We start from the raw sequence: 228,722 nt of genomic DNA on the forward strand, positions 1-228,722 counted from the left end.
ATCATATCCACATGATGGCCCCAAAGTCTTTTCTGTGAATTCCATGTACTCCAGTTTCCATGAATCAGTTGTATCACTTGATGGCAGTGGCGAGTCATGTGTGTTACACTCCACAGTAAATCCCCAACAATTGCTAGGTGTGGCTGCAGCTAGCTGAATGATGAGTAATTGTCCTCGCATAACACACACACACACACATACACACACTGTGAGCAGTGCTGTCGAAAAACACAAACCACTTGGATTAGTTAAGACTTCCTTTCCCCTGTGCTGTGTGACATTCTATGACACTTGACACTTGAGCATCTAGTTAGTGGGTGCTGAGACAGGGGAATTGCAAAATTATGACTAGTGAATGTTTTGAATTATTTCCTTACTCTCTGAAAATATATCAAAATATTGTGGCATTTGTAAAAGTACAGAAGTATTGTTGTTAAAAGTACTAATAAGGAAGAAAGACCCATTTCAGGGTGTTGTTTTATAATGTAATCCTTGTATTATTGTTATTATTGATCTATTAGCATGTAATAAGCATTTTGATTTTGGTCTTTTGTTTTGCCAATTAACACAAATTTTACTGCTATAATTGTAGATTTTGTATGTGCAATTTAAATCTGAAGAGTGATTAGCAACTGTATCTATCAAATAAATGTAGTGAAGTAATACTACCATATTTACTGCTGAAATGTAGAAGTATAAAGTAGCATAAAATGAAAATACTGAAGTGTAAGTACCTCAAAATTGTATTTAAGTACAGCGATTGAATAAATATACTTGGCCACTTTCTACCACTGCATAACACACACAATTTATTCTGCTAACATGATATGTCCTGACTCCTGACACGTATTACATACGTCTTACGAATCAGGACTTGTCAGGACAAGTGTACTGTCAAGTTTACAGGGGAGAGGAAATGTTCAAGCTTTCGGTTGTCATTCATTGCATTTACTGATCTGTATTTGCTCACGGTGACGTGGACAACACACCCCATTATTTCCACAACTCTGGACGTGTCTCTGTGACTCAGAGCTGGAACCTGCCTCAGCTTGAACACACAAGATGAGTGGAAAGTAGGTGAAGAGCTGGATTAGTTGTCACAGTGACGCAAGCCGGTTGATCCAGGTTTTCAGTTTGCCACAATGTGTGAGTTGGAGCCTTTGTAGTTTGCTCTTTTATGTTTTGGCATCATGGAGGAGTAAAAAGAAATGATGATGTAGTTTTGTAAACATGCAGCAAGCAAGTCAAACTGCATTCAGAAGGTCAAGCAGACGTGACGAGTACCACATATCCAACACTGAGAAATAAGTGTGGTGTAGAGCACAGTCAGAGAAGCCTTATTTAGCCTAAAGGATGAATTCATGTCATACAAAATCCATCAGCTAGTGTCACAGCTATCTAAAGTCTCTTTTGTTCATGTTACACAACACAAGGTTTTTTCCTTCCTGGACAGGGAGTGTAATGTTCGACTGAGATAAATTAAATAAAAAATCTAAGGCCATCCAAAAGTCAGCTCACACACTGGGATAAAAATAAGCCAGAAGGGCCATTCCACCTTCATTTGGAACTAAGAGACAGTTGATCAGATTACATGTGACTTTGTAAAACTCCAAAAGTAAATTGGATCCACATGGTGGCACCTGTAAACATAGAAAGCAGCGTTCCAGGGAAGCTCGTGTTTTTTTTCCTACAAAGTGCAAATAAGTGCAACGCCCTGCTGACCAAATGCAGAAGTTCCTCTGACCCTAAAATTCAGAGGAAGTTTCTAAGGGCAATATGGGCTAACGAGGCATTTTATTCACCTTTTGTATTTTACTGCAATTTGTAACTAAGATTACAGGTAAAAATGTATTAATGAGTACTATAAAACTGATGCAAGTTATGAAGATGGAGGCCTTTAGAGAGAAAGAAAACATATTTTTAGAGGGTCAGTAGGGTTAGTAAGTCTTGCTTTGCTTGTAAGAAGGTGGTAGGATTGTGACTGAATTTTAAAAATGTGACCAGCCTCTGTAATTCAAAGGGACAGAAGGTGGGAATGAGTAAGGCCATCCATACCATTGTATTTTCTTCTGCTCACTGATAAAAATCACCAAGGGTCAAAGATTATTTCATGATTTTCTCTGAAGCTGCAACATTTTTTTTGTTGTGTCACTTTGTTTTTAGTCCCTATGATCATTACCCAAAGCCGTGGATTACCCACCTTCATCTTCACCACTACAGACTTGCACAAGGGGATACTGAATGACGCATGCAGAACATCTGTGACACCAGGCCCACCATTTATGTAGGAAGTGACAAATGCCAATGCCTGGATAGGGAAAAGAACAGAAACATTAGACAGGCTCTGAGTGAGAGATTAGTGCACCAAACAGTAGAGAGGTGTCATGAAGAAGGCGTCAAAGAATTGGACTTATTATAAAAAACTGTTCCATAAAACCATGTGTTTTGACTAATGCAAGTTCATGACTTTAAAATACAGACACACACTTAAGATGTCAAGCAGAGATATTTTTTTTATTATTACCACCATTATATAACCATGAAAAAGTCACATTGAGATTAAAAATCTATTTTACAAGAGCATCCTGGCATTTAATCGGTTTATTTAAAAAAGAAAACAGAGAAACAAAGAGACCAGTTGATATATTTTATATTTTGATATATTTTCAGCAGTGAAATTTACATCGGTTGTCAGTGGACGTTAGCTAGGGGAGATGGAGGACATAGAGTTACATACTTTTTATATACAATCTGTGGTTACATACCAGGGCTGCTCTGAAAATGAACACCTTTCTGAAGACGTATGCAGCACTACTTTATGTTTATAGTGACAGGTCGGTGATGAGTGAGGTCATTCAAGATTTCCCGCATGCCTCTTGTCAACTTTCATTCCTCCTTCAGAAGAAAAATCTTTGTTTTTTTAGTTTGATGGTTCCTTCAAGCATCCTAACGAACAATGAGAAGAGGATTTGAGCTCTTGTATAGATGATTGTGACAATGACGTGGTCAGAGTTAGATGGATACCTAATTACTCACATAGTCATTTATATGGACGAGTAGTTTTTCTCCTTTTAGTGTTGTCCTGTTTGATTTATTTTTCCTTTCATAAGGTTTTTGTGCTATGATTTACACTATTTAACACCTCTGAAACATTTATTTAGATACAATTCTTGAAACACAATGTATTATTAAACATACAGTAGACTTCATAGCACCCCAGGGAAACGTTATAAAATGAATTGTTCTAAATTTAAGACTGTAGACGGAACATGATTAGCATTGTATTGTATATTTTGATGTATCTATATATCTTTATTTTGGTCAGATGTTCTCCAGGAAATTAATAAAATACTTGGAATAACTCTTGATCTTTGACCCAGTTGCCTGTATCCTGGGGATCGTTTCCTCTCAGTTCAAAGGTTCAGATGCTTAGAATTCTTCTGTTCTCTCACAGACAATGTATACCTTTACAGTGGATTATTTATTTTGAAGGACAGGCTACTAAATTTAGTATGGGACCCTTTCTTTCCCTACTTGGGAGACGAAGCAATCCGAACTCCAAAGGAGGACTTTGGGGACTAGAAAACAATTTGACGTCACAGGACGAACAGCTCAGGTGTAAATGATAAAAATAACAATAGCTGAAATCCATTTAGCTGCTACAGTATCAGGGTCCTGGTAGTGTGCATGCTGGCACCGTCACACTGTCAATGCTTAGAGGGACACTTGAATGGAACAAAACCACTGTTAATATTAAGTATAAAGTCTCTGCTGTGAAAAGGGCCTATTGTCATGGACTGAAAACATGTTACAATCACTTTAGCTTCTGTGATTCTCTGATTAATTTAAAATATGTTAAGAAAAGAGGAATTATCCGTGACTAAAGGAAAATGTTCAGTATTTTGTAAACCCACATTCATGAATATTATTTATAAAGTGTAATACCGAGTGGTTTTCCTGGCCACTAAAAATGGCGGTGAAAAAAAAACAAACAAACATGAAAACATTTTCTTAATAAAACAGTAATTTATTTCCAACTGAAAACTAACATTGTCTGAACAGCACATTACAGGGGCATTGTTAAGATATTTTCTCCAAGGCTCAGTGATCTCTTTCATACAGTACACTTGGCATGTACACGGCATCTCCTTCAAACGAAAGAAAAAAAAACAAAAAAAATAAATGAGAAGAACGCTAGTGACAGAAGAAATAAGCCCATACGTGGGGGGGGAAAAAGAATGAGAAATCAAAGAATCCATCCTGGAGAAGTAGAAAGATGTCTGACTGTACAATTACCAAGCATTTTGGTTTACTTCTAAGCCACAGAGAAAGAAACTGGCTCGCCTGACAAAAGCAGACGACGGCACAGGAGGCACAAAAGACGTGACACAGACAGGACATCCCGTAATAAGCTCACACACAATCGACTGGGTTCCAGCTTTTAAGTGTGAGATGTTTGACAGTTTCCATTTAGTTTGTGGATACTGTATTCTGGTTTTTTTTCCTCTTTGTAAGCCAAGTGTTGGTACACTACAATCGAAATATAAATGCTGCATTCATTAAATACATTAAAATCTGCAATGTAACAACCTTTTCCTCTGCATATGTAATTCAACACAGCATCTACATGAAAACAAAAAGTTGGCTCCTTTTCTGACTACCGTTTTGTGCACAAGGCCCTTCACCCCAATCGGACACAAACACCTTCCATGTTTTGTCCCCCCCCCCATTCTTACCCTCAACCACTTGCTCCAGCCTCTCTGCCAACTGTTCCCTTTTTCCTTTCATTAATCCTTTCACAATCATTCACAGACTGATAACTTGACAGAAAAATAAGTGCTGGATAAAAACATGAGGTAAGAAAGTGGTTTGATTATAGATCATGCAGAACATGCAAAACAGCAACAAAAAATTAGCAAAAGGAGAGTAGGAAAAAAAAACAAAAAAAAAGTGTGCATTTAAAAATGGGAGAAAAAAAAACAAACACTTACACAGCTTTGCGTCTTTGGTTATAAAGTAGGTCAAACTATTTTCACAGCTTTTCATCCACCCAACGGACCCCTCAAAAGTTAATTTCTGTTTTTTCATGTTGACAAAAAAAAGTCTACAAAAAGTAAGTTAATCATTTTCTTTATCGAAACATTTCATCACATCTTAACAGGCGTTCTCCTGTACAAACCCTCCTCGCTCTTAATACTTTACACTTTACAAAATATACATTCAACCTGGATTTCACCTAATGTAAGCTCGGCTTTAGTGTTAGCACTATTTCATGAGAAGAATTTAATATATGGAACGTATTGCCTACTTACTGAGATCTACTTGTTGCGTGAAACTACCAAATTTAATACCTGACAAATTCTAAAATACCAAAAGACCAAAGAGAAAGGTTTCTTTTTTGTTTTTATAAGTATCTCCATGACATTGTTCATTTACATTATGAAAATAGCAGCCCTGAAATAAATAAATGCAAATACTAAAACTGAACTAAAGAAAAAGTATTATGATTAATGTCAAAGTACGGTGGCTCTGAGAAAACAACACAAGCTTTGTGTTTCGACTCGCTCAACTCGAGCCGAGGCGCCCGCCGGTGTCCTCCTCCACTCACGGAGGACAAATCCTCTCCTCCACTTCTCCCTCGGCTCTCTGGCCTCTTCCAGGCCTGGAGTGATGTGGGGTGGAGATTATGGGAGGGACAGTCCTCACTGGATGTTACAGGACTCTTTTCACCACACTGGCCCAGCACAGGGATACACCGCCTTCTTCCACCACTTGTTGCCCCAACAAATCGAGCTCTATGTGCCCTTTGGCCCCCAGTCTCCTGCACGAGAATAGCATGCAGTTTTATGGTGCGCACCGGTTCCCCTGCCCCTCCTCCTTTTTCAGCTTTCTTGCAGCCAACCAGAGGGACAGAATATGGTGGTAAATGTCTTAATAATATGAAGGCCCGGTGACTGCAACATGCACTCACTGAAGCACGGCTCTTGGTGGCAAACAAAGATGTCGCTGTTGTTGATTTTTCCTCAAATGGAGCATACTGAACGCAGAGCCTTTTACTTTAAAAGGAGCTAAGGGGACGGTAGCAGTTGTTGTCTTTACTAACAGGATCTTCCACTCCTGTCAGTGGGAGGGGTGTTTTTGGGGGGTAGGGGGTTCACGCCGAGGTGATATTGGGCTGATGAGGGACACTCTGACCCCCCTCATGGTGAGCCAAGAGGGTGTTGTTGTTTATGACGAGTGGGTGTTGCTGCTGCAGCGGCGGCGTTGTGCTGCTGCCCTGACTGAGCTGACCGGACAGCTGGCCGAGCTGCTCCGAGTTGGCCAGCGACTTCAGCACGGCATTCTCGCGCTCCAACACCGAGTTCCTCTCGTATAGCTCCTTGATGTGCTCCTTCAACACCTCTACCTCCTCGCGAACAGCATACATCAGGTGGCTCTTCACCAAATCCTGAAAGAGAACACACAAAAAAGGAAAATAGTTTTAAAATAGTTTTTCCAACACAGCAGATTCCATCCTCAAACAAAGTAAAGGGACAAATATCATCTCAGAGCTTTAAGCGGTGTGTTCTCGCTTTGGCAACACCTTTAGCATGTAAGTGTCTTTGCTGTGGGGGTTATGCAAGTGTATTTTCCAAGAGGTCAACTGTCTGTCAAATTGCATGAGCAATACTGAGTGTTTTGTTTGCTTTTCTGGTGTGTTTTTTTCCTAGTAAAACTTGTAGCTCAGAAACAGGAAAGGCAGAAGCTTTCAAGACTCGAACATTATGGGGAATCATGGGATATTACATTAAATATTCCCAAGTGAGTTCCATGTTTAGCGTCTCTGCGATAGTTGTGTCACTTTAGCCTAGGCAGTGGGAAAACTTGTATGACAAGTCACTGTACGTGCTTGCAGAGAAAGTTACCTAACCACATTTAAGACATTGTGGAAAACTCACCATTGCCTGCTCAATCTTGTTATCGATGGCGACGACGCTGGCACCGGATGCACTGGAGAGAGAGAAAGAGTAAGATTAGATTGACATCAGCTCTTTCACATTCAGCAACTGACAAATATCATCCATAGAGTGCCAAACATGACCTCAGAGGATTTCACTGGTACTTGAGAGGGAAAAACAACAATCCAACAGTCAAACCTGCTTCCAGAGAATGGGATGAACAGATGTGAGATGTAATCATTTTTCAAAACACACTATTTTTAGTACACTTGATCGGAAGTGTCAGATTAGCACTGTTCAATGCTGTTGAAAAGGCAAAGAGGGATGATTTTAAACAAACAGGTCAGACTATATTAATTACCATACCAGAGATTTACATGAAAATGCAAGTCGCACTGTGGAGCCCGTCAACGGCTCCTGACCATAACAAAGGGTCCTTTAAATGGTTCCAGTGATCACAAGCAAGTAGGAAACAGTCACATTTCAATACTACTTCACAAACTGGACCTTACACCTACCCACCACCCCTCCATGTTCAGTCTAATGTCAATTTACTGAGTCATCTTTGGCTTTCATTATAGACACTATGCACTGATAAATTGGATGAACACAAAAAAAATCTTGTGTTTAGCCAACCAACCTACCGAACAATCCCACCTTATATTTCCACTGACTTTTGTGCTATGTCACGTGAATATATTTGTGTATTATGCTACAAAAATAAACTTGACCACGAGGAAGTTTCACAGATCAGAGCATGATCACATACACACACTGTAACACATAATGAAAAATTAGAGCCTATAGTATAATAAATAACTAATATTTAAAAACAAAGAAGCACTGTTTGTCCAACACATTTCATTAAAATGTTCACTGATTATATCTGCAGCAGGAGCCCCGACAAATCTCACGCAGACTGTCCATGACTCCACAGCGATGAAATCAGATTACAGAAAGGGCGGGTTGGCTCCTCTCCTGCAGGAATTGTGTTGTCGGTGCGGGTGATGGCGCCATCGGTGATGGGTTTACATTGTTAGTAAAATGTCATTGTTCTCTACTCTCTGTATGTTCTGGCGAAATGTAAAGCTCTCACACCGGTTATTGATGCACACTTTGTTAACAGGTTTATCAATCCCTCCGAACCCTCCCCAAAGAAACTCCTCCCAATGTTAATATAAAAGATGATCAACTTACTTAATTACGCACGATCCGGTCAAAAAGAATACGTTTCAGAGTTTACCTTTACCTCACGAAAAAAGAAACACAAACAAAGGGTCTTCATCCGTCTGTACAGATAATGGGGTCTTGCACAATCGCAGTCCTGCTTGGATGTGGATGTCAAAAAAGACGAAAAAGGATCGACGCGTTTCCATACCGCTAGACGGTGCTCTGACATACATCTGGGGTAGAAGAGGGAACATGATGTGCAGCCCGGATCTAAGGACGTTTTAAAATGAGTTTAAACAAATTTGTGATACACTTATAATAAAAAAAACAAAACAAAGAAAAACACATGTTATGGAGAAGTGATATACTCCACCAACATAACTACTCAACTATGGGCCGACCCATCTTAAATACACAAACGTTGCAGCTATTGCGGGACAACAGTAAAATAAATATAACATCATTCATGTGAAATATATTCACGTGATAAATAAAAGAGGTGTCGTTTGCGCAATTGTAATGTAGCTTGTGCACCCAACTTGGGAAAACTGCAGAAACACGTAAAAGCGTGAACTAACCCCAGCAAACACAGTTAAACGTACTATAGATTCATTTTAAAACAGTCTAGGCCTACACAAATGTAAGCATTATTCATCACCACACTGTGACCAACATCAATCATATGGAGCTTCTTTACTCCATCCAGCATGGACTGTCCCTGCGTGTTGGGGAGCACGTACAGCGCGGAGGGGGTGGGGCAACCCGCAACAGCACGTAGACTACAACAAACACCAAACACTAACCATCAACCACAGAGAATAAGGTGGCCTGGGTGCCAAACAGCTGATGCGCGGAACAGAACCAGAGGGAAATGTCTATTGAACAGATTGGATGGCTACCATGTCCGAGGTGGCGTAAAACACTCAGCTGCCCATGTGTGAGTTAAATGCCGCCATATAAAGAAGTGCAACACTTGTGAGTGAGTGAGTTTAGAGTGGGAGCGTTTAGATGCAATAACACAGACAGTTAACCATACCAGTACATATGGAAGTTAACTAATCCGACGGTAGAAACACATGGCAGACACCGTATATAAAAGTGCATTACCTGGCGCATCTTGACCTGTAGGACACCACACGTCCTGAATATGGTCCTGAATATGTCGGCGAAGTGACCGGCGAGGAGGGCAGACTGTAGCTCATTTTGCAGCGCATGTTTTCGTTCCTCAAAAGCTTCTCCAAAGTTGTTCCCGTGTCCAACTCCACTGAGTGTTAAAACACGGATGCCTTTTGTTTGAGTCGGAGTCAAGCGTGTCTTAAAACCGCGCTGGGTCACATGTTGAGAAAACAAAGGGGCGGAGTTCAGCCGCTCCCTCCCCTCTCAGCCTAATCGACTCATAGAAAAGTTCAGTGAGTGACATTATTCACCGCCAGCCAAAAACTGGACCTGTCCGGTTGTCCCTGTCCCCTTGTGCTGCAGTAGAAAATTTTACAACTCTTGAGTTGGCAGTGTGTTTTGGCAACCAAATGAATTATTGCATAAAAGTTTTCATGTGCTCATGTTTTTCAGTCACCTCAGTCAACTTAAAGCAGTTAGCCTGTAAAATCTAGGTAGAAGACATCAAAAAGAAGCGTGAAAAGCTAATTTAGCTGGTTCATTTCTTTCATGAACTGTATACTAGTGATAGAAACTCAAATGAGAATGCTGTATGTCTTTATTGGTCGCATTAAGCTAATATCAGTGAAATGAAACACCAAAGCAAGACACATTGAATCCACTTGGTGAATTCATGTGCTTTGTAAGTACTGGAGTTCAACATGCAGCGTCCCACATGTCTACAGTCCTCCTCCTCTCCCTCCCTTTCCCAGGGCAATGCAAAGAACAAAACATGTGAGGCAAAGTAGGACTTTAAAAATGTCAGCTCATTTTTCTTCTCATTTGAATAGTTGTCAAATTACAGAGGATCTAAAAAAAAAAAAAAAAAAGGCTGGACTGCAGTTTGGACATGATGTACAATATGACACATCCACACGGATGTGCTGACAGCGGGGCAAATGAGCTGCATTCCTGAACAAGCGACTCACTCGGTTGCTTGATCTAAAGGCCGATAAACAACACGGGGAAAAGAAATTCCTCCCTTTGAAGCGAGCACTTCCACATCTTGGACAGTGAGAGAGAAGAATGTCCACGAGCTTTACCTGGAATGTGTTTTTATCAGTAATAAAAAATAAAATAAAATAAAAAAAAAACAGGCAGGTTGGATCAAATTTGATTGTCAAGTGACCAGGAGATTTGGCCTAAAGGAGTTATAAGAAATGTTAGAGACAGAAGAGAGGAGGGAAAAAAACCCTAAACTAATCTGTTGTCATTCGGTGTCCAAGGAAAACAAAGCAAACTGTACATTTTATTCAAGGAGGAAGACATGTGGTGGGTTTATGTAAGGACCACTTGCTGCGTTAACCTCAACATGGGCCTTCCTTCCCTGCAGTCTGAAGCAGTGCACCCTCCCTCCCCCAAACAAAGTCTCCAGGACCACAAGGCAGCACATTCCAACTCTGGACACCTCCGGCCCAGAGACCAGCGCTTCTAAACCGAGACATCTGTGTCAGAGCCACCATCCCGCTGTGACAACACACGGTCAAGTGTTTCACTGAGGACTAGCTATCATAGCAGTCCTGTAACCACAAAGCTTTTTGTTTGATACCAGCTGATGTGAGCTCCCCCCCCCCCCCATCATCAGCATTTCCGCTACACACTTGCAAAGCTGCTCAGGAGAACAATGTAAAAATGACAGTGACTTTATGGGTGGCTCTACGTCACAGGAGAGCAAAGGGCAGTCTCCTCCATTTCTCCGGGTTTATCACATGATGTTTTATAGCGTCAGAAATTGAATGTGTTGTCCATTAGGAGGGCACAGATGCATCGGCACACGTCCCCATTGCAAAGCATACAAACACTCACTGTGGGGGGAGGCAGCTGAATAAATTAGACCTTAGCCTTTTGGTGATAACCCCCCCCACCTCCACCACCCCTTCCTCCGCCCCCTTTGGCAAGTGTATTTCAAAACAATAGCTGGAGGGTGGAGGCTGTAACAACAGAGGGGTGTGCTCACTGACGACTCACTGTTTTTCCTCTTCCAGATGCAGAGATCTGTTTTAGCCCAGCTTATGTCGTTGGTTTTGAAAGATGCAGTTCGGCTGTTACACCAGATGGTGTCAGCAGAGGTTCTGACTAGTTGGGACACAAAAACTTCTGTAAAAATGCACAGAACAGCTTCAGGCGAGAGGGGTTCAGGCGAGAGGAGTTTAGTCATGTCTTACCTAAATGATCACATTCACCTTCTTGGCAGAAATCTACCAGGCGCTTCCATTTCATCAGTACATTTTACAAGCTGGCTCAAAAATGAGCGTGTTGTTTCATAATATTACCTCTCATTATTTCTGTTAACGAGACAAAAAAAAAAATCATTCAACGGCCACAAGGATTCTGTCATCACGGCTCCGAAATTTTATAGTTGTGATCTAGCAAGTGAAACTTTTGGTCACTATCTCCCCCCTGTAGTGTCAGCCAAAAGCTATAAACGAGTGGCTTCTCAATTTGACTTACTGAGGAGGTCAAAATAACTGCATGGCCAAGCAACCAACCAAGCCAGCCCCTCAACAGCCAAACTAATGATCACCCTCTCTGAAGACAAAGAGTCCAGTATTTTTGAAAGAGGGCGTTCTCTATGGAGAACTGTGAGCCCCTCATGTTTACTTCTCTAGTTAGATAAATTAAATTATGACAGCACACACATCCTGTTGTCCAGAGAAACATTATATATATATATATATATATATATATATATACATACATATACATATATATATATATACACATATATATATATATATATATATATATATATACATACATACATACATATACATATATATATATATATATATATATATATATATATATATATACATACACATATACACATATATACACACACACACACACATACATACACACAAATATAAAAAACGTCGTAAAGTAATCTAGTTTTCCATTATAATTTCCCAGAACCCATGTGCTTGTTTACTCGGACTAACAGTCCAATACAAAAAAAGATATTTAGTCTACCATCATATGTGATAAAGACAAGCATTGGATTCGGACATGGAAGAAAACATAAGCAGCATTTTTTTGGAATTTGCACTTGAAAAACGACGATTAATCAATCGTTACAAATGTGGCAGATAATTTTTTTGTTGATCAATTAATCAACGACTCGGCTAAATATTTCTTAAACTTCAAACTGAAAGATGGAAAAATCTCAACTTTTAAGCCAACATAGACAATTCCTTAAAGAAAACAAACTACTACTACTATTACAGCACAATTCCATAAAAACTGGGAAAACTGAGGAAGATTGTTTGAAACGGTCAAAAGCCACAAATTAGACTGAATCTTTCACACCGTTTGAGACTAATTTTGTAATACCGCACATATTTTTCCCCCCTTTTTGTTGTTTCTATTTTCTGTGCCATAGTAGAAAAATTATAATTTGCATAACAGAATGAGTGAAACTAGAAACCTAGATGCCATCAACATGCTTGCCACGATCCAAACAAATAACCAGAAACCTTGAGTGTTAAAAGGGAGAAACAAGTTACACAACACGAGGAATACTTGGCATTTGAAATGACTTAAATTTGCAAATTGCACTAAAACAGTCGCAAAACAAAGAATCTTGACCAACCACTTCTGTCCTTATGGTAGTGTAAAGCTCCAAACAATGGCAAAAATTGCATATTGTTACAGTATGTTAATATCTGCCTCTGAGCATGCTAGAGTTTTCGGATGCTGTATATTGATGCACGTGTCATCTACATGAAGTGTGATCCTGCTGACACAGTGGAAAGACTAAACAAAATTATTGTCTGGAGAGGGAAGTTATATTTTTTTCCATCACCAAAACAGAATGTGTGTGCTGCCACTAAGCTTCCTCGTAAACAGACCGAAGGGACTGTCCCACTCCTGGCCTGTTACATAAACCCCAGACACAACATCTTGCTCTGCGTATGTCCCCCTTAAGACATGGACACCTCTAGCAGACGTGGATGAACCGGACGGTCAGGGAGCATGAGAAGGAATCTAGGCCTTTCTGCCTTATTACAGGAAACAATAAGATCTGAATTCTGGAGACGGCGGATCATTGCATTATTTTAAACGGGTTATGGAAAATGTTAATGGCCACTGAGCCACCCCTACTGCTCCTGAAGAAACGATAAAGAGCCAGAGTGTAATGTGACTATCAAACTCCATATGCAAACACAGTGGGGGGATCCAGGACAGGAGTACACCCCAGCCTTTACATAATCACTGCCAAAAACAGTGTTCAACTAAAACCAGATCTTCGGAATGAACCATGTGCTTCAATATCATGTTTCACTACTTTTTCTTTGGGTAATTTTGGCCCGTGCCACTTGTTTGGCTCAATTTGGACTAAACCCCCACTCGACTGTGTTAACAGTAATGGTGTCACTCCCGAGGCTTTAATGGGAAAATCCTGGCACCTCACTGTTAACGAGCCTCTGTATTCAGCACAGCATTTATCACGGGATCAAGGACTTAGCCTCATTTGGGTTTCCTCTCTGAAGTGCAGGGTTTGGGTTAGACTAATGTCGTTAGGCACTATGCTGCAAAAAACACAGGCCCCGATACTTATGTCTGGCTTTCGCAGAGCTTGGGTCATGACTTGACATTACACACCTAGAAGATATCTTGAAGATTAGAAAATTGCTTTGTGGACAGAAGGTCAACTGTTTGAAATTGAGTTAGAGGTGAAATGTGTAACTCGCTCCCCCCCTTCTTCACCAACTATTCGGGTGCCTATTAGTGCGGCATGTGACCCTCTGCTGTGCCCAGAAGGGATGTTTGATGGCGAACAGTAGACGCCAATGGATATATTAGGCATCTCCCAGGTGTGAATGCCTTTAACTGACTGAGTGTGAAGCAAGATGATGCTGAAAAAGAGGCGCTCAGCAAACTTTTCCTGGAAAAATAAAAAGATCAAGTGTCAGCAAAGTTTCCAAAGATAAAATTGACAGGATAAAAATGTTGCCTTCATACAGTGCCATCTTTGAGACTTGAGGTATGATCTCCATCCATTAAATCCTCCCTGCACCTAAAAGGGCTTGTTCAGTTTGAGATCAGGTCAGGAAGGAGTAATCCATTCAAAATGATGTCCTTACAGTTGTGTGTGTGCTCCCAACAATTCCCACCATGAGTAAGCATTTATAGAAATTTCATTAATAGATGTTGAATAAAGCGATGGTATTTTCTAAAGGTACCATTGTTTTAATAAAAGATAGCACATTGCTGAAAGAAGGTTCAGCTAAGCCAATAAAGGAGTTTGCTGGCACTGCTCTCCCACGTCCTCCCAATAATGAAATGTTTGTTTCTGTGTCATAAACAGCAGCTGCATACCTGGTCTGGCTCAAGTAACTCTGACTGGCTGAGCGTGGGGCCACTGATCAGGTGTGCTCAGTCGGAATATAAATCTGTCTGTAATCATAAAGTTGATCAATGTGGACTGAGGGCAGTAAAAGAGCTGCTGCTGGTTTACTTGGGACCAATCACAACCTCACAATGACTCCATTCAGCAGAAACAACAAATCTCTATCCTGGAACGTTTACAAATGCAGAGTGTAACTTCACTAAACTGATTCAGCTGGGCTAAAACAAATTCATCTCTGGGTTGTTGCAGCAGAGCTGGTCAGGATCAAATGACATTCAGACATAATTTCAAAACATGTACTTGTACACTGGTTGCGACACTGAAGTTACACATTTATGTTATTGGTATGAATATTGGCCCCACTTTTACAGCCAAACTCTACACTTGAAATGTACTCTCTGCTTTGAATCAATACCCAGATGTTCACAAAAGCACTTTTTTCCTCAGTCTTCACGTTACCTCACTGTTGATATGAGCCCCTCATGTCATGATAGAAGTTCTTGCACAAATCTTATTTAGACATTATAGATGTTTTTCTACACTAAAAATCTTTTCTACACACTCACAAACATGACTTTGTAAACTTGCTATCACAGGTTTACAAAGGCTGTCCAACCCCTTGTTTTGAAATTCATTCTGAACATTATTTCACAAGCACAAAATCGTTTTGGCCTTCTCTGAGCTGTAGCAGACATGGCATTGTGAAGATAAACAGGTAAGCATGTCCACCACAATGTAGTAGAACCTTGCGCAAAGCACTATAGCTGGTTATGAAAAAGTGATGGCATGCTGCCCAGCTGAGGTTTTACATATTTCAAAGCAATCGTTTTCAGGAATGCTACTTTATGCCCTCAAACTGTTTGTATGCAAACCCCTCTTCCTCTACTTCCAACAAGTCCGACCTTGCAGGAGAGAAGGCTCATGACAAAGGGAGTTGAAATGAGGTGGCTCCCTCAGGTTTACCTGTGGTTAGTTGAAAGGTTTTGAATAAAGCTGCACTGTTAGTTGCAGAGCCCACAGGCAAACATGAGCTGGATGATGAACAAACAGAAGTGCTGAATCTTTTGCCAGCCACGACGCTCCATTACTTACTCATCTGTACTGCTGTTTTACTGTAACATTGGAATCACATCTGAACTGTTTAGAAGAAGAATATGGTTGTATGGATGTTGGTACATCTCATGCTCATTGAAGTACAATACACACAAACTCAGGATTCATGATACATTTAGTTTTATTCCTCTAATCGTCTTTTGTTTTCTTACCAACAGCTGTAACATCAGGGGAGTATAGATAAACTACACTTTCAGATGCACTAGGACTGCCTCTGCCTCACTGGCAGCTGGCTCCCACTCACTTAATACTGCCACACTACTGCACATACACTTACCTGCACTATTAATGCTCTCACATACCAGTACATAAACACTGTCCATACTGTATACCTCTGCCTTACAGTGTGTACATATCTATAAAGACAATCTAATCTTTTTGATCACAACTGAGAAATAACAAAACAACAACTGTACTGTTTGCTGACACTGTAACACATTTTCCTTACTTTAGCATCAGTTCCCTTAGAGCAGGGATTTTGAAAAATATTTATTTCAAGTGCAGCCAAATGTGAAATTTGATCATAAGATTCATTTAGATGAGACACCAGTGTTGTTCAAGCAACAACCACAGGCTGAAAAAGTATTTGTTTATTACTGATACACTTGGAATAATCCAGCTGAGTAAATCCTCTAGCTTGAATAAACATTACACACTGCCCCCACAGTGCTCAATTTTGGTTTATTAAGGAAAAGTCAAAATTGATATAACTCAAAATTGTCCTGCGAATGTCCTGGGACTCTCCCAAAGGTCCCTACGTCCTTAGACCCAAACTAGGAATTATCTCCTTTCAGATCAGAATTTATCAATTTCATGACTTAACAAGTGAACCACATGTTCGACAAAAAAGGACATGATCAAAAAAGGTGGTGCCACCTTAACTCCAATGTTTGTTTAGGGTGTTGTTTGTTGGCAGCTAATTAAATACCCATGGCAGAGAGTCAAACCTCAAACAGCCTCCATGAGACAGGACATGGGAACAGAAAGTGGCCATGACTAATGCAAACCACTCACAAACCACAGAAATATTTATTTCCAAGCAACAACAACTGGTATTTATTTTTCTATAGAACTTAACATTACTAGACAGTTACTCGCATGTTTTAAAATAATTAACAATCCATTGATAATGCAGAAATGTTTAATTAGGCGTTTTATTCACTCCACAACAGCAGATTATGGTCTGTCTCATAAACAAACTCCAATAATCAAATATGTAGTCATGTAGCAATTGAACGTCCAAATATAAGTGCGGATAGAAAAAGAATGTGATGTTCACAAAGACTAACAGATGATTTTAAAAAGGAAATGAATAAAGAAATCAACAATTTCACTTATTCAAACTCAAAAGGCCAGTGGATATTATAACAGCACAAAAAGTATTTGTATGTGTAACAAAAGTATGGGGTAAAAAAAAAGCTATGTGAATTCACTTACAAAAATTAGTGCAACAGTGAAAAAACACAAAAAGACACTTTGGACATCCTGGTTAATGTCAGTCAGAGTTATTTTTCCTCGGGCTGCAAACAACAATTATTCTATTTTATTGATTCATCCGCTAATTTGTTTTCTCAATTATTTCTTAAGTCTATAAAAGAATAGTGAAAATGCCCACCATCTTTAAATTGCTTGTTTTGTCCAAACAACAGTCCAAAAACAATGTAATTCAAAGTACAGTCAGTGATATAAAACAAAGAAAAGCAGCAAGTCCTCACATTAGAGAAGCTGGAAACAGTGAACTGTTTGCATTTTAGCTTTAAAAAATTACACTCACAATTGTTGTTGATAAATTTTGTATTAAATCGACTAATATGTTCTTCTTCTATTGTGAGAGCGGTTTCTCAAAGTGGTACAGAGTGCATGATGACTAAGGGAAACACACTTTAAATTGCCATGTTAGGTTGACTTGACTTAGCTGTCATGACAGGTTAGTTCCTAGTGCAGCTCAAGGCCTGTTGTTAATTTCTTTGGCTTTATAGTTGTGTAAAAAACAGACTGTTGATAATCTTATGTAATAAAACACAAGCTCCGTCATGTTACCTCAGTGTGATCTGCTATTTGCAGTGCTAAAACCTCCTGGCACTGTGCTGCACACGTCGCAGGGGCAAGAGAAACCTGAGCGCTTGATCCTCGTGACTGGCAGAACGCAGCCACCCAAAGTGTCACAAAATGACGCTTCCCACAGTGCCATGCTTTCTCCATGCATTACACACTTGCAGAGGCTGCAATGTCCAGCTTGACAGGTAATTTAATTCCGTAGTTGATCTCAAAATAAAGGGGGAAAGATCTGCAAATAATCTATCCTAGCAATTTATCTTAGTAACATCACAAATGTGTATGACACAGCATTGCTTTCTATTTAAATACGTTTTACTTACTAAATCTCTCCACTTAAACAAAGTCTAAAGATATTATTTTAAATTTTGTAGTTCCTGACTTATCAACCACAAAGGTAAGGAAAATCTTTATCAGAAGAACTAATTTACCAAAATTTTCCTTTTTTTATACAATCAAACAAAACATGCAAAGTAAGTGTAAAAATTGTTGGTCCAAAGACTTAATGCAGCTGTGGTCAGGTGGGAACATTAATGACATCAGCGTTTAACTTGAATGATGCTGTCATTTGTTTAAGAAATCCAAAAAAATAAGACTTCTCCTGAAATTGATGTCACCTTGTGACAACACCTATTTCAGATAAATTACACTTTCAAGGCTCCATAAATAGATAGACTTCTAGTCAAAATGGACATTTCTTGCAAGGTGCGCGGCGTTTAAGGGGTGCAAGGTCTGCTTTAGTCAGCCAGGCCAGGCCACACACACACCACACAAATAAACACACCCGAGCCCATACCTATCGTTGACAGGCTTTGACCCTCGTAATCTGCTAGGCCGGAATGCCTGGTAGAAAGCAGTGGACGGGTTCCTGCATTTTAATGGGGGAGGAAACAGACAGAAGTAACATGAGTAAAAGGAAGGGAAACATGTACGCTGGGAGAGAGAGACATGAGGGAAAGAGAATGTGAATGAGACAAGAGGAAGATCCTGAACCACACTGAGAGGTCGAGAGGAAATGATGATACAATCCAGACTGCCCAGCTCTTTATAGAAATGACATGATAAAGCAAGACTTGGCTCATTATAGGCCAAAACCCCCACAGCATAGCGCCACTGACTAGTTGTATCACTTTCATATAGATCCTGTATCAATTTCTTACATCTCCACGTTCATTGCCATGTAAAAAATCTAATAATATCAAAATAAACGCTGCTGTAAGATGTTGTAAAAACTACAACTCGTCCATATCTAAGAGGATTCTTTCTGGCAGACTCATCAGTAACATTAAAATAAAAATGTTTTTGACAAAATTAGGCAGGTGTCTTGTGGCTATTTATTTCTAACCCAAAATGCTGAATAAGACTTAAAATTGGACCAAGTGTTCTTAATATCAATTTCTCGCCTTGTACCCTCATAGTCTAATGTTGAATAATGTCATGCAGAAAAGGCGAACCTGGTGTAATTTTGCTTTGCTTGTTTAAATAGAAACTAAATAAATTTGCTTTTTAACACGTTAACACATTTTTTATCATGGGATTTTATGTGATGATGTTCATCTCCAGTAAACAGTGTCAATAGGTCGCCATTAATCAGGGATGACCTGGACAGGAAGTTAACTCTGCCATTTCCCGTCAGCTATTAAAGGGGCTATATGTAGTTTTTCTACTAAAATGAATACTTTTTTTATTGCCTGTGTGTGAAGGGATTGTAATCTGACATTAAAATAATCCACTTGCCGGGTTTGGCTATTAACTCTGAAGGCAAGTATTCCTATTCCTATTTGAAGGCTCCGGGACGGATTTTCCGCAAAATCCAGTGACCTGCATGCGCACTCCCGAGGCTCTATCTTTGTCTACTGACTTTGCACTCAGCAGCGACAACACTGCAACTTACGACATGGAGTCTGCTAACACTAAGAAACGACCTGCTCCCAGCACAACACAGACTCCAACACAAACTCCACATAAGGATAAAAAACAAAAAAAAGTTTTATCTGCTGAAGCTCGTCAGGCCTAATGTGAATCGGATCGACTTCGGACGAAAACACGAATCAACATCGGCAGGGCTTTTGAATCATGGAGAAACCTCCGCTTTGTTTTGGATATAAAAACAGACCCAGAGTTGGCTTTCATCCTATTGGACAGGTAAGCTAACATTACTACAAAGCATGTAAAATATATTTGGATTTTGTGCTTCAGTTGGCTCAAGTTAGATAGCGTTAGCTCGCTTTCACGTTATATCGCTTTCACATTACTTCACCAACTAATGCAACCCATGTTACTTTCCTCTGTACCACTGTTATGTCAATGTGTCAAAGCCTGCAAGAAATGATTTAATGGTAAAAAGCAAATGTGGAGCGATTTGTTTAATATCCCATAGCGATGCAGCCACAAGCAGCCAGCTAACGCTACAGTAGATCGGACCTGCCGCTGTTTGCTTCATAACGTTCAATTTAGATTTATTGCCTTTTACTGATACTCAGGTACAGAGCTTCTCCACCTCTCAGTCGCTGTAACTAACATGACCCACATAATATACAACCCAGAGGAAGAGCCATCCACTAACACTACAGTAAAGTTACTTACTGCAGTCTAACTGCTATAAAGTATGACACAATCTCGTTATAATATTCAGTCCAGCTCACTAACAGTTTCATTATCATCCAAAACATGTAGCTGTGCTGAAATTGCTGAGCCTCCGGTGAAAGATACACAGATAGTAAAGACAGTTACTGAAAGCAGCAGACGAGCTAACGATGTAGCACGTTGGCTAAATGCAGTGTAACTTTATCATGTAACGAGCATGGATTAGTTCAACATCAAGCTGATAAAAATATTACTGTAAAGTTGTAGTGGGAGTTCACCTCAGTTTTCAGCATGTTGTGTGAAGCTGGCTCCCTACCTGTCTATAGCCGCTCTCACTTTGCCTTTTTTCGGGAGTACTGTGCCAATATGCCGGTGTCTCGATCCGCTGAATGAAAGGTACAGCACCGGTGTCGATCCACCTCTGAGATGGTAACATTGAAGTAACAGAGCCTGAACATGTCTGAGTGAAAAGCCACAGCCTGCATGCTGGTGTTCCTGTGTTTATTGCAGGATTTCTGTATGAAAGCGGTTGTGTTTCGGATTCTGCTCGCTCATGAGTTCAAGCGAGCACGTGTACAAGTACGCGCCTGGTTGCAATCTTAAAACCGCACCGCTAGTGGCCGCTGAAAACTACGTAATGCCCCTTTAACGTTCATGAATTTAGTACTACTGATTTGCAGAGTAGAAAGTGAACTTCAAACAGGGGCAGTTTTCCTGATCCAGCGACGGGCGGTAGATAAAATTACAAACCAAATAAAATATTTATCAGCGTTCAGGTAATTGCTAGCACAGGATGTTAATGACACCAAGTTCATAATATAACCTGGATGTCTGAAATCCAATAAGCTTAACTAAAAAAATACAAACCGATTTATTGTCAAGTGACAATGTTCATATAGTATTGGCCTCATGGCATTTTCTTTTCTTTTGGTTACTGCCTGTATATAAGGGCTACACTTTGGCTGACATTTTAACTTCCTTCAATAGTGCCTCTTCCACTACTACAACTTCAAATGATTAAACCAAAATAATTCAGAGGAAAAGCACACATACATATTCTTTAGAATTCTCTTCTTTAGTCATTACTCATAACGTGTATTTTCTGTCATGGTATAATTTCTTTTATTGTGAAGCACTGATCTAGAAAGACACTATGTGCTGTAAATGAACCTTACTTACTTGAATTTGGTCAACAGTTAAAGTCAAAGTGCCATTAAGTACCATGACTGCATTTTTAGCATGTATGAAACGTGCATTATGAAGCCATAAAAGATTCCTTTTTAATTGTGAGGTTTGTTCTACAAACGCACGGGGGTACAAGGCGAGGTAACATGTAACAGTTTACGAACTAGACAAGTGCATGCTCATGCTGGGTTCAATTTTAAGTCAGTCACCCTTCTGTTTGCAAATCTAAAAACTTTCTATGGGAGGCTTGTCGCACAATAAGAGCAGGGGTGGTCTACAGAATTGTAAAGAGGACAGTTCCACTATATACGAGACCCTGGAGGACTAAAAAAGCAGGCGGGAGAAAGGAATTTATTTACTAAACTAGAAAAGCATCGTTAACCATCCACTACTGTACTATTGACCTGACAAGAGTGATTTACAACAGAGTGTCAATTTCTGAGCCCTTGACAGATTTATATCTGCCACACCCCCACAAACAGCAGCTCGAGACCTTTGAGTTTCCTCATGCGCTATTGAGGTATTTAGACGCTGCAAGTTTAAAGAGTTCACAAACAACATACTTCAACACAGCAGCTGTGAGCTCGACTCAGAACGAGCCAAACTACCTAGTTTTATTGGGATATGGGGAGATTTTATATGCATGAGGAGTTTATCAGGTAGAGAGGAAACATGCAGAAATATCTGAAGACAGCGCTGAGTGAATTAAACATGACGGAAGTAGAGAATGTTATAGAGAAAAGCCAGGGAAAATTTGGGAGGTGTGACCAGCGCTCAAACCTAAGGATGTCCCGTTGACAAAAAAAAATAGCACCTAGGACACAAAGACCTGGGACAATAGAGAAACTCACCACAAATGAAATGAGTATCTTTATGCGTCATGGAAGGCATTCAAATTCAGATAATGTGAGGCCGATGCTACGTCTCACACACGCTTACACACACACACACACTAACTACAGTTACTAACATGGCGAGTTCTTGGCTAGATTTAGCGACATTTCAGGGTGGGGCAGGGACGTCACACTCTGAATTAGGGTGTTCCTCTCTTTCCATCTGTTTGCAACCTCATCCCATTAATGCATGTTACTAACGCGACTTCTTCCCTTTCCCGTAGTCTTCTGCTTTCTTGTCCCTCTCCTCTCCTCTCCACTCCTACCGCAATCTGCAGAGGTTTCTGGCTCTGGAGCTGTGGAGCCTGGATCTGTGGTTACAAGCTGCCTGCTAGCACCATGTTCCTGCTCGACACCCTTTGCTACAATTGTTATTATTATCATCATCATTAACAATAATACAATTATCTGAACCATTATTCATTTTCAGTCAGTACCTTTACTTACCTTTTATTTCTGTGTGGATATTGTGTTGGCTGCTCGAGGTTTCTGCCTCTTAAAAGGAAGTTTTTTCCTTGCCTGTCACCAAGTGCTTGCTTGTGGAGAAAATTAAATTGAACTGAATTGCGGATTGACTTGTGTGAATAAGTATTTAAAATGTGAATATTTTCTGGTTTCTTTATTTCTCTATGACACTAAACTGTATATCTTTGGGTTGTAGGATAATATAAGTTGCAGTCATGCGTGTAAAGCCTAAGTGAAGGTGAGCAGCGTCGCAGCTGTAAAATTAACGAGTCAGATCTCTTGCAGCACAACATTAAATATTACGAACCATCATACAGCTGATGAACACCGCAGTTTTTAAATCAGATCCTTGATTACGATCACACTAGGGTCGTCTTTTTACAGTACAACTCACATTCTGGCATGTTGCAACCTTAACAAATCTGGCCTAGTTGAGCTGTTGGAACTAGCTTGAAGGAAATATTTAAGCGACACAAGTCAAATTACCAGTAGCTCCTAAGCGCCTGAAAAGGTCAAAGTTAGAATGTTGTTAAGTAGGTATGTAAATAATAAACATAGCTTGTTATCTGTTGACTTACAGCCCCAAGTGACATATGCCAGAAAACAAGATGGAGGCATTTTGACTGATATGCACATGACTGTACTTTACCTTAAGGTGAGTTTCAGTTAGAAAATTGACAAAGCCCTGCAGTGCTTTCAGCTCAGGCCACTGCTTGCCCACTGTTCGCTCGAGTCCTGAAAGAGCATCAAATTCCATGAGATGTTAGGCAAGTGTCTGAGGTCATTTCTGTTCCCAACCATCAAAATATAATAGGTTGTCTGGGTCCATTTACTGGACTAGAAATGCAGAAGTCCCTGAACTGTTAAAAATTACTTTTGAGCTGAAGTGGTGTCAGGTATGTCGATTAAGACACAGAAACAATGCAGGGTTATAAATATGTAAGAAACTTCATACTTTTGTCTTCCTGTCTGTTTATCATTTTAAAGGCAAATAAAATTACGTCACACTCAAGCAGGAACAGGGCAATATCTGGCATTCTGAGATTATCGGCATCGGCCAATAGCTGCATTCACAAAGCCAACATACAAAAAATGTCTGCGGACAAATCTGTAGGCAGTGTCAGTGTCAAATTTTTTCGATGGTACTTAAAAAGTTACTTTCAAGCCCTAAATGTCCTCAGTCATAGAGCACTATGATATCCATGATGCTGTAAACGTGGAATTCGATAATGAAAATGGTATCAGCTGTTAAATGTGGAATATCACAGGATCTGCGAAAATGTGGTTGCAATTTATAAAAACCTGGGTTTTCCCTAGCAGTATAAGTGTCTTTTTCACAGCACTTAAGCCAAACAAACAAAAACTATACTGCTGTGTTTCTTTTATGTCATAAACAAGCAGCCTGCTTTTCTCTTCTGCTCTGTGTGTTTCCCCAAATGCGGACACACAAACACATACACACACCGTAGCGAAGTCAGCATGCTAGCTAGAGCTCATCACTTCAACAAACGCTTAAAAGTGCAACCACATCGGCAGATGCAAGACACAAGCTCGTAGAAGACTTTGTGGCTGTGTGGGCGGAGTTAGATTTTCCATTATAAAAACAAAAGCTACATTGAGCAGCATATGGAAGCTGTACTACAGAATATGTGTGGGAAGAAATTATCAGTAATCAAGTAATAACCTATTTAATAGGGGACAATTCACAGTACAAGTATTGCAACAATACATTCATTGTGAATTGACCCTTCGCAAAGCCATGCCCCCCTTAGTAACTGTTAAGTTGCTAAGTCCAACAAACTGTCGGACCTGTTGGATTTATCACGGGGTTGCCACTGTCTATTACTGCACTCCCTGGAGAAATAAGGTCTAATTTTTAGAAAAATGAAAAACGCAATCTCAGAATGGAGACAGAAAGGTTTGCATTGTACATTTGAAGGATGTATTCAGACTGTCAAACTGACGTGAAATAAATAAAGACCACCGATCACAGTAAAAATGAACCACCGAATCACCTGACGATTGAGACAAAGGACAACGATATAAAGGATTATCACTGTTCCTGTGAAGCTGGGTAGGTCTCTATTCACTATTACAATCATTAAAAAAGCAAAAACAGTAGGGCTTTATATATATAGTGGGAGACCTATACAGCGCTGTGATTGGCCAGCTGCATATTGGCGGCACAGCTTAGCAAGGGTCAATTGCTCCCACAAATAATTACACATTGGAACATTTCTATATGCACATTTGGTTTGATAAATCAAATTCATTGATATTTTCTTATTGACTTGTTCAAATTGTATTCATCCACCAAATGACAAAATGTGCTTAAATTCTACAAAACAGAATTCCGAAAAATTTAAACATATATAATAATAAAATAATTGTATGGAATTTGGCAAAATGACAGCAGATCTAATCTAAAACCATTACTGGCTGTCGTTATATATATAACTCTATATATATCTCTATCTCTATATCTCTATATCTATATATATCTCTATCTCTATATCTCTATATCTCTATCTATCTCTATATCTCTATATATCTCTATCTCTATATCTCTATATATATCTCTATCTCTATATCTCTATATCTCTATATCTCTATCTATCTCTATATCTCTATATCTCTATCTATCTCTATATCTCTCTATCTCTATCTATCTCTATATCTCTATCTCTCTATCTCTCTATCTCTATCTCTATCTCTCTATCTCTCTATCTCTCTATCTCTATCTCTCTATCTCTATCTCTATCTATCTATCTCTATCTCTATCTCTCTATCTCTCTATATATCTCTATCTCTCTATCTCTCTATCTCTCTATATATCTCTATCTCTATCTCTCTATATATCTCTATCTCTCTATCTCTCTATATATCTCTATCTCTATCTCTCTATCTCTCTATCTCTATCTCTATCTATCTATCTCGATAGAGATATATATAGAGATAGATATAGAGAGAGAGATAGAGATAGAGAGATAGAGAGATAGAGAGATAGAGAGATAGAGAGATAGAGAGATAGAGAGATAGATAGATAGATAGATAGATAGATAGATAGATAGATAGATAGATAGATAACTATATATAGTTATATATAACTATATAAATAACTATATCTAACTATCTATCTCTATCTCTCTATCTCTATATCTATATCTATATCTATATCTATATCTATATATATATATATATATCTATCTATCTATATATAGTTATACTGTAGAGAATAATGCATGTTAATGACGTCAATTCTGACAAACTATACCTCGCTCTCACTTAAGCGCCAGTCACATTCTGAAATCTACAGCATAACCCAATATATTTTTAATGTCATGAAATTTAAATTCTAAAACATCACGTTTCTGGCTAAGATAACCATGTATATTACATTGTACTCTGCATGAAATAATGGAATTATACATGACTTTACATGACACTATCAAACAATGTGCTACATTATGCAACAATTTAACCACCCTGCACAAACATGTCAAAAAAATGGTTCTTAAGCAAAGTCACAACATGTAGTCAGATCTGAGAGACCGTGATGTGAGTGACAAGGGATTTAGCGGGCAAAACTCCTGTCAATGGAGAAGCTATATTAGAGTCACAACCCGTCATCAACATGTAAAGAGCCTATCAACTTAAAAATGCTGAACATGCAGTACCCAAAGAGAGAATATTACATAATCCAATGAGTGATGACAAAAAAAAACATGACTACAATGACACAACCATAACTCCCTGCTGCAGAACAGGAACTTGTACAAAGAAGTTTGCCCATCAAAATGCCAATGCTCTGACAGGTTAACAATCATGACACAACACACACAAGATGAAGAATAGAGACTCAAGTTGGATTTTGCCTGTAAAGCCCATTCAGTCCTTAAGCTCCCTCAGAAAAGGCTGCTGCATGGGCCTGAATGAACACATGCTCCCTCGGGTTACTTGAGGAAAGCTGCTGCTTTTAATGGAAGGCACAAAAATTGAATTTGCTCCCTTTTAAATAACCTAAAAACAAGGAATTTTACATCCACAGAATCAAAAAAACAAAGTGAGGCAGCACGACACAAAAACACCTAACGACGTCGCAAACACTGGGTTTTGAACTGCGGGTTGTTTTCCTGAAGTTGTTTTTCCTGCAACGGTCTCTCTTTGATGTTGCTGAACGCTGAGCAGAACCCTACACACATGTGACTACACATCTCCGTCTTCATGTGATGCATACAAAACTCTCCCTGTTCAAACCACACAAGTTTAATTTGCAAAGGTTTTTTTGGCTAAAGCCTGATACAGGGGGAGGCTGAATAAACTGGACAGAGGGATGAGATGTGACCCAGCAGTTGGAGGAGTTCTTCTCATAATGTAGTGATTAGGAGATGCCGTGGGAGAGAGGGGAAAAGGCTCAGCGGCAAACAGGGACGTGACCCTCCGCATGGGGCCAGGCCCGCAGCCATGCCTGAGCCAGGCAAAGTCCCAGCTGTGCAGCTAACCACCACTGACAACACCCCGCCCATTCCTATGGGACAGCACGTAGGACAGAGAAGAGGGGTTCCTTGGGGTATTTATCACTCAATTTAAAAAAAAACCTCAGTAAATAAGATCACAGCTCAAGCTTTAGCAATGAACAGCTCAGTGAAAGTTGAGTGAAAATATGTGACACTGACATGAGCATTCCCGTAAGCTGAGGGTGTTAATTTCTGCTCGGGTTACACATAATTGTTACCATGAGTACCGTAGAGTGTGTATAATTCAGGATCCGGGTGGCTCGTTCAGCTGGGTGGCAGCTGATAGCATCAACCTGGAGCTACAAAGCCACGCTCTCTGCTCAATTTCACTTAGCAGAGCTCAGGTTCACTGACTCCGCCGGTTAAATAAAGTGTAGAATCGGTTCCTGAAGCGTGATGCCGGCCAAGTGAACTCTGCCATACTGGCCACAAGGCCTGTTTCTGTCCCGGCTCGTCAGCTGCTGTGTAACAACACTGGCATGTCACTCTCCACTGACTTTGCCTGGGGTTGAGCAGGCATGCCAGACAACTGAGGAGCACAGATCTGACCAGAAAGGACGTGTAGAGTGGGAAACCAAGCACGACAAACTTAACTGTTGATTCCTGCTAAAGTAAAGAAGAAAACTCTAAAATACATGTTTGTAAAGTTCAAATTTTTCCACGGGAAAGTATCCTACGAAATAACCATACTACAATGTGATGCTTTTATTTATTCAAGTCGGAAGATGTGTTACCCGTCATCACTATAATGACTACATTACAATGGAATGCCATTTAGTATAAACTTTCACCACAGGTGTATGACTGAGCCGAACATTTTTCTGATGGGTGGTCTAAGCGAGAGAATGAGCCAGCTTCTTGGCAGCATTGGGCAGGGTAGGGACATTTTCTATTCAACAATGCAATATTACCACACATTGCTTCAGTTTATAATACATGAAAGGAGCCATACTTCTTATCATTGACGTGTTATTGCAACTGTTCAATACCAACTCTGGCTTTGATCCAAGGCCTTCACAGCTGCTGTATTGCTGGTTGCCTAGGTATTAATATCTCTATGCAGACAAACCACTAGCAGATTCCTGTGACAAATCACAACCAACTCCTTTTACATACCGTACACTGGGTGTGTCATGTGGGCACTGCCTTCTGCCCTAAGGTAAACCTGCCTTGATCTATAGCTTTCTTTAGTACATCAAGTATGTAGTGCCAAGGTTTCTTTTACAGAACAAGAATTTAGATGACGACTGTAGTACATTATCATGTTTATTATTGTATAGGATGTTTCTCCCTTCTCGATTTAATCTTTAATAATGTCTGAAAAGAGATATATTATGTTACTGCAGACATATGCTTATGGTATCGACTCAGGATGCCTAACACCTGAAAAAAAAGCAGTCGCCTTAGCTTTTATGGTGGTTCTTGTGCCAGACAAATCCTCCAATTTAGACACTTGATCCCTCCTGTGCTTTTCTGCTTTCTCTAGTCCCTTTGGTTTAGTTAAAACATTACCATTGCTGTTTATATTTCATTTCTCTGCACTTCTCTGAACGTACAGTATAATGTCGAATATAAAGATTTTTGCCATGTTAACCCTTGAGCGCATTTAAATGCTTCTTAATCATGGATAATCTAGTTCAATCTTTTACTTAATTAGCAATCCCAAAATAAGAAAAATGCAGTGGAGAAAATAAGACCCTGTATGCGATTACAAATGCAAAATGTATTAAAAGCGTTTGAAGCAGAAAAGTATTATTCATTAGGGCGGATGGTCCCATTGAGAGTGGTAAATGTCTCATTTATGTATAAGGAGTGTTTTTTATTTTTTTAAGCAGTGCAGGATTAATATGTACAGATTAATATGTCTATGAGCAGGTCCCCTGCATAGGTTGCATTTGTGTTTTATCAGCAGCAGGGTAAAACTAATTTCTGCTGACTATAGAGGGCCATCCTATCAAATATCACATTTTCTACTAGACATCTTATCGTTGGCCTCTCACACCCATGAAATGAACATTCCGGTGACCGTCGTCGCCCGTCAGACATGCTTGTTGCAATCCTAGCTCAGTATTAAAATGCCGATGCACTGACACCGACAGCACAGGAACTCGTAGCTGAATATTTTCCATTGTTTGGTATGGCGTTTTATTGGCTGACCTCATTCTGAGCCAAGGGTGGCAAAGTGGCAACGTGGTGAAATGTCACTGAGTACATTTAATCAAGTACCGAGTACTCTGAGGTACATGTACTTTGAGTATTTCAATTTTCTTCTACTTTATAATATTAGTATTTTTACACTGTAGTATTGCTACTTTTACTTAAGTAAAAGATCAGAGTACAAAACGTAGAAAACAAAAACATGGTTGATAAGGACACGTGCAAGGTGAGAAATCATAATTAACAAGTGTTTTTACAGCAGATAACTCCACAGGGTTTTATGTAAAGTGCTTCAGATAACACGTGCTCTTACTTTTCACCTGTGTTCCTGTTTCACACTTGTGAGAGAGATAAAGAGTGTGGGTGAAAGAGCCAATTAAAAAGCTTCAAAAGGACACAAGGCCTCTGATTACCGCACAGTGAAGAAATAAGTGACAGAGTCTGATTCACAACAGCATGACGCAATAAGTTCAACAAATACTCATGAAAATAATTATCATTTGGTAAGTGTAGTAGCACGCACACACAAACACAATCACATAATTACAGGAAGTTTTTTGTTAGAAGCTAGGAAATAAATATAATCATCTGGATGGCCTCACTGGGTGAAAAAGTGGACGAGTTTGGGGCTTTATGACAAAACCATCCTTATGCAGTGATAAGCCAAGGTACCATCTGTTCAACACTGCAGTTACGAATGAGTGAATAAACCGTTATCAGTCTACCCAGCCACAATGACTCACGTCCGTTTCCTTGCAAGAGCCTGCTCATTGAAAGACACTGGAGGAGGCGGGGGGCAGAGAATGGCTCACTGCTGATGAGAAGAGACACTCGAGACGAAGTTGACTCGAGAAAAAGAAGAGGAAGAAGACAACGGAGGAAGCGTTTGACAGAATACGAAAGCGGACATCAAAGCAAAGCAGGAAACTTCGGTTCTTACAAAACCTGCGCCTTTCACAACTGAATACAGAAAAAAAAAAAAGCACCCTGCCGAATTTGCATTGCCTGCGTGGATGGATTCAACTTGAAGAACAGACATGACTCTAGTTGGCCTTTCGAGACCTGACAAGATTGACTAATGTCGCAGAAATATAGATAGATAAAAAATTTATTATCAAGTCATCCTTGAATTAATTTTTCAAGCAAAAAAGTCAAAAGATCCCTAGGTCGGGCTTCTCACTTGTGAGGATTTGCTGCATTTCTTTCTGATCTGAGGTAAATAAGTTTCGGACTTCTGGTAATCTGGTCATCTGAAGATATCCCACTTGGGGTTTAGGAAGATTAAACAATTAAACAATTTGGGGGGATTTTCTAGAACATACAAATCAACCGATCAATTAACAAAGCTGCTCCATCATGACAATAACCTGGTGCCTCAGTGATCAAAGGTTCATGCCATGCAAAAACAACATCTTGAATTCAAAACTTCTCTTTCAGATGAATTTGATCACTTATATTTGGCCCTGTGCTGCATGGTTCTCAAAGATAAGCATAAGTTTAGTACAGAAATGCCAAAGATATGTTTGAGGTCATTTAGAAACAGCGTCTCCATTACACACATAGTTTGTCCACCAGAGAGCAAATAAGTTCATTTTTTAGCAGTAAATTGTCTTGTACAGTATTTGTCTTGGTCACAGTTCTAATCAAATTTAGCGCATCCTTTTTAAAAAATGTTTGTGTATGATGTGTGTTTATGTCAATTCTATGCGAAGACAGTGCAGGACAAATCTGTCTCAGATATGCACTTCATCCCGGAAGTGATTTGTCTCACTGTGTGTGGACTGTGTGCCCACAGATAACCCCTCAGGAAGATGTTTGGGAAGGACTGGGGGAAAAAAACAAACTCAACACTGGCAGTGATTGGCAAATGAAAAAGACACTCAAAGAAAAAAAACTCCCTGACCCCAGAGACGCAGAGAAGAAGCCAATCAAAAGCAGCCCCTAAAATCTCAAATTCACTCTTTCTTCAACTTGGAGCCGTTCTTCAACTCTCTCAGCCAACCCCACACTGTCATACCACCACAACACACACACACACACACACACACACACACCGGACTAAAGAACAGTTGAACAGTCACCAGTGAGCCAGATCAGTCGACGACACCCATTAAAAGCAAGCGAGAGCACAGCAAGGATGGATGACTCAAATGCAGCTGCCTGCCATGCTTTCCACACATCCTCATTACTCACTATTCAGACATCTCGGGCTCCAGGAGACCCTAGGCACTGAAACCCTGTTGTTCAGTGCTTGCTTCCCACTCTGGGAGAAAGGCTGCGACACACAGCTCCACATTTTCAACAGCAACTGGTTAGCTTATTTAGGAGCTGAAGACATTTATATCGCTCAGACTTCCAGTTAGATCGTCTCATTCATGCCTAAAGAAGCTCAGATTTGTGGTCGGCTTCATTATACCTTATCATTAGCATTATCATTACCACACATCAGAGAGACGACAAGAAAGAGAAATTCGGATATGTGGCTAGTTCTGTCCAGTGGTTGTCCAGAAATTGTATCTGACACTTGCAAAGTGCCATAAATAGACTTTGAACTTTTCTCTTTTTCACTTCCTCAATTTTGTATCAGTATATCTGACTTTACTGTAAACCAACAGGGCAAGAGACAACAAAATTAGAAGAGCTAACATTTGAGGAAACTCCGAAGCGCCACAGAAAACACACTTAAATATCTTACTGCCAGAAAGTTCAGTTTTAACAGATCACTCTCTGTGGTGTTCTTCATGTTGCTGTTTTGAGGTCAGCAGCAACAGAGTGAGCTTGTTAGATTAAGGGCTATTGGCTACAGATGCAGCTTGCATCACTGTTCATTCATAGTAAGGTTTAGGGCTACGACTAACAATTATTTTTATTGATTAATCTATTTTAATTGTTTATTTTATCTATAGATTGCTTGTCTTCAGATTGCTTGTTTTTTTTTTCTAGCCAATAGTACATAAGCCAGAAATATAATGTATATTATCACATTTGACAGGGAAAAGTAACTAAATCTTACATCTGAGAAGCTGGAACAAGGGCATGTTTGGCATTTTTACTCGAAAATTACTCAAACAATTAACTGATTATAGAATAGTTGATGATAATTTTCTGTCAATCAACTAATCAATCGATGGACTAATAGTTGAGGATCTACAGCAGCAGATTCCACAAAGATACAACTTTCACTATGGCTTAGATCAAACTAATGTTCAGACTTAAGACAGACGTATCAATGCGTCCACTGCTCAAAGTTGTCTAGACTATTTTAAGTAGGACTAAGGGGGTTTTCACACCTACCTCGTTTGGTCAAGACTTTCACACTTTTCAGTTTGATCCGAACCAAAAATACAGGTGCGAAATCTCCCCCAGACCACAGCCCGGAACAAACAGACGAAATTTGGTCAGACGAAAAAGGTAGTCTCGGTCCGGATCAAACTGAACCATGGTTCGGTTCAGTTCTGGTGTGAAAGCATTTTTTGAATAGTTCGGACTTTCAAACTATTTATAGGAAGTTTGCCATTTGCCGTATAAACCGGAAACAAACAAATGCACGGAGAAATGCATTTAAATAAGGACACAATTATAAATCTCCCGTGACAGCTCTCTCATCTTTTCAAACAGAGGGCCATTATAGAAGTACACTGCCACACATCTCTTTGGTCGCTCCTCAAATGGCGGTGCTTGCTGTCTTCTCCTTCTGTCCTGTCGACGTTATAATGTTTAACGTATAGTTGGTGCTGCAGGTAGTAATGCCATAATAATAATAATATAATAAATAATAACAATAATATAGTGGTGGAAAATATGCATGTTAATTTCAAGCATAGGGAGACGCAGCCCACATAGGTGATGACGACAGGACGCAAGTCTGTCATGTAAAGTCTTTTAGTGCGGTCGCAGAACTGCAGTGTGAAACCAAACCAAAACTAACCGAATGTATCAAAACATGAACTTTGTTTCGGACCTTGGTGCGGACTTCCAGGTGTGAAAGCTCCCTAATTTGCCTAAAGAACCGATCACTTCAACAGCAGCAGAATGAGTTTTCTGTGCTCCAGAAACTTTTTCCCTTCTTATTTCTCACTGTACAACACTGTTAGAAAACCACAAGTTATGAGCTATATTTTGGCACTTCTTTTTCATTTGGTGCTGCTGGTCAGCAGGTGTCACGGACTGTTACGGCTCTTAGTTCTGGGGCTAGCCCTTCTAACTTTTTAGGTTTACAATAAGTCGGTCTTTACTTTTGTGAAACTATGTGCCTCGCATTTAGACTAACCTAAGAGCTAAATAAACACTGGCTTGACACCACAGAACAGCACTTTTGAATATTAGATCCCACTCCAATAAGCATTTTTATTTTAATTAATGATTTTATCTCTCAACATGGCCTTAGTTTTTTTTATTTTTAACCGAATGTTGGCTTTCCTTAATTGCCTCTGCCATATTATTAGAATCATCTCCTCCAAATTATAGTTTTCTGGTCCCAAGTAGACAAGATAAAAGAGGAGGAGGACTTAGGTTTCTGTACTTAGCTTTAGTTATGAAAGCTCAGCAGCCTGTACTAACTGTGACTATTGACCCCCTAAGCACAACATCAACTTTTGATTTGATACCATTTTAAAGAGGTGGTATTATGGTTTTTGGCTTTTCCCCTCTCCTTTATTGAGTTATATATCTTTTTTGTGCATGTACTAGGTTTGCAAAGTGAAAAAGCCCAAAGTCCACCCCAAAGGGAGTTCCCATCTCCCACAGAAAACACTGCTCTGAACTGCCTGAAAACAGCTCGTTTGTAGTCCAGCCTTTACTTCCCTTTCTTGTGACGTCATAATGAAAATACTTGTCATAATGCTCGCTGAGCGACTAGTCCGACACGCCCTCAAAAACACCGGTGGAAAAACACTGAGCTGCAGCACACACCTCTCCTCTCCCTTCCAAACACTGGCTACCCTCCAAGCAGTCAATGGACATGAAGTTGTTACTGTGATGTAGAGACAGAGCTCAGTTAAAACTTTATGGATGAAAGATACTTTTGTTACAGATTAATAACTCACCACTCTGAAACTCTTGCTCCAGTCCAAATTGCCAACCTGGTCGGCAACATGTAGCCTACAGCTGAATCGAAGCCGTTTACCATCTTTTCGCTGACCCGCCCTTCTCTGCTTCTGATTGGCTAGTAGTCCAAGACAAGATGTATCACTCCACAGCTAAAACGAAGCCTTCAACACACAGGGTGAAAAGAGGAGCTGCAGCAATGTGCAGTATGAAAGAAAATATGGTGTTTTTTGAAAATTAAACCACATAGGATTTTGAACCTGAAAATGAGCATAATACCACCTTTTTAACTTCCATGTCAATAACACTGCTGATTCAAAGGCACCTGAATTTTTAGATGTTCTGGCCTGTCTTGGTCTTATGCATCATGTAAAGAGGTGCGCCCACAACCATGGGCATACATTAGACTTGGTCATTACAATGAGATTGTCGATGTAAAGCTATATTGACGATGCTTGGACCAGGTTTTTAGACAATAATGCATACTTTTCCTCCATCCAACACTTGCTTAGTTGATCTAGTCATTCTAGTGCATGTTGTTAATTATAAAATCCTTTGACTCTGTTGCTACTTTGAGAAAAAGAAGTAGCCAAGAAAGGACCTTGGAAAACTGCTGCTATTTGTCAGCTAAAAAGAAACTGTCACAGGGCTGAGACAGTGGAGGAAAAGTACATTACACCCACTTTGACATCTTTCAACTTTCACATGAGAATTTACAATAAAGCTGTCAAAAAAGTTATTTCTGGAAACCTATTTTTAACCTATTAGTTTTATTTTTACTGCTATTAGTACTTTATATTATCTATTATTAATGTTTAGTTTCATCTGATCTTGCTTTGTTAAGCAGTTTGGGCTGCATATTTACATGAAAGCTGCATCACAAATAAAGTTATTATTATAATTGTTAATGTCCCTAGCCGGAGTTACGACACAATATAAAATGGAAATACAATGGAACTTTACATAATCCCTCAGCTCAACATAGCCCCCCCTTCCCCATGTAGAAAGTACAGACTAACAAGGACTTGTCAACAGGTTATGCCTTTGGACAGAGGGCGTCCTTTGAAATGAGCCGGTGCATAATTAACATGCTGTAACCATTTGAAAAATCCCGTCCGGTATTGAGACGATTTTGGAAAAGAGAACAAACACCAACAGTTTGCACACAGTGTCCTCATCCTGGAACAGCCTACAACATACTCTGCGGTTGATTCAGTGGCCTTGCTTCCAGCACAAACTGAGTTAGTTATGGTAGGCCGCCAGGAGCGTGGTTGTTTACTTGCTTTGGCAGGTCCACTCTAATTGGAAGTGATCCCCTGACCACATCTTGCTGAGATAACAGGGTGGGTCCTGCTACGCTAACTTATTCAACCACTTTGCCTCGCACAGCTTCAGATCTTTGAAAATACATGAAAAAGAGAAAAATATAACAAACCTGATATGTTTTAATATCAAACATAATTCACTTGTTACATTGCGAAACATACACATTATTTTTGCTCTGCCTCTGTGCAGGAAATGAGCATCATTTTTGGGAATAGGACCAAATTAGTTGAAAACCATTAATGAGCTCTATGAGGGTAGTTACAGGAGACATCATTAAAAGTCAACTCCGGACAGTTACTATGCTTGCAAAACAAATGCTGGTGATTGCTCAACACCAAAATTTTCACCCCAAATTTAAAAGGCAAAGAGAAGAGGGGTTTAAACTGCAGCTTCTCCTTTGAATAATTAAACTAGAAAAGACAACGATGTGAACGGGAAGCGAAAAATTGCATCAGCAGTTTAGAAGCTGAGAGGGAGAGTGTGTTACCAGGTCAGTTAGGGATAGACGAAAAACAAAAGCCAGAGACAGAGCACCCACAATAAAAGGGAGACTGACAGGAGACAGGGCCTGGGGACAAGCCCCCAAAACATAGCTGGTGCAGACCCGTCTGCTCAGGCTGCAGCCCGGGACGACCCACAATCAGAGCCATTCAGGGTTCCTGGAATGTGTCCCCTGGAAGTTCAGGCAGGTCAGCTATCTGTGGAAAATAAGCTGCACCCTTGTTTCCAGACACTGCGGCAACCAAACTACAACCCCCAACACAGACACACACACGCCCCATCCCAAACCTGACTCTCCATCCCACCCTGTCCTCACTTACTCTCCCCCTTTGTGTTAAACTGTCAAACTGCCAAGAGGTAAAACTGCCAAGAGGGAGGTGCTATGGTACAAGCACTGAACACAAGCACACATTTAGACTAACAATCAATGGACGTAGGCTCATTTTGTATTTATGTAACAAACTGACTTTTTGCGGTTTATTTCTATTTCTAGTATTTCTCTTATTTCACCATTTTAATTCTATTTCATTCTCCACCTTATTTCAGTGTTTACTCACTTGAATATGCTCCCTTCCCTTCAGTTCTCTTTTCCCCCCACACACCTACACCTCAGGCCTCTTACTACAAACACACCGGCTTGACCAGCCTGTTTTTGTCTCTCTCTCCCTGTATGTGTCTGCTCTTTTTACTTTCTCCATCAGTAGTACGTTTTATAAAGTCGCAAAAAAGACACATACACACACGTCTTTTGGATATTTACACCTGCAATTCCATTTTTAAATTAGCAGGTGCGCCGCTTGTGGAGGAGGCTTGTTAATGGCGTATCAAAACCAACGTGCTACCGAAAATACACCTTCACTGGTGTGTTCACTGTTGCTTTACCTGGTCCGTGCTTGTTAAATATTCACTGTGCTCGTGTCTTGTAAAGTAATAGATAGCATCTCTTTCTTTATTTCTCTGCAAAATGTGGGTTGCCAAATATATCTGTCGCCAAGTATACCTGAGCGAGCGTTATTAAACCTGGGCGGGCCGCCAAAGTAAAGTCTATATGTGGGAAACACTGAAGTGTCTCTTCACTTGTTCAAAAACAAATGTAAAAATAAATCAATATGATAAAATGATGATAGCAATAGCGTGACAGTCTGCTTAAGAGAGCCAGAGAAGGTAAATGGAGAAAGTGCAACAGACCAATTAATCCTTGAAGGGGTTTGACAAAATACTAATGTATTTGCCTCAGGTTTATGGCTACACAACAACAACAAAAGCAAATGTCACAATATTATCAGTTATTATTATTATTAATTAACTCAGATCACAGTGTCAAACATATTTCAATGCACCCCTTCCAGTGCTACTTCCTGTGCTATTACTTTGAACAAAATACAGAGAAGGATTCTTCTTTATAGACTATAGCCATTCACTACTACTTGACTGGCAAGAAAAACAATATTGCTTTGACACAACACAGCTGAGAGCCATTAAAGGGGCAGGGCTAACCGTCTAGATACCTGCTAAGCTCCTACTAAGCTTCAAGTCAATCCAGCGTTAATGTTAGCAGGTGGCTGCTTTAAAGACTGCCGACAGCAGCAATGGCTGCCATTTTTTCCTACGAACACCAACAACATGACTCTCCACCTGTAAAAGCGTTGTTTTCCCAACTGCAGGAGCAACTGCACTCACCCCAGTTGGCGGTGGACAACTCAAAATTTCCACCTAGTTGAACTTACTTTGCAGCTGACCTTTCATAACGCTTCCAATCAAATTACAACTTTGTGACATTCAGTGTGTATGTGTGTGTGTGAAGAAAAAAATTATCTTGTGTGCATTTCAGTTTCCACAATTGCATGGTGACATCATATGTCGGCTATCAGACATATCGTGGAGGTTTGTAAATTTGGCAGCTGAAGACTGTGGCTGAACTGTGTAGTTTTCACATGTGAATCTTTATATATGCACGATAGTCACAAGATAGTCACTTCCTACTCCTTTACTACCATTTTTAGCCCTGCCAGTGCCAGGCTGTTGGGGAGAGTGAGGGAGGTTAAAGGGTATGCAGAGCTCTAGCACACACTTCAGATAGCAGAGGAAGAGTCAAATAAAAGCAAGACATACAAATTAATTCAGTTAAAAGGTGCACCAATTCACCAACATCACCCCATGTTACATGGGGCTTTTACTTATCTGCCAGAGGTCATGACTGAAGTGTTCAATGGTGCTTGGTATGATCTGTGTCAATACCAAAAGAACAATATGACTCAACATATAAAAAAGGATACATTACATATCCCTCCGATACTCATATGTTTCATTAATCTTTCCAGAACTATGCGAAATAAAAGCGAATAGATTATGTACTTGGGATGTACACAATTAATCAATTACACATTATTCACCAATCAGATTAATCAATTTGCTTTCAGATAAGTTATTGTGCTCCTCCTCTGGATAAAATGAAGTGAATTACAATAAATTGTGAATCAGAATTAACTTCAGACTGTGTTTCTCTCCACTGTACAATTAGGTTGCTACTGTTCTTCTGCTTGAGAAAATGTAATCAATAAAAGGATTAATAATTAACATTCTTAATTGAGACAGTATACTGGGTATGGGGGGGCTGTCCGCTCTGGAAGAAGTAACTGAGTTAAAGGCCAAGTGCTCCTATTGAAGGAAAGCAATTTGTCCCAGGGGCAGCTTCATCACTTTATTTGGCAGTGAGGCAGCATGCTGAGCCGAGATGCTAACCATTCTAAGCTGAGGGGAAATCATTCTAATCTCACGCCTCCACCCCCACAATGCTTTGTTCCACTTCTGTGATGCACTCTAATTCAAAACAGAACCAAACAATGAAACTTGGAGCAGATTCCTCAACGAGGCCGAGCTCATCCACAGAACAATGCACCTCTGAAAAGCGGCAGAAAGTTTGAAAATGTGTGTCCCGTTATGTTGGGGTGTGTTCCTTGAAATATGTGCTTATGGTCTTCACAAGAACATTATGAGTTAACAAGGCATTTTAATTACAACTGATACTATTTAAAATTACCCCTGTGACTGCCAACCTCACCTCAAAACTGCCCAGGATTTGAGGTTAACCAAAAATCAACGTGTACATACATGTGAAAGTATGCAGTAGGCAGAATCCATATACAACGATTTGTGAAAAGCAACAAAACAATTCCACTTTTCTCATTATTTAGGCAATGTGTACATGACATGTGGGCTTATCGGTCTCAATACTGAAGTTTTCATAATGTATTTTACAGATTAAACTTTGGTTAGACTGATCAAAGTTTTGTTAAAACTAAAGAAAAAGGTCTACAACCCATGATATACATGTGATTTATCTGGTACACTTTTCACAATGTTATTGTCTAATAGGGTTGGTTTATATTTATCAAGCATGCTGATGCATTTTACAGAAGTTAAGTGCAAAGTAATCAACATGCAAACCCCTCAGGAAAGATTTGACAGCTGTATCAGTCAACCAAGTTTGGTGATGACTCAACTTGCACTGTGTTAGACCTTTGACATTTTTGAAATTCCATGAAGTCTGGCACGGATGAAATGCCTTGGTACAGAAGACTTAATACACATCTACCAAAAGTAGCTCAATGTACAAGCCGTGAAATGGTTATTACATCATAGCCCAGACCAATTAGGACAAAAAGTGTCCCAAATTTCATCAACAGGATGGGAAAATACAGTTTTTGACATATGCGGTGTCCCCTACTAGCTTAGGTAAGATGCAGCAATTGTTTAATCTGTCCGATATAACTGCTTATTTGTTGATAGCAGCCATACAGTTCATCTTATTTTGTTGAAAAATGGTTACAAAGTGTGACTGAAGCACCACTGTCTATGTAGAAATGCTGTTGCAAATTGGACAGCGAACCAATAATTAATTTATAATTAATACATTTTTTGTCCCTTAGGGGTAAACAAAATAACTTAAAATTATGGAAATTAGCTCCAAAACATTTATGCAGAGTAACCATTGGACTGAGGAAATTATATTTACTTTAATTATAGCAACCCTATGCAGCTAAGTGAGAGCCTATTTCGCAAAAGTACAAGGAGGAGCTTAAAGCCGTAACAAGTCATCAACAAGTCTAACAAGGACTCGAGTCTGAGAGCCAGATCAGACATCATCCTGCTGATTCAGTCTGGCCGTGTCATCACTGCTACAGACACAGTGGCTTACGTGCTCGCTATCAGTGCCACAGGGGTGTTGTGTGTGTGATGTAGGTGTGTGTCTGTGCACCAGGCTAACTGTCCTCTCCACCACCCCTGACACATCCTGTCCTGTCCTGCTGCCGGCATCTCCATAGCTACACAGAGAGCCACTAATGTCACTCCTCTTTCTCGCGCACACACACACACGAATGGCTAGGAAACAGGCACTGACTGTTCCTCTCATGAAATCAGGGACAACACACTATGTTTCTGCCCTGTGCACATAATCAACCCATATGTGATGCAGTCTCTCGGTAAACAATGATTAGCTTTAGAAATATCTGGACCATGAGCAATAAAAATCAGGCCTCAACCTCCCAAAGCAAACACACACACACACACACACATCTCCTAATCCTCCTCCTCCTCTGGCTGCACCATTCATAATACAGAACAGAGCCCACTGATAAACACTGAGGCCTACATAAATACAGGACAGACTATGCACGTGTGTGTGTGTGTATGAGTGAACTAGAGCTCTCATCTAGGTCATTCTTGGCTCAAACATCACCTCTCCTAGTCTCCTGCTTGCTTAGAAAGCCAAAGAGTGGCATCACTTCAGATCAAGCTGTGTAGAAGGCCATCCGACAGACCCTAAAAATAGCTACAGTGTGTACCATTAGAGGAGTACTTTCGGAAAAATTTAAAGTTGGGAGGCTGGGATCACTGCGCAGGGCGAGTATGCTAATGCTCTCTCCTAGGCAGAAGGGAGAATTTAAAAAACTACTCCTGCGTGTGTTGTAACTTATCCAAGTGCTTGTTAAGGCCCCCTGAACCCAAACAGCCTGCATGGTTGAATGGAGGCTTGCAGGAGGGGGCTGTGGGTGTCAAAAAAAGGCAAATTACTATTCAGTGTTTTGTGGGTTGCCCATTAGTGACAAAGACAAAATATTCCTCCTGTCTCTGCCAGTTTTCATTGGCTCACTAGCCCTCTAATCCCTCCTCCAATCTAAAATGTCACACTTACAAACAGAACTAAGAAAAATGTGTGTTTTGTTTCATTGTTCTTTCAGTAAAACCAAAGACTTCTAGACATATCGTGCCTAATTTGGGCACTGGTGAAGGGAGCGGCAGTCTCCACAAGAATGCAACAAGAATGTTTAATATGAGGGTAAAGATACACACTTGATTGGCTCCAGGTATATAATATAATATTGCATTACTACAGCTGAACAAAAAAGCAGTAAAGAATTTAATCTATGAAAGTTGACTCATTTCACTGTCTTACCTGTCCTCATCCACATTCATGGTAATATGGATGTCAAATAGGCTGTTGACAGTAGGAGTGGGCAGGTTGAGGCCCCCGCCGATGAAAGGCTTTATACCATCTTTCCCTGGCACCACAACGGCACTCGATTGAGGTAGGGCGTCAGTATTCTGCCTACTATCTTCAGCGTGGTTACTGAAGCCAGAGGGAAGGCCTGTTGGGGCTCCTCCGTGGGTTGCCTGTGGCTGGACAAATCCTCCTGTGCCAGGAGCCTGACTTGGCACACCGGGAGGGGTGTTGTTGATAGTGGGCACTGCGGCAGGTGTGTTCTGGACACCGCTGTGGGAGGTGGCGGTGGTGACCGAAGGTGCAGGGGTAATACCTAGCCCTCCTAAAGGCTGAGTCTGGTTGATATGCTGCTGTTGGCCACTTCCTGGAAGGATGGGGGCCATGGTTGGGGCACTGCCCACCTGCAGCAGGAGGCCATGGGCTGAGGTTGCCTCACCGCCCAGCCCCTGGGCTCCTGGACCAGCAAGGGTGATAAGAGGTGAGGGCATCTGGCTGGTTGGAGGCCCCACAGAGAGGGTCGTCATGGGAAGGTTCTGAGGGCTTGAGCCAAAGTGCTGCTGACGATAGTCTGGCTGGCCAGGTGGGAGGCCAGTAGAATAGGTAAACTGCTGGGCCTGTGTGGCAGGAGGCATAATGATAGACTGCTGCTGCATGGCACCTTGGTGCACACCATTGAGGCTGTTCGACAGAAAGGTTTGGGGTGCAACAGGCTGCATATTGACCTGAGCCTGTTGTGGCTGCTGTGATGATGTAGTTGTATACCCTGTGGGCTGAAAGGCACTTGCTCCGCTCCCTATCTGAGGAGCTAAGCCGTAGCCTTGCTGGGTAGGCTCTGAAGCGTGGGGGTGGGTGGGGTGCCCGACGGCGTAGCCACTGTCCGCAGTGTTCTCCGAAGCCTGTGCTGATAAAGCACTGCTAGTGACCACAGAGTTATTGGTGGCTCCGAGCCCACTGTCCCTGTCTATACTGTGATCAAGGGTTAGACTCGGTTTTATGCTATCCACAGTCCGATTAACATTTGAATCTGAATCTCTCTCATAAAACTCAGTACATGTCCACCTGCCCCGTCTGAAGGGCTCTCCGGTCCCATGGTCAAGTTTAATGACCCTGAAACGGGAACTACAGCTGGTGCTCACAGGAGCTGTGTGAGCCACACTGGTAGAGACAGTAGCAGCAGGAGCCGCATTGATGACTGTCAAGGGATGGGTGGCTGAGCTTGGAACAAAGGGTTGAGCTGTAGCCTGCACAGGTACACTTCCCACTAAATTATGTGGGGTGACACGATCAGTGCCTATACTTTTATAAGAGAGACCCCCATTGACAGGCTGCTGGCCCTCCTGAGGCTCTGCTACGTTGTTCAAGGTTTCCTCGGATGAACTCTTCTCACACACACCCTGGTCTCCCCGAGAAACGTCAAATATTTCCGATGACACATCCTCTGTCCGAGACTCGTCCGGGTCGTCTAGGCTCTCGGTGTCGTCGGTGATGCTGCCGGCCGCCACCTGAGCCTGCGTTACACTCGTGATCTGGAAACAACTTTTCTTCTTCGCTGGCATTTTCGACATGTTGATTAACTGCGTCAAGTCAGCAAGCTCCCCAGATGAAACGAAGTGCTGGACTAATGTCTTGCGAAGTAATTCACAGCTGAGGGATGTGACACAGACACGTACTGTCACAGGACATTTCCATACCGTTCCTCTTCCTCTCTCTCTTGTTCGAGAAAAGTGTGTCACAACCGGGGCGAAACTCCCTAAATGTGCCGCTCTCCCACCCCCGGCCTACCTTTTGTCCCGGCACCGGAGTTGCAAACAGGCCCTTTGTCAAAGTTCTTGTTCAGCAGCTTTCACCGGTACTTTAGTCTGAGGCGGGCCCGCACTCTTCTCTCTCAGTTATGTATGTATTTCTCGCTAAGTAGCTGAGTTAGCTGATGTTAGCCAGTTTTCCCTACCTCGGTACCAGCATGTGCGACATCATGATGTAAACAAATCCACAGGTTTATCAGAAAGAATCTATAATCCAGCGGTAGACAGAGAACACGTCTCCAAGTCGGCGAAGTGTTGCCTCTTGCTCTGTGGATAGCTCACTTTTGGCAGCTGCTACTAGCAGCTAGCTGACAGATATCCACTTTAGCGCAGCGGCGGTGAGCTAACTCCTGCCTGCCGCTCGTATAACCCAACCACTCGACAAGATGGCAAGAGCGAAGTGCATCCTGAGTATGGAGGTCAAACTAGTTTTCTGTTATCTGGGAAAATATATTTACAAGTGAACGGCGCCACAGACATTTATCTTGTGTACCGTTTGTGAAGTTGTTAAGGCTTTCAACAATTTTAAAACAGCGAAATTAATTTATGTGGCTTTAAAAAACTATTTCTGTTTCTGTCGTCACTTCCGGTTAACGTCCCAACCGGTGGAAGCTGCAAAAAGACTCGCCAGCTGTCGGCGGATGTTAGATTTGTGGCGATGTAAGATTAATAATTTGGCGATTATACATTCAGAAAAACTCACGAATTACAAATACTGTTTAACAAGTATTCATTTGCATTTACCGTTGCCTACCTGGCATATGAAACAATCAACTTTTAAACACTCTAAACTTGCCTGACAGAAGCAACTGTCCGTTTTTGGAAGCATCTTATTAACTGATCTCTGTTGCGAAATTAAAGTTTCTGTCAAGTCTAAAACATTCATTCTTTTAAAATGCAGTCAAAAGCCGCCAGTGACTTAAACCAGCTGACTCATGACAGGAGTTGTTTTTGAATGAATCCGTGACATATCATCCGTAATTAATAAATGTATGTAATCAGTTTGCTCACACGTGGAGGTAATCAATAAGACGCACATTATGTAGATAGACATATGTCTACTTTATTAACCCCAATATGAAGTTGCTTTATCTCAATCATGCACTCAGTGAAGCAGAGAAGAATTAAAATAGCATCAAAACTAAAATCTTTAAACAAAAACAATGAGCCATATCATATGAAAGAGAGAGTGAAATCTTTTCTTACACTTTTAATACATATTATTGGCCAAATCAGAACAGGCTTAACTCACTTTGCTTATGTGACCGTCAGCCTCACCCTTCAGCTGCTTGTCACCAGCACACGTACACCTTCAGTGTAAAGATTGGCTGAAAGACATTGCACACTGACATCACCGCGGGTGAAATAAATTCAGGATTTCCCCTGCCAACTAGTAGCCTAATATCAAAACAGAAAACACTATTTCAGCACAGGATTGCCATCTGCCAAATCAGATAATAATTTAGACAGAAGTTCCAGTAGCCTACAACATAATATTTGGCTGGTGGCCAGTGTTCATATTCAGTCACGACCAGGAAGCAGGAAATGCTGCATATGGCCTATGACTATGGTGACCCCTAAGGGTAAAGCACAAAACAAAACACACCAATCAATTAGACTCTTGTCTGTGCTTTGGGATTTGCAGCAATTAATAATGTGGACTGCATTTCCTTCCAGTTTAAACTGTCATTCAGTGTTTTGTTATCAGAGGATTTGTCATTTAGATGTGTTCTCAAGAAACACATTTCCTCCTAAGATACAGATATGATCTCATGTTTCCTCCTATGTAAATCCCCATTGATCTAGTTTGATTTGCTCCAAAGACTGACGCTGTATGATTACCTCACCTTCCTTCAGTTGAATTAGTCCATTAGGCCCTGAGTCCTGCTTTGAAAGTATAATAAAAGATTTATCATCACATTGTAATTGTGTTGTTCCATCAGATATTTAAGGAATGGTTATCGCTTAGTATTACCGAGGCCCTCTAACTGCAGTACGCACACACTAAAGCAGGACAGGTTACTCCTGCGAGGACAGAAATGACAGATGAAGGAGGTTAAGCCCTGCAACACACCGCATATTAGGAGATTGTAATTCCGCCCTGGTCATTTCATAATTCACACCTTAAATCATATGACCATGATGACTTGTGTGACTTCTTTATGATTATATGATGATCTGATGACCTTTTGGACTTGTTTTACCTGATTTCATCCACATTGTATTAATGACTTTATTCCATGATGGTGATTCATTAGCGATTATCTTATGACTAGAGGTCATTGCTTCAGTAAAGGCTATTAAAGGCTTGTGATGGACTGCAGTTTGTCCCAAGATCAACACATGACACAAAGAAAAAGAAATAGGTCGTGGTTTACACAGTATGTCTAAGTGATGTCAGTTCTGATCATGTAAAGAAAATGTCCTTTTTCACTTACCATGAGTCGAAAACCAGATTAATTTCTGGTGCAGATCTGGAGTCAACCATGGATCCAGAATTTAAAAGGTTTCACTGTGGGACATCCTTGTGGCCTTGGGGTTGAAGACCATGTAATCACAAAAGTCTCTGGTTAAAGTCCAGCTGAGGACTTTTGTTACTTCTCACTCCACTCATTTTCTGGCGGCTCTCATCTGTCACTTGCTGTACAAAGGCAAAAAAAATTGTCTGGGCAGGAATATGATGCAGAGTCCAGAGAATATAGAAACATAGATGTTAGACATACTGTATATTGAAAAGAGATGTCCATCCAATTCGGCTTTAGCAAAAGATGGGACAGGTGAGAAACAAAACATGTAAAATTTAAATTGGAATGCACACAACTGGTTTCTGTTACATTCAAAACCAGTGGTGGAAGAAATGCTCAGGTTTTCACTTGTGTAGCTAAAGTATCAGTTAAGTGCAGTACTTGAAGAACTTTGGCCTGAAAAACTCAACATATCTGTTTCATTATTGGCCTTCGCAGCCACAGTTAACAGAGTACAGTGTAGAAAGGTTTTGAATGCATAACATAGTCAGATTCACTTTGTAGCCCAAAATCACAAATTTGCCTTAGAACATTCAACACCCTCCATACTTAGACCCTCAATGGCAGAATTCAGAACTGCAGTTGGAGATGATGGCAGTATAAATATAAACCACCGGACTGTGCAAAGGAGAAGGTGATAGGTTCAGTGCATTGTTCGGGGACACTTTCTCAGGATCTGAGACTCCAAAGATCAAACCTACCGGTCATATTCCCATTCTTCCTGTCTTTTATTTACATTATTTATTGCAATTTGTGTTGCTCTGAAAAACAACACAACTGTGTGAGAAAGGGCAACACAACTATCCATAGTATTTTCATAAAAAGGTTATTACATGGGTGAAGAGCGAGGTTGAAAATAGCTTTTCCGTATTATTCCCCTGACAGGACTGACTAATCATTGAATTACACAGTTACATAATGTCCGGGTGCCGACTCACAAGGTCTGTCTGACAAAAACAATTTCATGCAGTCCTCAGATAAGACAGATGAGATGGAAAACAACTCAATACAAATATGGGTTGACACGGTAATAAAATCCCAATGTGATTTTTATTCTTGCTGCATGTCGTAAGGAGTGGAAATGCAGATAAAATGACACATAATTCTTCTGTGCTTGTACATGTTTTTGTTTCAAACTTAGTTTGAAAACATCTGTATACATATGTAAACATCTTGGTTTGTAATGCCAGTAAAGCCCCATTGAATTGAATTGAATGAAAAAAGATTTATTAATTTACGTAAGCATTCTAAAGTAGAGGTAAGATTACTTGTGCGGAGAACTACTGAAAAGTAAGTCTGTGGCTTTATAACTAAAGATGTACTCACAGTGTGAAAAAGCTACTGAATCAGTTTACATGTAATTTGATGTTGAGCGCACCAGTGGCCTTTAAATAGTTTCAAGATTAGATGTGTTTTTATTAGCCAAACATTACTTCTTACTCGTCTCTAAACGGGCCTGGAAACAACTCCCTCTAAAAACAATGTTGCGACATCAGCTCCAACCATAGGCTCCAACAAGCCATCTATACTTAGATGCCCTCTTTAGTAGCGGGCTGTGCGTGGGCTTTCCCAGCCCCAGCCAAAGTGTTTGTGTAGCTGGTTGTGTTTATTTACTCAGGTCTGAGGGTGAAGACTACCAGGCTGTGCTGCAGAGTATCACAGTCCAACACGTTGGGTCCACTTTCAGTGTACCACCACAGTAACAAGACTGGTTTTGTACCACTGTATTTTGGGGCCCGGGGTCCTGGCCAGCAGTCCGTTTCGGCAGCCCAACCTGGGAGACCTCTGGCCTTTTGCAAAGCACTGTGAGGTCTGAGAGTGCACGATCAACAAACAGACTCACCAAACATCACTCATCACTTGCTAAAAGAAGGGTTTCCCCAGAGAAAAGGTTACAAGGGTTGGTTCAGGGCAACTTGACCAACCTGGGACTGAATTAATAAAAAATATGCACGTGAACCTCGTGCATGGTTTCAACTTTATTGGCCTCCTTTTCCAGAGAAACACACATTTGCTTGTTAGTTTTGACCTGGACCATATATTTTGTGTCCGATTGCTAATAAAAGTGAGTGTAAAATAAGGTTTAATTACCGTCACTTTGTGTGTGTGTGTGTGTGTGTGTGTGTGTGCGTGTGTGTGTGAGTCAAGGTGCAGCTCTGTCACTTCATCCACTTAAGCTATCTGTTAGTTCCAAATATACATGATTCACAAAACAAGCTCTGAGTTAAAGTCTGGTGTATTTTTGGAGATCATTGGGTGTTTCTTTTTCTGTTAAGGTATGCATGTTCATCCTGATATTTTTCACTACCTCATGAAGTCCTTCAGAGGTATCCTTCTGGGGGATTCATAGTTCAGTTATTACATAATATCCTGAGATTATATAATACTGCATGTGCGTTAATTCAAAAAATGTACAGTAATATACAGAATGTCTGCCCGTGTGGTTAAACAGGGAGGGAAAATCCTCCGGAGACTATTGCAACACAGACACGGAAATATTGCGATGCTTGGCAACTTCTTTTGAAACTCTCAGTCCATATGATGTTACAATTATATAACACGTGTGTACATTAACTGACAGAAATTTCAGAGGAATGTAGGACCACCAAAATTATTTCCCACAGGAGTTGGAGGAGAACAGAGAATACTCAGACGTTAACAGGCCAGTAAGATGGATGAGAAGTTATGATTGTGCCATCAGGAGTGAATAATTTCTGATACACCTGTTTGTGTAACATTTACTCCTCACAATTGCATTCCAGACAGGTTCAGACACTTAACACTATTACATTACATGTCAGCATTACCAGGAAATGACAAGAATTCCCCGATTGAGCTTTTTACTGGAGGTGATGCTTCACTGGACAATTGATTTCATCATTTTAATTGGGTCATTTTAGGTTTTAAGCTGACTCAAACAAGAGAGGAGAGGAGCTGCTGAATGTAGAAAAGTGCAAGAATTCGCAGTAACATTGCCAATGTGTGCATAATTACTGCATTTAATGTCACATAGAACACAAACAAAGGTTTGGACCACTACTCTGAAGTTTAACGCTCTTTCTCAGAAGGTTTTAAGTTGATACGGAGAAATGTACAGTACATTTAAAGCTGTAAATAGTCAAAAATACAGGCCCATCCTCTTAGCCAATCAGATCAGTGCAAATATGAAAACGTCACAACAAGAATAATCCAAAAATCTGACTGAGAGTGATAAAGCTGCACTGTGGGTGGAAAAAATATGATAAGAAAATGTGAAAACTGATTTTATCATAATATGCTTGAACCCTCTTGTTGCCGCTCATCTTAATTTCCATAGAAATACCAACAAAACGTCTGCCAATAATGATACAGATTAACAGGAAACAAACAATATTGTCTTTGTATCCAACGAAGGTTGAGGTCAAGGGCAACTGGACTTTGTAGAAGAAAAGACTGAGAAGCTTCACCGACATTGTCTTTGTAAGATGTTTGGCTCATTTGGTGTTATGATGGTGGTGGTGGACGCTCTCCCGTTGTTTAGTACATTGGTCCAAATTCGTTATGGGTTTTCATATGGTTGAGTGACCGTGAAGGCCATAACTTATGATTCACATCATTGTCATGCTCATCACACCACTGAGGGACACCTTGTGCTCCTTATCATAGCATCTGCATTGTTGTTAAAAGGTCCACTGTCCAGTCTCAGGACAAAGGGGGCTTTTTCAAAACCTGTATTGGCTGGCATAGTTATAGTTTTAGGTTGTTCTTTTTATATTTTGCTTTATTTCTCTCTGTTTGACCATTCCCTTGTAATTCTGGTTTTGAATGATGCCATAAAAATAAAGTTTCAGATTTAATTACTTAGAGTAAAAGTTGAAGACCTGAACATGGATCATTTCCATTTACCTTTCATGCATTTCACAGACAATCCTATCCTGGGCAATTTATAATGAGAGCAGCTGCATTAGAATATGTTTAAATTTCATAATCACCAAAATCACATGCTACAAAAAAAACAAAGAATACAAGGTTCAGGGCCTTGGAATTTTAAAACCCTTAAACACAAGGAATGATGCCAGAAAACGTGGAAAAATAAACACAGAGGAGGTGAAACTGCATTCCTGGTGAGGATAGCTTTTTAAGCTGTAATCCTGAATGAGAAATAGTTCTGATTCATTGCGTAAAACTGCAGCAACAGCAGAAGAAAACAATAGAAGTCTCCCCTATTCAAGCACTTGGCCAAAAGGATTATCTCTCTTCAGACAGTTTGGGTCACATAAAGTGAATGTTTGTAAGAGACAGTGACTCATGAATCTGTATACGTGTTACTAAGCAGGTAAGCAATATGTCTGCTTACACACCCTCATATAACTGAATGTGTATATTTTCTCAGGAATGTGAAAAGTTCAGAGCCAGAGCAAAACAATAACAAAGAAAATCCAAAATCCACTTGAACTGTTTCCTCTTCGGATTTCTGGCATTTTATTGAAGCCGCTACATGACGTAATGCAGAGGTCATGGTGCCTGAACAGTGAGTAGGTATAAAGAGGCATTTGTAAGAAAAGAGAAATGTTTTCAGGGGAAAAATTGTAGCGTTTGTCTCAATGTTTATCTCGATCATTCAGCAGAATTTTCCCAGAGAATGATTTGCATCAAGAAGATAAATTGTTGAATCCTAAACAAAACTCTGAATTAGAAGACACGTTTTACCTGAGAGAGAGAGAGAGAGAGAGAGAGAGAGAGTGCCTGTTTGCACCCAATATTTCTTTATTATTTTTTTCCATTAATTTTGTCGCCAGTTGACAGGTAGGTTTAAGAAGCTCAGGTCAACTTGCTGTAAAAAATCAAAAGGGACTCCATCTTCTATATTCCCGGGAAGCACATATTCCAAAGAACTCAGTAACTGCATTCATAAGAAGGCACTGTACTGTAGGGCTGCAGCTAGAGGTAGCACCTGATCACTGATTAGGATGACAGGAGACATGCAGGTTAAAAGAAATCAAAGCAAGTAACACAAATCCATTAAACATGAATAAGCTGGAATGTATCCATTAATATATCATTCAAAGCGCATTAATTACCGCTCTCATCTCACTGTAACCCATTACAATCATACATGCAGGAGCACATTAAATGTTGTTAGATATGTATATGATGAGTTTTTGTCAAGTGAAGTCATGAAATTCAAGACTGGAGGCTGTGTCATGTGTCTTTAGTCCTCTGTCTGTAACTGCTAATTCTTTTATTGTTAATGAATCTATCTGTTACATTTTCAGTGATTAAATCATTATAAAAATACAAGAAATAATGTCCATCATGACTAAGAGCCTTAAGTTATTACTTACTTCTTATATGTGTTTAGGCCTACTTAGTCTGACTGAGCGCCAAAAAAGTAGGCTAGGTAAATTTTCAGTTGTGCATTACTTTGGTTTATGACCAAATACCTGCAAAACTAAGGTCATTCCCATCAGCCTCAGCTGTACTTTGTGTTAAGTGCTAGTTAGCTAATTTTAACAAAGATGGCGGACAATGGTAAAAATTACACTTGTTAAACATAACAGAATGTTAGCATTGTCATTGTGAGCGCGTTAGCATGCTGGCATTAGCGTTTAGATCAAAGCACTGCTCTACCCAAATACAGCCTCACAGACCTGCTAGCATAGCTGCAGACTCTTCGGCTTGCTACGTGATAACTTAAGTTAACTTAACTAAAGTGTTCCTTATGAAAGTGGTTATCACACACCATTGAGGGTGTGTCAACTATTTGACTACTATGTTATTAATCAGAACATTTTTATCCAACAGTTTCTACAGAGTTACAAAATAAGTACAGTTAATACTTACTCAAGATTAAAAATAAAACATGGATCTCCCAGAGACCAATAAGTAGTTTGAAGTGAAGAATTCAATTCAATTCAATTCAATTTTATTTATATAGCGCCAAATCACAACAACAGTTATCTCACAGCGCTTTTCATAAAAGAGCAGGTCTAGACCGTACTCTGTGATGATATTTACAGAAGCCCAACAGTTCCCACCAAGAGCAAGCACTAGGCGACAGAGGCAAGGAAAAACTTCCTTCAATTCAAGGAATTCAAGGAAAAGGCCAGCTGTAGTTCTCAGAATCAAATGAGTGGGTTTTGATGAGTGAGACTACAAACATAGTGTTGTTTTCAACAGGTGATTCAGTATATAAATAAAAAATTGATTAAAAAATGTCAAATAAACTTTCTGGTCTATTGACTTTGGTTCTTAAAACACACACACACACACACACAGACGTAAGGAAGTGTTACTGCTTCCATTCATCCTATATTGTGTAACAGCAAACTCAGTTCTTTCTGAGTTCAATTCTTTTAATTTACAGCTTCAGGTGAATTTGCCAGCAGCCATAGTAGCAGTGTTTGTGAAAATAACTGGGAAAGAAAAGCAGTATACAGTCATGTCATTCCACTTGCTCATACAGGTGCCTACAGTTGATATGTAGGTCATCACCACCCACAGTGACTCACAATTTTGCCTGGAGCAAAATGTACAGTTGGTACGGAAAGTATTCAGACCCCTTTAAATTTTTCACTCTTTGTTTCATTGCAGCCATTTTCCAAAAATCAAAAAAGTTCATTTTATTTCTCAGTAATGTACACTCAGCACCCCATCTTGACAGAAAAAAACAGAAATGTAGAAATTTTTGCAAATTTATTAAAAAAGAAAAACTGAAATATCACATGGTCATAAGTATTCAGACCCTTTGCCGTGACACTCATATTTAACTCAGGTGCTGTCTATTTCTTCTGATCATCCTTGAGATGGTTCTACACCTTCATTTGAGTCCAGCTGTGTTTGATTATACTGATTGGACTTGATTAGGAAAGCCACACACCTGTCTATATAAGACCTTACAGCTCACAGTGCATGTCAGAGCAAATGAGAATCATGAGGTCAAAGGAACTGCCTGAAGAGCTCAGAGACAGAATTGTGGCAAGGCACAGATCTGGCCAAGGTTACAAAAAATTTCTGCTGCACTTAAGGTTCCTAAGAGCACAGTGGCCTCCATAATCCTCAAATGGAAGACGTTTGGGACGACCAGAACCCTTCCTAGAGCTGGCCGTCCGGCCAAACTGAGCTATCGGGGGAGAAGAGCCTTGGTGAGAGAGGTAAAGAAGAACCCAAAGGTCACTGTGGCTGAGCTCCAGAGATGCAGTCGGGAGATGGGAGAAAGTTGTAGTAAGTCAACCATCACTGCAGCAATCCACCAGTCGGGGCTTTATGGCAGAGTGGCCCGACGGAAGCCTCTCCTCAGTGCAAGACACATGAAAGCCTGCATGGAGTTTGCTAAAAAACACCTGAAGGACTCCAAGATGGTGATAAATAAGATCCTCTGGTCTGATGAGACCAAGATAGAACTTTTTGGCCTTAATTCTAAGCGGTATGTGTGGAGAAAACCAGGCACTGCTCATCACCTGTCCAATACAGTCTCAACAGTGAAGCATGGTGGTGGCAGCATCATGCTGTGGGGGTGTTTTTCAGCTGCAGGGACAGGACGACTGGTTGCAATTGAGGGAAAGATGAATGCGGCCAAGTACAGGGATATCCTGGACGAAAACCTTTTCCAGAGTGCTCTGGACCTCAGACTGGGCCGAAGGTTTACCTTCCAACAAGACAATGACCCTAAGCACACAGCTAAAATAACGAAGGAGTGGCTTCACAACAACTCCGTGGCTGTTCTTGAATGGCCCAGCCAGAGCCCTGACTTAAACCCAATTGAGCATCTCTGGAGAGACCTGAAAATGGCTGTCCACCAACGTTTACCATCCAACCTGACAGAACTGGAGAGGATCTGCAAGGAGGAATGGCAGAGGATACCCAAATCCAGATGTGAAAAACTTGTTGCATCTTTCCCAAAACGACTCATGGCTGTATTAGATCAAAAGGGTGCTTCTACTAAATACTGAGCAAAGGTCTGAATACTTATGACCATGTGATATTTCAGTTTTTCTTTTTTAATAAATTTGCAAAAATTTCTACATTTCTGTTTTTTTCTGTCAAGATGGGGTGCTGAGTGTACATTACTGAGAAATAAAATGAACTTTTTTGATTTTTGGAAAATGGCTGCAATGAAACAAAGAGTGAAAAATTTAAAGGGGTCTGAATACTTTCCGTACCCACTGTATATACTCTCTTCGCAAACTATAGATTTCAAAGTAAGATATGTATTGAGAATTTTTAACTACTGCTCTGCTAGAGTAGATAAGCTTCAAGGAAAAAGTAAATTAATAAAGCATTATGTATGTTGTACTCCAGTGAAATGTATAGCTGTGACCTTTGAGTTACTGCGTGTGATGATTTAATATTGAACACCCTAATAGTTATCGATTATGTGAGGCAAGTTTATAGGTAAAACACGGATGAAATCAATGTCATAAATACATCCTTACATCTTCACTTTATCATCTAGCTGTCATTTCCTGCTCCCCCTCCTCCCAGTGTAATACATTTAACTCCTTCCTATGACCTTTGATCTGCCAGGTTATAATATTCCCTACTGTTTATAAAAGTAGGTGTGCTTCCATCCTTTTAATTTCTTTATTGTATTCCAAATCCTGAGCGACTTATTTTCTTAATTGCCAGGCTTGAAGGGGATTATGGTGTCTTATTGGAGTCTGAGATGCCAGCAGGGCCATTAGGAGGTTTACAGCAGGTGAGAGGTGAGAGAGGAATTGAACTCAAGTCACCCACACCAAAGGCATCCCCATCCCCAACCCCAACCCCCACCCCCTGGTAGGGGACACCCTCATATGTGTTGTTTTGGGAGGCATTGGCAAACAACCTATTTTATTGTTTAGGTATGAGGACATGTTGGTGTAATGACTTCTGTGGCTCTGTAGGAACTTTCCTGATTTTGTCCTCAGGGTCATCTTGACTTGAGACTGGAGGTGCGGGAATTGAGAGAAGTGGGCATTTAAGAAGCAAGGAGGCTCTGATGAAAAGTGTCTACTTGTGGCATTGTGGGAAATGTAGGATACTCTTATTTTCAATGGAGTCATATATAGCAAAGGGAGTCATTTAGCAAAGGGAGAGAGCATTCACCCCACCCGGATTTGAACCCTGGGTCTACAAACCTGACCAAACCAAAAAGTTTGGTACCTTGTGGTTCTGGGTTTGAATCCAGGTGTGGTGACTGCTCTCCCTTACGTAGGCTACATGGCCAGAGACAAACGCTAAGTTAGCACAACGCCACTCCAACAGATTTTTTCGGAGTTCACTAACACCAAAAAATGACCTACTCCCATACAAGCTCCATGTAAGGATAAAAAAACAACAATAAAGTTTTATGTGGTGAACCCCTTCAGTGGGAGAAAACATGTCGATACTGGAAAGGCTTGACTCACGGGGCGACCTCTGTATTATTTTGAAACCCACAAAACTGACACGGAGTTGGCTTTCATCCTATTGGACAGATGAAGTAACTGCATGTGAAATATATTGTGATTTTGTTGGCTAGTTAGAAAACATTAGTTTACATCATGTAACAACATGATGTATACTATGTATGTAGTATGTATTATATTATGTATATGTATTATGTATGGCTTGCCACATTACTACTACATGTTATTGTGGGAATAGCTGGAAACAACAAACAAATCTGTGACGTCTTGCTGTATGCTGATAGGAAGCAAGTAGATGTGATATTTTGCCAAATGAATGCACCTTTAAAATATTTTAGTAATATTTCTGTCCATGCAGGAATGCATCCTGAAAAAGAGGCAACTCCTAACTTGTTTGGGTAACTTGATGAAATTGTACAATATTGACAGTTTTATGAAGAAAATCATCTTTTAATCTCCCTTATTGGACTTTGGATGCCAATATTGAAATCCGAGCAGTAATCTTGTAGAAAATAATAGCGTTCCCACACTCTGACTGCTTCCAGCATTATTCCACTGCTTTGTTGCCTAATAACACTGAGTGTCAAATGGTGATGCTTATCAGTATCAGTTTTAATGCAGCTAAATGTCTTAAAAGGTCTGGGAAATGTTCATCGTTAGTGTAACTGAGTTTTCCTTGTTTATGGGAACTTGTACATAATAATTCCACTGAATGTGGTGGGATACTGTTTATAAAAGCAGAAGGCATTTCCGGTTTTATTAAAATTCACTTGTCAGATGTCAGTGTCCTTCTAGATGCACAAGTAGCTTATAGGTAAATGAGAGAGGAGTGGCAGTAGGACTGGGGGAGGATGTGTGTCATTGTTAACATGTAAAACAGTTTCTTGGGAATATTGATGCATTTTTAAACAAACGTCCTTCCCATATTTTCCCAGCCCGTCTGCCAAGTTATTGGCTGCTGAGGAATCCTTCTAAGATCTGACAGAAATGGCTATGAGGGTTTTTTTTCTTACTTGCCTAAGGATTTTTTGTTTTGACCTGCCAAGTGTTTTCTAACCAGTGGCTCTTGTGCACCATCTGTGTCACACTGTGGTTATGACTCTATTCAGTTCATCGCTGCACAGCATCACGGCCACAAGGTGTCATCACTGAGCAGTGAAGCATATTGCCAACACAAAATATTCTTTAATTACCTCAATGACTCAGTATGTATGTATGTATGTATGTATCTGTCTAATTAAAAATTCAAATTAAGGTTTACAAATAGAGAATAGTATTTAAGAAAAAAATTAATATATTATTGCATAAAAATTCAGAGTGCTGTGCATTGTAGAGGTACTTCACCATTTATTATTCATTTCACATGCAAATGACAAATGTTCTTTTAAGAAGACTTTCAAGGTGGCTGTGAGGCCTGTGTGTGTGTGTGTATATGGTGGATAGGAATTGGGTGTGTGTACATGTTTAACTGCATGTTTTCATATATGACCTGTATACACGTGTCCATATCAGTAGGTAAGGTGGTCAAAGGATGGACAAACTGTTGACACAACTTTGGAATGGAATTCATCATTGATGTATGGAAAAAATAACCCCAGTGTCACATGCCGCCGGGCTGCCACAAGTGGTCGCCTTCAGAGTCGTGAACACCTGACTGGAGGCATTTGGTCATATGTTTACTGCTGGTGTAATCAAATGAGCAGTAAGATAAACAAAGCCTTTCAGTTTTTTCAAATGAAGCAGTTCTCTTTTCCATTTTCCAGAAAAACAATGTAAGAGCTGTCTGTGACAAAAGGTTGTTTCGCTTCTTATCAGCATCAATAACTTTAAATTATATAGATTTAATACAGCAAATGCGACAGACCGACCTCTTTGACTGTCTCCCAGTACCCTATAACTGGATCTGACCTGGGGAAACCGAGATGAATGTGCTGAAAACAATACAAAGACTCAACAGCTCTGTCTCATTTTTTCTACAAACAAAAATGTATAAGGTCGGAATAATATAATAATCTAAAAAATGTCAACATGTTGGCTTGAAGGGGTCATTTTATTTGTTTGAAAGAGTGGAATCTTAGATTTTGGTGTGCCATGAAACACAGCATGTAATGTCCCCCCCTAACAAGCCCTGTAAGTGTTTGCATTTAAAATAATTCCTCCAAATTCACAGATGATCTATATGCATCCTCAGTTGGTTGAGTTGGCTCAAGTCAAGATGTTGTTAGTCCTAAATACAGTGGGGCCAAAAAGTATTTAGTCAGCCACAGATTGTGCAAGTTCTCCTACTTAGAAAGAGGAGGTCTGTAATTTTCATCATAGGTACACTTCAACTATGAGAGACAAAATGAGAAAATAAATCCAGGAAATCACATTGTAGGATTTTTAGGGGATTTGTAAATTATGGTGGAAAATAAGTCTTGTCAATAACAAAAGTTCAACTCAATACTTTGTAACATAACCTTTGTTGGCAATGACAGAGGTCAAATGTTTCCTGTAAGTCTTCACCAGGTTTACACACACTAGCTGGTCTTTTGGCCCATTCCTCCATGCAGATCTCTAGAGAAGTGATGTTTTGGGGCTGTCGCTGGGCAACACAGACTTTCAACTCCCTCCACAAATTTTCTATGGGGTTGAGGTCTGGAGACTGGCTAGGCCACTCCAGGACCTTGAAATGCTTTTTAACGGAGGCACTCCTTCGTTGCCCGAGCGGTGCGTTTGGGATCATTGTCATAATGGAAGACCCAGCCACGTTCCATCTTCAAGGCTCTCACTGATGGAAGGAGGTTTTGGCTTAAAGTCTCACGATACATGGCCCCGTTCATTCTTTAACACAGATCAGTTTTCCTGTCCCCTTTGCAGAAAAACAGCCCCAAAGCATGATGTTTCCTCCCCCATGCTTCACAGTAGGTATGGTGTTCTTGGGATGCATTCTTCTTCCTCCAAACACCGCGAGTTGAGTTTTTAACCAAAAGAGTTCTATTTTGGTTTCATTTGACCACATGATATTCTCCCAATCCTCTTCTGGATCATCCATATGCTCTCTGGCAAACTTCAGACGGGCCTGGACATGTACTGACTTAAGCAGGGGGACACACCTGGCACCGCAGGATTTGAGTCCCTCTCGGCATAGATGGTAGCCTTTGTTACTTTGGTCCCAGCTCTCTGCAGGTCATTCATCAGGTCCCTCCGTGTAGTTCTGGGATTTTTGCTCACCGTTCTTATAATCATTTTGACCCCACGGGATGAGATCTTGCGTGGAATCACAGATTGAAGGAGATTATCAGTGGTCTTGTATGTCTTCCATTTTCTTGTAATTGCAGTTGATTTATTCACACCAACCTGCTTGCCTATTATAGATTCACTCTTCCCAGCCTGGTGCAGGTCTACAATTTTCTTCCTGGTGTCCTTCGACAGCTCTTTGGTCTTGGCCATGGTTGAGTTTCGAGTCCGACTGTTTGAGGCTGTGGACACGTGTCTTTTATACAGATAACGAATTCAAACAGGTGCCATTAATACAGGTAACGAGTGGAGGACAGAAGAGCTTCTTAAAGAAGAAGTTACAGGTCTGTGAGAGCCAGAAATCTTGCTTGTTTGTGGGTGACCAAATACTTATTTTCCACCATAATTTACAAATAAAGTACAATGTGATTTCCTGGATTTTTTTTCTCATTTTGTCTCTCATAGTTGAAGTGTACCTATGATGAAAATTACAGACCTCTCTCATCTTTCTAAGTAGGAGAACTTGCACAATCAGTGGCTGACTAAATACTTTTTGGCCCCACTGTAATTGTATTAATGCCTGGGCCCAAACTGCACCATTTCAGCAGAAAAAACTCTCGGAAGTTTTCCTGCCATGCATAACTGACAGCATACATGCCCTAAAATGGAGACCCTCTAACATAACAATGCACCTTGAGATTTTCTGAGAAATTTTAATACAAAGAAATAAATGCAGAGGTTGGTGTTTTTCGAACCCTATTACAAAGAACCAACACAACTCATGGGTTTTGTGCCACAGAGGCTCCTCCAGGTGTCAGTATGGACTTCTCCCCTGAGAAACTCTTTTTACCTTCTTTGTCAACAAAGTCTCTAACATCAGAAGGCCCATTGACCGTCCTGCTCAGGACACAATGATTTCTTTTAAAACTACTGTCTTCTTTGAGACCTTTGACCCAATATCAATTGACTACGACAACGTATTAGAATAGGACAATTGTAGATAAAATAAATCAATCAATTACGGAGCCTGGGGAGGGTGGTAGTGAGAAAAAAAACGTTTTTTTCAGTTATTATAAAGCAAGACAAGAGTCTGTGCAGACATGACAAAAGAGCAGGAGCTTTCACAACAAAACCACTTGAAAGCACACATCTCACATCTTAGTCATTTCTAAATGTTTCCAGTTATTCCCCGATTTTTAATGCTTTTGGTCTTGAAGTATCTCATAATTCTGGTTGGTGAAAGTAGCTTAGATATGGCTGAAAAACACATCAGTTTTTTCTTGTAAATTGTGACTTTAATCTCAGAGAAGTTGTTTCATGTGAATTGTAAACACGTTTTTTTCTCGTAAAGTTTCCACTTTTTTCTCAGAAATTCCATAATTGCTTTTCTTTATCTACATTGGCCCTAATACACCGCCGTATGTCCCTCCTTATTTTAAGAATGCAATTGTTCAACCCCATCTGAAAAACCCTCCTTAGACCCCAGCTCCCTGGATAATTTCAGACCCACGTGCAAACTTTCTTTCTGAGGTTCTAGAAAGGTTGTTAGTTACTTTACTTTTTAAAACAGAAAGAGACTCTTTGAGAGATTTCAGTCTGGATTTAGTTAGAGTTTTATTTCTGTTAGATCTCAGTGTTGCATTTGATACGGTTGACCGTACTATTTTATTAGAACATCTCAAACACTGGTTTGGCATTTTTGCTTCAGTTTTACAGTGCTTTTATTCCTATTTAAAAGTAGATCTTTTAGTGTAGACTTTGGCAAATCTTTCATGAAGTTGACCGGCGGGGTACCTCTGGGGTCTGTCTTGATAACTTTGAAGATATCTTTCCTGGAAAGGGATGCTGCTTTTCACTGTTTTGAATAAATGTTAGAGGAAGAGGCTGACAGATGACATGACATAACCACATGCATGCCACTGTATATTACAAGATTATACAGTATGTTTGCATTAAGAGTCAAAATAATAAAAAAAATAAATAAATATATATATATTTTTTTGAAAGAGTCAAAGTAATACTGCCCGTGTGAGTCTGTACATCTCAAGGAAATGCCTCAGTTCATATATGTGGAAAAAACTTTATTCATTGTCATTAGGAGGACACCAAGGGGACTTTCAAGCCAGACCATCCCTCCTTAAGTAAGACTGAAAATGTCATAATGTAAAAAAGAAACACAACCACGTTTGGTGTGAGAGACCCAGATTCGATTCTCACTGCGACACATCCACCAATGTGTCCCGGAGCAAGACACTTAACCCCTAGTTGCTCCAGACGTGTGCGACCTCTGACGTATATAGCTTTTGTAAGTCGCTTTGGTTAAAAGCGTCAGCTACATGAATAAATGTAAATGTAATGTAAATGAACATACCCTCTACAAAGTTAAAATCACTATGAGAAACATCATAAATTAGAAATCATTAGGAGAGACTTTCGGTAAAGCAGTGAAACGGATCATGAGAATGTCCATCCAGAGTAAGACTCACTTCACTATGAATCATGACTATTCATCTGTGAAGAACAGTGGGGCTTTATAGCCAGTCTGTACATTTTTACCATGCTACCAGTGTAAGTACTGGATGTACAGTAGCTTGTTGCCCTGCAGAAACAACAACTCAGTCCTTCTTGACAAGCTAAAAATGAGATTTCACTCCAAATGTTTATTCCTGTTAAATCTATAAATAAAATGTCTGATGATGGGTCTTCTTCAAGTGTTTCTTGAGAGTTAAAGGATACAAATACAGATAAATTCAGAGGAACTCCTTTGGTGTTTTTTGTTTTACTATAACTGACCTTCTTTGAGAAAAACAAAAATGTGGGTGGTGGTGGATGATCCGCATTCCTCAAAGCATTTTTATGGAGAGAGCAGGAGAAAAAGGAGGCTTACAAACCAAAAGGAGGAACAGGAAACAGCATGGCAGGCAGGGTTTCATACCAGGGCAGCTAAATAAATGAGACAAAGGCAGAGACAACTGGTCTCTATTTCTTCAGCCTGTTTTATTTGAAGTTTTTCTTCTTCTGTCCATTGCGGGTGAAGCCTTCTGGCCGCGTCGTCGCTATTCAAATTCATTCTAATCCACTGCCCTTGTCATGCCGCGGTTGTACATAACCTCACCTTGTGTGTGTGTGTGTGCGTGAGTGTATGGTGACTATACATCGTGTGCATTTGCATAGCCCACATTTCCTGTGTCTGTTCATGACAAAATGTGTGTGTGTGCTCTTCAGAGTTAATTTGCATGTGTGTGTGTGGCAGTCATGATCAATGGTGGTGTTGATCCGTTCCACAGATGGGATGTTGTAGCCCTCTAAAAAGACTTCCTTGTATGTCCCGCTGTGTCGAACACATGAAGACTGACTCAGATGGACTACCTTTGATCTCCCATGTTGACCTTTCTCTGGGGGTAAAGGTTACTGGAGCCAGGCAAGCTGATTGTCACATGTTTCTATCCCAATTTGTTATGAACAAGAGATATGTTATCAAATGATAATGATACATTTCCAGCTCTGTGTTGAGTAAATGTCCTTCATAAACATTCTTGAAGGGACACTCATCACATGAAACTGCCTCTGACAACTCATCTGTCAAAGCTTATACTTTCCACTGTATCTCTCAAATGGTGAGGATGTGTGCATCCTCTGTCCGCCCCCCATCCTTGAATACTATTGATTTCCTTTGTGTGTGGCAGGCCTAGGACCTGGTGAGCAGAGATACATCCTATAGACATTTTCTAGGATCAGAGCAGAGCTCCATCTTTCCTACCTGCTGCTGCTCAATTTTTAATGGACTACACCCGAGCTGCTCCAGGAAAGAATGACTACGGAAAGCTCAGTTACTATTAAACCATTGTCTTATTGAGATTTGTTTTAGGAAACACATTGGCAAATTAAATTCAATCACATTTTAGGAAAAGCATGAGGAATTCGTCTATATTAACTTTGACACCAATATACAGCAGCATCACCTTGTTTAGTTTTAGTTCTAAAATGAGTTAAACGTTTATGTAAACTAAAAATATATATGCACAGTGGGGTGAGTTGAGCAGGAAATCCTAAGTTTAGGCAATCATGTGTCATAGAGTTAAATAAATGTTTTCCCAATACGTCATACATCAAAGCGCATCGACCTTTGAGTGTTCATCTGTATCAGGTCAAATTAGGTCTACCGCTTCTGCTGCTACACAAGAGTGTATCCTTGTTCACAAAGAGGGAACAAGGATCATGAATAAATAATTTTGTCCAATTGAGGTGAAGAAATGGGCTGAATTGTGTTAAGACTGTACGAGACAATGCAGAGGCTCCTGCGGAGTTGTAATAAGGGCAGCTGGGGTAATTTTAAGCCCTGTCAGGCAGCTGTGGCTCTGACCTTCTTACTGTTGGTTGCTTGTAATATTGATCAACCAAGAATAAAAGCTTATTCGACTCTTTGGACTTATTTTCATGTAAACGTATTGATTAACATAGGGCATAGATCACAGAGGAGGGTTTGATGGCCTTACAGAATATAATGTAAAAAAAATGTCTAAATGACTCTGCAGCTACATACAGTATTATTAACACATTGTCCCTTAAATAAACATTGTAGAAATCATGGGCTTCTACACACATATTTTTAACAGTAAAACATTTGATAATATTTAAATGATAAGTCTAGTGATTTTCTGTGTGTTCTACTGTCAAAAAAGATCAAAACCAACAATGAAGTGATCCTCCTAATGGTGCTTACCCATTAGTGGTACTAGCTCAGCTCGCCTCAACTTGCCTCTTCTTGCTTTTGGTGTCCTGTCCTCCATTTTCCATTGCAGATATAGTACCCCTTCAATGTAGCTTCATAGCATGAAACTGCTGTGATGTAATCTTCATTGACTCACTTTTTATCAGCAACCAAATAGGAACGTCAGCACCTCCTTATTTGACCTCTTTGTGGTTTTGTGGGTTGCCATAATAATAATAAAGTAACAGAGTGCAGAGAGTATCTTTACAGTTACAATCTCGCAATCTCTGGCTAAACTATTTAAAAATGACGGGTTTGTTCAGGACAGACCGTGTGGTGCGCGCAAAAATGATGCAATGACTAGTTACAATTTTCTCTGACCAGTCAGTAGTCTGTAGTGTTTTCACGTCACCTTTTGGTATCGCCTCAGATCACTCGGAATCTTGACAGATGTGATACCAAAACACCAACCAGATGCCAGGTACCAGGTACCAGATTTGCCCAGTGGAAAACCAAAAAAGGCGAATTGAGTCGAGGCGAGCTGGTACCATCCGGTGGAAAAGGGACTTAAGATCTACTATTAAGAAGTACTGCCTCTGTAGCTAAACCCTGATATACCTGCACCATAGACATCAGTTAAAACAATTAAAAACACATTACTGAGCCACAATCTTGCAATGGGTGACATGTTCCTTTATAATGATGAACATAGTACTGTAGTTTGTTTGGAGTCAAGCACACATACACTGTCTTGCTCCCATTAACATTCAATAGAGCACCAAAAGTGTATTAATCCGCCAGTGAAAATAGTCCCCAACACATGCACTATTTCCCCCCTAGAGTAACGTTTGCTAAAAGTTACAATGCCCTGTTTTAGGATATGATTTAGCCTTTTTTTAAGTGAAAGTATGTATTGAAATATATGTTTCTGAAATGTACTTTTTAAGTACAAACAAATGGGCTTCAGTCTGAGAGTCCCAAATGAAGTAGGGAAGTCGGAAAGTATTGAGAGGTGTACTAACATTTTGTTTGTTTTCAGTCTTTTAATTGGATCTGTTGTAAATACAAAAATATTGCTATCCTTTAAAACTGTCAATATATAAATAAATAAATGGTAAATAAAATACTTCCATTTTTGTAAATTATAATTTACAATTTACCTTAGTGTTTCTAAACATGTAGGAGTCATGCTCGCCACTTTAAGCAGCTAGTGGCAGGGAATTACAAGTATGCATTCCCTTGTTTTATGGGGTCATAGGCCATAAAGGCACACAATAAAAGACTGTCAGCAGTATTAGTGTAAAAGTACTGGACATTGCTGCTTTCTTTCAAAAACATTTACTTTACTTGTGTGCGGCAAGAAAGTCTGCCAAAAGGACATTGTGTCTCAGATCAGTTGCAGGCACATGGTATATGCATCTGCCTGCTGAGCCGACAGGATGCCACAGCACCAGGTGTCACAGTCAGAGCGTGCACTATACAGACTCTAATTCTCTTTAACGCTGAAAACTATTTGGTTTCCTTTTATCAATTCACCGTACCTTGAAGTTATATTCTCAAACTTCCATCATGCATGGAAAAATATGGACACCATGTACCTGCAAACAAGAGGAAAAAAATCTGAGAAAGCCTGCAGGAAAACCTGGGAATTGCTACTTGCTGTGTTTATCTCTGGGTTCTTGTGATAATATTAGACGATGCTAATGGGCTTGCCCGAAATCAAGCCTTTTCCTTAGCGAACAAGTTGGCTCTTTTCTGTATCTCCATGACTCATGTGCAGCCTGGGTGGTTTGGCTGTGAGTGGTGCTATTTTGAAAGCGCAGAAGTGCAAAACAGAGGTGGCCATGGAAACTGACAGCATCCAATGGGAGAAAAGGATACGGGTGTGGCTGACTGATTGACAAGAGTTTCTGACCCGCTCACTTCCTTATGCCTGGTCAATTAATAACATGGAGGGAAAAGACAAATTATTCACTGGAGGTTTCTAGATAAGGATAAAAGTGTCACCTGATGTAAGGCTTCAAAAAGGCTCAGACAAAGGAAGCTGTGTATGTGGCACATGTAAAAAACAAACAAAATAAATCTCCTCTGCAGCATCTATGCAATATACACTGAACTTTTACACCAGTCTGAGTGTAAATGACTCTCCCCTTCTTAGTGCATTAGGTTGTTGGTTGTACCCAAAGTCGGCAGATTGATTTAAGTTTACTTTTCCAAATGTTTGAAACACTTTACCTGTGCATGTCTGTTTTTCACGTGTCATTTCATTGAGAGTCACGTTTATGTGAGCTGTGAAAGTTACTGATTAATGCTCTCCATTCACTCCTTAACTGCAGCTGATTTGCTATAGAACAAGGTGCCTAACTTGTATTTGCTCTTGTACACCTGCTCAATAGAAGTAGCTTCCAGGTGTGAACTTGTGCCACTATTTAAGCGTGAACCAGGAGTGCACGGTGCTAAAAAGAGCCAAAGCACTCAGAGTGGAGAGAAAACCTTTCTGGATAAACGACACAGACATACATTTTCCAAAGAAGAGGAGTAATGCAGCTTTTGAGATAAAGTAAACATAAGTTAAACGTATCAGGTTTTCTTCGGATTTTACAGGTCTGTCTTTGTGTTCTGTTAATTTTACAGTTTAATACAAATTGCTGAGAGGAGAAGTACTTGCAGGGTAAAAGGCTTGTCATTAAAGATGCTTACAGTACATGGAAGCCTGGCATTTTGATGATGTCCTGTATAAGACCCACAGGTTTTATCCCACAACTTGTTCATCAACAGATATGTGTCCTACCAAGGAGGCCACCGAGCAAGCTACACTTCCACATACAAGTTCAAACTACTTATTGATTGTTCTGATAATAATGTATTAGATCTAGGACAGTCAGGTTCTACAACAGCACTGTTGTCTGTTTGCAACCTTAAGTTAATAGGTACCCAATGTGCTGTTATTATTCGTTTTCGAAAACACTGTCACTGTATACAGACAATACTATTTCATTGTTTGTTTGTAGTGCTGATAGTGTCCCTATGGGAACGCTTGTTTTGTTTATTTGTATTAATCTTTAATAAATAAGGGCTTTATTGTTTTAACACTTGTATCACACTGATGTCTCAGTGCAGATACTCTATGTGATGTACTGAGGTTTCTGTTTAGTTTCATGTGAGATCACCAAAGAAAATGTTTATGAACTATGTTGAAATGGCAATAAAGAATTGCGTTTTGAATATGTTTAACAACTAACTGTGCATAAAACGCTAAATACAACATAGAAACATATTTATCATAAATTATTCACCAATTTAGTGACACTTGGTATAGTCTCCACAAGGATTTTACAAATGATGTGTCCCAGCCAAAAATGGTGCGTAACTCACAGGAAGACACTGAATAAACCACACAACATCTCTGCTGCTTAATCACTGGAAGGCATTCTGGAGCGTAAGCTATGCTCAAAATGTAAACGTCCACACATATATGGACATACAGCTTCTCACTCCGACACAATGCTAAGTAGCCTCAGAGTTTCACAAATTAGGACTGTTTTAAGGAACATAGCACACTGGTTTAATTTCAGTTCTGTTTAAATGTGAGCTTAGTTACAGCAGGATATGTCCCATCATCCAAAGATATTTACGGCACTGTGAAATACAAAATTGCTCATTAGCATAGTGAGTGTGTGTGATTGCAATTCAATGTTGTACCCTGTGATGACCTAGTGCCCTTTTCAGGGTATTTCCCTGCCTTTCAGTGCACAATGAATGATCCTAATGTGTGCTGGGGGGAAAAATCCAACAACTACAATATGGACTTGGGTGAGATTGGTGATTGCCCCTTTGCCTAGCTGATGAAACTGTACACCACTTTAATAACATGAATTTTAAATAAAGAACTGGATAATTGTGTCATATAGGATATTGTAAATGACCAGTGATTTAGTGTTTAACAAAAGAGGTGAAAGCTAATGTGACTTTAGTGATCCTCATAAGGTAAATATAAATGTTAAGGGTGTATTCAAAATCATTTGACATACCTTAAAACTAAACATATTGCACTAGTTTGCTTTGTACATGAAATCTCAGATTTACCTCAGCCTGAAACAATGACTTAATTCTGTTTGGCAAAGTTAAAGTAAATGTGCATTTTGACTTGTTTAACCGCAATAAAAGAAAAGGAGAAAAAGAAAAACAAGAATGGAAAGTTGAAACAAATCTTTGTATGTAGTGGAGAAAAACAGGCTGTCTTGCTTGCTGCCACGATGTATTCATCCGCTGCGCAGTATATCATGCAATGAGGCAGAAGGGCGAATAACGAACCAGGCGGAGTGATTTAGTCAGGACTACACCCAAGCGCCTGTCCGATTGCAGCGGCTTCTCTTCTTTGCCTAGACCAGAAGAAAGCCGGGACGTGACGGAGCCGGGGGGGTTCTGCTTGCTGGAGGCCCGTTAAACCACTGATAAATACAGCTTCCTCGCAGTTTGTTCGTCGCTCAAGAGACGTTTGTGACCTACCTTGACCCTACGTATTTTTTCACCTAGAACTAATTTCACAAACATGTCCTGGCAAAGCTACGTGGACAACCTGATGGCTGATGGCAGCTGCCAGGACGCGGCCATTGTTGGGTACACGGACGCCAAATACGTCTGGGCATCTTTTGTCGGCGGTACCTTTGCCAACATAACGGTTAGTATGCTCTATGTGTCAATATCTACGGTTACACGGGAGGAAAATGTACATTTTGCATGCCGGTGCGTTTGTCTGCATAGCCAGGCCTTGTTGAATGAGGATAAGGCGAGCAGTGTGTGGTACACATGGTATCCGGTGGTCACACACAAGATGCATTGGCACGTAATGCTGTTGTATATGCGCCTAACATAGGTATTTATTGTTTTTCCTCTTTCCAGTATTTTAAACACACGTGAAGGGCCTCCGCGTTCACATTGTTTTTATTAGAAATAGCCACCAGAGAACTCAAGCCAGTGACTAACGGTACCGCGAACTCCAGCTAAAATGGCTAGCTTTCTAATGCTAGCAGGGTAGCTAGCGTGAACTAGCCGTGTTTGCTTGCGGTACCGGTCAGTTAAGATAAGCAAGTCGGACAAAGAATAACCAATTTCATAATTCAACATACACTAGCACACTTTTTTTTAAAAATGTATATATTCTGAATTTCGTTGTATGGGGTAAAGTTATTTTCTTTGGCGGACAACGCCGTCAACCAGCAGTGAAATGTTACCGTTGATTAGAAAACTACAGGCCGTTGGAAAATCATTATTAGCTAACGCTGATAGCGTAAAGTTAGCGGTGCTCACACGTTCTTGACGTTCTGGCGCGCCGTTGGTCTTTCTCGTTTTTTTTCCCTATTCGGCTTCTGTGAATCTCACTGCCGCTACCGCCCCTTATTTTCCAAGATGGCGGACACCCTCCCAGTTTCTTATTCATTTTTGTTCAGGGAAGCTAATCGAGACGTGTGGTCGATTAACATTTGGAGCAGCGGTCCAAATTGATGAGCTGTCGATGGCTCTTGCGTTTTTTGTGAAAGTTCACCGCACTTTAACGGACTGCAGCTTTTATGTTAATGTAACTTGGCAAAAGAATCGTCTCCGTCGCTTCCTTGAGCCTCCATTTTGTGTGTTAAATACATTATTAGTAAATCTAAATATCTGTTTAGGTTAAAGCATAATGAGTCAAAATGTGACTGTAAAAAAAACATTTCGACGAGCACGTTACCTATGCAGTGATAAGCCACGCTACAGACGAGTTAACTATGAACAAGTGTGCCGCTGTTCCTTGGGAGTGTCCCCTCGGGCCACTGGGGCAGGATAACATTATCACTTGAAGACGCAAATTATATAATGGTAAATGGACACTGTCGGTGTGAAAAGGCTCAAAGCCAGAGCTAATAGCCTGCTTACCAGAGTTAGCAGCCTGTCCCCTCCCACCCAGACCCGGTGATTAAATCTGATGAGCAGCCTGCTGTAGGAGTGCAGAAAGCTAACCCAGAATATATGAAACCAGCGGTGTGAAGTTCATGCGGGAACAGAGCATTGGATTCCCAATGGGGGGTAAGGCGGTTTAATTAATTAGCTCACCGGGCCCAACCATGTAGCTAGCCGCCATGCTAACGTTGTCTTGAGGCAGTAGAAATCCTTTTGAGTGTCTTTTTTTTTTTTTTTCCTCCCCCTGGAAGAGTTTCATGTATGCCATGACTGTGCACTTCTGGAGTTGAGGGGCGACGCCTTTTGTTCTGCAGATCGGTTCAAAGAATAAACCCGGTGTAAACATGTGTTAATAAATAGTGACAGTAAGGTGAACACTTTTTTTTTTTTTTTTTTTTTTTAAACATACAAGCAAAGTTAGCAGTAGTTGGACCATGTAGCATTTTTCTCAGCATAATGTTTTTTTGTTTGTTTGCTGAAGTGGGGCTCTGAGATTTCAGGACGTCAGCTGTGTCTTTAAACAGACTGTGGACATCTGTCTGACAACTTAGCATGGAGTTTGGTTTTTTTTTTAACATTAGCAAAGTCTTGGTACGACTATCTTGACTTTTTTGCTAGTTTGACTAATTTTAAATTTCTTTTTCTTAAGTCATTTTAAAGAAAAGTGATAGCTAGCCTAAGACAACATAACATGCATTTGAGAAGTTTGGACTATTGGTAAATAAAGGGCAATATATCAAACAAAAAACAAAATCCTCATCTATTAACCAGCATTATAAGATGTATAATAAGAATAATAACCTGAGCCCTTAATTGTGAACAGTGCAGCCCAGTGTCTTGATTGAAATTCTTTACAGCAGGATACCCTGGACACCATCTTGGCCAGCTACAGAAGCAGTCCTGTGTTGGGTTTTACACTCAAATATCCCATCCAACTAAAATGTAGTTATCTTCTTTCCTGGATAACATTTGATGTGAGGTTTATGGAAATGAAACCCCCCTTCCCCCATATATTAAACTTCTCACATTTAGCTGCTGCACTAATGTAGAGTGACATAAACAGGTGCAGTGGAACATGCTGTAAGTCCTAGATTACCAAATTTACATGCAGCTTCTATGAGGAGTGAAAGGTTGAAAGAAGGAAAATCCTCAGATACCTAAGGAGGTGATTTCCAATCATAGCATTATGAGTGTCTTCAGATAAAGGGGAACATTATATTTCCTAAAATATATTTGTAGACTTGCACCCCAAAGCCACCCACAATTTCATGACACATTCCATCCATTCAGTGCCAGTTTTCTGAATAAGGTGGTACATAACTTCATGATGTTGAAAAGCCACACTGGACTGCTGCAATTCTGTGTAGGAGTGTGGTGGTGTTGTGAGACTAACTAAGAAAACTGGCTTGGTTTACCTGTTGGTGTGGGAAATGGTCAGGTGTGCTATAATTTAGTTTAACTAAAAGACTTAGAACTGCTTTTGATTATCTGTGTCTAAAACCTAGAAAAGCATGAATATCAGTTCTCAGCAGCAAAAGATACTTTGACCAAACAAATCCTAAATGGAATAACTTTCAAAAAGTACTTGACGCTCAGTAAGAAAACTCAGCATTGTAAGTATTTCTTGCGGAGGAAAAATTGTGAGCTAAGAGGGGTGGCAGAGGAATTAACCTGTTTGTTTTGTGTGGTACTTAATCAGTCTTAAAAGGCTTCAGAGTAGTGTTCCACACTATAGAGCAGTAAATGAGAATTATATTTGCCGAAACGAAAAACACCCTCTTCCTAAATGAACGGACATTTTACATTAAGATTGGCAGTGATGTGCAACTTCCTGACTTCTTGATTTTGTGTTCCCTTTCCAGCCTGAAGAAATCGACGTGTTAATAGGAAAGGACCGAGAGGGATTCTTCACCAGTGGGATGACCTTAGGCAATAAAAAGTGCTCCGTAATCAGAGACAGCCTCCATATTGACGGCGACTGGACAATGGACATCCGGACAAAGAGTCAAGGAGGAGAGCCAACATACAACGTTTCTGTAGGCAGAGCCGGCAAAGGTGAGCCCCCTTGTTCAGTGTTGTTGTATGTACATTTTAGTAGTGCTACAGTGACACAATAGCTGGCTTTGATAATAGTGCCTTTAGTTTAGCTACAGATCTATATCGTGTGTGTTGTTTGTGCATGTTGGATAGACCTTGAATGCACCTTTCCTCAATATATGACATACACGGGTGTTAAAAGTCTGTGAATAACAGGATGTTACTCAGCTAAGCGTAATCTGTAGGAATACTTAAGTTTGAATTTTTTAGAGCTGAAGAGAAAGTTCAAGTCAAGAGGTTCACTGGGTCAGGGTAAAGGGATATCCCTTAAATCACCTCTTCCATGCCAATAGTTGGGTCAATTATAATTGTATTGCATTTAATTTAACTTTGATTTATGTTTTGTTGGCATTAGTCCAACTAAACATCTGGGAGAAACAAATTACAATGCTTAAAAAAAAAAAAAACTACGTTTGTTGCAGTTTCCCCTCTTTGGTATCAATCTTATATACGTTGTTTCCTTGCTCCTGACATATGTATTGCCCCTCTGATTCAGTTCTGTTAGTTCAGATTTCTCAATTTAGCATGTTATTTCTCCTGTTTGTTCTGTGATTAATATTTTAATTTAACTTCCATCTATGATAATACTTACAAATACATTACATACTTTCTGTGTGGAAATTGTATTGCGTAATTAAAGTAGGGGGATAATGCTCAGCCCTAAGCTTCAACCGCAATGAGTTATTCAGTCAAATAGATGTGTCAGTTGGCTTAAACCTCCACAAGCTGGATGCTTGTCGACCAGAACAACAATAAAGATGGCATGTGGTTTGTGCTCTGCACAAGCACTGAAACACACGATGTCACAACTCACTCCACAGATCTCTATTTGAAGGCCAATTTTTATTTTGACTTGTATCAAATGTGTTAGATATTAATGTAATATTATGCTGTTTATATGACAAATGTTTGCAATGAATAGCTTTAAAAACACTTTGCTATAAAAACAGTTAAATGTGACATGTTGGAGGTGCCAGCTTTTTACATTTGCCGTGATTTCTCTTTAACCATACAAAATTGGTACCAATTTAGAAAATTAAGTCCCTGTTGGGGACTTGCCTGAGTTGTGCCAGCTTTCATGTTGCCTGTATGGGCCCCGATGCCCTGTCCACCCCATTTTTCCCAGACACCACTAAAACTTCCAGGTGAGACTGTAACTGGTTACTACTTTCCACTCACTGGGCTCACTCTTTGGGCCAAGATTTTCTTTAAAAAAAAAAAAAAAAAAAACTCCCAGCATGCATCTTCCTCCTTCCTGGTTAACACACCCCCTACCCTCAAAAGTATCTGTTTGCTGCTCACATGCTTCTGGTGTGTTCCTGGTAAAATGTATATTCAGGCACTTCAGGGCTCTTACATGTATTGAGGAGAGGTACCACAAGCATGCTCCTGTATCTGCATGTGTGCTGCATTAGTCAAGGTTGTTAGTATTCAGTAGAGGCTTCACTTTCCTATTCTCTGCTGCTGGCATGGTGTTTATAAAACAAAGAATATATATTCGAAACAATAAAGACTAGTGTCTTCAAGTGGAGTGCAGTAAATTCAGATGGTATTAGAGCTACTTGTGTGCATAGCCCAGTCACTTACATTAGTACCACAGGCAAAGAATACGTGGTTGCTTGTCTAACTTAAATTGGGGAAAAGCTCATTTGGATTGGAGTAAACTTAAATTTACCTGCCATGCAAGATGCAAATGTTGGTCAGACCAAATACATAGGTATGGATATACTGTCATTTATATTCTGGTCATTGCTATTTGTCCTTTTAGAGCTTTTCAGTATTTTTTTTGTTTTTACAAATCCTCTGTAATGTGGGCTCTCAACATTTGTAACAGCTAGAGGTCGACCGATATGGTTTTTTTTTCATGCCGATACCGATCTTTTGAAATCCGGGTCGGTCGATGGCCGATTAATGCTGCCGATTTATTTTGGCCGATATTTGCTTGGTTTTTAACCTCTATTTGCACCGAACTGAAGCACAGAAATCCGCGTTGATATTCGGTGCGGTAGATAACGGTCGTTAAGGTTCCAGTGCCGTATTGGCACCGGGTCTGTCTGTAGCTACCCGTTAGCAAAGCCAGTCTGTCACTAGCCTATAGTGCGTTGGTCTCTTTTTTTATTTATTTCTCTGCATTGAGTGACAACCCTCTCAAATATAAGACACACAAACAGAACAAATAAAAGTCTCAGATTCACTCTGTAATTGCAAAATTATTGCTTACTTATTGTGACATGATAGCAGCTCTTCTGTGATAATGCAACTTCAACTACGATCCAAATTAGCCGAATGTCATGTGTCTTATTCAGGTTTTTTCTCGAAGTTGGCAGTAACATATCAAAAGTTTTTAATTAAATATAAAGGAGTAATAAGAATTGAATCCTTACCGTTAGCTCCTTAGGCACTGGATGAGGTCTGCTGCTCACTCGGCTGGAAAATGACTCTAGCGGCAGCACGCGTCAAACACGTGTTCCACGACAACACTAGGCTGCCCACAGATGCGCCTGCCTAATAATCGGCTTGATATACTTGGATATTGGCCGATTATGCCAAAAATCGGTCGACCTCTAGTAACAGCTCTAGTATACATTTTTATATTTACTGAATGGAAGAATTTATTCATACTATAGTGCACTCAGTGCATGATTGCTTTCAGTCACTAAGCTAAAAGCAGTGAGATGGATTCAGACATGTTGAACAAGAACTGGCATGCAATATTACTATCTAAACCTGATGTAAAGTTTGTAGCACAACCCAGTTAGATTTTCAAATTGTGACTTGGTTTGGCTCCAGTCCAATAGTAATCCTTACTGGGAGGCCAAAGCGCACTCATGTGGAAAATTGGCTCACTCTTACCAGTAGTTCAGCATCAAACCTTTCTGCTTCCACTGAGTGGAAGTGGAGTCAACAAACTAAAGCTCTGAGCCTCTGCCTGGTTACTCGGTCATCACAAGGATATAGACTGACGGACAGCTTTGCATGCATCCTTTTACATTTATTCTTCTGCTGCACTCTGTCCTAATTGTGATGTCTTGTTTCGCCACCAGCAGCACTGATAAGAAAATGAACGTTTAGGCTCGACAGCCAGACCAAACCGCTGCTTTTTGTGCCATTGTCCTCCTCTGTAGCTGTCTTGTCTGCCTGCTGCCCTTGGTTCTCTGCTCTTCTCTTTTCACTTGTGATCTTCGTACCTTCTCTAAATGTCCCTTCTCTGTCTCTTTTCTTTCAGTCTTGGTCTTGGTAATGGGCAAAGAAGGGGTCCATGGAGGCGGATTGAATAAGAAGGCATACTCAATGGCAAAATACTTGAGGGATTCAGGGTTTTAGTTTTGATGTAGCTTATGTGGTGTAGTTGAGGGAGAGGAAAAATCATGAACGCACACAAAACATCCAAAAAAATAAAATAAACCAGACAAAAAAAACAAATTGCTGTCAAGCCCATGTTTCCTGTCCGAACAGTCCGATTAAACAAAATCCCAGGAGTATTTCTAACAAGCGCAGTGTTCAGGCTCTGTACTCAACAATGTAGCCACACATTTAGCAAGGTGGCAAAGTCTATTTTTTTTTTTTTTTTTTCTCTTCCAGCCCTGCTATCACCATGTCTGTTCATTTATATTGTTTTTTCCTTCTGTGCACTCCAGCATTGGTTTTTGTCATGGGGAAGGAAGGTGTCCATGGAGGACAGCTCAACAAGAAAGCATTTCAGATGGCTGAGTACCTGAGGAAGTCCGGATACTAAAGCAGCCTGTACCCAGCCACCTAGCAGCTCACCCTTACCGCCCTGTTGCATGTCACACTACAAGTCCTAGTTGGTAGTTACTTTGTTTTTCTTTTTCTGCCTTCTCTCCCCCATTCGTTATCCCATATTTTGTTGTCATTTGCCCCTAACCCATCCTCTTCACTCAACACACTTGCGCTGTGTACTCTTACCCCCCCTTAACGCACTATAAGTTGATCCATAGCAAAGATGAGCATGTTGCTAACAGGATGTCATGACAAATCTGTACCAAGACCAGCAAAACATTCTGGCCAAACACTCAATGAAGGCTATAGCGTCAATTTTAAGTAGTTTTTTTTTTTTTTTCTTTCTTTTCTCTCTGTCGTGGTGCCCATTATTTAATCTCACCCAAAACCCGATCACACACACTCCCCTCCCTGAGCAGCCGATGCCTTTGGAGCCGTAACCAAGCTCGTCATGTCTTCCTCTTTCATTTCCCCCATCATGTCCTGGAGGGCAAACTGTGTGCGTATCTCGGTCCACTGTCTTTTCCCTCTCAACCTTCCCCTTCCCCCCAAATTTTTCAGGTCCTCCCCATCCTGTTTGCTCAAAGCAGGAGACACTACAAAGCTCAGTCATCTTCATCAAACACTACACACCACCCAACCAGTCCTAACTCTCAAATTCACTGCTCTGTCCTGAATACCTTTTTATTAAAAAGGGGGGTGGGTGGGGATGCTCGGACCAGCTCAGCTCAGTTGATGACCACGAGCCAGATGTGGCAGCAAGTGTCATCCAGATGCTGGTAGCCTCTCGTCCCGTCATCACAACCTCCCCGACTACAAAAAACCCATGGACATTCCACAGTAACAATGGCTCAGGCACTTACTACTGTTTTTTGTTTGCCAGCTCCTGTAAGGTGTTTATTTTATTTTTTTTTGTTGGAAAGGCTGCCATTTTTGGACAGTAGATATCCCAGCATATTACCATCTGGAGTGTGTCCAGTTTGAATATTTTTTTTCTTTTTATAGGACCAAGTGTAGTCAAAGCTCGGGTGTACAATTGCTCTAAATCATGTGAAGGATGACTGCTAACCTTTTCTGATGAAGGAAACACTAACCAGACAGTAATATTTACCATGGTTTAAAAAAAAAAATAATAAAAAAATATGAAGCTACAGGGGAGGTTAAGGGTGGGAGTATCTGAAGTAAATTCTCATTTCATTGTTTTTCTTTGTTAAGGGAAAAAAAACAACTGCATTTGTACAAACCCATGCTGTGTTGACAACTACAAAACTGTGGAATAAATTGCCTTTACTCTGTAGTCAGCTGAGCTCTGGGGTATCACACGGTCTGCCCATGCTCAGCACTGCTAACTGTAACGTCCAAGGGGGGGGGCACTTTCAAAAGTAGAAATGACACTCGATGGGAGATGTGATTGGTTGGAACAAAGACGCTTATGGTTGTCTTGTCAAAACTGCAGAACCTGTGTATCCTGTGCCATAATAGATCTGTTGCTGTTGTAAGATGGATTTTACCCACTGTCCACTAAGTCATTTCATTGGCACTTTTTAAGCTTCAGCTCCACTGTTTAGGCCTTGTGGGATATGTGTACTCATAAAGAAAAACAAAAAAAAAATGTTTCAAGTCCTGTTTGCTGATTTATGTTCATTTCCTTTTCCTCACCACTTTTTTCTTACATCTGGGATACAGTCTCTTTAATGCATCTGATTTCGTATGCATAAAACCAAGAAATGCCATAAATTGATTTATCACCTTGTTTACAGACAGATCAAATAAATTTATTCCAACCAGATATGTTTGCTGATCTCTTTTTCACACAACACTACCTACTCTGTAAAAGGAGTAGCTCAACATTGTGGGAAGTATGCAGCACTAGTAGCCCTCATCTTACATAGAGGTAAAATTGCTGAGTGTAGAAGTCCCATAATTTCCACTTGCTAATGAGCCATGCTAGATGTAAGCAGGCCGGTTCATATCTGATAATCAGGTCATTACGCTTCTTGTTAAAACCCCAAATGAACATTGCCGCTTCATCTTACAGCTAAAATCTGAACCTTTGATGCAAGTAAGATTCTTGGCTGTATTACATGTTTTCAGTGGTTACTTACTGAGTAAATTACTGACTCATGAACTTTGACAAGTGTCATTTTATTGAGGTGAATTCAGATTGAGTACATACATGAGCAGGAAAACACCAAGACTATGACAATCTAAACTGAAAGGCAACAGGTTTCATGAACAAAAAGACAAACAAGCCATGTTATGAAAACAAACTTCAGCATATTTACTCTAAACTGTAATAAAATGAGAAGGTCAGTCAAATGTATATTACAATGCTTATCAACCAATAACTGCACATTAAATGAAATAATAGGTCTGGAGCAGCCAAAAGAATTTTAGCACAGGCAGCATGGACAGTTTTCACTTAACTGTCTCCACACTTCCAACCAGCGTAACCCACAGTGTACATGTGTAGTGTCACATGGGAGAGCACTTTTTGCTTTGCAAACTGGTTTGGCTTCAGTTTCTCTTTTAGTGTGAATCACTGTAACAGACAAACCGTGGCACAAGACAGGAGCACCTAAGCTCCTTCATACATCAGGCTACAAAATACATTGGCAAAACCATATTTGCTGTGTTGTTTCTATACTTGCTGAATGTTAATTTTACAAAAAGGATGCTGCATAGCGGTTCAAGGTGTCAGTGTAGCATGAACATGTATGTACAACAATGAAACTTTCCCCATCATCTGAAACATGTAGGACCAGATATAATCAAAACGTAAAGATGTAACTTATTGTGATCTATTCTTTTTATATACACAGTACTTTTACTGAACTTTGTGTCAAGTGAGAGCTTGTGTCTGGGCAACTTTTCCCATTCATCTCTATCACCTTTATAACTAAATACATTACAGTATAGCAGTCTACTGTACAATCAGTGTCACCAGTCCTGTCAAATTTGAAAGCAGCCCCTAAAGACGTGCTCACTGACTTCCTGTCACACACCTGGAAATCAGGACATCATTTCATAATCATGTTAAAAATAAAACTTAAGATTGGAACTTGTAGGGATGATAGATTACAATGTCTTGTAAGCAGTGACAGAAGAACTCGGATGATGAATCTGGTTCGTGACCCCAACAAAAGTCTCTGCAGCTGTGCGGGGGGGGGGGGGGGGGGTTAGCGACCAATCACGCCAGACAACAATCAAGTCAAGCTCGAGGGGGGTCGAACTCGTGGCCTTCAGAGCAGGGCTGCTGCATCTGCACCACCACAGTCTCCACGGTGACCTCTTCCTCGCTGTCGCTGCTGTCCAGGTCGTCGTCCTCATACTCAGAAGACTCCTGGTCGTGCTCTGAGCGTGACGCTCCTGACATGGTGCCGAAGGAGTGGGCACTAGTGGAGGCCAGGGAGCGCAGCAGCGGGGTGCTCTCCGACACCTCCTCGTTCTCTTCAGGGCTGCTCTCCCCCTCTGAATCAGAGTCAGAGTCACCCTGTGAGGGGACCACTTTCTGCTTGCACACCGGACACGTCTTCTTAGTTTTGGTCAGCCAGGGGTCCACACACTTACTGTGGTAGGCTGAGGACAAAAAAAAAGTGTTTAAAAACAGTCCCTGAAAGGCAGCATCATTTCTTTGCACTTAAAGGATATGTTTGGTCATATTTCACATTTTTCTTATTGTCAACAAATCCCATGAAAAGACCAATACCAACGATGATTGATCGTACCTTCTTTTAACACAGCAAAGGTTAATGTGTGAGAACAGGGCGATATGTTTGCTTTATACTTAAATTTATACAAAAACAATAACTGAAACTATTGTCTGTTTGCAAAAAGACAATGAGAAACTAAAATTACAAAATATACGTCTTTAGTTTTCATCTTTGTCAATTTATTTCATAGAACCTACATTAGCCTAGTATTTTGGGTGGATAAGAAATGTATCTTCCAACTTCTTGGCTGTGCTTGTTTTAGTCAATGCCCCTTTCCTGACATGGCAGCAAAAGTCTGGAGAAAGCGTCCCAAGAGTCCCAAAGACTAAAACTAATAAAAACTAAGAATTAACTTAGAATAAAAGCTCAACTAAACTAGCAAACCCACTTTCAAAACAAATTAAAACTAAACTGAAATTGTAATCAAAAAGTCAAAATCAAATAAAATATAAAGAAATATGCTAAACTATAACGACCTTGGAGTGAGGAGAAAAGTACCTTAGGGCTTTGTAAAACAAAAAGGTTTAAAACCATGAGATGTGGCGCAAAGCATTTATCAGGTTTGTCTGTGCCAACACTAGCTCTTTGAGTTTGGCTCCGTGTATCACGAGTCTGGAGAAAGGTTACTGGGTCATGTACAGTGCAGAAGTGTTCAGACTCACCGTGAGAACATGGCAGGACTCTGAGTTTGTCACCTTCTTCATATTCGTCCAGGCAGATGGCGCATACATCATAGTTGTCCCCTGGGTCAAAAAGACAGGACATATTCACCTACTGGCTGCTTTTAACCAAACAAATTTGCAAGAAAAGCGGTTTAGTGATTATTTCTAATTGACCAGTGGAAGTGCATGATTGTCAGATACCTTTAAGGCTCTGACATTGCAGACTCATCACAGCTATAAATTCATACTCTTAGCTGGAAGGAAACTGATAGCTGCTGTTCGTAGGGTTCAGAAATTCTGAGCAGTAACAGTTATTCCAACATTGAATATAATACCCATCCCAAATTTCCACTTTATTTCATTTGTGTCACATTGTACTGTGTATGTAGAAATGAGAAGGCAAATGATACAGGTTTTGGAAATGGAGTGTGAGTCCATGTTATGAGTCCACACAAGATTCATCATTCATTCATTCATTTTCCTGTTGACGTCAGGTGGGACCATAAAGTGTCAGGCAATTAGTAACTCCGGCTGCCTCAACAAGTCTAATTTCCTTCGATTGTGTCAGATTTCCAAATATGCAGTCCTCAGCCTGCAAGGAGAATCACTGCTAAACCCGCCAGCACTGCATTTCCTTGTTACAGGAGGTACAAAGTCTCTCTGTGCGCTAAAAGCTCAGGAATTTATCAACGCACTCCCTTTCAAATTCCACAGCGTTCTTCTCCTTTTTCCTTCCCTTCCTCTTCCCAGCCCAGGCTGGAAGGAGGGAGGGAGCGGGGCTGTGGGCCGGTGTGTTTATGTAAGCTCTAAATGAGCATGTTTTCCCCCGACTGGGCTCTCTGTGTCCGTGCCAGGGCTGCATGTGACCGTATAAGGATGGGGAGTCACATCGAACAGGGCCCCCCTCCCCCTCCCCTCTCTCACCATCAACTTAAGGCTTAATTTCAACTCTGCTCCCTCTTCCTCTTCAAACACATCCGTATTTTTCTCTCCTAAACATCTCCCACACGTTCACCCCACCCCCCACCCCCAAAAATCTTTCTTTTACCCAACACTTGTCTTTCTTTTTTTGACATTAGTCTAGAGTAGCCATCTTTTTCCTCTCTTTCTCACTCTCCCAGGCCAGCACTGGACAGTCGGGGTGAGTTAGAGGGAACGTTTGTGCAGGCATGGATCCAGGATACACTCAGGAAATACTGAACTGTGGCACTAACTGAGCTATTCTGAGAGAGAGAAACTGCTCTGGGGAAATAATGAACGCGGTTGGGTGCTGTTTGAAATGTTTCAAAAATACACACCTTAAAGGATCAATCTTAGAATTTTTTTTTTTTTTTACAACTTGGGTCTTACTGTCGTAGTTTGGGCCATCATTCCCGAAGGTAACAAATCACTATACTCACCGAGATAATTGGTGAGATCTGGAAATGCGGCAACGTCACTAAAAAAAATAAATAAAGGGGGCAAGAAACACGAGCACTGGTCAGACGATCAAACAGGTAACTAAAAGGTAATCTGCCCGTACTGTGTTGTAAACACCCATCACAGTTTACTAACCAACGTCCTGGTTCAACTTTGAGTGCACTTGCAGCAAACTTGCACTTTGTTGCGTAAAGCTTTGGGCTCAGGTCAAGTTTAGTTATTTTCAAATGTAATTTATTAGGAAATTTCTAACTTTCTCTGTCAGACCATGTAAATCATCCCTTATGTCATGTGTTGCGAGGAGAAAGAGTGTAGCCAAGGTGTTACATTAGCCTGGCGAGCGAACAAACGCCTGGCCAGAAAATGATGCAATATATAGCCCTGGGACTCTGGCCCCAGCCCTGGGTTGGGTTCAGGTCACAACTTTGGCAGCACCAATCAACTTCAGTGGGGTCGGATCTTAAAGATGGCGGTATGGGCCGGGTTTGTTTGGCAGCAGACATTGTGGGTCCTCTAATAGTTTTAACGTTAAATAAAGTGGTTTAGATAATCTGGCTAATCTGTTGGCTTGTTTACAACCTGGCTGATCATTTGACGCCGTTGTCTAATTAGATTTTGTTGTAGCGATGGTACAATGTTATCGTAACTGATCATGGCCAAAGCTAACAAAAAAGACCAATGTGTAACAAGCGAGCATTATTACATCCTCTTGTCTTATAGTACTATATAGTATTAATACAGTCATGTTTTCTATATAGTTATTTCTAACTACATAGATATGGAAAATTAAAATAACGCTGGTATTTCATGTAGTCTATACAGTGTCATATGTCTCATGCTAGGTCAAACGGTTTAGTTAGTCTATACTCGAACACTCTGCAAGTAGTCAATCCTCTGCACCAACATCACCAAGATAAATGTGTGCACTTTCAGTGAACCCGCACAACAGTGTGTCTTGACACAATAGTGTTATTTAAGACTAACAGAAGTGCACCAGTTGATTGCAAAACCTAAAAGAAGACTCAAATAAATTCAAGACTCCAGTGAGAAGCACGCAGCGCAGCGTTCTGCAGCAGATCATAATTCAGTCTAGCCCGGTCATCCCCACTCCTGCTGATCAAAGAGCCTGCTGTGGACATTACCCACTCCTCATTTCTAGACGCTCCTACCAGGGATCAGCTTTAGTGATGTCATTGCTGTGACCTGCACATATCGGCTCAGCTGAGACCCACTTTCATCAAGAGCAGCGTGTGTTAAAAAAGAAAAAGAAAATATTTTCTTACAAGAACTGTCAGGTGGCTAACTGCAATAATAACAAAATCAGATAACAGAATAATTAACATATTGTTTTAGAGAGAATAAAGCAAATATTTTAAATGTGTATAAATTAGACAAATGTGGAAACAACCTAATAAAACCATTTCTGCCAAAGTGTTTGCAGAGGTGATATAGTAGATGCCTGATGAAGACTGTTACTCCTCTCCCATCGAGTCTAAATATCCTGTGTGCAGTTTTGGGTTTTGAGCCAGCTTCGAAGTTGGGTGGTAAAATATATTTTTCGAGGCCATATAGAAAACATCTAGTTGATGTTTTGGCAATGTGTCCACTTTTTACACGCTGGGAATCCCTTACATTTACGTTTTGGGGCCAGTAGCACATCGTAAACGGACTTGCGAGCCAGTGCAGCTCTTCTCCCCTGTACTTTCCATTAATCAGACAGCCAGCCAGCATGCCTGGCTCTCAGAGGAACCACGCTGTCCTACTGAACTTAAGATGAGCAGAGAACGAGAGTAGCAGAGCGAGAGTGAGCAGGGTGAATGAAGGAGAGGGTGACAGAAAAAGCAAAAAAAAAAAAAGAAGCTGCACAGTTCAACACTGCTTGAGCCGACCAGGGCAACTGGCACCGAGGCCAGTGAACTAAGAGACAGAGAGAGCTCCTCTGTTTTGACATCAACATGCCTCACACACCGACGGCTGAGACACTGCAGCTGCTCTGTTCAGTGTGTGTGTGTGTGTGTGTGTGTGTGTGTGTGTGTGTGTGTGTGTGTGTGTGTGTGCGCACTCAGCTCCTTGCTTATGGTTTGGAAGCAGACAGCCAAGGGGACTGGTGGAGTGACTCATCATACGCAGGGATGGATCAGACTAGAGGTCAGAGGGAGAGCCTCTCCCCCTCGTTTCCTCAGCCAGTTGGAAGTTCAGTGTGTGTGTTTGTGTGTTGTCAGTTTCTGGCTTCAACGTCTGATAGTCGCCGGTTGCTGGCGAAACTCTCCACCCAAAACTCACTGTCAAACATCAGGCGTTCAGCCTAAGTGGGGATGACGCAAGGCTCTGCAATAAAACCAGAGCATAAGTCAAGTTAATGACAGAGCGGCACTGTACGCTGACAGGCGTGGCAGCTGGTATTACATAATCCTGTACATTGACACAGATCTTATGTTGAATGCTGCTGCTCCCACTGGCATTGTGCGCCAATTACACGGGTACCGTGGTTTTCATTAAGGCATTGTGCACCGTCCATAGAGACCCCCTTTGTGTTGGCTACTATTCATTTCAGCCTTTGCACTCCCCATTTCCATACATGTAAGTCTGACATTATCCAACGCTTAACCATCGCCACCTCTACCCCAGATCTATATAAAAATTGTTGCTGGCCAATTGCAATAATAATAAAATATAACCAGCAAATATTAAAAGGTGTAAATGAAAAAAATGCTCAACAACAGCAGCAGCAAGAAATATGTGAAAAAGGATGTGAAAAACCAGCTCATTGAGAGTGAAGTGTTTGCAGAGTTGATAGATGGATGTCTAATTTTGCCAGTCTAAGCTTCTCTGCCAGAGAAGGTAGATGGTGGGCAGATACATGTCTCATCAGCAGAAAGGCATCCTGCCTGCACGATCAGCTGGCTAGCATCTTCCTGAAATGACATCACTCACCCGGAAAAGACATCACACCATGTTCGCATGTATAAACTCTCCTGAGTCACACTAATGCAGTATAGAGGACACATAACAACCACGATAGCCTATAACCTATACTATAACCATCCCGCTGTAACCATAATCAATATCATAATCAAGAACAAAAAAAATACATGATGATGCCTGGATTTGGGTTTAATGTGTGCCGCCATTTTGGTTGTTGCTGCAGGCAGAAAACTGATATATGGACAAAGACGGCAGTGCCTGTGTGGAGCTGAGGTGGGACAATCAAAAACAGTTGACATTAAGCCTTACTATCTTTTGAATGAAACACTAAAGATACACATTAGAAAAAGAAAGTGAAATAATCTTTTCTCACTGATAAAATGTACTGGGTTTCAAGAGACAAGTTGGGAGCCACTTCAGTACTGTCCTTGGAGCCAGCATCTAATGGTTACTGTAGGAACTGCAGCTTCAGATGTTTGCATAATGGCTTTAAAATGCAAACGTGTTGATTTAATCCTGAAAACCTTTGAAGGAGACTATTTGCACTTTTAACTGCATTTCCAAAAATAAATAATTAAATAGAAGACAATTGGTGGGGGGATAAAAAGTCACACTTTGTGCTCTGTGATCTATTCTGCAGAAAGTTACAATTGCAGCTTTAAAAGCAGCACTAACACAACAGCACAGCGTTCCAGTTTACTACGGCTGCATCTGTTCAAAGCCCCCCAGAGTCCAAGCTCAGCATTATCTGTTGCAGCAGAGGCCAACGGCGCCATTAGGCATCCTTCCCACACACACACACACACACGAACGCACGCACGCACACACGCACTCACACACGCACGGAACCCCAAGTTGAGGGAAGCTGGCCAAAAACGTCAGGATGGGAATTGGAACAGAAGCAAGTCTTGAGCGTCAGAGTGAATTGTGTGGCACTGAGCTGTTCCAAAGAAATGCTACAGCTAAAAATTCCTCGTGTGTCACAACATGGGGCTCATGAAAAAGAGACACATTCAGCATGCTGTAAACAAAGACCACTGGTGGTCTGATGAGCTCCTGTAACGGCAGCTTTGTGATTCTAGCTCGTCATTGTTTCTCTATACAGATGTACAGTGAGCCTGTGATATTTTTAGCTTCCGCCAGGCCACGTCAGTCCATGTTTCATACAAAAGAGACAGATGTTGCCAAATTATCTTAAGAATCTCTAAAGAATGCACTCCTATAACACTGTCGGACTCATGATGGACATTTTAGTTTTTTTTAACGAATCAAAAATCGCTGCAGCACAAACATTTTTATTTCAAACATTCTTCTTCCTTGTCAAAACCCGGTGCCTGCATTACCCATGGTGCAAATCAACTGTTAGGTCAGGGCTGAGGAGTGGGCTCCCTCCGTTCTAACTTTCTCATTTTCAAACAAGTCGTCTTCTGACCCAATTAATTCATCAGACAGCAGCTCCCTTGCAAGGCCTTATACAACGTTTTTCACATATGCAGTAGAACTCCCACACACCTGTGAATAGACTTGTGAAATCAGCTCACTTCAACCCTTCAAGTGACTGTAAATGACCTTCTGGTATAAACACACACCATCTCCTGTGCAAGCCTTGTACCTCCTAGCAACTTATTTAGGAAAAACCTTATTGATGACTAGTATATCAGCCATTATCCAGTCATTGTTGTTATTTCTCTGACACTACATTGATGAAATGAAAAGAAGCCATTCCTGTTATTCAAGGTCTTACTCTCACCTGGCATAAACACCTGCTAATAAACCCCCTTAGACAAAAGAGGCACTGTCACTCTAGTCTCAGGCCCTCCCATGCTCTAACCAGCACACTCGATTCCTTGCCAAGCTAGCATTGCTCCAGAGTGCAGGGCTTAAAAGGTGATTAGGTAGAGATTTGGAGTCCCCTTCCTGTGTCGCCAAATGCTCTGACTCAGCTGCATTGAGCGCAGACGCCGCCCCGGATGCCGCTTCCTGGACATCTGAACTCCCTGTAGCGGCCAAGGTCGACTGTGGCAGTGCCTGGTGGAAACCCTGAGTCAGGGTGGCCGCTGGCACCAGGGCGCACTAACCACAGAGCCTGATGTGACAAAAACAGCTATAAGAGCAACACACGCTGCTTGTAGCTGGTGTGTTACACGTGCAGCTGTTGCTGCCAGGCGGGGAGGAGCAGCTCGGCTTATAACCCCCTCAATTAGCAGCTTTGCGATGAGGCTACTTATTATGCACCACCCATAGTCTATAATGCTCCCCAGTGTCCCCCTGCACAGCTGATTGTAGTCAGGGGCTTTCCAGTCTGCAAATACAGCTGCCGGAGGAAATACAGCCGGCGCGAAAAGCCTCTAAATACACAGATGAAGCCAGAGGTAGAACTTTAAAACTATACTTACAAACAAGCAGCACACACTTTACATCTGCTCAACACGTTTGAGATTTAAAAACAAAACAACGTCAGGCATGACTGAGACTGCATTCCAAACCATCAGTCATGTGTCCAGTCTCAACAGAGAGGAGCTCTAATCTGCCACGGAGGGCTTTGCAGAAAAATCAAGTCCATATTAATCCGATTAGCTCCAAGGTGCAAAGCTCCAGGGAGGGATGATGTGTCATAATGAACTGATGACATCTCTCTTCTGGGCCGAATCATGTGAGAAACAGCAGTACAGTAGAGGAGTAAACAGCCTCTCTACAGACTCTAAAGTCAAAGGTTAGAGTCAGGGCAGGCCCTACGTCAACATTTTATTCTCCTTAGAATATATACTCTAAATTACTTTAAGATGTAAATGGCAGAGTCACAGGTCTTTGAGATTGCCTCCATACCTTTCTTGTACTTGTGGATAGGAAGTTTCTTTAGTTGATCTTTACGCAGACGGCTTCTCCGAGCCCTGTGTCGATCCTGGACAAACTTGGTTATCTAGAAACAGCAGGAAAAAAGAAACACGTCAAAATCACTACGCAAAGCACATACGCATGCACACACGTCTTTCTTTTCCAGGTGCTGAGTCCAAAAACCTTTAACTGTGATTTCTGTCACCTGAGCAATTGGAAAAGTGCAATGTTTTTAGCCCAAATTGGATGGCAGTAGTATTACAGTGGCAGGCTTAAGTCTGGTAGCTGACAAAGAGCCAATTTAGACTCAAAATGTTGTACTTCTCCTGATGTAATTAGGTCAAACTTTTAAAAACGAGTGGTATTATAGTGCTGCAAGTCCTCAGGAGGCAAAACTCCTCTAGAATATGAGGTGTCTTCTCCTTTTCTTTTTAATCATCAAGTTTACAGAACTACATTTAAGTAAAACATAATTAACATCTTCCATTAAATAAGCTCAACAGTACAATAATAGAGAACGCTTGTACTTTGAGTTGACGTCTTGAATTTAACCTACCATGAAAACAACAATGAGGATGAGGCAGATTCCCACGATAATAAGGAAGGGGATCAGGTAGTATTCGAGTGGCAGGCTGAAGTCTGGCATGAGGACCACATGTCCCCTGGAAACACAAGCAGAGCCACTGTCAGGTGTTGGCAGGTATTTCAAACACAAAGGCTGTATTACGGCAGCATTTTGTTACGGCTCATCTTTTTGACTGCGACATTGTTAAAGTTAGTGTAAGAAGAAAAAAGGTGAATTAATGGAGCTCCTCTACAGCAGAGATTTCTCCCCCAGTCAAATTTCTAACAGCCAATTTGGTCCACACTGACAAATCTGTGCCAATACCATGTAAATGCTCCGTACTTGTATAGCGCCTTTCTAGTCTTTTCGACCACTCAAAGCGCTTTTACACTACATCTGCATTCACCAGTCACACACATTCATACACTGAGCCTAAGTGCTCAAACGGAAACTAACATTCACACTCATTCATACACTGGCGGAATAGCCGCCAGGGGCAAATCGGGGTTCAGTATCTTGCCCAAGGACACTTCGACACGCAACCAGGGGGAGCCAGGGATCGAACCGCCGACCTTCCGATTAACGGCCAACCCTGAGCCACAGCCGCCCCATGTTTGGTGTTCATTCCTCTGCAAAAGACTTGGGAATAACCCTTGTGTATTTGAATGGTGTCTGACAAGCAACACATACGCACAGCAGTGGATAAATGGTACTTTAATGCTGTGCCTCTCTGGGCTCCTCTGACAGGTTGAGACATTTCATTACCACCTCAGCAGCTGTGACAACACATCATAAGACAAACCCTCTGCCTTGATATATTGCAGTGCACGCTGCAGGCAATATAATTCTACACCAATATTTGATTAAACTTGTATGGAAGAGCTGGAAAGCAAAGAATGGCCAGACAGTGGTGAGTGACAAAAGCAACCATCTCTTCAGGATGTCGCACTGAAAGAAGAGTTAGAAGAGTAAAAAGCTGCTTGTCTTTATACTTACCCCTTGTCATACGTGTAGTCTTCTTTCAGAGAGTTGGCAGTCTCCTCGCTCACAAACACAGAGGGAATATCTATCTGCTTCATAACATCCACTAAAAATAGAAACAAAAACCCACACAGTATTAATGTATCATGTGACGGTTTTTAATTTGCCTGACTCGATTGAACGACTTCTTGTTATCAGAGAAACACTTATTCAAATGTCTAGGTTTCATTCTTAAGTCTACCGACCAGAAACATTTGGCGATGAGTTTTTGTTTCGTCCGTCTGTAAAAATGTTTAGGTGGGTACAACATGTCGACCACGTCAATCAATTTCAATCTTGACGTCTCTCCTGGAAGGCATTTACTTCTTATGTTACCCTTGTTTGTTACAATTGAAAAATGACAAGAGGTTATGTGAAGAATGAAAGCAGAGAGCTTGAGAGAGATTGGCCAATCACTGCGCGAAGGGGAAGTGCTTGTCGGATTGTCTGTTTTGGAAATGCAGCGCCGTTAATTCTGTAAAAAGTGTAGGGGGAAGGAGGACCGAACGCTTTTTGACCAAACGACAATCACTTCTGGTGAAGCGTACAGACACCTCTATTGATCTAAAACAATGGGTGAAACCTCTTAACCGGCATTACTAAGGGTATACATTTTATAAAACATATGCTTGTGAGATCTACTCCTCTTAAAAACATTAACCAGGGCAAGAAGCATTTTTTGAATTTATGACTGTGCTGCACTCCCTCAAGTGAGAATATTAAGTGTGACAAAGAAAACCCCAGACTGTCATTTCCCAAAAGTGGGCTAGAGCAGGGACAATATAGATTCATAGGCAGGGAGTTCTGCGGTGCTGCAAGGCATGATCTCGAAACTTGAAATGGACTTTTAACCATAAAACTGCCCAGCTTTTCCTCAGGCTCGGGGATAAAAAGAAAAACAGAAGACACATCATCTTGTCAAGAGACACACTTAACTGCTGTGTAAGATGCTAAATGCTAATGAGCTGATGTACACAGAGAAAAGCAGGAGATGGTGGTAACTTACAATCATTGGACCCCATGCTGATTAAGTCATCAGAGTTCACATTGTGAACGATGGCAGCCTTGTACCCGGCTTTCTGGGCATTGAGGACCTGTGAAGAGACAAAACATTTACGCCCTCATTATCAAATGGATCCCTCCTTTGGTGCTAACACCTGGTGATTACTAGCAGGCTAACATCAGCTGCTACTCTAAGACTAAAAACAGCCCTAAATGAAGTTGGTATGTGAGATAACAGAGGTTTAGTGTCAGATTGTGGAAATCAGATTTGGCCACATTATCTGACAGCAGCATCAAACCACATTAAACGTGACACAGAAATAGAAACCAGTTGTGGTTAGGAGGGAGAGCTCTCTCTGACTCTGCTAGAGGCTTTTCACTGAGCCAAAGAGTTTGCAAGGCACAATCTGTTCACTAGCAAATGTACACTTCCAGTAAAAAAGGATGTTCTCCACTGCTGATATGAACTAATTTATGATCTTAATTTAGCATCTTAAAATAACAGTCTGAGAGGAAGCGCTGAGACCACAGATAAATGTACACTGTGGCTTCACTGTAGCATTCAACAACATGTTTATGGTCTTTTTCCCAGAAAGTGTTTGCAAGAGAAACAATGTTGCATTTAACGGCTCGCTCCTCCATGAAAAACAATGACTGCTCTTCTAAGCTGACAGAGCTGTAACTGAAGACCAAAAACAGGAAGCGCTCGATGATAGGAAGGGAAACGGGGGGTAAAAAGAAAGTGGAAGAGCGGGCTAAGGTTGGAAAAGATGTTCTATTATAGGAAGGTGACACAAATGCTGAAAGCCTGCACACAGCTTTTGCTCAGGTAAAAAACACCTCACGTTAATTTACTTTATCTCCGTCCTCTGTTCCTGTTTAATTTTAATTGAAAATGTTCTTATTCTATATAACAAAGGTCACAGGTACTAATCCCCCACAAAGGCATGAACAAAACACTTGAGGAAGGCCTGCTCACTCACAACAAGCAGTGACTATCTGCTAAGTATAATTAAAGGCACAACCTGTAATCCAAATGAAAACTAAAATAAAAACAAATGAGAAGCTGCGGTCACCCCCAGATTGATTGTTGTTTCGTCCTCTAATACAAGGACGAAACAACACTAGAAAATCACCAATGTTTGTTATTTAAATTCTAATCAACTGACAAACAAACAAAACACTTAAATGCAGTTCAAAACAGTTCAGTTTCTATAATGTATCTGGTCAAAACAAAATCCTTTTTGCATCTATAAAAATTCACAAGGAAGTTTTTTCCTGCAGCGTGATTCATATTTCCATATTTTAAGCTGGAGCATACTTTCTTCTTTTTTGTTTATAGCCTTATAATGACTGGCTAAGATGGTACTCACTCTTCCATTTTGACAAAAAAAAAAGTGTTGTATGTGTGTGTTGAATGTGTTGCATGTTCATGTCCACACTGACGTTAATCATAGATGTGTGTCTGTTCTCTTCTAAAAAGGCTATTTATTACTCTTTTTATATCTGTCAACACCTATTTATTCAAATTCTCAAAACCCCAGTAGGGTCAAAGCATGTGTCAAGGCTCAACTGTCCTGGACAAACATAGTCCAGTCTTATTGTCTAACCTGTGGCTCACAGCGCCTGCAACTTAAATGCTCAAAATGGGTTTTCTCTCAGCCGGAAGGCCAGGTAACTGTGTTGTAAATGTGATTGTGACATAAATATGATGAGACAGCAAGCCGTACCCGAAATAACAAGCTGGACAAGTTCTTGGTGTCCAAATGTCTCTTATTTAGTGTATGTACGGCTGTTAAAATGACTTCAATCTTGTAATATTAGGTATTCATAGGTGACATAAAAGGCAGAAATCCAAAGACAAGCGTCCAAAAACCCTGAAATCTTGTAAAAACCTGTGTTATTTTGTGAATGTGGATCAACTGATAAAATAAAGAGTCAAGGGCTCCAGGGAATGTTTCCTTTGAAATTGAGGGGGGAAAACACCTGCACAGTTATTTGTCTTGCATATAAATAACAGGAAAGAAGGCAGCGATCCTCCAGAACCAACGACAATACTTCTAGCACTGCTAGAGGAAACCATATTCTTCCTAATTAAAGACAAAAATGAACCCTATTGTATAGGTTTAATGGATTTGGTTTGTTATAGCATCCAGAGAACAAAGTTTTGACACAACACAGCCGAGTAACGAAAAAGCAGCCCCAAAACTTTAACATTGAGCATCCTCACATTTCTGGTGTATTAAACAGCCAGAGCTAAAGCACATTAGCCTGATAATCAGACCGAACTGCACTGCAACCTTACTTCATTATTCATTCTCACACTGTGTTCACATAGCCAATTTTCAGGAGAGTTACCAAACCAATCAGTGGGGCTGAACAACGAACTGAAACTTTATTGAAATTGCAATATGGCCTACTGCAATTTTCTAATCGCAGGAGGCGCTACCAATCAGTAGATATTAACAAGCCAACTGACGACCTTTTTCTAATTCACTGAAAGTCTAAAATGTGGACAGGTTTCAGATGTCTATAGCCAGGCTAACACAACATGTAATGTTGTCTAGACATATCTTGTGCAGCTACAATTTCCTTTAATCAACAGTAAACATCGCATTTGGGAATCAGTTCCAGAGATTCAGAGAGCAAAGGCTTCTTTTTGTCACCATTTCTGTAAAATGCATAAATGCTAAAACAGAAGCAGGGACAGCCTGAAGTATCATGGATATACTAAAAAGACTAACGCTAGATTCATAGTATTCAACAAAGGTAGAGACGTTAGAGTGATTTTCGTCCTTAAAACCACTGCTACCTGAAGCCACTGATGTTTATTATTAGTCTCAGCATGTGCCACCCTCCAGTGGTAAATTAGCACCTGATTAAAAACCAGACGGTGAGAGTGAGACCATGATGTGATGCAGTGCAGGAGAAAAAGTTGAGCTTGGGTCACACTAGTCATCTGCTTTGTCAAATAATAAGAGCCTGAGCAATCAGGGGTTGTATGAGTGCTGTGTGATAGCCCTGCAGCTCGGCCAGGCCTCTTTATACAAGCAAGGAAATCCATTTAGACCTGTGAGGGTTGAACAGTGTGTGTTTATGTGTGTGTGTGCGTGGTGCGGCCTGCATGGATGCTAACACAGAACAGCACTGTCTTTTGTCTGTTCCTTGTCATTGTAATTTTATGCACAGGCATACGTGAAGCAGAGTGTATGGCAGCCGCAGCATTGTGATCCCATGTGTTGGCTTGTGAGGGTGTATTGTGTGGAGGTATCAATGGCTACTGTGTGCGTCTAGAGGCAGATACGTGAAACACACACACAAAATATTGTGTCTGGGTGTGTGTGTGTGTGTGTGTGTGTGTGTGTGTGTGTGTGTGTGTGTGTGTGTGTGTCTGTTTAGAGGAAGGATCTAGGTAGAGGGAGAGTTCTGGCTGTGATTATAAGACATCACTGACATGGCATTTGTCTTTCGTTTTGACTTTTTATATTTTTTATATTATTATATTTATATTTTTTTACTTTCTTCCTCTCTCTCTTCTCTCTTTCTTCTTTTTCCAATTTTGCGCTGTGCCGCTCTGATTCATTTCCACAAAGCAAACATACAATTGAATCAATCAATCATTGTCATCTAAGCTGGTAGAGCTGGAAATTTATCATCTTGTGGTCAGTACAGATATTTGATGGCTGCGTATCAGCCCTATGAGGCCTTCATTGTATGATGTAGCTTCAGGTTAATGTTATCTAACCTAATTCCCAATAGTAGCAACACGAGGGGGAATTAACAGCCCAGAAATAAAACAATGCAGGGGGCTGCAAGTCCACCTCGAGTAACAGATTCATGTGTTTAAAGTCTTATCAGATGCCAAAACACTGCACAATGGTTTGTAATACACCCAGTGGGCAAGTTCAGAAAGAATGGTTTGCGGCCGCTGATAGCATCATGAATTGTACGTCACATTGCTCTCTGCCCTGTCTCAAAGTCCGATTAACAAGAGATTTTGCTCTCATGATATTACAGCGCAAACACCACCAGAAAGTTTTAGTTCAGTGCAAATTGCTGTTAGATGTTCATCTGCAATTTTCTGTTGCGGTCGCGGTAATATTTGCTCTTAACGCATATTGGAGTAGCGTATCACACGGCATGGTTAAGCAATATTTGAGTCAAAAAATGTGATAAATGCAGCTGCAAGAACAAATCTTTCTACTTATATCTTTAAATGTTTGTTTTGAAAGACAATGTATTCCAATTATAGTTATAACTATTCTAATTATCTATTAACTATCCCCTTCGCCATTAATTTCTATCTTTGGGATGTCTATCGTTTTTCTCTGACTCCCTCATGTTTTATCAGTGATTGTTATTTGGGGTTCTTTAACTACTCTGCTCTCTGCTGGACAATTACAGTGCAAAATTGTGTCCGCTTCTCACAGCAGTCAGTTTTATGTTGTTTTCCAGTTTCATTCCCTCGTGGTGATAACCAGTATATATAGTACTGTGGAAAGTCTTATAAAAAGCGCTTCAGCTACCACCAACTCTATAAAGACGCAAAGACTTTCACTCTAAATTTGTGTGGCTATTAGTACTGGTGTTTGTGAATTGGACTTTTTTTCAATTCGTCTCATTTGCATAGAAAGGGGAAAATTTTATGCACATTCCATCCATCCATCCATCGTCAACCACTTATCCTGTGTACAGGGTTGCGGGGGGGCTGGAGCCTATCCCAGCTGACATTGGGCGAAAAGCGTGGTACACCCTGGACAGGTCGCCAGTCCATCGCAGGGCCAATTTTATGCACATTACCTAATTTAAATAAGTACAAACAGCAAAGGAACACTGAGATACTATTTGCTTGGCAGAGCAGTGATGGGTGCATTTCACCCTTTTGCTGGAATTACACAGCTTCTTTTTGCAGGTAGAACGGCCACAAAATCCGCGCAATCCTGTTGTGAATTCGCCCCTTAGACAGGATTTTACAACTCAAGAAAATTATCACAGCAAGGTCACAGCAACTATTTTATCTATCTTCCTGACGATCGCAAGGTAACAGTAGAAATACGCCGTTCAAGTTACAAAGTAATCTACCAGGAATTTGTGCTTGAATGTGTCCGACTGGCCAATGCAGCACCTTGACGGATTCCTTGCTCTTATCTAGAGTTTTATGTAGGATAAATTACACACTACATACAGTTTTTGACATGGGTGTGGTATGTGCATGTAGTTTGCATCATATTACGCCTTAATGTGTTCAAGTAAGGCAAATAGGAAACTACAGTAATAGCTACCACAAGCCAGATTTTGGACAGTTGTGGATAATACGGGTCATTAGTGAACTAGTAAATTTGTCCTCATGCTTTACTTGCTAAATTCTACTTAGATGGTAAAACAATCAGATGTAGGTGCTGACAGCAGACAGTGTTGTTCCCCCGCCTGGTGTTAACTCTCAACAAACTGGCCGGTCTAGTTCAGTGTCTTTTCATGGGGATTTTACAGTAAGAGTAAGAGCCTCAGAGTGTGGTTTGGTGTGTCTGCCTGGGATCTGCAGAGGAATTCAACCTATGCTGCTGGCTCACCCGGGTGTTTGCATGGGCAGAGATAAGGACGTTCAATGCATTCCTGAGAGACTGAAGAAAGGGAGAAAGAAACAGATGGAACAGGCAGGAAGGCAGGGGAAAAAGACCGCGAGAAAGTGAAAATGAGATGTGAAACCTCTAGAAATAAAAAATCAATAGAACGTTAAGTGTGTGGCTATAAACACACACACACACGCTTAAACCAAGAATGCATCAACATGCTTCTACCATCTGCAGGCCATTGTGCTGAGCTGTAGCACCATCTTACATGTCATTTTAACAGCCTTCATTAAACCCCTTAATTGCGTTATCCCTGTGGGAACGCACATAACAATCCTGCATCATCATATCACTCTGCAAAAAGTAGCTTTTCACATATGAGTTTAACTTCTTAACCTTTTTATTTTACCAAAGAGCGTTGACAGAGCAACATTTAGCTTCTTAGTACTTTTTTTATTCATAGTCTAAGTTTTCACATTTAAAGACATAGCTACACTGGAAAAACTAGTGGCTAAATGCCTTTATAAAGGGCAACTTTACATCTTTTGTTGTCATGTGACCTGGGCTCAAGTTTCTCTTTTCCTGCCTTCCAACGTCCACATTATTTTTCCTTTTTTGTACTATTAGGCCTTTTATTGAAAAGAGGAAGCATAATAAGCCTCTGATGCTTGTTTTCTCATCGGGCACCCCGTGGTGTGCTGACCATATTTTGACTTGGCCTGCAGTACAGACACTGTAGGTTTTATTCGTGAGGTTGACCAATTATGGATTTTTAAAAAGAAGGATTGGACTCCACTTAATTGGCTGCCCTGTGAGTGAATTTAACAAGCTCCAGAAGCTTTTTGTCAGCGGGTTAAAAACACAGTTTGACATGTAAGTCCTAAGTAAAAGGCAGAAATGGGATTTGAAATCAAAACACAGATTTGATATCATTTTCCGGTTTAATGATGATAAAGCATGTCAAACTGTGTCAGTAACTTACCTAAAAAATGTCAGAAAACATTACGTTATGGTGTTTTTGTGGTGCTACTATAAAGCAATTGGAAACTGAACATCTTATATTACACAATTTAATGACACTAGTGTTACTTGTGTTATTGGCCTTCAAGATATATCATCATCAACTTCTCAGTTTCCAAATACAGGCCACTACATCTTTGAGGTAAAAGTGTTGACTGTTTGCATCTTGGTGATAAGTTTTCACAGAAGTAAAGATCTGCAGGGCATCCCTCAAAACTTGATTAGCGAAGGCAGTAACTGCTGCCAACATTATATTTCATAAAGACACAGAGGCTCTCTCTATCTAAACCCTGATCTGGAATATGGTTTTTACCAGAGACGTTTTATAGGAGGAGACACGCCACTTTAAGAATCCTCAATACAATTCTATAGGGAGAGCCCATAACGCCAAGATGGCGGTTATTCCGCCCCTCCTGCTAGGAAAGCCAATCGTCTGCTTTTAACCGGCGAGGCAGGAAACATACTTCAAAACGCTTTTTAAACCTAAAATTATTTTGGGGCAAAGTCATCAAACTGTTTCAGCAATTTTTTAATCAGATTTTACTGCAGATTCTATCCATGCAGTTATGGCTCTTCCCCCATTCATTCAGATAGGGGCCTGATCTTTTCCCAACTCAACCAAGTATTTTATTTTAGGCAAAGTCACTGGTGGAGAGGGTGAACATAACATTGAGCCAGTTCAGACAGTGACTGTTTACTCCAGGAGTTGCTGCTATAATTTAGTTTAGCCATATATGTATCTCTTTTTCTATTCAAACTTGTTGAACTGAAGGACTTTAAGAGTTTTCGTGCCCTTCAGCAAAAAGGTTGCAGCTGCTCCAAGGCCAACAGCACTGCACTGTGTATTTGTATTGGGCAGCTTCCTGTGAATGTGTGGGAATGAATGAATGTGAAGGAAGGCGTTGCTGAGAAAAAAACAAAACTTGTTTCCCGTCAACTGTAAAATGGGGGGGAAATATTGTGTTTCAGTGCAGTTCCACTACAGGTCACTGCACTATTGATATTTGTGTGCTTGTTTGTGTATGTGCACAAATACACTGTTACTCCCTTTGGTCACAGTTGACTAGAGGTGTGTACTGTGCCACCTGGAGCTGCCTGACTCACTAGTGCGGAACTCAACCTTGACTCAGCAGGACACGCTTTATATGGCACTTTGCCATGAGTATATTCTGTTAAAAGGTCATTATACAAACATGCTATCCAGATAGGAGTTAAATGACAATATGTTGGCATTATCTACCCAAAGACAAAAATGACCGCCTCCACACAGAGGTTATATCTGCCTTTCCACTCATATACTAGTGTCTGTAAGACTAGTGGTGTGGACAGTGACTGCTGATAGCATCACTAATTATTGCTGCATCACCACTGTGTGTGTGTGTGTGTGTGTGTGTGTGTGTGTGTGTGTGTGTGTGTGCCAGTAATTACTGCATCTTCACTCCAGTGTGTGTATCTGCTGCCAACACTGCACATCCTCCTCATGCAGTTCTGCAGCTAAAACACAGACTGTTACTTCCCTGCCTCTCCTCTTCCACCAGGGACGACATCTCGCTCGTAAATCCCTCTCTTTTCCTTTTCCTTCTTAACCCACTGCCCTATTTCCTCCTCCAGTTTTCTACCACACTCCTGTCCTGTGAAGTTCAGGCAGTATAAATGACCAGCGTGCTGCTTGTTGCAGTCACCAGTCTAAGTTAAGTGAATTAAGAAAGTTTATGAGCCTGGTTTTGGCAAAATGTCACCGAACTTGAAAAGCTCTTCTATTCTACCGGTTGCTGGCAGTAAGAGTAAGAAGAAAACAGTGAAACCAAACACTATGTCCCCTGTCCGCTCAGTTCTGAGAAACCAAAAGTATGAAACTATAGCTGGATCCAAATTATACTCTATAGTCTAATCAAGTCAGGTAGGGTCTCATTTTAATGCAGTGGGTCTCGGGTCTGAGTGTCAATATCTCTATACCAGAGTGCTCAGCTTTGATCTTGGGTTACACAATATTTACTGCCCAGAGAAAATATTTAAGAAAAACAGTAGCCTATACTATACAGCTCATTAATTTCACACTGGTATCGGATCGGTACTCGGCATTTGTTCTCGATACCCAAAGCCTAGGTATTGGTATTGGGAATGAAAAAGTCAGATCACCATCGGTGCATCACTACTTTCCATGCCTTTACACTTACTCTTAGGACATTATTATCAGATTGCAGCTCTATGTGTGTGTTTATTGGTAGCACAACATGCTGAGGCTGGTGTTGGTGTTCTCTCTCTGTTAGGGCCTGGTCGGATGGACCACGTGTCCAACATTTACGTCTACCCTTAACCATCCTCTTTTTCCTTCCTCTCCACTTGCAACTTTCCACCCATACCCATCCTTTTACTCCTCCTCATCTTTTCCTTCTTTCTATTTCCCCTCCTCTCCTCATCTTCCAGACCTGAACAAAACAAGTCAAGTGATTTATTTTGCCCAAAATACACCTTCTGAGTCTTCTGGGGGGGGGTTAAAAGTTAAAAACAAAAGGAGCTTGATTTGTTGATATAGAAAGGCTGTTTGGAGGTCTGTAAAAGAACTCCTCCACTGGTTCAAATCTCCTAACCTGTATCAAATACAGCCAGGCCCTGTTCTGCTCCTTTGCTGGTTAGACAGCAGCTCCCAATCAGGTACTCATTTCCTCCTCTCTCCTCCTCCCTTAACTGTCTCTCTCCTTCTATCTCACATCGTTTCTTTCCTCTTATACACTCATTTCTCCTCGTGCTCTTGTGCCTCCCCAACCCCTTCTCTTTTCCTCTCCTCTCCACAAACGTTCTCCTCCCACCCTTCCTCTTTTATTCCTCCGCCCATCTTTTCCTCCCTTCTCTGCCCACTTCCCACCCAAAATTCCCCTTCTTTCACTTCCTCTTCCCTTCCTACCTCTTCTCTAAATTTAACCTCCTCCTTCTCTCCGTTCTCTGTCCTCGTTACCCTTGTTATATCACCCAAACTGCCAACTTCTCCAGAAATCTGCCCAACCCCTTCTCTTTTTTCCACCCTCCCGCCTTTACTCTTCCACCCCCCCACCCCCCCCCTTTATACCCGCCCTCCTCTCTCCTTAGTGCTTCAGAGGAATGCTGTGCAGGGCAGAGCTGGGTTTTAGTTTCAAGGTCCAGACTGCTGATTAGATAAAGAGTTCAATAAAACTGCAGGGAGAGGCCATGTACACTGATACCACTGCACAGCTGTAATTCATGCACCTCTCTTCCTGTGTGTGAGAGAAAGAAACTATATTGACACTAAAGGTGTCATAAAGATAACTACAACATATTTTAATGATGCTTCTTGTTTATTTTGTTCTTATTGTTTAGTTTATCCTCGTCTTTGATTTAAATATTTATTCAATGCTTTGTTATTGTCTTTTTGTTTCATGTGTATGTTGCTTTGGACAAAAACATCAAATGAATAAATGTAAATGTCTTTATGTAACAGTGAAGCACTCTGAAGCCCTGGTTCTGGAAAGTGCTAGAGACACTGGCAGCCAAATCAGTGTTGAATGTATGAGCCCACAGGTGAGGACACTTTTGTCATAACGAGTGACTGGATAAAGATTTTAAAGACACGTGTGTAAAAAGAGATATTTACGAGAACAAAGACATTTTGATCTGCAATTACAACTACTGCATGTCGTATAGACAGGCTGTGAGTGTATGTATGCACGTGTGCCCTATAGGCCAAAAGCAGCAGGTTGTGCAGTTTGTCGCCACAACAACTTGCAACAGACAAAGCTCAGAAAAAAACAACACAACCACATGAGATATGGCTTTTGCCCTCCTCTCTCTCTCTCTCCCTCTTTCTAACACACACACACACACAAGCTAGTCATACATCCAGTCTGCCATAGTCATACCATGTCATGAGACTGAATGAGCGTGTGCAGGAAGCTAGATCATTGTTTGAATAAAGACTGTGGCCTCTGTGTGTATGTGTGTGTGCACCTTGGGGGCTGTGAGGTCACTGTAGCACAAACAGGGCGCACAATAAAACATAGCAAGCGAGGTTAGATGGGAAATTACCAGCCACTAGAGCAAACGCTGACCAGCTGGCCAAAGCAAAGTCACACCAGACAATTTTAGACTTTTTACACACACACACACACACACACACACACACACACACACACACACACAGACACAGACACGACAGATTATACTGTAGGTCCTTGTGACCACTCCCAACTCATCAAGATCTTTTCAGACATGTTCGATTTGCTGATAACAAACTGAAGAAGAAGGAGCCTGGCACAACCACACCTAAAGATAAGCAGGGGGACTTTGACCTCTCGCCTTTTTTCTTCTTCACTGGATTCCAGCAGCAACACTGATGGCTCTTTGTACGCCGTCATGGATTCACATCATCATGTGTACCAGATCTTGGTCTTCGCAACGTATAGGTGTAAGTTTTAACAGAGAATAAACTGCTATACCAAAAATTGTCATTACATGAATTACTAAAAGTTAAAACATGGGTTAACAAGTCTGCCCGAATGCTAACAAAGCCTCACTGTCTGGACTCACAAGACTGGTCACAGGCCGGCTCATGCTTGATTTTGATTTGTTAGCGATTTGGGTTTTCTCCACCTCCTTATATTTGAAATAATGAGAGAAATAGAGCAGGTCTACATTTGTAGAAGAGATCTAGAGAGCAACTGAAGAGGAAATCACTTTTCACAAGACTACAGGTTCAAATATACACTGGGCCTTGATTACCTCACCTGGACCTGGCTATTATTATTACTTATTACTATCCTTTTGTAAGTATATTCTTTCATGGTTATGTTGTTATTTAATTTTCCTTCCTTTTCTACCTCAATTAGTGTTATTCTTATTATGATAAGGATACATTACATTTGTTTTTTAGAGAACTGTAAACAAGATATGAACTGAGGGCAACATTTTGCAGCTGAATTATAAACTTGTCAGTGCTTTCTGTTAGATAAATTAAGTAATGCCATCACTGTATCTAAATGATGCAGTTTCTTGTTAAATTGGCCTGGCTTTTTTATCGGTCGAGCTTGTGTCTCTATAATAACTGTACAGTGTAACAGCAAACTTTTTGAATGAGAGAATTGTTTAGAGTATGATGCCTGATCTCTGCCCTGCCACAGGAAGTTCACAGTTTCCTGACAGGACAAAAAGCATTTATACCCGACTGTACGTTTAGTCTGAACTGCAGTTTGCCAGGCAGGCTTTGGACTGTCTCAGAGCATGACCTTGTTCTCAGATGGGGAGTTTTGCACCAGACAAGCGCCGTCATCTATACCAGCCACAAGGGTGCTTTCACACAATACTCTGGTCACTGCTAGTGAGGAGCCTGCAGAGAATCATCACCTGAATCTGCAGCTTCCCTCAGCTTTATGAAGCTTCATAGTGACTTTCAGCTCAGTGTTTAGCTGTCCGGCTTGCAACTGTACCGTCTTGGTTCACTCTCTCCCCTCTCCAAGTGTTGTTTTTGGCTGGAGCAGACAGCTGTTATCAGTAAAAAAGCTGTAAATACCCACTGCACACTACCTGCTCAGCACCAAACAGCAGACAAACACAGTTACAGACTAGCTGTTAGCATTTAGCAGCTAAAGAGTCAGATATTTCCCACAGGAGTTGAGAGCAGAGTGAATATTACACCTACATTCATCAGTTGAACAGAAACGCAACTGCTGGCTGTATAAATAAGCCACTGTTTGCTAACAAGTTTGCCATATCAACTAATAAGGTGTTGATATGCAAGTGTTGTGTTTAACAAGTGACTAAAAATATACTTTAACCTTATATTTGCCAACTGTAGGTGCACTGGCTTCTGTTAAGTAAAATGTACATAAGTTCACTTTCAAGTGCCTGATGTCCTTTTAGATTTGTTGTTTTTTCTTCCCCACTAGCACCCCAATACCATTCATGGAGAAGTTGTTTTAACTTAACCCAGTGAACACTCAGTTTACTCAATGGAACTAGTGTAAAGAAAAGACAAGAGGAGAGAATAAAAAACTGAGAACAATGACAGATAGAGGGCAGCAGAGAGGGACTAAATGAATGAAAGATGTGAAGATGATTGAAAGAGAAAGAGAAGAAAGAGGTGAACGACGTGGTTCCACAGTGCTCGACATGTCAGTAAATGTAACATAACGAGGACATTATGTCTCAATGTATAGACCTGCTGTCTGTGTGCGTCTTAGTGAAAGACAGCAGGAGGACAGACAGACAGTCTGTAAAGAACGAAGGGAGGAGGCACGGCAGAGGAAAGGGGTATCGAGTTTCCTGTTCACCCACCCCCCCCTCCAAGAAAGGTTCAAAAAGGTCACCAATCAGCCCCCCCACGCCCCCACCTCCTCAAACAATCCCAGTACACAGGAAGTGCAAAACCTGTCTCTTGAGATTTATTTTATAAAACGAACATCCATGGAGGAATGCTTTCCTCTCTCGCTGTCACACACACACACAATGAGAATGCCTAATAACACCCCTTTACTTGATCCCCTTCACCCCTCCCCATCTCAAACACTCTCTCTCTCACCATTCGACCTGGTCTCTGTCATATTTTATCTCAACACACACTTTCTCTTACACATTCTCTCTCTCTCTCTCTCTCTCACACACACACACACTCCACGGGTGGAGGAGCTAACACTTGACGGAGGGTTAAGTGGGTGAGTGTCCGTTTTATTACCCATTACTGCAAAGGATCCATTAAAACTCTGTGCAGTTGCTCACTGGATGCTAATGGCTAAATGCTATAGAGGAGGATGCGGAGGGGCAGAAAGAGATGGAAGGTAATGGAACGAAACAGCGGGCATGTTGGGGGGTGACACCCCTTCACCACACACACACACACACACACACACACACACACGAGTGCCTCAGTCAAGATGGAATCTATTATTCCTTTGTTTCCCTGCAGCTTCTGGAGGGAACTGAGCCTGACTAGAGGGAGGGAGGGAGAAAGAGAGCGAGAGGGAGGAAGGGAGTGGGCTCAAGGTAGACAGCTGAATGTTAGCAACAAACTGACTGAATGTGTGTGTGTGTGTGTGTGTGTGTGTGTATGTGTGTGTGTCAGAGGAAGAGAAAAAGACAACAGTACAAGAAAAGATGAAAAAGCAACTAGGAGAGTGGAGGAGAGACAAAAACTGCCAAAGGCAAAGAGAGAGGCAGGGGAAGGGGATAGCTGTGCGTGCGTGCGTGCGTGTAAGGGCAAATATACGGGAGATGGAGGGGAGGAAATCCAGGACAGGGAGTAAGGAAAGAGAGAGGGGGAAAAGGAGATAGGAAATGAGATAAAGAAATATATGAGAAAGACAGAAAGACACCCTCTCTAACACACAAACGTCAGACAGCATCTAGTTTCAATCCTACTGACAACACCCAGCGTATTGTAATAATTTTCAAAGCGAGACTATTTAAACTAGTTTTCATCTTTATAGGCAGTAAACACATGGGTTTATTAAGAGAGCTACATCTGGCAGCGAAAAAAGACAAGAGAGAAAATGTTTTTTTGCGGTATGATCTGGAAGGAACGAGCACCATCTAGGAAAATTGTATTTAGCTCTTGTAACACATCGGCTGTGGAGTACATTAAAACAATTGCCCAATATTTTTTACGTTTGTAAGCTGTTAATGGCTGACCTTTCTACAAGAGCAGATGTGGTACCTCACAGTAACTTCACAGTAAAGCCAAAATATATCAAATAAATACAGAGAAGAGTTGAAAGGACAAGTAGCATTATCCTCTTTGCAGCAGGAATCTTTCACTTTTTGCATTAATTAGAAGAAGCTTTGAAAGTTTCTGTGGGTCACTGTGCAATGCTAAAATAATGGCAAATAGCCATAGTGAAGCCTAACCAGCAGCCAAAAACAGTTAATATTCAATATGTGATTATAAGTGCTGAGCAACGATTATATTTTAATCGCAGTTAATTGCATGATTTTCTTGCGATTAACCGCACTGTTATGCACAAAATTGAATAATGAATTCTAAAGTAGTGTATTGTGCACTTTTAATTTAAATGTACTGCTCTATACACAAAAGTGCAATAACATGTGGTTTGTAAACACTTTAAAACAAATAAGGTGCTTTTTACCAGCAGTATTCGCTTTACATAGTAGCAGTAAAATATTTCTTGTAAATCTCAACTTAAACATTAATGTAATCAAATCAAATATAAAACCAAAGCGATTTGCCACTGCCAGGGCATAACCTTTTATCTAGCTTGTTAAAACAAGTTACCATCAGTTTTTTTTCTGAACGGATATCAGCAGAAACAGTTTTCTTTTAGCAGGGAGCAGCATAAACAGTCTGTGTTCAGTAACAAGTTTCCCTGTTAAGAGTGAGGTGAAGTGGTCGAGCACAAGGCGTAGCGACAAGTGGGTGCGTTCCCGTGAAACTGTTGCGGTCATGCTCGCCTCACACACACACCCGCCAGCTGCCGAAGTTGAATTGTGTTTAATGTTTTGTACGCGACGCGCAGCATAAATCATTGGAAGAGAGACTGATCCTCGCTGTTTCCAGAATCTATTACTGTTTACTAAACAGGACATCAACAGGAGGGAATTAGCATGGCAGAGCATCCCTGCAAAACAAGATGAAGGTCCATCAGGTAGCTTATAATTTTAACTTAAGTTAAATAGGCTACAGCTGTGTAGCGCACAGAAGCCGTTGCCTTGGTTACTATCCATAGAGCCTGGCGTTTACTTGCAGAGCCGCTGTCTCCTGTTCACCTGAAAAGCGCAGAGTGACCCCGCCATGCCCAGCCATCGTGATTATATGAATAAAACCTATTCAACTTCTAAAGATGAATATGTTCCGGAGTTTTACTTGATGGCCGCCTAAAACAACTAATCAGAGACAAAGAGGTGCTGGTAAGAAATGCATTATAGCATTAATGTACTTTTTTATGAGACAACCAGGAGAAAAAGTGCTGGAAGGATAGACTCAAAATACCACCAGAACTCAAACTTCAGTAAGTCAAAGCTGCTCCTTTGAGGGTTGCAGGAGGCTAAATGGCCAAAACAGTGTATGGGCAAATCTGGCAAAGTTCAGAAAGACTGGTGTGTGTCTGTGTGTGTGTGTGTGTGTGTGTATTTTGTGTCTGTCCAACACAAAGCTATGTGGAGTGGAGTCTGGTTACACTCCAGCAAAGGGAACACCTCCCTGCCCTGTCTGTCAGCATGTTTCTATGAGTGAGTGAGTGCGTGTGATGCATTAAGCCCTTATAAGGCCGCATGGCTGGTTAAGAGTTACAACAGAGTGAAAAAAGAGTGAGACAGATAGACAGAGAATAAAAACGGGATAGACAGGAACTGCAAGCATGAATGAACAGGGAGGCAAACAAGAAGGGAAAAGGTAAGACTGAAAAGTATGAGACAGAGAGATGGAAAGAGGCCGCATGCTTTCCTCTCTTTCACCCCATTACTCATCCCTGCTCTGACTCTCCTAATCTACGCTCCCTATTCTCTACTCATCTCCTTTCTGTTCTTTCTGCTGTTTTACTCTGAATCCATGAAAAACAGGAAGTTTAAGATGCATTTAAGAACCAAGTTTTCGTAAGTTATTTTCTGACCAAAAAACCCCCACATACACACAAAAAGAAAAAAACTGAAATAACTTCTTTGCATCATTTTACTTCTGGCACAAATCATCCTTGGGAATCAGCAGAGGGTGCTGCATTAATAATAAAACTCAATAATTCACTTGCTTCCCCATTTATCAAGCAGCCAGACACACATGTTTTTCTAATCACCGGGGATAGGGTGTGTGTGTTCACTACTTTAGCATCTACAATTCAGGGTGTCCGCTGGTTCTAAAAAAGACCTTGAAATGTATCTTCAAGATCAAGCACACATTGTGACTATAATCTGAGAGAATATTCAGGGTTTTTTCCTGTAAATTTGTGAGGTTTTTTTCTTGTAAATTTATCACTTTAATTTCAAAGAATACCCCCCCACTCCGTAATATTGTTTGTTTTTGCCAACAATGGCCATAATACTAATGTTTGCGCTTTCTATTTTGAACGCCATCTTTAAGATTTCATTCGTACTAGCTGAAAATTACAGAGGCAATTAATATTGGTGCAGCAAATTCCATTTGTATGCAAATTAACAAATGATGTGTTTCCTTCAAAACTGGCAATAACCCAGTGCAACTTAAAATGCTGGGTCAATTTATCGTCACTGTGTTTGACTTTGCATACGCCAGTTAGGCTTTAACTAAGGTTAGTTATTGTTTATTCCCAACGCACACCACCCTCTCGGCGCTGCACGTGGCCTGCTGCCTCACTTGACTAATGGAGACCAGCTCTCTCCATCTTTCAGCTGCTTCACTGACTTCTGAGGCAAACAGAACCTTTTTCAACTCCGCAGGAGGAGAAGAAAAAGACAAGAGGCAGTAGAACAAGATAGATGCTCATGCAGGAAATTGTGTTTAGGGAAATGGCCACTTCCTGCTTTCCTATCCCAACCAGCTGATGAAAGAGCGCCAGTGAAACAAACACTGAAACACCGCCTGTAGATATAAATGCAGCGTGAAGCAACACTCAGCAGTGTACAGTCCCTCGCACACACTGTATAGTTTTGGCAGCGTCTAGCAGCTGCCCTTATAAATGAACATCTGCTCAAATAAATTATGTTTTCAATTACCTGCATAATTTTAAAAAGACATTCAATTTCCAAAGAAGCACTGAAAGTTTCTTACATAGTTTTATTCAGCCAGTGAGTGTCCTGTTTAGCTATCAGAATAAAATGGTTATGCTATGGTTAAATATGAAGTTAAAATAGTTATGTTGGGACGTTGGGGTTGATTAAGGGTGAGACGTGGTTTAGTCAGGCAGCATCCATCTCTGACCACACCTACACACACACACACACACACACACACACACACACACACCGGTGTAAGCACTGTACCTTGATGTCAAAGTTGCAGTCGAAGCGCTTGATGAGGACGATGAAGGCGCCCGTCAAGTTGTCCCTCGGAGGGGGCTCGATAGGCTGGCATGCATTTTCTGGCCGTGCCCCAATCAGGAAGCCCTGTGGGGATGACATTATCAGACGTGACATGGTCAGAGAAATACGTGAGGGCTATACATCCAAGTTGAAGCAAATGTCATTCCTTGAAAGTCAAACAGGCAGTGAGGAGTCAAACGAGGAGTCTTTTTAAGAGATTCAAGATTCAACATCAAGACTAACTTTATTGTCCCACGAAATGGAAAATTTAGCTTGGGCTTTCACCCACGCTGCAGCCGTAAAACATTCCACATAACATACAAAGAATAAATAACAAAGGTTCCGAAAAGCACCAATATACAAACAGAAACGATGAGACACAAGCTCATAGAGCCACAGCTGTAGGCTGTGCAGTGCAGTGTGTCTCACAGAGAATGCTTTTACGGTTATTAAGAAAAAATTTAATATTTTCTGGTTTTCCCTCTGATGTCGGACTGGGTCAGTAATTGTCTACAATACAATAAATTAGTTATCTGTTATTTAGAGAAAGCACTTACAAGCCCCAAAAAGCAACAATGGAATAGAAATTAATTATGCTACTTATATAAAGAGCAGTCTTTGTTACACAAACAAAAAACCCTTCTACAAAAACGATTGTCTGTATTCAAATTGCTGTTTTTCAAAAATAGGATCAATAATAATTCATTCAGTTTCACTCACACATTCCTTTGTCAGAGCATGTCTCCTCTAATGTCAATTGGCTTACTTTCTCACACCTCTGAGGTACCACTCGTCATATCGGGATAATGTCAGGATTCGAGAGTTTTTACAGTGTTCATTATGATTTAGGTCGATAGCTGATGGGCTGTAGGCAAGTCACTAACTGAAAATCATTTTTTAGAAGTGGCTTCACAGCTACATGACATGTCATCAGCGCTGAAGAACAAGATTCTTTCTGCATTTCTAAAAGCCTTTTGTGAGCAGATCGCAGTCCTTTCCAAAATCACACCGTTTTGTCAGATTTTCGAGACCTGCTTAGTGAGCCTTTATAGTGCTAAAGAGGCTAGACACGCAATACAGGTACCCAGGACCCACTTTCAGCTCCCTGACGCAAAGTCTGAGCAGGGCCTTCTTTGTTCAGCTCCTCACGCTGCTCTCAGATTAACAACATCCAACACAACCAAAAATTTAAAATTACCAAGATACCAAGAGGCAGTTCTGCTGCAGCCCCAGATGTAACACTTTCAAATCAAACATAAATTTAACATGGTAATGCATGCATTATGAATAAAGAACTTTCCACCGGAAAGAGAATATTACTAATGCACAAAAATGGTGTGTGTGTTTATATGGCCAGAAATCAGGGCAGCTGAGTAAGTGAACTCTTAAATCCCTTCTTAAAAACATACTTTTATAGGAGAGCCTTTCCTGATTTTAGTTGATTTAATTCAACTTTTCTTTTACCTGTATTTTATTTTAATTTCTTAAGTTTCTTCCTGCTTTTACCGTGAATCTTATTTGTTTGATGTATTTTATTGTCTCTTGTGAAAGCACTTCGTAACATGGTTAAGAAAAGTGCTCTATAAATAAAGATTATTATTACTATTACAAAGACCTGGATGTAGGTCTTTACATGATGTGTATCACAGAGTCTAATAGCGTTCAGTTTGCCCTGAAAAACTCTGGCACTTGTATTTCCCATCTCTCCTTCCCTCTCTGCTGCTTCCTGTCTTAGTCCAATTTCCAACAACAGCTTTTGAAGTGACAGATGAGAGGGAGATAGTGAGAAAAGGGAGAGAGACAGAGGGTTAGACAGGGAGGCTGACAAGAGCGATAAAGGGAAGGAGAACAAAGACGGAAACGATACAAATATGGAGGCAAAGGGAATCAGAGACCCACTGAAATGCAGACAAAAGAGGAAAACCAGGAGGGAAAAAATGGATGAAGAAAGACAAAAATAGAAAAGGTGAAGACAAAAAGAGGCAGCCAGATGGTTAGAAAAGAGAAAGAGCAAAAGAACCAGAGCAGACAAATGGAGAGGAGATGACGAAAGTAAAATACACAAGAGATGAGGAGGGAGGGACTTAATGTGATATACATTTCTAAATCTCTGCTGCTCTTATGCAAGTGTACTTAACACCACTGTGTGTGTTAGCCAGGTGGTGGACAGGATGTGTGGACTGCTCTGGGACTCACTCACTTTCAGTTCTCTCGCTCTCCCTTAAAGCCAACACTTCCAGCCTGTATATATAAGGAGAGTCAGCACTTTCTATCTCACACGTTCGCACACAGGGCCGACGTCTGCTAGCAGCAAACTGATTTTCTGTGAGCGTATCTTGCCGGCTGCCACGCTGACATGAATCCAAAAAAGCAGCTGAGCCACATATGGACAATGACCGAAGTGACACATCGCATTTACCACCAAATTGAACCATATTGCACAACAGAGGAGACAAAAGTCGCTGACTGATCACAGTGAAACATTAATAAGATGTGACGTACGAAAGATCAAATTCAGGGAGAAACATGTGAGGAATCACCCACCGCCCGACACCACGTCACCTCTGGGTGCCTCCTCCAGTGCAGCTCTGCCTTGCTGCTAAATGATGTAACTGTGCTACTGCCTCACATTCCTCCTCCTGACTTTGAAACCAGCGGCAAGAGCGCCCTCTGTTGGGTAGACAAACATCTAAAAACAAAAGGTGCCAGAACTGGACAATGCAGAGAGGAGAGCACTGAAAAACAGGAAATAACTGGGGAAGGAGTGGAAATCCTGAATACGTAGACTGAAAGGAGATGTAGATAAAAATGCTGTGTGTCCAAGGATGTTACATCAAACACCAAAAGACTAATCTAATACCACCTTAAACTGATTTCTGACATGGGGGGTGGTGCGGTGGTTCAGTGGTTAGCACTGTCGCAGCAAGAAGGTCGTTGGTTCAAACCCCGGTTGCCCTGGCCTTTCTGTGTGGAGTCTGCATGTTCTCTCCGGGTGCTCCAGCTTCCTCCCACCATGCAAAGACATGGAGGCGAGGTTAACTGGTGTCTCTAAAATTGTTCTTAGGTGTGAATGTGAGTGGTTGTTTGTCTATGTGTGGCCCTGCGATGGACTGGCGACCTGTCCAGGGTGTACCCCGCGTTTTGCCCGATGTCAGCTGGGATTGGCTCCAGCCTCCCGCGACCCTGTACGCAGGATAAGCGGTTGACGATGGCTTTTTTTGTGTAACAATATTTATATTTGATCATTCTGTAGTGCCCTCTTTACTTCTGCTGTCTCATGCCCCTATGAGAGTTGTGAGTGTTATCTAAATCCAACATCACTAGGACAAAGTCCTATGCATTCACACCATTCTGTGTTTGTTGAAAAACTATAAACCAGAATGCCTGTGTTGTAACAATGTCAAACTGAATTCCCCCTTATTGCAATAGTCTTGAGCCAAGGTGTCAAAGTTTGGAAAAACATTAAATGAGGACAACTTCTTCATAATTAGCATGTGATTTTGAAGTAGGGTAATATTTTAGCACACACATTCTTTCCATTTGCACAATTAAACAGTGGCGTGTCTCATAGGGAAGTGATGAGAAGAGAGACACATGACAATTATGTATCTTACAAAATTTAAAGTATATGTGGAAACTTGTAGCATAATGACCTCCTTTATAATAAAAACACAAGGCTTCCAGTGTGAGGGCACTTAATTGGCTGAATGTTGGAGCTCCCATCTGTTATCATGGGGAAGGGGGGCTTAACAGCAAATGTAGCTGGGGACACACTGATCAAACTTTTCCCTCTCCTGATACCACAACTTATCTGTTGATACCAAATACTGATCTGTTGTCAGTGCTCTTATTTTCCTAACTGAGTCGAACCCCTTTGGCTGAATAAATGTAATTAACAGCAACAAAGACACAGACAGGCCATGTCATGGCAATACCCAATAGTCTTTCAATTGAGAAAAAGTCAAAATATTGCTAGTTTACTAGCAGTTTACAAGTCTAAAGCTGCCTTTAGTTTGTCTTTTCACTCTCATGTCGTTGTAAGTGGGATTTTCTGTTTTTGCTGAATTAAAGAGGGAAGAGGGGGAGATTTCTCCAGTGGACGTTTCCAAACTACTGCACAGAGATTGCACTTGATCCTCTCACTAAACGTCTCGCTGAGGTCTTGTTTGCAGATTTGCTCTGGGTTCACATGGGGGGAAAAACTGAGGTATCAATATCCTGCTCTAGCCTGACTGGGGCTTCCTGTAAGCAGATTATAGCTTGTGTGACCGCACACTGGGATTCAACGATTCCCCACTTTAACCTGCCTAAACCACTGCAAAACCTGCTACCTGATGCATGTCCACAACAGTATATAGGCGAAGCTATAGAGCTCGCTTTCAGACAAACAGACTAAGTTTCAAGTAGCTTTGCTCTCTGCACCCAGAAGTTTTAATCATTACATTACTATAATAATAACACTATTTACTACAATGATTACCAGGGTCCAGAGGCACTGACCCTTCACCTTCTTGCTGAAACATATCCTGGCACTGCACTCAACCTGGATATGAATGCCAGTGAAATGGGGCGTCTACAGTCTAAATGTAACAAATGTGGGTTTGTTTCCGGTCACAATGTAAACTGGCTAAGAAAATGTGGGTGGGGAAAGTGAAAAAAAGCTAACACTAGCTTGTAAAGCTAGTAAAGTCACAGGACACAGACAGGAATGATCACTATCTTCTGTAAAAAATCTGATTAGTTCATTACCATACATTTACCAGAACCAGTCACAAGACAAATGACTCAGGTAAGTGGTTTTATTATTTGCTGAAACCAAAAGGATGAACAATAGTTGTCATCACACCTTTGGCCTTTAACAAAACAGAAGTGGTTCTCAAATTAGAGCCCAGGGACATTCTGGTGTCCTTTAAAGCCTTCCAGATTTTCTAAGTTTAATTTAAATACATTTGAGCATGAAGTCCATTCTTAACTTTGGGAACGTATGTGTGACAACATAATCTCCACTTACAAGCTTTTCCCAAGTTTTTTCCGAGCTTTACTTTTCCTTGAAAGCTTTCTTTCTCACACATGGTTCACATGACGACACCTGAGCTAGTTCAATGTGCTGATAAAGACACAGTGAACAGCTAAGAAAAAGCTAAGTGAACCTTTGGCCTATTTTGTCTAAATGTCAGTACAATTTAATTCACTTGAATAAGTGAATGTAGTGGGTTACACACAGGGCTAACACAGACATATGACCATTCCTCACAATCATATCTACGGCAAGGTGGAGTGTTCAGTTTACCTTAACTGCATGTCTTTGAATTGTGGGAGGAAACTGGAGCAACCGGGGGAGACCCATGCAAGCACAGGGGAAACAAGATTGATATACAACTTCCCACACAAAGGACGCAGCCACATCATGCTCAATGTAAAAGCATATTTCGCACAAAATGTGATACTCAAGGCAAGATGTGATCCTGCCGCCTCTTTATAAACTCTTCCAACAAGCAAAACAACTTCAATCAAACTCTCGTCTTTAGATTTCAATCAGAGCGTGAGTAAATAACTGCAGAGAAGTTTGTGGAAACAGTGGTATTTACCAAATTTTTTACCTTTATTTATTCAAGGTAGATACACTCTGCCAACAAAATTAGTCAGGTACTCACACAATATTGAAGGAGATTTAGATGTAGGATCGTGTTGTAGAAGTGAAAAGCCCTCATATAGAAACACCAGGCTTGAATGGTAAACAAAAAGGAATACTTATATTTTTACAGGGTAAGTAAATGCTTCAGAGACTTTACCAAACTTCCTCTGTTGCTGTCCTATGCAAACCACAAAGACTTTCCTAAGGAAACCCAAGCATTTCTTCTCAGACTGCGTTTATAGTTCAGTCTATAATTGTGGAAGTGAAAGCGGGTACAAAAGTGGAATAAAAAGTGCCATGTGGCGTGTCAAGAATTTGCTAGAAAAAGGGAACACAGTTATTTTAAGATGTATAATATCCAAATAAAAATTCACAATGCTGAATCTTGAGTTAACAGTTTGTATCCCGGTCCTCACTTTCTTAACCTTCATTTACTGCATCTCCTGTAATTAAGGCTGAACAGTAGTTAATTAATATGGGAACCTTTAAACAACTGTGGTACGGCTGCTGCAAAACTTTGCAGAACTTTTATACACTACAACCAAAGTGTTAAATTAAATTTGAATTAATGCAAATAAATTACAGGTCTACAGTACCTTTGTGACCAAACAGGGGAAGTGATTCTACCGACCATTCATACGGTCAACCGTTATTCAATGGCTGACTATCGATATTAAGAGAGCAGGGCGGACAACGGCCAATATATAATCCCGATAAAAAATAAAAAAGTCATGTTTAATTCTTTTGTCCCACGCAGAGTACAATCTAATGAACATGGTTATCTTAGCTAGTAACTTAGCTAGAATTTTTATTGATTACTGAAATAGAAAAATACAGTGGGGTTATGCTGTAGATTCCAGAATGTTTCCAGAATGTTTCCGGTAGAACGACAATGATTAATCAATTAGTTGTCTACTATTGAATTAATCGGCAACTATTTTGATAATAACACTAGCCAGAAATGGTTATAGATTAGATTTGTTGTCATTTAGGATGGGACAAATGTGTTAACATTCACCACCTCCCCAAAACACACATGGGGGAGAGATAACATCGTGCCACAGCAGCCACAGCGACAAGTTCTGCCTGCAGATGTGTCCGCAGACATTTTCTGTTTATCGGCTTTGTGAGCGCAGACGTCGACCGATTATCTCAAAATACCAGATATCAGCTCCGATTATTTGGCCAAACAATTAATCACTTTATCACTAGTTCATACAAATTTAAAAAGTGTTTCTTCATCAGTCACCTTTTCAAGTTAACATTTTGATGTTGCCTGATTTATCAACAAACAAACAAACAATCTTTTCAGTGTCCATCCAATTCATTCAAATATTGACTGGGACACACAGTTTAGGCAGTGTGATAATTCTTTTTTACTTTAATTTTAAACAGGCTGCTATGCTATATTTTACATTTTAACTCCACACTGATCTCCAAAATGTACATTACTAATATGTACACATCAGCAATCAAACACAGCATAACTGTTGCATACTGTGGGTGTACCCAGGCTTGCAGTGGCCCTGCATTGAGACCATGAGGCAACTGTAAACTGCTCCGGTTGTGTAAGTAGAAACAGGGAGGGCTCTGTTTGAAGCCTCATTCCCTGTGGGGAATCCTCGGGAGACAAACAGGCTTGTGCTGCCTTGTGATGCCAGAGGTTTCTCCAGGCGTTATACAGCTGCAGCAAGGCTACAACATTTCAAGTGTGTTTATCTCAAAATAATTAAAGGTTACCAAGAGCATAGTTAAGAGCATATACACATTACATTTCACAAACTACTTTATAACTCACTTTTAGCTACAAAATCAGAAAGGTAAGTTAATCACTGAAGTCCAGGGGTCTCATTACAGAAATTTCTTGTCTCAGTTTGGGATGACATTTAGGATGTTGGTTATGATAAGCACATTTCCCGCATTTAGAAAAAATCCTATCTTATCTTAGGATAGGGATTTAGCTATTACAGAACAGCCCTAACTAAAGAATTTCCTAAATTAGGAATCCTAAATTAAGATGGCCTGTCCTAAATTTAAAAAAAGCAGAACCACTGTTCTCAGGTCTGTATGGCAATTACAATGAAGATGGGGAACAACATGAATACCAAATAATTATGACTGAAAGGCTACTCGAACCATATGATGACGTTTTTACATTTCCCGGACCGTGTATGAATGGGTAGGCTATATATAGACTGCCAAGATGATTACTTTTGAATTTGATCAATGTGCTACATCTCTTCAGACTGACTTGCAGTTGAGAAATCTGATCTTTTTTGATGAATTTAAAGACCAGATGAAAGACTTGGAACTAGATGCTATTAATCGTTGTCACTGCTTTTATAAATAATTCATTAAAATAATTTAACCCATGTACAAATTGTACTTTTAAGTGGTCAAAGGTTATACTGTTTAGTTGTGTATCTTAAGAGTCTTGTTAAATGTACTTTGCTGTTGTGGTTGTGCTTGGTGTTCGTATTCGCAATTCAATTCAGCTTTATTGGCATAAATGTTTAACAACAATATTGCCAATCTGTCAATAAGTGTGCGTATGTATGTATATAATCTGTCATATCTGTCAATATGTGTGTGTGTATGTATATAATCTGTCATATCTGCCAATATGCTGCTATTTTGACCAGGTCTCTCTTGAAAAAGAGGTTTTAAATGTCAATGAGATCACCTGGTTAAATAAAGGTTAAATAAATTTAAAAAAATGTAAACCGACTTATTGCTAAAATTGAAGCTAAAATGTAATGCCTTGTCCATTATAGCAAGCTAGCAAGCTAGTGACAAGTAAAGTGAGAAAGCCAGGCAGTCTAGTGTTGAACACAGATACAGGCTTGAAGAATCAAGTTTACATTTTTAGTTAGGATTTCTTTAGTTAAGATAAGATGCAAGGTCTGAGATAGAATAGGACAATGGCATGAATTTAAGAACTGCTTCTGTAAGAGAAAGCTCTCTCTTTGCAACTTAAGATAGGACAAGCAGTTAGGAAATGTTTCTGTAATGAGACCCCAGATGTACTAAGGCCTTGTAGTACGTGTGCCAATTTTGCATATGCATTTGTGAGAGAACTGTTCCATTAGTAGGTGGGGACACAGTACATGTGCTGTATGTGAAAAGAGGTTTTATGTATTCAGGTTATTCACTCTCACACAATCTGTATGAGTCAACTTTCATCTGAACAACAGGTGCAAATAATGCTGGTATATAAAAGAGGAGGTTGTGGTGGGGAAAACAAAAGCGAGACTTCGTTTTACATAAATCTAAACGGCATCAGAAACTGCAACATATCTTGAGCTATCTACAGTGTGTATGCATAGTGAGAAGTTGGACTAGTCCACTTTTTCCGCGAATTTGTCTCACTGACCAAAAAGGTATTATCACTGTTTGATAAACATGGCACATCTTCAGCATGTCCAGTGAGGGAGACGGGAAGTTCTTCTTGACTCCTCCTTAATCTGTGATAACTGTGTGGATGGTAATTTGGTTGTATTCTGATGTTAAAATCTTGCTGAGTGCAAGTGCAAATTACAGTGGTCTATAAAGGCTCGCCACCAAACGCAGTCAAGACAGACGCAGACATAGGCAAGGCAGAGGAGGGTAATTTTAAAATGGACAGATTGAGTTTAGCCCTCAGGGACTAGGGCAGCATGTCTACATAGCAAACGGCCTTTCTTCCTCGACTAGACGGTAGCAGGACAGGAGGTGAGAAATAAGATGCAGATTAAATGTGAATTTAAGACTTAAGAGGCATTAATGGAGAGACTAAGCCATTTCTCAGCTTTTAGAACACAAAATCTTACATAAGACTAATATATCATAATCCCTGCTGTTTGCCTGGATTTAGCTGACACATCATTCAGAACAGCCTACCTTTAGTGTGGCCCATATCAACAAACACGAAAACATATACTTTCCACTTATTCAACACACACACACACACACACAAGTATATCTTGCTATAATGACCTTGACTAAATACATGAATTAATTAATTCTTTGACCCTCATCTGAACTGCTGTAGTGAAAACTGGCCAAGCTCCCTTTATTAAAAAATGCCTATTCTGAAATTGTAAACTGTAAAATGTCAGAATTTGCTTTTACAATGCTAACCATCATCTCCAGAACCACAGCCATAATTCCTAAAATGTAGCATGGGGCCACGACTCATGTGACAAAACCAAAATTGTGCTGTGTGTTGCTGCCATGGCAGAGTTATCATCCTAAATATAGTATACTTAAATTGAGATGTGTGTGGCACTAATTATGAATGTTCAAAAACACAGCACGTAACATGCACATACACACAAACACTAAACAAAGTACTTTGCCATCAGCTTCCTTCTGTGCCCCAAAAGCCTTTGTACAACAACAACAACAACTGGGCTCTTGACTGTGAGGAATGCCACAATGACCAGCTTAGATAGCAGACATGAATCATCCCTTCTGTTTGTGAGCTTTGGGGATCAACCAGTGTGTGGGTTGGCTGGGTGGGGGGTGGCACACAGAAGCCTCACAACACACATTATTACAAACACAGAGCAGTAATGTTTGGGAGTGGTTTCATGACATGTTATTAAACTTACATGGTGTTTCATTAACTTCCAACCACAGTTGAATTTGAATATTTTTTTCAGCAGACCTACAATGTGTGCTCTTCTATCATTTTGAAGAGAAGGTGGCTGCTGCAACACATACATTGACATTTATATGGACTTGAAAACCATTTTGAATGTTTTTCAAAACTGACCCAGATATTTGCTGCTCACTTACATTACTAATGTAAATAAATCTTTACCAGCATTCATAAAACATCCGTAACATTATAGTTGTTTCCCGGTGTTAGTTTGTGCATTAAAACACCTGTAAATCAATTAATAGAAAGTTCCAGTCCAGTTAGGACTAAAACAATAAAGAAACAACAAGAAATATTAGCAAAGTCGCAACATGGCCATGTGCAATATTCAAAAGCATTTAGAGAATGCAATTTCTGATGAAGGTAAAATATGTCAATATATAAATGAAGCATTGTGGTGCTACAGAGACACCCTGGCCTACAAGTCATATTCGATGTAAGGGACCGTGCTTATTCGGTACAGACCCCATCAAAAATCCAATCTTAACCACTTCTATAATTTTTTTCAGGGAAAATTACATGCAAAAATTACAGTTTCCCCACTAAAATCATTATTAAATTAATAATACCACAATATCCATCAAAAAAAAAAAATCACAATGAGTAAGTCCAGTCTTTATAATCTTAATGCTGAAGCTATCTTTTTGTTTATATCTGTTTATATTTTTTTGCATTTATATTTCAAGTTTTCCTTATTCTAACAAAAAGCAATGGTTATTTTGCTCACTTCCCAGTTCATATATGATCTTATCACAAAAACAATGCTAAGTCAGGAATATCTACTTCCTCTTTACTCACTATCTTTCTTTTTTTTATGTTTTCATGCTTACACTTTGATTCAGTGAGGCTGTAAAATGGAAACATGCTGGGGGGAAAACATCTCATCAGAGATCACGACAGCCTTTGAATGATTTGTATGGACTTGCTATTAAATCTAGAAACCGTTCTGCACTCACCTTCAGTCCGTCGCTGGGTAGCCGATAGCCAAACCGTGCCGGCAGGTCATCAAAGTTCTCTGTTTTGTTGTCAAATGAGTACTGAAAGACGGGAGGGAAAAACTTTTTAATCACTTTTGTTTCAAGATATTCTACGGACACTGAGGGGTGATCAGACTGAATGGATAAAATCTTTATATATCTTTATTTAGGTCAAAAATGTAATTATCCCCACATAAATAGAACAGAATATACTTTATTGTCTAGCTGAGGCAGGAAAATTGTCTTTGGTTAAATGTAAACACAAACATGACCACAAGATAAAAACATCACATCAACAGAGGCAAAAGACACAAAACCAGGCCTGAAATACCTATCATGCTGCTACTGATGACCTGTTTGCAAACAAAGCAACATTGGAGGTGTGTTTCTACGTAGGTGGGGGTGGAACACCATTATACTGTTGTTATACGTTTCTATGTATGGCCCTATAAGTATTGAGAATTACTCACAGCGGCGATATCTGCCTCCACGGGCAGCAGGTTGAGAAAGGCGAAGATCTGAACAGTGAAGATGGTGTAAATCTGCGTGGCCGACAGCATCAGCATTCCCAGGGACAGCAGCATCTTGGCATCACGTTACAACCCACCGCTGCTATGCTGCTCACTCATAAAACATACACACACCAAATGACCATGCACACTGGCCTGCAGTGGAACCGCCTGCTGTCGTCACACCTAGAAAAGACACCAACGTTTGTGAATTTAAGAGAGTGTTGAAATTTAAACATTAAAATATATACATTAAAATGAAATTCTAAATAAGGAACAAGCACCTCAAACATGTATTCTGAAGAATGCTTGTGTCAGATGTACCAACTCCTCACTCCTGTCATGTACACACCCGCATTAAAACAAACTTTTCAAGAACATTAAACCAGGAAGACAGTTTGACACAAGCTGTAATATTTTAGTTTACTGTACAATACTTGAACACGGTGGAATTCTCTACTTGGCAATGACATTTCCAGGAAAATTTGTGTTGTCATTTGCTTTTGTCATGAGTTACAACCGAAGAACTTTCATTTGCAGGCTTATTGAAATATTATAATCACTGCTTGAAGTGGGGCAGTACGCTCCGGTATGGAATACCGACACCTCAACATTTTACTCTATGGCGTACCGAGACTTCTCCCAAGCTGCCAGTACTCTCCTCTGCCCTCTCCATATCAGGTTCTCTGGGCGCTACGTGACGCTCACTTGTTCCCGTTCTCGCCTGCCTGCTAAACTCTGTCGGTGGAGAGACGAGGGAGAAGAGAAGCTCGGGTGCCTTTCAAGCAGCCGTGTGCTGAATGTAGTTCGTCAATGTCACTTGTCGTGAACTGACTAATCACAGCCTGGATGGGGCGGGACATTTAAAAATATAGACAGATAGGTGTCACTTACATTGGGGACGCTGGGGACATGTCAGAATCTGAATATCTCCATCACTTTTTGAAAGCTTTTGTTAAAAATGTTCTGAACAACAGCAATAAGAGATGTTGAATAACAAATGAAACAATGGACAATAAGAAAACATGCAATGCAATTGAAATATAGAAGAAACAAATCTGCAGTGTCCAAAAGCTGATTACCGCATTAGATTCCATTATATTTTGAATGGTCACCTGCCACCTTAATTTTGTTCCCCTTCATATAAAGCCAGGCATTTCCACCATAAATTTTTTGTCCAACAATTAGCTGTGCTGGGATTCAGCTGTCAGCGCAGTGGACCGTTTCATGCCATTACCAGGGGTTTGACTTGTTTGCAGCAATGAGTGCCCTGTCCAAGCCTCAGCCTATTCGTAATCCTGTGTCTGGTCGATTAGGGCTGCACCTAACGATTATTTTCATTGTCTGTTATCTTCTCAATTAATTGATCCGTTTGAGCTTTTTGGTCTCCAAACTGACCGAAAATGCTGAAAAATGTCGATCAGTGTTTCCCCAAGCCCAAGACAACGTCCTTAAATGTCTTGTTTTGTCCACAACCCAAAGATATTCAATTTACAGTCATGGAGGAGTAAAGAAATCAGAAAATATTCACATTTAAGAAGCTGGAATCAGATAATTGACATTTTTTTCCTAAACAAAAAGACTCAAATCAAAAAGCCAATCTGGGGGACTAATCTATTTAATACTACGCGATGCGCCAGCAGTGCGCTGGTAGATCTGAACATCTTGCTAGGAAAGCTAGGAGGGGGCTAACAACAAGGTGTCAGCAGTTTGGAGGTACTTCACACTTGCTACGTCATTAAGTTCTATAGCTACTTGCAATATCTGCAAAGCCAATGTGTCGAGGGGTGGCGGTAGCAGTACAAAATATTGCACAACCAACATAATCAAGCTAGTCCAGAAACATCAGGACATAGAGCGAACAGCTTATTCATTTTACACTGCTATCAGATCAGTACACGGCATCGGCCAATACCCAAAGCCCAGGTATTGTTATCAGTATCAGGACTGAATAAAGTCAGATCAGTGAATCCCTAATCAAAATAGCTGGCGGAAGTGGAATTTACTGAAAATTCAGAGCTGATGGTTTGGACAACAGTATGCGCTCAACAGTTTGTCAGGATAGTGTCAATGATACCCCTCCCCACTCTCACTTTCCACTGTTCTCATTTAGATAAATTAAGCCTACCTGAGAAGTGCTGTCCCATATTTTCATTTGAAGAACAGTACAAAAGCAGTGTTCATTCTTTGGAAACCATTGAAGACAACAGAAAATCACTGACAAGTGACAATTTTTCTGTGAGTAATTTTTATTAAGCTAGTGCCTAGTGTCAGGACTATCTTGCTCCAGGCGTACATCAACATAAAGGTTACAAGCTCACAAAGTGAGGGGCAGCGTGTGATCAGGTCAGGAAAAACCAACAGCAAAGTTCTTTCCAGGCTTTAGACCGCTAAGCTGTGTTATCCAGCTACAAAGCAGGGAAATAGTGCTTAAGGATTACATGGTGCTGGATTGTTGTGTACATTTTGAAAACAAAAAATAAAAGTTTTTTTAATGAAAGCAATACATCATGGGTGTGTGGGAAGGGGCTGCACTTGCTCATTAGAGTATTCCCCAAGATTTCCTGTCTTTTTCACTTCATTGCAATGCCACCACATGTCCAGGTTATATTAGTGTATTCAATTTGGCAAAACTTATTATTGAGACTAATTCTTTTTTTAAAGCAGGTGCATCCTTAAAGGGTAACCTCTAAGATCCTGACTGTCACACCGTTGCTGTAAACTAAATAAGCTTTTGTAAACATCTTTAACAAATACTAATTGTCATATTCAAATAAAAGTAACTTTTATGGTTAAATTTATTTAAAAAAAATACATATATAAAAGTAAGTAACAAAACTAATGCCCAAAACTGATAAGCCCACTGATAAATCTTTGAGCTAAATATGAGCGAGTCCAGATCTATTCATAAAATCACACCTGCTTTATCTGCACAACTCACTTTAAAAGTACTGAGGTTTAATTCTAAGCCCTAATCGCATCTGTGTAAAACTGGAGGGAGGCTTTGTTATGTAACTTTCCATCCCTACTGTCCTACTAACACTGCTGCTGCCATGTCCCACAAAACATGGTCTTACATGCTGAGCTCCTCCAGTAAAGTATGTTGCTCTGTGACAGCATAGAATGATTTTCTTAGTCAAGATTTTTTTAATAACCAACCACCTAATTAGCAACACCATTAAAAGGGTTTTCAGAAAAGGTACTGGGGGGAAAAAAAACACATTTTGGTAGAGCAAAGTACAATTTTTAAAAGTGCATATTCATTTATTTACCCATATAAAGATGACACCTTGAGGTGGGCAGTGTGGACAAAAGCAGTAAAATTCACAGGGTACGAAAATCTAACTCTTGATAATTCAAGGACCATCAAAAGACAACAAACTAATCTAAATTAAATGTGGAAGATCTGGATCAAATATTCTATTACAGTTGATGTAATTTTTATTGCAAGATTGATATATAGCATAGTACAGGAACTATAATTGAGGAACTGTTTACACATAAAATAACACAACGGGAAACCTTTTTCTGGCAAAATTAAAAACCCAACAAATCAAAGCACTTCATTATATTGATGCAAAAAAAAAGGGAATCCAATGTTGCAATAAAACAGTCCTACTTACTGATTTGTGACAGGATATATAACAGTGACAGCTGCATTGTATAACTGTTATATCAAAGAATTAGTCTTCGAATATACATCATCATATCGCCCAACCCAACGTTTTGTTACACTAAATGTCATTTTAATACAACATTTCATTGGAGCGTTTTAGATTATTACAGCTTGTAGTGTGGTTGTTAATGTTACGTTAATTCAGGATGAAAAACAATAGAAAAAATAGCTAATTTAAAAATATTATATTATTATAACACACACAGTGTGGCAGGACGGCTAGAGACATTACACAGTACTGGCCGAGACAAAGGGTCTTTCTAATAACAAAGAACCAAAGGGGAAGTGAAAGCAACAACCACTTTTGACTACTGTAAGCTGGTGATGACCAAACATCAAATGACTGCAATATAATTTTCTTAAGAAAACACTGTGGTAACAGTGAGATGGCTAAATGTACAAACCATTGTGCTTAGAGGCAAAATACGCATGCCAGAGTTGCCAACAATAACCGAACATCAACAACAACCAACAAAATTGTGTTTAACTTTTAACCCTAAATTCGAGTGACTAATGTTGGGTTAGGGTTTACACCCGGAACAGTTTTTACAAAAAAAGCTAGCAGCGTTAATGTCAAGCAATGTCAGATAGCTACAGTCCTCTGTCGTAATACACATCAATAAATAAGTGTGGTCTGGTGTAAAAGGTGTGCAGCTAGCTACAAAAACAGAGTGTCTTGTACCCGTGTTAGCATGATGCTAGCTGGCTTGTCGTGGGTGTTTACCTTTATTTCTGCCTGGAGGTTTATCTTGTCCGGGAACTTAACTGCTGGCGTGGACATCGCTCTCCTTTACTACGCGTCGTATCGGGGAACATGAACAACACCAAAAATTTTGGATGAACTTCATACCGTTTGAACGGTGGGTACGAGAAGATGTTACAGTTTAATCCCCTCCGCTAGCTCCTTCTTTCATGTGAGAGCGCAAACTTCCGCCACATGCACCACTCTACATTCATCTTCCGATTGGACGAACAACCTGTCAATCATTCCATACCGGAAATGACTCCAGACGTAAACATATCCACGTGATGGCCATTTACTGCCTTTTACAGTCGCATGATCTGCCGGAACAGAGCAGCTAGCCTGTATTTACAGATTAATCTCAGCAGCATCAGCGCATTCTGAGATTAACTGGCAGATGAATGGAACATTAAAAAAACTATATATTTTAAATGGAAAAAAATTACATGCTCTTTTCATCAGCACAAATGTTGTCACCCTGCCTCTTCCAAAGAAGGCTTGAAAACAGCTGACACTTTTAAATCTCTAGCACCCTCTGTAGTAAATGGACTGCATCTTCTTTTTAGTGGATCCTTTGTGTCTTATTGTCTAACTCTCTGTAATAAAGTGAAGAAGTGTTTTTCCCAAAATGCTGAACTATCCCTTTACAGCTCCCAAAACCTAATTGGTCTGAAATAAGGCAACATTTGACTCTCAAATCAGATTTTACCTGATGGAGACCTTGCAACATCCTTTTGATAAAATCACTCATCAAACATCTTTAAGGTACAGATGTCCCTATTGTTAAACTCTCTTTGCTTACTAAACTACTGCTGATGTTTGGCTCCAGCGCCAAGAGGAAATGCCACAAAACTCTAGATTTGTCATCTCTTTTTTTTGTAAGTCTTTGAATGTTGGAAGAAATGATCTGGAAGTGAACTGTAATTCTATGTACTGCAGTTTTTGATTATTTGATGATTGATTGGTGATGACGAATATTTTTGGAAGTTTGCTTGTTTGCTTGCAGCCGAGAAATAGATGGGAAGATCGATACCATGTCTATGAGTTCAAGCCTTTTTATATAGATGCCAAGGACCATAGGTGAAAGTAACAAAGTTTATTTACTAGATAGCCTTCTAATAGTTACTTCCATAACATACAGCAAATTACTAAAATCTGATTACAAACTGCCCCGTGACCCTGTACGCAGGATAAGCGGTTGACGATGGATGGATGGATGGATGATTACAAACTCTCAAGATTACAAATTACAAGATTACAGTACACATAAAACACTAAAACTCTGATAACATCAAATGCCACATTGTGAAAGGGAACACTTTTATAATGAATAGTTAACCGTGTTGCATCTTTTACTTAGGTAACACTTCTGAGTACATCTTTCACTGCCAAGGGCACAAGTGAAAAATATTAATATTGTAGAAGGTTCAATTTAATCATCCATAAAATAATGGAAATTAAAGTGCTCTTTCCTAACAAGCAATTTTTGGTTACAGAAAATAGAAATAAATACCTATAAAATAAAACCAAAAATATCAACAACATAAAAATATATTTCATAATAAAAAATCTTAAATAAAAGTTGAAAGGAATAAAAAGGAGAGAATGTGCTCTGCCACAGGAGCCTAAAGGGAGTCTGCCTTTGTTTTATTACCCTTAATGGATTATACAACATTCATCTACCATTTCTATATCTATTGTAATTTGTGCTCAAAAAAAAGAAATCATTCCAACTGGCACATCTTGAACCTTGAGAAATGGAGTCACTGTTTGCTACGAGCCAAGACTGAACACAGAAACACAGTGGAGAGCTTCGGGCTTTAAAAGGTCAAATGCAAATTAGCAGTTCCCCTGTAAAACTATCAAAGAACATTTCAAGTGGGTAGTCTTTTTGTTTCCCACTAAAAGGCAAAGTGAAGAACTGACGTAAGAATGTGTCAGGGTTGGTGCCACATTTCCAACTGGAGATGCACATAAATCTGTTTACACTTAATGTTCAGTAAGTTAGTTCAGATATAAAATAACATGTGTACAAATGCTGAGATAGCTTTCTTCTTTGTGCTTTATAATGTACTCAATATATGGGCATGTATACGTTTGTACTATTATTGTTTAGGGGGGGAAGGGTTCGGTCTCTGTAAAGTCATTGATGAGAAACATTTACCACGTATTGAAGAAATCCTTTCGAAACCCAAATGGATAAACTTTAAAATTTCCACGCCAAAAGCATAATTCAAGGTTAATCAGCTTCTGTACAACTGACATTTTAGATATATTATGTTCTGGATATAAAAGCTTTGTCTTCTGTTGACCCTCCCCAGCCAACTCCTTTCCCCATGACTTTGCCTCTGACACACCCTCCTCTGTTCAACCCAAGCACCACAGAGGAACCACCAAACAGACGGAGGGTGGACGTCCTTACCATGAGGGTTTTCATCTGCTTCGAGGGCTCCTGTGAGCCTTTTGACGTCCCTCCAGATCAGACTGTGGGGGCCATGAAGCAGATGGCAAAGGTAATAATGAGCTACAGAAGAGGCCCATTGCATCAATATTTTCTTGACATGGCTTGACTTGTTCTGCATGATTTGGTCATATTACTGGAGGGAAAATAATGGGTTTATCATATCTTTGGTCCAATGTTGCTTGTAATGTTGAAGTACTATGCATTGCAAAAATAGTTTTACATATGCATTTGTGTGTGCATGTAATGACAACAAATGTCAAGAAAAAGCTAAATTTCTCCACCACATGAGACATTTTTCATTCAGCTCACACGAGAAGGCAAATTAAGCTACAGACACTGAACATGGTCTGTCAAGAACTTTGTTTCTTGGTCACAATTCAGTACATTTCCACTCTGTCCCTCTCTGTAGGATAACTTTCTTGTGCAACTCTCCGATGACAAGCAGGTCCAGCAGTACCTGGAGCTGAGCTACGGCGGTGCAGCGCTGCAGGACAGCTGGGCTCTGTGCGACGTGGGCATCACAAGTGGCAGTGCCATCCGATGCCTGATAAAGGTATTAAAACATCAAAAGGGTTTAGAGATTAGGAGCTGTGTTGGGATTTGCAGTAAATATTGAGAGAGGATGCTGCATCTTTGCTCTAGGCCTATACTTCAGAAGCTGTTTTTAAAAATGTGGTGTTGGAATTAAAATGTATTTTATTTGTGAAAAAAAAAACAACATTAAAGACTGTATGTTAATTCAGAAGACTTCTGTAAGTGAAACATTGGAACACTTTATCGCTAATTCTATCACAACTTTCAAATCAATTCAAATATTTTATGAAAGTGTAATGTCAACTCAGACGTCTTATGGACTCAATTCATTTTTATGAGATTCTATTGCCATAGACAATTATTAATTCCATGGTTGTCAGAGGTCACTTATACAACTTGCACACTCTTGGAATTTGTGCGTATTTAGTTAATTTCCTTATGTTGTGCCCACATGTTTCCCCTCACTACATACATTCACTGACAGTTTACTTCAAAAACACATTGTTCTTAATTTTTTTACTTCAGGGCTGCTAAAATTCTCATCTTGCTTACATATTCATTACTTGAGATTATTTCTGATCAAAGACATCCTTCTTACAGTGAGTGAATTTTGTCTCAAGCTCATGCACTAATAGGGAACAAGATGTTCCCATGTGAGCAGCAGCTTGGAGGGAAATTAGTTTATGTCTGTCTGAAAGCTTTAGTTTGTCCCCATTACTCAGTTTTTAGTATTGGGACACATTCCAGGCTCATCACCAGGCAAGCTTGTGTAAAAGTTGACTAAAGGATTTAACCTCCTCTCATAAAAATAGTTGTTTTATATTGGCTTATATTGTGTTGGTCCAGTTTCCCGCTCCAGACCTTTGTATGCTTTGTCTGGGTCCGTATGCTTTGACATTTCACATCTTTTGTTTATTTTAAAGATACATTTTTGGCCACTTTAATGGGTCACCCTGGTTCTTGAAACTGTACAACCTACAAAGTGGCAATTAATTTACATACTACAGTACATTCTGTCAACCACAGGGTGGCAGCAAATTCCACTTTGCTTGTGTAATACCTTTGCTATTTTTACATTAAACAAAAAGACAGATTATATGTATAAAATGATGATTAAAAATTACAACTCCTGTCACTTCAAATTCTTGTGTTTACTAGTAATTCAAATATTTGAGTTGTGATGTAATGCTCAGTACATGGTGGTCATGGAATGCCTTTCATCCAATCACAACAGTTATACAAACAAATGAAATATAATTAAATTAACTAAGAACGGCGCGGCGGTGCAGTGGTTAGCACTGTTGCCTCACAGCAAGAAAGTCGTGTGTTCGAACCTGTCCCGGCCTTTCTGTGTGAAGTTTGCATGTTCTCCCCATGTCTGCGTGGGTTCTCCGGCTTCCTCCCACCGCGGACTAGGTTGGTAGTGTGAGTGTGACTGGTTGTTTGTCTATGTTTGTCCGATGGACTGGTGACCTGTCCAGGGTCTGCCTTTCGCCAGATGTCAGCTGGGATTGACTCCAGCCCCCTCCAGCCCATAGGATAAACGGTTGACGATGGATGGATGGATAAACAAGTCAAGATAAAATAGGTGAAAATAAAAATAGGCCTGACACAGTGCTTTACAATATAAACACATACAAAAGTTGAAGAAAAAGATAGACAATGGCATCACACAGGTGGTTTATGACAATCAATATATAAAACAAAAAAATATGCATCACACAGTAAAACCTTTATTGTAAAAATGTGTCTCAAAAAGTGAGAAAAAACAGGAATGGACTCGGGGGGCTGGATCTCCTCTGGCAGATTGTTCATGAGTGTAGGAGCCCTGACAGCAAAGGCTGAAACTGACTCATGTACCTTTCACATATATTCAGTGGGCTGTGATACTTTTTAAAACAAACACAGGGATTCATCTTGTGACTTCAGTTACTATTTTGTCTTATTAACTGCAAGGCCACTGTGCAATTACAATTCTTTTTCAGAGTGAACGAAGGCCTGTGATGCATGTGTTCAATGCTGTGACAGGAGAAACCTTACCAATCACGGGAAGCGAGGCTCTTCTGCATATGTCGGTTGCTGGATTGAAAACTGTGGTGTCCATGCAAAGCTGCCTGCCTGTCAGCACCTTCAGACTGAGCACCCCTGCTGGTGTGCAACTCTATGACTGCAACCAACTGCAAGACTATGCCATTGAACTCGGTATGGCCTGCTTTCTGTCTGCTGCAATATGATTGATGTGTGTAGTCTCATAATGAGTGCTGTGTATACCTAATGATTTAAAAATGTGTAAATAGTCGAGCGACATTTTAATTCATTCACTGACTACAGTTAGATATCATATTTTTTCTGGGCTTTTTGTTTTATAATGTCTCCAATGTGTGCTAAATGGAGTTTCTTCTACCTGTGTCTCTGTCTCACTTTCCCCTGTAACTCAGTGGGTTTTTCTCAGTGCTGGTGTCTTTAATCTGACTTTTTGAATGGTTGGAACATATTTAAAGTCAAATGGGCATCTATTATTGTTTTTAGGTTTGTAAGGTGAAAAAAGGCTATATTGTTTGCTGTCAACAACTATAGTAATGCTCACATTACTTGACAGGTTTCATTTGCTGCGTGGCCAGTGTCAACAAGGTATGAACCTAAAAGCATATGATAAACAAAATCAATAGTTTTAACCTACAGATTCCCTTTCATGTCCACTGTTTCAGATTTCATTACAATCTCTCCGTCTTAAAGCCATGCAGAGGCGAATTTGACGTTAAAACAGAATTCATCTATTTTGAAATACATAGATTTTTTTTTTTATTGAACAAAGGCACTACTCTCCGTTTGGACACATGGGATGGGTGGGTGGAGTTCCTCCAGGGTTGCCTCCTGGGCCACAGAATGACAGTCCAGAGCCACCTATCAGAGAAGAAGCCAGTAATGAGGTCAGAAATTCTCTACGTGAACCAAAGTGATAATCTCACACACAAAAGTCAGTCTTTGACTTCAATCTATTGTCCTGCTTTTCTAGATTTCAGCTGCAGGTAGCACTCTGCATTGCTGCCTCTTTAGGCCACCTGGATCTGGCAGCCTGGCTGCTGAAGAGGGGGATGCATGCTGAGGAACCAGTGGGAGTCCATCCGTTTCGCCAGTGGTGCAACCAAACCGCTCACAGAGACACTCGAAAGTGCCCCATCCACATAGCTGCAGAGAGCAGTCAGCTCCTCATCCTCAAATTATTTATCACCAAGAACCTTTTGACTTTGTCTTGTCGGGACCCTGGAGGTCGTGACCCTTTGAAAGTTGCTATTCAGTGTGGTCACAGGGATTGTGTGCGCTACTTAGCCAACAAGCTGTGCTCACTAGTATCCCTACCAAACATGTCGCTGCCCATGCGTCTCTACCTCCAGATTAAACACTGGGTGAGATTGGGACAGAAAAGGGCAATCTCCAATCAATGCCAGCACACCAGCACTGCCCTCAAAGCCAGGGTGGGTGATACGTTGCTGGTAGATGGCTTCAACCATCAAAATATGTCTTCCAAATCCAGGAAAGCTCTGATCAAACCAAGTAGAGGAATCAAGGCCAAAGCTTTGCAGCCTTTACCTCCCATCAGCAACTTACTTTCAGCATCACACCTCACTTCCAAAAGGGCACTGCCCCAAATACCCAGCCTGCAGTCTGTGAACCCTAAACAGAAAAAGCAGAACCAAGATGTGAAAAGCGGCCAATTGGATAAAATCAATATTGAAGACAGAAGCTTATGCAGGGGCAAGTTTATACTCCCGCGATAACCAGCAGAGAAAGCATTCCCAGGCCGGTATTGGTGGGTGCATCACCTAAATCTTCCCATATTCTGACTGAGTCTTTGGAGTCCTTCTCTCACCACTGTGCTGACACACCAAGAGAAAACGCCATATACTGCTTGACTATAGCCAGGTCTTTATCCTTTGTAAAGTATATTTTCATGTGCAATAAAAACACATCCTAACGGGTCTCATAATTGCCATCTTATTTGAGGCACAGCAAAGATTGTATATCAGGGATCCAAAACATGTTTTACTTGAAGTCAGATTATTTTACGCCACATATCAATTTTGTTGTATGTAATTCAGTTTGTTACCAGTTGCTAATTCAGTTTTCAGATGTACTTTTGTGTAAGCGGCACATGTAGAGTAACTAATCTAAAGTAATTAAGTTAAATGTGCTGTAGGGGCTTTTACATTTTACATTGTGTGCTACATTGCTGGATTTGGTGGGAAATCTGAATATCTAAATAACTTGATGGCACAACAGGAGATTTGTACTATACAAATCAGGAAGATGTTGCTCTGAGGTAATGTGTAAGAGAAAGGAAACATGTGGAGAGATGGCAGAAGTGTTCATTTGGAGGAAGACCTGCACTAACTGACATAAAGATAAAACAGAGAACTAAAATACTGACATAAAACAGATTGATTGTCTCATTTACACACTGTAGTTATATACCAGAGTTTCACAAATAATTGATTAATAATTGATAAGGACTATTAATCAAATGGTACACCTGACAGTTTATGTTTACTGTGTGTAATACATGTTTCTCTTATACAGTACGTTCACGGAGAAGCCTTGGTTGAAGCAGCTGAGCATAGCACGAACCCTGATCAGGAAACGTGTCCACACCTTGGCAGAATGCCCATCCTGATCTTTCACCAATCAGCCCAACTGCCTGTGGACCTCCCATCGACTGCCTGACACACTGTGGACAACGAAGAATCCTTCAGATTGACAACTGAGGAGTGTATCTAAACCTGTCTGTCTTATGTGCTTAGCAAAATCTTTGCCTTTTATTTGCTCGTCGCAGAAAGAGAGATAGACAGACATTATGACTATAGAAATTTACTTTTTATTTTTTTTAACTTACTGACAGGACATGAAATGATTCATGAATGTAATGTATTTGACAAAAGTCCAAGTAAGGACAAGCCTAGTTAAAATGACTTGCCATTGGTTGAAATACAAGGCTAAGACCACAAACATACAACAAACATAGCCTACTTCACATTTTCAATAAAGATTGAAAATGTAAAGCAGTAGTGGAAAACAAATAGTGATTAGAAGAAATGATGAGTTACCATAAACAAGAGTTACCACATATTTTGTAAAAATATAAAGTATAAACTAGCTGTCAAATGTGTTATGTTGTGCTTTATGCCAGGTAGAAATAAAGTATCACCAGTGAAAGATCAAAATTCGATTCTCACAGGAAATACAGTAGCATTATTAATCTAGTAAACATACACATAAAGCCCACAAGGGTAAAAAAAAAAAAGAGTAAAATACAGAACAGTTAGCCAAACAGTAATTCAAAGCTAGAAAGTTGTATCAGCAACGCATTAGCCTCAGGCAGCTTTCTATTAGTGGCTAGCTTGGTTTATAAACCTTTATATAACAGGAACACAGTCTCTTTCACAAGGGAGTCCTGTATAGCACAAGTAAAACACAATTTTTAAACCATGAGTTGAAAAACAATACATTACGACTAACATTAAGCTGATCATAGAAGAAATAACAATATTCGACCAAATAAACAATAACAACAACTGTAATAAAAACAGCAGTTATTATTTGGGGAGTAGATGAAAGATGTCTGTTGATATTTGATTGGACAGTGGTTTGACAAAAGGATGTAACCCTGTGCACACCTGACTGTACTCAAACTGTTATCTGTGATTATCACAAAAAATCATCTACATCTACAAATCTGTCTACACATGTTTTATGTGTGTGCCTAGATTACCAATCTTTCATAGAGTATAGCCCTCTATCACTGAATCACAAGTCCTTCACCAATTTTTCTGCTTTTCTGGTTCTGTTTTTCTTTTTCTTTGTTTTTCTTTGTCAGTGAAGACTATTTAAAAAGCTTAAAGTGCTCTTTTGATCGTATAGTCTCACACGACTGATCCTCAGTTAACAGGGCCGATTAGTATTACAAAGGTTAGAGTTCCTGTTTTCTCTGCTGTTAACTTGTTGACAGGGTCCCGCTGTTAACCGCTTTTACCAGAGTTTGTAGCGTGGACAATCTGGATTTACAGAGACGACTGTATCTAAGGAATAAGGATTGGAGTCCCTAAGTAAAAGACTTGTACAAGCAAAAAAAAAAAGAAGAGGATAGAAAGGGAGATGGGGAATCCATCCATCGTCAACCGCTTATCCTGCGTACAGGGTCGCGGGGGGCTGGAGCTAATCCCAGCTGACATCAGGGGAAAGCGGGGTACACCCTGGACAGATCGCCAGTCCATCGCAGGGCCACACAAACAACCAGTCACACTCACACCTAAGGACAGTTTAGGGTCACCAATCAAACTAGTCGGCATGTCTTGGACGGTGGGTGGAAGCCGGTCCGGAGCAGCCGGAGTGAACCCACGCAGACACGGGGAGAAGATGCAATGGAGATGGGGAATGGAGGAGTAAAATAAGCAAAGGTGAGAGACCTGATTCTTCCTCATCCTATCATGCAATGTATGCAAAAGAATTATGGTGAAGACTACAAAACCATTAGAATTATGGGTGAATGAATTCGGATGAATTCGGATTATCCACAGTAGGGGGTTTCAATAAGAGACAGCTACAGCAGGTAGAAGAAAAGGGTGATTCTTTTCAGGATCCTGCTTTTATTTTCTATTTAACTCCGTAAAAAAATTTTTATATTTCCCTATTGCTTTTATGTTTTATGTAAAGGACTTTGAATTACCTTGTTGTTGAAATGTGCTATACAAATAAACTTGCCTTGCTTTCCATCTTAAAGTAAAAATAAATTCTTAATTTTTATTCACGTTTTGCTTAACTTACAGGCTGATTTTAATATTTGACATTTGGCTGATTACTACTGAATTAGTTCCCAGGTCACTCAATACCTGATGCAGTGCATGCGTTCAGATAGTAGCGCCAAAACACTTTTAATGCTGGCTTGGATACAACTTTAATTAACGTTTTCAAAAGATTTTGTCCCAGATGCTCTTTTCCTGAAAATAATTTCCTGATGGAAGTGCCTTTGAGCAAAGCGGTGGACAATGATGCAAGGTGAATTAACATCAATTGAAACTGAAATCAAACTTGGCTCAAAAACAATGCTACTATTGTATAACCTGAAAACTTAAATTGTGGGACATTTTGAAATTAATTACAACTGTGCAGCATTTCTCTCCTAACAGGACAAGGGCTGACAAACATTTGATGCATTCATTCCTTCATTCGTAATAATTTAAGACAAAGTTGCCTTTACTACTTTAAGTCCAGTGGTTCTGAAATATTCGAGCACAAAAAGGCAGCATGTGTTATTGTCACAGAACTGTATGAATTCGCGTTTCAGAATCTCGCGATGTTGTGAGCCGACCCGCTAGTAGTGCTGTTGCCCCGCCAGTGAGTGATCAACCAGAGAGTAGACATGCTGAACCACTAGTTCACGTAGGATCCTGCCTGTGGTTCTCCTTACTTTATTGAAGAGTTATGACGGGGAGCATGTTTAAAACCGAACCTGTAACGTTATTTGGTAACTGATTAGCAGAAATCACAGAATCATAAAAAAACAATTGGAGAGAACTACTTGAGCCAGCCGGGTCTGACAGGGTGTAGGAATGGCAGCTCCCCGGCCGATAAAAGGCATCCTGAAAAACAAGAACAGCGGGGCAAACGTTAAATCGCTACCCGAAGACGTCCGGTCAGAGAGTCCTGAACAAGCCCCTGCACTCTCGGAGGATGACCAACAGTAAGTTTTCTGCTTAATTTAGATGTGAGCTTGGTAGTCAGGTGACGTTAGCTAACTTAGCTAGCGAAACACTTGTTAGCCTCTCTAACGTTACTGTAACGTATAAATCTCTGTGGCTGTCAGTGTGAGTCAGGAGCGTTTGCTGTCTGTATGAAAACTTTCTGGTTCATTCATCCAACAACCAGAGGCTCTCTCCTCCCTGATAAAATATTAATGGAATGAGTAAGTTAACCAAGAGCTAACGTTTATCTCTTAGCACCGTCTGTCAGGTTAGCTTGTTCGCTAGCCAGTAACAGTTAATGTCAGACCCACGACAGGTAATGTGGTTGTGACGGTCGGTAACGAGTGTTAACGTTGTTATTAGTCAGAGACTCTCACCGTCGACTTACTTAACTTAGTGGTAATTAAAAAATGTGGGTAATTATTGTTAAACAGTGACAGCCATCAGGGAACTATGACCATATTAGGGCAAACCATTAACACCAACTTAGACAGAGGTCTTGCTCAATCTAATGTACATAACTTTACAGTAAGCAAGGTTATTGTTTACCTCCTATTGACATGTCCTCATATTACCAAACATTACCTGCCCGTATCAATAGTTTGACGCCATTATGTAAGTCTTTAAAAATCCAGCACTATGTTAGGAAATGATTTAAACTAACTTAGGGCTGAACAATTAATCGAAATCCCAATATGCCCTACTGCAATTTTCAAATGGCAGGCAGGAGGTGCAATATTTGTTAAAGGCAAAATGTGTATCAAAAATAAATTAAATATTGTCGTGCTGCAGAGATTTGCTGGCCGACACATCATATTCTACAGACTATATTTGGTAAAGATCCAAATCACACCATAACTATTTAAATACGTTTTTCACTGAAGATGAGAATAATTACTGTATGTAAAAAGTATCATGCCCTATTGCAAATCATATCATAATTGCAATATCAGTAAAAATAATCAAAATCATTTAGCCCTAATTTAAACCACGCCCATCAAACACTGAAGATGTGCTTTCTTCATATGAAAAAGATAGCATAATTTGTAAATAGGGCTGGGCAATATGGCCAAAAATGTTATCATGATAACAAATTTTACATCATTCAATATCAATAATTATCATGATAAATGTCATCATTATTTTTTTCCAAGTTGAAAGACTGATTTTTGCTCCTTAGTGAAGTTAATTGTGGTTTTAAATTATTCTTGATGGTCAGAATATGACAAACACTTGCCAAACAGTGGATCACTTCACAAATCTGAGGCAGGTAACATTCAAAACAGTTATTATAATATCTTTTTTCAAAAACTATGCATAAAATAAGTGAAATCTATTTTCAGTCCCTTTTCCTCAGCAAAACAAATATTTTAATAGAAAACATAAGTGCTAATTCTTTCGTGATTCAAATTTAATTGAATCAAACATTTATTGAAAACTTGTTATATTGTTATTGAGGAAAATTATATTGCGATAATTATCATTATTGTTTTATTGCCCAGCACTGTTTGTAAGAGGAACAGGGTATTAAGCAGTGCATGGTCTGCTATAAGTTACATGAGAGTGATCAAGATCTAGGCCATTTCCAATATAACTAAAAGGCTCAAAAAATTTCAGGGTGTTGACACTGAGCTTATTGATGAAGCTTAAAATTAAACATGTTAAATAATATGTCTTGCTCAAAGCCTTTGACCAAGCAGACCTGGGTGTAGCCCATGTTATGGTCCTAGTCTGTTTCAAAAGAGTGTGGTGGACTAGACTATTCAGATCTGATCATCTTACACTCACCTCTGCTTTAGTTCTTGTACAACCATCTCATAAGAATGCTGTTGAATATTATTAATTATCATTATAACTGCTCTCAAATCCCCATCACACATCTCATGTGCCCTGTACTTTGGGACCCTATTGGACTGTCAGAGGACATCTCACATTGCTCAGCTTAACTTCCATCGTGATGTTGGCCAGGATGATTGATTGGCTCATTCATCCACTCGCAGTAGAGGATGCCTGACAAAAATATCAAACTTGTTCGATGGCAATGGGGACACCCGCTGAGGTCAAGAACATTGCAGGGCAAATATACTGGGGTATGGCAACAGTGTCTCAGTTTAGCGAGTTTACAGAGCTAGCTGCAGATTGTGAAAACTTGTCTGGGACTGCTAAATCAGCTGTTCTGCTCGTTTAATAGGTGCTCTGCCTCGGGGTCGGGCTGACAAAAATTGGAACTTGGTTTCTCTCTCTGGAGCCTTGCCTTCTCCTATGCATTGATATTATTGACACTGACACTTTTACTGTGGCAGTGAGACATAACGCCCAGATCACCAGCTCCTGTTAAGTTACTTCAGTGCTCGGCTTTTCCACAGCCACTTTTCAGTCTCCTCTTTGCCCCCTGGAAACTCCGGATAGTCAGATCTTACCAAAGATGGCATTATATTGGAACAAGTTATGTAAATTATATATTCAGGAAAAATCATGCCCTTAATTTTTTATTATAAAATATTCCTATTTTCTTTGCTGTTGGGAATATCTTGCCCTGGGTTTCAAAGTTAATCATACATCAGACTATGTAAAGGAGATTTGCAGATATGAGGGAGGCTTTTTTTTCCATGTCATGATTGGTTTTTAAAAAATTTGATAAAACACAAAAATAAATTTATTTGCATAATTTTTTTATAGCTGTGGCATTATATAATTGTGGGTGGAAAAACACATTGTTGGATATTTATGTGTGTCGCTATGTATGTCATCTGCGAACATGCCTGTGAGAAACTGGGTAAAAAGACACAAAGCAAAAAACAGTGCAGCCAGGGCTGTGCAGGAAGTATTCTCAGGCTTAATGCATTGCTGGTTCAAATCCCATCTGAGTTTGAACATTTGAAAGTGCCCCTGAGCAAGAATATCTCACTGAAAAGCACATCTTCCAATCTGTTTTTAAAACACAAGCTGAAAAAATAAAGCATTATTTAAAACATGTTGCCAACAAACATGGCTTAAAATATGTTGATGTGATTAAGTCTAAAAAATAAATACACAAACATAAGAGGGCATTTAAGGCTTTACATGAATTGAATTCTGTTTGATGTACAGTCAGGGTGAATTAACACCACCCACCTGCCAAATGCTGCTAAGTCTTTGGTGCTAGATGGCGATTCTGCCCACAGTTGGGTTGGGCAGTATCATCTGTGGAATTTTAATCCCCTTTTAAAAGCATTAGATCTAATACAAATTAGGAGTCATTAGAAAAATTACATGGTTATAGGATGATGTTTCTGATCATTTAGATCTCAAGTGGGGGGGGGGGGGGGGTTAGCTAGCACTAACCACCTTCAATTTCCAGCAGTTGGGGAAAAAACAGAAAGGCTTTATATCAACAGACACGCTGTGACCTACACTGTACATTTACTGCCAGACTGACAACTAATCTTTTCTCTGCTATGCTCGCTGTCACCGTCACTTTCTGCCACCTGTAACGTAGATGTCCTTTGAAAAGTGAAGAGAGGGAGCTGCTTTGATTACATTACGCTTTAATTACTTGTTTAATGAAATGTATGGGGCTGATTGTTCTTATGTTGTATATATGATGCTTTGGCAATGTTGTTATTACATTCTTGCCAATAAAGCTAATTTGAATTGAATTGAAAGCTAGCCAAGCGTTGAGTGTTGCTTGCACAGTGTGTGAGTGAAAATCATTAGTTGCACATGATATTAATGATTGTGTGAAATCTTAGTTGTGGCGGCGGCACACTGGTATATGTTATGTGCACGCCACATACTGTCCGCTTAGGTGCTGCACTTCCAAGTTCCACCTTTGCATTCCGTCAACATTATGTTACCAATTAACATTTAGAAAATGCCTTGCATTTTTGACGTGTAAAGCAATTCTATTTTTTTCCCCTATCCCCTAGAACTCATTCTGGCTTTCTTTTTGTTTCTCTGCACAACGTAAAGCAGAAACAGGGCATCAGTATCCATTTTCCTAAGCTTCCAACACAGCTGGAGTGCACAGAGCATGGTTGGGGCCACAGAACGTTATTGTTCATGAGTGTGGATGCTCACATCGGTATAGTTACCATTATTGTTATGGTTCTTGGTGTGGAGGGCCCTTTAGTAACAGTCCTCTCTGAGCTGCAGAGTGAGAAATTAGGCCATAGAAGGATGGCAGTTATTATTCCATCCATTTCCAACAGTGAATCAAGCCTTTTCTGTGTTGATACAAAAATAGTCTTTCTCGGAGTGATGAGGAAGTAGAGGAAAAACAGTTTTCTGGAAGAATCCTGTGTGCAGCCAAGCACCAAATCCACAGAGAAAAACAAGGGCTGACGGTGCTGTACCATGCTGCCAGTGTCGGCCCCATGTCAGTGTTATTGTTTTGACCTACCTAAACGATGACCTTACAATGTCATACACCTCTAGTATGCTAAACCTTTGGCATAGAACATTGACTACTTAGGCATGGTCTTTTTATTAAGCTTTATATCTACCATTGTTCAGGACAGCATTGCTCACATCGGGCTTGACAACAGCCCATGTGAACATGTTTTCCTTCTTATCTGCTCCAATTGTGTGGAGCATATTGCATTGCCTTCCCAGCTCATTCTACAGTACCCGATGATATCCTGAATCACCAACCACCCGGCATTATATTTCTTTTGACAACTTTCTGTCTATGTTTAAACAATCCAGCTTCCCTCCATAGATTTGTAGGACAAACATGAAACCATGACGTAACACTCAGTGGTTGTTAGTTACAGCCTGTTTGAATTATTTTTAATTGCCTATTAGTTAGTGGAGACAACCACGATCTGTGGTAGTCAACTTAACTAAAGTAGACGAAGATGAACCAGTGAAAATACAAATAATTGTGTGCATTTTGTTACAAAAGATAGAGATAAAAAATATAAGGACTTTAATGATTCTGAAATGACATTGAAAGTGCGGATTATACAGCAACCCACATGTTCTATTTTATTAACTTGCAGCTCCATTTCATTTCTTTTAGCATTGTCACTTTTGTTATCCCTTCAATCACTCACTATTATTTAGTTAACAGTGATGTATGAGCCTCACACCCACTCATAAATAATTCATTGCATCCATGAAACTCAATCTCTCTTTCACTGTCTTGCGAGCCCGATCATCCCGACTGTGTGATCGACAGTTTGACTGGCAGGGAGGGAATCTCTGACTTTCCATATCGTGGAGGGAAAAATACCACTCAGGCATTTCACCCTCCTGTGTACAGGTGAGTTAAGGTCAGCTGTTGAGCTGGCAGAGAGAATTAATACAGTTTCCTTATTGATAGGAAATATCTGAAATTTCTCAGTTCCTAACCCTTATTACCATAGTTACCAAGCAGTTAGGATAGGATCTGTTGATTAGGAAGTTTCTGTAAAACGGCCCCTGGTCTATCATGATTAAGAGCAGTAACTGCTTTAGGAATACTGCAGAAAAACGAAGTAAAAACACTTTATCTCCCTCTTTATTATCTCCTCACTGATTCTTGAGAGTTGGGACAAAACACTTTTTAAAATAAAAAAAAAAAAATACACAGTATATCAATTAGAGTTGTATGTTTCTGCAGAGAAAGGTCTTAGCTATTTAACCATGTAAAGGAACAGGTTCTAAATAAAAACATATTTTTAACAAATGAACATGTTTCCCTTCAGAGCTGGATTTGTGTCAACTCCGTCAGACACACTAAAAAGTATACAATTTTAATTCTTCCAATCCAACAAGAATATAAACTTCTGAAGTATATTGTAGTAGTGTTTAGTTACACTGATATGTAAAAAAATACAATATATAAACTTAAGTTGTGATTTCACACGATTCTGAAAACTCAGATTTCTAAATATTTGCATTTTCAAACTTTGATTTTAATTTCAATATTGTAAAAACAAATTCCTTAAATAAACAAAACATAAGAAGATTTAGATCAGATGGTCCTTTATTTAAAAAAACAACATAAACTGAAGGAAGAAAACATTTTTTCCCAAAAATTAACAAAAACATTCATCCAACGCTGTTGATGAAGATCTGACGGTGTTGATGAAGATCTGACGGTGTTGACAAAAAAATATGTGCATTGTGATTATTGAACAGATGTGCTCTTTGAACTACTACTAAAACTACTCCTTGTTATTAGAGTATTGAACTTACTGTAAAGCAACTATAATAAACATATTGCACATACACCGTTTACAACTATTATAAATTACACCATTTCCAAATATCAAAAAAAAAGCCAGAAACCAGGGGCCCTCCTCCCCTTCTGTTTTCATCTACCTCCCCTATACAACTTCTTATGCTCTCCTTTTTCTCATCCACCTCTTCTCCTCTTCCTTTCCTCCTTTGTAAGTAGCCATTTACTTTAAAGTGGTGTGCGTGTGTGTGTGTCTGTGTGGGTGGATGTGTTGGATGTGGGATTGCCCTGCACTGCCTACTTTATACTGGGTGTGGTCTTAAATGGACATTCCTTGACAACAATACTGCAACACATAATCTGTAGCTTAGAATCAGGTTCAGTTAGCTTAGTTAAAGGGTTAGTTCACTCAAAAATGAAAATTCTGTCAGTATTTACTCACCCTCATGTTGTTCCAAACCTCTATTTGTTCTGCTGTACACAAAGGAAGATATTTGGAAGAATGTTTTAATCAAACAGATCTCATTCCCCATTGACTACCATAGTAGGAAAAAATACATACTATGATAGTCAATGGGGAATGAGATCTGTTTGATTAAAACATTCTTCCAAATATCTTCCTTTGTGTACAGCAGAACAAATAAACACATAGAGGTTTGGAACAACATGAGGGTGAGTAAATACTGACAGAATTTTCATTTTTGGGTGAACTAACCCTTTAAGATTTAATTTTTGTCTAACCTGCACTTATGCCTTGAGCAGCAGGCGTCGGACATGCATACGCTCTATGAAGTCCATCACATCAGGGGTTATGCTGTAAATCTCTCGTTTTCTTAATTTGACTGGTGATGCATTTCCCATTAGTTTCACTATGATGTCTTTAACTGGGCAGAAACAGACATCCTTTGTGAGAATCTTAGGCTGATACTTTGCTGTTGGACCATGGGGATGCAGAAACTCCACTTTCACATCTTGATGCTCAGTTTCCACAGCAATGGTCTTGGCTAGCCACCAGTGGTCATCATATACTACTGCTAACCAGTCTCCATTATTAAGGCTGCTAACAGTCGTCACTGGCACAGTACCCTCAGGACCTTTCAGAGGCTCCTCATCCAACTCCTCCTCCATTACATCTTCCATTTCCATATCCTCTTCCCCCCCTCCCATCTCTTTTTCCATCTCCTCCAACAACATGGCCAAAGGTCTTTTCTTCCCTGCCCTCCTTGTATCACTCTGCTGTTCCTCTGGGCAGCCATGGAAATAGAAGGTAGCTGGGCTGAAGCACTGGCAAACCAACATCTTGCTGCAAAAGCAGGATATTTGTCTGTGCTGGATCCTGTTCTCATGTGGGATGACTTGGTGTATTCGTCTGGTTGAGGGAACCTGTTTGAGAGGATGCATGAGAAGTGTATCATATCTTTGCATGTCTTCTTCTGCAATGTGATACAGCTGAATGCTCTTCAGACTGTTTGAGACCTTTTCAAAGAATGTGTATCCATCTGTCACATCATTTCCTCTCAGAACCAGGTTGTCAGCTGTTCTCTTCACTGTTCCGCCAATGCCGTCTGGTGCGCCCTTACCATGGGAAGTAGGGAAGAAGTTCCATGTTGCTCTTTCAAACCCAAGTGTAGGGGGGATACAAGACAGAAGGAAAAAATTCTTCTTGTTCTTGTACTGTTTACTTGGGCCATCAGACCAAAAGTGCACGGTGGTGACCTGTGGATATCTCATTTTGATATCTTTTAGGACTGGATCCATGTGTGTCCAGATTGCTGCAGCATCCTGTCTCTTTGACTCTGAAAATGTGCAAAACCCTGCCTTTCCACCCTTAATGTAATACATTCCGGTGTGTAGCGTTATCTGTGGCAGATTTTGTCCAAAATGGCAGGCCTGTACTTCAGATTGATACTTGCATCTCCAGGATTCTGAAAAGTCAACATGAACAATTGCTGTACTTTCTTCGCAAGTCTCAATTGTGTTTCTGTATGCTTTTGACTGGTTTTGCACTAAACACACATGTGTTGTGGTTTCATTTCTGAGCATTTGCTCATAGAGTTTGATGAGCTCTGAAAGACTGCCACTGTGTTGGACAAGTTTAGTGTGGATTCCAGTGACTGTCTCTTCTTGAACTCTCTCCCACTGCTTCCACTGAACATGGATTTTGTCTTGCTCTGTGGTTGTAACTGTTCCTTTGTTTAGACATCGTGAGCAGGTGCGTAGAAGGCAGGCCTCACTTGCTGGAGAACAACAAACTAATTGAAAACTGTCATCCAGTTTGTTTGACTTCACAACACCAGACGTTCTAAGGACCTCAAGCATTAAGTATGCATTTTCATGCTTTTGACATAGACATGTCTTCCGATCAGATGCTTTTGGTGCTGTAATATAGAATGGTTTCAGAGTACAGAAAGAAGAATAGCTCAGCTTCACAGTGGGGTTCTTAATGAGGAAATCAGAGTGGAGGTTGATCATGGAGTCTGCGAGGATCATTCTCTGCCGCTTTATCTTATTCCTAGTGATGGTGTCAGTCTTATCAGTGGTCACATGTGCAGAGTTCAGGAAGAAATCCTTAACAGTCTCTGTTATACCCTTTAGGAATGTTGGCTTTCTCTTTGTCTGTTTCTTTCCCCTCATTAACTTGTAGGTTATCCCAAACTGGTGGATTTGGTGAAGGAGACGATACTTTTTGAGAATCTTGCCTGATGACAAACTTAGTGCTGGTTCCTGGCGCCGTGGCCCAGGAGTTAGTTTGTTTTTCTTCAGCTCTCTTCTGAGGATGTTGTGAAATATAAGGGCTTTCTTGATTTTTGGATTCCTAATGTTGCTTCCTGATAGCATCTTCTTTGTTTCTGTGCCTGGGGAGTCAAGTGGTGTTTTATTTGTAGCGTTTCTTCTTCTATATATTTTCTTTCTCATTTTGTTTCGTTGCTTTGTTACCTTCTTAAGCTTCTCTTTCAATTTTTTTTTTCTCTTGAATGTCTTTTTCTCGTTTTACTTCTCTCCCTTTCCTGTCTGAGAGACTGTCTGCTGTGTCTGGCACTGTATTCTTGAATATCATGATCTTGCGGACTATCTGGAGGGGTGTGTGCCTTCAGCACTGCATCTTCCTTGGATCTTTTCTCTCTGGACCTTTTCTGTGCCTCTCTCCAATATTTTCTCAAATTCCTCTTTGCCCTGTCTCCCATCTCGTCTATTTGTTTTACTTTTTTGTCTTTAACTCTCTTCTTCCACCTTTGTCTTTCCTTCTCTTGCATAGCATGCTTGCTCTCTTGGTCACTGTTTAATTTTTCTCTTCTCTTTTGTTGGTACTCTCTATTTCTTCTCCTTTGCTCCTCAACTGACAATTTCTGTCTGGCCATGCTTCCCTACAATACAAATTTAAATTAAGGAAAATGTACATGAATAAGACTATAGAATCAGATTTTGATAATTCAGATCATGATAAATGTTTTTTTGGTCATATCGCCCCCCAGCCCTACATTGGCTTCTAATTTCTCTATCTCTGTCTCTACATATACATATACACAATATATATATATATATATATATTAATGTGCTGGCAAAGTTACACGTTACACAATAATAAGCAGACCACTGCCTCACCATTCTCTACAAGTCAGATGTGTATGGTTAAATAATGTAATGCATGCTATGTATGTGCATTTATGTCTAAATAAAACCCTGAAATAACAGTTTAACCCTTCACTATATTCACAAATAATATTATATTCACACATTAAGGAGGTTATTGGTAGATTTGTCAACTCCATCAGCTTACAGGTCAACTCCGTCAGACATAGAACCTGACGGAGTTGACGTCTGACGGAGTTGACGTAAGGGCATGTATTTTCCCGCCAAAACATGTATTTTACACTGCAGCTAGGTAGTTTTTCCTCAGTTGCTAACTGTCCCAATAACCTCACTAAAATGCTTTAATTCAATCCACTATGGTTTAAAAAAAGTATCTTAAACGAAAGATGGTATTGACATTGTGCAGCTGTGACCAAAGGAATATTGACATTGTTTGTCTAAAATATAAAAAAATGTCAAACTTACCAGAGCATGTGTGGTAGTGCTGCATTCACCACAGACAGGGAGATAAAAAGGGGTCCTCAAGGATATAGCTGACCATGCTATTTCCTGATTTAAAGAGCTTTATGAAAAAATCTGACGGAGTTGACAGAAGCTGAGGACGCAACTTTAATAGGCAGATTTTTATGGAAAATATTGTTTGATGTTCACTTCATGCATTGTTTTTTATATTTATACCCCTTATTTTTATTTGATATATATGTTTTCACAATTGTAGAGCTTTTTTCATTTTTTTTGGGATGGTTAATATTGTAACTTCATGCTGAGGACAAGTGCAATAACATGGACTATCTAACCACAGACCATATATTTAAACAACTTTTCCCCAAAAGATAAAAAAGTTTATTCTGAAAATCAGATGGGTATATACAATTCCTTCAGATTTAACTTTGTGAGTATGCCATACATGCTGAATTTCTTAATTTTTGCTATAAATTAGACTTTTCTATGTGGGACATGTTTTGTCCCGACTCTCAGGAATCAGTGTCCTATATTCTTGTAATAGAGGTGGGTGATATATTTAGTGTAATGGTGTAAAGTTGTTAAAATGAAATGCTTGACCTTTGAAATCATCAGATTGTTGTAACTGCAGTAAGTTAGTTTGGTCTCTTGCCTCACTTAGATTCAGCTTCATGTCACAAAATACAAATTTTTCCTGTTAGTATAACAGTGAAAATCCCTTGCTTACTTCAGATTTCTACACATTATGACCTTACTGTGGCCACTGATGTGGGTTAGGGCCAGTGTATTCAATGTGCAGTCCCCACTCATTATGCTACTTCCACTCTGATGCCCTTTACCCCACCTAAAGTCTGATAGATGGCTTAAGTAACTGTTTTAGTCCTAAATCTAGCTTGCTATCTATCAAACTCTGTGTAAGCTTTGATTGTGCTTACTGATGCCTGAGGAAGGAGCCAAAGGATTTGCAATTGTGTTGAGTGTATGTCAACCACTGCAGAAAATGGCAGAAAATCTCAAATAGGAAAGGAGAAACATTGTGAAATTATTGGGCAATGACGATATCAACTCTAACGTCTATGAGTTTAACCAAAGGTTGGCAACAGCAAGAAGAAACTTGTGAAATCTACAACGATTCTTAGAGGTGACTGTGTAAAAAATGCTTCTTTGGCAAAGGTTCTTTGCCAAAAAACATTCAATAACTGGCAGGAAGTGGAAAAGAAATAATTTAGATTTGATTAAATCCACATCATTCAACTAAAGGTAATTTACTACTGTTTTTTAAGGACCTGTCATTCATTTAGATGATGCTTGTTTTTTTTTTTCTGGGGAAAAAGGACGCAAGTAAAATTAATGAGCATCTCCCTTCATGGCCGGTCCAAATTTCCTTCTCTGCTGCTTTTGGCTTGAGACAGTACGTGGAAGCAGTGTATTCTATGCATTTTCACCAGCCACTGTCTGCACTGTCAAACAAGGGCATGCTGTTGGTAGCTTTAGCCAGTAGTGGAGAGCACAGGGCTGGACCTTTCCACCTCACTACCCTCTGACTATGCTACCTGATAGCACAGCTCAGCTCTCAATGATGACTCACTCTATTTAATGAGTTTTCCTGAAGCGTTATGTCGCCAGCTATTGACCACCTTGGAGAGGTCATAATTATCACGTAAGAGATACAGCTCTGTATTTAGTGTGCGCTAGTAGTTGGTGTTTTTTTTTCTTTCTTTCTTGCAGAGGCAGGTGCATCATCGTTGTATTAAATTTTCAAAAAACACAGAGGTTTGGTGGAAATAGAACATGGTTGGCTGCTTTTGGTGTGTGTTGTGTAACTACACACACTAGAAACACTACAGACTTACTAACGGCTAACATTGTAACGCACACACACTCCCAGATGTTAACTCAGGGTAGTCAGAGTAAAATAATAATGTTATATAAATACATGTATAATTATATGTACTCTTGTATTATTTTCTTCAAAAATCAGAGTGATTGTCCATCACTGCGTGTTTTTGATGCAGTTCTGGACCCGGACTGTAGAGGATTGCTATATGTAGTATAGGGGTATGCACTCTTTGCGCTCTCTAGATTTGCTCGTGTTCCAGTAACACAAACCCAACCAACAAGGTAGCTAATTTTATAACATGAGTCTGCATGCTCAGTATGTTGGTCAAGGATACTTTATCAGGATCCGATCAGGCTGAGCAGCATTGGCCTATGTGCTTGTCTGTTTACAGAGTGGTTTCTCAAACAATTAGGCCACTTTGCTGCTCATAAGTAGGCCAGCAGCTCGTCATATTTCGAGGTGTGAATCTCCACTAGCCACATGATTAGATTACAATTCACCTGTCAACGATTCGAATGGACTTTTGATAGCATTATCAAATATTCATAAATATAAATAGGGTGGACAAAGTAATAGAAACACCAGTCAGTATAACACAGTGCAGTTCAACAGCACCACACACTCCTGCCTTCAAAATCAACACCGCTCTGAAACAGCTTCAACAGAACATTATAACCTTCATGGAGGTTGGATTCATTGCAGGACATTTACACTGCATTGGTTTGTGCTAGCTGTACTTAATAAATTCAATAACTTATTGACCTCTTAAGGATGCATGCATGCAAGCTGGTTAAGTAAAGCCTAATACCAAAGTGAACTCCTGAGAAACAGAGTCGGTGCGGCATCCAGGGAAATCGACGTGGCCCAGCATCCACAACCTAGTTGATTGACTTATTGACAAATCTCTGAGTGCGTACTTGTGTGTGTGTGTGTCATTGTTAAAGTGGTGCAGGGCAGGCCACAACACCTATACAATCAAGAAATTAGTTGCACTATGGAACTAAATGAAGTGCCAAGGGATTGGGGTTTGCCACGTTAACTATCAACAGGAAGAATATGAAAATTGATTTTGTCCTCCAATTTGCTGCTTATCTTGGGAACTTGGGAGGACCCTCTTCAGTGCTTTGGGACAGAGAGAATGATATGGTGTATTTGCTCTGCAGGCTTGTAGCAGCAGGTAGTAGATTTAGCATCTCTCTCGCGTTCCACACCCCCTGCCTGCCTGTCTCCCTTTGTTCCATGACTAAGGTCAAGACTGACGGACAGTGACTTTGCAGAAAAGGTCAGGGAGAGCAGACTGCTGGTTTAACCCAAGCCGGATAACTCCCAGAAGCACCTGGATAAATAGTGTTAGGTTTCAGCTTAGTTTGTTAGGAAATTAAAATGATGAAAAAGCATGAGAATGCTAATGAGACAATGAAAACTACACAGGTTTACAGTAAAATGAAAGAGGAAGAAAAATGGAGAGTGGGGCTACAAAGACCAAATGACATCAAAGCTCAAAAAGATGTCAAATGCAATATAACAAAATCTTAATAGACAGTGACATGATGCATATTTTTTCTTCCTGTGAGTTAAAAGAAATGTTTTCATTTCCTCTCCCCTGAACTATATTCCCAGGTGCTGTTTTAGTTTTTGTTTCTGTTCATTTCCCCTAAGGATTTGTAAGGGCAGCAAGGATTAGGGTAATTTTGAACAAAAAGTCCCAAACAGAGCATGTGGAGGTGACAACCTTATTCCCCAGGGAATGGAACCATTTGGGGAATTAGGAACAGGTGTGTGTTTCGACTCTAGAAAAAGCAATTGTATGAAATGAGACTGTTGTCAGATATTTGACCTTTATTCACTCACAGCTGATCAGCCGTAGCGCTCAGTCAGCCTTATTCGCATCCGTGATGGATTACACAAAAGCAAATAACCATGTCTCTTCCTGAAAGACGTCAGAAACCAAATTGGTGCAGATGACATTTCCGGGCTTCTTTGTCTGCGTGTTCCCAAAATATGCAGTCTGAGTGAAAACTGGGGCATGTTCAGTCCTCGATTAAATCTGCCCGCTCTTCTCCCCGGAGGAGTCTGTGGAATGCGATGGTGGGTGGGTAGCTGGTGCGCGGCGGTCCGAATTTCATTTATGTCTCATTGTTTTTTTCTTTTATCCTTCTTACAGGAAGAAATCCCAGAAATGGGATGAGATGAACATCCTGGCCACGTACCATCCAGCCGACAAAGACTATGGTCTGATGAAGATTGATGAACCAAGCACACCTTACAACAGGTTTTTTTTTTTTTTCTCCTTTAGCTTTTTGTGTTGATAACACTGTTTTTTTTTCTTTGAAAATATTTTAAATGCTAAATTTAAATTCGAAGTTATCTGGAGACATTCATTTAGTAGAGGCTTGTAAAAAAGTGTACCTCTATCTGCCCCTAAAATTATCACGTAGCCAGTTTAGAGCGTTAACCAGTGCCAGTGTAGGAGAGATAAGTGTGTGTTGGTGTTACAGGGATGTCTCAGCAGGTTAGTAATCCAATATGTCAGGGTGCTGCAGGGAAGGTCACCCTTGTCACAGACCTTTCCCTCTGTGCTCTCCTTCCTCTCTACCCTTCATCCCTTCTGTCGACCTGTCTCTTTGGCAGCTGCACTTCCTCTCCTTCCCAATCCTCCCTCCCTCGCCTCGTTTTCATCTTATCTTTACTCTGTTCATTTCTCTCTTTCAGGATGGTGGGGGACGAAGATGATGAGGGCGCGCTGAGTGACTCTGATGGCCACAGCGGACTCGCAGCTGATGACCTGGCATCAAAGTAAGAATTACATGTGGAACGGAGGGAGACGAGTACAAACCAAGTACAGAGATAATTAGGTTATCACTGTAACTGCTAAGCGCTGTAGCCTTTTGATTTTAAATGTTTCTGTAGCTGCTGGAGCAGTGTGTAGCATTTTAGATTTCTTGTGAAGTAGAACTATAACCTGGAAAAGGGAGAACAGTGTTTGGCCCAGATAAGCCACACCTGAACACACTCACCGATGTCCTTGTCCTCCCAACAAGAATGTGTCGTAACTGATAAGGGCTTATTTACTGTACAGTCTCTGAAGTCCTTAAGAGCACTTTACTGCAGCTTCAGACTGAGAAGACACATTTTGGACAAGACATTACGAGAAAAAATTTGCAGTACTATTGTTTTATAAACACTGTCTTTCTCTGGAAACATATTAATCAATTTTTATCCCTATAACTGATTTGCCAGCTGGTGTCACGACCTTTTATATAGCATACCCCAATGGCATCCAGATGTAACCTCCTAGTTAGTGGTGGTGTAATTGAGCAGCTGCTCAGCTGCAGCCTCCAGGTCAGAGTTGTCCTGCCAGAAAGTTGTGGCTCCAGATTGGGTTTACTAAATGCGTCTTGACAAACTTCCATCTTGACCTCCTTTTTCCACTGAAAGACAATAGAGCTGGGAGAACCACGGTAAAGGTCAGCAGTAACCCAAACTAATGTAAAATTGGCGTGTCCTGTTCACTGAGCAGACAGCAGTATGGTTCACTGCAGGTCTGTTCAATTTGTGGCTCTGAAAGGTACTCAGTGTACTCACTGTGTGTGTGTGTGTGTGTGTGTTTTTAAGATGTTTTAATACAGCAATAAAACGCACCAGTGAGGGGAAAAAAAAGCATATCTCTATTATAGGTTCTGCATAGCGTACACACAAACAATATAACATTTGATAAAACCAATTATAAACCAAACGGACACACTCACACCCCATGGTACTGTGTGGAGGTAAGTGTTACTCTGTTTATTCATTATCTGACAGCATTTCTTTGTTTTCATGGAAATGCTTTGTGCATTTTTACTCTCGGCCACAATCGCTGCTGGTCAGTAAACAATGGCTTTATGGGTGTTTCCCCAGCCTTGAATTCCAGGAGGAAAAAACTGTTATGCGATGTAAGGAAAAAAGCTCTAAATTATACTGGCTACTGTTAGTACTACAGATATGTTTTAAGTTGTTTTAAAGCAAATGCCACTGTGAATATACTTTTACACTGTGCAAACTGTTTTGAATATATTTATTTTTCTGTGACCAGATAATTTTTAAAAGAAGAAATCCGCATGAAGTTAAAATGTTAGGTTCATCAGTTTAACAACCACCTGTGGAGAGTGCCAAGGGTCAGAGCCACAATGCAGTAAAAATTGAAGTAACAAATACTTCTGTGACTCTAGACTAATCCTAAAATAAATGTGCATTGCCAAGATTTCATTTTAGTTTTGCGTGAAGCAGCAGTGTTGTTTAGCTTACAAAGAAATCTTTGTGTTGCATGTTCGTCTATCCTGTGAGAGGGATCTCTTTTTTTTTTTTTATAGGGAATGATTTTCCTTATCCGAATTTGGGATAGAGGGTGTGGTGTACAGATTACAAAACCCCCTGAGGCAATCTTGTGATTTGTGATATTGGGCTGTATAAATAATCAACTTTACTAGACTGATAATCAGTAACCGAAAGGTTCCGGTGTTTGTTCCTCAGACTCAAAGAACTAAAGCCTCTTTCCGTGCACCCGCAAAGAATGCTGTCTTTTTTGAATGAGAGTGCGATTGTGATCTCTTTTTTTTAACCTGAAAATCTTGAAGAACAGCAGTTTTATCAAAACAGCCGATCACATTGTAACTCCTGGACAAGCAGAAGCAACTTAACCCTGACAAGTTTTTCTGTGGAAAGAAATATATCACTCAGAGCTCTGGATGGTAATGGGAGCTTGAGATGTGTATTTGCTGTGGGCCAACGTGCTTACATAAGTGCACTGATGCAGGGATGGGGGTGTGTGCACCACAGAGAGGATAGTGATCAGCTCCAGGCTTGCAAGTCAATTAGGGGCCTTTGTTTACTTCCACACAGAGTGCCTTCCATTGTTTTACACTAAACCCTCCAGATAGAACAACAGCTGCTCTTTTCCTCTGTCCTCTTGTTGTTTAATCTCTCTCTCGTCCATCAATTATCCAACTATGCTTTCCTTAAATTTACCTCCCTCGTCTCTAATTCGCTGCATCACTTACACATTCTCTCTTCCTTCCCATCTCAGTTTTGATCCCCCATCCGCCTTGGATATCTGATACCATTACTGGGTGCATTTTGAAACTGTAGGGAAATTGGCAGTCTTCTTTCTGGGTGAATGAGGCCAGTTTGTTGGAGTGCAGTAGTACAGTAAATGGGAGCTTCCCCCGGAGCCAGTTGCACCGATTCACTACCATCCATTGAGCCGTAAACCATTATTCATTTTCTCCTCTGCTGTTAAAGCTCTTAGTGAGTGTGAGCGATGGTGAGATAGTAACTCTTGTTATTTTTGTCTTGCACTTGAGTACTCGCACACGCTCACATCTCACTGAGCCTACTCACTCCTCCTCCCCCTCGCCTAATATCTCTCCCATCTGTGTTCCTCCCATGTCTGTTTCTCTCCATAGAAGTTTTTTTATTTTAATCACCACACAATGACTTTAAGAGGGGTCTCCTGTTTCTATTTGGTCATTTAATATGGTGAAAACACAACAGAGGAAAATCACAATGGAATGGGAATACTGGAAAGAGGCATTTCTTTAATTGAAATTTCTTATTACACAAATTATTCTTGTCCCTTTCTGTCTGTTTTTATCTTCTTTCAAGGCTGGTAGCAGCAGAGGGCTCAGAGCCTCGCTTCATGAAGGAAGAAGAAGAAGAGGAGGAAGTAGAAGAGAGCAGCGAGGAGGAGGAAGATGAGATGACTCCTGAAGAACAAGGTAAACATGGAGATCCTTTTCCTCTTTTTTTATTTTTTAATTGATCACATCCATACCTACTAGAGCCTTAATTGATCTTGTGTCGGTGGATTATTGTCATCTTTATATGACAATAGGGTGGTGTTGTGTCATCATTAAGGCATCACAGTCATAACTCAACAGCTGAACGAAAGAGGCGTATATCAGTATCCATGGTACAGCTTTTTGTTAGTAGTGCCAGCGAGGGCGTGCCTCAGTTCACCTGTTTACAGTCTACAAAGACTCTTTAATACAAAGTGTCCTCTGCAGCTGTGAGGGTGACTAAATGCAAAGTGAAGTGCTGGTGGAGAGGGATGCAGTGTCCTGTGTGACCTTATGCTGACTTCCTTTAAGACACACACACGCGCACACACACACACACACACACACACACACACACACACACACACACACACACACACACACACACACACACACACAGTCGATATGCTTTTGACCGTTCTCTGACTTTGACGTCTATGCCCACATCATACACACACACCCCCACCTCTTTTTCTCAGATACAGGGATGTCAGTTCAGCTGATGCATCGTGCCTGCAGAGTTTCCATGCTTGCTTGTTTTTTATATTTATATCTGAACTGTGCGGGTAAAAGCCACAGAACAGTCTGGAAACTGCACCCTGATCGATGTAATCCAACTGCAGGGCTGTAGCGTCAGCAATTCTTGACACACAGTTCTAGTCCTGCCAACTTGTGCCACCAGTTTTAGCGCTGCATGGAGACATGCTGATTCAGGTGGAAGAGGATGTTTTACATGAATTATTTTAAGTTATGTGTGGGGAGGAGGTCAACACAAAATACAAGACAGACTCTGTGAGCAGATATATGCCAGTGCAACCATTTCAAGACAAACGTCGTCAAAGTGAAAATGGCTCTGCCAGTTGACTTCTGCCTGAAGAGCTGCACTGCAGTGCCAGGATGAAGTGACCTCATTGCAACCTTCAGTGTTTGCTTTGCCTCTCCACTTGTCACAGATGTGTGTATATTCAAATCCTGAATGCCACATTTGTCACTCACATTTCTAGACACAGAGCCTTCGCATGGCCTTTGTTAGCCTCACATGAAGTCTATGCCACACCCTCCTTTTTTACCTAATTGTTGTTATTACCAGAATATCTGTACTTTGCCAACATTATAATTAACCGACCTAAATTCGGCATGCACCCATTGCTTTTGGCAAGTTTAAAGTGGTTTGAAATGTATTCCCTCTCCGCAGCCAAAAAGAAGCATTTTCAGATGATGAGGAAGATGCACTACAACGAGGGCATGAACATCAAGCTGGCCCGCCAGCTCATTGCCAGCGAGCTAGAAGAGGACGAAGACGTGGACGAAGAGATGAGGGACGACACAGAAGAGGCGAGGGAGGAAACGGAGGAGATCAATGTTGACCCACCACAGGAAGGTGAGGAGAGGGAGGATGTGTTCTTGCACATGGGGGATAAATAATTTGGACAGTTTCCAGGCAAACAGTGTTTTTTTTTCCCCAGTGTATTCAAAGAGGCATAGTGGTGTAGAACACCTTGCAAATAATAGCTGACATGGAGAGATTCAGAAGTAATGGCTTTGCGCACTGATGCACACTGTCAGTGTGGATGTCGTTATTATAGATTATACTGCTGGCTGCTCTTTGTTTGTGCCGCTCTGTAGTTCATTTACTCGTAAAGCTGTCCATCAGCAGGAGGTCCAGTTATTTAAATGAAGCGCTATAACCCACTCTGTACATGAGCAGGCTGGGTTATAATAAAAGGCTTTAGTTAACGCATACTGATTAGTTTAAAATTATTTTGATCTGTACTGCTGCCAATCTAGGAAACCATGCATTCTAAGGGCCTGTGTCCACCAAAACATTTTTTACTGAGGCCAGCGTTTTTTTTTTTTTTTCCAATTAATTGCAATGGGAGCTCCACGTTTTTACAACATGGTAAAAACGTCAGCAGCGTGATGAGGCACTGAGCGTGTTTTTGGCACGTTCTGGCCGTTTTTTTCCCGGTCGCCGAGAGTTGAAAAATGTTCAACTTTGGAAAAAACGCAGCGCATGTCACTGTCACTTTTTACCCAGCTGCTAAATCACAGTGCAGGAGGGGCGGGACAAACACCACACCGAGCCATCTCAGCTCTTGAACAAAACGATATGCGTCCTCACCGAGTTATTTCCTCGCCCGCAAAATCTCATGGCAATCTCGCTCTACATGTTTTAGCCATCTCTTCATGCAGAGCAAGGGCCAGAGCAAGTAGGCCTACCCTACTCTGTGGTGACATTTTTGCATTCAGTAAAATTAGGTAGCCTACTAGCCACCTCCATGTATTTCATGTATCATAGCAACTAAAGTGTCTCGGGGGGGGAGGACGCTGTGCCTCCAAAGCCCACCCTAGCGCTCCCAGCTAGGCGTTTTCAGCTGGTAAAAAACGCTTTGGTGGACACAGGCCCTAATACTTCATAACACAAGAGATTTAGACTGGCTTCTGTAAGGCTAACAGCTCTTTGTGCATTAGTTGGTCCTTTAGTCAGATGTAAAATATACAATGACTGTGATTTCAGTTTGGACAGTTGTGTAATATTGAAGAGGAAAATAAATTCCAAGAAAGTGAGTATGAACCCCAAAGGAAGTATCAAAAGGAAACAATATTGCTGAGTCTCTTTCTTGAGAATGAAAAAGCTAACTTTCTAAGCTGCAGACTGATGTTACTGAAGATATGAAACTAGATGTTGAGTTTTTTAAACTAGATGTTGAGTTTTTTGTCAAACCATCAAACCTGTTTTTAATCACAAATCGGTTCAATTTCCACTAGCTGCCCCGTTTAGAGGATCAAAGTACAAAGTGCAGAAAATTTACATTTGATTTTTTTTTTTTTCTAGCTCTGTCGATCTTTCTGTTCTCATGTGTGTCTGCATGTTTGTCTCTTGTTCGTCCTCCAGCTGATTCCCTGGACTCGTAGATGAGGCCCCTCTTCTACCTTCAGCCCTGTGTGTCGGCTCAAGATGCAGAAAGACAATGCCACTGCGCTCTGTGTTTTAATGCCGGGCCGTACAGCAGACACCGCTTCACCACCCATATAACAACCCTCAGCAGCCAATAACTTCCTGGTCACCTGTCTGTCTCTACTATTCCTTAGAACTGTGCAATATAACCTTAAAACACACTGGTTTTTAACTCCCAGAATCAGTACACACAAGTGAAGCTCCTTCCTCTTCCTCTCTCTCCTGTTGCCAAGAATCCCCCCCCCCCCCACTCCAACTTCCTCTGAACTGGCGTCGCACTGAAGAATATTTGATTCTGACTCTGCAAGGAGGATCAAAAAAACCCAGCAGGGCTCCCGTCTGGCTGCTCAACAGTCACCAGGCCACAGAGCCAGTACGTCAGCCCTGGAGGAAACCAGGGGAAACCCAACGGCCTCACTAAAGGCATATCTGAGACATGACGACGGCACTTATACTGGGTGCACTTCAGATGGCTTTTATTTTTGTTTTGCTTTGTGACCCACCACTCTGTTTGCATTTTCTCTTCTCCTTTCAGTGTGTTTTGTGACAAAAGTTGGACACTGATGACCACTTATAGGTTTTATGTTTGTGTGACTTTACCTGGTAATTCAGGTAAGTTGTTGACATTAGCATGATGGTGGTATGACAATTTAGGAGCTATATATTGGTCGAACAGTAGCTCCTAAACATAACCTTCGTAATCTAAATTACATTATTAAAAAAAATCATTATTCAACCAACAATACAAGTGAAACAACACACATGGTCCGTATTATATTGGCTAAATTGTCCCAGGATGTCTTATTTTACGTTCTCTCTTTACAAGCAAGAACACCACATAAAAACCTCATTTCAAATTCTGGCAATTTTAAAAAAACATATATACCTCACAGAACCACACTGTAGGCCAAATTTTCCCCAAACACTGACAAATTTGGCATTTATGTTGTAAAAGCATTTAAATCAATCAATCAGTTTATTTTGTGAAAGAAGATCTTAAAAATGTTTAGTCAAGACTGAGTCAGGCTTATGACCCCTGTGTTTTTCCTGGCCATTTTAGCTCTTTATAATAGAAGTACAGCACATGCTACTGATAAACAGGACCGTGTCCCGTGTTTAACAGGCTACAGCTTTCAGCGCCAGGCTCTTATGTAGGGTAGACAAAGAAGCAACCAGCGCTCATTGTACTCTCGCGCCCAGACGACCTGCGTATTTAACTTCTCGTTGCATGAGAGCTTCACCAGGCAGAATTTGTGAAGAAGTTCTTGAGGAAAGTACAATCATCTAGTTTGTGTTTAATTTCTCACCTGGCTTCAATACACTTTATTTAATGTTGTCTGATGTACTTAAGTGTGTACGACGCAGCTTGGTAATGTGAAAGAGTTGCCATTGATGCTACTGACAAGTTGGTTGAAGCGGATGTTGGCGAAAGGAGTTAACCACTAAGGTTTATTGGAGGTGAACGGTTTTTGTAATTTCTTGGGTTCCTAAGTATCAAGAAAGTTACTGCAAAGTCTTAAAAAACTGTAGGATTTGACAAAAGTATTGATGAAAATAAATAAATAAATTGCAATGGTAATGTTGTTGACTGTCAGTTCCTGGGGAGTGATCCTCAGCTACACACTGGAAGGTTTTACTTGGCAGTTGAATGAAGAACCAAATGCCCAAAGAGAAAAGTATGTTGGAACTCTGAGTATGTCTAGTGTTGTGATCTCTTAATGTTCTTCAGACCCTTTAATTCTTCACTGTGTTGAGCTCTGTATTACAGACACACAGGATCACAGACCCAACAGACTGACTTCTGCAGACGTCCCTTTGCGGTTTAGTTCTTGTAATTTAGTCTTCGGTGGCATTTTTTGTCTCCATGTTAAAGTTTAAAGCAACTTCCTTTCGACTATTTCCCACCAATCAACAAGCTCACATTCGAGCAGTTTATTATCACACGATTATTGTAAAGAAACAGGAATAGTTATGTCTTGAAATACATTTTTTTTAATTTTGGTTTATTTGTAAACCGATAGAAAAGACAACGGCAGAGAAGCTGATACGCTCGGTTTATCTTCTCTTAAGACAAAAGGACAACGTCGTCCGAAACGTAACTGACATGATCACCCCATCGGTGGTGGTTACCTGTCAAATGTGCCTCTTACGTATTTATGTACATGTGTGTAAAATGAACAGGCTATGCCACATGTTAAGGTTTTTTGTTGTGTGCCGTTTTTCTTTTGCCTCACGTGTCCAGTGTCTCGCTTTTTACTTTTGCACCACTTTGTTTTGTTTTCTAAGGATGACAGACTGTTAGGGAGTCCTGTGACTCTGCACTGTGTGTCTGTCTCAAAATGACACAGATGTCAAAATCCATGTTTATGTATTTCCAGTTGGCATGTTCGAAATCATCAGTTGGTTTGTTATTCTGTTTTGTTTTTGTCTCCTGTCATTAAACAAATGTTGTTAGTAACTAACAATGGCTGTGACTTGTGTTTGATCTGAACAGTCGGATACCTTAAAGCTGAGTGATGCAGAAGATCAGCACCAACCGTGCAGATATCTCTGACAATGTCTGTCTGATTAAAGCCTCTACAATACTGGAATTACAACGCATGTCTCCTTGTAGAAACGGCAGACTTTTTTTCTTTTATTTCTGTTTTTTCTGTTGGTTTTTTTCCCTCTCTTCTTCTCTTGGCATTCACTGACTAAAATGAAAAGCTATTGTAAGTGACTCTCCAGTCTGTGATCATCACGTGCTAAACAGCAAAAACAAATCCATATTTTTAATCCGTAAATGAGTCAAATCCATACACATTCAGTTTATCAAACTAATCCGCATCTAATTTGGCAGTGATGTGAAAAGTACCTTTTTACTTTAATATAAGTATCCTTCCAAAATTGAAATCTATTTAGCCCTTCAGCCCTTTACAAAAGTAAGGAAATTAATTAATTAGGTATTTCATCACAACAAACATTTTTAGTCTTCTTAGACTTTAAAATATTTTTTTATTGGTAAAAGTGATAATGTGAGTCACTAATGTTAGTGCCACTTTATTAAAAAGGTCTGCATTGCCTTACCACACAACAAACATGTGACTTTGCCATCTGTAAAAGCAGATAACCTTCCCTGTGATGGTTTATCTAATGTATGTCTCTACTTATTGTTTTTCATACTATATGGGAATGAATGGAGACACCTGTAAGACAGAAACGTCTAAGAGTATGTTGTGAACTTAAATATATAGACATAGAGCACTGAACACAGACTACTGGCCCTAGTATTTCAATCTCAAAATTGTAAGGACTGAAAAACAGTTAATTTCGGCCTCTCGCTTGAAATGACTGCGTCTCTCTTACCACCAGATCGCGCTGTTTCACAACACATCTTTCGTTCCTGTTGGATTTCTAGTAATTCTAATAGGATAAAGCCTGTTCGTGCAAGGATTATCCTGCATGCTTGGTCTGCAGTGGGTTTACAGCTAAGAATGAATTTTATTCAAACGCAAAACAGCGTTTCAACGCAAGTGGTCGAGAGATTTGTTTCACCCTCGGATGAAATGTCAAATGAGTAATGCATTCCTCTCGTTAACGTTTTAAGATCGTGCTGATTGTGTACGTGGCGAATGGTTGTTCGATGAAATCTACAATTTAAGATACGGTGGATTAAGAAATGAGGATGACGTCCAAGTCTGTCCAGGCAGCGTCAAGGGTAATTTCAATGCATCAGATCAGGAAGCGCCTGTCAACTGACACAGAGATCGCGTAGGAGACGACAGAGGGATCGCTCTTCCTACGTTTTCGTCAGTGGGAACCTAAACACCTAAAGGAAAAATGTGTCCTGCAAACATTTGGAGAAAGTGAAACACAGAACGAATACAGAGTTCAACATTATAAATTACAGAAAACATCCACCACAATGGTTCCCATAAAACAGTTTACATCTGTGTCAGACAGATATAAATCCCTGAGAATATCCAGCCAACATCATCGAACACAGTCATTGATGGTTAAATATGGAAAAATAAAAATAGACTCAAGTTAAAGGGCTCATCCAATAAATAATGTAAGGTGTTGCATTTTTTAATCAGTTTGTCAGAAGGGTTAACTTTCCTCATAACCCAGATTATATAATTCCTAGGTTTTTCAGGGTAGTTCTATCTTTTCTCTCTAAGAAATTATTTGAGTTCACAATGTTGACTACTTAATGTGCTACTAAGTGACATTTCGCCCTTTGTTAAAATTTAATGAATTATTATTATTTTTGTATTCTTTTATTTTATGACTGTATATTTGCCAGTACCAACCACTCTTTCTCTGTTAATGTTTGTTGTAAAAAAATAATAAATAATAAAAATAAATAAAATAAAATCAATAAACAGGCCAGAGTTCATTTGCATAAACTGGATTGCAGAAGCAGGCACATGCGCGCTAGATTGTCATCCCTCTTTTCCCAGTATAGACGATCTGTGTGTTTGGCTGTAGTGTGTGTGCGCTGAAGAAAAGCTCCTCTCCCACTGGCTGCTATGACCTAGCTACCGCCGGACGACACTTTCTGTTTTCAGGACTGACCGCCGCGTCTGATAATAGTTTTGTCGCGTTTTGGGCAATCACACATTCAACATACAGTCGTTTATGGTCGCATTCCCGCGACTTTTTCATCGTAGCTGCTGGCCTCTGAGGCTAGCTGGCTAGCGGAGCAGTGACAGAGTGGAGCCAGCTAGTCGGACAGGGGTACAGTAACGTTAGCAAACAAGCTAATTAGCCCGAAACACTCAGCCTGGATTAACGTTAGTTAACGTTACTGTCTTTAATCAAAGAGAGCGCAAGTCTGCGGTTTTACTCACTGCGGCAAAATGAAGATAACTGTGGATTTCGAGGAATGTTTGAAGGACTCCCCTCGGTTCAGGTGAGTGATGACAATCAGGCTTTTGTACCGGTTAGTGGTTATTTATTAATCACACGGAAAAGTGACCAGCTAGCAGCCTGATAACACAAGCGACTCAGCAGTAACGGTAACATAACTAACCAGCTAGCCGCTTGCTGCCTGCTGCTTTTCTATTTTTGTCTGTAAGAAAGCTGGGGCCAGCCGGGGAGGAAACCAAACATAAACTCACTGACCAGTGTGGTAAGCTCATATGGGCAGGAGCAAGCTGTTCTAGCGCTTGTTTTCTTTATATAAATTATGTAGGAAGAAGGGAATATATATTTAATAAAGTCTGTGCCAGTAACTTCATTTGCCACTGTACGGAAGCGCATTGCATTCACCAAAGAAAAAAAATTACGAGATCAGGATCTCGTAATTACGAGAAAAGATGTCATAATTATGACATCTTATCTCGTAATTATGACATCACCCCAGCTTTCATTTTTATTGTATGCAGTACATCATACTGTAACATACTTTCCTATTTATCTGGAAAGAAATACTTTTATCAGCTAGTATTGGCAGGACAGAAAACTGGGGATGTAATTAACCTAATTAGTCTTATTTACTTGCTTAATCAATGAATTGTTTGGGCCATAAAGTGTCAGAAAATAATAGAATTGCCTCTCACAATTTCCCAAAGCTCAAGTTGACATATTCAGATAAGCCAACACCCCAAAACTGTCAAGTTTAATATTTTGATGACAAAGAAAACCAACAAAAAGTCACATTTAAGGAGCTGAAACCAGTGAATTCTTTTTGCCATTTTTGCTTTAAAAATGTCTTTAACAATATTGTTGCTGATTAATTTTCTGTCGATCGACCAGTCTATGAATCATCTCAGCTGGACAGGGCTCACACTTCTTCTCCCACCAGCCACATCAGGCCGTACATCCTAACACTCATAATCCATATTTTATTATTTCACCTACTAGTAAATAGGAGAAGACCTCATGAATAGTGGGTGGGTCCACTCCAGAGTGAAGCAGTTTTGTCAGGTGGTGGGTGTTCACGTGATGTATTATTGGCAGCGGTGTCTTTTTCTGACATCGTCACTCCCAGCTTCTTCTCTTTTTTTTTTTTTTTTTTTCAATTCATCAAGCCAAAATGTTGCGTAAAATGGGATGTTTTCTCACAACTTCCTCCTCAGTTGCTTTGCGTTTTCCAGAGATTGGAGAAAGCGCCTGCCTCCTTCCTCCCTAAGCCCCCCCACTCCCTTTGCTGCTGCTGCAACATCCTCTCTCACAAAAAAAACGAGGAACAGATGTTAGAAAGCTGTCTGCAGAAGAATGGAACAGCATTGTAAAACAACTAATTGGAGCATTTTAAAGCGTCAGAATAAAGGGAAACGTCAGTCAGCTGTGTTGCTTTAGGTTGGTTGGTCTAACACTCTAGTGATGTAAGCCCCTGTGTATTACCAAGGCTGCTGGACTTTGAGGATCTCAGTCATTATTATACCTTTTTATGAATTGTTTATGTACTCAGATTGGTCCAGTATTTACCAGCATTTCTTTAAAACATTGCAGTTAGTATGTATTCCAGTTCTAGTTGCATCTAGTCTGTGATGAACAATTAATTCATTTTACCAAAATCACAATATGGCCAGGCGCAATATCCAAATTGCAGGAGCTGCAACTTTTTGATAAAGGTAAAATGTATCACAGCATACCACTATAAATAAAGCATTGTGGTGCTACAGAGATGTTTTGGCTTACGAATCATATTCTCCACACGTAAGGGAGCATGCTTGTTTGGTACAGACCCTGGCAAAAATTAGATAATTTTTACATTTTTTTTCAGCGAAAATGAAATGCAAAATTACCTTTCCCACTATAATTGTCACTCATATCGCAATAGACAGTCTGTCAAAATAATTGATATGAGTTATTGTTGTGTGAGTCAGTGATGTAGATTTTAGAACAAAGTTATGAAACTACTTAAGCCGGGCCGCAGACTGAGGCTGTGGTGAATATGCATTGTCTGAAACTAAAACCTTTAACCAATGACTTTCAGTCCATAAAGTATTTCCCCATAGACCTCAAACGATACCTCTTCCCTATTGAAAGTCAATAATTTTATGTATAAGGCTTGATCACAGAGTATTAATAAAAAAATAGATTATATGTCAACAAAGGCTCAACAAAGGCTCCAGCTCCAAAATTTGTTCTGAATTGAGGAAACTGCTAAACTTCAACATGACTTTGTAGACTGGATGGCTAAGTCTGCTAATTTATCAAGGAAGGCTGCAGCAATATAAAGAAGGTACAGAAATGGAAACATCTCTGTGAGTGTGCATGGGCATCTACACATAAAGTGTATTGGTCAGATTATCATAAACATCTTGATTCATGTTTAGTCAGGGAATTAATTAGCAACTTTTTTGTTCATCAATTAATATGATGGTCAAAGCTACAAAGTCATTTTGCAAGCAGAAAGCCTAAACGTTAGCTAGTTCCAACTCCTCAGTTGTGAAGAGATTGTCAATGGGCATTTTTCACTATTTTCTGACATTTGCAGACGAGAAGATTAAAAAACATAATTGATTCTCTTTTGTTATCTTAACAATTCACCTGGTCGTATGTTTCCTTTGCTAAAGGGACATTTTTTGAGAGTGTCTACAACCCAACAGCATGTATTCTCCCACACACTCCATGGTCATCCAAACTTTATTCTTTGCGAAATATAGTTCAGCCTTTTCTCCTAAACAGAGCGCTCTGGCTCTGTACAGTATTTTCAACTCGCTGTACACATCAGGGTGCATGTGAGAGAAACCTGATATTAGCAACTAGTACAATAGCTGTTCATAAACCTGTCCGATGTAGCACAGGTTGTAACAAACACGTACCATTTGTGCAAAAGCAATCGCAGTACTGGTCTGCCTTATTTTTGTCAATGTTTTGCTCTGTGTCTCTGTAACTTTAAGGATAACAAATATTAGCACCACCTGAATATTAAAATTGGAAATCTAAATCTAGTCTGTGTTTGATCATGTTAGTCTGATAGGACTAGGAAGCACCTTGCCGTGATCCTCTGCAACCAGGAGCCCAGCTTTATTAAATTTTTAGTGCCCTTTGTCCTTTATGAGAGTCATCTTTTTAAGTTTCTTGACTGCAAGTCCACTGTAGCTGCATCCTGATGGGTTGGGACTGATCAGAGAGTTTCACGGCGCAGTTTTCCACTGCGACCACCATTGTTTCACTGGTATTTTCCATTCTCGTTATGTTTGGCCCGAGAAGAGGACAGAGCGGGAGAGAAAGAAAGAATGGATGAACACATGGAATACACAGCAGTGTGGAGCAGCTCTCGCTTGCTCAACATCTGTTTCCATTTTGGTGTTCGCTTTTAACTTTGTGCCAGAGAATATGGAGCCCCCAAATGTGGAGAGGGTTGTTTTCAAGTGGTAATTTGGCACACCCCGCTTTTTTTTTTTTTGCTCTCATCCTCATTTTAGTCGGGAAGCTGTCTTTGGTCATAAACCATGCTTTCAGCCTAGAGGAGAGATCCATTAGTGCAAAAATTATGTATTTTTGGCGGTAAACCCTCACAGCCTAGTTTTCCACTTGAGAATAGACTCAGCCTTTCCTGGATCCTCTTCAAGTATGAGTCGAAAATTCCCTTCAGAGGGCCGTGGCTTTTCTCCCCACATGATTTAGAAGTAAATGTTTTACATATTTAATTTGCTTGTCTGTCCTGCAAGGTACCAGCGGAGACTAGAATTAGCAAGTTTTCATATTAAATTAGCAGTATGTTGTTTGTTTTGGTAGTTCAAGAACAATAATGATGACAGTTGTTTTAGCATAGGTTCTAACCGATTGAAGAAAAATATACATCGGCTTGCTGAGGTTCTAGATGAACCACAGAGGGAAGCACAACACCAAGAGATTAATAAATAAAACATCACAAGAGTAGGATGGATGTGTTTTTATACCCAGTTGACATGAACTGCCCAGAAGTGAGCTAATTTCTTTATTTAACAGCAACCCTTTCCCCTGTCTTCACTCGCCTCTTAAACATGATAACGTGATTACCTGCTCCTGATTGGTTTTGCTGATTCTGAGCTTGGCCGAGTGCCATCCCATGAGGTCATTGGTCGAACAGTCCCGGTTGCAGTTTCCCCTGAGTCATTGACAGCAGCTGTACAGCCAGCAGATCACTGGCGGTCTTCTCTAATATAGTACCCAGAGTCTGATTAGAAGTGTTCATACTATGATACAGTATGAGCACTAACTCCTTTCCCATGGGAGTCCAGCTGTAGGCTTGTTCGCATGATGGGCTTGTTGCAGTTTGATTTAATTGAGCTGTGGTTCATTTCCTTTTAGATTGTTATCAATAAAGGCAATTAACAGCTAATGAAATGTGAGGACTGACCCGTAGTCCTGCTTATTGGTACTGCTAGAGTTGTATTTCATGGGACAGTATAGTAAATAAAATAAAGGAAAATGTTATTTATTGTGCTGCAGAAAATGAATCTTCAATTCATAATAAACATTTCAAGTAAAAACACTGATTCCAGCTGCTGAAATATAAAGATATTTGTAAACTTTCAGTTTTAAACTGTTGATTTGACAAAACAAAACATTGTACATTAATAGTAATAATGAAAGTAGTGGTTAGTTGGACCCCTAGTTTTTAGCTGTCAAAGTAATAACTCCTGTTTAACATTTTTATATTATTTAAGGTTTTCTCTCCTACAGAGCCTGTCACTCCTCAGACTTTACTGTAGATACTGAAAATGCTGCAGTTATGACTCCCACCATCTGCTCTGTCTTTCCTTCCTACAGCTTGTGTATGACATGGGAGCACAGGGGATGTACAAGATATGAAATTGGCCTAAATGTTCCAAGTTCCTGTATTGTGTAACTTTTTATCTTTAACTTATGACTTCATCTTGTTGATGTGGATGAAGCTCGTGCGTCAAATGGTAGGTTTTACCACAGCAGGAGCCCCCTCCATATCACCTCTCCTCCGCTCAGTAACAATTACAGGATCTACATCACAGCGCTGAAGCTCACCCCATTCTTCACATTTCCATCCACAGTAACAGATTCAGAGTGTTGAATTGTTTGCGCCACCACTGTCATTTCAGTCCAGTGGAATAAACTTTCCTCATTCCACATTCATAAGAATGTAACAAAAAAATGTCAGAAAAGCTAACGCCTTGTTTAATCTTCTTTCTATACACTCAAACTATGACAGCAGAAGCACTAGGAGGAAGAAGAGATGACAAATACCAAATATAATTAGAAGACATCAAAGGAAAGTTGTAATGCAGAGCTATTCAACCGTCAGACATATCTAAATGGGATTAGTTATAGTCATTTTGACGTAAGCCTGCTTTGGGCTAACTGTGGAGTTTGCAGCTGTATTATGTAAGGAAATATAAATATGGGATTGGACTCTGTTCTGGCAGATACTTAACATTAAATGACTCCGTTTGGGGCAGAGGCAAAAAAGGTATTAAGACATCAAGGCGGCAAATTAAGATTATTTTCATTATTGGTTAATCTGCCCAAAATGTAAAGAAAAGCAGCAAATCCTCACAATTAAGAAGCTCAAACTTTAGGTGAAGTTATTTTAGATGGTGTATATATAATAATAATAATAATATAATCACGACACCGGCTCAACATTGTGATCTGTCAGCCGTCGGCAATGGACATTGGCTTCGTCTATCGGCCCAACCTCAATTTCCAGTCAAACCAGTCAATCCCCAAAGAGCAGAACATCTTCGTTAGAAATACTGGATGTTCCAATAAGGAGGAAAGTGAAACTGTGTGAAGAGCAGATGGTCTTTGAAGTGTAGACGTCTGTGCCCCAGGCCCACAGAAGACTCGATTGTGTTGGCAGCTCGGACGACAAACCTGTTCAGCTACCTCACTCCTGCATGCAGAGTGCACACAGCCTGCTGGCCCATTGCCAACAGCTACACAGAGCCAGAGAGGCGGCACTCTTTGTTTTGGATCATGGTCGCTGAATCGCTGCAACAACAAAAAAATTTGTTGCCTTTGTTTTTATAGAAGATGTTACAACAGTATAGAGTCAGAGCTCTGACTAATAGGTGGAGGGCACAGGAAGGATATAAGGCTTTGTCTATTTCTGATGTTAATTTTGGTTGGTTGTTGGCAGTGTACCTACTACTAAAATAAAATACTTTTATGTAGATGTTTACTCAAAGTAGCTAAAACAACAGATTTTAGTGGATTCCCAGGCAACCCTAAAAGTGTTGTGTCTACCAGATTCAATTTAAGGTGGTATTGTGTCCTGATCTAAAGAAGGTTTAGATCAAAGTTTTTGGGTAATAGATTATAATTTACCAAAATCAACCAAAGACCCGCTTCTCAGATGTGAAATTTTGGTGCTTTCTCTTTTTTATATAATTGTAACTGGACTATATTTAAGTTTTGGTCTATTTAAAGACTTTCAAGAACATTCTCATTCAGATATCCAAATGTAATAGATTTTCCAGTAGAAAATTTCATGTTGACATTTAGACTAGCTGTCTAGCTATGATAGGTTACTAGGTCACATGTATATTAATGTGAATAAGGCAGATGGACAGTTTAAAAGGCATGGTGGTCATATTATGATATACAGGTGAAACTCGAAAAATTTGCTTATCGTGCAAAAGTTCATTTATTTCAGTAATTCAACTTAAAAGGTGAAACTAATATATTATATAGACTCATTACATGCAAAGTGAGATATTTCAAGCCTTTATTTGATATAATTTCGATGATTATGGCTTACAGCTTATGAAAACCCCAAATTAAAAATCTCAGAAAATTAGAAGAGGTTCAGTATTGTAGGCTCAAAGTGTCACACTCTAATCAGCTAATTAATCCAAAAAACCTGTAAAGGGTTCCTGAGCCCTTAATTGATCTCTCAGTCTGGTTCAGTGGAATTCACAATCATGGGGAAGACTGCTGACCTGACAGTTGTGCAGAAAATCATCTTTGACACCCTCCACAAGGAGGGAAAGCCTCAAAAGGTAATTGCAAAAGAAGTTGGATGTTCTCAAAGTGCTGTATCAAGGCACATTAATAGAAAGTTAAGTGGAAAGGAAAAGTGTGGAAGAAAAAGGTGCACAAGCAGCAGGGATGACTGTAGCCTGGAGAGAATTGTCAGGAAAAGGCCATTCAAATGTGTGGGGGAGCTTCACAAGGAGTGGACTGATGCTGGAGTTACTGCATCAAGAGCCAGTACACACAGACGGGTCCTGGACATGGGCTTCAAATGTCGTATTCCTCTTGTCAAGCCGCTCCTGAACAACAAACAACGTCGGAAGTGTCTTACCTGGGCTAAAGAAAAAAAGAACTGATCTGTTTCTTAGTGGTCCAAAGTCCTCTTTTCTGATGAGAGCAAATTTTGCATCTCATTTGGAAACCAAGGTCCCAGAGTCTGGAGGAAGAATGGAGAGGCACACAATCCAAGATGCTTGAAGTCCAGTGTGAATTTTCCACAGTCTGTGTTGGTTTGGGAGCCATGTCATCTGCTGGTGTTGGGCCACTGTCTCTTTATTAAGTCCAGAGTCAGCGCAGCCGTCTACCAGGACATTTTAGAGCACTTTATGCTTCCTTCAGCAGACGAGCTTTATGGAGATGCTGACTTCATTTTCCAACAGGACTTGACACCTGCTCACACTGCCAAAAGTACCAAAACCTGGTTCAATGACCATGGGATTACTGTGCTTGATTGGCCAGCAAACTCGCCTTACCTGAACCCCATAGAGAATCTATGGGGCATTGCTAAGAGAAAGATGAAAGACATGAGACCGAACAATGCAGAAGAGCTGAAGGCCGCTATTGAAGCATCCTGGTCTTCCATAACACCTCAGTAGTGCCACAGGCTGATAGCATCCATGCCACGCCGCATTGAGGCATAATTCATGCAAAAGGGGCCCACCAAGTACTGAGTACATATGCATGATTATACTTTTCAGAGGGCTGACATTTCTGTATTTAAAATCCTTTTTTTTTATTGATTTCATGTAATATTCTAATTTTCTGAGATTTTGAATTTGGGGTTTTCATAAGCTGTATGCAATAATCATCGAAATTATATCAAATAAAGTCTTGAACTATCAAACTTTGCATGTAATGAGTCTATATAATATATAGTTTCACCTTTTCAGTTGAATTACTGAAATAAATTAACTTTTGCACGATATGCTAATTTTTTGAGTTTCACCTGTACTATCCTTTAATATTGTCAGCTTATTAGGGTGCAAATATCAGAACTAACAGTGTTAGAATCTCAACAAGTATAATATAATCCAAGCAGGTGGCTTTACTTATAGACATACAGTAATGTGGATCTCTGTCTGGCGTATACTGTGGATTAGTGTCCCTTTGCGTGATCTTGGTCAACTTAAAGTGAAATAGGACCCAAACATTCCCTCAGTGATGCTGAATTGGCCTCTTTCTCACTCATGTGGTTTTCAAGGCAGCTGTTTTGTTTTTTTTTCTTCTCTTCATGGGCTTCATACTACTCTCTGTCTTTATTTAACCCCGGCTAAACACTCACACCCAAATAACACTTAAACTAGGATGTCTTAGTTTGCTAATTTATATTGTTGCATTTGGTGAAAAGGCTAGTAATCATACGTTGCTATTTCCTTTTACTTTTCTACTGGAATTTACCTCTTAACCCCAGTTTTGTCACAGAGGGACAGTCCCCTCTTAGCTGTAAGGATCAAAAAATGTGGTGGATATGATTTCTCTGTGGTGCTGAATGAGTAAAACCAGAAACTGTGAACACATGAACTTGGGAACATTTACATTTTTAATGCAGTTTTCTTTGATAGTTTATTAGGATTTAGAACAGAATCAACTTCAAAAGGGAATGTTTTAATGACATAAAGTAGATTAGAGCTAGAGTGCAATGTTGGCAGGGTACATTTTCTATTTCACCATTTTAATTCTACTTAATTCTCCACCTTATTTTAGTGTTTACTTACTACTTGAATCTGCTTCCTTTCCCTTCAGTTTTCCTACAATACCAACCAAAATATAGTGGACCAAACTATAACATTTGTATGCTTGATAAAACCATATTACTATCATGATTAAGGGCTGTATCCCATCTTTCAAAATTACACAAATACACAAATTATTCTCCTACAAATCACTTGAAATTATCAAATGATGCAATGAATGAAATGTAGCCCCCAAATGGCATATAATGACTTGGTCTTGTCCACTGATAAAATCTTCACCACATAAAGCCCTCTTTACCTGTCTGCTATGGCGGCAGGTGTTGCTTCTTTTTAGTTTGCAGCCTGATATCGGATGTTTGGCCGGAATACCTGCATCATCCACTCGGTCTGCTTATCACCCAGTCTGTGTTATCACACTACCTGTGCTGTTGAGAGATGCAAGCTTATTGACGCCATATTACAATGTTGGGATAACACTGTATCGCTTTATTAAGAATGTAGAAGTGTGTCTGAATGTTCTAGGAAACAAAAGCCCCCCATTCACTCTTGTTTAGTAGGTAGTAAGTAGGGAAAATATTTGATGGCTACATCTCTATTTTCTAAAGCTTTCTGATGTCTGAGAGTGTTAGATGCAGATAATCTCTGCCCTGACTGACGGAGAGCATAAAAGTGATTTCTCATGGCCATCAGGAGAGTCTTTGCTTTCTTTAACCCTTGTGTTATCTTCGGGTCAAATTTGACCCGTTTTGAAATTCTTTTGTATGAAAAATATGGTTTTATTTCATAAAATTACACCAAAATAACATGGATGCTTCCACACTACGCTCTAAACAAACAAAATGATCACTACTTTCACTGAATTGTGGGTATTTTATTCAAATGTGTTCCATATTTGGTCTTCCCGGGTCAGATTTGACCCGGTGTTGCAAAAGGGTCAATAAGTCACGGTGTTTTGGTTTTCAGCAGATGAAATCCCCCCCCCCCCACACACACACACACACACACCCCCCCACACACATACACACATACACACACCCACATCCCACACCCACCCACACACCCACCCACCCACCCACATCCCACACCCACACACCCACCCACCCACCCACATCCCTCACCCACCCACACACCCACACCCCCACCCCCACCCACACACCCACCCCACACACCCACACACGCGCCCCCACACGCGCCCCCACACACAAAACTTCAAAGATACAAAACTTCAAAGCTACAGTACATGTAAACTTGTTCTTTTCACACCTTTGAAATGCCTTTCAAAACAAAACAGCTTATAAAGTCTGAGCTTTTGCAGCCTTTTACCCATTTTAGTCTGACATGCAGACGGGGGAAGCACAATGAAGAGACGCTATAATTTGACAGAGGCTCCTGAATTACTTTGGAACCCTGATGAGAGTTGAGAGACCAGGAGAAATCTGAAGAAGAAGAAGAGGATGTATCAGAGGAAGAGGACAGTTGCGAAGAAGATGAGAATAATGCTTCAACAGATGAGGAAGAATCAAGTGATGAGGAAGAGGAACCTCAGATGGTTGAGTGTTTCCAGTCAAAAGATGGAAGTTTGCTGTGGTCTTCCATCCCTCCTAGTGACAGACGTCACATGTTGGTAGCAGAGAGAGAGAGGAGCCCCAGGGGTCCAACAAGGTACGCAGTGGCTCGCGTTGATAGTATAATGTCTGCTTTTCAACTGTTTCTGCCAGACCAAGTTGAAAACATTGTGCTGAACATGACCAACAAGGAGGGGCGTCGTGTTTATGGCAATAAGTGGAGAGAGATGGATGGGATAGCTCTCCAGGCATACTTAGGTCTGTTGATTCTCGCTGGAGTATATCCATCCAATAAAGAATCCACTGGAATCCTCTGGTCAAGCAATTTTTGGGGCCACAATGTCCCTCAAAATGTTCCACATTATCTCATTCGGTTTGACGATCGAGATAGAAGAACAGCACACCGTGCACGTGACAAACTCGCTGCCATTCGTGATGTATGGGACAAGTGGGTGTGTCTCCTGCAGCAGATGTACAACCCGGGAGCTGATGTGACTGTGGAAGAGTGTGAAGATCTGGACAGCGTGCAATGCCAGGACCAGCTATGCATTCAACATGCAAGTGTACACTGGCAAACCTGCTGATGGAAATTTTTTTTACATGTAAATGCTCCGTAGTTGTATAGCGCCTTTCTAGTCTTTTCGACCACTCAAAGCGCTTTTACACTACATCTGCATTCACCAGTCACTCACATTCATACACTGAGCCTAAGTGCTGAAACGGAAACTAACATTCACACACATTCATACACTGGCGGAACAGCCACCAGGGGAAATTCGGGGTTCAGTATCTTGCCCAAGGACACTTCGACACGCAACCAGGGGGAGCCGGGGATGGTACCACCGACCTTCCGATTAACGGCCAACCCGCTCTACCTCCTGAGCCACAGCCAAGAAATCCAGACAGATGGACCCTCTACCTCCGCAGCAGCTTCTACTAACCCAGCTGCAGCCACAAGGAAGAGGTGCCGATTCTGCACTGGCAAGAGTGATCTCAAAACCTGCATCAGGTGCCAAAATTGCATGGCAAACATTTGCAAAAAACATGCCATTACCACCACACACTGCCTATCATGCAAATGATAGCACATTCACACAGAGACACACACCTGCACTTACACATGTAAGTAATAAACATGTATATTATACAAGTTTTGAAATGTTGAAGTTTTAAGTTTTAGAAATAAATGTTGACTGTTCTATGTAAATGAATTTATTTAGCTCTTTATTTACTCTGGTATTTGTGAATAAAATTCCATCAAATGTTGACCTAGGAATATATATCAGTCTGTGATTATCCAAAATATATAATAATAATTTCTGCTGGTTTCCTAAAAAATTTAAAATTTAATGTAAATGAGGTTTATTGAAGTGTAAAATGAATTGGTGATGAGCTGGAATAAAGTTTGCTGACATTGTGTAACACAGAATTGGGTGATCATTTTTTACATTATGCTTTAGAAACAAGCAAACCAGACCGGGTCAGTTTTGACCCATAAGGACAACAGGTGTGTATATGTGCTACCATTAAAAATAATGCAATGCTTCTAAAACAGTATCCTGACTCAACTTTGACAAATACCAGTCTGTGATAGTCCATCAACTTATAGTCCTCTGATTTATACTATTAGTCAAGATAACTTAGAGTTTCTGCATTTTTTAACTAAAAAATAAGATAAATGAGATTGATTGACCATGAATTCCAAGAAGAAGTGTAGAACTAGTGGTAATGAGTTAGAATGGAGTTGGCTAAGAAGGTGTAACACAGAATTGGGTGATAAGTTAAACTGGATGCTTTAAAACCAAGCAAACTGGACCGGGTCAACTTTGACCCGGGAGGACAACAAGTGGGATTATTTGCAGTCATTAAAAATAATGAAATGGTTTAAAAACACTATCCAGACCAAACTTTGACATATACTAGTCTGTGATAATCCATCAACATATAGTCCTCTGATCTTAACTATTATTCAAAAGAATTCATAATTTCTGCTTTTTTTAGCTTATAAATTTCGTATAGTTTCATAAAAATGAGACATATTGACCATAAATTCCATCAAGAAGTGTAGAACTAGTGGTAATGAGTTAGAATGGAGTTGGCTAAGAAGGTGTAATACAGAATTGGGTGATAAGTTAAACTGGATGCTTTAAAACCAGGCAAACCGGACCGGGTCAACTTTGACCCGGGAGGACAACAAGTGGGATTATTTGCAGCCATTAAAAATAATGAAATGGTTTAAAAACACTATCCAGACCAAACTTTGACATATACTAGTCTGTGATAATCCATCAACATATAGTCCTCTGATCTTAACTATTATTCAAAAGAATTCATAATTTCTGCTTTTTTTTAGCTTATAAATTTCGTATAGTTTCATAAAAATGAGACATATTGACCATAAATTCCATCAAGAAGTGTAAAAATAGTGGTAATGAGTTAGAATGGAGTTGGCTAAGAAGGTGTAACACAGAATTGGGTGATAAGTTAAACTGGATGCTTTAAAACCAGGCAAACCGGACCGGGTCAACTTTGACCCGGGAGGAAAAAAAGTGCATGGTTGACGGGAAGAAAACACAAGGGTTAACCCCCCAAAAAACCCAGAATCATGATTTCAACTCAGAGACGGCACTTCAACCTGACACATTGACTCATTGTTACCGATGTCAGTCTCAGTACACCTTACCTACAAATACTTGCACTCTTCATTGTCATGTTCTGAGAACTTGAGATAAAGACATTCAATGGTTGTTTATCTCAAGGTTTGTATAAACCATCTGATTTCCTTTTGTATATGTGCTTTGTTGTGCAATGACTGAGGGACAAGGTAGTGGAAATACTGAGGCCCTTGTTTGACCTGCAAAAACCTTAACAAGTTTGGTAGGTAGTTTGAAGAATCAAGATAAACAGCAAGCAGATCGGCTACATAATATTTAGCGCTGTGTAACATGGTGGGTCATTACACCAGTTCACGGGTGCCCCATACAAAACAACTTTTGTAGTCAGAGGTCACTATTCTACAGCAAAACTGCCAGCAGGTCAGACACAACAGCAGACCATCAGGACCACACCGCTCAAAACAGACCCACACAATGTTGAACCGGAACCAAAGACACTATCATAAATACAGTCTGCATTATCATATCTAATTCCTAATTTTTATCATTTCAAGTTTTAACTTTCAACTTTCTTTTTTTTGTAGCAAATATCTCCTTTCCTACTGCTAATGTTGTCTGTGAATGCGTTCAATAAAGCAGTAGTCATACACTGTTGTGGAATTTTTGGTCTCTGTGTACTGTCTAGTACGAGTGAAAACAAATATGCTTATTGTAGAAAGACTCATATAATACTGAAAATTAAATTATAACCTCTATATTAATGTCAAGATGTGTATCTAGTATAACTAATCGTCAATTTCACTGCTCATGCCTAAGCACCATTGTTGGCTAACAGTTAGGTCTATATAAAATATGAAATGATATAGTTGTAATGAAATGACAGGGTGGGCTATCAGCTAGCTAACATCAGATAGCTCATTTAAAGTAAAATAAATGCCCATTACGAAACTCTGAAGGTAGGAAAGTTAAGTATATTAAAGCAGTTAGATAGTTAACTTCTGACATTAACTTACAGTGTCTCCACCAGCGTGTGGTGGACTGGACTGGAGTAGCTGCGCTGCGAGTGATGTGGGCAGACAAGACGTTCAACTAACGTCAAGGTTAGGAAATGGTACGGTCCATTTAGGGCTTTCAGAAATCTGCTTAAATATAAGGCATGAATATGGGAAATATATTGTAATATTTACAATGACGGGTAAGAAAGACCCCCCTGAACTCTTGTTTTTGCCTCTTTTAGGGGGGTCCAAGCTTTAATTAGGGGGGGTCAGACCCCTGTAATTCGAACCATGGGTAAATCACCGATCGGTCTGCGGTCACCAGTCGTTATGTGTGAACTACTCAAAGACACATCAAAACGGTTCCCTGGTGCATCGCAGACACCAGCCAGTTATCCAGCATGCCAAATATCTGGAGGAGTTGGCCGACTCGACTAGAGCCCGACCAATATGGGTTTTTGGGGGCCAATGCCGATATTAAAGTGAAAACGAGCCGATTAATGAACCGATATTTAGATTTAGAGAATGATTTGAATAGTAGATCCCTTTACTGTATAAACTACACTTAGAACAGGTCGATATTGAAAGCTGGTATGTATGCGGACTATAAAACCTTTTCCTAAATGGATTATGTTAATAAAATAGATTACTGTCTCAAAAAATGAATATGTAAACAATTGCACATCAATAAATGTTCCTGGAACATGCAACTTTTCAGCCATCTGTAAACAGAAAGAGTGAGAGATGATAAGCAAGTGTATTTCACTTTACACATAATCTGCCATAATTCCAATGTAGCATATTCACATGTAGTTTCCCTTTACCAGCACTCTTCTAACCAAAGCTACGAGAAACCATTTCTCATCATCTGTCAAAATCATGCCGTCTATGATACAGTGAGCTGTTGTTGAATGACTAACACAACGAGCTGCAACTTTGAGATTTCATTTAACTAACGTTATAACTACAACCAGAGATGTTATAGCTCTGACAGCATTTCACATCTACAACGTCACACAAAGAGGAGCTACAGCAAGCCGTGTTAGATTCTTGTTCAGCTCACGTTTATTTACATGTCCGCTCTGGTTTAATCATTTCAGACATGCCGACTAACTGCAGACAGTCGGCTCGCAGATATATTTAGAATACACCAGAAACTATAGTTTAACGGCTTATTATGATGTTAGCGCTCCTCCACTGATAAACACGGCATTAGCTTTGTGGCTAATTTAGCAACGGGTGGCTGAGACGGCTGCTTTAACGTTACGTGATTTTATAGATTATTTAGAAGTGATGAACTAGGGACAAATTGGAACCAAAGTGGACCGTTCACTAACTGCCACACTGTTTCATAATAAATCTACAGTTATGTCTGTCAGCTAGCTTCCAACACCCAGCTAGCCCTCTGGTGGGCAAACTATGCAACACCCATGACATGAGCGAAGGATCTGACTTTTTGTTTGTTTTTTAATTGTCACATATCAGCCGTTATAAACGGTCAATGCCAATTAAATGCAATTGGCCGATATCAGCCGGCCGATAAATCGGTCGTACTCTAGACTCGACATGCACATCCAGCCAATGAGAGCAGGCAGCTTGCAGAGCAGGCTGCTACTTTTTCACTGCAAAAAACTTTTTACTCACCTCCAGCTCTCTCTGTAGCACAGACGATCCCTGCTACTTGCGTGTGCTAATCCATTCTTTCACCCATATTCTTTGTCTTTGTTATTCTAAAGATAGCAATTATAAACAGCTATTTCGTGTGTATTGTCGCGTCATTTCCCGTTTCACATTTCATGTATTTTCTTGACAAAACGTGGTTTGAAGACTAGACATCGGGTGACACAGCCACTGTCAGCTCGTGTAGTGTGTCACCCCCTGTCACCGATCAGTCACGTAGTGTGAACGCCACAACCACTTCAAGACTCTCATCACAAGATGTCAAGTTGTGTAGTCTCAACAGCATGGCGATCGGCCAACACTGAAGGCTGTGGTCTGCATGCACCTTTAAACACGTGCTTTGGGGAACAGCATTTACATAATAACTAAAATGTAGTTTATAAACCTGAGCAGAGCACAGGGCTATTGGCTAGTTCATTATGCAGAGGGGTTATCTGTGTACTTTGGTGTTTAATGCGACTCAAGTCTCATAACTGCTATATGCCTGACGACTCGAGCAGTACTGAAGGTATATTAAACTCTTGACCTACTCTAGCCATAAAGAAAAAAATTCCAGAATTGGAGTTCTACTTACCCTTGAAATTCCAGGTGGTTCATGATCCAACTCTTTCCACTTAAGTGTTTATATTTTTCTGAATAAATGGAGAGAAAGAATTGTCACCCCAGATGAGAAGTATATCAGATTATGAATTTTGCACACTGTTACAACCCTCCCAGAGGGTGGGTGTGTGTGTGGGTGGGTGGGTGGGTGTGTATGTGGGTGATTCACACCTTGGATATGTAACTGCAATGTATTGCTCTTTCCATGGTTTATAGCAGTCTATCACTGCATATTATTCAGTGAAGAAGAGGTGTGTTATAAAATAAAAGTGCATGTCTCTCGTTCTCTCATGCTTTCTGCTTCTGCTCATTATCCAGACTCAGGCTGGACCTGCTCCAAGGTCAGAGTTATGAGGCAATGGCCCAGATTTTAATTTTGCCAGGGCCCCTCCTTTTCTTATCCTCTGTCAGCACTTTCACAAGTCCCCCCGCTGGCTCAAATTACAAGATTAGAAGGAAAATGTCGTGTTCTCGTGGTTGCATAGAAAGCCAGAGAGTGACTGGCTGGATTAATTTAGATTTCCAAGGTAAATTTTTCTAAACCACTATTTTTCCAGGGACAGATGGCTGAGTGTGCCTGAGCTTTTCCAGGCCATCCTGCCTCCGATTCACATCTGAGAGCTGCCCGCTCTGTCCTGTTGTTTGCTCCTGAGCAGCTACACCTGTGCAAGTGCTTTTAAGGAAAAAGCGACAGGCATTGTTGAGAGACTGAAGAATAGAGTATTACTAGATCTGCTTAGCTAGCATATCTGTATTTAGAAATTTTAATTACAGAATAATTGGAAGACCCATGCTTCAATTTCTCAGTCAAAGCTTTTATTTGATTGATAAATGAAGGTATTATGGTAGTGGCTTTTTTGTGAGCATATCAGTGTAATTGCGCTATCCCCTCATGGTTTTTCGTAAGATTGCACCCTGTTCATCCAGGGAAGCCTGATCCGGGACATGCTGCTCTTCGAATGCTTTGGCCCTTCGTAGGGATGCACCGAAATGAAAATTCTTGGCTGAAGCATTTTTTCCATTTATTTTGCCTTTTTTTTACCATCGCATTAATTAAATATCAAAATGTGCTCCTTACTCAGTGTTTCCCACAGGATTTGGAGAGACTATGGTGGGTGGGTCCGAGGCCTCAGAGAGTCCGGTAAAGTAAATCACGTGTTCATTTACTTTTAATGGACACACGTTTTATACTTTCTGTGGATATAATCCAATTAATCTTGTTTCCATACTGTATAGACACCTTATTTTGAAAACCAGAATCTGTCACATAAATTCATCAAGTACGACCCAATTTGATAAATAATGTTGTATGTGGTTCTCGTATCGCGAAACATTACGACTTTACAGCCTCTCTTCAGGTAGGACTCTCATACTGCAACACGTATCTTTGTAAAGAGAGAAAATAACCAGATAAAGTCGCAAACCTGCCTCTCAGCTAGCACTGGTCTGTTTCAGTTACCTTAAAGGCTTGAATACGTGTGCACTCCCAAATTTAGAATAGACACACTAGAACAGGCCGATATTGAAAGCTGTTCTGTATGTAGGCTATAATACCTTTTCCTAAATGGATTATATTAATAAAATAGATTACAGTTTCACCAACTTCACCTGTAAACAATTGCACATCAATAAATATTTGCTGCAGGAAGGTGCAACTGTAAATAGATGGCTGAAAGATTCAATGTAGCATATTCACATCTAGTTTATCCCTGTACTAACACTCTTTAATAATAATCCAAAGCTACGAGAAACTGTTTGTCAACCGCCATCTGGCTCTAAAACATGCCGTCTATGATAATGTTACAGTGACCTGCTGTTGAATGCATCTAATACTAAATGACTGTCTACAACGAGGACTTGCAACATTGAGATTTCATTTAACTATAAAGCACTGGATATACTTGCTTTTAACTACACGTTTGCGTACGCAAGATGGCTCCCACGCGTATCTTGCGTTCCTTTGGAGGGTAGGTTGTGCACATCCAGGAATGAATGCTCATCTCCTTACAGCACACATACAGCTCACATCCCCCACTTACAAGGCTGTCCTTTCATCACTTCCCAGGAAACTCAACAAACGTAACCTATTGGCCTCAGGTGAAGATACCAACGATGGTCGTTCAGTCTTGACCTCTGGTAGTCCTAACGACCATAACGACTGTCGTTACAGCAACCAGGAACACTAACGAACCAGCGGTATCGATGACCCTGGCAAACAACCCCACTGAGGTTAAATAGCTAAGTTTCTCTGCCAGTCAGTCAGAACTGAAGAAGTCCTTTGGATGAGGGACGAAACGTCTTCCAGTATCTTCAACCAAGTCCAGTTGCCCTTGACTTTAACCTTTGTTGGATTACCATATTAAGTAGTTCAGTCATACATGTTTTCTTTTGTAATGTGATATAGTGAGTTCACACTTTTCTGTGCGTGGATGAGGTTCTTGAGCTGCTTCTTCCCCTGTCGTGGCATTCTCATACTCGTAGGCTGTTGATCATGTGGAGAACCAAGCTGTGCTTTTTCATGTTTTGAAGGGCAGAATGCCAGACCTGACCCCAGGCCTGTGGCATTACCCAAAATGGCAGCTCTCAGTTTGACTGCCTCTTATGGTGTGTGTTTCTGCACGTGCTTGTGTTAGTAGTGTAGAAGTGTATATTATCATGTCTAATACTTGTAGTTTTCAGACACTTGAAAAATATGAATGTGTTGGTGAAATTGAATTGTTACATTTAACTTTCAGTTCTCTCTATATTTAAAAAAGCAAGATCTTGATATAAGATGCAACAATCGGGCAAATGTTTGTACCATAATCATGGAGCATGATCACATGAAAATGGTAGAGTAATTAAGCTATAACGTTTGTGGTAACTGTTGTTCTAATGCTTTTTATGTGTGTGCCTTTTTTTTTGCTTTCCTTCTACTTAAGGTTGAAATAGAGTATTATCATGTGGAATATTAAATGCTTTCACTTGTGAGGGAAGTGTAATATAGCGTGGCTTTATCTTCATTAGTCTGTATACAGGACAGATGGTAAATGGGGAAAATGGTAATAATGCGACAAAGATGGTAAACCAAATGGGCACAGAGGGAGTTTATGTCCTTTACATAAGGATTCCCCTGCAGTGTATCTTTTATCTTCTTGTCAACATCTAGCATATGAATGCCTTTCAATGTTAGTGAAGTTGATCTTACTGAGTCATTGTTACACTTGATTTCAATTGCTTTTTTTCTTTCCCCACAGAGCCACCATAGAGGAAGTGGAGGGGGATGTGTGTGAATTGGAATCCAAGCTCGACAAAGTGAGTACCACCCTTGAAAAACATTGCTTAATTGTTCAGTTGTTCTACTGTGTGAACTAGCAAGCTACAGAGGCCATCCTGTTAAGTGGAAAGTTGCAGGTTTGTCTCTGGCCCCAGTATATCCCCTGGCAGATTGCCTTTGAGTAAGACTAATATAGACACCATGCTTGCACTAAAACATGTGGGGGTGTTTCAAAAGTGCATGACACCCTTTACACTGTACTATAATTGGACAATTTACTTCTACAATTCCTAAAAATAATGGCTGACCCCAGTGTTTCAGATGCTCCAGTGATTCTATTTGTTGCCAACACAGTGGGAAATTAAAACCAACTGCCAGCCAAATGGCGGCAAATAGCCTGTAATCATCTTTTATTCTAACAATCACATTATTTTAAATCAAAATCATAAAAAGGTGGCCTTTTTTGGGGGGGGGGGGGGTATAAAAAAGATTTAGTTTGCAGGTAGTATTATAGTAATATCAGGAACATGAACTGTTATGCTGTCTTTATGAGTGGTGAAAAACAAAGCAATTTTAATTGACTTTAGCCTGGCTTGTAGCTGTTAACTAACTAGCTAACAGTCTGGACCAACTCTGCTGTGAAGAGTAGAAGACGACACAGTAAGCAGTGGCAAACACAACACACAGCCTTTTAGAAACTATTATACTGCAATCTGAGTTTATCTACGTACTTTATCTCTTTCTAAAGTAACATAACTACCCCTCACATACTGGGAAAGAGTCCCTTACACAAACAAACCCGCTGGACTTCGTCAGACACACAGGTTAGCCACAAAGCCACCTTCCTGAAAGAGGGAGCCTCGGCCGGTAACACACAGATGCAGTTAGGCTGTGGGTGTATTAAGGTCCATTACTTAAGCAAAAGTACTAATACCAGCTCCAATTTGAAAATATTCCACTACAAGTAAAGGTTGTGTATTCTGAACTGTACTAAGGTAAAAGTATACAAGATTGATGGCAAGATTTGCTTGTGCAGTAAAATGGTCCCTGACACCGTTTTACATGTATGTAAAACATCATGAGATGTTTTATAAACATCATATGATGTTAATGGATTAATATTACTCCTGCATTAATGTGTATGTTGCAGTTTACTGCTGTGGGTGTTTATGGTTGAGCTAAGCCTGGGCACAATAATGATAATTATCGCAATATAATTTTCCTCAATAACAATATAACAAATGTTCAATAAATGTTTGATTTAATTCATTTGAATCACAAACTAGTTAGCACTTAATTTTTCTATTAAGATATATTTTGTTGAGGAAAAGGGGCTGAGAAAAGATTTTATCCTAATTGTATTGAATGTTCTGCCTCAGATTTGTTTCGTGATTAACTGTTTGGCATGAAGTGTGACCATAAAGAATAGCTTAAAACCATCTAAAGACATAATGATTGGACATTTATCGTGATAATTATCGATATCGTGATGACCATAGGCGGAGGTAGTGTGGGTGCATGGGGGCGGCCGACCCAGGGCCCCGGCTTGTTGGGGGCCCCCTAAGTGGACCATGAAGTTAGTTCAGTTAATTGTTATGGACACAAACAAACAGCGTTATATGTCGCTGCCCTGCACTGGGAGAATCATCTTATCAAATGAAACCGTACCTTCACTCGTGGTTTCAATGGTAAACCACCATAAGAATTACCAACCAAGAATTTGGACAACTACCAAAAAAACCACACTAGATTCTAAGGAGACACGTTTTAATAAACATAAATCGTAAATTATCATTTGTATTTCAAACAAATGGCAAACTTATTATCACATTTTAACAAAACTCCGTTCACCCTCAAGCATCATGGGAATTCTGAGGGAGGGACGTGTGTGACTTGTTTTTAATTGTCCTTTTTGTGCTCCTACTACATTCTTCAAAGCTCTCTGGCTCGCTTTCGTTCCTCGTATTGACCGGTGCATCTAGCAACTACCACAGGGAGCATTTCAGAATAAGAGCGTTTTACCTGCCGGATTTTGCCGACATGTTTAGATTTTGTTGATTTGGTGATTAGTGCTTGCTTTTTGTGCTTCTACTATGATTAAGAAGGCTACGTAGTAAAATTCTTTAATTTTTTTGTCTAATTTAACAGTGTTTATTGTTGATATACAATCGGAAGTCTGTAACGGGTATTTTATTTTGAAGATTAACCGAATTCTCTGCCGTTTCTGTTGTCTGACTTCCTGCCCGGTTCATCTGCGCTGTGCTGCTTGACGCTGTGACGCTTCTTCGCACTGCAGTGCTTCTGGTGTAAGCACAAATATTTAGTAGAATGGCTGCTCCGGCAGCAGAGAAGCAGACAGACTATGTTGACTTTTGGAGTGAGTATAGGGTCATGTAAACTTGGTTAATATGACTGTAGCAGGTGGGCCCACAATGAAGCTTCGCCCCCACTGCGCTGAGAGTCTAGCTCCGCCCCCAGTGAGAACATTTCTGTCCATATCGCCCAGCCCTAGTTTGTGCTAATTTTAACTACTTTATACATTATTGAGTAGTTGTAATCTACAGCAATGCATCATCTTCTAAAAGATCATCATGTTTGCACTATGTGAGAATGCACGGAATGTTATTTTAGACAAAATGTGGATATCGAGGTGTCGCCTAAAAATATTTCTTATAGGCCATATCACCCAGCCCTAGACTAAACTAATAAACCACCCAAACAAGCTAGTTTTAATCAGTAGTTCTGCCTGAGAACAAACCAAACCCAGAGCTCAGAGTATGTTCACTAGCGAGCTTGGAAGATCCCAGTTCATTGTTCCTGGACTTACAGTCTTACAGAGTCCCACCCTCCTCCCCCTTACCCCACCTCTGTGACTCAGCCCCGGCCCCACTTCCCCTCTTGCTCTGCAGAGGAAGGATCTGCTGGAGAGTGGGTGTGTTCGTGTGCGTGAATATGGCTGTGATTGGGTGCATGTGTATCTGAGTGTGTACTTGTTGATGGGTGGAGTCGATAAACAAGGGGCTAAAGAGATCTTTTTCTTGGGGCTTCCTATCTGCCTGGGATGTAAACAGCCATGTTGTCAAAAGTGAACACACTTTTAACCGTGCCATTTTTTAAACCTGCTCTGCATGAGCTATAGCAAACTATAAATACACGTGCCAGTTTATTAGGTACACCTAGCTAAATTTATGCAGTCTAATACAACGGTCTTGCAACAAAACCTACCTTCCTGAAGGTTTTAATGTTCAGTTTTTAGACATGTGATGCAGTTGTGGAGATGTTGATCTGTATTGCATTATACTGGGAGTTGTTTCTGTCATTTAGCCCTCATGGATATAAATGCTGAGAAGAGCATAGCCACATTGAAGAAAGGCAGGGGTAATTGAGTAAATAAATACTTAGTTAATTCAATTAAGATTGTCTTCCAACCACCATGGACTTAATCCAAAAATATTATATTTTTTTTACTGTATATGACAGTTTGTTATCACAGGTGAGACAGAAAAAACAAAATAGCTTATTCAAAAGAGATCACAGAGGAAGTATAGACTATAATGGTGGTTAGTGTGCATGTGTGACAAATACAAGCACCTAATGGGTCTATTTTAAAGTTACCTTTTACCTTCTGACCTTTGCAGCTTAGACAGTTACATGTTTGGAGCTAAATTAATTTGGTTTTAAAATATGAAAGTTCAATACATTGTGTGTAGAGTAGTTTAATATATGACTTTTGTTATTGTATTATTTAACTGTTGATCACTTACTAATCTGTTTAGGAAATATCTTAAAATTAGCATTTTTAGGTGATATATTTAGCTGTTTTGCCTGCAGAGGCACATTCAGGCTGTGTGTCATCTTCTGCGTGGGACTGGATGGAAAATGGCCAGCGTTTGTTGTGAGTTTACATAACCTGGAATTATCTTTGCTCCCAAATGAGTCAGAAGGGGAAGAACTGCCTCTTGTTAATTAAGCATATTGCTTTTCTGTTTTATCCTCTGTAGCACCAAGTTTTACCAAATCTTCCGAATCATTTTCAGCAGCAAACTTCAAGTGTTTTTAATAAGAGAGGATGCCCTGAAGAAATGACCGGCACTATTTCTTGTTTCTCTTCGCTCTAGTGTTATTATCTTCTGTCTGCTTAAATTATTTCCCCAATAACCATTTGCCTCTTTCTCTTTCTAGTTGGTGAAGTTGTGTATTGGGATGATTGATGCTGGAAAAGCCTACAACGCAGCCAACAAGCAGTTTGTTAATGGAATCCGGGAGCTAGCCCAGCAGTCCACCAAAGATGAGGTCATCGAGGTAAACAAAAACACAACCTGGCTTGATCTGAGTCATAGAAAGTCCCCAGCATTTGAACTATTAGAATGTGTTTTTGTTTTTTTTCATGTATGGGGGCAGGCTTCCTTTTGGATCTTTTTTAAAATTGTGAAATATTTAACATCAAATAAAGTTGTTAGCTAATAGTATTTATAATATACTATAAACACACATTAACTTCTTGTCTTTTTTGAGTGAAGTGTTTTCATCCTTAATGACATTACCAGATTAAATCTTAATTTTAAAAAAACAAGGCCTTGTACCTAGACCTTGTAGTGTCCGCTGGGTCTTGCCGAGGTCACATGCTTAGTTTTGTTTTGTTTTGTCTTCTCATATGAATTTTGCATGGAGAGGCAAGCACTTCCTGCCAGCCTTTGTGTATTCCACTCAGTGCCTTTCCCTTGGGTTTGAAGCCACTGCATGTATTTGGAGGGAGTAACGCCAAAAGAATTCTTTACCAAAGTGCTATTGTGTCTCCAGAAACACAGACACCGTTTCTGTATAGCCATATCTGTCTGACTGAAGAGTTTTGTGTCTTTCCAGACATGTCTGTGATGTAGCATATAATTGAAATTTGGATTTTGTTTTTATTGTTGTAAGAATGGCGACATTCTTTCTCTGCCTGCCTTCATGGCTGTCGTTCTTTTGTCTTAACAGTCCAGTCTCACAAAGTTTGCTGAGAGTCTGCAGGAGATGATCAACTATCACACGGTATGTATCACTGCCATGTGAAACCGGATGTATTGTGATTCTTTTGGGGTTTTTTTTTTTTTTTCCTTTACAGCTGGGAGATGATAAAATTCAGCTGGGCTGAGAGTCTGAACCCACTCTTTAACTGTCAGAGTTCTTATTTACTGCTGGGAAGGACAGCAGCAGACCACAAGACAGAGGAAATGGGTCTGTAAGAGGATGGCCACTGGTTTGAAAAATGGAAGCGGAGTGTCAGGGTTCCCTATAGCAAGACCTTAACCTTAACTAACTGTTTAACTGGGGCTATTCAGAAGTAGAAGGATGTGGCTATAATAAGTAGTGTCCAGGTGGGATTTCATATTACTGTAAATATGTGAAGCAGGGTGTTGCTGCAAACACTGCCCTTCATAAAAATTGAGTATATAGAAATCCTTTGGGTCAGATGCATCAAAAACAATCATTGCTTAAACGTAGCTTTTGGATTTTCTTGTCACAAAACCCTCCTCACAAAAGTTACATCTGCCCCATAGTATTGACAGAGGATTTTCCTGCCTCATAAAATCTATTCCCTGCTTAGCATGTAGTGGAGTGTTTAACTGTTGGAATAAATCATCCGTTACTGAAGTAAACGTGGTCATGGCCAACGTTTTACGATGTGGTTGTCATCCTGGAGACAGCTGAACTACAAGAAGAACCATTCTAGGCTTCAGTCAGACTAAGATAGGTATTGTGTTGGCCTTACAGCTTGGTCATCTAATGCACTTCACTTCCAACCACTAGATCTCAGACAATAAATAAACATGTCGCCTTATCCATTGTTGTATCCTATCTAGTCCCCCACAAAACTCTCCAAGGAGCCCATTAGGCTAGATCTGATTATGTGGCTGTTCTTACCCAGTGTCCTCTTGTTAGCCTTCTCCGTTGTCAGTCTCTAGTAGGACTGACACTAACATTGAGAAATGGAGACGTGCCTTTCTCTGATTAGCTTCTCATTAGGAATCCCTCAAACACAGAAAGGATGCACAGGGTGAGCTAGAGGCTTTTTTACAGTGGAAGTTCTCTTCTTGATCTCCCATGTCATGTCTTGTTTCTGTTGGCTTTGCGTAACGTGTTCAGAGTGAGTTACAAGCCAACACCACGCTGCCTCTGAGACATGTTAGAACAAACCGGGGGTGCTGCTACTGGAAATTTAAGATTTTGTAATGTTTGTGGTTGTGGATGAATTTAACAGTTGTAACAAATAACATTATTGAAGTGTCCCAGAATGCGCAACACTGGTTAATATTACAGTTATTATTATTATTAATTACACTTGTGTTTTGTCTGCTTTGATATGTTAAAAAGACCTAACCACCAATACCACTGTTAGGAAAGCAAGAGAATGGTATTTTTTATTTTATTTTAGATTTATTTAATTCAGTTCAGCGTGTTTTATTGGCTTGAATGTTTTATTTAAACAACATTGCCAAAGCAGTTTGCAACCAAATCCAAAAAGTTTACATTTAAATATGACACAACAAGATTAACCCAATCAAGAACGTTCAATTTAGCAGTTACAAATTACAAAAACAAAACATTGGACAAACAAAGCAATTTGCAACTTTTTAAAATCGTTTTATTTATTTTTTTAAGTTTCTGACAATTTATAGAACAAACAATTCATTGATGAATTTAAAAAAAAACCCATTAAATTGTAGTATCGTAATTATCTATGGTGATATTACAGCTGAAGGTAGCATTAAACCTTTTCTTTGGGGTGAAGTGAAAAATCAGTACTTTTAAATGAGGACTGAATCTCGTTTCTGTTTACAATCATAACATGCGTTTCATTTCAGTATGAGGTTTTGGCTAGTTTTGTTCACGTTTGGTTGAACTGGGTTCTGTAGCCTTTACACTCACAGATTAAGAGAGATCCTGTAAATGTGTTCTAAACTATTATCCCAAAAAGCTGCAGGGTGGGCGTCTACCATCATTCAGCAGTGGAGTCCTCTTAATAGGTTCCTTGACTACACCCCTAAAAAGCCTCCAGGAACCACAGTGCAGCCCTGCGACTGTGACTCAACATCACCGACTGTGGTCACGTCAGCTGACTGTCAGATAGGTTTTTGCCACTCAGCGATCTCTGAGCACATGATCCACTCAAACACAGTGCTCAATCTGTTCGTCACTGGTAGCCTCTCCCAGCCACACTGCTCAGATTGTCTGATCTGGCCATGAAATCACACTGAAGCCCGGTTTAGTGAATGTGTTTGTCTGGCCTTTTCCTTGGTAGCTCATTTTAAGGAAGCAAGCAGGTTAATAAGGGTATGAGTCACTACCAAGAATAAGCAAATCACGTCACTTCTCGTGTTTGTCTTTATGAGGGGAGTTTACAAAGTGAGCTTGTTTGTGTAAATGTAGCTGCTTAATTGCACCCTGTGATGTTAACAAAAATCCTCCTAAACAGAGGTGCTGAATGCTGACTTGCAAAACATCCCGTGGCCTAGAAAGTGAAAACATTTACTGTCTTTTTGCTGTTCCCGTAGAGAAGTGACTTAGAGATGTTTAATTTAACTAGAGATAAGATGTTTTTCCAAACAGAAATGAGAATTTAGTCTTTCTTTCTTTCTTCACAGATATTATTTGATCAGGCCCAGAGATCTATCAAGACCCAGCTTCAAACATTTGTCAAAGAGTGAGTATTAATTGAACCAAGACGGATAAAAATGGTCATATCTCTGAGCAATCTGAGCTTCTAAAGAATGGCCTAAATTTGCTTTTTGTGTCTCTGTGAGAACAAGCCACAGCACATGTACATTTTACTCATGCTTGTATCCAGATCAACTTAAAATGAGGAACACACATCTCTGAGGGGAACTTAATAAACTTGTACTTTGTGTTGAAAGAAAAGTGTCTTGGATTTTGTAAACAAAGCCCACACTTGAAAGAGGACACTCAATTATATTGATGTGTGTATATATAATATTTTCTAATTGAATCAAGCCCTCATATCTCCCTTTTTAAAGCCTCCTAATACAGCACTGAATTCCAGACGGCTTGTGTAAGTGCAGGAAACAGTGGGGCCTTCTGGTTTATTCATTATAAGGATTAGCAGCTTTTGCCCCTGGCATACCAGGGCTAAACTCCCACATTGGCAACCCCCATACTTCTCACATGTTCCATCATATTTACTCACTACCTTGTAGCACTCAAATATTAACCTCACTTACTGTAGGCAAAATACACCGAAGAACAAGTGCCAAGATTTATTAAATCAACTTTAACCTTTGTGTGTTCCTGTTGACTGACCATGGTTGTGTTGCTTCATATCCAGCGATAACTTTGCTTCCTTCCACATGATTGTTGACAATAAAGGGACATGTCTTATTTGACCTTGGTCATGGAGTTTGGAAGCTTTAGCACTGAATTGTGGGATAATTCTACTGCTTTATTGGTGGCACCATCTAAGGGTATTTTTTCGACCAGCTAATATAACAAGACACATTTTTAGTGCTTACATTGGTGATCAACAGCAAAAGACTGAAAAGGCTAATTTGTAAAGCCTCTATTCTCAGATCCTAATGAATAAATTAGTAAACTTTTCCTAAACTTGATTTCCCCATTTACACTCCCACATACTAATTAATGCTTGTACAATAATTTAATGTGTTTTGTCTTAGTAAACTTCTCTCCCCTCCCTTCCTTTGTCAGTGACATCCGTAAGTTCAAAGAAGCGAAGAAGCAATTTGACAAAGTGAGTGAAGAAAAGGAGGCGGCACTGATCAAGAACGCCCAGGCTCCCCGCAACAAGCAACATGAGGTGGAGGAGGCCACAAACATCCTAACAGCCACGCGCAAGTGCTTCCGACACATCGTCCTCGACTACGTCTTACAGGTACAACAACTCACTTAGGGATGTAAATTGTAAGACCCTTAATGTGTTGCACAGAATCATTGGAGTACTTACAAATTTGAAGTAACGGTTCCATGACAGTGTGTGTGGTTTTTTGTTGGTTTTTTTTTTTTCATTCTTGCGCTTAAAGCTGTGTCCTTATTATTACATTAGATGCTGTAATCGTTAGACTCCTTTAAAGCTGAGTCTCGTTTTAGTCCACATTTTGCAGTGCATTTAACAATACATTAGTTCCCTGAATTGACAGTTTCCAACAGGACTATATATGGCAATAGACTGCTGACATGCAAATTTTAAAAGAGAAGCCAAAAAAAGAGCTCAGATACACACTGTCATGTACGATATTTCCTTGTGCACCCTAGCCGCTTTGGAAATGGAACTTAATATGGTGAGTCAGGTTGAAAATGCTGATGTGGCACAGAGAAGAATGAACAGCAGCTGTGTTTGATTCTGTTACATCCAAAGTAAAAAACCCAAGCATATCCACCTGTCATGTTTCAGTTTACCACATCAGAGTGGATTTGACTGAAAAAGAGTAGCAGATGCATCAACAGGACACAGGGAGCAGCGGTCGAATTAGTTGTAGCGTTGGCAACAGGACTAGCAGAAGAAGAAGATAATAAGAATCAGATCAGGTTTATTTATAAAGCACATTAAAAAAAACCCAAGGTGCTATACAATAAAATAAGATAACATAATATTGTAACCAATGTAACTATCTAATACTATCCCATATACAAATAAATTCTTAATGAAAAAGATGGGAAAACTTAAAATCACAGAGGAGTAAAAGCGAAACATAAAGAAGCCAGTAGTAGATTTTGATTTGACGTGATAGTACATGGTGGCATACCACATCTATATGCACTTGCATAGATGTATTAATAAACTGTTAGATTGTTGATTGTTCTAGTAAAGGGTTTTTTCCCCCTCACCTGGTGCACACAGCATATTAAAATACACAATCAGATACAATGCTTCTGTCCTCTTATGTTTATAATTAAATCTAATTACCAGTTCATTATCATTTTCATATTTGGCTGATGTCAGGCATCTGTGTTTTTTCCTGCGTTCATTTTACAAGTTATGGTTAATAACAAAATTATTGCGCAATGTTCCAGTGACCAATGAGCCATCATGTCCGATGAAGCACTGCAATGGAGAAATTATTCATATTTTTAGGTAAGATCATTTGAGAACAAACAGAAGAGGAAGAAAGCAGCAGGAGGAGAAAGCACACAAGAAAACTATGGATTTTTATTTTTTTATTTATTGTTAAAATCTGCCTCTCTGTTTGAACAGTACTTGAAGAATGTGACACCATTATATCCAGCATTTGAAGAAAAAGTCCTAGTATTAAAATGAGTCAGTCAGTTTACAATTTCATTAATGAAATGACACTCTGTTGCCTTTCAGAAGTTGAATCATCTGTGCAGTAGGAGATCAAGCACCGCGTATCTCCTTTTGTGCAAACATGTTCTTTTTCGTACTTAAACGTGTCAATCTGTTTAACCTTTTTTCTGTCAAAGCCACACAGATGTCTTGTACTTTGACCTTTCATTTTAAAAGCTGCTCATGTATCATTGAATAAGTCAGCTGAGCCCTTGGTGTTTTCTCTTGGCCACAGTAACACTGATGAATGCTTCATGTTTTCTGATAAGGCAGCTGCCCGCCCTGTTATTGAATCTCACTCCAAAAGAACTGACAGTGTTGAATGGGCACAGATTGCTCCAAAATTAGATTTTGTGAAGAAAACCCAGAAGCAGGTTTTAAAATAGGTTTGGCAGTCTGCTCTAGTGGCCTGCTGCATAATCATTCTGTTATAAAATGAAGCCTGACTGTGAGAAATTAGTTGAGTTTTTATCTTGCCTGTTAGTCTGCTTATAGGAAATCTATAAGCTCAGCAGCTAGCACAGCTGATTTAAATGGATCTCCTTTAAAGTTTTACGTTTGGGTATTGCTGTCAGCACTTTCAAAGTGCTGCTAACTTTTGCAGCTGTGCTTGCAGGAAACATTTGAGACAGATTTCAACTTTATTTTTTGGTTCTTTTTAGATTGTTTTTGTGGCATTTTTACTTAATTATACTGTGCACAGTTTTCAGTGACATGCAAGATGATAGAGGGAGAGAGAAATATATGAGAGAGGTTGTAAGCCAGACTTGCATTCATGACATTTAAAGAATGGAGCATTCTCTTTTACCGTGCTGTGCCACGTAGAGCTGGATCATAATATAGTGAACTTTAAACTTCGGGTTTGCTTTATTGACTGTTGGTCCAGCCTAGAAAAAACAACGTGCAAATCTAGTAAGATGATTATCTAGTAAACACAGCTGTCTGACTTCATCCTGACCGATATGTTATCACCACTGACATACAAACCAATGCCTAAAATTTAAATACACACATACAACAGAAAAGCAGAAGCAGAGTTAACACTTAGTAGATATAAATGGGAGCTGTATGTCTGCAAAACATAACAAATATACCACGTTTACCACGTCTGAATAGTGACTAATTTAAGCCTAAATCTTGCTTAAACTTTCTGTCCTAAACCGTCCTAAAAGTGTGGAATTACCACAGCCTACCAACAAATTAACTACCAAATGCTCACACATTGTGCTTGTGGTGGTTGTGTTTGTACTTTGCCAGTTAAACAACCATCGTTTAGAGGTGCTACTCCTTTCAAAACTAATAATTGCCTGTGATCGGGAGAAGGGTGGGGTGGGGGGCTTGTGAAAGTTGTGAGGCACCAGCCGCTGTGGTTAGGAGATGGAAAAATAAGCTTCCTTTCCTGGGTGGGAGTTACATCTGTGTATAAACGCTAGTGTGGGTTAGTGTTGCCAAGGAAAAGAGGCCTTGGAAAAAGATTGCTGGCCGCAACAATGATTTGAACTTTTATTCTTCAGTGCATTGAAATGTGGTGTCTGTGCTTTCATGACCACACAAAAAGCAAAACCACTGGATCCAGGTTAATCCATAAGCATGAGGCAGAGTGTTAAAATTAATACAGTCACAGGGGCAGTCACTCATTCCCGTCAGTCACCGTGAAGCCAGCTAGCATCACCGTCTGGATTTACTGTACAACCTGCCTCTCTACGCTGAAACACTAAGATAACCTCTCAGGCCAGATGACAGTGTTAATGAGCCGAAGATGCACACAAGCAGAGGAGAGAGTGAGACAGGAGGTTACAATGAATGCAGCAGGACAATGTAGATGATAGGGGAGACAGGCTACAGCAGCATCCTCAGGTTAAATATGAGACGTGGAGCTCCTCCTGGTGCCGGTACTAGGAACTACCGTCCAGTAATGCTTAGGGTGATTTTTCTACTTCAGTTAGACTAATTTCACGCTTGTCTTCTTTCTTTCATTTGCCTTTTTCTTAAGACGTTCTTTTTTTTGTTTCATCTCCAACATCTTATCCCATTTCCCCTTCTGTCTTATGTTCTTTCTGTCTTTTTCTACCCTGCTGCCGCTTTCTTTCTGTCTGTGCAATTTTCTCTCACATACTGTCACTGTAGATTTTGTTTTGTAGTTTGTTGATTGCTGCTTGTATGTGTTGAGTTTTCCTTATTGATTTTCATATTTCAGTATTCTTTAAAACAATGATTAAAAAAAACTTTCCTACTTCTCATTGATTTGTTTTTGTTCATTACAGATCAATGTGCTACAGTCCAAGAGAAGATCCGAAATCCTGAAATCAGTAAGTGTACTTACACTTCAAATAATCTATGCAGCTGCCTGATTGGCCCTCTGAATATTCACTGTCTCCTCCACAGATGTTGTCCTTCATGTACGCCCACCTGACATTCTTCCACCAAGGATATGACCTCTTCAGTGAACTACAACCTCTAATGAAACTGCTTGGAGGACAGGTACATGCTATAGTATACACACATGTGGACACACACACTCACACATGCAGCCTGTATTTATACTTGTGCACTGGTCTGCAGTTACACTGCCAAAACGCTAGTTGGCAGTGAGGTTTCCATGTTCCACTTAGTAGAGTGTATTTTTCTTCGTTGGTGAATGCCGTTAGTGTCACTCTCTCTTTCACTGTGATAAGATACCACAACTCTATGTAATTAAACATGTCATGTAAAACTTGACAGTCATTATTACTTCATAAGGGCTATGTCATTGTTAATATCAACTATAATGTGATTTAAATCCATTTTTTCTTGTTCAGTATTACTTACTAGTCAACATTGTTACTTATGATGGAAGAATGTCATTTTATTACATTACCCAGAAGTATGTTCATAGGTTCATAGGTTTTATTACATGTTTGAATTATTCAGAGAGAAATGTTTAATCATCATTTTTCTAATTCATATTGTATTTGCTGTCAGAAGGTATTGAACTCTTGATATTAATTTTTTGATAATCATTTTGATGGATCAAAATTTATGTATCATTTTTATTTAACTTTAATACTTTGAATAAAAATAAACACCAAGCCAGTCCTCTGCCACACTTGCAATACTATTAGAACATAAAGTATAAACTCTTGCAACATAAACAAACATGAATGTATTTTGAGCAGAGTAGCGGAATACTTTTTTAGTTATGTTTACATACCAGTGCGCTATCATGGGTAAACACTTTTTATTATGTAGACAAGGACACTATTGTTTTATTATCTAAACAGCGTGTGTTTCAGGTGATGGTTCTGAATTGTAACATCTTAGTTTGTACATAAGTGGTCCTAAATTTACACTGGCGTCATTACAGAGCATTAAACTTTGAGCTTCTGCCTTCGCCTCAAGACGACCTCTCTCTCCTCTTTGTGTTTCCACTGCAGTCTTTTCGCTCCATTCAGCTCTGTATGTTTTTGTGTGCATCCTCTGATAAACAGAGCCTTCCCTCTGAGCCAGAGGTTGGCCCGAATGTGACTTTAAGATGATTATCACAGTGGCGTTGCTGTTACAGTGAGCAGGAATGAGGAAGAAAGCAGCCAGAGGGCTGGAAAAAGCTTTTCCCACAGTCAGACTCATATGGTTGAAAGTCAGCTGAGCAAAAACAGCAAAGACACCCAAGATTGATGCTGAAAGTTGTGGAGTATAAACTGTGAGGCTGGAGCAGCAGAAGAGCCGAATGAGAGGACAATATTGCATCAAAATTGGGAGCAAGACAAAGGAGTCCAGCCACAGATTGGGGAGTTTGGAGTGCAGGGCACTTCTAAAGAGATAAGTGTAGCTAGTAAACATGTTTTACTAATGTGTGAAGCAACAGAAAAATGACAAAAAGAAACCAAACAGATTTTTTTTTATTTAAATGACAGAAAAAAGAAAGCCAGATCTGAAAAGTCGGGACAGTGGTCTTGTAAGTTGGATTGGAGAGGAGACTGTGGTTTCTAACCCTCATGCTCTGAAGTTGGAACCATCTGATCTTGGCACTATCAAGAAATTGACAGAAAGGACCAAAGAGAACTGGGAAAAGAAAAGGGGAAGACAAGACCCACTTTGAAAACCAGATGCTGTGAAAGGATAAGAGGCAGAATGTAATCTTCTCAAAGTAAAAAGTGATTGAAGTAGAATGGAAAGGCATGGACTATAAGCCCTAAACACTCAAAAGACTGCAAGGATTGTGTGTGTGGAGAGGGGGGGAAACCAGAGGAAGGACATAGACAAGTATAACTGCGTTGTGTGGATGGTAAGCCTGTCGCACTGAATTTGGAACATCGCAAAAGTGAAAGGAGAGGAAGATCAGAGGCCGAGCAGTTGGGAGCTGTGACAAGAGGATTGTGGATTATTTATTTTCTACTCTCATCATGAAGCTGAAGAAGGTGGAGAGGCTGTGCAGGGAGATGTGGAGGAGCTGTCAACAGGTCTGATTATATGACTTGATGCCTGTTACAAATGAGAAAGTGATCAAGAGTGGGAAAATTAGTAATAGAACGTTTTGGTTTTTATCTATTCTGTAATTAAACTGGTGAGAGGAATTTGGTGAGCTGGTAAATAGACTAAAGCACAGTAGTTATCATCTGAATGAATGGCCTCTTTATGATTCCTGTTAAATATGCTACTTTTTCCACCCTCTCCTTTGGAAACCGCTAGACAGCTTCTAAATATAAACTATTTTGCTGATGGCATCGTTCCATGACACAAAGCCTCAGGGTTAACGCATGTAGAGTGGATATATTCATTCAAAAGGATGTTTTGTATCTTTTCCATGAATCATGCTGCTTGTCTTCGTAGTTGCATGTCAAGACAGATCTGAGCAGAAGGCAGACTGACCAAAATGCTTTGGTGTGGTGCTGTGGTCTCTAGTCGGCAAACAGAGGCAGAATAAAACATTTGAAGTGATTGTCTCTGCTGACATCGTCAGTGTGGGATAGGGTAGCGAGATAGATATGCTGTTAAAGTTAAGGTGAATCACTGACTCACTGCGGAGAGCTACACATAGAAACACATACATCTGCCCATTCACAGATACAGATAGTAGCCAATAGACAGCATGGACTGGACTGATCTAGTTGTTATGGTGAGAGAGGGAAAAACATTTCCCATCTGATGTTATCAGCCTGCCGCTCTGCCGTCCACCCATTTCCTCTAAACAAAACACCCTCAAATGATGTCTTCTCTAAAATTATTGGGTAGCAGCATTTTCACATTTTCCTCAAAAGTAGTATATTTTGTGAAGGAAAGTCAATTAAGCATAAAATAATTAGAATGTTATTTTGCTGAACACTTTAGCTTTTTAAAACTACAAGACAAAACTTTGCACCATCAGAAAGGAAGTAAAATGCTGGTTCAGCCCAGTTTCATCTCATGTGGTACACTGGCTTCTCTGTAACCCATTAGTATGAATTACCATCTAGCTTGAAGCTGTGGTACAGAAACTGGTGCCTGTAAAGCCGCAGACATTAGAAGCATGATGAACACAGCTAATCTGTAGTAAACATAACACTCATGTTTCACATGCCTGTCACATTTCTTTGTACTTGTTTTCCTTTTCTTTCCTTTTTGTTGGTTTTAAAAATTCCCTGTCCATGATTGCCAGAACTTAACCCACGTCAAATGGATGGCCAAACAAAAGCTGTATCCTAATATTGAAGAATGCAAGGCATATAATGCATTAACAGGGTCACAGACCTTGAGACGTTGAACACATCCAAATTTGTTGTTTTTTCAATCATGACAACTTACATATTAGCTTTAAATTGTATAATTAAGAGGAAATGGTTGGCTCCATGACAACTATTACGAGTTTCCTGACAAGCCTGATATCAAGCTAATTGTCCGTATTTACAAAACAAGTGTAAAGAAAAGAAATAGGTTAATCATGTGTGATTTGAGGCACTGTTTTAAAAACAATCTGCCCTTCAGCACTTACAGTAACACTGTCTTCTTATGCATTTTGCTGACTGAAGCTTTAAACCCTCCTCACCCCTTATTCATATATATTCTGCATTCCCTTCCCCAATCCTTGACCTATTATCACCTATTATACTGATCCTTTTGTGTTTGAGGTTTGAGACATACTGATTTAGGTCAAATTGCAGCAACAGACTAGAGGCACAGAGTAGAAATTTCAGTGCTGTAAGGCAAACTGGCACATTTTTGGCATCACCCTATGACCTCCAGCACTTAATTGAAGTCCTTTAATTTGTTGCTTTCTTCTTTGCTGAAAAGATTCTTTGTTTTTTACTCTACACGCTATGGCTACTCGTGGGGATGAGGAGAATCAGTCAGTCACCATCCAATTTCGCACATGAAGCATCAGTAGTACAGTTCATTTTGTTTGGGGGAGAAGGCCTGACTTGTGGAGAAGTTGTTTTTGTTGGAATCCTTATGCTCTCAAGATTGGAAAGGGAAATAAAGATGTATTGGTGCACACACACTTATATACTTTCAAGTGCTGTCCACAAAGTCTTACCTTTAAATGGCCAAGCATTAGATTGTATGACTGTCAGACCACCTACCTTTATATACGTTGTTTTCTGTAATCATTTTGTGAGATAAATCATAAAGTAAGTATGAATGATTTTAAGTGTGTTAAATGTGTAATTTGGGGTTAAGTCCTGTTGAATTTACCCAATACAGGAAATGGCATGTCTTTAAAAGAAAAACTCAAGAAATGTGTCTTGTGTTTTGATTTAAATACATGTGACCAGGTGGTTTGGTAAGCTTGACTAATCTGTGTTCTGTCTCTTGCAGTTGGACCAGCTGGTGGTGGACGCTGCCAAAGAGAAGAGAGACATGGAGCAGAAACACTCCACCATCCAGCAAAAGGTACACTTTCACAATATGGTCCCATCTTCACTTAAATTTAAACACAAATGCACAAAGCGCATGCAAACTAAAATATCATTCACACTTTGAGCACCATGCAACATACTTAGGTGTGCAATTGTGAATGAAAATCATCAGAACTGTATCCTGCTTTCCTCTGCCTAGCAACCTGATGAACACAGAAACGTAAACATACACTCACTCAGTGTGTGCTCTTGCGTGTTTGTGGCTGTTAGATCCTTTTGCCTGGTCACAAAGCCTTTCTTATTACACTCAGGCCTCCTCCCATTAAAAGTAAACCCATGGCACTCTGCTGGGATCTTGCAGGACTTACCCCATGACCTGGTGCTTTTATCCCCAAATCAAAACATCCCTAAGTGCCATCACCGCTCACCTGCCCTGAACTCTCTGAGTTGGGGCCACCATGCTAAAATATTACAAGCTTGTGGTACTGTAAAGCACTCAGGATGAATGCATTCAAGTCTTTTATTGTTTGGTTAATTGAAATTCTAAGGACAAATCAGTGATTTGCAATTGAAAGAAATTATGTGAACTTATAAAATAATTTGCACAATGGAGTATTCATACTAAAGCTGTTGATTTCAGCCATTTACTGCACATGTGTCATTGGAGTGAATGGAGGTAATGCTACGCCCTCAGGTGTAAGGTGATCCCGCAGGATGATCTCAGCCACACACACATACATTATTGACGGCTGACGGAAACCCATTTCCAAACAAACAAGGTTGGGTTTCATCACTCTACCATATCTGGTCAATGAGTCATACTTTTTGATATATTGCTTGCTAGAAGGATGCACAAGAAGTTTTGACAAGGAATAAAATGTAAAGAACTTTCAGCTATCAGAGCAGTTTTTGCACCTAAACATTTTATTTTTATATTATAGGGCAATAGATAAAGTATATTAAACGATCTAAAAACATTTTTGTCTTAGCCTTCTGTTCATTTTGTACACTGATCTCTTTGGCGCGTGTGTGAAGTGTGATGTGGGGTGTTATGTTACAATATGTGATGGTGATTAATTGCCCTTAGCTTTACTTGTACATCACACAGCATCATTAACTCCAGACAACATCTGCCAGTTCTTCACCCAGCTGTTGTCTGCTCAGCTTCTGTTAATTTGTCTGCTGTGTGTTCATTTCAGTCATCTCATCTGGTGTATGTCTTTTGAGATGTCTTTCTTTTTTAGTCCTTTCTGTTGTTCTTTCCATATGTCCCTTTGAAATTTGTTTGTGTGTGGGTTTTGCCTTCTACCTCTGTGTTTTTCTTTTGCTTCTTGTCTCTCCCTCTTTTCCTTCTTGCTCTTTCGGTGATAGTACATGCACCAACTTCTGCCTGTCCTTGAAAACCTATCCACCACCTCCCCTTCCTCAATTTATTTAGATGCTATTTTTATATTGTCTCGCTCCCACTGCGCTTTCTCTCTCATGTGGTTGTTAATACACAGACACTAACCAACAGTCTCTTCTTTTCTTATACTGCTGCTCTTTTCCCCATATATCTTCTTCTTCTACTCACTTCAGGCTGCTCTGCAGGTAAGCTGTGTTACTCTTTTTCCTCACTGTCATTCATGTCTGCATGGTTTGATGGATATTGTATTCTTTGCTGTAACTGCTTGGAAATGCAGTTCACTTCATTTGTAGTGAGACAAGTGAGCTGTTTCATCATGACATTAAATTGGCAACACACATGATATAATATCATTTCATTATATCAGTTGTCATGCATGTCCTAGTGCCTTTTTGCAGTTAATGTAGTCACCCTCAATTCATTTATGATATTAAGACTCTTTTGACACATTGTGCCTCATTGCACATGACTTTCCACTCTGTTTCATGCTGCTTGTTTTATGCTCCGTTGAGTTCAGTTGTTTACACATGTAAACTAAAGTATTAGTATTGCCTTACCAAGGACAAGAGGGATGGTCACATTTATTTTTAGTTATCTGTCAAAGGTTGAATGAAGTGAAGCATGCTACTCAGTATGTGTATGACATTCTACGCATAAGTGCATTGGGAAAGAAATGTATTGTGCTGGCATATTTACCTTGGGAAATATTTCCTTTAAGATGATTTGTTAACCCTTCTTGATAGCTTCACTCTGGGTTATTAACCTATGTTGCATTGTTTAATAAAATATCCCTAACATTAGTATTTCCCCAGTGTTGCAAGTCAAAGTGCACAAATGGTGTTTGGCAATTAGGCTCACACTCTTCCCCAGGCTTGATGCAGGCTTCCCCAGACCAGGTTAGGGTTTAGCATCATTTTCAAAGACTGTATAAAGACTTGTACTTGCTGTGGCAGGGACTGTATCTGTGACCTTATAAGACAGGTTCTTTAACCCATAAAGCTACTTTACCACATTACAATATAACACACAATGCCAGTTTAAATATAATTAGCAAAAACTGAAAATTTGCACCAACATTAACAAAACAGACTTTGTAGTAGTGTTGGTGATGCCTTTACCTATTGCCCCCTATTGGGTAGTTTGTATGTCTCTTCTATCACTACGCATACTGTCCACTTGTGCTTGCACATAATCATTTCCCATTCCCCTTCATTGTATTGATGAAACCTTCCATCCTCATGAGAGTTGAAAAGGGTCCTGAGGTTATGTTTAGTATGCTTCCTGTGTGCATTATTCCACTGCAGCACTGTGACCACAGGGCATGACAGTGTCACAGTGGTGCTACAGGAGTGAGAGACAGGCTGCTGACTTAAAGATTTTCCTGTCTTATTTCATAAAGAAACAAAATAAGTGATTTTGAGATGGCTGTGGTAATCAAATGGTCTGGTGGTTTTTCTCCCATAATAAGCCTCTTAACAGTCATACACACTACACACACATTTTAAAGGCCCAAACAGACATTCAGCATGGTTAAAGGAATGGCTACTTTATTTACAAACACACACACACACACACACACACAGTGACGGGAAAAGCTGAGTGCACGTCTGTTATGCTGAAGTCAGTATAAATGTTTGATGTGCGAGCTCCTCTGCACGGTCCACTTGATTATTCTAACCCAACAGTCACACCAGTGTCTCACACACAAAGAGAGACTCGCATACACACAGATGACCTTCGCTTAGCGCATGAGGCCTGCGGAGGAGGAGCAGCAGAGGCAGTGACGGAAGTTTTGATAGCCATACACAGCCACTGGAGAGGAGGAGGAGGTGAGAGTTTGTTGAAGAGACAGGCCACGCTGCTTAGAGTCACAGACTGTCATTGCGATGCTACACAGGGAGACTTTGAGATAGCGAAGATTCATCGGCCTTACGGGGACGCATACAGGGTGGCTCCCGCGCCATAAAATCTGTGAAAAATGAAGATTTTCAGCCGTTTTCACTACGTTTGGTATCTGGTGAGTGCACCTAAAGAAGGGAGACCAAGTTAGAGTATGTGTGTGTCCACGCACGTGACGGTGTCTGTGTGCCCATGGCTGTTTATAATAATAGTCTATGTTTATGTTTGTCTGCTTTAGCTTGAGTGTTTTCTCTTGTCTGGTCACCATTTTTTATTTTGACAAATTCATAATATCTAAAATTAGTCTGTGTAAGAGAATGGAAATACATATTTCTTTTATCTTTTCTCTTGCTGTGTGTGACATTTTAGGAGGTGACTGAGCTCGACTCTGACTACCGCAACTTTTGTGCTTGGAGGTCGACCTCTGTACGTAGAGTCCCGCATTGATTTCCATCTGACTTCCGTTTTGTAACCTTACCTGCCACTGTCTTTCATCCCCTCTCCTGCACACGCTACAAGACTGCATTGCAGTGTTTGTGTAGGTGTTTGCACCTTGGTCTGTTCCCTCATTTTAGAGTGTTGCACATCCATTTGGGTTGATGTGTCTTGATTGTGCCGCATGTTTATCTCGATACCTCATTGTTGGTGCCAAGTTGCTGGTTTGATGTAAGTGAGTGGTTTGTTGCATTGCAGTCATGTTTTAGCTTGTTAGATAATAACTGAACATATCTCTGTGGTCAGGCGAAAACCTTTCATCTCTAAAATGTTTCAGGAACTAAGAACAACAGACAAACGTATAGTTTGCCCGTTTTTTAAATGTATGCAACAGGTATGAAAAATGGTTTCCCATGCCCAAGCGGCCACAGAAATGTCTCAACTCATTGTAGAAACAAGAGCACTAGAAGGGTTTTCACATGACAGTAACAGTGTTGCACTATATGTGCTTCATTCTTTGGCCTCGGTCCTAATTAGGGATTGATTGTGGTTGTATGGATATTTGAGCGAGTGTGTACTTGTGTGAATAAATGCACAGATGCATCAATAAAGTCAGTTTTGGTGTTTTCCCTGGCCTGAGCTGAATTAACAGTGGTTTCCTCATTCATTTATTCATTCACTCTCCATACCACTACTGATGTACAGAATTATGTATTTAACTTAAAAAATGTAGTTATTACTATAATTGTGAGAATTGCCTGGCCCTACTCCCGAGGTAAATTTTGTCCCACCTCTAGGAAAAGAGGATTTGTTTAATACCTGGAATGGTACGTTCCATTGTCTTTCTGTTCAGAAGCTTAATACGAACACATTTTGTTCACTTTGTGCAACCAAAATAACTTCACTTGTCCCACTGTATGTCATGCTGGAAAATGTGTGTGTATGTGCGTGCATCTGTTCGATACACCATGGTATCATAGGGCAGAGGGGTTTAACTTTTGCTTTGTTTACAGATCCAAGCAAAGAGAGGCAACGTCCAAGCAGAAGAAGTAAATAGAGACTGAGAGAAGTGATGTCATTAGGCGCACTCCTTCATATGCTTAATGTGAACATGTCAAACTATCTCTTCATAATCAATTAAAAGGGAGAAAAATAACACTAGCAGCAATAAGGGATTGAACATACAACCCTTCGAACAGGAGTCCTGTGCACTGACTGAGCTAAACAGGCACACAGCAAATGGCGTATTATAAATGATTTATGTTCTGGCCCGTCATGTAATGACTTGAAAAAAATTGTCCCGATGCCAGACTTATTTGCCGAACCCTGCTGTGTGAGTGTCAACTGTAGGTGGAACTCTTCTTTGTGGGAGTCTGCAACATGTAGATTTTAGATTGTTATTGTTGGATCTGATTTGTCCTCGAGCACTTGCCAGACTTAAAGTTCATAAAGCATCGCATGAGTACACTTTATTAAGGGCTTTCATCCTCAATTCCAATCAAATACTCTCCAGGAAGGGTTTGAAATAAAACGTATCGCAAAGAGGAACATCTTGAACAAAGACAGAATGCAGTCAGAATATTAGTAGAATGCCAAAACTCTTTTATAAAATAAATCTTTTTATAGATTCCTCCACTGAGATTAAGAATATGTAGAATCCTTTATGTACATGTTTAGCACTGTTGCTTTCCTGGAAGTAAACAGGAAATAGTAGTCATTGTCACCACCTGCTGAACAACTGAGGTAATTTCCACTCAGCACACAGAATTATCAGTGTTGACATATTTTACTTACGGATTTTTCCCTACTAGGGTACTTGTCCGTCGTATATTTTTCTTTATTCTGTAGTCATGCCACATGCCAGCAGTTTGTGCTTTTAAAAAAAGTTTAAACCAATGAGTGTCACAACCTAAATGTATGCTTTATGGTAACCATGGTGGATTGTACTGCATTTTAAACAAACACACTTTGAACATTGTAAAGTTTGTCCTACACTAATATCTAACAACCGACAAGATTATGGTCTACACATATGAATGTAAAGTAGAAATTACCATCAGCCGTGTTCTTTAATGCGGCTGTTTCACTCCATCAATTCAAACTTTCTCTGCATACAGTAAATACTGCTGTCAAGGTTTGATCTCATGTCCATTTGTTTGGGTTATACAATTATGATCAGAGCAGCATGGAGGATGGAGGACAAGGTGAATCAGACAGGTCTGTGTCAGAAAAAGACTGGATGTTTCTAGAAGGACTCGCATCTCATTACAGTAATAGACCTCAAGTTGTAATTGGTTGTGGACACGGTGAACTCATTGTAAATTGACTCCACAAGGACTCACGCACGCATGCATAATGGTGTTCAATGTCACTTTAAGCTGAGAAAGCTGGGAGGGTGTTAGGAAAGTGTGGCAGCAGCTCAGGTAGTTAAAGCTGGACTGGCACACAGGGACAGTCCCATGACAACACACCAGGTTGGGTTACAGCAGCAGCAGAGTCAGTGAGAGAAAGGATGCAGGAGATCTCACTTTGCAACTTTACATTAACTAGGACATTAACTAACTCACCAACTAGTTAGCTTAATACCTTATAATATTATTGTTTGGTGCAGTTTTTATACTGTAATTTGTTAAGAAGCAATAGGTAGTGTTTATGGTTGTATGCAAGTATTGAGAAATGGGACTACTGGACATAGTGGTTCTTGGCAAACTACGCAGTATGTGATTTTAAACTATTGAAACTGACAACTTTATTAGTGGAAGACAAGTCTCAGTAAAGTGGTGTATAACTAACATTAGAAGATTTTCCAGTGTTATTTTTTATTAGGATTCTCAGGGGTGAATTCACAAAAGGATTGTGCGGCTATTGCATCAACTAAACCTGCACAAATAAGACAAAAAGGAACCGTGTAATTCTCAAATCTCCCGGAAAGGTTGAAATGCACCCCTAACCTGTGCTGCCAAGCAAGAAGTGTCTTGGTGCTCCGGTGCTATTGGCACATTTAAATTAGGTAATGTGCATACATTTGGTGCAAAATTGACCACACAGTTAGAGTGAAATCATTTTTTGCAATCCATTCTTTGCGAATTAGCCACTCAGATTTTTTAACCTCCTTTCTCAGGCATTATGATGTATTTGAATATAGTATAGCTCTCTCAAGCATCAGCTATACATGTTGTTCCTGTCTTACCTTGTTCTTGGTGTGAAACCTCATTCAGCTCAGTGTGAGAAGCAGCCGTGCAGTGCTGCTTTGTGCAAGGTCACTCAACACAAGTGAGACTAATTGCCCTATTTGTGACTTTTGGAAAAGTGCTGAGTCACTGCTCACCCCAGAAAAAATCCCTAGGACCAAAAGAAAATATCAACATTTTAAAATGTTGATAATGTGGGAAATTTGTATTTCAACATGTTTGCTTACTTTTCCTGTTTAACACTTGGATATTCTTTCCATTTTCTCTCTCCTTTACTCTTTTGCTCAGGACTTCTCGAATGACGACACCAAGCTGGAATACAATGTTGATGCAGATAACGGTATCGCCATGGAGGGTTATCTCTTTAAGAGGGCCAGCAACGCCTTCAAGACGTGGAATAGGTGCAATAGACTGTTTAATTACCATATTTATGAATATATTTATGATAAGGAATAACTATAGTGGCTGATTATGGATTTAGAAGGGCAAGCATTGTCATGAAAATGTAGAAGAGATATTAAAGGTGCTTTAAATTTGAATATATCAACACAGGAAACAGGAAAAGGGTTAATGCTGTACATTATTACCAGAAATTACCATTCCTGACAATCCTATGACTCTGTCCTTCTTTTTTTTTTTTAAGTTGGTCCATATAATTGAGGTTTTATTATACTCTGGACCCAGAAAACCTTTAGAAAACATGTACAGATGATGCTTTGGTTGGGATAGCTGTTCCTCACGTCATTTTATTCCAAATTGAATATGAACAAAACTCAAGAAAAGTGCAAATAATGCAGTTTGAGGTAATGAATTATGGCACTGTTAATGAATAAGCCTTTTTTGACTGAATTCTGCAAATTATAATTATTGTTGTTTGTTATTTTACGAGCATTTCTGGCAACTGCGTGTGACTTTGTTTTTTCCCGGATCTCCTTTCAGGCGTTGGTTCTCCATCCAGAACAATCAGCTAGTTTACCAGAAGAAATTTAAGGTATGCCAGCGACTCTGCACTGTTGCTAAATGATTGAGTCTACATTAGGGTTGTAATGTTATTACAGCTTCACAGTATACCATGGTATGAACTTTTACAGTTATCATACAATGTACATATGTACACGTAGGAGGGGGGGGGGCGTTAGTTCAACCAAGAAAAATGCAAATCGTGCATCGTATAACACTGAGAAATGATCAAATATTGATGATTATTAGTTGAATTGGCCAGTTTATTAAGTTATGACCCATTTCCACAGGCAGAATGTCACGCTTATATATTTTTTTTCCCAACACCCTAACAGCAGGGAATAACCACACCAACCCGTGATATAGTCTATGTTGCCCTCTTTTTGAATAGTAAGCTTGATTGAAATATTGGCAAACATTTAGATTTTGATATTTTTCGTGCTTTATTTGTTGGTGAATCTATTTTAAATATTAAGGGAGAAAATATTTGTGTGTGTGTGTGTATTGTGTTTAACCAAAGCTTCTGTGCTGTCCCCCCAGGACAACCCTACAGTGGTGGTAGAGGACCTGAGACTATGTACAGTCAAACACTGTGAGGATATAGAGCGTCGTTTCTGTTTCGAAGTGGTGTCACCAACCAAGTAAGTTTGAGTCATTGAAATATCCCTGCCTATTAGTCTAATGAGCACTGGAATATGTAACTAAAGGTGTGAAGGTGGAGTAGCAGTGTACCCACCTCCTACCACATGCACGCACGCACATACACTTTTGGCAGACAGCAGTTGTGTAATACTTGTGTGTCCCAACAGGAGCTGTATGATGCAAGCAGACTCAGAGAAGCTGCGACAGGCCTGGATCAAAGCTGTCCAGAACAGCATTGCCACCGCCTTCCGCGACAAGGGAGAAGAGGGCGAGGTAAAATCCAAACACACTGACGCTGAGTGGATAGTTGAAGGATTCACACATTCACACATAGATAAACAAGTCAATACATCATGAGTGAACTTTAACTAACCTGTGTTTACTGTATGTACAAAACACCAGTTTCCTATACTCTTGTTACCATCCAGTTAATTTTTAGCTTGTGTAGACTGTTAAGTTACACAGGGATAAAGTTTGTTTAATTTATTTAATTCTATTCCATCCCATCTTATTAATATTTACCATCCCTCTGGACATCTGTGCCTTCCCCCATCTCTCATGTCAGAAGCTTGATAGGAGGTCGTCCACATCGACAGGGAGCCTGGACTCTAGTGGGGAGCCGAAGGAGAGATCACTGAAAGGAGAGAGTGCCCTGCAGAAGGTCCTGGCAATCCCAGGCAACACCTGCTGCTGCGACTGTGGCCAGCCAGACCCCCGCTGGGCCAGCATCAATCTGGGCATTACCCTCTGCATACAGTGCTCTGGTATCCACAGGTAAAGTAATATGGTTTTGGTTGCAAGCAAATCCTCATAATAGGTCTTTTAATATGTTTTCGAACAGCTACACACAAGAATGACAGCAAAAGCTAGACCCACAATAACAAAGAACCATGGAAAAGATGGATAAATAAAATATCAGGCTAAAAAGAAAAATCACAAAGGAAGATCCAAAGTCATGAAGCTCTTAAATAACCAACTTACAGTTAGGTTACAATACATCTAAGTGCTATGAAAATTCCAGAACACAGAAACCGAGAGAAACTAATAAACCGAGGGAACTAATATCAGCACATTTTATTTATTTGTCTACCACTTTGCAGGAAAGCAGTTCATTTTGGTTCAGTGAAAACTGGAAAGAATTAAAAGTGGTCATTGCGTTGTGGCTTAGTCATAGAAAATAATTTCCTTCAGGACCGTGGTGTGAATGCTTTGCACAACATGTTGGTCTTCAGAGATTTATGAAATGTAAACTCACTGTTCTAAACACCCAGCCTGCTTGGGATGTTGTGAGGACCTTTAATTACTTGTCAGGTTAAAATATTTTATAATCATAAATTTTAATCTAAGTGTCCACGCCAGCTCCCATACTATCCATATAAAGCAATAATCACCTGGGGTTTCAGGTTCAAGAGTTTCCCCGCTACAACCTAAAAAACGAGTCGTTCTTAATTGTGATTCCTAACAGGAGTGGGTTCAGAATTTTAAGGAATTTAATTAAAGGAATTAAATTATCTCAGGCACTTTTCCTCTAGTGATATAATAACAAAGGCAGAGCTGCCAGTGTACCGCATGTTTATCTGAGACGTATATCTTTTACATACTGGGTTTTTGTGATTAATACTGCCGTGAATCTGCAGACCCCAATTTCACCCTTGTGGCTAAAACTTAAACTATACTCATGTGTAGTATAATGGTCTTCAAGTAATGTCATTGTGCTTTTTTTAATGCTTCTTTCATCTACAGGAGTCTGGGAGTGCATTTCTCTAAGGTTCGGTCTTTGACTTTGGATACATGGGAGCCAGAACTACTAAAGGTGAGCGAGGAAAACCTGATGTACATAAACAAACGCAGTTCAGACTTAATTTCTTTTTGTTGCACACACATTTATTTTCTCTTAGTCTGTTTTCTTATGTGCATGAAAATCACTGTAGACGGTGTAGCTATAGTTGAGTTATACATTCCACTGGCTGGTTGATTATCCAGGTGTGTTTGTAATTACTCATTTTATTGAACACTTTTTGCAGTTGATGTGTGAACTGGGAAATGGAGTGATTAACCAGATCTATGAGGCTAGGCGAGAGGAGCTCGGAGCCAGAAAACCACAGCCAGGAGATCCAAGGTACAGAACTGGTAGAAAGTATTTGTGTAAGTTGTGCAGGAATGAAGATTCATGAGTAAACACTCTTTTTTTGCTTTTTGGGTTTTATCGTTCCTAAAGGTGGGGTATGCAATTCTGACGAAATCTAATACCATGACAAATACCACGATATAGAGCAAACAATGACACAGCAAGTAATGTAACTAAGTTGTGGGTTAGCTGTGTTGAATTTGACAAAAATACATGTATTGGATTAGAACTGCCTGCCCCAACTTTATATAAACTTTATATAAAGAAAATTTGACCTAAGCCTCGTTATGACAATTAAACACCTAGTATGCAGTTGTTGTACAGCCTCTGCATCACATTGAGCTTGGTTTGAGTAGATAAAAGTGTTGTAAAAAGCAGTAGGCTGATGGCCAGTTTATTTCTCACCTTATTCACAAACAAAACTGTATGCTTGTTCCAAACAGACACGAGGTGGAGGCCTACATCAAAGCCAAATACGTGGACCGCCGGTTTGTACGCCGGCCATCAGACGAGGAGCTTCGCAGCAAAGTAGTTGCTCTGAGCAAGCAGGAGAAGAGGCTGAGCAGCAGCTCTGAGCATCTGCCCCCAAGAGCGCCACCACCCACCCCAAAACTCAGACCCGGTTCAAATGTCTCTGGACAGTCAGGTCAGTAGAAAAATGAGTCACCTTTGAATAACAGATGACCCACAGAACCAAACTCACAGCAAAAGCCATTTAAAGGTATGATCCTGGTGGTGGGGTCCGGTAATCACACAAATGGTTGCCACTAAAAAGTATATTGAATTTTAGCTGGATGGCGTTAAGTCCAACAAGCTGTCAGGACTAAATACAGTATTTATCAGTAACGTTTACAACATTACTAGTAGTTTGGGATGAGTCATTTTGAAAACTGAGATATTAAAATTAATAGAAGTTTTTGCCTGCTAATTGTATTTCTCTTTCATAGATGAGGAGCAGTGTTATATGAACTTTGCATTTTAAGTTTTCTCAGTGTTTTTATTTAATTTCTTTGTATGAATTTCTAATTTTCCCTAACTGAAAATACCTGGTTAATAAACAAATGCAATAGGATTTCAGAGTGTGACTTCATTGGTTTACCTCGTAGGGCTGTGCGATATGACTAAAATCTTAAATCCCGATATAGTGTCTTTACATCATAAAGGTGGGGTAAGCAATTCTGGAGAAATCTATACCATGACAAATACCATGATATAGAGTGAACCACGACACAGCAAGTAATGTAACTAATGTTAGCTAGGTTGTGGGTTAGCAAACTGTCGCTACTTGCTGCTGCAATAGCTAACATCACAACAAGCTGAATGTCCGTGAGCAAGTCATTAAACGTTACCTGACACACACATCATGGCTCGCCTATACAACAGACTTCTCTCTTAGGTATGAGCTCCTCGTTTTTGCGTGCATGGTCTGAGTCCTCCATGTTTGTCTTCCCTGTAACACCGGCACATGTGAAAGAACGTACTGCGGTGAAGTAAGTTTCAAGTTGGATATTATTTTAAAGTTGGAGGAATCTCCAACTAGGCGGCACGGTGGTGCAGTGGTTAGCACTGTCGCCTCACAGCAAGAAGGTCGTGGGTCGTTGCCCCGGCCTTTCTGTGCGGAGTTTGTATGTTCTCCCCGTGTCTGCGTGGGTTCTCTCCGGGTGCTCCGGCTTCCTCCCACCATCCAAAGATATGCGGACTAGGTTAATTGTGTGAGTGTGAGTGGTTGTTTGTCTGCGATGGACTGGCGACCTGTCCAGGTTGTACCCCGCCTTTCGCCCGATGTCAGCTGGGATAGGCTCCAGCCCCCGCGACCCTGTGCGCAGGATAAGCGGTTGACGATGGATGGATGAATCTCCAACTTAAAAGCAACTTCATCATGGTGCAAAGTGACTTCCCTTGTGTGTATTTTTGCGATGCAACAAAATAAACGATAGAACATAATTTTAAACAGACGTTTTTCTATCATCAAACAATATATATCATCAGATCGCACAGCCCTATGCCACAGGAACAGAACATTTAATGACTTTAAGAAGCACTATATAATACACTGCATCCAGCGGGCAAAGCCAGTGTCATCTGTAATTGTGGCCACCTCTTCTATTGTATGTGATTTTTTACACTGCCATGGAAAAGTGTTCACCCATTGGCATACTGTATGCTCTCTGTGAACAGCATATGTCTATAAGCCCTCTTTGCCTCCCATTGCTTCTCGTAGTCTGTTTCTTCCAGTGTCGACCAAGCTGGTAGTCTAACTTTCACCCTGCTTTCCTCTCTCTCCTCTTCCTCAACCTCTTGTTCACACACACTCTCTCTTTTTCTATCCTCCCCTGGCTGTTCTTGTGCTTCTGGACTAACCCCTGCTCTCACCGCCTACCCTAAATCTCCCCACCCTGCTACTCAATTTGCACCATTTGCCTTCCAATTTCTGCACTCCCATCATCCCTAACGTAGCTGTTGCCAGCGGCTCAGGGGCCCGCCGCGACTCTCTCTTCTGTCCTGACGAGCTTGACTCACTCTTCTCCTACTTTGACAACTCCTCCAAACTCAGGAGCAGTAAGTACTAAATGCTTAGTGTTTTGCTTGCTTCTCCATCCCCTCTGTCCGTTTCGTATTCCCTGCTTTGGGGGTGTGGACTAACAACCCTTCATTCATTCCTCTGTTCCTCTCTCATCCAGACCTTTCTAACGGCCCATCTCGTCATGTTAAGAGCATCACACAGAGTGTATCATGTTTTGTTTTTCCTGGGGTTGGGGAGTGTTTCTCTCACACATGGTTTTGATCATTGTCTGGTATTTGCATTTGTTTCTTTCTCATCATATTTTTTTGGTATTTAGGGACCTGAAACATGAGGTGATGGTGGGGATTTGTCATCCAGTTCTCTTTCTGTTGATTTCAGCTGGGGACTTGTGTGTACACTTCACTGTACAAAATATTAGGACCACCTGCTGTTTCTGGTAATCACACTGGAAAGAAATTAGCACCTGTCAAAAGCCAGTAGATGTTCAAAAGACTTGTTTGTTTAAAATGCTTCTGAGGGCCTACATAAGGAGGTTGTGTGTGTTGACCTGCCTGATTTTTTGCTTTCCACCGAAACAATCAGCAGAAAGGTGTTCCTTTTATTTTATACACTCTGTGATTGATATCTGTATGTTGTTTCACAAGTAGTGATTCAGTCTTGTCTTACAGTAAAAAGTGCAGACAGCGGCATCCAGAACAGCGCTGATGGGAGCAGGGAGATGCTGGCCAACACCCCCTCCAATAACAGCCTGACAGATGCAGGCAAGACACAAACACATACACTCACACAACTCTGTCATTACATAGACGTCCCTGCCTATTTACATCAAAGGCCCACTTAAAAAACAACATCTTGCATAAGCATCGGAGCGACAAGGCGATGCTGGAGGAAGAATGATGCAAGAGAAAGAAGAAATTGCAAATGCTTATTGCAGTTTGGCTTATACACAAACCTTTAAAACACACAGTCATAGTAAGTGATGCCTTCATCTGTGCCATTGCTAAGATTAAAAGAGAAGGATGCAAATGTTGAGCTACAAGCTTCCACTTGGAGACAACTGCACATGAGCTAATAAGGGGTGACAAAAAATGTCCCTGCAGAAAACATTCAGGGAAAACACAACACTGTCAGTCCATAAAAGTTTTTTTTAATGTAGCACTATGTTGGAGACAAGAAGGAGCAATCAGAGTTATAGGACAGTTATGGAAGTTTTCTCCAGTAATTGAACGCCGCTCTGGAAAGCTTTATGAAGGGATATCATAGTTTTCCCAGCCTGGACAAGATTTCGAAAATCAATAGTGAGGAAAACTGATACAATACACAGATGACTTGGCATTTCTACTTATTGTTGTATTTATTGTCGAGAGTGGTAAGTAGTAACTGATTCTACCCATTGAACTTGAATCTCTTTCTTCCTATTTTCCAGATGCTGCTGAGTCTCCACCCATGGCCATGCCAGCTACTCTGCCTCCTCCATCCCCTTGTAAGGAGATGGTTTTCTACGAGCCTAAGGAGTACAGCCCGGGTCTGCAGCTCTACTGGGCCTCATGTGCTCGCAGCCTGCCGGACATGGCGGAGGCACTGGCCCACGGAGCCGAGGTCAACTGGGTCAACACGGAGGACGACAAGAGGACGCCGCTCATCATGGCGGTACAGGGGGTGAGCATCGCTACCGATAATCCAGTCTGCTCCGCACTATTTACTAAACTGATAGGGTATTTTGAAAGACCATTAACACACTAATTTAATAATTCAGTTTTTGTTAATGAACAGTAATTGAAGTGTTGCATATATAATGTAAAGCCAGTCAGTAATGCTATTCATGTTTCTATGTATACAAAATAAAAAAAGAAATCATCATTCAGGGAATGTTTTAGCCAAATAATTGCCAGCGAAACTGAAGAACTGATCTTGAGATAATAAGAAAACTTGCGTAGTACTATAATTTATTACATTAATTGTTCATTTCAGGGTTCGCTGGTCACCTGTGAGTTTCTGCTTCAAAATGCAGCGAATGTGAACCAGCAGGATGCTCAGGGCCGAGGACCCCTCCACCACGCCACCATGATGGGACACACAGGGTTTGTCTTACACATCTTACCTTCATTACTTCACTTTTGCTCAGTGATGCAACCCAGATTATGTTTGACCTAAAAATAAATAAATAAAAAACCTAAACCTCTCTCTTTGTTTCAGGCAAGTGTGTTTATTCTTGAAAAGAGGAGCAAATCAAAATGCTGCAGACATTGACGAGAAAACCCCCCTGACAATAGCAGTGGAGGCAGCCAACGCAGACATCGTCACACTGTGAGTGTTATTCTTTTGTTGTTATAATTATCAACCATTAATAGTGGTTTTGTTAAATGTTAAGGCTCCCACTGTAGGATCGGTTTGGAAAGTGAAGCTAATTATTTGGTGTATTTTTAAGGTATTAATAAGGGCTAAATAAACCCTAACAGGATAAAACAAGAACCAGATGCAGAGCAGAGATCCCGCTAGGGAGTTCTTTTCTGAAACTGACTCATTGTACCTTATACCTCCATCACACAACTGCTTTAAAAAAGGCTGAACTCTTTTATGATTTTATTACAAGCTAAAAAAACAAACATCTGAAAAAAACTTAAGCCACTTTAACTTTCTGTATTAACTAAGGAGTAACAACCTTTCCCACAAGGTGTCACTGTTTAATCACTGCACAGATCTGTTACTTGTAGATGTAACATAGTGGCCTGTAAGAACTAATATTTATCAGAGTGAAGCATTTGTCTGAGAACTGTAATAAACTTATTGTGTTTGAAAAGAGTTGATAAGCATTACATGAAAAACATTACATGTTATAAAAATAATACATGTTATAAAATACAACTAGGACCCTGACATTAGAGTGAAATTGTAAGAGTTTGATTATTGACTGTACCTCTTAACTGCGGTTAATCTGTCACTTACTGTTTCTCAACCCACTCCCCAGGTTGCGACTGGCCAAAATGAACGAGGAGATGCGAGAGGCGGAAGGGCCCTACAGCCAGTCAGGTCAATATAACACCAACAGCCCTACCGAGATGCAGTACAGGAAGTGCATGCAGGAGTTTATTAGCCTGCAGCTGGACGAAACCTAATAACTGTCTGCTCTTGCTTAAACACAGGGGCAATGTATACTGTAAAACCAGGCTTATCACAGGACATGTAAAGCCCAGGTTTCAGAGTTGGGGTCAGTTGAAAGAAAAACTGCAGGTGAATCCAGACAATTCATTCTCAGTGGTTTGATTACAATTTTTTTATTAAGACTTCCAGCTTAAGAGAAATTTGATCCACTGATTTAAAGTGAACTGAGCCCAGCTCTGTCAGTTGTGCTTCTGTGTCCTACTGTACTGTGTGTGCGACTATCATCTTATCCGCCCAGCTCCATCAGGTTTCTGAGCCACCGCACATTAGTGTGGTGATCAGGTGCTAGACTTTATCAGCTCGACTGGGTTAAAGCCATCGACTCTGGACGTTACCCAAGAGTTCTGTTCCCAAGTGGAACATCCACATTTTCAATAAAGTGGCTGTTACTAATGTAAAAGTATTGATAGCACAAAATTTTAGTGTCACTTTTTACTAGCACTTCATCCCTTTAGGTTAGAAATTGTACCACGGTTGCTGATTCCCTCTATTTTAGAGGTGTTCTGTGATTTATAGCAGCTAATGAGAAATTACTTTTGGGCTAAAATACATTTTATTTTTTAATTAGTATAGTGTCTCTGCTATCAGTCACAGTATCTTTGCAAAAAAACTAGCTACCCAGTAACTGCCACCAGTATCCAGCGACACTGAGACCTCAAAATGGCCGCAATAATCTGACTTTTGAATGACATTTTTTATCATCTGACCAGTCTGGACAGGCGTAGTGTGTGTCTATAAAGTTTAATTTTTAATTGACCTGTCAGAGGTAATTTATGCACATTCCTATTAACGGTTATGCAACTTCTGTACCTTTTTTTTTTTTTTTACCGCGATTGTATGGTTCCCGTTTTAAGTCTTAACCATTTTCAAGGCCTGTTTACTTATTTGAACTGTTTGTTGTTTGGACAACATAATGCATATTGCTGTTGTGACATGCCTGGTCAGAAAAGTTTTATAAATATAATTGTAGGAGCTGTATAATAAGTAAACTCACTGAACATGTTGTAAATGATGTGCATAGGTATAGTTCTTCATAATCTGACAGAGTAAGCAGAGGTGAGAGGGTGAGCGCCACCAAGGGGCTCTGTATTCACATCCTTGGTTTTCTTTTCGATTGTGTGGTGTTTACTTCCTGTTATGACAATATTGTGTCTTGGTTAGTAGTCGGTTAAGTGTGCTTGCTCATTCCCCACAATCACGGGAAATCCAGAATTGTAAAATGATGAAGGCCTTTTACTGCCATCGCATTGATTGTATCGAATATTAGCGGGTTTTTACCCAAATCCAGACAAACCATCTGAGAGTGGTACATCGTCAAACAACAAGTGCAATAGTGTAGAAAAATATCCATGTAACCATGTATAGATTTTTATCACCTGCTAGTCCTAGCTTATTTATCTTAATCAAATGGGAGCTTTACAAAAAGAGAAAAATAGATATTCACTAAGAGTGTGGCTACTGAAGCAAAGTTCACTTTATTGATGGGTGAGTGAATAATGGAAACGTACCCCAGTTCCATCCCACGTCTCCGCTCCATGCAGCCCCAGATCCTGGGAGGGCACCAAAGCACTTTGATTAGACGGCCATTTCTGCTATTTCACATTGATACAGCAGTGCCCCCTGGTGCTAGCAAAACAGTGTGTGCTGATAATGGCTGACTACTGTGGGGATGCGTTCGGTCAGGGATTACTGATTGTGTTGCGATAGTGTTCGCATGTAAATTAAGATCTTGTGTCCTTTAGAGTAGATGCTGAGGGGTTTTCTTAGAAGTTCATAGGTTGTAGGGAAAAGGGAGTCATGCATTCATGTGTGTTGACCGCAGGAGGGAGGGCTACACTCAGGAATGGTGTCCATATGTCCTAGAAGAATAAATCATCTGACATGGAGGGCTAGACTTGCCGCTCTAGGTAGCCAGACTGTTATTAGCCTGAATGCTGTTTTTTTTTAAAAGTGGAAAATCCTGCATGATGATTTTTCACCTTTAAAAAAATAAGTCAGGAATGTTTTGGACCTGAATGACAAAGAATGACACACAATTCTTAATTTTTCTTATTATTATTTTCTTTAGCCTGTGCTTTAGCGGGTTCTCGATAATGAATAAATACAGAAACTATTGCTGGCCTTAAAGGTCAACAGCAGGGACACTAAGAATGATGATGAGAGGAACAGAAGGAGGTTTGGAGCAGAGTGGAGTCTGAAGTACAAGCTTCCAGTCGCTGAATGGTCCTCACGTTTGTCTTGCTTTGCATTTGCTTAGTTGTCAGCATCAGCTCTGCGTCCTCTTAGATGCCCAGCGGCCTCTTCATCAGCGCCTCCAATCAGCTGATGAATGATAGGATTGATGAGGGATATTCAGGGGTGATGAATGTGAGGGAGAGCTAACCTCACCCCCCTTTTTTAAAATTAAAATTACAGCTCAAGTGCAGAGCGGTGGTTCTCAGCCTGCGAGTTGCTTTGTGATTTTTGTGGGCATTTAAAGTTCGGGAGGGGTATTTATATTTTTTTAAAACATAATGATACTTCTTTAAATATTTTCATGAATATATTTTTATTGAATTAGTATCTGTCTTATGTAGTCGTCTATAAATGTATTAAGAACCTGAAAAGGGAAAACTTAAACTTGGAACTCAAACAGATTGAGAACCGCTGCTCAGACGAGGCTCTCTCTTCTTCGTTGCTCTCATCCTCTTCTGTGTAAATTCACTCTCTGTTCTGTATTGTTGCTTTTCTTTTCTCACTCTCTTCCCCAGAGTTTGTGCCTTTCTTCTGTTCTCTCAGTTTTTTGTTTTTCCTTTGAGGTGCTGAGGCCAACACAACTGTATTCTTGTACATAAACTCCTGCACTTTAAACGCAATACAGTTGTTAAAAAAATTAATCTCTGATGGCTTGTCTTTTCTTTCCGAGTCAGTCTCCAGTTTCTAATGAAAGGCTCTCTGGCATTTTTTTTTTTCTTCAAACATTTGCATTTTTGCTTCTTCTGTTCTTCCTATATCTTTTCTGCCTCTGCGTTGCTCTGTTTCATATTTCGGGCCACGCTGACACTGACAGGTATGGCTGACTTTTTCTGTTTCATTCTTGTCCTGATGATGCTGTCACTGTGCATGAGCCCTCCACTCTGTTGATGTTTTATCCTTCTGTAGACATGCATGATGACGCATTAATGATTTTCTGTTTTTTAACATAGTTTAGTCTTAATGACTTGAGTAATATTTATATTATTTTATTTAATTGAACTTCTTTGCTGCAGGTTGATGTAGTGAGGAGGGAGACGGCCTAAGTGGTGAAAAGGGGGGAAGTGTAATGAGTCTCTTCTTAGGGATGCTTCTAGGGATTGTTATTCCAGCATTTTACCTTTAATTAGCCACAAAGTGCATTAAAATCACAAATTCAAACGCACGGAAAGTTCTCTGACAAAAGTCTAAAATGTTAGTATCGTACCCGTGTTTGTTATTAAACAGCTTGTCTCCTTGTATAATGCTCTTGTGCCACAGAGAGAGATAAACTTTGAAGTAAAGACAGTTACTGTTGTCAGAAAGGGTTAAACCACACCGCCCTGTTCTATATCTCAGTGGTTCCCAACCTTTTTTGTGTCTCCTTTTTAAAAATGAATTAATATCTATTTGTCATGACATAATTTGTGAGTCCTTTTCCCTCTCACTGTTTAATAAGGTCTTTTACAGGCCTGAAAAGTTGAGTGTTCAGTGACCCACAAGAAAAAGGCAAACATTTTAAGAAAATTCAGAAGAAAAAAACTTGTTATATGTAATAAATGTTGGGAACCATTGCTCTGTCTGCCTTCTCTTGTGTGGTTTGCCTTTGTTGTTGATGATGGTCTTGTGTCCTTGTTTCTTTTCCAGGAGATGAAACCTACCAGGACATCTTCCAGGATTTCACCCACATGGCCTCCAACGACCCGGACAAGCTGAACCGCTACCAGCAGTACGATCACCAAAAACCCTGACACGAGCAACACCGTCCACTAGCACTTAAAGACACTGTGTAGTCAACCCTGGAGAGAAAAAACGACGTCTGGAAAGACGCTGTCCACTTTCCCTTCAACACCATTAAAGCCAGTTAGTACCGCCACAGCTGGACTCACGTCACTATATCCAACGTGGCTGAAGCTCCCTTTCATTAAATTGTATTAATTTGACTTGCAGCTGCGATCACAGCCCTTGTTGAAAACTACAGGCATTTCACTCAAGTGAAGGGGGTACTTCTCTCAACCGCAAACCTCACTCTTTTTTTTCAAAGAAAGTGGGATATATAACAATAAATGAATGGTACAGTGTTTAAAGGATTTTAAAAAATCATTAAAAAAAATCTAATGATAATGGAACTCGGTCTGAATGTAGAGCTGCCATCAAGGCCGTTAGTTATTTTGATTCAATTTTTTGTCACACTTCCTGACAGAAGAAATTCAAAGACAATTTCTTTTTTCTTTTTTTATATATTAAAAAAGAAGTGTGCTGCATCAGAGCTGTGAAGCGATAAGTGCATGATAGGTTGTTAAGTGCTTCCTCTTTTCAATAGGATTCTCGCTATAAGCATAGGCAAATGCTACAGGATCTTTTTTACCTTTTTTTTGTATCAAAGTTTTGCTTTTAATGAACTCAGCAGCGTATACACGACAATATGCTTTTACTTATTTGCACAAATCTCTTTGTCTTAAATCGCCACTGATGTTTACCAGTTTTGATGGTAAGTCTTTGACATGTTAAACAATGCACAGTGATTGTGGAAGTTAACATGTTAATTGATGCATTTGTAATGTTAAATATATCATAGTATTTTGTTTTTTTAAATCTTAGTTATATTTGAACATGTTCCTGTGAATGATTTTTCCATATTGTCACCACATCAGTACCTGCAGTACGAGTCTGCGTCATGATTTTGTGGAATTAAAATGGCTTCAGTCCTGTTGAAGTTATTGTTAATTTGTAGATTGAGTCTCTTGCTGAGATGAGGTAAAAAAGTTAAGATGTAGAGTTAAAGAGCTCTACAATATTATGGACCTACTAGAGTATATGTGGTCATTTCATTCCTGTTGATTCTAGAAATGCCAGTAACACTGTATTTTTAGAGGTTTGTAATTTCCTAATAATTTCATAGGAAGTTGGTAATTTGGTATTAATTATAGAGAATGTAGGATTTTCCCTGAAAGAACAGCTCCATTAAACCAAAGTTAGTGTTCAGTTAATATTGGAAACTTAGTTAAAATCCTGAAACATTAAAATCTTATCTGCTGACAAACGCCCTTTCAGCACTAACATCATCAAAAACTTAACTACAAACAGTAAAGCTGGATTGTATGCATCATTTCCTGTGAATCCCTTGTGTGTCTGGAAGGTCATTTAAATCCTGTTTCCCAATAATTAGTAGCAAATGACATAGAACTTTAAAGGAAATTATTAGGAAATGATGGGCCTGGACAGCATTACAGAAATACTGTGCATACAGTCTGCAAAATGTCCAGGAGACATTACACTTCATTTCATGTGTTGAATTAAGTATTAAAGATTAATTTAGACATCATCAGGTGACTTCACTGAAATGTTCAAGTCCAGAAATGATTTAATCAGATTTCATGATAGATTTTAAATATACTGTTCTGTGATTTTTATCTTTTTTTTTAAAAACTGTAAAATCTTTACTTCTATATGATACCTAGTAAGATATTATATGAAGCGCAGAAGAAACCTTTGGCCAAGGCAACATGGGATACAATTCTTGTACATTTTGTACAGATGCTTTTGAATTCTCCAGAGAAGTATAAAGTTAGTGGTACTTGAATCATTAAATAAGCTTTTGTATATGCTTTGTATCCTTTGGTAATTTTAGCCCGTTTTATATTGCCTGTCTGTACACCAGTATACATGTACTGTATATTCTACCTGTAATGTGTAAGATCTTCAATACATATGGACTGAGGATTCATCAATGAATGTTGATTCTTTTTTGATTTGCTTTGTCTCGAGGATTAATTTCAACCACTTTGGCTAAAGTCATTACAGGAATGTGTTTGTCAGCACAGAGTTAATGTGACTCAGACATTGGGTTTTGTTCACAGTACGATATGGAACTAGACTCACATCAATCTCAACTCACAAGCTGCTCGTCTGAAGACAGAGAAAATAGTTTTACTGCTCTCCTGAGCTCAATTGTTATGAAGTACTGTCATTCATTTGTTTTCAAATATTCATTAAAACCCTGACGTGCATTCACACCAAGACCCCGTCGAAAATCACATGGCATTGAGAAAGATATCCAAGGGAAGGAATTAAGAAAATTACATTAATGCTCAATTGCACAAAATAACAAATGGGCCTGAAGAGTCCCACGTCCTTTTAAAGGCAGAGCATTTTCTCTTAATCACAAAGGAGTTTTGAAAAGAACGAAGCAAAGCAGTAATTCATGAGCCAGCCGTTGTCCTCTTATGTTTAGCTTTTTATAAACAAGGTAATTTTCCAACTATATTGAAAAGAGTCATCATACTGAATGAGGGCGTCAGTCAAAGACTGAACTTTAATGTGAGACCCAAACGACAAGAATGTGGATCTTTAATGATATTCAAACACTGGTTTTAAGTTGCATTTATTTGTCGTACAAATGTGTCTGTTTCTCAGAACAAACAGTAATAAAGCAAGAAATAGATTTGCAGACGAACACCTTGTTAAAATTGCATACACAGTTGCAACACACACTTGTACGTGGTTTAAAATAGAAATCCTAGTTGTCACTGCATATTTGGGGTCACAATTAATAGCGTCGTCTGCTGAGAAATTAAACATCGTATGAGTTTCATTTGTTGTGAGGATGATTTTATTTTGTTGTCGCAACTTCATCAATATTTTTCAGCCCCTCCGTTGTTACATCTCAGGCTTTTTACTGGGTTGTTTAGTTCAGCAGAAAACAGCAGTGTGGTGTGTCTCTCCAGCAGGGGGAGGGCTGCTTTTAGTCTTTCATATTTGGAGGAAACATTCTTGACCTTTACAGCCTGAAGATGCAGCTGGGATCCTGAGAGGCAACTGTATCTAAGTCCTGAGTATCCAAAGGGTTTGTTGTTTATTCACTTTATTTGTTTTCACATAAGAAGTTTAAACCTTTACACCTAAATCCTACTATGATTTTCTATCTATAAAGATTTGTTTATAGGAGTTTATAATTTTTAATCACTCCACTCCTCCTAATGTTAAACTCAGCTGAGACTTTGTGTTTGACCCTAAACTGAGGTCTAAACTATTCTTTTTTAAAACATAAAGAGGCTTCATTCATGCTGTCGTCCTTGTACACTGGTAAAGTCACTGGTGAGTTTGTCCCTGTGCAAATCTTGATACACATCTGTGGATATATTACCCAGTCCCATTCCATCTTTAATAATTAAAGTGTGTTTATTTCTGCTGCTGTTTAAATGAGAGGCATGCGGGCCAGTAGTGCCCACCTCTTCAAATGACTTATAGCTGTGTGTGTGTGTGCGCAGCGGGCCAACGTGTGTGTTTAGTCTGCCTCAAAGTAATGTTCCTGAAAACACATCGCTTTTTCAACAATGATAGCACCATCATAATTCACCTCAGTGCTGCTGTTAAACATACAGAAAAACTCCTGCAACTGCAACTACACTTTCCCTTTGTTCCCACGGTGGCCATTTTGATACTTTCAGAAAGAAGAAATCTAAGCACTTTAAAAAAAAAAAAAACATAATTTCACACATTTCCATCTGGAAATAATATCTTGACCGATACTGGATTTATGAGGCTGATATTGATATCTAGTTTTATTTTTAAAAAGGCTCAATAATTACCTAAAACAGCTGCACACTATAGTTTTTAGCATATGTGCAGACACATACATGCCAATTCTAAGTGAAAGAAATACAAATAAATACAGAAAAATAAAAAGCTAAATTCCTTTTAGCACGATAGAAAATAATTTTTTAACAAAACTAATTACTCCTCCCTTCTAATGACAATTTTTGCATCATGCATTTTTGCCGCAGAGCCTCCACAAGGTACTTTTAGCATCTATATATGCCAGTCTATATATTATCTGAGTTTTAAGGTCATCAGATGCTGATGATGTCCCCGCCACTGTGAATCTGCCCTCGGGCCTTTTCCAGGAAGTCTGCGGTCTGCTCGCCTGTGGAGAAATGAAGGGCCGCCACTGGAGACGTTTCCCTTCATAAAAACACCATGTGAACAAACGCACGAGTGGGCCAAGCCCCATTAATGCCATTCAGACTGCCAGGGACCAAACTACAGAGCACATTTGTGTTAACAAGTCACAGAGTCCAGCGGTGACTGAAGTCTTATTTTCTTCAAATAAATAAAAATGCCAGTCGAGTGAGATCATTTTACTTACTTCCAATGCAAAAACCCAAAGTCTTAAGTTTTCTTAGATTAAGCAACGGCTTTTAATTAGCTTCACTTCAACATACTGACACGACAGTTTAAGGAAAATGCTTCTAGTTAACACTGCAATGTGTGCAGTGCAAGTTAAATCACTAGTTTCTTGACTAACTTGCAGACTTGAAGATATTTATCCAGTGTACCTGTGCAGACCTGATGGGAGAGGCTAATTCATTCTGCCTCAACACTGCTGTTTCACAAAGAAACTCAAATAAGGAATAGTGATGAATAGCAAATCGTATACTGAGGAAGATGAACAGTAAAATAATATGTCCAAGTTTGACTCTGACAGGACCATCTTTTTGCAACAGGTGCAGACAAAACCAGCTGTCGTTTCACATAAACAGAGGTGTGTGTGTGAGAGAATGATCTTCCTGCTGGACTCCACAGGTCAGTCTTGAATTGTAGCATTGTAGTCGTTCATTTGTGGTATCCAAAGCAAAGGAAATGCGTTCCGCTATTGAATGTGAATTAGTAACACCAACTCTAAAAATCAGCTTCCTCTGTTTTAGTTGGTCATTTAGTCTGTCCCGCAGTGCTTTATTAATACACGTCTACATTTAGAAAAGAAATCTTAATTTTCTCCCCCATCCAGGCCCTTCACAGAATGTTTGGAGATGCAGAAATAAATTAGATATTTTTGGTTACAACTTTCTTATTCCATATCCAATAATTTAAAATGTAATGGAGTAGACATATAAAGTAGTATTTATGTACAATATTTGAGTAAATGTGCATAGTTACTTTCCACCACTGTCCACAGTTGGGCAGGAATCAACACATCAGCCTGAAACAGTAGAGTAACATTCAATCAGTTCAAGCTCCATCGCTGCCTCTAAGAAAAAGTCAAACTCCAGTCTATAAAAGAAATGCCTTCTTCTTGGCAGAAATACTGTTCTGTTTAAGCGTTTATGCTACACAGCACAGTCTTGGCCTCCACATCCTCAGCCATGAGTGCTAATATTTACTCCGCCCATCTTCACACTGAATAGAAAGGTTCAGGTTTCATATGTTGGAGCAGCCTTGTGCTGCAAATCCAAACAGTTCTGCCTGTATTCTCTAAATGCTGATGATGAATGGACAGCCGGTATGAATAGGCGCAGTGTTATAAGCACACTCTCATACCACAATATCCTCCACCACACTCACTCTGACAAGAGGGGGAAAAAGGTGTTAGACAACGTGCAGTACCATGTTGTACCATGCACCACCTTCACCAGGCCGCAGATCTTACGCTTCGTTCTCCAGAACTAATGCTTGTTTGTCTCCAGCCTAAATTCCCAGAATGGGCAGGACCAGATTTTTTTTTCCTGAGTGAAGCTTTCCAGAGAGCCTCGCTTCGTGCTGCGATGAGCTGTCAGCCTTTCCAACAGGTTTCCCCAGGGGAGGTCTGGTGTCCAGCTGTTCTGACACCCAGAGGACCTGAAACCTCCTCTCAGCCAGCTGCAGAGAACTGAGTGAGCTAGAGCAGGTGAGGGTTAGACCAGACTGAGTCTTCTTCTTTTAAAGATCCTTTCCAGACATGTTTTAAGACATGTGGAAAATAATCTGCTCCGAATAAACAATTCTGTCCGATATGGGTTTTCCACATATGCAAATATGACACAAGATGTCTCCTAGTTCACTGAAATGTGGCGTTTATGCACTGGAGGCAACAAAGTTTCCATGTCATAGGTTTCCATAGCAGAGATTTAAGATTGAGTCGCTGATCTCAACAACCCAGCTATATTCTAATTTTGGACAGGTTTGTGCTTCTTCTTAATAAGTATTCAACTTAGTGATGAAACGCGCTCTGTAGAGTAGTTTGTCCGTTTAGGCTACTGTAAAACAAGTGCACAACATGGTGACTTCCATTTATGATGACCCGCGGAGTATTTAGACATAAATATCTCATTCTAAGGTAATAAAAACATAACGGTTCATTATGTAAGGTCTTTTTCTGTCAATAGATCCTCATAAATATTACATACTTCACCTTTAAAACATACAGTGTGGAAAGAATTTACAGATGGACTAAAACATTGTTTTGGTGATTTTTATGAGATTTGTTTACAAGAAGAACTAACTTCGAATATTTGGGCAGTAGGAGCCTAATAGTCAAAGGGGCTTATAAGTGGACAGCTGCAACCAACTATTGTCACATGTGAGAGAACAGTAAATTACCAACCCTCTCTTCCCTAAACATTTACTGTTGTAGCACGCATCCTTGACCAAGAAACTTAAGTCCCAAAAGCTCCAGTGGACCTGCTCAGTGGTCAACAACAAGACTGGTTGTACTCAGGGCAACAACTAATGATTAATCACTTAGTGGCCCATTGCAATGTACAAAAAAAACATGAACTCTGATTGACAGTTTGTATGATGGATATGTCAGCTTCTCTTCACAGTATTTGCTGTTCCTGGAGGGAGTTTCATTTTCAACTTTGTGTCTCAGGATAGTTCCTTGAACCATAAGCCCATGTCGCCAACAGACAACAGCCACTTGTCCTGCCCAGCTGCTGCTGACGGATGCTAGCGACAACAAAGAGCATTATGTAACTCTTCAGATTGTTTTGACATCAGTCGCCTTATCTGGGATCAGAGGGGCCAAGTGAACATCAACACAGTAAACTTTAGTCACTGAGGCAGAGCAGTTGTGCTTCCTGAAGCCTGAGAAACAGCCACTAGTAGTGCGTCACATCTCATCTCTGTTAGTAGAACTATTGACTCTAAACGTTCCACAAAGACATGATCAATTTTAGTGCAACATCTCACCAACTGCACAAATTGTACAGTTTCTTTTAAGCTTGGCATTGAACTTTAACCAAAAATTGCATTCAGTGTAGAGCTGCAACTGTTGTGGCTCAGTGTTGGTCTGTCAGTTGCTCCAGCACTTTCTATCTATCTCTATTGGGTAAATTGCCATGAAATTTGATACTCATTCACGTTCCCCACAGGACGACTTGTTTTTATTTGTCCAATACTTTTTTGCTTTATAACCAAATACCAGCAACCAAATGACATTTCCATCAGCCAATCTGTACTTTGTATTTACTGCTAAATATTATTCTATTATTATTATTCTGTTAAACCAAGAAAGGTTCAATCAAGAGCAACTGGACTTGGTTGAAGAGACTGGAAGATGTTTCATGAAATCGAAAATGGATTGAGAGGCAAAATGTCTACCAGTATCTTCAACAAAGTCCAGTTGCCCATGATTTAACCTTCCTTGGATAACTATGACCTGGATGACTGAGGATTTGTGTTGAAAATAGAATATTTGCCAATATGTTGTCTGGCTTTTTTAAAGGTACAATGACTTGGCCAGAACTTTATTTAAAACATTTACATATGATCAACAAAATATGAGTAAGGAACCGTTCTGAAGTCATGTCAAGTCGTCAATGTAGTGAGTGTGCAGAAATAGCGATTGAAATTAGCATGCTAACCTGCTGTTGTGCCTCGAGATGACGATAGTGACTCTCGGTCCAACTTCAGAGGACAAGGAAGCAGAGCTGCCCCAGCGGCTTCTCAAGCTAAGCGCTGTGGAGATACAGTACTGTGCAAAGGTTTTAGGCAGGTGTGGTTAAAAAATGCTGTAAAGTAAGAATACTTTCAAAAATAGACATGTTAATAGATTATATTTATCACTATCACAACAAAACACAAAGTGGTTGAACAGAAGAAAAATCAAATCAATGTTTGGTGTGACCACCCTTTGCCTTCGAAATAGCATCACTTCTTCCAGGTACACTTGGAAAGAGTTTTTGAAGGAACTCTGCAGGTAGGTTGGCCCAAACATCTTGGGAGAACTACCCACAGTTCCCAGTCTGTGGATCATGGCAGCGCCAGTTGCTTCTCTCTCTTCATGTGATCCCAGACAGACTCGATGATGTTGAGATCAGGGCTCTGTGGGGGCCCTACTGTTCCTTCCAGGACTGAGCAATTGACAGATCGTTTTAGTGTCCTGTACAGGAGCAGTTACTTGGCTGGATAGATGATAATCTTGATATCCAACAGCTCAATGATGATTCCAGCTTTTGGATGAGGGAGTGTGAGAGTTCACAAAAAGTGAACCTGTGGCATATGAACACCGACTAAAAAGGAATAAGTATGCAACACAATACAAAAAACATTGAATGTGTGTATAAAAGTCAGCTGGGATTACTATCATAGGAACTGTTTATATCAACTCTCCTGCTTCAAAGTCTGCTGCTTCCTTGTAGGAGGTCTCTATCTTTTTACTCAGAGATAGAAGGGCAGTTTCAAGCTAGAGCCAAAATCCACAACATCCTGAGTTTGTTCAGTGTTGAACGTTCACCCAGAGGAGACAGAACAGTCTGTCCAGTCCAGAGCTCTATCATGGACCATCGGCACATCACTCGCTGGTCCTCGAGTCCAGCCAAAACCTCTCTGAGACCTCGACATTGTCAGCAGGCCACATGCTCGCTGACCTGACCAATGAGCTCTCTGGTGGGTCCACTTATTTGCTTTAACAGCTCTGCTGACCCTCCATTCTTTCATCGACATCGTCACCACCATCGCTGCATCCGCAGACGGTGACTACATGCTCCGTCTGCTCACACAAACTCTCGCCCTTCTCCTCTTCCTCCTCCTTCTCTCTTGATGTTTGGTTTGTCAGTTTACTGACAGACATTAGTCGCTGCTGGTTGGCTGCCTGCCTCCATCTCCTCTCCACAGCTTGGCCCTCATGACTGGACGCAACTGAGGGATCCTTTGCCTTGTATGGTGCTTCGCAGTTGTACTCATTAGGGAATATGGAGGTGCAACCTTTTTTTAACTCTTCCTAAAAAGCACAAATCCAAGCTCAGAAGTTAGAGTCATGGATTTATAGGGAAAGGTCACATGTCTGATCCCTGAAAACAAAAAACTGACCAGATTCATTGTTCATTGCTCATTGTCAGAATATGAACATTAGCTAAATGTTTAAAGCTGAAATATTGATGCACTGCCGGCCAATTTTCATTATTTTATAGTAACTGATGTGTGTGGCTTTTGCGTAGGGAGTGAATAGAGAAAGGGGGGAAATATCAGAAACCCTTTGAACTGAACTGATGCCATTTGCATCTTCTCAGCACCATCAATCTCTGTGTCCTAACGGTGTGTGCTGAGAAATCAAGACACTCATTATAACTTCAGATCTTGTCTCAAATTTATCATATTTAGACAGTGCCAAAAGTCATCAAGTGATTGTTTTCTGCACATCCAATGTTGCAGTGCAAACAGGAGCTGTTAGCATGTCATGCAGCATGAATTTTCATGGGGCAAATTTGCCAAAGCCTTAAAAAATAAAAGCCAAGCAAGACATGTCTACAGCCATGCTAGTGACTGCTAGGCTGTCAGAATGCTAATATTCTCACAGTGACAATGCTAACATGCGGACTCCAAGAAGGTTTTCCATGTACACAATATTAGTTTAGCATGGTAGCATGCTAACATTTGCTAATTAGCACTAAACACAAAGTCCAGCCAAAGCTAATGGGGATGTCATTAGTTTTGCAGCCATTTGGTCATAAACTTAAGTATTGGAGAAAATAAAAATTTGACCTGATAACAATATAGAAAGTTAAGGGATCACCAAAGTAATTCATCCTGAGGGGGACATGAATGTCTGAACCAAATTTCATGACAGCCCATCTAATAGTTGTTGAGACATTTCACAAAAAAGCGTTAATCTACTGGTGGCGCAAGAGGAAAAGTCAGGGCATCAGAAAAGTCATAGGATTCATCTTCTGGAGACCATGGCTATGTGCCAAATTTCAGAGCAATCCATTCAATAGTTGAGATATGAGATAGCTGAGGTGAGATACTGGACCGCACAGACTGACCAACATTGCCATAAATAGAGCCACACAGTTAACATGGCTGAAACAGGGCTTCGGTGTTGAAAAGTTGTGGGCACACAAGCAAAATACTCAAATACTTATAAACCCACATAAAAGAGAAACAGGTGGTATGAGGAGGAAGTCCGCTCTATGACAAAAAAGTGTGAGCATATGAATGTTTGAAGAGTCTCAAGAATGAGACGTGGCTGTGTACAGAGGCAGATTTTCCACACTCAGACTTACAAATCTACATCTCATCCCACCCCAGCTCTATCGGGGACGTACGGGAAGAGAAGGCTGCAGCAGACCTCACCTCATCTTAGCTGGAAAAGAGCATGGAAACAAGGAAGATGTGGAGCAGAGGGGGGGGAGGGGTGTGTGGTTTGCAGTGTGACCAAAACATTCTCTCCTGTGGGGTCTACAAAGTGTTATCGCATCTCCAGGAATGTGGCACTGTAACACAAAGTTCATACCTCAGCTGTGGACTCAACAGCCTCTATATTTAGGATGTGTCCAATCAGACCTGCAGCAGCCGATGCTTCTTCTTCCACCTCACAGGAATCACATGCCGAGTGATAACGATGACGAATTTGGTCATTAAGGTCAAAGTCAGACAGACCTTAGAGAGGAGTGTGTGCGTGTGTGTGTGTGTGTGTGTGTGTGTGTTCTGGGAGACGAGCAAAGATTTAGAAAGACAGTGGAGTCAATAAAGTTGTTAAGACAGTCCTCCATGACCAAGTATCTGGGAATGTGAAGGGAGGAATTGATTAGACTAAATGTCTGGCCAAAATGTACATACGCTGGTTCACTGATTGGAGCGGACAAGCAGCTCCGATGACCACTGAGTTCACAGCAAAGACGTTTTTTCCACCAGTCTTACGCATTAAAAATCAAACGAGTGGCTTTCCAACACATTTCATGCTGAAAACCACCGCCTGTGCTATCATTTCCTGAACACTTCCCAAACCACTTTTCCACATGAAGCTTCATTCACCAAATATAATCACACTTAGGTTGGGGAAACTGGCCACTTGAAGATGATAAACTTGATCTTGAGGGTCGAAGACCAAAAACCACACAAAGCCCCGCCCCCAAAAAAGGATTCTGCTGCAGTCTCAAGTCTATTTACAGGCGGATAGATAGATACTCTTGCTTAAGTGTCTAATAAGCAAAAGGAATGATACAACTTCAGAAGTAAACAAACAAGAGTGAAATAATAAGTGAGAGAAAACTTTTCTATGGCAAGAAAGAAGCTTTGGGGCAACCTAATGAAATAGTTTTGACATTACTTTAAATAAAACAGCAGTACCTCAACAAGCGTAAATAAAATTAACTCTGTCTAATGCTGGTCAAGTCTCAAGTCAGAGTACCACGGTGTTAATTATGAGGAGAAACATCAACCCCACAGACAGATCATCAGATAATGGGCCGCCCTCATACCAGGCCAGCATCTATCCCGCACACGACTCCTGAACTCCAGTGGATTGATCTCTGGAGATGACTTACCAAAGATTCAGCTCCATACAGATACTCCTCTCCAAAACATTATACAGAATACTACAGGGCTTGTTGGTTGGTTGTAATAAAATTTTGTTTTCCATTCCCCCCCCAGGAGTTGCCAGTCAAGAAATCAGGTTTCTGTAGCCATATATATTAAGAAATTATATTTACTTAATTGTTCAGTAAAAACATGTTTTTAAAAAAAT

At 40.2% G+C, this 228,722-nt stretch overlaps 6 protein-coding genes across 7 annotated transcripts; 4 read left to right on the plus strand and 2 right to left on the minus strand.

Annotated features, from left to right (window-relative positions):
• Positions 1-4,006: 4,006 nt before the first annotated feature.
• tsc22d2 (TSC22 domain family 2) lies at positions 4,007-44,225 on the minus strand. Its single transcript, XM_038715677.1, has 3 exons — positions 41,919-44,225; positions 6,939-6,990; positions 4,007-6,448 (listed from the first exon to the last, which is right to left on the minus strand). Exons 1-3 carry the CDS (start codon positions 43,529-43,531, stop codon positions 6,155-6,157), a joined length of 1,959 nt encoding a protein of 652 aa, XP_038571605.1. The 5' UTR covers positions 43,532-44,225; the 3' UTR covers positions 4,007-6,154.
• A 23,730-nt stretch (positions 44,226-67,955) lies between these two features.
• On the plus strand, positions 67,956-77,155 carry LOC119900592 (profilin-2-like). The gene is made up of 3 exons (XM_038715679.1): positions 67,956-68,272; positions 71,391-71,583; positions 75,264-77,155. The coding sequence occupies exons 1-3, from the start codon at positions 68,144-68,146 to the stop codon at positions 75,359-75,361; spliced, it is 420 nt and encodes a 139-aa protein (XP_038571607.1). The 5' UTR covers positions 67,956-68,143; the 3' UTR covers positions 75,362-77,155.
• Positions 77,156-77,492: 337 nt separating this feature from the next.
• Positions 77,493-123,426, minus strand: rnf13 (ring finger protein 13). The gene is made up of 10 exons (XM_038715678.1): positions 123,211-123,426; positions 118,772-118,996; positions 118,281-118,361; positions 107,009-107,131; positions 89,512-89,599; positions 88,482-88,572; positions 87,477-87,582; positions 86,912-87,005; positions 79,742-79,822; positions 77,493-78,945 (listed from the first exon to the last, which is right to left on the minus strand). The coding sequence occupies exons 2-10, from the start codon at positions 118,883-118,885 to the stop codon at positions 78,578-78,580; spliced, it is 1,146 nt and encodes a 381-aa protein (XP_038571606.1). The 5' UTR covers positions 118,886-118,996; positions 123,211-123,426; the 3' UTR covers positions 77,493-78,577.
• A 923-nt stretch (positions 123,427-124,349) lies between these two features.
• LOC119900593 (protein ANKUB1-like) lies at positions 124,350-130,209 on the plus strand. The gene is made up of 5 exons (XM_038715680.1): positions 124,350-125,741; positions 126,102-126,245; positions 128,212-128,428; positions 129,042-129,156; positions 129,243-130,209. The coding sequence occupies exons 1-5, from the start codon at positions 125,565-125,567 to the stop codon at positions 130,003-130,005; spliced, it is 1,416 nt and encodes a 471-aa protein (XP_038571608.1). The 5' UTR covers positions 124,350-125,564; the 3' UTR covers positions 130,006-130,209.
• Positions 130,210-133,603: 3,394 nt separating this feature from the next.
• Positions 133,604-157,240, plus strand: ppp1r2 (protein phosphatase 1, regulatory (inhibitor) subunit 2). Its single transcript, XM_038715682.1, has 6 exons — positions 133,604-133,961; positions 148,165-148,272; positions 148,713-148,796; positions 151,644-151,756; positions 153,012-153,197; positions 154,713-157,240. Exons 1-6 carry the CDS (start codon positions 133,831-133,833, stop codon positions 154,730-154,732), a joined length of 642 nt encoding a protein of 213 aa, XP_038571610.1. The 5' UTR covers positions 133,604-133,830; the 3' UTR covers positions 154,733-157,240.
• A 1,980-nt stretch (positions 157,241-159,220) lies between these two features.
• LOC119900595 (arf-GAP with coiled-coil, ANK repeat and PH domain-containing protein 2-like) lies at positions 159,221-218,727 on the plus strand. 2 transcript variants are annotated; one of them, XM_038715683.1, is made up of 24 exons: positions 159,221-159,669; positions 179,314-179,371; positions 183,516-183,635; positions 184,311-184,364; positions 186,959-187,017; positions 188,034-188,217; positions 191,892-191,936; positions 192,013-192,108; positions 196,399-196,473; positions 203,658-203,770; positions 204,309-204,360; positions 204,870-204,970; positions 205,139-205,244; positions 205,537-205,745; positions 206,715-206,784; positions 206,996-207,090; positions 207,543-207,745; positions 209,557-209,658; positions 210,292-210,384; positions 211,050-211,282; positions 211,595-211,704; positions 211,820-211,930; positions 212,592-212,653; positions 216,644-218,727. In XM_038715683.1, exons 1-24 carry the CDS (start codon positions 159,617-159,619, stop codon positions 216,745-216,747), a joined length of 2,508 nt encoding a protein of 835 aa, XP_038571611.1. In that variant the 5' UTR covers positions 159,221-159,616; the 3' UTR covers positions 216,748-218,727. The 2 variants fall into 2 exon arrangements, with proteins under 2 accessions (XP_038571611.1, XP_038571612.1); XM_038715684.1 differs by lacking the exon at positions 209,557-209,658 and having other exon boundaries at positions 159,222-159,669.
• Positions 218,728-228,722: the final 9,995 nt, after the last annotated feature.

The sequence above is a fragment of the Micropterus salmoides genome, unplaced genomic scaffold (assembly GCF_014851395.1).
Source record: "Micropterus salmoides isolate LMB-PRFRI ecotype aquatic unplaced genomic scaffold, ASM1485139v1 Ms_hic_scaffold_13, whole genome shotgun sequence".
Taxonomy (NCBI): domain Eukaryota; kingdom Metazoa; phylum Chordata; class Actinopteri; order Centrarchiformes; family Centrarchidae; genus Micropterus; species Micropterus salmoides.

Bases quoted from the DNA above. Each gene is read 5' to 3' on its own strand.
- LOC119900595 (XM_038715683.1), top strand. From the start codon at position 159,617: ATGAAGATAACTGTGGATTTCGAGGAATGTTTGAAGGACTCCCCTCGG. The intron at 205,245-205,536 runs GTAAAATCCAAA...CTCTCATGTCAG, and splicing joins ACAAGGGAGAAGAGGGCGAG to AAGCTTGATAGGAGGTCGTC. The intron at 212,654-216,643 runs GTCAATATAACA...TTTCTTTTCCAG, and splicing joins AGGGCCCTACAGCCAGTCAG to GAGATGAAACCTACCAGGAC.
- ppp1r2 (XM_038715682.1), top strand. From the start codon at position 133,831: ATGGCAGCTCCCCGGCCGATAAAAGGCATCCTGAAAAACAAGAACAGC. The intron at 148,273-148,712 runs GTTTTTTTTTTT...TCTCTCTTTCAG, and splicing joins CCAAGCACACCTTACAACAG to GATGGTGGGGGACGAAGATG. The intron at 151,757-153,011 runs GTAAACATGGAG...CCCTCTCCGCAG, and splicing joins GATGACTCCTGAAGAACAAG to CCAAAAAGAAGCATTTTCAG.
- LOC119900593 (XM_038715680.1), top strand. From the start codon at position 125,565: ATGACTTTGCCTCTGACACACCCTCCTCTGTTCAACCCAAGCACCACA. The intron at 126,246-128,211 runs GTATTAAAACAT...ATTCTTTTTCAG, and splicing joins CCATCCGATGCCTGATAAAG to AGTGAACGAAGGCCTGTGAT. The intron at 128,429-129,041 runs GTATGGCCTGCT...TATTGAACAAAG, and splicing joins AGACTATGCCATTGAACTCG to GCACTACTCTCCGTTTGGAC.
- rnf13 (XM_038715678.1), bottom strand. From the start codon at position 118,885: ATGCTGCTGTCCCTGGGAATGCTGATGCTGTCGGCCACGCAGATTTAC. The intron at 88,573-89,511 runs GTAAGTTACCAC...TTCTATTTTTAG, and splicing joins CAGCATGGGGTCCAATGATT to TGGATGTTATGAAGCAGATA. The intron at 87,006-87,476 runs GTAGGTTAAATT...TGCTGTTTCTAG, and splicing joins TCCTCATTGTTGTTTTCATG to ATAACCAAGTTTGTCCAGGA.
- LOC119900592 (XM_038715679.1), top strand. From the start codon at position 68,144: ATGTCCTGGCAAAGCTACGTGGACAACCTGATGGCTGATGGCAGCTGC. The intron at 68,273-71,390 runs GTTAGTATGCTC...TTCCCTTTCCAG, and splicing joins GTACCTTTGCCAACATAACG to CCTGAAGAAATCGACGTGTT. The intron at 71,584-75,263 runs GTGAGCCCCCTT...TGTGCACTCCAG, and splicing joins TGTAGGCAGAGCCGGCAAAG to CATTGGTTTTTGTCATGGGG.
- tsc22d2 (XM_038715677.1), bottom strand. From the start codon at position 43,531: ATGTCGAAAATGCCAGCGAAGAAGAAAAGTTGTTTCCAGATCACGAGT. The intron at 6,991-41,918 runs GTAAGACAGTGA...CTCTCTCTCCAG, and splicing joins ATGAATGTGGATGAGGACAG to TGCATCCGGTGCCAGCGTCG. The intron at 6,449-6,938 runs GTGAGTTTTCCA...GTTCTCTTTCAG, and splicing joins ACAAGATTGAGCAGGCAATG to GATTTGGTGAAGAGCCACCT.